At 43.2% G+C, this 288358-nt stretch overlaps 2 protein-coding genes and 1 long non-coding RNA gene across 4 annotated transcripts; 1 reads left to right on the top strand and 2 right to left on the bottom strand.

Annotated features, from left to right (window-relative positions):
- Positions 1-26888: 26888 nt before the first annotated feature.
- nipsnap3a (nipsnap homolog 3A (C. elegans)) lies at positions 26889-46018 on the top strand. 2 transcript variants are annotated; one of them, XM_068030683.1, is made up of 7 exons: positions 26889-27165; positions 27415-27525; positions 36551-36758; positions 40689-40847; positions 41993-42142; positions 43298-43384; positions 45748-46018. In XM_068030683.1, exons 1-7 carry the CDS (start codon positions 27082-27084, stop codon positions 45822-45824), a joined length of 876 nt encoding a protein of 291 aa, XP_067886784.1. In that variant the 5' UTR covers positions 26889-27081; the 3' UTR covers positions 45825-46018. The 2 variants fall into 2 exon arrangements, with proteins under 2 accessions (XP_067886784.1, XP_067886785.1); XM_068030684.1 differs by lacking the exon at positions 27415-27525 and having other exon boundaries at positions 26891-27165.
- A 15103-nt stretch (positions 46019-61121) lies between these two features.
- LOC137369452 (phospholipid-transporting ATPase ABCA1-like) lies at positions 61122-218740 on the bottom strand. The gene is made up of 50 exons (XM_068030685.1): positions 218587-218740; positions 195538-195659; positions 185018-185111; positions 178703-178844; positions 175998-176116; positions 154792-154913; positions 150941-151132; positions 149023-149112; positions 140252-140489; positions 138329-138468; positions 136540-136656; positions 130852-131049; positions 129839-130044; positions 129526-129702; positions 128033-128255; positions 122945-123166; positions 121520-121724; positions 118594-118707; positions 116959-117130; positions 116323-116454; positions 114555-114694; positions 109380-109517; positions 107151-107371; positions 104913-104985; positions 104208-104410; positions 102569-102617; positions 101590-101706; positions 99569-99717; positions 97697-97821; positions 96085-96183; positions 92313-92502; positions 91150-91244; positions 90939-90971; positions 88205-88310; positions 86459-86533; positions 84508-84677; positions 82643-82820; positions 80624-80739; positions 77749-77893; positions 76297-76420; positions 73997-74126; positions 73303-73423; positions 73137-73199; positions 71865-71971; positions 70015-70156; positions 68484-68618; positions 66592-66695; positions 64083-64175; positions 62706-62949; positions 61122-62203 (listed from the first exon to the last, which is right to left on the bottom strand). Exons 2-50 carry the CDS (start codon positions 195604-195606, stop codon positions 62063-62065), a joined length of 6798 nt encoding a protein of 2265 aa, XP_067886786.1. The 5' UTR covers positions 195607-195659; positions 218587-218740; the 3' UTR covers positions 61122-62062.
- A 55155-nt stretch (positions 218741-273895) lies between these two features.
- Positions 273896-280294, bottom strand: LOC137368757 (uncharacterized). Its single transcript, XR_010974824.1, has 3 exons — positions 280083-280294; positions 278076-278246; positions 273896-274143 (listed from the first exon to the last, which is right to left on the bottom strand). It is a non-coding gene; the product is annotated as an uncharacterized lncRNA (long non-coding RNA).
- Positions 280295-288358: the final 8064 nt, after the last annotated feature.

A 288358-nucleotide genomic window follows, 5' to 3' on the forward strand; every position in this document is an offset into this window, starting at 1 on the left:
AGCTAGTTCTGGAGCACAAGTCTTCAGTACTATTGCCGGAATATTGTCAGGGCCCATAGCCTTTGCAATGTCTATAACATTCAGCCGTTTCTTGATATCACATGGAGTGAATCGAATTGGCTGAAGATTAGCATCTGTGGTGCTCAAGACCTCAGGATGAGGCCAAGACAGATCATCTACTGGGCACTTCTGGCTGAAGATGTTTGCAAATGCTTCAGCCTTGTCTTTTGCACTGATGTGCAAGGCTCCCCATCATTGATGAGGGGAACATTTGTGGAGCCTTCTTCTCCTGTTAGTTGTTTAATTGTCCACCACCATTCATGACTGGATGTGGCAGGACTATGGAGCTTAGCTCTGATCCGTTGGTTGTGGGATCGCATAGCTCTGACTATCACGTGCTCCTTTGGCTGTTTGGCATGCAAGTAGTCCTGTGTTGTAGCAGGTTGACACCTTATTTTTAGGTATGCCTAATGCTGCTCCTTGTATGCCCTCCTGCACTCTTCATTGAACCGGGGTTGGTCGCCTAGCTTCATGGTAATGGTAGAGTGAGGGATATGCCAGGTTACAGATTGTGGTTGAATACAATTCTGCTGTTGCTGATGGCCCACAGCGCCTCATGGATGCCCAGTTTTGAGCTGCTCGATCTGTTCAAAATCTATCTGATTTAGCACGGTGGTAGTGCCACACAACATAATGGAAGGTATCCTCAATGTGAAGATGGGACGTTGTCTCCACAAGGACTGTCTGGTGGTCACTCCTATCAATACTATCACAGACAGACCTATCTGCAACAGGTAGATTGGTGAGGACGAGGTCAAGTATGTTTTTCCCTCTTGTTGGTTCCCTCACCAGCTGCCACAGATCCAGTCTAGCAGCTATGTCCTTTAGGACTGAGTCAGCTCAGTCAGTAGTGGTGCTACCGAGCCACTTTTGCTGATATACATTGAAGTCCCCCACCCAGAGTACATTCTGTGCCCATGCCATCCTCAGTGCTTCTTCCAGTTGGTGTTCAACATGGAGGAGCAGTGATTCATCAGTCGAGGGATTGTGGTAGGTGGTAATCAGCAGGAGGTTTCCTTGCCCATGTTTGACCTGATACCATGAGACTTCATGGGGTCTGGAGTCAACTCCCCCCTGACTGTATACCACTGTGCTGCCACCTCTGGTGGGTCTGTCCTGTTGTTGGGATAGGACATACCCGGGAATGGTGATAGTGGTGTCTGGGACATTGTAAGGTATGATTCCATGAGTATGACAATGTCAGGCTGTTGCTTGACTAGTCTGTGGGACAGCTGTCCCAATTTTGTTCGCTGATTTCAGCTGGGGCAGCAGTACTGGTGCTACAATCAACCTCGAGTAATGGAAGAAACGATTGGCCAGGGCTTTCTCTCCTGATTAATGTCCAGTAATCTCTATAAGGGTCAAATAGAGTTCCACGGAGGGCCTTTCTGACTTTCCTGCTGTTTAGGATATGTGTAACTTGAAAGAGATAATGTGGGAAAATATCAATACAGACCACAGTGAGTACATGAAAGGATCCAGACTAATTGAATAGATGGGCTAAGAAGGAACTTCATTGTTGATAAATATGAGATAATGTACGTTGCAACAGGAAAAAGCCAACATTCGGGCACAGTGAAACGGTGTCCATTAGGAAAGGTGGAGAAGAAAGAGGAATTAATATTATTATTATTACAATTTATTTCAATGACTTGGATGAAGGGACAGAATGTATGGTTGCTAAATTTGCTGATGACACAACAATAGGTAGGGAAGTAAGTTGTAAAGAGGACAGAAGGAGACTGCAAAGGGATATGGATAGGTTAAGTGAGTGGGCAAAGATTTGGCAGATAGAGTATAATGTGGGAAAGTGTGAACTTGTTCACTTTAGCTGGAAAACATAAAAAAGCAACATATTATTTCAATGGAGAGAGATTGCAGAACTCTGAGATGTAGAGGGATCTGGATGCCCTAGTACAAGAAACACAAAAAGTTAATATGCAGGTACAGCGAGTGATTAAGAAGGCAAATGCAAAGTTTTTGTTTATTGCAAGGGGAATGGAAAAATAAGTAGAGATGTTTTGATACAGTTATACAGGGCATTGGTGAGACCGCATCTAGAGTATTGTATACAGTTTTGATCTCCTTACTTAAGAAAGGATATCATTGCATTGGAAGAAGTTCAGAGAAGGTTCACTTGACTGATTCCTGGAATGAGAGGGTTATCTTATGAGGAAAGGTTGAACAGGGTGGGTCTGTATTCATTGGAGTTCAGAACGTTGAGAGGTGATCTTATGGAAACACTTAAGATCCTGAGGGAACTTGACAGGGTGGATGTTGAACGTGTTTTGAAGGTGCTGCTATATTTTTGTTAAGTACTTTTTTGAGAACTCATATTTAAATTGTGGAGATGGATTCATTGGAAAACTGAAGATTTTATAAATGCTGCATTTTCTTTTGTTGATAGTTCACTGAAAAGACACTGAGATGTTATTTGGAAACAGCCTTTGCTGGAAATCATGTGCTTTAAGCTCAATAAACAACAAAAACCTTGGTGACCTGAGAAGATGTTTACAGAGAAGCCACATGTCAAGGTTTATGGAGGTCAGGAGGTTGATCTTCTGTTTGTGGTTTCGATACTGAGATATTGGTTTGGTTCATTTGGGGAGTGAACTGTTTTGAAGACAGATGGTGTTTTGCCTGCCAAGGAAAAAGAAACCCTGGCTCACTTTGCCTGCACCTCTCTAAGAGACCCTGAGAAGGCCAATGTGTCAGCTCCTCTTTCCTCCTGTCTTTAAAAAAAACCCTGTGATTCAAGTGTGTGTTGGCTGGAACTCCTGATGCCACATGTCCTGGAAAGCCGACCAGACAATTTCTCAACATCTCCAGAACAAATTGCTTCTGAAAAGATCCCAGTGACCTATCTCCGTATACCCGAACAACAGACCAAAAGGGACAACTGACTTCCTTCCATATCTTCTCCATTTTTTTCTTCAAGAATTAGTATTTGACCAAAGTTTTTTTTTTTGGCTTTTTTGTAACAGACTTTTGCAGAGAGAATTTCTGTATTTTTTTCAGTTGGTGTGTAAGCCTGTGTGTGGGGAATTTAAAAAGGGAACTTTCATATTTCAATCTGTGTGTTAATGCTTTGCTTTGTTTGATAATAAATTGATAATTTTGTTGTTTATGAAAGAAACTTGGTTGGTGTACTTTATTCTGAGATAAAGAGTAGTGTATATGATTGACCGAATTTGTAACTGGGTAAACATTTTAAAAATATATGTTGTTACCTGCGGAGAAGTGCATAGAAAAGACAGTGCTCTCCTCCCACTGCAGTCATAACAAAAGGATGTTTCCCCTTGTGGGGGAGACTAAAACTAGGGGCAACAGTTTAAAAATAAGGTGTTTCCCATTTAAGATCGAGATGAGGAGAAATGTTTTCTCCCAGAGAGTTGTGAGTCTGTGGAACTCTCTTCCTCGGAGAGCCGTAGAGGCAGGGTATTTGAGTGTTTTTAAGGCAGAGGTAGACAGATTCTTGACAAACAAGGGAGTCAAATGGTATCAGGGGTAGGCAGGAAAGTGGAATTGTGTCCACAAATATATCAGCCATGATATTATAGAATAGCGGAGCAGGCTCGAGGGACTGAATAGCCTACTCCTACTCCTAGTTCGTATGCTTGTATGAATTGGTTGTGTTTATTTAATCTGCTTTGATTTAGGGATGAATGTTGACCAGACCAAATGGAGAACTCTCTTGCTGTACTTTGAATAGTGCCATCTCACCCTATCAGCATAACTTTCTATTCCTTTCTCATTTATGTACTTATCTTTTCCCCTTAATTGCATCCATGCTATTCATCTCAATTACTCCTTGTGGTAGCAAATTCCACATTTTAACCACTCTAAATTGGAAAGAAAATATTCCCTTCCTTACCTGATGGAATGATTTGTAACTATCAGCCGAACAAGACTATTTTTCCCCATGTCTAACTTTTTACATCGAGTAAACAAGTAAATTAAAAAAATACTTTTTTATTACCTCTATGATTTCCCCCTTGCTTGCTCACAGCAATGTCCTTGAGATTAGTCTTTAATTCCTGAGGACTCCAGGGTAATCCCGGAGGGTTGGCAACCTTGTACGAACATAGGTTAAGATGGCCAGCTATTCCATAGGAGGAGAGTACAGGCAAAATCATCTGTGGGGAAGTTATGACAATAATGGAGATGTAGAAATGGATGAATATTCTGAAGCTTTATTTTGAATTCATCCATTCATGCTTTAGGAGATGGGATGGATGTGGTAGGTTAGGCATGGTTGTCGAAGGAGCAGGCTTTGTGGGCTGAATGGGCTTTTCTTGGAATCATAGCATGATACAGCACAGCAGGAGGCCATTCCACTGAATGTGCCTAAGCCAGCTCTTTGGTAGAGTTATCTAATTAGTCCCACTCCTTTGCTCTTTCCCCATAGCCCTGTAAATTTCCCATTCTATGATTTCTTATGTTCTTAATTCTTCTAAGCCTAATACTCGAGTATCAGCAATCCTTTCTAAGTGTGAAGTATTCTCCAGATATCTACTTTTAATGCTCAGTATGCTGAATATGATCAATCTGCTGCCAGATTTCACCTACTAACAGTGTCATATGTTGTAAATCTAATCACTTTTGTTGGATTGGATTAGAATGAATGATTAAGTGGGCAGCAGTGGAAAGATTTTTCAAGTGGCTTCTTTTATCTGCAGTTTGACAGAGTGCCTGATCCCAGCAGAAATATTTATTGGCAAAGTCGTTATCAAATTTCAAGTCTTGCCACAACATGATGTGTTGACAAGTATGAATAAGGTCCTTGCAATCAGAAGGCCACTGGTCTCATTCTTGGCTGCCTATGTACAGCAGAGCCCTGTCATAAACAATAGATCAGCCCAGGATATTGTGGTGATAGCCAGAATTAAAAGTGCATATGAGTATTGGAGAAGCACAGGGTCAGATGGAAGACTTGTATGAAAAATCCTATTCTATGCAACTGTGGTTGATTTGAGTGAATTTTGTTGTTAATTAAACTGGGAGGTATTTCAACGGTTACTGCTCTGTCACTTCGGAAGAGAAAGTGGGAAAACATAGAAGATATATTGACCTCATCCCTCTCACTGTCATCTTATTTTCATTCCACCTGGTGCCTAATCACCGTAAAATATTTCCCACAGCTGCTGAACAGTATTCAGTCTACATCATCACGTCTTCCTGGCTATTGGAAAAGTATCCATATTTCCTACAAATGACAGTATTTCACAGACACCAGCACTTAAAAGGACCCTCCAGAAATAGTCCAAAAAGCATTACTAATATGTGTTTACCATTCTCTGCCTTCATGGGTATAAAATGAAAGATCACAAATGTTCTAAACACAGAATTAATCTTTTTCATTGTCCCACAAACAAGATGGTGTTGCATATTAAAAGTATATCACTAAGTGCATTGAAGAAGTCATCCTCCTTCCCCCAAACAGATACAGTCCTCTTTCACAAAGCTATCCTCTTCTCAAATTTACAAACCAAAACTTCTTCAACCAGTCAGCTTAGGTAATAAATCTTCCAAGCATGGTGAGAAAATCACTTTTATAAATCTAATGTCCCGTCCACACCACTCCCACCTCTCCATAAATTTCCTACTTTGCTATTTTTCTCTGAAATGGAAAGGTGAATGATCTGTTAATGATTAGCACTCAGTCAAGTAAGACATATTGCTAAAATTAATGGATTGCTCTTTAAATATCACCCACTTTATGAGAAAGAAAGATGGCTGCTTTGTTTCACTGAAAGCTTTGGATTCAGGATTAATAATATCCCCGTGAAGTTTCAAGTAAATTAAATAAATTTTGCTCATTCTTGTGTCCTGATCTGCAAAGGATATCGGAAAAGCACAAGGGAGGGACCAACTTTGTATTCTCATTGCAGTAAGCCTTGTGAAATATTGTGCCCAGTCCGTATTGTCATTTAAATACCTTAGAATCTCTCAACTTCTGTATTGGCAACAATTTTTTTACAGATCAGTTATACAATTAAACATTCATATTTATTTTTTGTCTTACTTTCTTAATGCGAAACCTGTGAGAGACTGAGTGTACAAGGCCTGCTATTGGCAAGGACCCCATCTACACTGTCACATCAAACACCCACAGCAACTCTCCACTTTGCATGAACTGGCTCTGCGAGCCTGTCTATCCCCTTCATGGTCTGGGTATGTAACCAGGAGCCAGACAGCCCATTCTTCTCTGGCTGAAAACTGATGGTATTTTGCCTGGAGTTTTGCTGTCACGTCCCCGAGGATTGCAATAAGCCATATTTCCATATGTACAGTAAAGGGGAAAGAGGCTGTAGGGGCTCAGAGCTGGCACATTTGACCACTTCTGTTATTGCTGCACTAGCCTCCAGGCACTGAGCCTTGCTCCTCTTTGTTTTCATTAATTTTTTTTCTCTCTTTCTCTCTCTTTCTTGCTCGCTTTGTATGTTTCAGTGTGCTGATCTGTTCAGGTTAAATTGGAGCTAGGCCACCAAACACAGATTCAGAAAAAAGCCACATTTTTTTTTTTGCGGACCCCTTGAAACCTTCTCATTGATCCCTAGGGAGTCCTAGACCTCCGGTTTAGAACCCCCGGTTTATACAGTCATGATATGTCACAAAGCAGGTAAAAAGCTTTCACTATGCACATCTGTTCATATAGGATATCCATTGTTTGTAGATTGCTGGTGCTATACCTTTATTTACTTTCCAAGACTTGCTGACTTGGAACTGACTGATTAAGTGGTAAGGAGTGAATGACATGAATCATCACTGCTGTATGAGCAACATGCAAGTATTGCATCTCCAAGTTGTTTGCTTTGTGCGTGGAACGAGCTCTTGGGAGCACAATATCTGCACTTCATGCTTCTAGAATATACTTTCAATTATATTCCAAGAGGCAGAATGGGTGACTTGATGTGAGACTTGTAGTTCTCCTTGCTACTTTTCACTGACTTCTCAAAAGTGCATATTATACATAAATATTTTATTAGGAATTGTACATTTTGGTCGCACAGCATTTATGGAGGAATTCATTGCTAGCTGCAATGTTTTTTTAGCGTCTCCGTGCTTGCACTGGGAGTAATGTAGGTCAAGGTATTGAGAAAGTGTGTTTTCCCTTGGTTTCCGGGGATTGCTTACACCAGGGAATGGGGGAAAATGATCCTGGATACTAGTGGTTATGAGAGTTAGTTGTAGTCAATGGGTGGGATGCTGTGCCAGAGGCCATGGAATTAGTTGTTGAGTAGCCCTCCAAGAATGAAAAGCAACTATTTCCCCAGTTGCAGTTGGAGACTAAACATTACTTGTTTTGATTGGCATATGTCTGACATGTGCTTCAGCCAGATCTTGTATTGGTGAGGGTTGCACTGAGCTATGGGGGAGGAAGAGGACTGTGTCATGCAATTCCAAATGGTGTGCTCATTGTTAAGGTCCTTGCCCTTCTATGGGTATACCCAACAAGCCCCTAGCTGGGTCTTCCAGGATTGTAAGTCTAGGTATAATCCTACTGGCCTCCTGGATTGCTGGCCTGAATTGCCAAATGCGTAAGCTTGACCAGAATATGTGTGGGGGGCTGCTATTCTAGTCACAGACCACCAGTGTTAATCTGGTATGGAGTTTGAGTGGGGTATGGTATTTGCAATATATGGGCTTCAGCTGACCTTCATGAATTTTGCTGATGACGATAACTTTGAGGATTTGCCTGCGTATCTCTCGCTATTCTTCCAGCATTAATAGAGGTAGAGATAGAGGTTTACAAAGTTATGAGTGGCATGGACAGAGTGGATAGTCAGAAGCTTTTTCCCAGGGTGGACGAGTCAGTTACTAGGGAACATCAGTTTAAGGTGCGAGGGGCAAAGTTTAGAGCGGATGTGCGGGGCAAGTTCTTTACACAGAGGGTGGTGAGTGCCTGGAACTTGCTGCCGGGGGAGGTGGTGGAAGCAGGTACAATAGCGACGTTTAAGAGACATCTTGACAAATACATGAATAGGATGGGAATAGAGGGATACGGTCCCTGGAAGTGCAGAAGGTTTTAGTTTAGACAGGCATCAAGATCGGCGCAGGCTTGGAGGGCTGAAAGGCCTGTTCCTGTGCTGTACTGTTCTTTGTTCTTTATTAATGCGCATCCTGGATCTCATTCCCGGACTTTCCTCAACTTTTCTGCTCAGTTTTTGGTTTTGGACATAAGCATGGTGCTCAGGGCAGAGATATGGCTGCAGGAGGCTGTGAGAGGGTTATAGAAGTAGCCATGGCTCTGGTGCAATATTTGAAATAAATAAAATTATCATAATAACAATAATTTATAATTAAAAAGTGCTTTTAATGTAGAAAAACATCCCAAGTTGCTTCAAAGGAGCATGGTAAAGAATTGATGCTGAGCCAAAGAAAGAGAGTTTACAAGGGGTGTAAAAGATTTGGGCAAAGAATTGGTTTTAAAAAGAAGTAGAGGGATTTGGGGACAGAACTTCAGATTGTGAGACTGATGTGACTATAAACAAGGTGGCACAATGGAAGGGGGATGCACAAAAATCTGGAATCAAAGGAGTGAAAAGTTTGAAATGGGTTAAATGTCTAGAGGAGGTAATGGAACCGAGGAAGGGCAAGGTCATACAGGAATTTAAAAAGATAAAGGACAGGAGTTTGACAGTTGTAATATTGGGGAATTGATAGTCAATACAGCTGAGCAAGGACATGGAACTTATGTGCAGAGGTTAAGTTGCTAGATAGGATATGAGCAGTTGAATTTTGGACAAGTTGCAGTTTATGTGTGGATCAGCATGAGTGGATGGAGAGTATTGGAATAATAGAGTTGAAGGCATAAGGATGTCAACAGCAGGTGGGCTGAGATAAGAGCAGAACAAGATGATGTTAAGAGGTGGAAGTAGGTAGTATTTTTGATGCAGAGGATATGGGCACTGTAAATTTCAGTATAATGTACATAAGCTGTTGCTGGGTAGATTATGCATATAGACCTTAAGCATCATCACAGGATGTGATGTCACGAGTCTGATCGAGGAAACATGGAAAAGTCGATACCCTTAATGGAGAGCTTCAAACGAATGGTGAGGCCCAACCAGACCGAAGGGTGGCCGAGATGGATTTGAAGATTAGACAGGTACTGTTCTGCGTTGGGGTTAATGGCACAGCCGAACAGAGAACAGGTCAGTGTTTTGCTTTACACCATGGGAGACAGTGCAGACGACACTCTGACTACCCTAGCGATCAATGAAAAAGAAACCCCATATGGCAAAGTGATTAAAGCATCGGAGGGATACTTAGTAATCACCAAGTGTAGAGCAAGACCTTGAAACTTGGCATGGTGGCTGGGGGTTTTCAATATATAAGATGGTTTCCAGATGTATTACATACGCTACTACCAGGCAGGGCTCCAGGGAGCCACTGATGTCGTCTTCGCTTCCATCCAGGCCATGGGAGTGCCTGGGAATGGACCTGTTTGAATATAAAAGGAAGATTTTCCTTATTGTCACTGATTATTACTCTAGATGGGTTGACGTCAAACCAATACATGGCCTGAGTTCTGAAACTATAAACAAATCACTGAAAGAGATTTTCTCCACACATGGCATTCCAGACCTAGTGATCTCTGATAATGGTACACAATTCGTGAATGAAGCCTTCCAACATTTTGCAGAAATGTTTGAGTTTGTCCCTGTTACAAGTTCACCGAGGTACTCCCCAGGGCAATGGAGAAGCGCAGAAAGGCATTCGAACCATGAAAATGCTACTGAAAAAGAACGAGGATTTTCAGCTAGCACTGATAAATTACCGATCACCACCACTCCAGAATGGGCCGGCTCCATGTGAGTTACTAATAGGTAGGAGGTTGAGGACACAACTACCCACACTCCCAAGCATCCTTCTGCCATGAGTCGGCGTTGAGGACCAGGAAAGGGTGAGGGAGAAATAAGAGAAAAAAAGGTCATCTAAGATGGAGAATCACAATAGACATTACCGAGCAAAAAAATCAAATAGACCTACGACCTGGAGATTTGGTTTGCATTAAAGACCAGGATCGATATGGGGAAGTGATGGAGCAATCTCCATATCCTTAATCCTACATAACCCAGACAGACCAGGGATGGAGAAATAGAAGATCTTTGGTACTGGCATCTCCATAAAAAACAAATGGGGAAAGATCAAGAGATCAGCTACCAGAGAGAGCAGATGAACCGATGACACGACCAACAACAGATCACCCAGACGAAATAAAGCAGAGACCCTGAGATCATCCAGTAGTTCCACTCACCCGCAGGAAAGTAAAGAAGAACTGAAAGACCCAATACCTCAAACAAGTGAAAGAAGAACATGCTATGGCAGAGTCGTGAGAACCCCATAGCGTTACAGACCTGATGAATGAAGTCAGAGACTTGGGGGGAGATGTAGTATAATGTATGGCTGCGTTTGCTGACAGCACAACCACTAGGTGGTGCAGTACTAGCACATGCACAAATGCAGCCTGTTCCACTGAAATATCACTGTCAGTGACGTTCAGGCAGCAGCCAGGATTAAAGTTAGCGCTACTCAATTTATCACAGAAAAACAACTTCAACCCAAAAAATCCCCTCAAAGATTGCCATCGCCACCTCCATTCCCATCCCCAACAGTCCCCCCGCACCCTCCTGCACATGCACCAGTTATATAGGACCCAGTCATCTTAATTTACCTAAAGTCAATTACTTTAGGAGCAGTGACTGTTGTTTTATTAACAAATATGGCAGCACACATGGACATGTTTTGGTTGATACTTGGAGAACATTGCACTGTTTAAAGTCTCATCAGAAGGACAGCACCTCTGACATTGCTGCACACCCTCCGTAATTCAGTGAGGTTTCAGTGCCATCCCACTCTCCAGCCGCTCACTCTTCACTCGCGCCCCTCGGCCACTCGCTCCTCGCTTCCCTCCCCTCGCCCTCCCAGGCCACTCGCTCCTTGCTCCCCCTCCCTGCCCCCACCCTCTGGCTGCTTGCTCTCCACTTCCCGCCCCCCCATTCCGCTCTCCGGTCACTTGCTCCCCGCTTCCCCCCTCGCCTCCAGTCCCACTCTCCGGCCACTCATGCCCTGCTTCCCCCACACACCCCCCATCCCGCTCTCCGGCCACTCGCTCCATGCTTCCCCCAACCCAACCCACTCCGGTCACTCGCTCCCCGCTTCCCCCTCACGCCCAACTCGCTCTCCGGCCGTTCACTCCCCACTTCCCCCGCCCCCCCCACATCCCTCCAGATGCTAGCTCTAGGTCATGGGCCGTGCCGCTTCCCTCCTCTCGGTCACTCTCTTCTACGTCACCCCATCACGCCACGCAGCCTGCCTTGCTTCTTTGGGCGGCGCGGTGGGAACCCATCGAATGTTGGAGTGAGTGGTCGAGAGGAGGGAAGCAGTGCGGCCTGTGACCCAGAGCTAGCGTCTGGAGGGATGTGGAGGCAGAGCAAGTGGCCAGAGAACGGGGGGGTGGGGGTGGGGGAAGCGGGGACCGAGCAGCCAGAGAGCAGGAAGGTGGGGGGGGAGTGGGGAGCGAGCGGCTGGAGAGTGGGATGGTGGGGTGGGGAAGCGGGGATCAAGCTGCCAGAGAAGGGAAGGAGGAGGTAGCGGGGAGCGAGTAGTCAGACAGCGGAATGGGGGGGAGGGGGTGAAAGCGGGGAGCAAGCGGTCGGAGAGCGAGATTGGGGGCAGAAGCAGGGAGTGAGCAGCTGGAGAGAAGGATGGGGGGGAGTAGGGAGCGAGCACCCAGAGAGCGGGATGGGGTGGTGGGGGCGAAGCATGGAGCGAGCGCCTGGAGTGCAGGATGGCGTGGGGGAGCCGGGAGTGAGCAGCCAGAGAGCAGAATTGGGGGGGGGAGGGGAGACACGGGAAGTGAGTGGCCGGAGAGGGGAAGGGGGGGGGAAGCGGGGAGCAACCGGTCACAGAGCGTGGTGGCGGGATGGGGGGAGGGAAAGTGGGGAGTGAGCAGCAAGGGGATGGTGGGGGGGAAGCGGGCAGATTGTGGCCTGGAGTGAGAGGCCAAGGGGGGAGAGCCTTTTCCTGCACATGCGCCAGTTAGTCCTGGCAAGGCAAGACCTAGGCTGAGCATGCGCAGCATCTCAGAGAACAGGAGACCATTGGCATATGTGCGCAGCTTGGAGCGCACTGATGATGTCAGGAGTCACTTTGTTTGTTTTATATATAAATGGGACTCGGGTGTCATTGACAAGGTCAGCATTTATTGCCCATTCCTAGTTGCCCTTTAGAGTGTGGTGGTGAGCTGCTTTCTTGAATCACTGCAATCCATGCGCTGAAGGCACTCTCCCAGAGTTGTTAGGTAACGGGTTCCATGAGTTTGACCAGACAACAATGCAAGAACAGTGATATCCTTCCATGTCAGGATGGTATTGGACTTGGAGGGGAAATTGTTGGTGCTAGTGTTCCCATGTGCCTGCTGCCCTTGTCCTTCTAGGTGGTAGAGCTGACAGCTTTGGGAGGTGCTGTCGAAAGAGTGGCTAGGTTGGAAGCAGTTAAAGCGTATCTAAAACTAGATGCCAGACAAACAGTCTGACAGAATAGAGGCAATATGGTGGTGAACAGATAGACCTATTTCATCAGCAAACACAAGGGAGCTGACCCAGTATTTATTGTAACATGTACACAAGGCAGCAGTGGGGGCCAAAGAGGGAACCTTTAGAGTAATAGTATGCAATATGAAGAGAAACAATTGCTCAAGAACACTATATTTCTGCATTTATGCTACATGTGTACTGAAGGATTTCCAAGTAAAAGATGTATTGTAAGTGTATGTTGTATGTTCGGCACAATATTTCTGTGAGATCTATAAAACATCAAAATGTTTTTTAATTTGTCAACTAGAGTGGCTCAGTGGACAAAGTAGTTTCTGCTTTTCAAGTCCATTTTCATTAGTTAGATGTCATCAACAATAAATTTGTCAAAAGAAGTTATAGAGTCACCGAGTCATTTACAGCACAGAAGGAGGCCATTTGGCTCATTGAATCCATGTCGGTTCTCCATGGAGTTGACTGATTTTTAATTAATATGCAATTCGACAACTTTTTAAGCTCATTGATTTGCATGAAACATATAAAACTAAACCAATTCAATGTTATGTTCATGCTCTTGATTAGCAACTCTGATAAGCTCTGTGAGAATTGACCAGGGAGCAATTAAAAAGTCTGCTCTGGTCAAACTCCCTTTCTGAGTTGCTAATGGGCTCAAACAGCTGGTTTTTGCAGCAACTCAGAACATTTCTCCTTTGATCTAATGCAGATTGACTTCCCTAAGCATCTGGAAATATTCATCAAAGCACCACTTGGCACAACGGTCTACTGGGTTTGCATCTGAACAGCCTTTGCTTTTCTGCTGAAAAACAAGAGCAGTTGCAATGTTTGCTTGGATGATAGGTCCAGTTGATACTTCCAAGCATGAAGCAGCTATTTTGCATTGCTAAACCCATCTGTCAGTCGATAGATCCAGACTTCATACAAATTTAGATAATATCCCATGTGCCATTCAAGTAACTCTACATTGCCTCCCAGCTCTGGTTTAATGGAAAGTGTACTACAGTGCCAACAGTAGAAATGTTTTAGAAGGCTTTGCAGATTCGGAAACTGAAGCATCGCTCCACTGTAAGACTTGAAATAATCAGTTCACCAGAGATAAAAGTCTGAGATTAGCTCCAAACTGCAGGATTATTAAATAACACCAATGGACCAGTGGAAAATTATCGAATCCAACTGTGGGGTAAATTTCATATCCTTCCTGTTTAGAAGAAAATAAATAATGAATAAAATTGCATTTCTATAGCACCTTTCACATCATCCGAATGTCCTTAAGTGCTTCACAACCAATGAAGTATTTTTTTGAATCGTAGACACTGTTGTAATGCAGTAAATGCAGCAGTTCATCTGCACACAGTAAGGTTCCAAAACAACCAGGTAATCTGTTATAGTGATGTTGGTTGAGGAATAAGTATTGGCAAGGACACAAGGCAGAACTTCCCTGCTGTCCCTCAAAATAGTATGATGGCATCTTTTGCATTCACTTCAGACAGCAGCTGAGGCCCTTGATGTAACATCTCATCTGAAAGACAGCATCTCTGCCGCTGCACCACTTCCTCATTCGGGTGTCAGCCCAGCTTACACACTCAGTTCTCTGGAGTGGGACTTAAACCCACAACCTTCTAACTCAGCTATACGAGGGCTGCCACTGAGCTATGACCGACACCAGTGCAACCAAATGCCATACCCACCTTGATGAGGTAGTGTTAGAAACATAAGAGGATGAAAGTCTTCAATAGAAGAAGAAAACAGGAAAATGGGATTAATTTGGATTAAAAAAGCAAGAAAATGTAGCTCTGCAACATCATCCACAGACACCATGAAGTGGACTTTTCCTCCTGAGAGGCTGGCCAGTAGAAAACGCTGGCTGGGAGCTCACAAGCTCTGCCAGGGACTGGTCCATCTTGAAAAGTGGGCCTCGTTTGTACCAGGCCACTGTCAATGATTTGTGGCTGGAAACCGAGCTGTTCAATGCAGCACCACTGGTTGCAGTTGGCCAAAATATCAGGAAGCTAGCGGAAGGTAGGTACCTGGAGGTGGGTGGGGAGTCAAAGGACCAGCATTCCAGGCTGGGATTGTGGGGCCAGGAAGGGCACTCCTGCTCCTCTCAACCCCCAAAACAATCAAATTCCATGGTTCCCAAAGATTGCAATCGGCATCCTATTGACGTCATAGGGCAGAAAAGTTCAGCTCCACATGTATGCTGGTGATGCCCAACCCACCCTCCCCATCACCTCCCTGCCATAAATCCAGCAGCAGCGCAGAAGGGCTGAAAATTTGACTGGATCCTGGATGCACCAGGCCCTGGCCTTCCCTGACAGTTTCCATGGGAACATTGCTTGTGGCAAAGTATCTGAGGGTGTGTGGCTGAGGGAGGGGCCTTCCAAAGCTGGCATTTTCCTCAACCCTGGTTTGGAAATGCATGAGCTGTGCTGTGCTGAAATATTAAAAATAATTAGTTTGTCTGAAGTATGTTGTTGAAATTTAAAAAGTACAACCAAATCATTGATGTTACTAACAGGATAATTTTATAGAAGGTTCCCATATTTGCCATCATTATATATCAATAAATATTATCACTGCTTCAATCAAAGTTTACGAGACAGCCACTGAAACAAAGATGTTTCTTAAATCAATGGATCATGCTAAATATTCCGCTCCACTCTCAACTGCCCATAATGTTGAAAGTAGTGGCATGCTTGTATTAATGCAATGAAATGAAAAGTTAGTAATCCTTTATTCCTTATCCTAGTTGCGATCAATCCATCATATATCTTTTATATGACCATAGCAAGTAAACTATCGAAGCAATTTCACACTTGCAGCAGTCAAGATGTGATGATGTTATAGAAGGTATGTTAAAAGTATTTCCTTAATGAATCCTCAAGTAAATCATTAGAAGTACCTTCAGTTCTCGAGTAGACCACAGGAATCAAAGGAATTACCAGCATGAAGCCACATGGTACTCGCTATGTTAAAGTAGTATGCCTAATAGAAGATAAATAAGCAGTATGGCGCTACAATGAATCACAGCACCAACTGTCCGGCACCAGAGAGATGCTTCATCCTGTTTATGCTGCTGAATTCTTAATTTCAGCTTTCCCCACAGAGGAAAATACTTGGCAAGAAGAAAACTAATCATTTGTTGTGTTCTTTATGTATCTTCCTCACGACTTTGCTGTGGAAGCAGAAACAATCGATGATTTCAAAAGAAAATTGGCTGGGCACTTGAAGGAAATAAATTTACAAGGCTTTGGGGATAGAGTGGGGGAATGGGTCTGACTGGATTACTCTGCGGAGAGCCGGCATAGACTCGATGGGCTGAATGGCCTCCTTCTGTGCTGTAAATGACTCTATAACTATAACATTTTCATCGTATCTACCCAATTACAGTCAGAGAGAGATACAGCACTGAAACAGGCCATTCGGCCTACCGAGTCTGTGCCGATCAGCAACCACCCATTGATATACTAATCCTACATTAATCCCATATTCGCTACCACATCCCCACCATTCTCCTACCACCTACCGACACTCGGGGAAATTTACAATGGCCAATTTACCTACCAACCTGCAAGGCTTTGGCTGTGGGAGGAAACCCAGCAGAAACCCACCCGGTCACAGGGTAAACTTGCAAACTCCGCACAGGCAGTACCCAGAACCAAACCAAGGTTGCTGGAGTTGTGAGGCTGTGGTGCTAACCACTCGGCCACTTATTTCATAATTTTCTAACATGTTAAAAATTTTACCAACTGCCTCCAGGCCAAATATATCTTGAATGGTGTTGTTTATCCATGTTTACAGCAAAGCGGTCTGTGATTGATAGAAGTGAATTATTTCCTTTATCAAATGCATTCATGTCTAATGGTTTATGTATCAAAGAGTCCTCACTTTTGAGCTAATGTTCATAGAGTGACATCTGGTGGTGTAATCAGAAACTTCATATTGTAGCACTATTAAATGGTAGCTTTAAACATGCTTCAGATTTAATGCACCCTACCCTGCCCTCAATGAGTAGGGGTCCCGCATGGGGTTAAAATCACAGCTGTGTGTCATGTGTTCTTTGTGTTGCCTTAAGTAAATCAATGGGTTACGTGTTCCTTAAATTCCAATTCCTTAAAGATCTCAAACAGGTTTATTAACAGCTAACTATTATATACAATACAGAGCAAACTATGTACAGAACATTTGTCCAGGGAGTTACTGTTGCAGAGTGATGATGCCTCCTAATCACATGACTGCATCCTGGCACTTAGCTTATTAGCATACTGACTTCTTAAAGGGACATCACTCTTAAGGCAATCATACAACACTGCACTATTAAACATCTTCTCACTGAACAAGCACCACACATTATTTTAGCCGGGCATTTTCAACAGCTTGTGAGGCCCTCCTTAAGATGTGAAATTTGGGGCCTGATGACATTATTCAGAGCTGAATGCTAATTGGCACCTGGTACCAGCCTCATCAGAAACCCAAGCTGTTGAGGAGCAGCAGAGCCACAAGAGGGCTGAGAAGATAAGTAATTTTATTTTTTTTTTCAAAGTTTTCTTCAGGCTGGTTGGAGGAAGAGTGCTACTCCAAGCGCTGAAAGGAAACCTTGGTCATATGCTGCCTTGGGCTATCTCCACACCCACTTTTCCCATCTGCAATCATATCTGCACCCTTCCATCCCACTTCTCTAAAGTGTAGAATCCCAATTCTTTTTGTCTGTCTTAATAACTAAGATGCTTTAAACTGGGAACTAGTAACTAGCACAAGTGCCAGGCCATCACTATCTCCAACAAGAGAGAATCTAACCATCTCCCCCTGATGTTCAACCACATCACACTCGCTGAATCCTCCATCATCAACATCCTTGGGGTTGCCATTGACCAGAACCTTAACCAGAACACCCATATAACTACTGTGGCTACAAGAGCAGGTCAGATGTTGGGAATTGTGCGGCGAGTAACTCACCTCTTGACTTCACAAAGCCTGTCCGCCATCTATAAGGCACATATCAGGAGTGTGATGGAACACTCTCCACTTGCCTGGATGAGTGCAGCTTCAACAACACTCAAGAAGCTCGACTCCATCCAGACTCCAAAGCAGACCAGTTTATTGCCACCTCATCCACCACCTTAAACATTCACTCCCTCCACCAAGGCATTTTCGACAGCACCTTCCAAACCTGCAACCGCTACCGCCAGAAAAATTGATGTGTGAAGTTACAGCAAAGAAGGTAAGTGATTGGTTAGTGAACAATTTATCTTTTTTTCTTATCTAAAATAAGGAATTTTAATTGGGGTTCTTCTTCTTTGGCCTCCTTGTCTCAAGAGACAATGAGTAAACGCCTAGAGGTGGTCAGTGGTTTGTGGAGCAGTGCCTGGAGTGGCTATAAAGGCCAATTCTAGAGTGACAGACTCTTCCGCAGGCGCTGCAGATAAAATTGGTTGTCGGGGCTGTTATATAGTTGGCTCTCTCCTTGCACTTCTGTCTTTTTTCCTGACAATTGCTAAGTCTCTTCGACTCGCCACTCTTTAGCCCCGCCTTGGGGTTAGTATAATATTAATTGAAATGTGTCTTCTGAAACTCAGGTAATTTATTAGTGAGGTTTCCTAACTGTAGTAAAGCTTATTAATAGTAATGGGGCTTGGTAGTAGTGGGGTTTATTAATTATACATTTGTTGCATGATCGCTTCAGGAGCGATGTCCCTTTAAGAGCTCAGTATGCTATTGAGCTAAGTATCAGGGCATAGTCGTGTGACTAGAAGCCATAGTCACTCTGCAATTGTAACACCCTAGACAAACGTTCTGTAAATAGTTTTCTCCATATTGTATATACTAGTTTAGCTGTTAATAAACCATTAGAGATCTTCAAGGAACTAGAATCCACATATCTCATTGTAGGGTGTATGACCCTGACCTTTTGTCCTACACGTAACTGAGGTAGTTCCGCCCCTGCATGTCAGTCATTAGTAGAAGTGGAGCTTGGTAGTAGTGGGGTTTATTAATTATAAATTAACTAAGGAAAAAAACTAATTAACATATAATAAAGATAGCAGAGCAGGTGATGTTTTGTGGCTGCAGTATGTGGGAGCTGGTGGACACCAGTGTGCTCCAAGGCAAACACATCTACAGTAAGTATCTGCGGCTCGAGGAGCTTCAGCTCAGAGTCAGTGAGCTGGAGGCCGAAATACAGACACTGCAATGCATCAGGGAGGAGGAAAGCTACCTGTACACTTTGTTCCAGAAGGCAGTCACTGCCCTTAGGATAGGATCTTCTGATTTGGTCAGTGGTCAGGGACAGGAGGGTGTCACTACGAGTGAGGCAGGTAAGGGGATCAAAAAGGCAGAAGTGGGAGGAGCCTCAGCCCTTGCAATTATCCAACAGGTTTGAGGTTCTTTCAGCTTGTATGGATGAAAGTGAGGGCTGCAGGGTGAATGAGCAAACAGACCATGGCACAGGAAACCATTCAAGCAGGGGGACTAAATAGGAATGTAGTGGTAGTAGGAGATAGTATAGTCAGGTGGATAGACATAGTTCTCTTCAGCCAAGAATGAGAGTCCAGAAAGCTGTGTTGCCTGCCCAGTGCCAGGGTTTGGGACATCTGCTCGGGGCTGGAGTGGGAGGGGAAGTGGGAGGGGAAGTTTTCAGTTGTCGTGGTCCACGTGGTGTCAACGACATAGAAAGGACTAAGAAAGAGAATCTGCAAGGGGAGTATGAGCAACTAGAGGCTAAATTAAAAAGCAGAACAGCAAAGGTAATAATCTCTGCATTACTAACTGAGCCACAAGCAAATTGGAGTAGCGTAAATAAGATTAGAGTGTTAAATGCATAGCTCAAAGACTGGTGTGGGAGAAATGGGTTTCAATTCATGGGACACAACATGAACCATGCTGGGACCAGTGTTCTGGTGAGTCTGACAACTAGGGCAGTAGTGAGGGCTTTTAACTAAATTGTGGGGGCGAGGGATCAAGTGAGGGAAGATTTGATCATTTAAAGAGAGAGGAGGCAAGAGAGCAAGGTAGCAATAAGGGAATTGATAAACTTAGTGTGACAGGAAACAACCGAGTGTACAAACTTAAAAGTGCGCCAGCAGATAAGGCTAGAGGTTGTGAAAATATTAAGAAACCAGAATTAAAGGCACTCTATCTGAATGCACACAGCATTCGCAAGGTAGATGAATTGACAGCAACAACAGAAGTAAACAGGTATGATCTAATTGCCATTATGGAGACGCTGCTGCAGGGTGACCAATGCTGGGAACTGAATATTCAAGGTTATTCGACATTTAGGAAGGATAGGCGAAAAAGAAAAGAAAGTAGGGTAGCGCTATTAATAAATGATGCAATCAGTACATTAATGAGAAAGGATCTAGATTGAAGGATCAAGATGTAGAATCAGTTTGGTCAGAGCTAAGAAACAAAAAGGGGCACCAAACATTAGTAGGAGTTATATAGACCACTGAACAGTAGTGGTATTGTAGGACATGGGATTAAAATCAGGAAATTAAAGATACATGTAAAAGGGGCGATACAGTAATCATGGGGGACTTCAATTTACATATAGACAGGTTAAACCTAATTAACATAAATGCTGGAATATATATGAGATGATTTTCTAGAACAGTATGTTGAAGAACCAACCAGAGAACAGGCTATTTTAGATCTAGTATTGGGCAATGAGAAAGGGATAATAAACAATCTCATTGTAAAGGAGCCTCTAGGGAAGAGTGATCATAATATGATAGAATTTTACTTTAAGTTTGTAGGTGATGTAGTTCAATCTGAAACTAGGGTCTTAAATCTAAACAAAGGAAACTAAGAAGGTGTGATGGGTAAGTTGACTGTGGTAGATTAGGAAACTACATTAAAAGGTATGATGGTAGACAGGCAATGTCTAGCATTTAAAGAATTAATATATGGTTTACAACAAATTTACATTGTTTTGAAGCTCAAAAACCCAACAGGAAAGGTGATCCAACCATGGCTAACAAATGAAGATAAAGTTTGTATTAAATCGAAGAAAGAGGCTTATAAAGTTGCCAAAAGAGTAGTAAGCCTGGGGATTGGAAGCATTTGAGAATTCAGCAAAGAAGGACCAAGGAACTGATAAAAAGAAAATAGAATATGAAAGTAAACTAGCGAGAAACATAAAAATGGACTTTAAAGGCTTCTATAGGTATGTAAAAAGGAAACGATTAGCAAAGACAAATGTAGGCCCAATACAGGCAGAGACAGGGAAAATTATAATGGGGAATAAGGAAATGGCAGAAAACCTAAACAAATATTTTGGGGGAAAGTTTATGCTGTCCGCTGCAATGGATTTGGTGGTGTGTAAGGTGATATAATTAGACGGGAGGTGTTTTTTTGGATTTCCAATGGCAGGATATTTTAGAGGAATTGAGTCAGCAGTGGGTTTGCAGAATTCCGGGGTTCCCCCAGCGCAATGGCGGATTGCAGCTTTACATTCCCTAAAATAACATGAAAGCTCATTACCATACACATTGTTACAATTTAGCCCTACCTGCCAGATTAACTGAATGGCGAGTGATATTCCCATGCCACCCAGTTCTCAAATATTTCAATGTGGCATGCAGCAGTCAGATTTATGCAGTTGAGTCTCAGGTCTGTGTTCTTCTCTCTTTAACTCATCCGTGAAACTAACACCAGCATTGGAATGGATGTTTACCTCCAGGCTCGGCACCAACAAGGGTGAATTGCCTCGGGGATGGCGGCGAAGGCATGGGTGGGGGCAACATGGAGGAGAAGGGGAGTGTAGTTGGGGAGGGAAGGACGAGGCGATCAGGGGCATGGAGGAGCATTGGAGGATGGAGTGTAGTGTCCAGGTTGTTGAATGGTTAATGTTGATGGTGAAGATGCATGTTGTCGATTGCGGAGATGGTGGGTGGATTAGATCAGTCCTGTATGAACTGATTTGGCAAGGACCCAAAGGGAGGAATGAGTGCTGTCAATGTCGGGGAGCTGTGGGGCAAACTGAGGGCACTGGCTAGCAGAGGGAATGGTCATAGTAAATGAGGGCAAATGGATACTGTAGGGGGGAAGGTCAAGACTAATGGGTGGGTATGCGACAGCTTCATACGGAGGGGATTGGGACTCGGCAACCATCATCAGTCTGATATGAGGGTAAGAGTCAGCTTGTCGATAGTAATGGGAGTAGGAATGGAGGGAGGGATGGCATGAATACATTGATGATTACACTGTGCATTGTAATGGGGGGGGAGACTCAATGGTAATGGAGGGAAGGGTAATGGTAACATTGGAGGGTCAAGGGTGATGGATTCAAGCTGGAAGGTTTCAAGAGGAGATTGGAAGGTGGGGAGACCTGCCCTGAATTCCACACACACTATTTTCTCCAACGATAATGGAAACCATGTGGACACTGAAGGATTGCAAGGAGAGTGGGAGGAGACAAATGACAGTGGTTGTGTCTTATACCTGGCTGCAATTTGAAGGCAGATATAAAGGAGCTGTTCATTGCCTCGATGTTTCAGCTCAGTGTCAATTCTGAGAGCTTCTCAGAACGCCCACCTCTTGGACGTTTTGCTGTCCGTGACATGAGACAAACTGTGGCTGTAGGTGTGATCAAGGCAGTTAATAAGAAGGAATCTGCTGTGAAAACTACCAAAGCTGCAAATAAAATATTAAAGAAATGAATATCACCGCTGAGCCCTAGCATTCAGCAAAACCCGTTTGGGCAGAATCGCCATGCTCTGCTTATTTATTGTTCAGAAAAGCCACAGCGACATGCGTATCATACACCCAATTTGTCTAATTCCATGGGAAGAAGAACAAAGGGAGAGACTAAGGAGGGTGCTTTTCCCTCAACTCATGATGCGTGAGCACCAGCAACAGACAGAACAGGAAGGTGAGGATATTCCGAATTATAACAACCAGAATCAGCCTTATCGAAGATGGGCACTGGCACGTCATCGCATCCTCAGGATAAGGACAAATTACCTACAAATGTTAGAGAGATAATGCCAGAGATACCTAAGGATGTTACGTGAAATGGTCACAGAAATTTTAGGATCCTGCAGCATGACCTGCAGCTGCTTGGCTTCAGTGGGAATCCCATTCCAGTTGCCCTCATGGTGACTGCTGCATTCCATTTTTTTTTTCAGCAGCTCCATCCACGGATTCACGAGCAACGTGTGTGGCATCTCACTGTTTGCGACCCACAGGTACATCAAAGAGGTGACTAATTCCCTTTTTCGACATGCCAATGATTTCATCTACTTACCTGTAGATGAGGACAGCCAGGCAGCAAGGTCTGTGGCCTTCGGCACCATCACTGGGTTCCCTAGAATGCAAGGGGTGATTGACTGTACTCATATGGCTATTAGAGCTCTCTGGGACCAGCCTACTGTATTTGTCAAACGCAAAGGCTTCCACTCTTCAAAAATGTAACTGGTTTGCGACCACAGGAGAAGAATCATGCATGTTTAGGCATGTTTCCCAGGGAGCTGACATGACTCCTACATTTTGAGGAACTCCCAGCTGCCAGCAGTTTTCGAGGAACCAGCCAAAGTGGACGGATGGATCCTGGGTGACAAGGGTTACCCACTTTGTACATGGTTGATGACACCAGTGCATCATCCCCAAAGTGCTGCTGAAGAGAGATACAATGCTACACATGCATCCACTAGAGTCATCATTGAACACACCACTGACATGCTGAAAATGATATTCTGTTGCCTTGACCAGTCTGGAGGGACTCTTCAGTACGTGCCACAGAGGGTGTCACGAATAATTGTTATCTGATGTACCTTGCACAACCTTGTAATTAGATGCGGCAACATTCTGTAGGTGGAGGAACAGGAGGAACACCAGTCCTCCTCAGATGAGGATGACTAAGAAGAGGGTGAGGAGGAGGACAACAATGACAAAGATGCTGTCATCGATATGAGGGTCATGGAGAGACATGCAAGGGGCATCAGGAAGAACCTAATTTATGCACGTTTCAGCCAACAATAAGTCACATCATCAAGGACCATTGGGAGGAGAAACATAACATTTCCCTACAGAAATTCCCTTTTGCATGAAGTCTTAAGGCTGCAATCTTAATGAGGCGTTACTACACTTTCATGTGATTGGTATTTTTTTTATAGATACAGCACTGAAACAGGCCCTTCAGCCCACCAAGTCTGTGCTGACCAACAACCACCCGATAATTTGATAATTTGAAATTATCTATGGGCTACGATGAATGTGACGACACACCACTGCAAGCAGCATTCAGTTATGACCATAGAAAACAAAAGTAATGCATGACAGTATTGGAAAAAGTTAATAATCATCAATAGGAAAACAGCCATCATTGACGATTGAAGGCTAAAATTCCAATGAGATATGGACACTGGACATTTCCTGATATGCTTTGCAAACATCATTGCCTTCCTGCCATTGGCCTCCAAAAGACATCTTTGTATCCATCTGTAACAAAGCAAAACATTACTGAGAGTGGATCAAATTTTGCATGAAATAAAAAAGGTATTTATAAATCTTTTCAATTGTCACAATTTGTACATCACCCATGCCACCTTTATGCTCAAAACTTTCAATTTCCCTTTTCTTCCACTACGTCTAGGTGCTACCCTGACATTAGCAGCTGAGGTGGAGACAGTCTGCTCAGTGCGCTGCCCCGTTGCTGTGGATGACTGTGGGGGGCGTCCTCTGGAGGAACGGGACCTTGATTGCTCCATCCTACTGGGGTCTGCAGCAATGGTGCTTGAGTATCCCCTGTGTGCTCACCTGCTGAAGGTAAGGGGGTCAATGTCAGTGGGGGGAGGACGAGTTGCTGCTTACTCTGGGGGTGTCCTGGCAGGAAGGCCCCGGGGCAGCTGCCACACGGTCTTCCTCCATCTGGGTGCATGATGGCACCTGCCTGTCTCCCTGAGGGGAATGAGCACCCGGAGGGAGATCCAGGTTCCTCACCCCCTCTCGCTTACACTCTGTTGCATGATGCCCACAGCAACAGGCTGATGAGTGCAGGTCAGAGCGCATATGGCTCGAGTGCTCAATCAGACTTGCCACAGAGCTCGGCAAACTCTTGGCTGAGGAAGCCATACACTCAAATGTGTGGGACATAGCAAACATCATGGCTTGCAGGGACTTCGCCATGGTATGCACAAAGTCACGCATGGCCTCAGGCATCTCTGACATATTTTCCACATGGCTTTGCTGCACACCCAGCAAATTTCTCGTAGCAATAAACCGAGGATCATCATGAGAGTGGGCTGAGCAGGGGTCTGGTCCCCAGCAGTCTTCCGATTGTCAGGGGACCCGGCTGGCATATACTGCCTCAGCTGCTGGGACATGTCTGTGTCGTGCACACCAGCTTGTGACCCAGATTCTAATCTTAAATCCCCCGCGGACCGTGTTAATGTATCTGCAGAGGGTGAAGAAGAGGCAGGTGATGGTGCACCCCCAGGGCATTGGCTTCATCTTCCTCCCCAGAGGAGGTTTCTTGGGCCACGTGGAGTTCTGTGACTCGAATATGGGCACCTGCAGTGGAGACACAAACAGAGGCACTAGAAACATCGGTGACACTTCATCCTTATGCCTTGTGGCTCCTACCTCACCATCTCCGTTCACCCTGCCTCCCTCCACTTGCAATCTCCGACACCTGCTCCTCAGCCATGGTCAGCAGCCTTATGTCAGTGACCGCTCCTCCCGTTCTAGCATGCTCATGCTGGTTGTGGCTTCGCTTATCCGGCAGCAGACAGTGCAGATTTATTGACATGGCAAATGATGCATCAACATCATTCATTCTGCATTGGCTTTCACACGACAGATCCAATCACATAAATAATGACAATCTTCATCTTGGTGCAACATCATTTACTGAATGGCATTAAGGCTCCTCACACAGTCCACTGCATGCCTTGCATACCATCTGCCTTAAAGACGCAGAGCCATGGAAGGAAACAATGGAGCTGGTTCGCCAGGACCACTTACCCTCATCGATCTGTGCAAGTCATTGCACTTGCAGCACTACACCCATGTTCTATGTTCTTTTTCCCAGGGTGGAAGAGTCAGTTACTAGGGGACATAGGTTTAGGGTGCGAGGGGCAAAGTTTAGAGGGGATGTGCGAGGCAAGTTTTTTACACAGAGGGTGGTGAGTGCCTGGAACTTGCTGCCAGGGGAGGTGGTGGAAGCAGATACGATAGCGACGTTTAAGAGACATCTTGACAAATATATGAATAGGAAGGGAATAGAGGGATATGGGCCCCGGAAGTGCAGAAGGTGTTAGTTTCGGCAGGCACCAAGATCGGCGCAGGCTTGGAGGGCCAAATAGCCTGTTCCTGTGCTGTACTATTCTTTGTTCTTTGAGTGACCCCACGGTTCGAGACCTCCTCTGCTACCTCCATTCAGGCTGCCTTGATGAGGTAGGAGGGTCTTCTGACTTCATCTACAGTGAAGAGGACCTCCTGACTTTCCCTGATGGCCTGGAGGAGAACCTGCAGGAAGGCATCACTGAACCGTGGGGTGCGACGCTGCCTGCTGGCTGCCATTTGATTCAGTTTTGTTGCAGGTAAAATAAATGATGTGACGTGGGTGGTGACTTTCATAAAATAAGGGAAGCAAAAACATTTTGATTTAAGAAAAATCTTCAATTTAAGTTAATCTGAAGATACTGTAATGGAACTTTGTTTTATTTCTCCTCTGATTAAAGCAGTGTGCCTTTAAAGGCTAAGAGGCACAGTGTGCCACAGCTGCGCTTGTCTCTTAGGCCACAGCATGAGTGAGGAGGTCACATGGTGTAATGTTTCAATTGGACTGTGTGCAGGGACTGGTTGAAACCAGTTTTCAGAGAGATACCAGTGAAGCGTGCTTGCCTTGAAGGAAAAGAAATCTTTCAGCAGAAATTCTACAATGAGCCACAGGCTGTGTTAATTGCCTAAGAAGAAAAGAAAACCTTTTTAAGAGGTAGCAAAAATTATTTTTCTTTACTTCAAGGTTGACTCTCTCTTGACTGATTGTGTTTTCTGGAATTCGCAGTAATGTTTCAACTGAAATGTACAAATTTTAAAATAGATAGTTAATTTGTTGTCTAAAGATACCTGGTTTGGTTTATTTTTATTCTTGGGTGTACTAAAGTGTTTAATTTCTGGTTTGGTGGGAAAGAGAGGTAATTTTAATTCTCAGAACTGATAAGTCATCTCCAAAAATAATACTCATACACCAAAAAATACACAACTAATTCTCGTATTTAAAAGGATTGAAATCCACAAATGCTGTGTGTGTGTCAGTACGGCTTCCGTACGTCGTTCGGGTTGATTTTGGTGGACGATCTCTGCTTTGTTTCGCTTACTGCCCTGCCACTTTGGCGGTTGGAACGCTCAGTCGTGGGCGCTGTGTTCCAAACATTTGTTGCAACATTCCATATCAGTGTCGTTACGTTCGAGTTCGTTGTTGCAACGTTCCAATTCTTGATCTCCGTGTTCCATTGCCATGTACAGCCTGAGGAGTATATTAAGCAGAATCTATGCAGCCGCTCCACGGTCCCTCCTCTTGCCCAGTAATCCGGGACAAAAGGTAAAAAAAAACAATGGCTGTGGGGCTGCAAGAGTCCTTTTTTTGGAGGTCAATCCCTTGCCATTTTGCGATCTTTGACCTCTTGCTTCTTCCTAACCTCGAAACTTGCAATTAATTTCAGCTTCTGTTTTCTCAAGTGAGAATTTTGCATGATCGTGAAATACTTTTCCTAGATAGAATCGGCATATTTTATTTTTTTTTTCAATAGGGTTGACGATTTGTGAAGTTAACATTCAGAATTATTTGTAGGGCCGGGAAAACTTACTCCAATTTGCATGCAGTGAAGCACGTCAGCAATGCTGTTGGAGTAGTGGAGCGGGACCAGCTGCACGTAGCAATTTCTGGGAATCCAAGCCCTTGGTAAGGGATTGTGTCCGAAGAAAACCTTGCACATAAAAGACTCCCTTCAGCCAGGACCAGTGAGTGAGATCAGTTGATGAAAGCTTATAATGCAAACTGGCTGTTTAGTTGCAGAATGTTTTTTTTTAAAAAACATTCTATCCTTCATTATAAATTTTTGTTTTTTTAAAATCAAGTTAAGAGATGTTGAAGTAATGATTTAAAATTTCAAGCAAGTGACAAGTTCAGTGCATTGGGGCCACTTTTAAGGAAAGGGGCAGTTTGGAATGGGCAAGTACAACAACTAAAGAAAAAGGAGCTTGCTTTTAGACAGCTCCTTTCATGACTGCAAAGCATTTTACAACCAATGAAATGTAACTCGTGTAATGGAAAAGCGGCAGCCAATCTGTTCACAGCAAGGTCCCAAAAACAGCAACGGACCAGTTTTAGCAGTAGGAATGACAGTGCCATGCCAGCATTCACCTTCATCACTGCTCTGAAACTGATGGCAACTTCTGTAGTGTGCAGATGCACAATTAAACGGGGAGATCCAGAAATGGCTGTTTTATGATTCTACTGTACCTCCACAGTTTGTGTACTGCTCAAGTTCCTGCAGACTGCAGTCAATTATAACTGACTAGAACTTACATTTTACGTTCCAATATCGCTGTTAAAACACCCTGCAAACGGTGCACTTTGTTAATGAGATGTAACTGTGTTTTTAACGGCATACTGAATCATAACTCCTACTGAACAACCTCTCTGGCTCTGGGAAATAGATTTTATAATTCTGTAGTGCAAGACTTTTCCATTAGTGAAGGAGAATTGGTGCATTTTACTTACTTGGTGCTGCAGCAGAACATCAGCCTGGATTATGTGCTCAGGTCTCTGGAGTGGGACTTGAACCCACAACCTAGTGACTTACAGGCCAGCGTGCTACCAACTGAGCTACAGCTGACACTGAACAGAAATGGATTTGTATAAAGTAAACTGCCTATCTGAAAAGTGACTGCCGCAGTCATTCATAAAATCATAAAATGGTTACAGCACAGAAGGAGGCCATTTCGCCCATCGTGTCTTTGTGGGCTTTTTCCAATGGCATCTCAGCCAGACCCACTCCCCCTGCTCTTTCTCCATAGCCCTGCAATGTTTTTCTCCTCAGCTGCTTGTCCAGCTGCCTTTTTGAAAGCCCCGATTTTGTATCGGCTTGTCAGGTAGTTCGTTCCAGATTCGAACCACTCGCAGTGATTTAAAAAAAAAGTTTTTCCTCATGTTGCTGTTTGTTCGATTGCCAATAACCTTAAATCAGTGTCCCCTAGCTGTCGACTGTCCACCAATGGGAACAATTTCTCTCTCTACTCTATCAAGAGTCCTCGTAATTTTGAACACCTCTATCAAATCTCCTCTCAAACTTCTAAGGGGAACAACCCCAGCTTCTCCAGTCTATCCATGTAACTGAAGTCCCTCATCCCTGAAACCATTCTCCTAATCTTTTTTGCACCCTCTCTAAAGTCTTCACATTCTTCCTGCAGTGTGGTGCCCAGATTTGATGTCCAGGTGAGGCCAAAACTGAGTTTTATACAAGTTCATCATTTTCCTTGCTTTTGTACTCTTTGCCTCTATTGATAAAACCCAGGATCCCGTATGTATTTTCAACCACTTTCTCAACCTGCCTGGCCATCTTCAACTCCAGTCTCCAGATTCATAATGTATATAAAGAAAAGCAGTGGTTCTCGCCCTGACCCCTCGGGAACCCCACTGTATACCTCTTCTCCCGCCCCGCCCCCCCCCAGTCTGAAAAACAACCATTCACCACTATTCTATTTCCTGTTACTTGGCCAACTTCATATCATAACTTCATGCTGTCATTGTCCCTTTTATTCCATGGGCTTCAACTTTGCTGGCAAGCCTATTATATGGCACTTTATCAAATGCCCTTTGAAAGTCTATTTGCACCACATCAACCACATTACCCTTATTAATCATTCCTATTACCCCATCAAAATTTCAATCAAGCTAGATAAAAACAATTTGCATTTAACAATCCGTGCTGCCTTTTTATCGTCCAGTTGTCCAAGTACTGTTAATTTTGTCCTGGATTATTATCTCTAAAAACTTTTGCACCACTGAGGTTAAATTGACTGGCCTGTAGTTGCTGGGTTTATCCTTGCACTTTTTTTTTAAAAAGGGTGTAACATTTTCAATTACACAGTCCTCTGGCACCATCCCTTTCTTTCCTCAGTATACTGGATGCATCCCATCCAGTCCTGGTGACTTATCAACATTAAGTACAAGCAACCTTTCTAATATCTCCTCTATCAATTTTTAGCCCATCTAGTATCTCAGCTACCCCCTCATTCACTATGACTTTGGCAGTGTCATCTTTAGTCAAGACAGATACAAAGTATTCATTTAGTACCTCAGCCATGTGCTCTGCCTCCATGTGTAGATCTCTGTTTTAGTCCCTAATCAATTTGACTCCTCGTCTTACTACTTTTTTACTCCCGAATACTTTTGGATTCCCTTTTATGTTAACTGCCAGTCTCTTCTCATATGCTCTCTTTTTGTCTCTGATTTCCTTTTTCACTTTCCTTCTGAACTTTCTATGTTCAGCCTGGTTCTCACTTGTATTACCATCCTGACATCTGTCAAAGGCCACCTTTTTTTTTGCTTCAGCTTGCTCTCTATCTCTTTTTGTCATCCAGGGAGCTCTGGCTTTGTTTGTTGTACCTTTCCACCATTGTAGGAATGTATCTTGATTGTACCTGAACCATCTCTTTAAAGGCAGCCCATTGTTCCGTTACAGTTTTGCCTGTCAATCTTTGATTCCTACTTACCTGGGACAGGTTCATTCTCACCACACTGAAATTGCCCCACTTCCAATTTAGTATTTTTACTTTGGATTGCTCCTTGTCCTTTTCCATGGCTAACCTATATCTTAAAATACCCTTGAAGTATTTTGTATTTTAATGAGGTCACCTCTCATTCTTCAAAACTCGAGAGAATATAGGCCCAGTTTCCCCAGTTTCTCTTCGTAGGAGAGTCCCGCCATCCTGGGAACAAGTCTGATGAATCTTCATTGCACTTCTTCTATAGCAATAATATTGTTCATAAGGTAAGGGGACCAAAACTGCACACAGTACTCCAGGTCCAGATGTACCTAAAAATGTGGTGCCAACCTGGTGAAACTACAGTACAAGACTACATGCAAGCTAAACAATGAAAACAGCATGTTATAGACTGAGCTAAGCTATCCCACAACTATTGGATCAGATCAAAGCTCTACAGTCCTGCCACATTCAGTCATGACTAACCAGAGGAGGCGGTCCCACGAACATCCCTATCCTCCATAATAGTGGAGCCCAGTATGACAGTGCAATATACAAGGCTGAAGCATTTGCAACCGTCTTCATTCAGAAGTGCCAAGTGGATGTTCCATTTGGGTCTCGTTCTGTGGTCCCCAGTATCATAGATGCCAGTCTTCAGCCAATTTGATTCACTCCACGTGATATCAAGAAGCAGCTGAGTGCAATGAATACAGCAAAGGCTGTGGGCCCTGACAACATTCCAGCTGTAGTACTGAAGACTTGTGCTCCAGAACTAGCAGCGTCCCTAGCCAAGCTGTTCCAGTACAGCTACAACACTGACATTTACCCGACCCTGGAAAATTGCCCTGGTATGTCCCGTCAACCAGAAGCAGGACAAATCCAGCCCAGCCAATTATCACATCGTCAGTCTACTCTTCTTCAGCAAAGTAGCATCCACAGCGCTATTGAGCGGCGCTTACTCACCAGTCCTCTGCTCACCGATGCTTAATTTGCGTTCTGCCAGGACCACTTGGCTCCAGATCTCATTATAGCCTTGGTCCAAACATTGACCAAAGATAAAAGCAAAATACTGCAGATGCTGGAAATCTGAAATAAAAAAAAAGTGCTGGAAATACTCAGCAGGTCTGGTAGCATCTGTGGAGAGAGAAGTAGTTAACATTCAGGTCTGAACAAAAGAGCTGAACTCGAGAGGCGAGGTGAGAGTGACCACCCTTGCCATCGAGGCAGCATTTGACTGAATGTGGCATCAAGGAGCCCTCGCAAAATTAGAAGTCAATGGGAATTGGGGAGGAAAACTCTCCACTAGTTGCAGTCATACTGAGCACAAAGGTTGTTGGAGGCCAATCATCAGTCCCAGGGCACCACTGCCGGAGTTCCTCCAGATAGTGTCCTAGACCCAACCATCTTCAACTGCTTCATCAATGACCTTCCTGCACCATAAGGTCAGAAGTGGGGATTTTCGCTGATTGGACAGTATTCGGTTCCATTCATAACTCCTCCAATAACGAAGCAGTCCAAGTCTGCATGCAGCAAGACCTGGACAGTATTCAAACTTGGCCTGATAAGTGCCCCACAAGTGCTAAGCAATGACGATTTACAACAAGAGAATTTAATCATCTCCCCTTGACATTCAGTGGCATTACCATTGCTGAATCCCCCACTGCCAGCATCCTGGGAGTTACCATTGACCAGAAACTGAACTGGACCAGCCACATAAGTGCTGCGGCTACAAGAGCAGGTCAGAGCTGGGAATTCTGCGGTGAGTAACTCCCCTCCTGTCTCCCCAGTGCCTATCCACCATCTACAAGGCATAAGTCAGGAGTGTGATTGGATACTCTCCACTTGCCTGAATAAGTCCAGCTCCAACAACATCAGGAAACTCAACACCATCCAGGATAAAGCAGCTTGTTTGATCAGCATCCCATCTACAACCTTCAACAATCACTCCCTCCTCCACCGGCGCAGTGACAGCAATATGTACCATCTTCAAGATCGACTTGCCAAGGCTCCTCCAACAGCACCCTCCAAACCTATGACCTCTACCACTAGAAGAACAAGGATAATGGGCACATGAAGACACCACCATCTGCTAGTTCCCTGCAAATCACACACCATCCTGACTTTTAACTATATTGTCGTTCCTTTTCTGTCACTGGGTCAAAATCCTGGAACTCCTCCCTAACTGTGGTTGCACCGACAGCAGATAGACTGCAGTGGTTCAAGAAGGTGGCTCACCACTGCCTTTTCAAGGAAAATTAGGGATGGGTGATAAATGTTGGCATTGCCAGCGATGCGCACATCCCATGAATGAATTTTGAAAACAAAAGTATTTTTCTAAAGAAGCTGTATGTTTGATCCAGTATTTAAACCCATGTCATGTATTTTATTTTAACAACAGGGTAGGCAGTGGTGTAGTGGTATTATCACTGGACTAGTAACCCAGAGACCCAGGGTATTTCTCTGGGGACATGGGTTCGAATCCCACCACAGCAGAAGGTGGAATTTGAATTTAATTAATCTGGAATTAACAAGCTAGTCTAATGATGGCCATGAAACCATTGACGATTGTTGTAAAAACCCATCAGGTTCACTAATGTCCTTTTAGGGAAGTAAATCTGCTCTCCTTACCTGGTCTGGCCTACATGTGACTCCAGACCCACAGCAATGTGGTTAACTCTTACCTGCCCTCTGAAATGGCCCAGCAAGCCACTCAATTGTACCTAACCGCTACAAAGTCAATAAAAAGGAATGAAACCGGACAGACCACGCGGCATCGACCTATGCACCGGAAACGACGACGGCAAACCCAGCCCTGTCGACCCTGCAAAGTCCTCCTTACTAACATCTGGGGGCTTGTGCCAAAGTTGGGAGAGCTGTCCCACAGACTAGACAAGCAACAGCCTGACATAGTCATACTCACGGATTCATACCTTACAGACAATGTCCCAGACACTGCCATCACCATCCCCGGGTATGTCCTGTCCCACTGGCAGGACAGACCCACCAGAGGTGGCGGGACAGTGGTATACAGTAGGGAGGGAGTTGCCCTGGGAGTCCTCAACATCGACTCCGGACCCCATTAGGTCTCATGGCATCAGGTCAAACATGGGCAAGGTAACCTCCTACTAATTACCACCTACCGCCCTCCCTCAGCTGATGACTCCGTACTCCACCGTGTTGAACACCACTTGGAGGAAGCACTGAGGGTGGCAAGGGCACAAAATGTACTCTGGGTGGGGGACTTCAATTTCTATCACCAAGAGTGGCTCGGTAGCACCACTACTGACCAAGCTGGCCGAGTCCTAAAAGACATAGCTGCTAGACTGGGTCTGCGGCAGGTGGTGAGGGAACCAACACGAGGGAAAAACATACTTGACCTTGTCCTCACCAATCTGGCTGCTGCAGATGCTTCTGTCCATGACTATTGGTAGGAGTGACCACCGCACAGTCCTTGTGGAGGCGAAGTCCCGCCTTTACATTGAGGATACTGTCCATCGTGTTGTGTGGCACCATCACCGTGCTAAATGGGATAGATTTCAAACAGATCTAGCAATGCAAAGCTGGGCATCCATGAGGAGCTGTGGGCCATCAGCAGCAACAGAATTGTACTCAACCACAATCTGTAACCTCGTGGCCCGGCATATCCCCCACGTTACCATTACCATCAAACCAGGAGACCAGCCCTGGTTCAATGAAGAGTGCAGGAGGGCATGCCAGGAGCAGCACCAGGCATACCTCAGAATGAGGTGTCAACCTGGTGAAGCTACAACACAGGACTTGCCAAACTGCGTAAGCAGCATGCGATAGACAGAGCTAAGCGATCCCATAACCAACGGATCAGATCGAAGCTCTGCAGTCCTGCCACATCCAGCCGTGGATGGTGGTGGACAATTAAACAACTAACTGGAGGAGGTGGTTCCACAAATATCCCCATCCTCAATGATGGGGGGAGCCCAGCACATCAGTGCGAAAGATAAGGCTGAAGCATTTGCAACAATCTTCAGCCAGAAGTGCCAAGTTGATGATCCATCTCGACCTCCTCCTGAAGTCCCCAGCATCACAGATGCCAGACTTCAGCCAATTCGATTCACTTCCCGTGATATCAAGAAACGACTGAAGGCACTGGATACTGCAAAAGCTATGGGCCCTGACAATATTCCGGCAATAGTACTGAAGATCTGTGCTCCAGAACTTGCCACGCCCCTAGCCAAGCTGTTCCAGTACAGCTACAACACTGGCATCTACCCTGCAATGTGGAAAATTGCCCAGGTATGTCCTGTACACAAAAAGCAGGACAAGTCCAACCCGGCCAATTACCACGCCATCATACTACTCTCAATCATCAGTAAAGTGATGGAAGGTGTCATCAACAGTCCCATCAAGTGGCACTTGCTTCGCAATAACCTGCCCAGTGACGCTCAGTTTGGGTTCCGACAGGGCCACTCAGCTCCTGACCTCATTACGGCCTTGGTTCAAACAGGGACAAAAGAGCTGAACTCGAGGTGAGGTGAGAGTGACTGCCCTTGACATCAAGGCAGCATTTGACCGAGTATGGCATCAAGGAGCCCGAGCAAAACTGAGGTCAATGGGAATCGGGGGAAACCCTCCACTGGCTGGAGTCATACCGAGCGCAAAGGAAGAAGGTTGTGGTTGTTGGAGGTCAATCATCTGAGCTCCAGGACATCACTGCAGGAGTTCCTCAAGGTACTGTCCTAGGCCCAACCATCTTCAGCTGCTTCATCAATGACCTTCCTTCAATCATAAGGTCAGAAGTGGCAATGTTCGCTGATGATTGCACAATGTTCAGCACCATTCGTGACTCCTCAGATACTGAAGCAGCCCGTGTAGAAATGTAGCAAGACCTGGACAATATCCAGGCTTGGGCTGATAAGTGGCAAGTAACATTCGCACCACACAAGTGCCAGGCAATGACCATCTCCAACAAGAAAGAATCTAACCATCTCCCCTTGACATTCAACAGCATTACCATCGCTGAATCCCCCACTATCAACATCCTAGGGGCTACCATTGACCAGAAACTGAACTGGAGTAGCCATATAAATACCATGGCTACAAGAGCAGGTCAGAGGCTAGGAATCCTGAGGCGAGTAACTCACCACCTGATTCCCCAAAGCCTGTCCACCATCTACAAGGCACAAGTCAGGAGTGTGATGGAATACTCTCCACTTGTCTGGATGGGTGCAGCTCCAACAACACTCAAGAAGCTCAACACCATCCAAGACAAAGCAGCCCGCTTGATTGGCACCCCATCTACAAACATTCACTCCCTGCACCACCGACACACAGTGGTAGCAGTGTGTACCATCTACAAGATGCACTGCAGCAATGTACCAAGGCTCCTCAGACAGCACCTTCCAAACCCGCGACCTCTACCAAATAGAAGGACAAGGGCAGCAAATACATGGCAACACCACCGCCTGCAAGTTTCCCTCCAAGTCACACACCAGCCTGACTTGGAACTATATCGCCGTTCCTTCACTGTCGCTGGGTCAAATTCCTGGAACTCCCTTACTAACAGCACTGTGGGTGTACCTACCCCAAATGGATTGCAGTGGTTCAAGAAGGCAACTCACCACCACCTTCTCAAGGGCAATTAGTGATGGGCAATAAGTGCTGGCCCGGCCAGCGTCGCCCACATCCCATGAATGAATTTTAAAAAAATAAAGTGGATGTGGAAAGGATGGTTCTTGTGGGAGAATCTAGAACTGGGGATCGCTGTTTAAAAATAAGGAGTCGCCCATTTAAGACAGATGAGGAGAAATTTAGCACTTCATTGTTCTGTCATTGCTTTTTATTTTGAAGAGGTGTTAGTTAAATCAATAGCATGAGCCAACAAACCTGGTTGGAGACAGCAAAGCTATAAAATCATTTATACGTAACCTTAATGGGCTGGACATACCACCTATATAAACTGTTAATAACCGAATTTATCTTGTAAGCTTGCACAAAAATGATGAGTCTTTCTTCATGAAATTGCGGCTTCTGGGGAAGCGTGAAGCTTAATTAATTTGAGGCCCCTTCACATTGCCAAAATGGTGTGTGTGCATATTGAAGGAACTGTGGAGTTCAGCACAAATGTTGCTTCACGTACAGGTGTTGTAATGGGCAAGAGCCTGTTTGGTGATGACATGAAGGCCTACAATAGAAAAGCCGCATCTGGTCGTTTTCCACATAAATGTGATCCCTTTTTTCTGCAGAGATCTATAGGAACTTCCACAGGAGGCCAGCAGCAAAATGGCACTTTTTATGAATTCCGCACTTACACCTTGCAGCCCGGGAAGGTGGCTGACTTTTTGAAGCTTACAGATGGTAATATCCACCTACGTACAGCCTACTCTGAGCTAATTGGTTACTGGACTGTGGAAATTGGGTGCCTGAATGAAGTCTTTCATATTTGGAAATATGGTAAGAAAAGAAATAATATATTCTCTTTAGTATATTTTTTAATAGCCTGTTTTAATCCATTCAGAAGCAGAAATTGCACTGTCTAAAGGCACAATGGCAAATGTATTGGAACACTGTTGTGCAGAGCGTTGAAGGGGTTGGACCCGAGTGTGTTTCCCGGTCCTTCCCTCTGCTGAGCTCCTAATCTGAAAGATGGTAAGTGGGTGCTCTGGCTTTTTCTTCTTCCCTGTGGGTGGCCTCAAAGTGCTCTGCTCATTCCTGCATGTGTCCTAGTGTCTGGCTGAAGTGGTGTACTTGTGGAGAGTTGGCATCTGTTCCTTTACTGCAGGGCTTGGCTTCGTAAGGTCCGAAAGGAGAAAAAATTAGAGCATAGCTAACCTAATTTCTTAAAGGGATGCCAGTTATGTGGAGAGACTAGAGAAGCTGGGATGATTCTCAGAGCAGGGAAGGTTAAGGGGAGATTATATGAGCGCTTTTGATAAGGTCGATGGGAAGAAACTCTTTCCATTGAGAAGGGTTGGTAACCAGAGTATACACATTTAAAATTCAGAAAAGCTGGGGGTGATGGATGTGGGCAGGCAAAATAATTTTTTTCACTTAGTAAATTGTACCTGGAAAGCACTGCCTGAGAAGGTGATGGAAGCAGATTCAACAGTAACAACTTATATAGCGCCTTTAACTTAATAAAATGTCGCAAGGTGCTTCACAGGAACATTTATAAAACAACATATAACACTGAGCCACATAAGGAGATCTTGGGTCTGATGACCAAAAGCTTGGTCAAAGCGATCTTAAGGAGTGTCTTAAAGGAGGAAAGTGAGGTGGAGAGGTTTAGAGAGGGAATTCCAAAGCTTAGGGCCCGGGCAACTGAAGGCAAGGCCAGCAATGGGGTGAAAAGGACTTGGTGCGAGTTAAGACGCAGGCAGCCGAGTTTTTTATGAGCTCAAATTTACAGAGGCTAGGAAGTGGGCGAGCAGCCAGTGGGAGAGTGTTGGAATAGTCACGTTTTGAGGTAAGAAAGGCATGACTCTGTGTCAGCAGCAGATGAGCTGAGGCAGAGACGAAGTTGGGCGATGTTACTGAAGTGGAAATGGGCAGACTGATCACGTCTATGTGGCCAGAAGTTCATCTGTCAGTCAAATATTGACACAAAGGTTGCAAACAGTCTGATTTTAGTTTCTGACAATTCTCAGGGAGAGGAATGGAGTTGGTCGCTAGGGAATGGACCGAAAACAATAGTCTCAGTTTTCCCAATATTTAATTGGAGGAAATTTCTGCTCCTCCAGTACTGGCCGTCAGATAAAGAGTCTGATAAATTGACACCAGTGGAGGAGTCGAGAGAGGTGGTAGTGAGGTAGAGCTGGGTGTTGTCGGTCTACGTGTGAAAATTAATGCTGTGCTTTCAGATGATGTCACTGAGGGGCAGCATGGAGATGAGAAATCGGAAGGGGCCAAGGATAGATCCTTGGGGACACCAAAGGTAACAGTGCAGGGACAGGAAAGGAAGCCATTGCGAGTGATAATCTGGCTACGATTAAATAAGAATGGAACTGAGCGAGTGCAGTCCCACCCAGATGGCTGACAGTGGAGAGGCCTTAGAGGAGGAGGATGGCAAGGTTAGCTGTACTACTGGCAGCAGACAGGTAGAGAAGAATGAGGAGGGATAATTTACCTTTGTCACAGTCGCATAGGATGTCATTTGTGACTTTGATAAGAACTGTTTTGGTCCTGTGGCAGGGGCAGAAACCTGATTGGAGGGATTCAAACATGGAGTTCCATTGTAACTTTGAAAAGGGAATTGGAGTTCTTGAAAAGTAGTATGCAGGGGAGTGGGATTAATCTTTCAGACAGCAGGCACAGCCAGATTGACTGGCCTCCCTATGTGCTGTTATGCTTGTTTAAATCCAGTCTTTGCTTAATCTTCACAAAGTGTATACTTTTTTAATAAAGCCATTGTTTGTTGTCATTGCACAGTGCTTGCAGGTGAGTGAATTGACTGATCCAGATTTTTTGGCTTGACTGTTTATGGCAGGGGCAATGCAGGTCAAGGAGTTGAGGAAGCTTGATACCTGGTAGTAAGGGTGGTCTGTGGAAAAGCAGAGTTACAGTCAGTAGACATTTCCGGTGTGGATTTCCAGAAGGCATTTGATAAAGTTTTGTAGAAGAGCTAGTAAGAATAAAAGCACACGGAATTGGAGGAAAGCTGGTGATATGGGTTGGTAATTGGTTGGGAGATGGAGACGGAGATTAGGGATAAAGGGAATCTACTCTAATTTGCAGGGTATTGACAGGTGGTGTTCTCCAGGGATCTGTATTGGGGCCTCAGTTTTCCACTGCATATGTTAAGGACTTTTTCTGTTTCATGGGATGTGGCCATCGCTGGCAAGGCAAGTATTTTGTTAACCCATCTCAAATTGCCCTTTACAACTGAGTGGCTTACCAGACCATTTAGGAGGGCAGTTAAGAATCAGCCACATTGCTGTGGGTCTGGAGTTATATTGTAGGCCAGACTAGGTACGGGTTTCCTTCCATAAAGGGCATTTATGAACCAGATGGGTTTTTATGCCAATCGATAGTTTCATAACACCATTACTGAGACAAGCTTTTCAACTCCAAATTTTTATTAATTAATTGTATTTAAATTCCACCAGCTGCCGTGGTGGGATTTGAACCCATGTCCCCAAGGCATTAGCCTGGGCCTTTGGCTTACTAGCCCAGTGACGTTACCACTACGTCACTATCTCCCATTGGATGATGGAATAGAGTTGCATATCTGGATTTGCAGGTAACATCCAGTTAGACATGGCAAGTGTGGAGATAGGAGCCGAAAGTTGTAAAGGGGTATGAACAGATTGAGTGGGCAAAAATGTGGCAGATGGAGTTCAGTGTGGAAAAGTGTGAGGCCATTCACTTTGGATCCATGAATGACAAATCAGAATACTTACTCATTGGCGAGAGTTGAGGAACTGTGTAGGATCAAAGAGGTTTGAGTGTCCATGTGCACAAATCATTAGCTTTTAGTGATGAGAACAAACTTAATCAAAAATCCTCTTCAAATCTTGACTTTATCTCGAGGGAAATTAAACACAAAGGGGAATAAGTGATCCTTCAAATGTGCAGAGTGTTGGTTAGACCCCATCTGGCGTACTGCATTCTGTTTTGGACACCACACATTGAAAAGGATATATTGGCCTTGGAGGGGGTGCAGTGGAGATTCACCAAAATGATACATGAGCTTAAATTGTGAAGACGTGTATTAAGTTTAGACAGTTAGGGCGTTATCTAATTGAAATATTTCACATGATAAAGGAATTCTATGGAGTAGATAAAGATAAATTATTTCCTCTGGTTGGAGAGATATCAAACAAGGAAGTACAATCTTAGAGCTCGGCTCTTTTAAGACAGAAATAAGAAAGCTCTTTTTCACAATGAGTAGCAATTTGGAATTCTCCTGAAAAGTTGTGGTTGCTAGAAAAGTTGGAGCTTTCAAGACTCAGATTTTTGTTAAATAAAAGGATCAAGTGATACAGAGAATAGGTGGAACAATGGAGTCGAGGTACAGATCTGCAGAGATCAAATTGAATGGTGGAACAGGCTCAAGGGGCTGAATGGCCTACTCCTGTTCTTGTGTTCCTAACATTTGAAAGCAAATAGTTTGGGAGTACACTCCAGTGCCTGTTTCAAAAATGGTGTCTCTATGGGCCACACCACTACCTACCATGGAGCTGTAAATAGGGAGCTGGGAAGATTGGAAGATTAGTGCATATTTGTGTGTGTGCTGAGATTTCAATGTGACCGCCAGGTGTAGTATAAACAATGTGATTATATGTAATATTTTATTGCAAGTAGAGGAGGTGTGTGCTATGTGTAAGACTTGTTATATATTGCATGTATGAATAATAGACTACTTAAAAGCATTTTTTTCCTTAGACAGTTACATGGAACGATCAGCAGTACGAGCAGCCCTGACAAAAGATAAAGAGTGGCAACAAAATTATATCTCAAAAATGCTGCCAATGCTTCTCGGTCAAACCAGTGAGATAGTCTACCAGGTGCCATGGGCAAAGTTGAAGGCGCCGCCAAAAAAAGGTAAGCATCTTGATATGACCTCTGTCCTCATTCAGCCTAAGCTAGTTCAAACCTAAGGTCAAAGGTTGATGGCTCAATGATTTATCCAGTTGCACCAGAAAGTTCTTTTTGTTTATCCCCATCTCAATTTTTTTTTTAAAAAAGAGTCAAAAGGGGGAGGAGACAGCCATCAACTATATCAGAGTTTTAACAGTTAGTGTCACTGCAGGCTAATTGGTTAAAGGTTAGATGAGTAGTGACATGATTGCGTCTAACTTGCCGTCTTGAGTCTCGAGTTGCGATGTGAATCAGTTAATTTCATCTGATTTGTGCAAACCAGGTTATGTGATTTAGACATGTCTTAATGTAGTGCATTTTCCAGGAACGTGGAGTGCCCGTTATGCATACTACTGTATCGTCCAATTGTTATAACTGTGTGCATGTATAATACCTGATTCCACAAATTAGATATCAAAAGTAGCTCCAATTCATGTTAGGATGGCTTGGTGTCATGACATGCATTGGCTTGTTGGCTGTATCACCTTACCTTATGCTGTAGGCAACAGAACATTTCCTTGTTGACAACCACTACATTAGGTTGGCACAGGTAGCATTGGATCCACTTTTGAATCAGCAGTGCCACTGAAAATGCATTGATATTCCTCCTATAACCAGTGTATCAGATCTTGGTGTTTATCTGAATTTTATCAGTCGCAGTGGTTAAGTCCAATATTACTCCCTAGTTCAGTGAAGTACCAGTTATTAATCTCTCTTTGAATATCTGTTTACTAAATTCTTCAATAGGCAACTTTTTTTTTTGATGAACTGAACCCTTGAGTATATATTAGACTTGTAGAACCAAGATTCTAGAAAGATGTCTTTTGAAGGGTCATTGTTGAAATCATGGGATGCTCAGACTGTGCCCAGTACTCCAACTGTGAGCTAATTTGGGTCTGTAAAAGTTCAACGTCACCACCTTGATTTGGTACTCCAATTCTCAAGACACAAAACCAAGGACCCCATTTGTATTTTTTTTAAATTATCTGTGGAAACGAACACTCACATGGATTGATTTGGTAGTCTGTTTGTATGGAGCAGCATTTTGGGTAATGCACTGTTTGTGCTTGTTGAATTGTTACCTTTCCAAAGCCTTTAATTCCAAACAGGTATATATGAGTTAACAAGTTACCAGATGGTACCAGGTGGGCCTGTTGTATGGGGAAATGCCTTCCAGAAAGCTGTGAGCGCACATAAAAATGTGGGATATTGCGCACTAATTGGGGTATTCCACAGTGAATTTGGCCAACTCAACAAAGGTAAGACCTGAGTTTTAAACTTCAGACTCTTCAATGGAATAATATTCATTTGAAAGCAGTTTACTCAATATATGTTGTACGTGTATATTTATTCTCATGTATTCCCTTCTGTTAGTTCCCTTAATTCTGTCATTGTGGTTTCTGTAATTCTCAGTTTAGGCCACAAACCTTTCCACTTTGAGATTGGACAGAAACTAGCAATCTTCAGGGTATAATTCAGTCAGACCTGACTGGTGAGGGATGGGAATTGAGGCGACTCTGAGTAAGTTTGTACTCAAATGTTCAACGTTTTGCTGTACTTTAATGCTTCAAGGAGCAAGTCCAAGCTCTGGGGTGTTCAACAGCAGCTTGGCATGTTTTTAACATGGCAAAGCATTGATAAATGTACTTTATAAGGGAAGGGCATTTGGAAGAAAGAGGCGGTGAAAGGTGTGGTTGAAGAGGTAGATTTTGAGGAAGCTTTTGAGTGGAGAGTGAGTTGGCGAGGCAAGGACCATGGCGGGGTGATTGAAGGATCTCACGCCAGTGGAATTTTAATCTTTTAGCTATTTATTCACATTGCAGTAGAAATACAATGTTGAATTTGTGCCAGAACACTTTAAGCAATGAAGTTAGCTCAGGTTAGGTTTACCACTGTGCTGGAGTTATTCTCCCATGTAGCGTCACATCAAAGCAGCAATAAACCAACTGCTTCAAGGAGTCTTGCAGCTCTTCTCTGGCATTCATTTCAGCCGCAACTCCAGATTTTTACAGCAACTTCAGTATCCAAAGAGACTCTGCTTCACAATGAGCACTAAAGTGGCCATGTAAATGCACTTGAAATGGTGAGATTGTCTGTCTACAGGGCATATTGTGTATCTCAAGAATAAACTGCCAAAAGAGGCCAACTTTGGAACATTGATTTTTGATTATGACAGGCCCCAATTTGGGAACTGGTAGCTCAAGAAAGTTTTTGCATCTGCCAACAAAGAAGGTTGAGTACCACACTGTCTAAAAGAAATTATTTATCAAATCTGTTTTTTGAATAGACATTTTGTATGTCTCCCCCAATCCCTCTCCAATTAACGTCATCCAAGTTTCAAAATTCCTATCAATTCTCATTCCTCTTCACCTCCCAGCCAGCATTTGTTCTAACTTGACGTTGTTATCTCACAGTCCATTCCCTCTGGTGGCATGAGGATGGTGATCATCGAGCAGCTGGAAGGCGCCGGGCACACGAGGATGTCCGAGTGGTGGCAGCAGGCAAGGACTTTTTTCTTCCCAGTTGGCATACTGCAAACAAACGTCAAAAACATAAGAACAAAAAGTGCTGGAAAATACTCAGCATATCTGGCAGCATCTGTGGAGAGAAGCAGAGTTAACGTTCCAGGTCAGTAACCTTTCATCCGAACTGGCAAAGATTAGAAATGTATTAGGTTTTAAGCAAATAAAGGGTGGGAAGGGGGGGTGGCAAAAGAGAACAAAAGGGAAGGTGTTGATAGGACATAGGGTCACAGAGAATAACTGACAATGAGGTCATGGGGCAAAGAGTGTGCTAATAGTGTGGTGAAAGACAAAGCGTTAGTGCAGAGAGGGTGTTAAATGATGACAATCAAAGCCCTAGCCAAAGCACAAACATGAATTTAAAAAAAAAAGTGGGCAGGCACATGGTTTAAAAAAAAATTGAATGATGAAACAAACTGTTATGTTTTCCTTAACTGAGGATTCTCCCCCGCTGTGGTTGACAGGGCCCTCAACCATGTCCGGCCCATTTCCCGCAACTATGCCCTCACCCCTTTCCCTCCCTCCCAGAAGTGCGACAGAGTTCCCCTTGTCCTCACTTTCTACCCCACCAGCCTCTATGTCCAAAGGATCATCCTCCGTCACTTCCGCCACGTCCAGCATGATACCATTACCAAACGCATCTTCTCCTCCTCTCCCCTCTCAGCATTCCAAAGGGATTGTTCCCTCTGCGACATCCTGGTCCACTCCATTACCCCGGCACCTCATCCCTTCCCACGGCACCTTCCCATGCAATCGCAGGAGGTGTAATACCTGCCCATTTACCTCCTCTCTCCTCACTATCCAAGGCCCCAAACACTCCTTTTACTTATACTTTTTTTCAATTTAGTACACTGTATTTGTGCTCACAATGCAGTCTCTGCTATTTTGGGGAGACCAAACGCAGATTGGGTGACCGCTTTGAAAAACACCTCCGCTCAGTCTGAAAACATGACCGAGCTTCCTGTCGCTTGCCATTTCAACACACCCCCCTGCTCTCATGCCCACATCTCCGTCCTGGGCTTGTTCCAATGAACATCAACGTAAGCTCAAAGAGCGGCACCTCATTTACCAATGCAGCATGCTACAGCCTACCGGACTGAACGTTGAGTTCAATAATTTCAGAGCATGACTGCCCCCCGCTTTTTTATTTCTGGTTATGCTTTTTATTTATTTTAGTTTTTCAACATTCAATTTTTTTTTTTTTACCATGTGCCTGCCCACTTTTTTCATTTTGTGCTTTTGGCTAGGGCTTTCATTATTTTATTTAACATCCTCTCTGCACTAACACTTTCTTTCAGCACACTATTAACACACTCTTTGCCTTTTCCCCATGACCTCCTTGTCAGTTATTCTCTGTGACCCTATGTTCTATCAACACTTTCCCATTTGTTTTCTTTTGCCCCACCCCTACTTTATTTGCTTAAAACCTATTACATTTCTAACCTTTGCCAGTTCTGATGAAAGGTCACTGACCTGAAACATTAACTTTGCTTCTTTCTCTCAGATGCTGCCAGACTTGCTGAGTATTTTCCAGAACTTTGTTTTCATTTCAGATTTCCAGCATGTGCAGTATTTTGCTTTTATATCAGAGACTTAAGTTTGCATGCAATGACACCTCTGTTTTCAGCCAGAATGGAGATAATTGGAGGTGGGGATAGGACTGACAGCTGGACACGCTGCAAGCAGTCTGTTTAAAAAGAGTGTCAATGAACTACAGCAAACAGAACTCATGACTGAAACTACAGAAAAGTCTACTGTTTTTTTAATCATTCATGGGATGTGTGTGTTGCTGGCTGGGCCAGCATTTATTGCCCATCTCTTGAGAAGGTGGTGGTGAGCTGCCTTCTTGAACCTCTGCAGTCCATGGGAGGTAGGTACACCCACAGTGCTGTTAGGAAGGGAGTTTTAGGATTTAGACCCAGTGACAGTGAAGGAACGGCGATAAAGTTCCAAGTCAGGGTGGTGTGTGACTTGGAGGGGAGCTTGCAGATGGTGGTGTTCCCATGTATTTGCTGCCCTTGTCCTTCCAGTTGGTAGAGGTTGCGGGTTTGGAAGATGCTGTCGAAGGAGCTTGACTCGTTGCTGCAGTGCATCTTGGAGATGATGCACACTGCTGCCACTGTCTGGTGCACACCATAATTTTAATAGTTAAAACTAGAAAATTATGGCTGTGCTTAATATGCAAAATGTTTTTGTTCCTGATTGAATAATTGCATGTTTCAGTGCATACATTTTAATAATGTCTGCCTAATTTAAAATGTATATCATACTCGACACGTGACTGCTGTGATTAAATTTTCAACGTTACAGGATATTAACACCCTCTCTTTTTCTTTTTGCAGTGAGGGATAGTGCCACATATCTGGTATCCCAGAGTAACAAGCTCCTACTTCCAACACCTTATTCACCTCTGCAATAATTCCATGCACTGAAAGCTGATGCTAGTTGTGCTTGCTTGCTTTTTTTTGGCACCTGTGATACGAGCGATGCCTCTGAATTCAAGGGCCCAGCCATGTGGCATGTTGTGAATTGGTGATGGTTGCTTTGGCCAGAGCTAGATTTTATTTGATGCACTTAATAGCTGAACTGGTTGGAATTAAAGATTAACTTTAATCCATTGTGTGCTGAGATCTTTGATTTTTCCATGTGCTTTTTATTAAATTTCTGAACATTTTGCATATTTTCATCCCATGTTATCATTTTTGTTTAGGTTGAATATTTACCACAGAGGCCTCACTGTCAGCCAATGAGTTGGAGGTCGGGCAGGACTTGAGACTCTGAGCTCATGCCTGAAACTGCAGCAAAGTCTCTTTATAATTCTCCAGCAGAATGCAGTGAGTGGAGGATGGTTGCATAATAAAATATCCTGTGCAAAATCAATCAGTTATTTATAGCAGCACAGTCTCCAGGCCTGATGGAGAAATTATCCAATCTCTGTTCTGGCTGGGATTTGTGGTAGTGTGCAAAATCACATGGGGAATAAGTAAACACAGAATAAAACAAAACATTTTGAGAATAACTTATCTTTCAGGCTAATATTCCCATCTAAATAATTGTTGACGTTCTCAATAGTTATTTAAATAAACTTTTAAAATAACTGCTGGGTCAGATAAGTTGTTGCAGTACTGAAATGTTTAAATCTGCAAACCACTTAAAGCACTTTGCATATTGTTCTGAATAGCATATAAAAGTATCAAACTGCATATATATCCAAGACTTGGTCCACTTTGCACTCCAAACTTTGACATAATATTTGAATAAACACAGTGAGGCAAAGGTGGGTACATGGATTTGGGTCACAGATTAGCCATGATCTCATTGGATGGTGAAACAACATGTTTGAAGGGCTAAACGGCCTGCTCTTGTTCCTATTTCCTCTAAGTTGAATGTGATCTGATGAACGGTCTAATGCTAGAAAGATTAGGAAGCTAAATTCTATAGACGCACATCCAGGGGTAAATGCTGGGATGTGCATATTTGATGTGGACACCCCTGGAGTTCAAGGGTCATTCTTAATTGTAATATGCCAAGTGGGTGCCCACACCTGCAGGTGGGGTGGGCTGAGCAGCTTGGGTGATTGGCTGCCCCCACAGCTCAGAAGATTGGTCATCAGTCTGCTGGATGCAAGGGAATCAAAGCAATCAAATCTTTTTAATGAATCTCTGGGGACCTAGGCCTGATCCCAGGGATGGATGCCCAAGGTGGGCTCTATAACTGCCATTCCTGTGGCTGATAAACTTCATACTTGGTGTTATGGCTGCTGCTGTGCTAATTGGTGTTTTCCCAGGCCATACAGAATACTACATGAAATGAATTTGAATCTGGTTTCCAGTTGATGTCAGTCCACTGAACATAACTGTTCCAAATACAGCAATGAATCTTTTGTTACCTCTGGGAGATGTGGGAAATGGACTTTTAGCATTAGTTTAGCAGAGATCCTTTTCTGGGATTAGATTAAACTGAGTTCATTCAAAGCGCTGCTGCATGTATCCTAACTCTCACCAAGTCTAAATAAACTGTCACCGCTGTACATACTGAACAACATTGGGTCCTAGGTCAGCAATGCTTCGATTTTTAAAATTCTCATCCTTGTTTGGAAACTTGTTGGTGGCCTTACCCCCTCCTTATCTCTGTAGCCCCCGACAACCCATGGAGATACCTGCACATTCCCAATTTTCATTACTCCACTATTGGCAGCTGTTCCTTCAGCTGTTTAGGCCTTAAACTCTCCTTAAACCTCTCCACCTTTTGACTTTTCTTTGAAGATGTTCTTTAAAACTACCTATATGACAAGCTTTTGGTCACCCGTCCTGAAATCTTGTGTGGCTTGCTGTCAAATTTCATTTGATATTGCTTCAGCGAAGTGCCTTGGGACATTTCCAAAAGGCATTTGATAAGGTGCCATATCAGAGGTCACTACATAAAATATGAGTGTGTGGTGTAGGGGGTAACATATTAGCATAGATAAAGGACTGGTTGGCTAACAGGAAGCAGAGAGTAGGGATAAATGGGTCATTCTCCGGTTGGTAAGCTGTAACTAGTGAAGTGCCACAGGGATCAGTGCTGGAGCCTCAACTATTCCAAATTTATATAAATTTGGATGAAGGGACCGAATGTATGGTAGTTAAATTTGCCAATGACCCCAAGGTAGATAGGAAGGTAAAGAGTACTATAGGATATAGATAGGTTAAGTGAGTGGGCAAAAATTTGGCAGATGGAATGTATGTGGGGAAAATGTGAACTTGTCTAGTTTGGCAGGAAGAATAGAAAAGCAGTACACTATTTAAATAGAGAGAGATTGCAGAACTCAGTACAGAGGGATCTGGGTGTCCTGGTACATGAATCACAAAAAGTTAGTATGCAGGTACAGCAAGTGATCAAAGACAACTGGAAGTTGATGTTTGTTGCAAGGGGAATCGAGTATAAAAGTAGGGAAGTTTTACTGCAGCTATGCAGGGCATGGTGAGACCACATCAGGAGTACTGTGTAAAATTTTGGTCTCCTTATTCGGAAAACGATATAATCGCGTTAGAGGCAGTGCAGAGAAGGTTCACTAATCTCATTCTTGGGATGAGAGACTTATTGGTTGGACCTTTACCCATTGCTGTTTAGAAGAATAAGAGGTGATCTTATTGAAACATATAAGATCCTGAGGGGACTTGATAGGGTGAATACTGGGAAGGACTTCATGCAAGGCATAGCAGAAGTTGGGAACTTTTCTGTGAACGACAATTGATGCTGGATCAATTGTTAATTTTAAATCTGAGATTGATAGATTTTCGTTAACCCAAGGTATTAAGGGATATGGGACAAAGGTCAGAATATGGAGTTAGATTACAGATCAGCCATGATCTCATTGAATGATGGAACAGGCTCAAGGGGCTGAATGGCCTTCTCCTGTTCCTATGTTTCTTGTCTAATGGCATTACTGTGCTTAGCTGAAATTCACAGAAATATACCTTCTTAAAAGCTTAGGTTCTGAATAAGAGAAGCAGAAATTCTTGGAGCGTTTAGAAAGGTTACAAATAAATGTTGACTATTTGGAAGCTTTGCCAAGACTGAAGGTCTGGTGGGAAGGTGGGTAGAAGCAAGTGAGAAGGAAAATATTAAGTGAAAGAAATCTTACATGGAAGAAAAAAAGTGAGTCTTTTGGCACATGACTAAGCAGTGTAGGACTGCAAGGCTGCCAAAGTGGAGGTGCTGCTGTGTGAGTTGGATGCAAGGAGTGGTGCCCTGTTTGATATTCTAGGTCATGTTCTTCAGGGAATAGGAATGCACCTTTCAGTGGTGACCAGGCGCCCTACTGTGTACACTACCTACATGACCTAGGACTAGATGCAGAAGAGGGTAGGATACATGGAATTTGAAAAGGTAAGATGAGGTCTTCCTCATGTCTTCCAAGAGCACCACATCTGCAAATATTGTGTAACCAACCTTGTTCACTGATGTATGACATCCAGGTTTCCCTGCAGGTCATTCTTAGATCAGCCAGTACACTCCTTCAACATAGAGCATCGCGAAGATTACTCTTCTGTTCATGCAACAAAATGGTACAAAACTCTAGAGCACAAACCCAACCTGCAGAATGAGCCCTCTAATGAAGCAGATGTCTGGAGTCGTGTCTCATCCCTGCCCAAGTAGTTTTAGCAGAGTATGCTGGCTCTCAGACCAGGTTAAGGCCACCTAAAGTACAGGGAGATTGGGATTAATTTTGGATTGCTTTTAGCAAAGAGCCAGCAGAATCACTGAACTGAATTACCTCTTTCTGTACTACGACTGTCAATGGTTCTAAAGTATAGCCTACTTAAGCACCTGCCAGCATGCATTGTTAAAATAGTCTCCAGCATAGTTTGGGACATGGGCTGTAACTGAACATAATTTTTTCTGTAACTTAATTGTTTTCCTCTACAATCCTGCCTTCTGTGTCATTCAACTTTAGCAGTAAAAAGAGAGAGATTTATATTATAAAGATTTGCGTCAGGCCATCCTGAAGTGCTTTACAGTCCATATGGAGTACTTTTGAACTGTAGTCACAAGTGTAGTGTTCAAAAGGCAAAGACAATTTGCACACAACAAGGTCCCTCAAACAATGTGATAATGACCAGATACAATTTACACACGTCAATTTGATAATGACCAGATAATTTTGTTTTACTGATGTAGGTTGAGGGATTGATAAATATTGGCCAGGACACCAGGGAGAACTCCCATGCTCTTCTTCAAATTAGAGCCATGGGATCTTTTACGTTCACCCAAGGGGGCGGACGGGGCCTTGGTTTAACACCTCATCTGAAAGACGGCACCTTGGGCAGGACATCACTTCTTCAGTACTGCCCTGAAATGAAGTGTGTATTCCTATTACACATTAGCATGATATCATTGTTACTTTAAGAACTGTCTGTGATACTTGCATTCTATCCTGCTATTGTCTTAAATATGTAATTGGAGAGAACAGATTAAAACCAACTAGAATCATAGCGTCTTATTGGGATAGAAGGAGGCCATTCGGCCCATCAAGTCCATCCCGGCTCTGTGCAGAGCAATCCAATCAGTCCCACTCCCTGACTCTATCCCTGTGGCCCTGTAAGTTTATTTCCCTCAAGTGTCCATCCAATTTCCTTTTGAAATCATTCATCGTCTCCACTTGCACCGTCCTTGTAGGCAGTGAGTTCCATGCTCTTCCTCACATTCCCCCTGTATCTCTTACCCAAACCCTTCAATCAGTGTCCCCTAGTCCTTGTACCATCAGCTAATGGGAATAGCTTTTCTTTGTCTACCCTATCCAAACCTGTCAGAATCTTGTACACCTCTATCACATCTCCCCTCAATCTCCTTTGCTCCAAGGAGAACTCCAGCTTCTCCAACCAAACCTTGCAGCTAAAATCCCTCATCCCTGGAACCATTCTGGTAAATCTCCTGTGCACCCTTTCAAGGACCCTCACATTCTTCCTGAAGTGTGGTGACCAGAACTGGATGCAGTACTACGGTTGGGGCCTAACCAGAGCTTTATAAAGATTCAGCATAACTTCCCTGCTTTTGTAATCAATATCTCTATTTATGAGGCCCAAGATCCCATTATGCTTTGCTAACTATTCTTTCAATATGGCCCAGGACCCTCTGAACCTGCACATGGTTTAGAACCGTACCATTTAGTCTACAATGAATACCGAAAAACAGATTAATCATCAACTACCAAGGCTTAAAGAAGTCTTGTTAAAAAAAAAGATACTGGATCTTCCAGTGGGCCCCAAAACAGGGCTGATATGGGGGGCCTGAGCCTGCCCATTTTCTCAGCGCAACCTTCCGAAAGGCAGCCTCCATGCCCACTGTCCTATTAATGATGCTGGTGGGGGTGGGCCGGGGGGGATTGCTACCGATGCTAGATGCTCAATCGGAGGGCCTGCAATGCTATCAGGCCGGCAGCCTCACCGGGAGAGGTGGATGCTGCTGAGACAGAAAGGCGAGTGTGAGGGCGCCTCAACATGGAGGTGCACTCAGCTACCTATGTAGAAGTTATAAATCAAAGAGGCCTGAAACCGGTATGGCCATGGGGTTGGAGGAGAAACCCTGCCGCAGGACTATTCACAGATGTGGCTATAGACTTATATCCCTATGGTCCCGTCATTGGGGCATGGAGCTTCGATGGCCCCCTGACCTGCTGCTGGGACACTGCCTTGATTGAGCCGGTGGCCTCCGCACATGATAGGGGGCTGCTCTGACCTCAATAAAATAGTAGCACAAAATGGCCTCTAAGTGGAGTCTTAATTTCTCTAATTGGCTGCCTGCTTCAGTGGAGCAGGAAGCTGACCCCGTTCCCAGCCCTCTCCTGGAGGGAGGGGGGTGCATCAAGAAGCCTTCCTAACACAGCTCCCCCCTATTTTCCTGGACCTCCAGTCTCCATTATGCCCACATGACTGGGGAAATCCAGCCCACAATATCAAGAATCATTGGAAAGCCCACATTCCCATTAATCTGCCCCTGGAGGATTAAGGACCTTGTTAGGGATTAGCAGTAAATCTCAGCTTGATGTCCACCTGAGCTGTTGGCTTTTGATTTTTTTTGTTTCAGTTGGTCAAATGATGAGTTGTCATCCTATCCCCCCAACCCCCCACTGGCCAAGAATGAGCCACATTAATTTTTTTTATGAACATTGATTTTAAACTGTTGCTGGTGTGAAGAAAGGACTTGTTAAACAGATCCGCCGTCGCTGGAAAAGACATTTGCATATTAACTGACGGTGATTGGAAGAACTAAGGACCATTCCCTGGCACATTCGACCCACAATGGACTTTGATTACCAGGTATTGTGTGTAAGAGGAACATTCCAGAGACTGCTAAGGTGATACAATCAAAGATGTGGTCAGACCAGTTAGTCACATGACTAACCTCCTTGGCAACCTGGGGTTTTCTGAATTGTACAAACAGTTTTGAATGGAGAGTGTCTGCTCCTGGACTGAGAAGATCTCTCCTGTCTGCTCCCATCTCTTTCTCACAAGCCTCTGAATCCACTGAAGACACATGAACCTCAAGAGAGAGAAATCTCCTACAGCGAGCAAGGTTTAAGAAGAATCCTGGGCCCCGATGAAAAAGCAAGATCTACCGACAATCAAGGATTCTAGAGTGAGCTCGAAGAACCTGAACAACAACTCTTCAGATATTGCCTCAAACTTTTCCACTTTATTTTTCTTCTCTTTTCTGTCTCTATTTGCATGTGTGTATCGCATATGCATGCTCGCGTGGGCGCGTAGGTGTTAACTGAATTAAAGTTTTAAGTTTAATAAATTTCAACTTTTCTTCTTTAAACCTAAGAAAGTCTGTTTGTGCTGGTTTCTTTGCCTTATAATTGGAAAGCCGTGAGCAAGGATTCACCAAGGGGGAGCTAAAAACACGGTGTGTTTAAAATTAAACTCTGTTACGTTAAGACCAGGTGAAGGCTGAAGGGGACCCCGAGACACCTTTCTCACCTGGTTGTAGCAATCTACATTGTTTTCTTCACTGGCAATAAGCTCTACAGTGCAACCACCAGAAACAGATTGTTTTCAAATAGTAGCTCAATTGAAATTATGACTGTTAATGGTTAGAGGTTCAGTCTTCCCATGTTCAAACTTCTGTTGCCAACAGCAGCTGATGAAATTTGATCTTCTAGTCACTCCAGTAGATTTTTAAAGTGAAATTGAGCTACTGGCAATTTTATTGTAGTCCCTATTTTTGGTACAGTAGTTCATAAAGTTTGTTGGCAGGAATAGCCTGGGAAAAGTTTCTCAAAGGAAGATCTGTTCATTAGAGGAAAGGCTGAGAAATATTGGAATTTGCCACATTCTGCCCAGTCTGGGTCCCACTCCTCCTGAGAGATATTAGGTCATGGAAAGTTCTCAGCTACCTGCTGTTAGAGGGAATGAGCATCCCTATTTCTAATTGCAACTCTTGTTCGAAACAAAAGTCCATTTTTCAACCAAAAAGAAAACTGCTAAATTTTGTGCTGATCTTGAACTTGGACCTTCTGTTGAGAAGTACAACAATTGAACTTTAGATTGACCAGTCCACCATTTAGGTCAAAGGTCAGCTGGACAGTTGATCATTGATACCCTCAGAACTGATAGCGATCACTGTGTTACTGTTATTCCTTGAGCATTCTCATGTTTTATTTTCTTGTCTATCCATAAATCCAGGTCTGTTCTTTTTCCAAGACTGTGGATGCCTCACTGAATTATTTAATGTGGGTTTTTGAAACAAGGCCACCATTGATTTGGGAAAAGTTTGTACTGGCTATCTTTAATGCTTAGCAAAATGTACTGATAGCCTTTCATTGTCTGATTATAGAGTCCATTAAGAGACAGTCAACATACAGTGAAAGTTTCTTCCATCCAACCTCTGGGCATAAAATCTGCTTCTAAATACATTTTAATCCCAAATTTGTTGTCATATTTAATCCAACATTATTTCTGTACATATTTCTCCATCATTCTCTCATTCTCTGTATAGCTATCTCCTCATTTCCTACTTTATCCTCTCCCTTGAGGAGAGAAATTGGGCCTCATCACGCCTGTCTGTTAGATGAAAATTCATGTTGGGGGATGGGGGGGTGGGGTGGCAGTGCATGATCAGGGAATGATGCCCTATGTCTGATTCCCCCTTCCCTGGAAGTGTGGTGACTGTCAAACTGGCAGCTGGTGACCACCACATGATCACAGGCTTAAATATGGTAATCATGAGCCTGACGCCTGTTGTAGACACTACTGCCAAATCCAGCAAAAGCGCCATGAATTATGCACCACACTCACTTTGCTCAATTTTTTCCCTGGTCTACCTTGGCCTAACCAGTAGCCCTTAAAGGGACCACTGGTGGGGCACTAAAGAACAGTGATACGACCAGGTGAGAAAGGGGTCTAGGGCTCCCCTCTCAGCCTTTGCCTGGTTTGTCCGTAGCAGGGTTTAATTTTTAAAACACCGTGTTTTTAGCTTCCCCTCAGTAAATCCTTGTTCACTGCCCTCTAATTGTGATGGCAAAAAATTCAAATAGACAGGTTTTCTTAAATTTAAACAAGAAAGGTGTAAGTTTATTAACCTTAAAACGCTAATTCGGTTAAAACTACTAGAAATACACGCTGTAACCACGCTAGCATGCATATGCAATAAAGACACGCGCAAATAGAGACAGAGGAGGAGAAAGAAGGGGGAAGGTTTAAAGTAATAGCTGGAGTTCAGTTACTGGATTTTGGGTTTAATGTAAAGTCTTTGCAGTTGTCTTGCCGTTCTTGTTGGGGCCCAGTGCACACTTTCAAACTTGCTTAGCTGCAGAAGTCTTCTCTCTTGAGGTTTGATTGGTTTCTGTGGATCCCCCTGGACCTTTGTGTGAGAGATAGGGAGACCTTCCTTCACTATTGTCTTCAAATTGCAGTTTCTGCTCCAACTGTTCTGTGAAAACATTTCAATTAGCTCCAAGTTGGCCAGCAGGTTAGTCATGTGACTAACCCCTTATTTGGAACGACCTCTCCTGTGGTGTGTATTTCAAAGCTCTTGGTGGGGGTGGGGGTGGAGGGGAGGGTGGTATAATGCTGCCTCTTACACAGATAAGATGTGGATCATCACTGCTGCCCAGACCAATCTTTGTTAATTGAATCAGTGAGCAGTTCCATCGTCTCTCTTATTCAAATGAATGCAAAATGTTGTAGCCAGTGATCGTTTTAAACCAAGTTATTTTCTTCAGTCCAGTACCAGTTTAAAATTAATGTTCCATATGACGAAATCAATATGTCTCATTTTGGCAGGTGTGGTTTTCATGACAACAGATATGCTTTGTTTTTTTCTACTTTCTGTGGACCCAGGGACAGCAAGAGAGCTCCATAACAATATTGTGGGCCGCTGTCCGTTTGTGCTCATCTACACCCTCCCCCGCTTCCCAAGCCCCTGTCCCAGGACCCACCTGCATTGGCTCCGGCTGACAAATGGCATCAGAATGCCTGATTAGTATCTGGGCCTCTCGGTTTTTTTGGAACGACTGGAGAAGCTTGGTCTTGTCGGTTATCAGTGGAGACATCAGTGATCGGTGGAGATATATAAGATAGCAAACCATATACAAAAGGTAAATCTGAAAGAGGCAACAGTTTCACATGATTCAGGGCAAATTTAGCACTTATCCTAGGAGGTTCTTCACACAAGTGGCTCGCATATGAAATTGGGCATTGGCAGTGAAAACCTCATCCTCATTCAAGCACCAATTGGATGCTACCCTAGTCTTTCTGGATGGATGAACTAAACTGAACTGGATAGCCTTCCTCATCTGTGGCCTTCTGGAGTAAAGGATGTGACCTCTGGAATTCTGACGTCATTGGTGTCGTTTGTTTTCGTAAAGCTGTGTCAGATTAGCTGCCTCCTGTCTCATGTTGGTAAACGTGCAGGGCCATTTTTATGCATCTGTGAGCTTTGTAAAGTCTATGTGCAATTTCTGCACAAGCCCCTAGCAAGGCCGAGCAAAGCAACAAAACAGCAGCCGATAAACATAAATCTCCTGAGAGTAGACACCAAAAGGTCCAAGGGGTACTGGCTGTGTGTGTGTTCTGGGTAGAGGCACTTCAAGGGTTTACAGTGGCCTGATTGGGAGTTTTCTTGGGCAGGTCCCATATCTAGAATTGCCTTCTTTGAACATGCTGCTGTTATACTGGCCACAATAGTCACTGCTGATGGTACACACTATCAAGGCTGAGTTTATGAACTCATCCTTCTCCCCAGCAAGAGTGCATTTCAATAAAGCGCAGGCATACTTCCCAGAGATTTTCTCTCCATAATCCTTAATCTTTAGAAAAGAGCAAGACTTAAGCTCATGATTCCTTAATATGCAGTCCCATTGAGAAGAACTCCCCACTGTGAGCACGACGTTGTGAAATCAGCCCTCTATTCTGAAGCACCCTCTTGCAGCATGTCTTTTTTTTTTAATTTAGCAATTAAATTGATAAATTCATAGCATCAGATGTAATCAACCAATGCCATTGCTTCCCCTAATAATATAATCAAACAACAGCAGCAATATATTACTTATTTAGTTATTATTATTGTTATAATATAATCAACAAAATCTTGCATTTATTTAGTGCCTCTATTGTTGTAAACCATCCCAAAGCACTTCACAGGATTGTTATCATACAAAATTTGACACTGTGCCACAGAAGAACATATTGGGACAGGTAGGTTTTAAGGAGCATCTTAAAGGATGAGAGTTTAGGGAGGGAATTCAAGAGCTTAAGGCCTCGGAAACTGAAGGCATAGCAGCCAATGGCGGAGCTATGAAAGTCGCGAGGGGGTCGCTGGGGTGCATAAAAGGCCAGAGTTGGATATCTTGAAGTGTTGTAGGGAGGGAGGAGGTTACAGAGATAGGGAGTGGTGAGGCCATGAAGGGATTTGAAAGCAAGGATGAGAATTTAATATGTCGGATCATGTTGTAGACTCTTGAGAAATCCATAAAAGCCGATTGTACAATATGTGCCTCTAGGAACGAGCCTATCCTTCCGGTCATGCATATTAGGACATCGCAGGCACATAGCTGACAATGTTCTGCTCATTTGTCAAATCATGGTGTTAAGACAATACTACCCCTTTAACAGTACCACATGATAGGCAAATGAGGTATTGATGAGCTCAAGTGTTGGATTCAGATTCTGCAGACAGATAAAAACCTGCATTTACATAGCACCTTTCACAACTTCAGGATGTCTCAAAGCACTTTACAGACAGTGAAATACTTTTGAAGTGTAGTCACTGTTGTAATGTAGGAAAAATATCAGCCTATTTGTGCACAGCAAGGTTCCACAAGCAGCAATGTGATGTTGACCAGATAATCTAGTTTCAGATGTTACATGAGGACTAAACATTAGCCAGGACACCAAGAACTCCCCTGCTCTTCTTTGAATGGGACCTCCTCCATCTACCTGAGAGAGTAGACAGAGCCTCAGTTCAATGTCTCATTCGTAAGACAGCACCTCAGACAGTGCAATCCCATTCCTCAGTATTATCCTGGAATGTCATCCTATATTTTGTGCTTAAGTCCCTGCAGGATTCTGGACAGATAAACCCAAGGCTAATTAGCAAGGCCTTGAGGTGAGACAAATTGGAGAACCTGGAAGTACTGTAATATTGGATCCAGACTTGATCAAAGAAGGAGAATGAATTCCAGAGCTAGGCTATGGAACAGCACAGCATCACCCAACATCACTGCTGTAACAGGCCTGGGTAAATAGGGGTTGTTGAGAAGGAAAGAGCAGCCAGTATTGGACCAGAGAAGGAAGTTACAGATATAAGGTTTGTTTTCAGAATGCAGCATGCCTCACAAAAGCTTTGACCCTGGTTGATGGCCTTCAACTAAAGGCCTAAACTTGGTGAAATATTAGCAAATGATCAGAATGAACTTAGAATTGGCTGTGAACCTGGACTGACCTTTAGAACATCAAACTGTGCTGCAGACGATTGCAACATTAACATTGTGTTATCAAGAGAAATCAAGTGCGAATAAACTGTACATGTAAACATAGAAACATAGAAAATAGGAGCAGTAGGCCATTCAGCCCTTCGAGCCTGCTCCGCCATTCATTATGATCACGGCTGATCATCCAACTCAGTAGCCTGTTCATGCTTTCACCCCATACCCTTTGATCCCTTTAGACCCAAGAGCTCTATCTAACTCCTTCTTGGTAACATACAATGTTTTGGCTTCAACTGCTTTCTGTGGTAGCAAATTCCACTCTCTGGGTGAAGAAATTTCTCCTCATCTCAGTCCTGAAAGGTTTACCCCGTATCCTTAGACTATGACCCCTGGTTCTGGACTCCCCCACCATCGGGAACATCCTTCCTGCATCTACCCTGTCAAGTCCTGTTAGAATTTTATAGGTTTCTATGAGATCCCCCCCCTCACTCTTCTGAATTCCAGTGAATATAACCCTAACCGACTCAATCTCTCATCATACGTCAGTCCCACCATCCCAGGAATCAGACTCGTAAACCTTCGCTGCACTCCCTCTATAGCAAGAACATCCTTCCTCAGATAAGGAGACCAAAACTGCACACACTATTCCAGGTGTGGCCTCACCAAGGCCCTGTATAATTGCAGCAAGACATCCCTGCTCCTGTACTCGAATCCTCTCGCTATGAAGGCCAACATGTCATTTGCCTTTTTTACCGCCTGTTGCACCTGCATGCTTACCTTCAGTGACTGGTGTACGAGAACACCCAGGTCTCACTGCATATTCCCCTCTCTCAATTTATAGCCGTTCAAATAATAATCTGTCTTCCTGTTTTTGCTACCAAAGTGGATAACCTCACATTTATCCACATTATTCTGCACCTGCCATGCATTAGCCCACTCACTCAACTTGTCCAAATCACTCTGAAGCCTCTCTGCATCCTCCTCACAACTCACCCTCCCACCCAGTTTTGTGTCATCTGCAAATTTGGAGATATTACATTTAGTTCCCTCATCTAAATCATTAATATATATTGTGAATAGCTGGGGTCCTAGCATCGATCCCTGCAGTACCCCACTAGTCACTGCCTGCCACTCAGAAAAAGACCCATTTATCCCTACTCTTTGTTTCCTGTCTGCCAACCAATTTTCTATCCATCGCAATACACTACCCCCAATCCCATGCGCTTTAATTTATATGCTAATCTCTTATGTGGGACTTTGTCGAATGCCTTCTGAATGTCAAAATAAATCATATCCACTGGCTCCCCTCATCAACTCTACTCGTTACATCCTCGAAGAATTCTAGTAGATTTGTCAAGCATGATTTCCCTTTCGTAAATCCATGTTGACTCTGCCCGATTCTACCACTGTTCTCTAAGTGCTCTGCTAAAAAATCTTTGATAATAGACTCTAGAATTTTCCCCACTACCAACATCAGGCTGACTGGTCTATTATTCCCTGCTTTCTCTCTACCTCCCTTTTTAAATAGTGGGGTTACATAAGCTACCCTCTAATCTGTAGGAACTGTTCCAGAGTCTATAGAATCTTGGAAGATGACCACCAATGCATCCACTATTTCTAGGGCCACTTCCTTAAGTATTCTGGGATGCAGACCATCAGGTCCTGGGGATTTATCGGCCTTTAATCCCATCAATTTCCCCAACACCATTTCTCTACTAATACTGATTTCTTTCAGTTCCTCTCTCTCACTAACCCCTGTGTTCCCCAACATTTCTGGTATGATATTTGTGTCCTCCTTTGTGAAGACAGAACCAAAGTATGCATTTAGCTGGTCAGCCATTTCTTTATTCCCCATAATAAATTCCCCTGTTTCTGACTGTAAGGGACCTACATTTGTCTTCACCAATCTTTTTCTCTTCACATACCTATTGAAACTTTTGCAGTCAGTTTTTATGTTCCCCACAAGCTTGCTCTCATACTCTATTTTCCCCTTCTTAATCAATCAATGTAAGCTTTGGTTTCTCTGCTGGCTGGTAAAAGTATTCAGGGAAGTGATTCCAGACAGATTTTTTTCAAAATGTAAGATTTCAGTACTGGAAAATGCAACAGCTTACCTGCCTTTTACAACTAGTATCAGCATAAAGCACACCCAGGTCAGGTATAACAGGACTAGAAGAACAAAGTCCCTTTTGCTCTATCACAACAGTGTGCAGTAACAATAAGCTTAGAAGGACATCTTTTTTGTACCCAGTGTAACATTTCCCATTCTTCCAGAACAGCAATGCTAAAGATCCCTCTCACTGAGGCTGCTAATTTGGTGTCCACTAAGAACTTCGGCCAAGATTAGGCACAGCCCATTCAGGAATCACACCTACGAACCTGCATTGTCTCACTCTAGTGCGAAATGCATTAGACAACCAATGCATATGGGATACCCTCTGATGTCACTGCTGACCATGGAACAAGTGAGTGCACAAAGTTTTTCCAACTCCCCAAGCTCCTCTATACGGGAACAGGAGCAGGCCATTCAGCCCCTCCAACTGGTTCCACCATTCAATTGGATCATGGCTGATGTATACCTCAACTCTGATTACCTGCCTTAGCTCCATATCCCTTGATCGCCTTACTTGACAAAAATCTATCTCCATCTTGAAAACTCCAATTGTCTCCCAGAATCCACAGCCTCTTTGTGGACGGGGCCGGGGCAGGGGGGGGGGGGGGGCGGGCGCGGGGGGAGTGGTGGAGGGGAAGAGAATTCCAAATTTTATCTACCTTTTGTGTGAAAAAAGTATTTCCTGATTTCCCTCCTAAATCGCCTAGCTTTATAAGATTATGTTCCCTTGCTCTTGATTCGCCAAACAGAGGAAATTGTTCCTCTGTATCCACTCTATTGAATCCATTTAACATTTTCAACACCTCAATTAGATCACCTTGCAATCCTCTATACTCAAGGGAACACAAGGAAAGTTGATGCAATCTGTCTTCGTAAGTTAATCCTTTAAAACCTGGTATGATTCTGGTAACTCTACGTTACATCCCCTCCAAGGCCAATACATCCTTGAGATGTGGTGCCCATAACTGAATGCAGTGCTCTAGTTGAGGTCTGACCAAGGCTCTCTATACAACTGAAGCATAACTTTTACTCTTTAGTCCCTTAGATGAATAATTTACCAAGCAGCCCATGAAACTGACAATACCAATGGATTCGAGAATTCAACTGGATGTTCTTCTGGAAAGGATTGAGCACCAAAGTGAAAAGGTGGGTTGATAAGCTCTGTCTAAAATAGGGCTTAATATAATGCATTGATGTTATCACATTTTATTTCCTTACTTAATGCATGGGAAACTGAAAACAACATACAAATACATTTACACATTAATACTTACTCACAAACGTGGTATTTTTTGGCATTGCAACATCTTTGTGCGAAAAGTGACTTATAACATATAAACATCAAGCCATTGTCATTGCCAAGCATTGCCAATTATTTTTGTTTGCTTTTATAAGGATTAATTGATATTACAGTGCAAACAAAAAACAGTATGTTCTAGAACCATCTGCATGAGGTGCTTGGAATGAAACAGCCAAAATAGAATTTTAAACATGACCATTAGAGAACTCTAGTGCCTATGAAAGTGTACAGATTCACTATTGAAGTCAGGGATGCAATACTTATGTAAACATTTCTGTTTTAGCTAGTTATGCCTGCAGTCAGTAAATAAATATGTTACTTTATTAAGATTTCTTCTTAAAGTCTTTCTAAGAAAGTCACACTCAGGGATTATTAAAAGAAATGCGGCCAGACTTTGGTTACGTATTCTGAAAGCATCAGAATTTGATACATATTTCATCACTTATAACAAAATGCGGGTGGGGGAAATGTGTGCACACATTTATGTGTGTCAGTTATTGATTTGTTAACTCAATTACTGGCCATGACTAATCAATAACTGTAAGATTGTCACATCGCTAATGTTAAACGATAACTTACGATAACGGAATACAATCCTAGAGTTTCACAAAGTCATGTAGTAAGACCAACTATATTCAAGTTTTGCATTTAACCTCAGTACTAATCAACAATTAACAGAGGCACCGCTTTGTCACAAGATAGTGGAATTGTTGCACTGGATTGCATTGAATGGCATCAGTAGAGTGTCCAGTTTTATTCTTCCTTCTCCTAGAGAAGTTCCCATTCTGAGTAAAGAAGAGCTCTTTTTCAGTCTGAAATTCAGTTATCAGCTCACACACAGCTTTCCTTCACACTGTTGTCATGTAAAAATGTATTCAGGAGTGCAACATCTAAGACAGTTTCATTTCTGTGAATGGACATGTCCTTGGCGAGGTCATCATCCCTTTGGTCCTTGGCAAAATTTACAAATACCTGCAAACAAACACGTAATGAATGCCAGACAACACAGGCAACAACAGCAACAACAATCTACATTTATATAGTGCCTTTAACATAATAAAACATCCCAAGGTGCTTCACACGATCATGAGAAAACAAAATATAAGGAGCTATTAGGGCAGATAACCAAAAGCTTAGTCAAAGAGTTAGGTTTTAGGGAATGCCTTAAAGGAAGAAAGAGAGGTGGAGAAGCGGAGAGGTGTAGGGAGGGAATTGGAGAGCTTAGGGCTCAGGCAGCTGAAGGCACAGCTAATGGAACAATTACAATTGGAGATGCTCAAGAGGCCAGAATAAGAGGAGTGCAGATATCTCGGAGCGTTGTGGTGCTGGAAGAGATTACAGAGATAGGGAGGGGCGAGGCCAGGGAGGGATTTGAAAAGATGAGAGGCGTTGCTGGACTCACAGCCGATATGAGCCAGGGATAACATGCAAGTATTGCCTTAAGACTCAATGAACAAAAGAATTAACCACCTACTTGGTCTAGTGTGGTTTGTGAAACAGAGTAGTCCTCAATTTGAAGCTTCTCCTTGTTGCTGGAAAGAATACTAAAGATCCTCGATAAGGAGGACTGGTAGGAAGGCAGCTGGTACTGTAGCATACTGCGGTGTTTCTCTTTGAGAATGCTGCCCGGGAACGCCCGCTTAAAGAACGCCACCACTGCAGTCAGGTCTGGGTTAGGACCAGCTATCCGCACGATTATCGTATATCCATCTCCAAACCTGCCAAGGAAAGTTAACAGTTTTAGTTAATGAATAAGTTGCTGTGGAGCACTTCAACACTATTTACACAACTGCCTACTATGACTGGGTTTTGTGTATTCTTCCTAGTAGATAATAAATAAATAATGACTTTCATTAAAGCAATTTATGACATGGTGGTGGCTTAGACACTAGCCTTGAGGACCTGGGTTCAAATCCAGCACAGAATGGGATGTGCAAATCTCCTCTGTTTGTTGGGCTTAAAGATTCTGTGTGAAAATAGTCAACAACAGGTCTGTAGCCTAAATTGGGAATCTTCCCCAGAAAGTATACCGAATGCTCGCCTGAGGTCTGAGGTAAGATCCATTATTAGGGCAGAGAAGGGAGAGAGCTTTACTCTGCATCTTCACTGTGCTAAATCTGACCTAATAAGCTGACACTGGAAGACAAAAATGCAAAAAAAACGTTCCATCACTACCATCCCTCAGTTTGATGGTACTTTCTTTTCTGAACTTTGCACTATCTTCACTACTTCCAATACCACTTCCATTCACATGGATGGAAAATCCTCATGTAATAGCGCTAATGACACATCTTCTCTAGTTACTTGTTGACCACCAAGTTCACCATATTAAAGTATGTCACAAGTAAATGCTTGTGGTAAGTAGAGGGAAGTGCATTTGACACGGCAAAGTCATTCTTCCTGTTATAGTTTTAATAAAATTCTACGTGTTTGGGGAGAAATTCTCCATGTGAGTATTCCTTGCCAGGAGACTTGGTAGTGTAGCCAGTGGATTTTACAGATACGTATTGAGTCCAACTGAAAACTCTACTGTTAGCAAGCACCTTAACAACAACAGCCAAGTTTCTTTGATAGTCTAATACTCCTAACTCCAGCAATCAGAAATTTTAAATTACAATTATTTTCTAATATCAGTCACTGACTTGAACCATTAACTCTGTTTCTCTCTCCAAAGATGCTGCCTGACCTGCCGAGTATTTTCAGCATTTTCTGTTTATATTTAATATTTTCTAATACTTTGATGGCCCTCCCCATTGATAAACAAGAAGTTTCACTTTGAAAAGTATCATCAGTAGAAAGGGGTCCTTTTCTGAGACACGACAGCTTCAGGGTTGCTACTGTGGAGTCTTACCTGTTTTTGAGGTGCTGCACACTGCCCAGACATCGGAATTTGCCATTCACCATTATAGCCATTCGAGTGCACAGAGCCTCACACTCCTCCATGCTGTCGGGGAACAAATACAGAAGGTCACAAATTTTGCTCATGCAGTGTGAACACTGCTCTAGATTTTGTAACAGGCAATCAATTTGAACTGTAAGCGTCATGACCTAATATAAGTCCAGGAGTGACTGTTACGCATTTGTGAATGACAGATTTGTGCCAAGTCTGTAGCCTGCTGAAAGTTCTATCCAAAGTGCTAGGAAAGGGACTCAACTAGATAACATCAATAGATATGCAACCACAATGCGTATTTATATAAAGCCTTTAATGTAATAAAACAACCCAAGGCTCTTTTTTAAAAATTCATTCTTAGGATGTGAGCATCGCTGGCAAGACCAGACCACAGGAGTGTCATGAAGCAAAATTTGACCCTGAGCCACATAAGGAGATATTAGGATAGATGACGAAAAGCTTGGCCCAACAGTTAGGTTTTAAGGACTGTCTTAGAGGAGGAAAGAGAGGTACAGAGGCAAAGAGGTTAGGGAGGAAATTCCAGAGCTTAGCTGAAAGCATGGCTGCCAGTGGAATGATGAAAATCGGGGATGCTCATTATACACTATATCTATGTTTTTGCATGCATACATATATGTATATATAAAATTATATTTTAAAAATTTCTCCATATCAGTTTACTTTCCCTGTCGTCCCGTTAATTCCTCCCATTTCTCCAGATATTGATCATGCTATTGAAGAGTTACACAGTAGAAAATAAAATGCTGATTTATAACCACCAGAGGTGGTTAATAGTGTTAACTCTGTGAATTAACAACACTTTATTATCCTAATTCAAATACAGTGCTTCATTCAGGAGCAGAATCCAGATGCAGTAAATGCTGGCACTGTGAGGAATATTTATGTCTGAAAGTGGTTCTGCTCATGGTATTGTATTAGCAGTATTGCTTCATAAAATTGACACCACGCTAGTGGTAAATAACTAGAGACCCCATCACTTACATTGTCCGCATTTATCCTGGACAGCTGCCTATGGAATTCACTACCATAAGGAGTGGTTAAGGTGAATAACATAGACACATTCAAGGGGAAGCTAGATAATCATGAGGGAGAAAGGAATAGAAGGATATGTTGATAGGGTTAGATGAAATAAGATAGAAGGAGACTCACGGGGAGCATAAACACTGACATAGGCCTGTTGGGCTGAATTGCCTGCTTCTGGGATGTACAAACGGCATTAACCATTTGCCATTACCATGGCTGCCAATTATGATAAACCGTATTGTGCACACTGATTTTTTGGGGCAGTTCAACCAGCTATTCACAGCTCGTTCAAGTGAGATTTCTTTACAATCCTGGGGATTCCTTATTTCCCCATCATAAATTCCAGGTTCTGTTTTACAATCAGGCATAAATTCCGTTCTTCCTACATTACAAACTTCTCTGCTGCCTGCGTTGGTCTTGATAACAAACCTCAGGGAAGTATCTGAACAGGGTCGCTAAGTTGTGAAAGTCTTGGTCTTCCAGGCTCCGAGTGGAGAGTTGGCATGTACAATTGCTTTCATTAATGCAGCGATGCCTTGAAAGATTTGCCTTTTATTGTTAGAAACGTGTGTTGTTCTTTGTAACTGGACTTTGTATGAAATTTATTAATTGTTTCATGTTTGGCAATAAAAGGGGAACTGTATGCATTAGGCTTAAAACAGAATCCAGCCAGACAGTGCCTCGTTTAGTTATCAAAAAGGCAGTAATAGTGAAACCCTTTATGGTACATGGTCACCACCACCTCCACTACGGACAGTATAACCTAATTGATGGCAGGTGAGAGACACCATCAGAGGATATGTCAATAGCCTGGGCAGCCTCATAGTGCTTGTGAGAAGAATTCGATCAGCATTCATGGTTGTCAGACTCTTGTTTTGAGAAAGTCTGATGGAGACAGAAATTGGACTTAAAGGGGCATAGCATCCAAAGTTCTTGACTGCAGCCGGAGTGGACTAGTCAACCACCGAAGACTATAGAGGAAAGGACATCAACGGAGTGACTGACTGGAGAGTCCAACTCCCCATGCAAGGTTCTCCAGAGACTTGGTGATGTATGTACCAAGGGGGAACGGTACCATTTGAAGGAGCTGTCATGAACAGTCTAATTTGGGGTTATAGCAGTGTGCTATAAGTTTTTTTGTCTTTCTATACTCTTTCCTTCTTTTTTTAATAAAGTTATCTTTTGTTTTTTGTTATTAATAATTGTTTAATAATTACTCAAAATTACTGTTTTAACACATTATTTAGTGTTGAGTCACTCATTCCAGTTACGTCTAGAGTACGGCTCAGAACCTAAGTGAGACTCTGCAGAGCACTCTCATGCTCTACAGTACCTCATCAATGGCCAGACACAAGTCAAACATTTCTACTGTAACTTGTTCACACACTGGACAGAATCTCTGTGGTGTTTTCCATTCACCTACCTGTGTGACGTCAAGACCACCGACCTCCCTTCTTTAACGATACTGAGAATTGTGTTCCACAGGAATCTCCGAGCCTTTGGGTCCATCCCTGTTGTGGGCTCATCCTGTTTTTTTACAATAAACCACTCAGTTTAAAATTTTTACTCGCAGCATTTGTTGTCTTAGTTCTAAAGAGACCCAGGATATTCAGCAGAATAAGGATTTATAAGTGACTTATGCTTACTTAAAGGGGCATTGTACATCCGTGATGGTGACTTCAGGGTATCAAATATATGTGACATTCAAAAAGGAATACAGGAGACATATTTTTATTCATTCACATGATGTTAGTGTCATCATCCAGGCTGGCATCTATTGCCCATCACAATATAACCGAGTGGCTTCCAAGGTCATTTTTACAGCAGTTTAGAGTCAACCACATTGCTGTGGGTTTGGAGTCACATATAGGCCAAACCAGGTAAGGATGGTAGATTCCCTTCCTTAAAAGACATTAGTGAACCATTTGGGTTTTTTATGAAAGGCTGCGTTTGCTGACAATGCAACCACTAGATGGCGAACTACTCGCATATGTGCAAATGCAGTATCATTGACAAACTTTACTGTCAGTGATGTCTCAGACGGCTGCCTGTAATAAAGATGGCGCTGCTCAATCTTACACAGAAAAGCGAATAAACTCTGCACTGGCAAATAAAGTAAGTCGGCAAAGCACAAACCCCCATCCCCCCTGAATGGCCACTTCTAACCCTGCTCACTCCCTCCCACCCAACTGCTCGCCACTTCAATTGCTGAATGTCATCCCCGCTCCCTCACGCCCAACCGCTTCAATCGCCGCTTGTTGCTTCCCCCCTTACCACTCGTCCAGCCCCCCTCACCACCCCCGTCAGTCGCTTACAGTGCACTACGATGTCAACGCTGACATCAACGGGTGCATGCGCAAGTTGATCCTGGCAAATTTGCAGAGGCACTCAGATGACGCGGAGCTTGCGCATGTGCTGGCAGCGTTCGCAAGAGACGCATTGTTTATGAAAATCTGGTAGTTTCATGGCCACCATTACTAAATCTAAATTTCCCAACTACCTTGGTGGGATTTGAACTGACATCTCTGAATCATTTGTCCAGTCCTCTGACTTACTAGTCCAGTAACGTAACCACTTATGCTACTGTACCATCTTCTGAGTCATTTCATAGATGTCACCTTCATGTAAAAGCTTCTACCTTGTCTTCGAAAGAGTCCAAAGTGATTCTTTAATATACAGTGACAGATCCACACAACAGCCAACCATGTGATGTTTCAAACTATCTAATTTTGGGGGACGCTCAAATCCCATAATGAGATATTTGCAAACTCTCTATTTCACTATTGAAGCCTTGAATCTACTTATTTTAAACAGGTTAATGGCTTCATTAAAATAGTGAACTGGGAAATTCCAACCGAGCACTTTAATTAATTTGTTATAAAAGATTGCCCAAAGAGGATATGCAATTGTTTTGCGCATTCGCGAAGTGGACATAACTGAAAGGAGGCCATTTGGTCCATCTTGTCTGTGCTGGCTCTTTGAAAGAACGATTCAATTAGTCCCACACCTCTGCCCTTTCCCCATTGCCCTGCAAATCTTTCCTCTTCAAGTATAAAATAAATCTTATCTCCCCTCTAGTTTTTTAGCCAATTATTTTAAATCCGTGTTCTCTGGTTATCAGCCCTGCTGCCAGTGGTAACAGCTTCTCCCAATTAACTCTATCAAAACCCTTCATTATGAGCTTACTATTTTATTTTTGCAATGCTAGAAATTATGTTTATTTTTGCAGTGCTCTGTTTCCACTCATTGGGTCCAAATTCAAAGCGAGAAGTTGACACTCATGCAGAACATAAGTGAACAGTGTAAAATACTCACCAGAAATAACACAGGAGGTCCCCCAAGCAGAGCCATGGCAGTGGAGAGTTTGCGCCTGTTCCCACCACTGTAGTTGCCAGCCCTTTTGTCTGCATATCGAATAATTCCCAGCTTTCGGATCCCCCACTCAGCAACCTAATGGAAAGGAATACTGTCTATGTAAATGCGTTCTGTTATTTTATGTATTCTGTATGCTTGTGATAAGTTCCTGCTTGGATTCTTTTTTCTTTTTTGGTGTCTCCCACGTCACACACACCTTCATTCAAGATTGCAGACAGATCTGCAATGGCAATCAGAGATTCAACAAAAACATTTTGCATGTGTCAGGCACCTTTTACGTCATAAAGGTGCCTCACAGGAGCATTATCAAATGACATCTACCAGGCCACATAACAACTCACATTTATATTGCCTTTATTGTAATAAAACATCCCAAGGCTCTTCACAGGAGCAAAACTAAATACCGGGCCACATAAGGCGATTTTAGGGCAGTTGGCCAATGCTTGGTCCGAAAGGTAGGTTTTTAAGGGCCATTTTAAAGGAAGAAAGAAAGGCAGAGAATCAGGGAGATTTAGGGAAGGAATTCCAGAGCTTAGGGCCTAAGCAGCTGAAGGCACAGCCACCAATAGTGGAGTGATGAAAATTGTGGATGATCAAGAGGCCACAATTGGGGCAGCGCAGAGATCTCGGAGGGTTGTCTAGCTGGAGCAGGTGACAGAGATAGAGTGCAGCGAGGCCATGTAGGGGTTTGAAAACTAGGCCATGTCGGACCAATGGAAAAGTGCAGGGCCTGTGAATAGTTCATCCGGGACTGCCTCATTTGGGAGCATTGGTCTGGGCACAGTTAGCTGGATCGCAACCAGTCTGAGTGAGGGTAGGGACTCAACAGTTGGTCTGCAGCTCCAGGTTAGGTATAGGAGAAAAAAACTCATCAAGCTGTCCCCTCCTATTTCTTATCCAGCTGAAAAATGTGGGTGTGCAGACTTCAGGTGACAACAGAAACGGACTGTGGTTAGAGTATGGAACTCACTGGTGCAAGGAGTAGTTGAGATGACTAGCATAGATTCACTTAAGGGAAATCTAGATAAGCATGAGGGAGAAAGAAATAGAGGATGTTCTGATGAGGTTAAATGAAGAAGGGTGGGAGGAGGCTAGTGTGCAGCATAAACACCAGCATGGACCTGTTGGGCTGAATGGCCTGTTTCTGTGCTGTAACTATTTTGTTAAAGGATTGGCTCGGCTGCCCTCTTCACCCGACAGACTGACTACCTCACTGACACTCATTGCCTCGGGCTCAGCAATGAAGAATAAGAATGTAGATGATTGTTATCATTCTTCAGGACAGGATAGGACAGAATGGGAGAGGATGGTGAGGAAGCGAGAAGGAAACCATTTTCTTCCCTACCATAACACAGGAGGGGAATAGTTCCTCAAAGTGTTTCTGTAAAACCAGACAGCACAAGCTACTGGAAGAACTGTCACTCATACTGATCATGCGCTTTATGATATCAGTTCTTGCGCACCACTTTACCTTGCAGATCTCTTTTTCAGGAATTCCACGCAGGAGTCCATATAGCTCCAAATGTTCCCGGCCAGTGAGTAGTTCGTTGATGGCATCAAACTGAGGACAGTAACCCATGTTCCGATGGACTTCTTGAATGTTGGATAAAATACTGCAACAGGCAGACCAAACCAATGCATTATTTTTTAGTAACACCTCTGCAAGCTACTCTTTTGTTACACCCCAAATGCTGAGTGACAATCTGGCATGGGGGTGAGCAGTCTCTGCCCTCCAGCTGCAAATCCAGATTCACTCTGGATTTTACAATGGTATTCCAGCTAAATTGGGCAAATTTAAGATAATAAAAGAACGTTCAGTGGATGCAGGTCCCCAAGAGAAGATAAATAGATCCTGATTTCTTTTATATTTGAATAAATGCTTCAAATATCCAGTGTGGCTGGTAGACACACGCTGTCAGGATAACCCTATTCTGCAACCTCAGAACACATCCAGTGTATGAGCCAAGAGATCTACGAAGGAGCCTTGGGGTATAATGTTACTAACTGACACTAATGTTCCCCCTCAGGTGAGTCCAAGTCTTGATTCTACTGCCTGATGTTGGTTAAAAGTCACCTCTGATATATGCAGGATCTGAGGTATGCTGGTATAAGCAACTCATTTACAATCCCCTCATACCTCTTATCCTGTTGTACATCACTGCATGCACTTCCATTATAATTGGCTATGCACTGATATGAGCTGCCCCCTGAGGCAAAGTTGTCAAGCTAGGTTCTACACAGAGTATCAGCTCAGAGTATCCTTACTGAGGCCTGCAGCAGGATTGATGTAAGGATAAATTTAATCAGGAACTATGGGTGAAAGAAGACCCATTTTACATCCGTCTAAATATGTTGTAGAAATGGAAAATAAAACATGTAAGACACTTGAGAAAATTGCTCTTCATTTTCACTTTTGCCATTTTAGCTGGTGTCAAATGACCACCTAAACAACTGAAGTGACAACATTCCTCCTTAACAACTGCTATGTCTGTGACCTCTTGCTCTACGTTCCTCATCACAATAAGTTCTTGATTTGCTGCCAAATACCAATGATAATAAGGCATCTGACTGGTAATATCTGATATAGTAATCTGTGTGACATGCTCCCCAGCAAAGTACCATAGTCCAATCTCTTAAATAAAGCACACTGCAGTCTCTGAAAAGTTTCATGGGTCATGCTCGGAATGTCAGACAATCATGTTTTCCCTGCACAGATCCACAGGAGCTAATTTTCACCTCTTCTCACTCAGAAAGCTTCAGTATCTTACTTAAACGACATAGTTGCTTCGAACAGCAAGAACTTGTTAGAAGGCAGCGCCATTGTGTAGACAATCCCGGACCAGCGCATTTGGAGGCAATGCAAATCCCCTTGAGAGGAAATGTCACAGGGTCCCTCGAACAGCAATAAATGGCTCCTGCCCCGTGGCACCAGTGTCAGCCATGCCATTTTAGTCCTGGATCCTCCTTCCCAGACACTGAGGAAGGTCTCAGTTAGAATAACAAAGCTGTGAGAGTGTATATATGCTCATGGCACACATACAAGCTGTGCACAGCTGCAGCTGCTGAATCCACCCTCAATATAAATAGGACACCCGGCAAAAAATGGAAACAGCTACATTTACAGAAGGGGCATGAAAATCAGTGATGTTTTAAACTAACTGAAATACAACAGCCTTGTACTACAACCAAGCACTAAAATGTGTTTGCTAACCAGCTGTGAGGCAGATAAAACACTCAGGCATTTTAACTGCAGATGCATAATGGAAGACTTACTGTGTGGTACATGAATTATTTCTGAGCACTCATATGAACCACACACACCTGTATCCATTAAGGAAAGCTTCTCCGCCTGTCACATAACTATCACCGGTCAACATCTTGAAAGTTGTTGTTTTCCCAGCACCGTTCACCCCTAGCAGCCCAAAGCACTGGAACAGGAGAAAAACCAGCATCAAAAAACTTGCTCAAGTTCTGGATATTAATAGCTATTAAACTATGCACACTCATCACCTCAACAAAATGAATAATGATCAGATGAAAAGAGCACCCACTGAACAACTCAATCACAATTCCTGACCCCTAATGTACCCATTGACCTGTTAAAGGGCATGTCCCAGAATCAGGCTGTCTGGAGTTGACTATTTATTAAATTCCTGCCTTTCCCCGAGGAAAATAAAAGACAACACCCAGGCAATCTATTTATTATATGTTTATAACACTATCCCTCAAACAAAAGGTGCGAAAATATGATCTGGTCATTATCACATTGTTGCTTGTGGGGCTTTATCATGCACAATTTAGCTGCCGTGTTTCCTACATTATAACAATGATTACACTTCAAAGATACTTCATCTGTTGTAAAGCACTTAGGGACATCTTGAGGAGACGAAAGGCACTGCAAATCTTGTTTTTTGTTTATGTGTACCTGATTTCCCAAATACAGCTACCATTTTTTCTGTGACGGCATTCCTAGAGTTGACACTTAAATGTCCAGCTAGATACTCCCAGCCTACGATGGGGACCCCGTTTTCCACAAACTGTCTCTCTGCCAGTGAGAGAGAATCCAGCCCCAGCAGCATTCATAACTGTCTTGTGTTAAAACTAGTGTCAGGATAAAAATATTGCTCCTTAAGAAGGCCCCTTTCCTTTCACTGCATTTGTTTACCTTATTTTTTTCCTTTTTTCTTTTTAGTCTATTTTATGAAGTAGGCCTGTTGTTGCTCCTGATTCTCAGTGGCACGGGTGAATCAGATTGAAAAGCATCCAACATGGAGCTTTTACAGTTCATGTTTGTGGAGATCACTCTGCTCCTAGGCCTCCTTGAACGCTGGGCTCCACGGAGTGATGTTTTAATTGGTTCCAGCAACAGGCTCCAGGGTTATTAAGATCTGGAAGGCACTACTTGAAAGGGTGGTGGGATCAGATTCTATAGGAAAAGAGGACTAATTTGCCACCCTATGGGAAAAAGCTGGGATGTGGGACTAAATTGGAAAGCTCTTTCAAAAGGCCAGCAGAGACATGTTGGGCTAAATGGGTTCCTTCTGTGCTGTCAGATTCTATGATTCCATAACTGCATTTCTCAATTCTCCTTACCTCTCCCGGAGGGATCCCAACACAAAGTCTGTCCACTGCAGGCTTGCGTTTCATCCTGTAAATCTGTAACAGAAGCTCACTCATTAATGAGGCATAACACATCTACAAAAACAGCAACATCAGTCCAGCATCACTCTACTGACCAAAAGCACTTGACACAACTCACCTTTGTTAGACTTTTCAGCTCCAGGATGTCATTTTGACATCCACCACTCAGGACCCTCTGCCTTTCCTTGGCCACATCCTCATCTTCATCAGTCAGGATTGGGAGTTTTACAGATGTGGGTCTAGACAAAGGCCATAAAAGGCATTAATCCTCCACATTCTGCTATAATACCATGCCCCAACAATAACATATGGCAGTCATACTTTTTAAATGAATAGGGATAGAGAGCAAAATGTTCTCTACGTCGTTATTTTCTTTCTAATAACCTTTTGCACATTGATATAAGCTTATTTGAAATATAGAACCAATATATTTACATATTCTGGTACTGAATGGTTGCCCGTTTCTCGACTAGGCAATCTACGCTTGAACAGTAATTCACTGGGTGGCAGACATTGTGTAATAAGGCGCGATATGAATTCAATTACTAATTTGCTAGAATGTGAGGGTAACACAGATCCAAAAGTTGATTGATAACAAAAGTAACTGTTCTGACTTTAATGTAACGGTTAATTCAGCAGCTCCAGAAGAGATACAGTGGTAAAAGTCTGTGCTACTTACGAAGAATTACATTGAATTGTACAGCCTAGAAACAGGCCCTTCGGCCCAATGGGTCTATGCCAGGGTTTATGCTCCACACGAGCCTCCTCGCACCCTTATTTATTGAATCCTATCAGCTTCTGGCACCACCTACCTCGGTTTTATAAAGAATCTATACTGGATCAGGACGGTGATGAAGAAGAAAACGACTCCCTCCACAGCCATAGCGAACAGGTTCCTTCCCACTAGATCCCAGGAAAGCGGGGAGACAAAACGATTCTCACCTACAGAAGAAGAGAGTCCTCGTGAAGTGTGCTCCAAAACAACAACAATGCGTATTTATATAGCATCTTTAATGCAGTAAGACATCCCAAGGCGCTTCACAAGAGCGCTATCAGATGAAGTTTAATACCGAGTCACATAGGGAGATATTAGGGCAGGTGACCAAAAGCTTGGCCAAAGAGGTAGGTTTAAAGAACGTCTTAAAGGAGTTGAGAGGCAGGGAGGCTAAGGGAGGGAATTCCAGAACTTAGGGTCCAGGAAGCTGAAGGCCAATGATGAAGTAATGAAAATTGAGGATGCGCAAGAGGCCAGAATTGGAGGAATGCAGAGATCTTGGAGGGTTGTAAGGCTGGAGGAGGTTACAGAGCGAGGGAAGATTCTCATTGCTGATTTGGATCCTGATACTTTCTGCAGCGGCATCTTTTCTGTGACACTTTTTACACAACCTGGGGCACGTTTTGTAGCATAGACATGCAGCAGTGATTTTTTTGAGGGAGCTGTTATTACATTTGCTAAATTATGCAGCTTAAGTATCAGTCAGTATACCTTGCTGGTGCTGTGGTAATTGAGGCAGTCACAGTGATATCAGTAGATAGTTAGCATTTTGGCAGCCATTAAGAACAAAGTCAAGAAACATAGAAAAAGAATTCAACATGCTCTGGGGAAAAAGAATTCATGGATGCAAAACAACAGGCCACAAATCAGACACTCACCTAAATTTCGAGTATGTGCCCCAAAGCTCTGGGTCGGAAACACTTAATATGCAAACCTAACCCGTGATTTGTTTCATTAGGTTCCTGTGGACTATTTGCTAAAAGTCAGCAGCAAATAACACTAACGAAAATCATGAGGAATATAGAAAGTGTAGCACGGAGGTGAAAAGGAAGATCAGAATGGTTACACAGGGATAATAAAAAAGTCTACTGGGTAAAATTGAAGAAAATAAAGCAGAGTAAATGGTAGAATAAAGATTGGTCTGCTCAGGGATGGAATCTGGTTGAGGAGGATGAAGGTACATTCTAGAGGAGGATATTATGAGAGATAATTGGAGAAAAGAAGTTGATTCTGAAGCAATTAGCAGAAATCAAAGTGGATAAGTCACTAAGTCTCGATGGCATGTTGAGGACTGGACACATTGTCCAGTTAGTCCCTCTGAAAGTTGAGCGGTAATCAGGAATGGAGATGCAAGCCTAAGAGGCCTGAAGCTGTGCTCCGTCTCTGCACCAACAGTGCTTCATTGTCACTGTTGGAGAGCAGTAGCTAGAAGGACCTGAGGCCTTCAGATTGTCTTTGGGAATGAGGAGTTATGGGGGGGGCAGTGAAGGCAAATCGTGCATAACATACAGCCACCCACTCTATTAAATGGCGCATCCATCAGCCTAAATCAAAATAAGGAAAGAAGGCAGGAAAATAAACCCTCTCACTTCATTAAAATGAGAATCCTGGGCCTGTGCTTGCTAGAGGTGCACATACCCACTCTCTAAATGTGGGACCTTGGATCTGATGTCAATTGGGAAATCCCAGCAGGATGCAACAGAGGAGGGAGACCAGATGTAATAGGACTTTGTCCCATTTTCTCTTCACTACACCAAGAGGGTGCCAAATTACCAGGTGCAGTAAAGAGGAGAATTTACCCTTTGGACTCCAGTACATCTTATCAGACCTCTCAATGAGTTACTTTGAAGTGCAGTCACTATTGATATCTGGATAAATGTAGAGCTGACACTTCCTGTCTGGGTTTGGATGGGAGTCTAACAGAGCCTATGCAGGGATGCCCAGGAATTTAAATCTCCCATGCCTCATGCTGCCAAAGTCCACACAGTTTGCCATCTCCCTTGGTCTCGGCCCCTCTCGCATGACTCCCGCCCAAAGTTAAAAATGGGTCTTGAATGGATCTTGAACCCACAACTTGTGACCCAGGAATTGGTACAACATTCCCCATTAACATAAGGTTAGTTTAATTTATCAAAATGGACACCAATTACCCGACATTACATCACTTCAAATTAACGTCACATTCTGCTCCTTTAAATATTCTGGCCTTGAGAAAACGAGTCCAAAATTGAACACGGCTGCAACTAGTGCAGAGGCTATGCTTTAAGGTAGCTTTTTTCAAAGCTCAAAGCACTCAGGACTTAGAAGGAAAAGGACAATTCAATAACTATTACACACCAAATCTTTCTAAGGCATCTGCCATGGCCTGGTTTTTCACCATGTCGATCAACCCACGACCCAAACAGAAGTGAGGAAAGATCAAGAACACAGACTTCAGGACTTCATTAATACTGTTCAGTTTCTGCAAGAAAACAAAAGAGCATCCGTTTACAGACTTAAAGAAATGCTCAACAAAAGTTTAATTTTAGCAAGTTGTAAGTAATTAATATTATTGTTTCAAGTCGCTATGCAAGATCATAGCAACATAAGAACAGGAAGAGGCCTTTTTGCCCCTCAAGCCTGTTTCTCCATTCAATGAGATCATGACTGATCTGCCACCTAATTCCACATACCCACCTTTGCCCCATATTCCTTAATACCTTTGGATAATAAAAAACTATCAATCTCAAATTTAAAATTAACAATTGATCCAGCATTTTGTTTGTGGAATTAGAGTTCCAAACTTCTACCACCCTTTGTGTGAAGAAGTGTTTCCTAATTTCATTTCTGAAAGGTCTGACTCTAATTTTTATATTATGACCCCAGTCCTAGATTCCCCAACCATTGCAAACAGTTTCTCTCTATCTACCCTACTTGTTCCCCTTAATATCTTAAAAACTACAATCAAATTACTTCTTAACCATCTAAATTCCAGGGAATACAACCCTAGTTTGTTTAATCTTTCCTCGTAGTTTAACCCCTGGAGTCCAGGTATCATTCTAATAAATCTATGCTACACTCCCTCCAAGGCCAATATCCAGAAAATCCATATCTGATAGACACAAAACTGTCACAGCCACTTATTACACCCCCTTAAACCACAGCGATATTGCACAGACTACAGCGTGAGGAAACGTGTCAGTGATGCAGATTCAAAGCAATGACCTTGAATTTGTAAGAAATTGCTGGAATTGAAAGACTGACATCTGTAATTATTACGCTCAATGACAAAAGAATCAAACAGCACCTGCTTGTTAGTAATGTGTGTGCGGGCGTGAATAAAGCAATTTATTCAGTTGAAGAATACAAGACTCCAGTACAGTCTTTTGAATGCTGCCTATGTTGTTCTGTGTATAACTGCTGCTGCCATAGGTGGTATCATGCATATAACACATGCCAATAATGTTATTTTATCATATGTATAAAGTATGACAATAATGTTATATTACCTATGTATAACTTGTGCAAGTGATAAACGAAGCTGTCGTGCAAGTAATACTTGCTAGTATCAATGAATTTCATTCGAAATACAATTTACATTACACACAATGCCACAACTGACAGATACATATCTCATTGGATTTATCCAAATCTGCAGTCAATTTTTACCATCATTAATCATTATTGCCAATGGGTACATTTTCTCTGATCATTAGATCATCAAACCTCCTCTTAAGAGAAAGCATTCAGTCAGTAGCTTGGCAGGGTCCCATTTTACGATTGATTGATAACCCAATTTCAATAACTTACATTGTTGCTAAACAGCTCCAATACGAAGGTTGCCACGCTGCCATTAATACCAATGAACAAGTTCACACTGGTTAATATCACGTAGGCAGTGCTAGGGATCCTGAACACAAACGATGCTGGGTACATCAAAGGGGTGATGGACCACCTGCAAGGTTAAGGAGACTCTAGTTATAAACACACGCTTACATTAGCTAATAAAGAGGACCACATGAGCTTGGCTCAATGGTGGTGCTCTTGCTTCTGAGGTGGTGGATTCAATCCTCCTTCCAGATACTCAAACACAATATCCAGGCTGATACTTCAGTGCAGTATTGAGAGCATTGAGGGCAGTGCTGTGTTGTAGGTGATGCCATCTTTCAGATCTCACTGTCTCCCTTTTCGGGTTGAGGTAGAAGATCTCATGGCACTATTGGAAGTACAACAGTGAGTTCTTTTGGTTTCCAGGCCAACATATATCCTTCAGCCAATACCACCATTAGCTGGTTATTTATCTCAGTCCTTTTGTGGGTTCTTGCTGTGCACACATTGGCTGCTGCATTTGTCTGCATCACAGCAATCTCTGCACTTAAACATAATTCATGCCAAGCATCTGAAAGGTGCTATATAGGTGTTTGTTTCTAACAAAAAAAACTCGGAACCATTTACTGCTCTTCAGAAAGTTGGGAACCACCTTTATTTCTGCTCAGCACTGACGAAGCAGTAACTTCTTGAATTTGTAGATTTCCGCAGTTTCCTGGTTACATTCCCCGCTCCCTGCTATTCCTATTACTGGAAATCCTATTTTGAATCATGAGTGGTGTTACTCAATGAATGGGCACGTTCTGTCTCCTCTGTACCAGCAGTGGGCTGGAGAGTCACTACTATGTCTCGATACAACAATGTGCTGGGTAAAGGAGCTTGAAGACTTCCTATCCCATTTCCCACTTGGTTAGCTCCTCAGCTCAGCCACGTTATACTCAGGGAGAAGAAGCTGCCACTGACCCATTCTGTGCCATATATCCGCACTATTCATCAGCAGACTTAAAAGCAGCATTGGCACTGACTTGGGAGCAACGGGCCCCGGCAAGTGTCTTGACTGGGAAATGGTGAAATGCACTGCCTGAAAGGGTGGTGGAAGAAGATTCAATAGTAACTTTCAAAAGGAGAACTGGGTATGTATATACTGGAAAAGGAATGATTTGCAGGGCTATGGGGAAAGAGCACAGGAGTGGGGCTAATTCAACATCTCTTTCAAAGAGCCCGCACAGGCACGATGGGCCGAATGACCTCCTTTTGTGCTGTGTGATGTTATGGTGCATGAAGGGAAGGAACCTGAAAGAAGAAGGGATGAAACTAGGAGGACTGAGTAACATATACTGAGTTAAGCTTAGACTGAGACGATGAGCCATCTCTCTCCGTTGATTGTAGAGATCCTTCATGAAATGGGTTTGGCAGTCTCAACCTAACTCCTCAAAGGAGTGGATCATAGGAAGAGGAGTAGGCTATTTAGTAGGTTATTTTAAGTGGCAAATATTAATTATAAAATATTGTACTGTGTAAAGCATATTTTTCTATATAATTTTACTACTGAGTAGATGGAACATGTAAATTGGGCCACGTTATATAACTAGGCATTAGCATGAATATAATTTGTGTCTGTAGAGACTAGGCATTATATGGATTACAGGTATATGTGCTGCTTCACCGTATTCTTCTCTCTCAGAGTCTGCCAGACAGTGGGGGTACTGTATCACCCATGGCTCAGTTGGTAGCACTCTCTCCTCTGAGTCAGAAGCTCGTGGATTCGTATCAGAGACTTGGGTACATAATCCAGGCTAACACATCAGTGCAGTACTAAGGACGTTCTGCACTGTTCGGGAGGTGCCTTCTTTTGGATGAAAAGTTAAACCACCTGCCTTTTCTGGTGGATGTAAATGATCCCATAGCACAATTTTGAAGAAGAGCAAGGGAGTTCTACCCAGTGTCCTGGCCAATATTTATCCTTCAACCAACATCACTCAAAATGAAGATCTGATCTTCTTTCTAATTGCTGTTTGTGGTACCTTGCTGTGTGCAAATTGGCTGCTACATTTCCTACAATGCAGCAGTGAATACACTTCAAAAATACTTCATTGGCTATAAAGCACTTTGGGACGCTCTGAGGTTATAAAAGGCGCTACACAAATGCATGTCTTTCTTTCTTTCTTAGAATTAGACTTTGCGTGCCCTTACAAAATATGTGATTGGTGAGTCAACAGCATATTTTGAATCTCTCCCCTTTTTATTTCTATTGAATTCAACAGAAATGAAAACTGGGAGAAAAGTAAATCAGGCTGCCAATTCACAATCACTGATTTTACACTATCGCACAAAACCAAGGCTATCTGCTAAGTTTGTGTGTGCGGGTGTGTGCGCGCGTGCGTTGGGGGTGGGGGGTGTGGAGCTGGGGAAGAGCAGAAATGGGACAAGGAGCTAGAGTGGAGTTGTGATGTTCCTACAAAGGGCAGGCAACAAAAGAAATGTTAAGAGGCCACAACGAGTTGTGATCCTTTTGAACATTTTATCAGATACTTTACCAATCTGGCAATTGCACAGAGGGGCCCCTCCCATTCAATTCAGTTATAATACCCATTGAAGCTTCAGGCTCAGTGGAATCTATTGTGTGTGCTGGATCCTGAGCTGTGCTGAGTGCTAATAGGAGCATAAGCTCAAAACCTTTCCCTAAACAGAGGCAAGGCTCGTGGTTTTCTCATGGAAAGTGAACAACAAAGAGAACAGTCTGTGCACATTGAAGCTCGGCAGCCATTTTCTTCCGTCTCTCCTCAGACTCCTTCCAAACAAAAAGCACTGAGAATAAGCGCAATATCTCCTGACAACAAACAACGTATTGACTTACCCATAAAGGAACAGAAGCAGAGCCAGCACAGGCAGATTTGAGGAGGACACGTAGGACTTTTGTTGGAAACAGACAAAAATAATAATGACCAGGGTGGCAGGAACCACATAGTTACACTGCAAGGCAATAAGACCAAAATTTGTGCTTAACAGTAATATTTCATGTCAAATAAAATGTTTTGTTGGCTACAGTTTATTTTTACAGATTCTGTAAGAATAATTGGACTTTTCTCTCTCTTGCATTCTGAGTCTTTAGCTCATTCAGAACATCATATTCTATCAATATTACAATTATTCGATTTAGATAAATTCTTACGCAAACGTCATAAACTAGGAACACGATGAAGGCCTTAATCACAAATCAAGAATGTCTACCGCCAAATTAAAACAACTCGACCAGAAATCATCCGTCACAAACGTTGGGTTGAGTGTGTCTTTAAGAAAGTTGGAATAAACATCTATGTACTTAACCAACCTACTCTTGGAAGATGACAAAAAATAGGCCCAAGATCAACCATCTCAAATGCACCAGACGGATGATACACAGTGAAATTTATTTTGCTATCTTAGATGTTGCTGAAGGATATTGTCTGTGACATCCAAAGCTTAAAGCCACCTCTGCTTCTTTGTAAATGTCCAGATGAAGAGGGTGTGAAAGCAGGAAATGAATCCTCTCTCTTTCCTCATGTACATTAGTCCATTACCTCAATTGATCCAGACTTAGGAATAAGAATTCCTCTGGTTGGTACGTGTAGCAAAACTGTGAATTTACTCCGCTGATTAATATTTCCAACAAAATTATAAACTCTTGCAGATCGAACATAGTTAGGATTTTGCTGGAAACATCAAACAGAGGAAATAGTCACAAGCATGTTCCCAGTGTGACCACAAGGAACGACCAGGTGAATCCGTACTCCGAAGTTCACGATTGAACATGCCAGTTACTTAAATGCCATTGATTGTCTGTGAGAAATCTGTGCTTTTCCATTACTTGATTCCCACCACTAGAGGACATCAGAATGCTGTGTAGACACACCAGTTACAGCAGTAAGTACTGTAGCAATGTAAAGAGTAATAGATTAACCTGGAGGCAGTGGGCACTTGGGCTAGTTGCAAGGCAGGAGATTGGATGGCAGTTTTCACTTATGTCTGAAAGGTTTAAAATGCTTTTGCCAAACATGGACAAATACATTGTAATTCATTCATAAATATGAAAGAACTGCGAATGCTGACAAATGAAGGAACAGAGAGTACACTGTTTTTTGCACACTTTTGTCCATTCTCCAGAAAGTCTTTAAATGGACCAATGGGCAGATTCTGGGATACAATGACACTGCTCGATTATTTGTCATGTGGGTATTACCAATCCTTTGATTAGTGAACTAACTATTCATGCTCTTACTATAAATTATGTTTTTTTAAACCCTTGACTGCCCTGTGAGAACAAGAATTCTATTTCCCCCAATACTAATGCCACTGAAGTAATGAGTTTTTTTTTATCTGCTTGTGGGATGTGGGCATTGCTGGCTAGGCAAGCATTTATTGCCCATCCCTAATTGCCCCTGAACTGAATGGCATGCTAGGCCATTTCACATCAAGTAGGCTTCACAACAATTTTTTTGGCCAGCATTACCAAATGGAGGAAAATATACCTACAACAGGGACTGTGAAATCCTCCTCAAACTAATAGGGCTGAGTTTCTGGAGGGCATTTCTCTTGTTTGTACACTGCAATTTACATGGAAAAGCTTTTCTGTCAAGCAGGAAGAAGCCTGGCAGGAAATTCACCCCCATTGAACCTTCATAGATTCATAAAGCACAGAAGAAGGCCATTCAGTCCATTGTGCCTATGCTGGCTCTTTGAAAGAGCTATCCAATCAGTCCCACTCCCCAGCTCTTTACCCTGTAGCCCTGCAAATTTTCCTTTTTCAGCTATATTCCCTCTTGAAGCTGCTGCACCTATCTTGGTAAGAAAACATTTCACGGTAAAAAAGCACATCACGTTGAAGTTCCTGACTCACCATATCCCACACATAGTTAGCCAGCCAGTAGATGCCGGGCTTCACTCCACTGATGAACTGCATGTGTTTAGCTTTGGTGACCCGCTCCTGAATCAGGAAAACAACGAAACTCGCCGGGACAAAAGACATGGCAAAGATCACGCAGATGGAAACTAAAACATCCACTGAAGTGGTCATTCTGTAAGGCACAATCAGCAACGTAAAATCAGACAGACAATAAAAAAAAGGGGGTGGTCTATGTGTGGAGATGTGGTTATGATGCAGCTACAAATAACCCTCACAACTGACCAGTAGAGAATGTCAAGCGAGGACCCCGATACTCCAATCTTACCCTTAAATCTGTACCCGTTCTCATATCACCACGTTTTTGCATTGGTCAGCAGCATGAGATAACATCACCTCACCGGCCATATCAATGCTGACAAATGCTTACTTATCCCACTTTCAAAAATAATGTCACAATTTGCGGGCCATTTGTAAATAATGACACTGCTTTATTTATTTACTTAAACTGAACTCTGTAATTTTTTTTTGCTTTTGACTGCTGACTTTTAAGCAAATTCTATCCTCATAAGGTTCCACGCGGACTAGGTGTCCAAGGGTATCTGCACATGCTCCTTTCACCACTGGGATCTATACTTGAATGCAGCTGGCATTGGTTGGCATGGATTTTCAGGAGATAATATCATGAATTCTAAATTCCGCAATTGAGATTCAATTCACAGATACTACAGCCAGAAGGAAAATAGTCCAGTGTGAACAAAGTCTGGAGAGAGGGAAGTGGGTAGCACAGCAGGTTAGCTCCCTGTTCTTTTACCACTGTATTGCGGATTTCTTTGGCCTCCTTGTCTCGGGAGACAATGGGTACGCGCCTGGAGGTGGTCAGTGGTGTGTAGAGCAGCACCTGGAGTGGCTATAAAGGCCAATTCTAGAGTGACAGGCTCTTCCACAGGTGCTGCAGAAAAATTTGTTTGTCGGGGCTGTTACACAGTTGGCTCTCCCCTTGCGCTTTTGTCTTTTTTCCTGCCAACTGCTAAGTCTCTTCGACTCGCCACACTTTAGCCCCGCCTTAATGACTGCCCGCCAGCTCTGGCGAACGCTGGCAACTGACTCCCACGACTTGTGATCAATGTCACAGGACTTCATGTCGCATTTGCAGACGTCTTTGAAGCGGAGACATGGACGGCCGGCGGGTCTGATACCAGTGGCGAGCTCGCTGTACAATGTATCTTTGGGGATCCTGCCACCTTCCATGCGGCTCACATGGCTAAGCCATCTCAAGCGCCACTGACTCAGTAGTGTGTATAAGCTGGGGATGTTGGCCGCCTCGAGGACTTCTGTGTTGGATCTACAGTCCTTAATCTGGCACCAAAAGACGTCACTAATATCTCCTTTCACTGCCAGCTTTAAGGGCCTTGCATGGACCGCATTTGAGGTGTCTTAATCTAGCTCCTTCAGAGGCATGGTCCATGGTTTAACCCTGCCCTCAATTTAGAGAGGGTCAAAACCCTGGAACTCCCTTCCTAACAGCACTCTGGACCTACCTTCACCACATGAACTGCAGTGGTTTATGAAGGCACCATCACCTTCTCAGGGGCAACCAGGGATGGGAAATAAATGCTGGCATGCCTAGCAATGCCCACATCCCAAGAATGGATTAAAAAATGCATATCATTAGAAGTTTTATGGAGTTTCCAGTGATTGCAAATCCATAACACAAAATAAAACTAACAACCGCCACAAAAAAAATTAAGGAAACCCTTGCAACATTTTACAAACAAAATATTTATTTTAGTCTCAGGCAAGAGCAATTTAATTTGTCTTAAAATAGTTTGCAGTGAGGGAGATGAGAAACAGATACTTACAGAGCCACCTCGGAGATCTGCTCTTTGGTCAGATTGAGCGGATGATTAATGGCGGTGATTCCATATACACTTGGATCTTCGCCCGCTGGTAAATGAGTACGCAGAATGGCATTGTTCATGACATTTAGGAAGGCTCCTATGGCATGCCAGCCTTTGTTGTTAAACCAGATCTAAATGGCAAAACCAAATGGACAGTGTGAAACATCACCATTAATGATGAGTTCACTGTAACTGTAGTACAAGTGCACCACCTGCTTTACCTATAGGCTGCCCCATGTGAGAGTGTTATTTTCCAATAAAGCTGAATACTCTCTTTATTTGTGTGTGATCTGATTTCTCTTGCACTCTTTTGCCCATTTTCTCCCCTCTTCTGAAGTCACTGACTCTTGCTGGGTTGCAGTTCCATGGGCACCAGTCTGCCCATCAGCGCTTCACCCAAGTGGCCAGTCTTCATGCATGAGGTTAACAGTGAGTATTAATAGGTTATGTGACCTTTGGGGGGGCAACACATTTAAACCCTACCCTACTGACGCCTGACGTCCGCTCACATGTATGAGTGTGCATGTACACGGATACCAGCTGACAATCAGCAATTAGGTTTGTGAATCCTGGATAACCGTAGCCAGGGATGCTGAGGGGTTGGCTGTACCATCTAAACTGCAGTCCTTGCTAAGATGGCAAAATCAATACAGAGCAGAGGGCTGTATCCGAGACCATTTGGTCTCTAGGACTCTTCACCACCAATCAGAGATAATGGAAAAGAGAATGAATAGTCCCTCAGAAGGAAATAATAAATGGAACAAGGCCAAATTCCCAAATTAATAAGGAATGGGAAAACTTGTACAATAGAATTGAGTTAAAAGTGACTCCTATGTGAGATGAAGTAGAGTGGGAGGAGACTTGTGCGTAGACCTACCGAATTGCCTGTGCTGTAAAATTCTATGTAATTCTGTGTTTTGAATGGTTCATCAATAGAACTGAAAATCTTTCGGCTGTATGACTAAATAGAGGGTGCGTATGTTGATGTCCAAAAACTGTGGGGATCCATTTTAATTGCTGAAGTGAATGGTACGGAAAATTGGGAGAGGTGTACAATAGGCGGGTCATTCTATTGCTGCCTGTTTCTCACCAGATGGAGACAAGTAAAATCAGCCCTGTGGCGATCTGAGTGTGATGTGATGAAAATCTTGTCTAGGTGACAACTAAAAGGACACATCCTGAAAGGAGTTTGTGTTAGTCTCAACCTATTTCGCAGTAAGCACAAATCGAGTGCCAATAATTTAGTAACATAGAAAGAGACAGCACATAAGCAGGCCATTCGGCCCATCGTGCCTGTGCCAGTTCTCTGAAAGAGCTATCCAACCGTCCCACTTCCCTGCAGTTTCCCCTTAGATCTTCAAATGTTTCTTTTTTAAGTATACACCCAATTCCCTTTTGAAAGTTACTATTGAATCTGCTTCCACCACCCTTTCAGCTAGTACATTCCAGATCATTACAACTCGTTGCATTAAAAAATTTCTCCTCATCTCCCCCGACTGGCTCTTTTGCCATTTACCTTAAATCTCTGCCCTCTGGTTATCGATCCCTCCACCACTGCAAACAGCTTCTCCCTATCTCCCACTCTGTTGGGATTATTGGAGCAGAGTAGAAGGGTGCTTTACTCCATACCTAGCCATGTTACAGTGAGAAGGGGTGCTGATACTGGTTATAAAAAAAACAAAGTGTGCACTCTATTTCTCACACTAACATCAGTTACCTCCATGAGTGCAAAAACAGATCCAATTAAAGTGAAATAGCACACAAGTGTGATTGCTCTAAATTCCAGTGTTGTTCTCTATTTCTAAATTCAAAAGCAAAACATTACTAGATTGGGGAAGGAGCACTGGATTTTAAAATGCTCAACTGGAAGAAATGCTAGGCCCTCACCAAGTCCTAACAGGTCACATCTTACCTTCACATTATCTTTTGCGTCTAGTCCAGACATGAACTTTGGGAGCTGGCTCATAAATCGGTGGGAGGCACTGCCCTAGAGGATCAAGAGTATAATGGTTAACAGATCTTAACTGTGCAAATAACTTCCGCCAGGTTTTCTCTTAAGCAGCATGCAGAACATACAAACATACGAATTAGGAGCAGGAGTAGGCCACTCGGCCCCTCCAGCCTGCACCGCTGTTCAAGAAGATCATGACTGATCTGATTGTAACCTCAACTCCACACTCCGCTAACCTTTTAGCCCCTTGCTTATCAAGAATCTATCTACCTCTGCCTTAACAATATTCAAAGACTCTGCTTCCACCGCCTTTTGAGGAAGAGAGTTCCAAAGACTCACATCCCTCTGAGAGAAAAAAATTTCTCCTCATCTCTGTCTTAAATGGACAACCCCTTATTTTTAAACAGTGACCCCTAGTTCTAGATTCTCCCACAAGAGGAAACAGCCTTTCCACATCCACCCTGTCAAGACCCTTCAGAATCTTACATGTTTCTATCAAGTCGCTTCTTACTCTTCTAAACTCCAGTGGATAAAAGCCTAGCCTGTCCAACTTTTCCTCATAAGACAACCCACCCAATTTACAAGAACATCATTCAAGGCAGCAATGAAGCAGATCACAAATTTGAAATTCCCACAACTACAATCAGTTTAAAGTTAGCAATATTGTGCTATACATATCCCATTCATCCTTGTTTTTTCATTTGTTCATGGGATGTGGGAGTCACAGGGCTACCAGTTATTGCCCATCCCTAATTGCCCTTGAGAAGGTGGTGGAGAGCTGCCTTCTTAAACCACCATATTGCATGTGGTGTAGGTATGCCTGTGCTGTTAGGGACAGAGTTCCAGGTTTTTGACCCATCAACAGAACGGTGATATAGTTCCAAGTCAGGATGGTGTGTGGCTTGGAGGGGAACTTGCAGGTGGTGGTGTTTCCTTGCACCTACTGCCCTTGTTCTTCTAGGTGGTAGTGGTCATGGGTTTGGAAGGTGCTGTCGAAGGAGTTATGAAACAAACTAAAACAAATCAGTGTGCCAGTTATTTTTTTTATTCAGGTATGGGCGTCGCTGGCAACGCCAGCATTTACTAACCATCCCATCCCTAGATATCCTGAGATGGTAGTGGTGGGCCTTCTTCTTCAACCACTTTAAGGTAGTTGCCCCTGGAGTGGCCTAGCAAACAGCTCTTGCATAAAATCCTCTCAGGGAAACTCAGGATGGGCAATAACTGCTGCCTTGCCAATAATTCCCGCATCCTGAGAATAAAGAAAGGTCTCACATTTGGTCCATGTACTTTGTTCAATGGGGTTGAGCTTTACAGCAATAACACTCAGTGCCATATGGGAGGAGTCTGGTTCAATTCTCCTCTCAGTTCCCAATCTGAGCGGCATGGTGTAGAATGGAGGGAGGCACAGAGTGGAGGCTGAGGTGTCTCCAAGCAGGGCGAGGGAAAATTAATTCTGATAGTATCTCATGTCTGCTCGAGCTGTCTAAAGGACTTCTGCTGGAGGCCTGGGAACAAGATGCCAGCTCACAGACGTGCATGTCCTGAAGGACTAAATAACAGGTGTTAACTTACCTTGGAACCAAATTTACCATTTACAAGACTGGTTTGTGTTGATCAAAATGTTTTTTTTTGCTATTATTTTGACCTAAACTGTTTGAGATTATATGACAAAGTATCTGACTGTAAAAATAATCCAGTACTGACCTGTGTCAATGCAAGTGTCTCCTTTAACTGGAGTATGGCTTCAGTGATCTCTTCCCGTGGTAACACAAACTGGGAGCTTTCTCCTCCCAGTGAAAATCCTCCATACCTGGAGGACAAGAACAAATCAGTGACTAGTTCTCTACTTGTGGCAGCAGAAATGCCTTCATCACAATAGGCTGTGAGAGCACCATGCTACAGGGGGCCCAATGACCCTCATTTTCCATCAGCTGGTGTTCTGCACAGAACCTTCCCAATGACTTTGGGCACAAGTACTTTTGAAAGTGGCACAGCGGAGTTTCACTAGTCCTTCAGCTAGCGGCATTACTTTTATTACCTGTGTGAGATAATCATCATTCCTGAGTTTCAACTACTTGAATCTAAATTCACCACTTTCCTCTTACCTAATGTATTTTGTAGAACATTTTAGAGAGGTAATACATTGGATATGTATAAATGTGTACATGGGTTTGAGTTCTCATTCAGTAATGCTCTGTGGGTTAACATAAAAGAAAAGGGAGGAGACTGCTTCTAAGCATCCAACAAATACAAATCATTACACTTGTGTCACATATAGGCAGTAAGAACAAGTTGGAAATATAAGGGGGAAAACGTCTCTCAGCACACAAACAGCATTAAATGAGGATTACACATTTTGCCTCCTTTTTCTTTAATAAAAGGGCTGGAATGCATAACAGTAGTCAGTGCACTTTCTGGATGCTCAGGTGACTTAAAAGGAACACACAACCGAGCAACTAATCCCAAAGTACCCACAAATGCTGCTGAATTAACTAAACGGCCATTTGAACAGTGGAAGTAATTCCACGTAAAGTCAGCATAACTGTGGAATGCTCCATCTCTGGGAGAAATTAAAAGACAGCATGAATCATCGGCCGGAATTATATGTTGGTCGGGAGGCCCCGCCCATCGGCCGAAAAGTCGGTCGCGAGCTCGTCTCCGTTGGGTCTGGGGAGCCAGGCCGGGATTTTTCGCTCCCCAGGCCCTTAATTGGTCTTGGGCGGGACTTCCACCTCCTTGAGGCAGGAAGTCCTGCCTAATGGAGCTGCCGGCCAATCAATGGGCCAGCAGCTCTTAGTCCCAGCAGCGTCACTGGAAGCGGTGGCCACAGCTGGGACTACACCCAGCCATTAGAGGCAACAGGAAGGATGGCCCCGGATCTCAGGCAAGTTTTTAGGGCCTCACCAGGGACAACTGGCCAACCCTGGCAAGGCAAGGGGTGTCAGTTGGGGGGGAAGGGGAGAAGCGTGTTGTGCATTGGGGGTGATTGGGGCTTCGGGGGAGCCTTCTGTGGGGCACAGGCCCGATCAGGAGGGCCCCCACAAGCCAAGAGGTCTGCCTGATTTTACTAGATGGGGTACTTTGGGCCTTTGCCGTCCAGCTGCCGAGGGTAAAATACGCACAGCGATGGGAGGAGGCCCTTAAGTGCCAGTTAATTGACCACTTAAGGGCCTTGATTGGCCTGCAGCGGTCGAGCCATTTCTCGCTGCCGCCGCCGCCCTGCATAAAATTGCAGCGGGTGTGGGAGGGGGTCGGAAACAGCACCTCCTACCTCCCCACCCCACCACCCCCCCGCACCCCACTGCAATTTTACCCCCCCCCCTCACCACCCTCCCCCCCCCCCTCCCCACCACCAGCTTGCTCATTGGGGGCTGTAAAAATCTGGCCATTATTTAAAAATACATGCCTACATGGAATATCATAGCATTGTGCCAATAGCCAAAGGCCTAAGGTGAGGAGTAAAGGATATAAGAATAAGATAGTCATTAATAAATCCAATAGGGAATTCAGAGAAAGGTTTTCACCCAGAAAGTGGTTAGAATGTGGAACTTGCTTCCACAAGGAGAGTTGAGGCAAATAGTATAGATATATTTAAGGATAAGCTAGATAAACACATGAGGAGAAAGGAATAGAATGTTATGCTGATAGGGCTAGATTCACAGAGGTGAGAGGAGGCTTGCGTGGAACATAATGGACAAATGGCCTGTTTCAGTGCTGTACATTCTATGTAAAAGGCCATTGTCCCGGCCATTAACATGGGGCCACAGTGGAGATAAGTAAATAAAAACAGAAAATGCAGCAGGTCTGGCAGCGTCGGTGGACAGAGAAACAGAATTAACATTTCAGGCTGATGTCCTTTCAGTTCTGATGCCACCAGACCTGCTGAGTATTTGCAGCGTTTTCTGTTTTTATTTCAGATTTCCAGCATCTGCAGTATTTTGTTCCTGGAGAGAAGTAATTGTCTGATTTGAGGGAAAGTGGCAAATTGACGATTGAGGATGACCATAAAAAACCATAATTTGACAAATGTGGAGGCAGCCTGCAATGCCAATCAAAGTTACAGCCATCATACATGTCTGCTTAAGTACCTCACTAAACAAAGTGATCCAGTTGTGTGCTAGAATTGCAACACAATGGGACATCATGAAAATTGTTGAGAGCAAGAACAACAGGCCGACAAAGAACAACCTGAAAAGACTGAAGACTAACTATAATGTTTCAGAGATATAACTAACAATTACAGTACATTCAAATATTTTCAAAAACATCCTGTGTAATGAGTTATTGCAGTCTAATTTTAGGAGTGGTAACCAAGTGACAAGTGGATATCATGTGAGTCCAACTATTATTATGCTTTATCTGCCACAAAATTATTCTTAAAGTTCTGAAAACAATACCTGTTGAGAGGCAGAACAAGGTAAATAACTTATTAACCTACCTGAATTCATTCACCCATAGTTTGTTCTTCAAACTGTAAAGAAAACAAAAACCAATTGAAACACTGGCACAAGAAGGCAAACACTAATTAAATGAGAAACACTCCCAATCAAGCAGCCCAATTGCCAACTTTTTGCCTTATCTTGTGGAACCCTTTTCCCACTATATTACGTTAGTGATGACAATCCAATTTTAAATGATTTTCAGCTTACTTTCTCCCAATGATTTGTGCGTAGGTTTTCACAAGGTAATCTGATATGTTCCTGCCTGACAGGTTCTGAAGGATGTCAGTAGAGTTCAGTTTAATCTAGAAAGGAAGAGAGGAAAAAAAGTTCGCTTTTACCAGTGATTACAAAATTGCTCTTTGTACGTTAACTCCTTTTTAGGTGTTATATTTATCTCCCTTTTGCCTTCATTTTAAATATAATTAAAACACTGAAGCTAATGATAAAAGCTACTAGTTAAGTAAATAAAGACTTGCATTTATACAATACCTTTCACAACTACTGGATGTCTCAAAGCGCTTTACAGCCAATGAAGTACTTTTTGAAGTGTAGTCACTGTTGCAGGAAATACAGCAGCCAATTTGCTCACAGCAAGCTCACCTAAGCAGCACTCTGATAATGACCAGATAATCTGTTTTTGTGATGTTGATTGAGAGATAAGTATTGGCCAGGACACTGGGGATAACTCCCCTGTGCTTCTTCAAAACAGTGCCATGGGTTCTTTTACGTTCACCTGAGAGGGCTGACAAGACCTCGGCTTAACATCTTATCTGAAAGACGGCACCTCCAAAGTGCAATAATTTTCAATCCTGTATGGCTTGAATTACATAAAATTCAATAAGTAGGTGAACCTTCACACAAGTTTAGCACCGTATAAAACTTGGGCTGTGCACCAGAATGGACAATGCTGGTTGGTCAACTGGCTAGTGTAAAATCGGGAGCATATTTACATCAATGCAGCCAGTACAGCAAATGCTGTGGTATAAATGATACAAAAAAATGCCATGGTACCTGTACAACTACAGGTGAAGCACCAAGACCTTGCTCTTTCCAGTGAAAGATCTTTCTCACCCAAATGCTCTTCTCCTTTGCATTAATTGCTGCTCTAAAAAGTGTAACTCTGTGTAAATTCAGGAAGTCAGGCCTGACCTAGTGATATCATAATGAGTGCACATTAGGTAAAAAATTAGCTGATTATTGAGGACTCTTCATTTGCAGACATATCATTAATGCAAGCTATATTTTGATTCACTTGAAGCTGTGTGACTCAGTGGTTATAAAGTCAATGTGTTTAGTTACAATAACTCTAAAAGTACCCAACATATATTTGGCTGTTATAATATTGTAAATAAAATGGCTCATTCTCAGACCTGAGGAGGAGGAAGTCCACCAGCAGCTGCAGGGCAATCAGGGAGCATCTTCTTTACAGCATTATCGCTACACCGACACGATGGTGAAGGGTTTTCTATAGTCCAATTTCCATTGAGAAGGACATCCATTATAGACTCCAAAACAGAAGGAGTCATCCATTCCTCAACTGTAGGCTCACAGAGAGTATCCCTAAGACAAGCACAAACCACAAGACACAAGCCATTTGTCTTCACATCTCATTCTTCAACCTTCTCACTAAGTTTAACTTCATGTGTCTTGACATCATTGACCTTATTGTAGGAAACTGCATCTCAGCAATAATAACAACCGGCGCAGTAACATAGGGCAGAATTTTCACCCCAATGTGGGGGCAGAAACGGAGTTGGCCAAGTGGCCAACTCGCCAGACCAATTTCCTGGAGGCTGAATCAGTTGCAGAACTGCTACCACCCGCAATTGGCTAGTAGCTTAAGATAATTAAAAGGCAATTAAAGCTAATGATTAGAGGAGCACTGCAGACCGGGGAGCCAGCGCTCTGACTTTGAGGCCCCCCCCAACTTACTACCTGATTGCACCTGCAGCCACGGGCCAACCTGTGGATGGGCTCCCCCCTCCACATTGGTGGCTCAGCAGCTTTGGCCATGTTTTTAATCCAAAAGTTTTAGAAGTGCTGAGAGGGCACCTCAAAATGCAGGCACCCTCTCTCACCCTTACCTGCAACGGCAGGCTGCAGCTCCTATTGGCCCTCCAGCTTTAAGAGCTCACCTGCCATTCTTAATTGGTGGCCACTAATTAGCCAATCCAGGCAAAATCAATGCTGGGTTCTGATCCAACACAGTGCAGGGTTGTGACCTGCATTTGGCCCTGACATCGGGGTCCCGACCCAAAACGCAAAATCCTGCCCATAGTAACCTTAACATCGTAAAATGCCCCAAGGCACATCATAGGAGTGTTATCAAACAAGATGTGACACCAAGCCACATAAGGGGATATTAGGACAGGTGACCAAAAGCCTAGTTGAAGAGATAGGTTAAATAAATGTCTTAAAGGAGGAGAGAGAAGTAAAGAGGTGGAGAAGTTTATGGAAGAAGAGTTTAGAGCTTAGGCAGCTGAAGGTACGGGCGCTATTGGTGGAGCAAGGAAAAGTGTGATGTGCAAGTGACCAGAATAGGAGTAGCACAGAGATCTTAGAAGTTTGTAGGGCTGGGGCTGGTGGGGGCAAAGAGATAGGAGGGGTAAGGCCATGGAGGGATTTGAACACAGGGATGAGAATTTTAAATGTAAGTCAACGAATCGGTGCAGACATGATGGGCTGAATGGCCTCCTTCTGCACTGTAACGATTCTGTGATTCTGAGTCCAGGGGTGACGGGTGAATGGGATTTGGTGCGAGTTAAGATATGGGCAGCAGAGTTTGGATGAGCTCAAGTTGGATTTTAATCCGTAGCAAAGGTTCAAAATTACATGAAAGATTTCAATGAGTTGAACTGGGTTTAAGTCATAAGGCTGCTTTTTAATTTACCAGAACATTGTTTGATTTTCAGATCTTGTGATTGTTATGAGCATGAGAAAGTGAGAATGCCGTAATGGAAATAATAGATTAAATAACATTGGTTGTAAACATTAGGATTAATGCGCCAATACATATGAAAACATGATATGAAAATTGAAATTTGGTGGGTGAAGGCAGTCACTTGTTCAAGTTGTCTTCTTGAGGCTCCCGTTCATGATATAGTGCTCTGGAAGAGGATAAGTTTAAGCACTGCCATCAAAGACCTCAGAGTGACTTTATTACCTGAGTATCAGTCACCACAGGACCTTGGGGAAGATGCCATGGAAACAGGAAGCTCTCTTTGTCTAAAACAACATGGCCCTGAGCAGCCTTCCACTCACTGAAACTGCATCTTCCGGGTGCAGTCAAAGGATTGCACATTGATGGGTGTTCCTTTTGGAACCATCCTTCGGTAGTTTCTAGCATTTCTTGTAAGTTCAGAGAATGGTAATTCTGATTATCCAGTCAAACCATGTTGCATTCTTTGTCAGATTGTGTGAAAGAGAATATTGCATTGGAGTGTTAAATCTGATTAACTCTCGTTCACTTTTTCAGCTCTTTTAGCTGACATTTATTTAGTCTTTGTCAGTCTGTTATGGATTAAAGTATTTTTTAGCTTGGGCTTTATAACAAAACCTATTACTTCTATAACCCTTCACAGCAATTCACACCTCACCCCAAACTATAAGTATGTTTCAGCTTTGCTCTTTTATTTGTACATTTCTCTTCCCATTTGTCTTTTGTCTCTTGTTTCATGTCACCGTGTGAATGTGGACCTTCCCTGGCCAGCCCAGTTATTGTGGTCCATTGTGGCAGCATGAGCCTTGGCCCACTAGTCCAGGTATGTGTGCTCAGTATCGAGACTCTATCAACCTAGGGAATAGGCTCCTGAAGGAGACAGTGAAAACTGATAATATGGATTCATTCAAATGAAAATTAGATTGATTTCTTTCAGAAAATAATATTTTGGCATTTGGTAGATGGGTCATTTGAACCATGTCAAGTAGCAAGTATAGTGTGCTTGGGAGGAACAGGTGACTTTGCACCTATGGTTCCCAAAGCTCTCCACCAATGAAGTTTTATTTCCCTTATGTCTGGGTCTGTTGTAGACTAATTGATAGACACTGATTGCTGTAATTAGTCAACAACCCTCTATTATTGTTGTAAAAGGCAAGCTAAATGGACCGTGACCTTTTTATGACTAGCAATTCCTCTGTTTCTACCAATGACTTTCTTCTTTAAAAGCTGGACAGCATTTTTTCGTACAATATATTTTAAATCTCACGGGGTTTAGCGGAGATCATGTCACAATGCAGATCGAAATGGCAAATAAGCACTGAGCAACCTTTCAACCAAAACGAGCCACTGTACTCCTGTGCTACAGTGGTTTGGAGACACCAATCCTTAAACCGCTGCACTGTAATTACATAGAATGTACAGCACAGAAGCAGGCCCAACTCTGTATTGGGGTTCAGTGTTGTTACACCAACTCTGACTGTTTGGCTCAGACTGTCACAGTGGTACTTCAGCTAAATCCTTGGGCAGGCTTTCATGTAGATGGGGAAACCACCAGAGAATGAGATGTATTTGCATTATATCCAAGTTTTGTGTTTGCCAGTATGCATGAGAATTGTGATGAAAGAAAAGAATCATTTGTATTTGTTCTTCCCAGTTTGGGATAGGGCTGCGGATTTTGCAGTTTTGAGGGGACTGATTTATACACAGACAGTAGATGGAATCACTCTGAAAAGTGCAACACAATGACAGAATGAGACAACAGGAATTCTGACAACTGCTATGTGATGATCTACAAAGTCAGCAGCAGGGAAAGAATTGTGCAATAATTTCCTGTTACAAAACTCAGTATCACTGGCATAAAACTCCCTATTCACAATATTTATGTTCAACCATGTCCGGAATCTGTTGTTAACCATAAGGCAAGGCACTCCTATCCTTGGCAGATTTCCTGACAGTGTTTCAGAGTGCACTAATGGAACCTTTTCTTTTTGAATACTGTTTTATTTTCCTTCTGGGTAGGGCAGTAGCTTTCAAGGCAGTGGGTTGTATTTGAAAATGGCCTCAAGACATGATCTTCAGTAACCAAGTCAAAACAAAATCTGCATCAGCCTATCAATTAATATTATTCAGTTTCGACCCTCCCTCCACCTGAAGTGCAATATATGCATTAAAGATATATATTTTTAAATCTGCAAGGTACTTACAAAATAGGGTTTCCTTTCATGCACCGAGTCCCAAATCCTGGTTTATTAACTAGCGAGTCATACAGATTTTCTGTGATCTCATCTCCGGGGGCATCATTACTGTGAAGAGGTTAAACAGGAAGATCAATTATCTCAAATCAAGTCGTACCAACAACAGACACCACAATAAAATCTGCCTATTCAATTATTGGGGAACATCATTTATAGCGATGACTCTTTCTATATCTTTATCATGTCATTTCTTGTGCCTCTCTTTGTCAATTCTCTTCCTCCTGATCGAGTAAGTCTTTGGTTTCAAACACGCATGGGTCAGCATTCCCAGTGCTTACAAGGGAACTGTGCCCTTGGATGCTCTCCAACGTTGGCTTGGCAAGTGCACGCATGATCGGGGGGAGAGTGTCTGATTAGCAGGGGGCCAGCTGACATCCACACCGATGGATCTGCCGACCACCAGTAACTGCAATGTTCTGCTCCTTGCCACTTTAACTGGCCCTTTACTCTCTTATGCAGCTGAGACACCTGCCTGACTTATAATACACACAAATTAAGGGTGCTTTGATGTCATAAGGATGGCATTTTAACCACCTACTAATCAGGATACCTTCCATTGACACCCCACTCAGTGAAACCCGCCAAGGAAGAAGCAGAGGCGCTAAAAGGGTTAAGATTTAAATTATCTTTGCAAGACCAGGAGCAACACAAGTGCTCCTCTAGGCCTCACAAGGAAAGTCTGGACCTCTGCTGTCCCGATATTCCCCTCACCACCTCCCCCCGTTCTACCTGCGATTCCCTGCTCCTGCAACTTACCTGATCTTTATGTCCATTCAGGCACCCGGCTGGATGGCTGAATGTAAATGGGTTCAGAAAATTAAAATACCCCAGGCCTCAAATTAATGTTGTATAGAAGCTAGAGGAGGTTGACACCTGTGCTGCCCACCTGCCTGCCCAGTTAAACTCTCTCCCCCGCCCCTGCAGATTGACTTCTTAGCAGTCTGATTTCCCTTGTACAAGTTCACGAGTCACTGCTGGGAGCAGAAGTTTGGTTGAATCTGACAATGGTCCAAAATCAGATACCTGGAAACAATTTTTGTGCATAACACAGATATGCTCTTGACTGTTGACTGACTTTAAGCAGCTCAGAATGATCCATCCCATGTCGTCAACCTTGGACTGAGATTAGACAGCAAGAACTTTGTGCTCCATCTCGTCTCCCAGAACTTAAATATTTCAATTTAAGGAGATTCACTAAGAACCAGGATTAGGCAACACAGGTAATCCCAAAATGATTACATAGGCAGAAGTTTGACTTAAAGCAAATGACCCCTGTAGAGTTATAAGTGTTTTTGAACAGCAGCATGCAATCTGCTGTAGCAAGTGTCCATGAGAAAACAATGTTGGTGCCATGAAGCAGAATTTAATTGTGCTTAGCTCTTCACAACTGTTATTTTGTTTGATGAGTCATTGTCCATTCTAAACACAACCCTGAATTATTTTCTAAATTGAGCACCAGTGACCGCAGCAGTAACTCTCGTGCTCTCCCTTTAACCACTGGCCTTTGTTTACCAGTCAGCCCACTTTAACGAATTGCGTCTGCACGTAATTGAAGACCTACCTAATGAAAGTGTACTGCTCATCATACATCCAGGGGTGCAGTTCCAAGCTGGGATATTTACCGAATGGAGGCACAATCAGGCTGAACACCAGCGCTATGCACACAAACACAGCAGGCAGGACAATCTGGAAAACAGGAAAGGGCACAGAATTCCTTCAAGACTTGTGCAAAAACTGGGTTGCATGATTATATATTACAAAGCAATATTGCATGGAGGCTGAATTAGTGCTGGACTGCTTCCCCCCTTCTTCCTGCAGTTTGTTAGAAAGATTCTATTTCCACTTGCGCTCCTGCCCCCATTGTTTTTGGAGGTCTATTTTTTTTTAAACGAGGCAATGAGACAATCAGCTCCTCTTGCTTTAAAATAGGACTTAAGGATGGCAGGGCCGCCAGTGGTGGAGCGATGAACATTAGGATTGGACTAGAGCCCACAATTGGAGAAGCGCAGAAATCTCAGAGGTTGTAAGGCTGGAGAAGGGTACAGAGCTAGGACAGGTCTTAGTGTAAGTCTGTTCAACAATGCAGCAGCCTCTTGACACTCCGAGCGATGCTGGATGTCGAGGATGCATGGGCTTCCCTTGCACAAAATAGGCTGAATTATATCAGCCCTCTAACGATGGGCAGGGTGGCAAGGGGGCCCATAAAATAGTGAGGGAAGGTGGGAGGGGTGGAGTGCCCATCACCTTCCCAATGCCATTCAATTTATTTGGGGCAGAAAGGCCGAGGACAAATAATGGCCACTTAAGAGCCTCATCCCGCCGCCGCTGGCATTTTACCAGGGGCAGGAGGTCCTCTGCCTTGTCCTCTGCCAGTAAATCCAGGCGACCTCCTTGTGGGCTGCTGGAGTGAGCCCCGCTGCTTGGGCACTCTGTGAACGCCCATGTGCCAACAATCCTTCCCCCCATCCCTCGCCAGGCCCTGCCTGACAGGCCCCGGTGAGAGCACCCCCACTGACCTGCACGGCTGCTTCTGATCCCAGGCCTCCTACAGTCCTAACAGTGGTCACCGACCCAATGGCACTGCTGAGACTGCTGAGCTGCCGGCCCTCTGATTGGCCAGCAGCTCTTGGAGGTGAGATCCCTGTCCTTAAAGGGACAGGGACCCTGGCACTGGACAGTTAACTGCCCGTACGCCATTAAATGCAGCCTGGAGTCCCCAGAACAGCTGAGGCGGGGTTGCCCTCGTTTTCTGTCCTGGCATCAGGGCCTCTGCTCGCCTGCCTAAAATTCAACCCAACGTTCCTAAGAATGTTAATGCAGGATTGTCGTCATGTCAGGTAAATGCTTCCACCTGAAAATGGCCTTCGATGGGTGGTAAAAGTGTGGACCAGATTAATCAGGTCCCCCCTCCAACGTAAGCTTTCACTAGGCCTCACCCACCCTGCAAACTGCATTCTAATACTGGAAAGGCTGATGGAACTTAACAGGCCCATGAACACAGCAAATCGATCAGACCGTGGTTTGCATGGTGAAGCTGGCAAATTCAATGCAATTCAATTGGCCAATGGCTTAAAAGTTGCCCTAATTTGGCAATTCCATTCAAAGAAGTCAGAAGTGCGAGAATTAATGTCCATCTGAGGTTGCAGTTCAGGCATAAGTCTACAAAAGATATATGACGGCCTATGTCAACACATGGTAACTGATGTGGGCATGACTTGTAGGCCATTAGAAATGTTCCTGAGACTTAGAAAACTATGCGATCGCCCAGCATGACACCCATTGTCCTTAACAACTAATTTGCAGACTTGTCACTCGTAAGTAACCAAGGTTGCACAGTTCCTTTAATGTTACCTTGGCCCAAAAACTACACTGATCCCACCATTCACAGTAATGCAGTGAGGCCACCAGTTCTCTTGACAGTGACAAGGCTCACCTGAGCGAAGATTCCTTTTCTGCTGCGTTTGGCGTAAATCAGTCTCTTCCAGAACAACGCCACAAACTGTTGCCGAATAAGATTCCAGCCCCTCACTGGGTAGGAGCCTTTCCCATCCATCCCACTCAGGAGGTCAGTTTCCCGGGTCTCTGCAAATACGTACAAGAACAATCGGTTTTACTTAATGTGCACCTTTAACTGCACGCTGAGGTAAAACAAAAAACAATTCAAGTATGTGCTGGTCACTGACCAGGTCCCTCAATGATTTTGAAGCACAGTAACAAAATCAGCACCAATAAAGGGCACAAAGAATGTTTGTTAAATAAAAACTTGCACTTGTATGGCGTCTTTCACAACCTCAGGGCATCCCAAAGTGTTTTGCAGCCAATGAAGTGCCTCTAAAGTGTCATCACTGTTGTAACGTAAGTATCCTGGCACCCAATTTGTGCACAGCAAGCTCCCACAAACAGCAATGTGATAATGACTAGATAATCAGATTTAGTGGTGTTGGTTGACTGATAAATACTGGCCGTGGGATCTTTTAAGCCCACTTGAGAGGGCTGACAAGGCCTCAGTTTAATATCTCATCTGAAAGACAGCACCTCCCTCAGTACTGCATTCAAAATTATGAGGGGTTGTGATGGAGTAGATTGGGAGAAACCGGAAACATTTCTGTTCCAAGTTCATTCTGCTACAAAGTTACAGGATAAATCAACAACAGCAATGGGATATTCATGGTTTCATTTCCATTCTGCTCTCACTCAATTCCTGTTAATCACCAGAAGCCTAGGGGCTGAGAGTGAACATGAGTGAACAAGTAAGTATACTGCATAAATATACCACTGAAAGAACCTCATGATGACTGAACTATAGCGTTACTATTGTTCAATTTTCTTAGCTCCAGATGCAAATACACAATATTAAAATAGATTTGTAGGGTAACTGGAGGGAGGAAGGTGCGGAGATCGTAAACAAGCTTTGTGTACAAACTGCCCCACTTCTCCTAGTAATCTGGTGCCAAATTACAAAAATATGAGCACTAACTATTCTGATCACACAAAACCAGACAGGAATGATTTTCTCTGGCCCACACATCCCAAATGGCCCCCAACAAGTAGGTGCAGTGAAGAAGGAAAATGGATGCGTTTTCTTTGCCCCCATTTTGCTCCTGGATTCCACTGCACATGAGCTTCCTCGCTATAACTTATCAGATACCAGCACCTCAGAGGGATTTGCACTCAGATTTCCCCTGATAGTCTTGGCTGCAGTTTGGGCTAAAACTCCCTCCATCCCATAATGACCTAGCGTAACCAATCCCAGAGCTGGCATTTAAAGCACTGAGGGGGAGAAATTGATCCGTGTTGTGCTCCTTTTCTGGGCACAAAGCATGGGTAATGTCGACCAATTTTGTGGAGCTATGTCCGACGTCATACTGGCCGTGCCAGCTCCCTCCCAAAGTAGATGGCAGAGGTACCCGGACAGCTCCTCGGCCGGCTGCCACAATCCAGCCGTGGTACGGCATCTCAATTGCAGGCTACGGCACTTTTAAATTAACATGAAGATCTGCAAGCTTCTTGGAGCGCACACATTAAAGTAAAAACTTACCGAGTAGCTCTTCAAAGAACTGGCACAGCACAATGGGCCAAAGGGCCACCAAAGGTGTCTAGACAAAATCCGGTCCTATCTTCTGCAACAAACAAAATCCTGGATCTCTCCCACTGGATTTTAACTGTATCTGCCCCTTTAATGATATGGCTGCTGTTAAAGTCCAAATTTACTTTTGATATTCCTATCCATGTGTCCAATAAAGCCCATCTGTTCCTTGGTATTGAGATCAGTAGGAAGTCCCAGTGCTGCAGTGCTTATCTGAGATGATGTGCTCTCAGCTCATGGTCAGCACTGGGTGGGGGAAGGTTGGCCCTTATACGCCGTAAAATGGTGCAAGTGATGATGCACCATTGGTTTAAGCAGACTCGCAAACAACAATGTCACGACGCATCATTTTCCACCTCCACACTTACCTGGATCGCCATCCGAGTCATTAACGTCAGCAGCATCATCATCAGTAAATGGTCTGAGGCAACTCTGTCTGTCCACAAACCTTGACCTTCTGTTTCGGCAAGCTGGTAATGTGCCATCTGAAGTGAAACCATATTTGCTGGTTAGATCAGCTTTAAACAAGCAGGATCCAACACACAAGCCAGGATTTCTTTTTAAGAAATCAGAAGTGCTACAGGTATGATTGAGTGGTTCACAAGTATTTGGTTTCCTGTTTCAAGCCCATTTAAGGACGTTACAGAAGTGCCTATTGGATGAATTCTTTCTACGTTTATTCTCAATGTCACTGGGAATAATGACTGGGGACACTGATATGCTTTGGGTTGTGATAATTTTTCTGTGGAGTGACAATACAAGGGCAGCCCTGCCAAGCAATGATTAGTATCAAAAGATTCCCACGGCCTTTAAAATTGAAAGCATGATACAGCAAACATACTAGACTGACAAAAGATATCCCAGTGATTACATTTAGCCAATTGTGCCTCACATGCTAATCTGATAAAATAAAAGTAACACCAATTTGAGGTGTAAAAACGTACTCCAAAAGTTTTAAGTATTTGCCACACCGACCTGATAGGCCAAATGGCCTCCTTCAGTGCTGTAAGATTCTATGACTATGATTTGGAGAATATAGGCAGGTTTTGCGTGGATTACTTGTGAAATTAGAGGCAGTGAATTTCTTAAAGCCAGCTCTTCCATAATGCACTGTGTATTTACCTATCAGTAGAATGACCTTTCTACACGTTAACAAAATGTTTATACCTTGACCCAGCACCTTACATGGCAGTATGTTTATAGCCATTATACCTAATCTTAGAAAATGGAGCTTATCTGTGCTTTTTAGAATACAAATGCATGAAGTACAATTCTGGAATAGAGCTTGTGACAGAAAAGAGGACAAGGCATATCAGATTTAAAAAGGCAGCGTGCAGAGCAGGTTACCTGACATTTCAGCATCCACTCCATTATCTTCAGCAACCTTAAGAAATATCTGCAAATAAAAATGACAAAGAAGTAAAGGGTCTGTGATTGTCCTCAATTTACCACAAGTGCCTGTAAGGGTGACGTCACCATGCTGAGTAATTTATAGACAAACTCAGACTCTGGGTAAGCTTGTTCCAAAAACTCTGGCACCATTGAGTTGCGCTGGCATGTCAGAGCTTGGCAGGCATTGCCTCAGCTGCAGCATTTTTTGTACTTTTAGCTCAGCTTTCATTGAAGGTGAGAACAAAGTGAGTAAGATGTGGTAATCAGAGAGGCAATAATGTAATTGTGTGGTTGGCAGTGACATTCCCCCCCACTATTCAAGATAAACTGACGTGCAGGATGAGATTGATCCGATAAAACCCTCCAGCTTAATCGCGTTTTAAATGTTTCAGTACTTGTCTTGTTGCAAGAATTCAGGCACACATTCAAATGGGCTTTCTTACACCATAAAACAACATGACTTATATCCCAAGACAGGCCAAACTCATAGACAGGATGAGTAATGATTACTACCACAGGTGGGATAACAACCATATCTCATGAGCCTGCATAAAGTATTCTCTTTATATATCATGTGTTAAAAGTTAACCATGTAATATTGATCAGGGGAAGAGATTTTCTGGTCTACTGTATTCCTATGTGGATTAGCCGATGTTCTGTGATGTGAATGCAAAATATTTGTACTTTGAAGTCCCTTTAAAGGAATTTTCAAATAAAGTAGATTTATTCAAGTATTTTAGCATTTTTACACATCATTTCTTTAAAAAAAAACCTTTGATTTTTCTCTCCTTAGGACTCATATCGGGCCCCATATCTTAGGCACTAGTTACCTTCAATTTTCTTGCCAAGTGACTGTTCCTCATGTGTCAACAGTGAGTGTTGCCAGGATACTGGACCATGAGGGCATCATAGTTAAGTCAAAATTTTGCCCTGAATAAAAGGCACCTGATGGCCAGCTAGAATGGAAGCTTTGGATGATTTTGCCTTAGGCAAGTCTAAGAACCAACTATTACCACCTAGTCTTAAATCAGCTAATACAGCACTGATTTGAGATCAAACACAATCAAATGTTCTGTATAGCTCCAAATTCCAAAACAAATTTAACAAGCGATCTATCAGAAGACTTCCTATCCACAATATTTTCACCACCCTGATGAAAGACAATATAAAATACAGTAGACCAGAAAACCTCTTCCCCTAATCAGCATTACATAATTAATTTCTTACACATGATATATAAAGAGAATACTTTATGCAGGCTCATGAGATATGGTTTTTATCCCACTTGTGGTAGCAAGCGTTGCTCATGCTGTCTGTGAGGTTGGCTCTCTCTGGGAATATAAATCATGCTGTTATAAAGTGGAAGAAAGCCCATTTAAATGTGTGCCAAATTCTTCCAACATGGTAAGTACTGAACGATTTAAAATGGGACTAAGCTGGAGGGCCAATCTCACCCTGCACTTCAGTTTATCTTGAGAGGGAGCGGGGGTGAGGGTAGTGTCACTGCCAAATGTTAACCTCAAGTGTGTTCATGCTTGAAGAGCTGATGGTTGGGTTAAAACAAAATATGAAACAGAGGAATAAAAACGCTTACTTCTTCCAAAGTGGTGTCGGAGATTCCATAACTGGAAATTCCAAGGTCAGCGAGTCTGTCATCTATCTCATGGAAAAGTTCCACAAAAGCCCCATCTTTAGCAGCCTCATAAGGTAACACATACGTCAGTTCATGGCCAATATCTTCAACTAAGCGAGCCTTTGGGATGTGTTTCATGATCAGATTAGAAATAACTGAAACATCTGGAAAATGGAGAGTATAAACAAGAATTTATAAGTTATTTTATGCCAGTGAAGCAGGTCCTGGATACTATCGATCACACTGACGTTACCAATTTTTTTAATCCCTTAAAGAAATCGGTTCAGAAGGCCACATCTTCCTTTGGTTAAAAGTGAGGAGTGGGAGGGCGGTTGGTTGCAGCCAGCAGGAGTGTTGTGAAGCCAGGAAGAGCAGAGATCCCACCCCAATGAATATATCAGGCAGGAAAGCTACTAGCCCCAGTTCTGCCAATACCTACAACCTTAGCTACAAGGCTGAATAAGAAGGTGTCAGCAACATGTCCTCTACTGTTACGATGAAGAAATGTCTGACCTGCATCAAGTGTATTATCCATGATAAAAATGATGAAATAATATAACTACTAAATAATAGCACAGCATGCTCTGTGCCATTTAGCTGCTCTTGTATGTGAGCTGCTCATTCCAAGCAGATCTACTTAATTGGTATTTGTTAGGTTTTGCTTACCTACTGTCGTGGTATCACTTTCTTGATCACTACCAAGCCCAGCATCCGAGCTACTTTGAGAAACGTTGTCCTCCTGTGAAACAGGCCAAAAGAGTAGAAACCCATCAGTCCAACGAGTTAACTTGACAACAGTAACAATCATCTTGTTGCACATTCACTATACAAGTTTCCATATTATATTAAAAAAAACAAAGGCACTGGAGAGGGTGCAAAAAAAGATTTACAAGGGTGATACCAGGAATTGGTTAACGGACAGAAAAAAGAGAGCAGGAATAAATGTTCCATTCTCAGGTTGGCAGGCTGTGATTGGTGGGGTACCACAAGGATCAGCGCTTGGACCCCAGCTATTCACAACCTATATCAATGATTTGGATGTGGGGACCAAATGTAATATTTCCAAGTTTGGTGATGACACAAAACTAGGTGGGAATGTGAGTTGTGAGGAGGATGCGAAGAAGTTTCAAGGGGATTTAGACAGGCTAAGTCAGTGGGAAATGGAAAATAATGTGGAAAAATGTGAAGTTATCCACTTTGATAAGAACAGAAATACAAAGTATTTTTTAAATGGTGAGAGATTGGGAAGTGCTGATGTCCAAAGGGACCTGGGTGCCCTTGCTCATAAGTCACTGAAAGCTAACATGCAGGCGCAGCAAGCAATTAGGAAGGCAAATCATATGTTGGCCTTTATTGAGTACAGGAGTAAAAAAGTCTTGCTGTAATTGCATAGAGCCTTGGTAAGACTGCAGCTGGAATATTGTGAGATTAGAGATACAGCACTGAAACAGGCCCTTCGGCCCACCGAGTCTGTGCCGAACATCAACCACCCATTTATACTAATCCTACACTAATCCCATATTCCCAACAAACATCCCCACCTGTCCCTATATTTCCCTACCACCTACCTATACTGGTGACAATTTATAATGGCCAATTTACCTATCAACCTGCAAGTCTTTTGGCTTGTGGGAGGAAACCGGAGCACCCGGAGAAAACCCACGCGGTCACAGGGAGAACTTGCAAACTCCACACAGGCAGTACCCAGAAATGAACTCGGGTCGCTGGAGCTGTGAGGCTGCGGTGCTAACCACTGCGCCACTGTGCCGCCATTGCGCCCTCACAAACACGAACAAACACAGAGCATACACGGTTAACGGAGGGATGGTACACAATACCTCCCTTCATGCCAGAGAGCTTTTCCAACAATAATCCTAGACCCCTTCCCTTTAAGAATGCAGAATGAGACCCGTGTATAGTTTTGGTCTCATTACCTAAGGAAGAATATACTTCCATAGAGGGAGTATAATGAAGGTTCACCAGACTGATCCCTGGGATGGGGGGATTGTCCTATGAGGAGCGATTGAGAAGACTGGACCTATATTCTCTAGAATTTAGAAGAATGAGAGGTGATCTCATTGAAGCATACACAATTCTTACAGGGCTCGACTGGATTGATGCAGGAAGGATGTTTCCCCTGGCTGTTAAGTCTAGAACCAGGCGGGACAAAGTCCCAGAATAAGAGGTAGACCATTTAAGACTGAGACAAGGAGGAATTTCTTCACTGAGAGGGTGGTGATTCTTTGTAATTCTCTGCCCCATAGGGCTGTGGAGACTCAGTCATTGAGCATATTCAAGACAGCGATCGATAGATTTCTAGATACTAAAGATATCAAGGATCGTGCTGTAAAATGGCACTGAGGTCAAATGTCAGCCACGATCTAGTTGAATAGTGGAGCAGATTCGAGGGGCCGAATGGAATACTCCTGCTGCTATTTCCTATGTTCCTAATGCAGGTACATACTTATCAGGAGAGGATGAACATGCTGGGTCTCTTTTCTTTCGAAAAGAGAATGCTGAGGGGTGGCCTAATATCGATGTTTAAAATTATAAAGGACCTTGTTAGAGTAGACAAGAGAGAGGTTTTCCACTTGTGAAGAACAGCAAAACTAGAGGCCATCAAAATAAGATAGTGACCAAAAAATCAACGAGGGAATTCAGAAGGAACCTTTATACCCCCAGAGTGCTGACAATGTGGAAATTGCTACCACTGGGAGTGGTTGAAGACAATAGTATAGATGCATTTAAGAGGCGAGATAAGCAGATGAGGGAGAAGGGGATAGAGGATTAAGCTGATAGGGTTAAATGAGGAAAGACGGAAGGAGGCTCGAGTGGAGCATAAACACCAACATGGCCTGTTTCTGTCCTGTATATCCTATGTAACCCTATACAAGTGCCATTTACCTTTTTCAAGTATGACACAGTGCTGCTGCTGTTTCTACAGGAGCTGAGTGACAGCTCTAAATCTTTCTTGACCAGGGTGAGGTAGTAGCCTGTTCCCAACTGGTTCTTTAGGTACAGTGATGATCCGCAACAGCACAGCTTGCCATTAGAAATAATGGCAATCCGGTCTCCCAGAATATCCGCCTCATCCATATGATGTGTGGAGAGGATAATGGTCCGACCTGGGGAAAACAATGGATTTAGGTATTTCCCCAATACAACATAACTGACGTTTATGACTTCCCTGAAGTCATGCTGTATAAATCAGCAGGCTTGAAAAACATTACGTGATATAATGACCTCAATCAACTGTGGACAATCACTCAGTTAAGGCAGGCTGATTAAATCTTTCAACAAGGGTGTAATATTTCCACAAGATCATCACACACCATCCATCATGACAGTCACTGTAAGCAAATAAATGCATTTAAACCTGAATCAAGCCATACACGGGTGAATTTTATAAGCACGTTCTTAGTACTTTGCTCTGAGGCCAAGTGAATTAACTGGCTTGTGTACTCTGACAAAACCTTTGTTTCAAGTTACAATATGGTTTCTGATTTCTACACTACTTTAGGCATTTAGAGGCTCTTTACTAAACCCATTAGCATTGACAACACTTACTTCAATACTGGCAATGTTAAACCATCTACCAGCCAAGTCCTATTCCTTTAATTGAATTTTCATAAAAGACCAGGGAAAGCTCCCCAGAATCCAAGTGGGAGGGATTGGATTTACTGTAATTCAGTACTTGGCAATATGTCGCAAGAGCTTTAGAAAGGAAGACTTGCATTTATATAGCACCTTTCATGACCTCAGGACATCCCAAAGCCCATTACAGCCAATGAAGTATTTTTGAAGTTACTGTTGTAATGCAGGGAATGTGGCAACCAATTTAATGGTGACAGTCTGTTTTTTTTTTAAGTGATTCTGATTGAGAGATAAATATTGGCCAGGATGCGGGGGAGAAATTCTCTGCTCGCCTTTGAAATAGTGACATGGGATCTTTTATGACCAGCTGAGAGAGGGGATGGGACCTCAGTTTATCATCCTGTCCATAGGATGGCACATCTGACAGTGTGGCACACCCTCAGTACTGCATGAGCGTCAGCCTAGATTTATATGCTCAAATCCCTGGAGCAGGAATTGAACCCACAACGGTCTGACTCAAAGGCGACAGCACTACCAACATTATGCACACACCAAAAATAATTATATAAATAGTATGGCTGGAATTTTAAGGTGGGCGGACGGGAGCCGGCCTTGCCCGGGGATCCGTCCCGTATTTTACAGGTCCCCGGGCTTTAATTGTTCCGAGGCAGGACTTCCGCCCGCTTGAGTGCTAGGGGTGGTTGGGGTAGCGGGGGCGGCCTGTGCCCGATGAGCAGCCCCCCACCCCCCCACCACCACAATTGCAGCCACCTGGTTTTCACAGGTGGCTTTTCCGGCTGCAGGATGGCCACTTGCCATACGTAAAATTCACGTGAAGGTGGGTGAAGGTCATTAAGTGGCCACTTAAGGGCCTTGATTGGCCTGGGGCGGGCAGGCCGTTTTTCACCCCCCCTCCCCCACCCGACGTAATGGGGGGGGGGGGCGGAGGCGGGAGCAGTTCCCGCTCCATTTTACGCCACCGGCAACGCGGTCTGGCGCCACCGCACAGGGACTGGCACCATTTTTAAAGGGCTTTAGGCCCTTCAGTTTAATTTTAATGTGACAGGCGAGAAAAAATTTAAAGTTGAAACTCTATTATCCGTTTAAATCCCTTCACCCACCCTCCAATGAGTAATAAATATCTAAATAGTCCTTTCCAACTAAAAAAATTAAAAATTCAATTCCAAACTTCCCCGTCTAAACTTTCTCCACTTTACCCTTCAATCCCTTCCCAGCCTCCCCTCCACCAATCGCATAAGTTTTGCCGTTTCCCCCCCCTGCACTCCCGACCTGAGAATTTCACTCCTCCCCCCTCCCCACTTGTGTCACGCTTCGGATCTCCGAACAGAGATCCGAAGGCGCGGGACTTGCGGCTGGAATATCGGCGTGGGACAGCCGTCACTACAAGGTAAGTCATTAGTCATTCATTTAAACGTAGTCATTCATTTCAGTAGATCTTCTGTATTCCACAACAACATTTTACAGGAATGTAGTTTAAAGCACCCTGTTCTCCGACTTCAGGTTATGTTATAACCTTACCTTGCCGATATTTAAGCAGCAGATCCCATATTCCTCGGCGGGAGTAAGGGTCAACTCCAGCAGTTGGTTCATCCAAGATGACAACTTTTGAGCCACCAACAAATGCAAGAGCCACTGAAAGTTTACGTTGCATCCCACCTTATAAGTAAAACAGAGTTATAATATTAATTTCCATTCAAAGGTAAGTAAGGCCAGTAATGAATTTGAAGGCAATAGCACTGTCATAAATTCCAAGATTTACAAGGCAAAAAAGAGGGGTTAGAAATTCCTCTACTGGCCTCATGAGAGAGGATCTAAGGCACATGGCAGAACTTCTGCCCATCTCAGGTTTGTGCTCCTGAACTCATCCCAAATTCCGGCTCAAGATAATTTGCACAACTGGGAGCCGGTGCCTATTTTTGGTGCTACTGGCATTCCTGTCTCAGCTTTTGGATGGTGGGAGCAGGGTTTCATCGCAGAAAGTTAGAAGATCCAGTATCCCAGCCGACGATCTGGAAACATTTGTTCAATGGGTCATATCAAATTTTGCCATTTTTCGAATGGTAATCTCTGCAATCAACAGGCACGGGGAAAGCAACCTTTTATACAATGCTGGCCTGTAGTCCCACCAGAATCAAGTCCTGCCTTCACAGAAGGGTGGACTGAATTAGGGGTAATTGAGGGAGGGCTGGTGGGATTTTGAGTCGGTGATGTTACCCTGCCAGTTTTGCCTCTCACTCATGCTTACATGGAAGAAGGGATTCACGAGTGCCTGCTCCCACTTCTAGTGGAAGATTGTAAAATCAAAGGGCAGAAACTGAAGCAACTAAGTTCTGCTCCAAACTCTTCCTCCATTGCCCAGATAGTGGGGCTTTTCCAGCCTTCAAAGAGAGGAATTTTAGAACGGTCGACACTCAAGCTAGCAATTTGACTCAGAAATTCCATGAGGCTATAATTGGGATCAGCTAAATCATTTCACCACAGAGATCAAACCTTGAACTTCCACCTGGTACAGTTGAAAGTGCTCTGTTGTGAATAGAGCAAAGGCCACTAACACTCGGCTGTATTATACCAGGCCTCAACAGGAAAGTTATGCACATTGGCTGGCAGCAATGCAAAAGTGTTCCGTTATGTTAAACCTCCCACCCCCTCCACCCCTAATCTCTGTTGATCCATTTAGTAATCTATTTGATATTCCATTTCTGTAAATAGTTAATATCTTGTGAGGGAGTCCATAATTAAAGGTCATAAATATAAGATTGTAACAAATAAATTCAATAAGGAATTCAGGAAGAACTACTCAGAGTGGTGGAAATTTGGAACTCACTACCACATGGAATGGTTGAGGCGAATAGCATAGTTGCATACAAGGGAAAGCTAAATGACTACATGTAGCAGAAATGACTAGAAGGTTATGTTGATGAGGTGAGATGAAGTAAGGTGGCTTGTGTGGGGTAGAAACACCAACAAAGGCCGAATGGCCTGTTTCTGTCCTGTAAAATTCTATGTAATGCTATGAATGTTAAGTACCAAGAAAGTCCCAGATTTTGCTCTGGAGGAGTGATAAAACTGATCTGAATCAGGACAGCAGTAGTGGTACTGCACATGATTTTTGTGTCCCTGGTTAGGGAGGGGAAATAAAAAAAAAACAAAAATCCCAAGACTCCTGTTCACTATCTGGTGGCTTTCACTGTATGTGGATGTCAGGTGGGCTAAGTCACCTCGTGCAGTTAAATAGACATCTGACAGTCACTGTCAAAGTTCACACAGAAAGAGTGGCCACTTGGGCGTACTACCAGTGGGTACCTGGAAATGCTTATTTATTATTCATTCATGGGATGTGGGCATCATGGCAAGGCTACTGTTTAGTGCCCATCCCTATCTGCCCTTGAGAAGATGCTGGTGATTCATCTTCTTGAATACGACTGAGTAAATTGCCAGGCCATGTAAGCGGGCAGTTAAAAGTCAAAGACATTGTTGTGGGTCTGGAGTCACATATAGGCCAGACCAGGTATTGATGGCAGACTTCCTTTCCTAAAGGACAGGTGGGCTTTTACAACAATCTGGTAGTTTCATGGTCAACATTACTGATGCTTGTTTTTATTCCAGATTTATTTAATTAATTGAATTTAAATTCTCCGACTGAGATTTGAACTCACGTCACCAAATTAATAACCCAGGCCACTGATTGCTAGTATAATAACAGTGCCACCATGTTACCGTACCCTCAAAATAAAGCCACTGAACTGTAACTTGGTAAGGGGCCAATGTTTTCAGAAAAGGGAGAAAATTGGTTAGATTTCAGTACTGTGAGTAATTAAGGAACTAATTGTGTAACCTCATGCTTGCAGGCTTCAGACACTTAATAAAACTTGACAGTTGGCACACAGTTCTGACTTGTATTTTAGATTGCTCAAGGAGGCACCATGAGGTGGCACACTGGAGCTCCCAGCCAAGCTCTGGCTCCCAGCCGAGCCAGTGGGTGGAGATGTCAAATGGAGACAGGCTGGTATAATGCCTTCCCACCACTAATGTAAGCAAAAGAAGTCAATGCAATTATAGAACTGCTCCTTGGCAACTAAAGTAAAACATAACTATTGGTATTTTCACCACCACACGCCGGGAAGGATAACCAAAGAAAGAATCGCTCATGCGGAACTTGTCGAGGATTGCTTGTATGCCATCAATAATGTGTAACAATGTACAGCAACAAAGTAGTAAATAGCAGTCTATCTGGTTTTTAATGGGGAGACATCCTACCTGGCTAATGTCCTTCATTTGTTTGAAAGACAACTCAAGTCTTACATTTTATACTTAGGACTTCCAGTAAGTATTTACTAAAGCTCCAGACAAAAGGTGACTAATTCAGCTCAACGCTGTGAGGATGCATAGAATTTCACAGAATCCACAACACAGAAACAGGCTATTCAGCCCAAGTGGTCCTTGCTAGCATTTTTTTATTCATTCATGGGATGTGGGCATCCCTGGCAAGCACAATATTAATTGTCCATCCCTAATTGCCCTTGAGAAGGTGGTGGAGCTGTTTTCTTGACAACTGAGTGGCTGGCTAGCCCATTTCAGAGGACAGTAAAGAATCAATCACATTACTGCTGGCCTGGAGTCACATACAGGTTAGACTGGGTAAGGAGAGCAAATTTCTTTCCATTAGTGAACCAGATTGGTTTTAAGACAGTCCAAGAGTTCACGGTCATCATTATCAATACTAACTTTTTATTCCAGATTTATTAAATTTACTGAATTTATATTCCCCCAGCTACCATGGTGGAATTTGAACTGATGTCTGCAGATCATTGGTCCAGACCACTGGATCACTAGCCCATTAACATAACCATCACACTACCATCCCCTCCATTTATGGTCCACCTGAAACTCCTCCCACCCAACTTTATCTAACACTATCTGCATCTCCCGTTATTCCTTTCTCCCTCATGTACTTACCTAGCTTTCCCTTAAATACATCTGATATTCACCTCAACTACTCCATGTGATGGCAAGTCACACGTTCCAACCACTCTCTGGGTAAAGAAGTTTCTCCTGAGTTCCTGAAGGGATTTATTGGTGACCATCTTACATTTGTGGCCCCTAGTTTTGGACTCCCACACAAGTTGAAACAACCTATTTATGTCAACCCTATCAATCCCCTTCATAATTTTAAAGACGTCTATTAGGTCACACCTCAGCCTCCTATTTTCTGGAGAAAAGAGCTCCAGCCTGTTCAGTCTTTCCAGGGCAAAATTTGTGTACAAATAAAAACCTGTTTTTTAAAAAATTTTATTTAGAGATACAGCACTGAAACAGGCCCTTCGGCCCACCGAGTCTGTGCCGACCAACAACCACCCATTTATACTAACCCTACAGTAATCCCATATTCCCTATCACCTCCCTACACTAGGGGCAATTTACAATGGCCAATTTACCTATCACCTGCAAGTCTTTGGATGTGGGAGGAAACCGGAGCACCGGGCGAAAACCCACGCAGACACAGGGAGAACTTGCAAACTCCGCACAGGCAGTATCCAGAATCAAACCCGGGTCCCTGGAGCTGTGAGGCTGCGGTGCTAACCACTGCGCCACTGTGCCGCCCTGAAGAGTAGAAAGCCATGGGTACTGATTAGAGGGGGCAATATCAAGATGAGGGTAGGGTAGGGTAGGTTTGGCTGTCCCTCGGCTTAGTATTGAGACTGCTGCTGTTTCTAATGACATCAATGGCTAAGAATCTGAAACTCAGTGCAAATTGCATACATTTAAAAAAAATATCAAACAGGAAGGATGATGGAATTGAACAAAGCAGCACAGAAACTATAGAATAAGTTCAACAAAGTATGGAACAATGAAATTGAAAGCAGGCAAGTGTAAAGTATGACACAGAGGAAGAAAAATGAGAAACACTCATACTTCACGAGTGGTGTTGAAATAGGGATGGATGGAGTTGAAAGAGACAGAATAAACTCAACATGCCACACCATTGCAGAAGGACAATCAACAAAGCCAACAGAATGCTGAACTACACAGCTAGAACAGTAGTGACCAATGTGTAGAATGCTCTGGTCTGGTCATACCTTGAGTGCTGTGTCCAGTTCTGGTCACTGAAAAACAAGGGAGACCCTCAAGCACTGGACACAGTGAAGGAAGAGTGTTGAGACTAAGGCAATGTGTCAGGATTCAGAGTTATGAGGAAAGACTGGAGAGACTCAGGCTCTTTAGCCTGGAAGAGAAGCAGCTGAGAGGCAGTCTTATAGAGGTTTATAAGATGTTAAATGGCATCAAAAATCTTTATCTGGATGCTACTTTAAATTAAGCAGTGGGGAGTCAGGCATGGGGACAAAGGTTCAAACTAGTAAAAGGTAACTTTAATACAGATGTCAACAACGTTCATCTATATGGTGCCTTTAATGTAGTAAAACATCCCAAGGTACTTCACAGGAGTGTTATCAGCAAAATTTGACACTGAGCCACATCAGGAGATATGAGGACAGGTGGCCAAAAGCCTGGTCAAAGAGGTAGGTTTTAAGGAGCATCTTAAAGAAGCAGAGAGAGATATTCTTCCTCATACATAGAGTGAAGAAGACTTTTTTTTTTAAAAGCCAATTAAAGGGTTACAGAGTAGAAAGGTCAATGAACCAATTGGACTAGTATTGTTTGAGTATCCTTGTCCAGTACAGAAGGATGACTCACCAGAAAGTTTGTTGGTTGTTTCTTTGCGTTTGTTAGGCAGCCCTACGTCCAAGACCATCTGCTCCACCTCCGCCTTCACCTCTTCTTTTGACAGTCCCTTTAGCCGTGCATAAAACCAAACGTGTTCCTCTACAGTAAGCCTTCGAAATTCAGAACAGTCTTCAGTTACATGGAGTGTGCCAGAATGTTTAATGCATGTCAATAAATACAGGGAAAAAGCTGGACCAGTCACTGTTAGAAAACTAGAGATTACATTTTGAAATCATTGTAGAGTTTAGCCCTCTGAACCCTTGTGATGCATAAATGAGCCTGCAAATCTAGCAATACCAAACAATCAAAGCCACACAAACACTTCATTTCAGCTGCGGGGGGAGAACAGCTGAACAAATATACCAGTGTGGTTCACCATTGTCATTCTTGCATGTGTCACAGTAGCCAATTATACAGCAGTGTTTAGCTGAGGCTACACAAGATAGCAAGATGGCTGCCCACCCTCTCACTTGAGATATAATCTGCAACTAAAAGCGAGCGAGCAGGAGGTAACAAGGGATAATAAAGGTAGCTTATGAGGAAAGCTACAAAATACAGCACTTCTGTATATTTGCTTCTTGTTATCTGGCTTTTAGCTCACAAGACTGGACTGGCCTCTCATTTCCTTCAACCACAAGGTACATTGCTAAATTTATCATTGTTGTGTTAATGTTACACTCGTACAACATTTGTTCTAATCTGGAATCTAAACCCTGGTGGCTGCTGTGCTTGCAGCAAGGAAAGAGGGTGTGTGATAGAGGGCAAATGTTTGTGGGGGTGTAATAGGCAATGGTGAATAGTGGAGAGGAAGATGGATGAATATTCTACAAATGCCTTGACCAACTCTGAGGATCTGGGAGTACTTATGGGTGAGGTAGAAACATGATAAAGTAGGTTACCTGTGGATCAATTGGCTTTTGTCTGCCCCAACCTTTCTCTCCAACTCTCCTGAAAACTCAGACCATTGCTGCATTACAGTATCTGGCATTCCCTCACCTAAATAGCCATACTTCATTCTGTCAGACATGACAGTTTTAGCCAGTTAATCCAATATTGAGGAAGTCACAGACAGACCTGATTCTGTCCTTAGAAACAAGATTTACTGGATAGTCATCAGAAGCAGAAACCCAAGCCCAAGAGCACAGATGATAATTGTTATACCCACTGAGATCAGCACAGGCTGAGAGTCAGATCTCATGATCTGTGTGATTCAGTGCTGGTTCCTTTCCTTTTTTAAGGTATTAAAACTTCAGCAATTTAAGCAAATTATTATCCGCTCCAGTATTGCAATGTTGTGACTTACATCAATCACCTATTATTTTCTAACAATATATACACATGATGCATCATTTTGGGGATTTCTAGCAAAGCTACCATTAAGTACTAAGGGCTGTGGTGAATATGACTTTCCCTCTTCTCATATAAGCTTTATTCTCACCACATATAAGTCACCACTGCTGGTTTACAGTTACCATTTTCTGCCAGCATTACTTTGTAAAGAAATTTCTGAAGTAAGAGCTAACTGGAAGACATCTGAAAATGATCATTACTTTAGGTAACATCACAAGATAGAGGGGGTAAAACTGAAATGACAATGCAAGCTTTCAGTGAGAGGACTACTTTAGAAAGTCTGCACTAACTACAGTATTCATATGTATTATATAGAGAGCAACAGGACCATTGTTTGAACAAACAAGCAGCTCAGGATTGATTGACGGCAGATCTGAATTGTACTTACATATCAAAAAGAACATTGTGTTGTGGGCACACACCCAGGCTTTGCCGAATGGACTCCAGGTCAGAACAAATATCTTTGCCCAGAATATAGGCTGTTCCAGAGGTTGGCGGGAACAATCCTGTCAAGATTGACCTGTAAGAAGGGTTGGCAATATTACAAGTTGTATAAAAACACAGGTTAACACAAAAGTCACTTTTCACAAGATCTAAAACCATCTGAGCTCACCACCACCTTTGCAAGGGCAATTAGGGATGGGCAATAAATGCTGGCCTGGCCAGTGATGCCCACATCCCATGAAATGAATTTTAAAAAATACACATAGAACCCGAGCCTTTGAGCAGGAACAGTTTAATCCCCATATATTCTTGTTCTTTATATTCAGGTAAGTGGAACAATTTGCTCCACATCACAGAGATTTCCAATGTGAGGACCCTAAGCTATAAGGATACAAAAATGGGGAGAGATGCATAATGGGTTGCTGACTCGCTAATGCTCGTTTTACTGTAACAAAGTCAAGATCTACACCTTGGAGAGGTTTTTGTGGCATGTTAAGGTGTTGTATATAAAGACTGTTTTAAATCTCGTTTTGAGTATAAAGGAACTGGCTGGGTTCCATTCCTCACACAGTCTCCTTACATAGTGGTAGTTTTTCCAGCTCCATTATGCCCCAGGAAAGACGTGATCTGCCCTTCATAAAAGCCAAGACTGAGCCCATCAACTGCCAGCTTCTTGCCATTGCGATAAATTTTGACCAGGTTTTGAATGGAGACACCGAGTTGGAGGTGACTTGGCTCCTCTTCCACACAGACTGAAAAAGAGAAGAAAAGACGTCACATACCATGCAAGAATCTTTGTGATTGTCCTGAAATTCATCCAGCCGAATATCTACTGAACAGTAGCAAAATACTGGGGTTGAAATAAAGTCAGAAACTGCTGGAAACACTCAGCAAGTCGGGCAGCATCTGTGTTGAGAGAAGCAGAGTTCTGGTGAAAGGGCATTGACCTGAAAGGTTGGGCAGGATTTTTCTGGCCCCAGGTGGCCGGCTGGGAAGTGGAAGGTCCGGGAAAATGGCGGGAGTTGTGACACAGTCCCGCCGCCAGGGAGGTTTCCCAGCGGTGAGACTGGATGCGGCTCAGCTGCCTGCCAAACGGAGGTGGGCAGCCAATTTAGATAATTAAAGGCCCTATTAAGGGAGATTTTCCCATCCCGCCCAGAGTGCCACCACCCACCCCCCCAACCCCCGCTCACGCCACATGGGGATGCTGCCTGCTTCGAGGAGACAGCCTCCCTGCAGCTGTCCAGGAGGGCCATCGGAGCTGGAGACACCATCCAACAAACTGCGGACCGTGGGCGGGTAAGGCCAGCCCCGTGGCCACAATGGGCCATCCAGAGAGGCCTGCCTCCTAGGCCTATGTGATTTTAAATGTTTTATCACCTCTCCAAGGACGCCTCTATGTTGAGGCGCCCCCTAGATTCCCGGCCTGCCTCAGCACCACCCACCTCTCCCAGTGGGGCTGCAGATCGGGCCCTCTGATTGGGCCAGCAGCATCTACATTCTGCCTGCCGTCCTTAATTGGACAGCGAGCCCAGAGGTGGCAAACTAGATTTTTTGAACTTTGAGGGATTGTTATTTTAAGAGACACTTGATGGTACTTTGATGGGGACTTGTGCTCATCAGCACTTTGGAAAGGGTTTCCCTGCACTTAAGCAAGTGAAATGCTTGTTGTTGGTATTAGTTGGTCAATGTCTAACTGTGAGTTATTTATTGCCCATGATCCTAACAGAGACATTAACCTATTTCAAAAAAGGTAAAATAGCAGATCAAGGAAGGTCAGAGGAATCCATTAAGTATTCCTTGCTAAAATCACTAACAACCATGCTGGCAAATTTGGGACTTGTGGAAAAATCAATGGAAAATTCTTCAAAGAATGGAGAGCGTTGAATAAAACAAAAACAAATGATCACACTCCTCACCACCCATTTTACATTTCCAGATAATGCTTCCAGGAGCACAGGATTGCCTGAAACCCGCATGACAGAATGTGCTCTGGTCCCATGGCAACCCTCAGGCTCAAGTAAGCAGCATCAGATTTCAGTACTCCAAAAACATTTCCTAAAATGTTCTTGGTCACATCATTTATTTTAAGCAATGACTGAAATAAATTTTCAAAGTGAAAAATGGAAACACTATTTTAAAAAAAGTTCAGTAGCAATTAAAAATAATCTCACAGATGCATCTTTCATTTCAAAGGATATTCTTTAGCACTTACTCTGTGAATTTGCATTCTTAGCAGATGGGATCTGCTTCATGTTCTGAACCGTGTCTCCACACCAATAGGATTTGGTGAAAGGAAAATACCATGGTTTGGGAATGCCATATTGACCTGGATAGCAAACAGGACACAGAGAATTACAGTAAAGGGAATGTGCACACTCTGCTCTATCATTGAAAATCCAACTCCCTTTGTTCATATTAAATGTTAATTAAAATTGGAATGGTGTTCTCAAGTGAACCGCTTGCCCAGATCTGACAGTTTCTGAGTATAACCACATACATTATATATTGCCTCTTTGAGGCAGAGCTTTCCGAGATGTCCATTGAAACCTAATACTTAGTAGAGGTTTTATTCGCACTTCCCTGACTGTTAGGAACATAGGAGCAGGAGTAGGCCATTCAGCCCATCAAGCCTGCTCTGCCATTCAATATGATTACGGCTGATCATCCACTTCAATGCCTTTTTCCCACACTATCCCCATATCTCTTTAAGTCATTGGTATTTAGAAATTTGTTAATCTCTACTTTAAACTTACTCAATGACTGAGCTTCCACAGCCCTCTGGGGTAGAGAATTCCAAAGATTCACAACCCTTTGAGTAAAGAAATTTCTCTTCATCTCTGTCCTACATGGCTTCCCCCTTATTTTGAAATTGTATCCCCTGGTTTTTAACTCCCCAACCAGGGGAAACATCTTACCTGCATCGACCCTGTCTATCCCTTTAAGTATTTTGTAAGTTTCAATGAGATCACCTCTCATTCTTCTAAACTCTAGAGGATACAGGCCCAGTTTCCCCAATCTCTCTTCATAGGAGAGTCCCACCATCCCAGGAACAAGTCTGGTAAACCTTCGTTGCACTCCCTGTAAGGCAACAATATCCTTCCGAAGGTATGAGAACCAAAGCTGCACACAGTACTCCAGGTGCAGTCTAAGGTGCTATACAATTGAAGCAAGACACTAAGAAAGTGTCAAATGGAGTAATTTTGATATTGGGTAATGTGAATGGAAATGAAATCTGGGAGAATGTTTTAACAGGTGGTTGAATCAATAGTGCCCATTTTATTGAAAGTCAAAATGACCCCCAATGTATCCAGTAAGACCTACCTAATAATATGGGTCCAATGGAACAGCAGTACTGCACCAGCTCCAGTAAAATAGCTGGATGTGCATTATAAAAATGCTCTGTCTACTTGAGTCTGATTTTCCAAACCATCCACCCCATCCTTAGAGTTAATAGAATGCAATGCTTGTAGCTGGTCTAATCGGCCACACATCCTGTACTTTGTTTCCTGTGAAACCAGAGAATGCCTTTGTGCACACATGAAACATTATTCAGCTGCCCCACTGCAGGTTCGTATATTCTGCCATCAGAAAGAAGGCAGTGTGGCTGAGCACAGATCCTGGCACTTCGACCTTACTAATAAAGGGTAGAGAGAAAGAAACTACTTTCCTCTGGTGGGGCAGTCAGAACAAGGGGACACAGCATTATTTTAGGGCTAGGCCATTCAGGGGTGACATCAGGAAAAACTTCTTCACACAAAGGGTAGTTGAAATCTGGAACTCTCTCCCCTAAAAAGCTGTTGAGCTGGGGATCAATTGAAAATTTCAAAACTAAGAATAATAGATTTTTGTTAGGCAAGGGCACCAAGGGTTAAAGAACCAAGATGGCAGATGGAGTTAGATACAAATCTAATTGAATGGTGGAAGAGGCTCGAGGAGTTACTCCTGTTCCTATTTTCTATTATTTGGTGGAGAAAAGTACTTCATGCAATAATATTAACACATCACTTCACCCCACTTTTGTGCAATCATTTACCTCATTGTTTACCTTGACAGCTACCCAGTTAACTATCTTGCAGCAAAATACAACTCAAACTGTTCTGTTCAACAAAAGTGCTACAATACCCTAATCTAATCATTGCTGAAGATCACAAACATCAGACTTATGAATGAAAATGAGTCATTTTGATGCAATGCCAATCATTGTTAACAGTATAAATACATTGAAACAAATGATACAATCACACTCTCAGAGCAATAATTTTTTTTAAAATCCAATTAAAGTTTACTAGAGCTCAGAAAGCACAAGGCTGCAAGCCCTCGCCCTGCTGATCCATCCGCCAGCTGCCTCCACAGCTAAAAGAGATCACCAGGCTGCCAAGTAAGTGGAAAGACTTATGCCATCCCCTGACTCACTCACAGATACCGAGCACTGGCACAAACCAGCAAACGATGAGACTTGTCTCTCCCACCTCCCTCCCACAACCTGTTTAACTCTGATGAGGAATGATTCTGGCCTTACCACCTAGCTATTCCACTCAAGTGTGAGGAACTCTTTAGCTGTGCAAGGCTCTCAATGTAGGCACCGTGTAACCTGTAAACAGCTTCTATTATTTTTAAAGCTGCATACAGTGATACTACAAGTCTCGGCTAGAATGGAGATGATTGGGTAATTTCCCTGTCAGTTACACCTGGAGACCGTCACTGTTCAAGTGGCTGGGACTGATCTTATGCAAGAATTTGTATTAAGTAACAATCCTCCACTCGCTACAATTTTGCTGGAGAAATAATCCAGCTTTCATCAGGAGATATGAGTTCTGTTTGCTGTAGTTCATATTGACTCTATTCAAACAGACTCTGTTTGCTTTAAAATAGACTGTTGCAAAATAAACTCTGTGTAATGTAAGTCCTGCCCTGCCTCCCACTCATTGGGTGACACATTGGTGTCATTAATCACTGCATTTTTGTGGTGTACAATCATCTGGGAACATTTGCACATTCTTGCACAACTCAGTGATGGTAAAGAAACAAAATTATTTGGGGGGAGAAAAGTACTTCACGCAATAATATTAACACATCACTTCACCCCCACTTTTTAGCGGGATGATAAGATTGTTCATTTTGCAACAATTTTTCTATACCTGGGAAAACTGCCTCAATGTACCAAGTTAGAATGCCATAGAGGAACGTGTCGACTATCATGAGGATGATGGAGGTGGTGATGTTATACTCGTCGCCTTTTGTTGGACTCGAGAAGAGGTTATGCCACTGGACTCCGATTCCCTGTTCCTCGAACTGAGCAAAGTAATCAAAGCCAAAGCCAAATGCGACTGGGGATAGCAGGCTCTGTGAATGCAATAAGATGGTGGAACTGAGAGGGACTGCCAGTGAAAGTCAACAATTGCTATCCCTGCATGTGATTGTGGTAATTATTTTTATTTGCGTGGTGATAATGGTGATGAGCTCCTGTGTAGATCTGAACCTCAAGTACTCTGAGCACAACTACAATCACCAGGGAGAAGCTCAAAAACATTCCGAAGGTCGTGGCTTCAAGCCCCATTCTGCAGACTTGAGCATATAGTTTGGGCCTGACACTGCAGTGCGGTACTGAGGGAGTGCTGCAGTGTCAGAGGTGCCATGCTTTGGATGAGAGGTTAAATGGAGCTCTGTTTGCCCTCTCTGGTTAACACCAAAGACCCCATGGCCAATATTTACCCTTCAACCAACATCACTAAAAAACAGGTTATCTGTTCATCGTCTCATTGCTGTTTGTGGAAGTTTGCTGTGTGCAATTGGATCGATGCGTTTCCCACAATGACAACAGTGACTACACTTCAAAATCTATTTCATTGGCTGTGAAGTGCTTTGGGAAGTCCTGAGGTTGTGAAGACATGATATAAATGCATGTTCTTTTATTTTCTTTTTGAATTTACTGACAAGCACAGCCCTTTATACTTTTCTTTAAACACAATGAATAATGTGTTTGGGTTGAGTGGTGAGAAGGCACAGTGTGTTGCAGCTGCCATCCTATGCCATGGAACATGAATTATTCATTTGTGAGCACTACAGTCAGGAGTCAAGTAACAACATCAAGAAAATTAGCTTTGTGGTATTACCCTCAATGAACATCCATTCACATGTGTGAAAGTAAAAGTAAGTTTCATGGGTGTGCTGTCATGACAGAACATGCAGGGTGTCATTAAAAAAAAGTATTCTTTATAATTTCAGCATATCTTGCACAGTCTATTGTTTATTTTGGTTAATAGTGCCCAATTTTAAACAAAGGTAGCACGGGCCTAGAGAACAGAACTGTGGGCACTGCCACTAAGCTCAAATGCTCACATGCAGCCTCCATAAGCAAGTGGCGCAATTGGATGCAGATTGTTGGTGCAAAGTTGGGGGATCTTTACTCTGCACCAGGCCCTTGCTTCTCCTGATTTGACAGTGCTTAATGCAGGAGCTGAGCCCCTCAAGTTGAGCAAATTGAAAAACTGTTCCCCAGGGCCTTTAGCAACACAGAATTTTGTAACAAAATTGCAGTCCGAGTTGGTGAATGACCTACTTACAGCAACAATTTTGATTGGGTAGGTAATGTACTCCTGCCAAGCCATACAGAGCACATAAGGGAGGTACAGGGTGAAGTAGATGATCCCTCCACAGGCTGCTGCCAGGTTAGCCTTTGAGAACATAGTGCTGATCAAAAAGCATTGTAAGATGGTCACCACCCCAAAAACAGCCAGGAATGTGAAGACGGCAACGGGGTTACTATAAGGCAAGATGTTCCCTTCCTGAAAGAACAAGTGAGAGAAATCATCATCAAATTTAAATATTGGTTTAGACCAAACTTCAAGAAGCATTACACCAACCAAAACTAAATTAGAACATTTCTGAAAGTGGATGTGGTGAAAATAAATTTCATATTCTGATACAGACGTGAAGTTTACATCATAAACTGCATCATTTTATACTGCCACAAAGCAAAAATACTGGGTTTAAAGGATTTATATGTTTACTTAAACTGCAAATTATACACTTTCAATTGAAGACCCAACATGAACTTAGGTGGCAGAAATATGAGACTAATGTACTGGTCACTGAATCAAAGGTTAGCTGGGACTTCTTTACATTCAAATCCAGTTTAATGGTATCAGCTAGGATTGAGTGGTAGCACTCTTGCCTCTGAGTCAGAAGGTTGTGGGTTTTCTTCCAATCAGAGGACTTGAGCACAAAATCTAGGCTGACACTCCCAGTGCACTAAAGAGGGAGTGCTGCATTGTCAGAGGTGCCATCTTTCATGAGGGATTTTAAACTGAGGCCCCATCATTAAGAAACCAAGCTGAAGGGTCAAGGCCTACAGCACAGGCATCACCAAGGCTGAAAAATATTAAAATAATGTCCCGGTGTGCATGAAATTGATGATTGGTTTTTCAGAAGCCTGAAGATTGTAGGACAGAAGAAGGTGAGGTGTCCACAGATTTGAGATCATCGGGAAGAACGTATTAGCGTGGGAGACGATGTAATGAATCTTTGTTTCAATGTAATGAGGGCAAAGTGTGTGCAGTTGGATCAAAGAAGGAACAAGTAAGCAAAGTACAGAGCAGTACTGACTATAGTGTAAATAAAATAGAGAAGGTATGAAATGTAACAGAGAGAGGGAGAGAAAGGTTGCAAGCTAACACTGAGAGAGAGATTATCTATCAGATGCCAATTTACTTAGCCGATACATAAACAGAAAATACTGGGTGGAGAGAAACTACTTTCCTCTGGTGGGGAGTCCAGAACAAGGCAGTACAGCATTAAAATTAGAGCTAGGCCATCAAGGGGTGATGTCAGGATAAACTTGTTTACACAAATGACAGTGGAAATCTGGAACTCTCCCTCAAAAAGAAACAAAGTTAACCTTTCAAGTTGTGATTGACCTGAAACGTTCAATCCATTTCTCTCTCCACAGATGCTGCCTGACCTGCTGAGTATTTCCAGCATTTGCTGTTTATATTTCAGATTTTCAGCATCTGCAGTATTTTGCCTTTGTATTTATCTAGCATATAATGGCGGATGGACTCTCAATCTTGTCACGGATTTGCATTATTTTTCTCCTCGGATTACAACAATGTGCCTTTAAGACTCTGTTAAAAACAATGTGCCTTTAATACAGGGAGAGATGTTAAATTTCTGAGAACAGCGAGCCACAGCTGCATTTTGTTACCTAGGCAACAGCAGGAGAGAGGTCACATGGTATAATGTTTCAATTTGGCTGTGTGTAAAACTGGCAAAAATCTGTCAGAACCAGACTCACCAGCGAAGCATACTGAAGAGAAAAGAGCTGTCCATTCTCTCTCAGCAGAAATTTTACAAGGAGCTACAGGCCAAATTACTTGCCTAAAGAGGAAATAACCCTTTTTAGAGACCATTTAGTATTGGTGAAGGAACTGTTGATGCCTGATGCAGCCGAAGAGTTTGAATGCCTATCAGAACAGACAGCTTCATCAAATCCAAGTGAAGACTTCGAGTAGCATTTGATTATTTTCACATTGGAATACTTCATCCATTAGGAACGTAACCCACAAAGGCTTACTTGTTTATTTACACTTACAAAACATCTAATCTTTAAAAACACTTTTGAAACTGGTTAATTACTGTTATTTTTGAGTTTATGTGTGTGAATGGGGAGCTAGATTAAAATAACAAGTTATAAGGTCTTTAGACATTGGTTTATCTTAAAAGTGTTTAAGATTTAGTTTTAATAAATAGTTATGTTGTTGTTGTCTAAAGATACCTGGTTTGGTCTGTTTTGTTTAGTTTAGATATACAGCACTGAAACAGGCCCTTCGGCCCACCGAGTCTGTGCCGACCATCAACCACCCATTTATACTAATCCTACACTAATTCCATATTCCTACCACATACCCACATGTCCCTATATTTCCCTACCACCTACCTATACTAGGGGCAATTGCTAATGGCCAATTTACCTATCAACCTGCAAGTCTTTGGCATGTGGGAGGAAACCGGAGCACCCGGAGGAAACCCACGCAGACACAGGGAGAACTTGCAAACTCCGCACAGGCAGTACCCAGAATTGAACCCGGGTCGCTGGAGCTGTGAGGCTGCGGTGCTAACCACTGCGCCACTGTGCTGCCCCTTTATTCCAGGGGTTACTAGAGTGTTTAATTGTTTTGCGGTTGGGTGGGGAAACTTTAATAATATGCTGCGACCTGTGGAGTGATGGGACTGAATTGACAGTGCATTGCTCCTGCCGCGGTCATAACAATCTCAGCAGTTCTAATACCAGGAACATTAAATGAATTCATAGTGTTTCTTTAAATAAACTGTGTCCAATTACCAGAGTAATTTTAATATGCAAAGCTCTGTACATGTTGAAGGGCATCCAACAATCAGTTGGTAAGGTTGCCAAGCAGCAAATTTGAAGCTGACAGTCTCTATATTGAACCTTCTATTTGTTTCTGGTACCCGTTGTCTGGTTAGTAATCAGTGTAACTTTGTAGGTTTAATGACCTACATTCAGTCAGGTTAGCACAGAGCACAGAATTACTTCCAATCACACTCTCAACACTGAATGTAATTCACAATAGGAGCATAGGAACAGGAGGAGGCCATTTAGCCCCTCGAGCCTATTCCACCATTCAATGAAATCTGGGCTGATCTGTGACCAAACTCTATATAACCACCTTTGTCCCATATCCCTTAATACCTTTGTGTTACGACCAGGTGAGAAAGGTATCTAGGGGTCCCTCTCAGCCTTCACCTGGTCTTACCATAACAGGGTTTAATTTTAAACACACTGTATTTTTAGCTCCCCCATGGTGAATCCTTGTTCACTACTTTCCAATTATAAGGCAAAGAAACCAGCACAAACAGGCTTTCTTAGTTTTAAAGAAGAAAGGTTTAAATATATTAAACTTAAACTCTAATTCGACTGATGCCTACGGATACACAATGTGCCCAGGCTAGCATGCACACGCGATACACACATGCAAATAGAGACAGAAAAGACCAGAAGAAAAATAAAGTGGAAAAGTGAAGAGTTTTTGTTACGGTTCTTCAAGCTCACTGTAGAGTCCTTGATTGTAGATCTTGCTTTTTGTTGGGGCCCAATATTCATCTTAAATCGTGTTGCTGTAGGAGACTTTTCTCCTTGAGGTTCATGTGTCTTCAGGGGATTCAGAGGCTTGTGAGAAAGAGATGGGAGCAGACAGGAGAGATCTTCTCAGTCCAGTCTTTCTGAGTTCAAACTGTTTGTATTATTCAGAAAAACCCAGATTGCCAAGCAGGGTAGTCATGTGACTAACTGGTCTGACCACGTCTTGGATTGTATCACCTTAGCAGTCTCTGGAATGCTCCTCTTACACACAATACCTGGTGATCAAGGTCCATTGTGGGTTGAATGTGTCAGGGAATGGTCCTTTGTCCTTCCAAACATCATCTGTTAATATGCAAATGTTTTTTCCAGCCAAGGCTGATCTGTTTAACAAGTAATTTCCTCGCTGCAGCAACAGTTAAAAATCAATGTTCAAATGACAAAACCAATGTGCCTCATTCTTGGCAGCTGGGGGCCTGCATGACACTTTGTTTAACAAAAATCTATTAATCCCAGTTTTAAAATTAACAATTAACAATTGGGAGGTGGGGGATGGCAATGGCATAGTGTTAATATCACTAGATTGGTACTCCAGAGTCCAGGCTAATGCTCTGGGGACGTGGGTTCAAATCCCACCATGGCAGATGGTGAAATTTGAATTCAATTAATAAAAAAAATCTGTAATTAAAGAAAAGCTAGCCTAATGGTGACCATGAAGCCATTGTTGTAAAGACCCAGCTGGTTCACTTGTGTCCTTTCGGGAAAGAAATCCACTGTCCTTAGCTGATCTGACCTGCATGTGACTCCAGACCCACAGCAATGTGACTGACTCTTAAAAATGCCCTCTGTAAAGGCCTAGCAGTTCAAGGACAGTTAAGGATGGGCAATAAACATTGGCCTAGCCAGCGATGCCCACATCTCACAAGAAAAGAATATTAAAAATAACGGCCAAGCATCCATTGCCTTTTGCATGAGGAAGGTTCAAACTTCTAAGCATGTAGAAAGATAGGTAAACATCTCAAGTGGGGCTTCAATCAGAACAATCAGCATAACCATGAAGGATCATCTCAAAACATGAACCAATCTTTCTGATTCAGACATTGTCTAAGCTGCATTTTTCCAATAATTTGCGTCTTTAATTTCCAATTTCAAGCATTCGCGAGTTCCTTTTCATCTTTCCTGTAAAATCATTTCCAACATTGATTCCCGCACGCAGCAAAGAAAAAGTACTGAAGAAACGTTGTCATATATTTTGATTGGACAAAGGCAACCCGAGGTTTTCTCAAACGTTCTTGGGGAATGCGCTGGGCAGTTCTTCAGGGATTCTCCCACTCCATCAACTGTCTCTTCAGCAGAAAGCTCTTTTACATGGGTAAGTGGGGAGCCTGCCAAGCTTGTGTCAGCATTCTGACAACAGACCAGGAGAAACTGTCATTTTCAACTGTCTACGAATGTCTACTGACACTAGTGGAATTCCAGAAACATGAATGGGAAAACAAAGGCAACAAAGAGACATTTTATTTTGTTAACGACAATTTAGAAGAGGGCCACTTACCTTTAGAATTACCACCAGCAGGGCAGCACTGATGAGAAGAGGGATTAAACTGCTGATGAACCAGCTGAACCACAGCGTACCAGTATTCAGTCCCATAATCCTCATGGTTTCCTTGAGCCGCGCTTCCTTCTCGTACACTATCCCTTTAATTATCACAGCTACAGAATATATCCAGGCCAGAGTGGTGAAAAGAGGCAGTGATTGGCTCAGAACACGAAGAAACCTATAGTCAGGTGGCAGAAAGAGGATATTTTAGGATTTTTTTTGGAACTCTTCAAACATAGCCACAAGTATGTGCATTTATACAAAAACTTTATTGTGATCTGCTAGGTCAGATGAAAGTGAAGAAAACTCCAAACTGTTCGTGTGAAAGTCAGGTACACAGGTTTGTAAACTTTGTGAGCTTGATACCAATACATCTGGGGTGTGAGGTGCTGCTTGTTGTTGCCTCCAACACAGAATGGGAATAAATGCCTGTGTAGCTATGTTACTAACTGGGTATGGTAGTGTAGTGATTATGTTACTGGATTAGTAATCCTGAGAGCTAAACTAACGATCCAGTAGAATATGAGTTCAAATTCCACCATAACAATGAGAACTTAAATTTAGTTTAAGAAAGCCGATAGCAGTAAAATTGACCAGAAAGTTTTTGGATTGCCATGAAAACCCAACTAGTTCCCACATGTCATTTGGGAAACGAAAACTGCCATTTGTTCCCGATCAGGCCGACACATAACTCCTGTCCCACATCAACTGTCTTCTGAAGTGGTCCAGTAAGTCGATCAGCTGTATCACCACTTTCGCAGGGCAATTAGGGAAGGGTGGTAAATGCTGGCCTTGCAACAACTCCCACAGCCCCAGAATAATTGATATTTGTTAAAACATTTTAAGTGCTGGAGTGAGCGGAAGTCACACCTTTTGTGGGATATCAGGAAGAACACTGCTCTCTTAAGCTTCTCAACAACAACAGCAGCGTCTTTAATGTCTGGGAATGTCCCAAGGCACTTCAGAGGAGTGTTATCAAACAGAATACGACATCAAGCCACATAAGGAGATATTGGGCCAGATGACTAAAAGCTTGGTCAAAGAGGTAGGTTTTAACAAGTGTCTTAATGGAGGACAGAGAGGTAGGGAGGCAGAGAGGTTTAGAGAGGGAATTCCAAAGTTTAGAGCCTTGGCAGCTGAAGGCTTGGTCTCCAAAGGTAGAGCAGCTAAAATTAGTGATGCGCAAGAGGCCTAAATTGGAGGAGTGTAGATATCTCAGAGGGTTGTGGGGCTAGAGGAGGGTACAGAGATAAAGAAGCATGAGGCCATGGAGGGATATGAAAACAAGGATTAGAATTTTAAAATCAAAGCGTTGCTTAACCAGCAACCTGTATAGGCCAGCGAGCACAGGGGTGATAGGGATTGGTGCGGGCAGTGCGTATTATGGGAGGGCTGGAAGAAAAAAAATCCTTCCATTGAAAATTGAGAAGTTAATTCTTTAAACTTACAAGTCATCCACGTAGCAGGGGTAGGGCATCTGCTGAATGTATACTCCCGTTTTCTTTTCGCTACCCGTCACGGTACGGATAATTGCATGCTCTATTATATCCTGCAGGTAAGAGAAACCGCCCCAAATATAACGGAGGTCTTCAAATGGATCAGCACGAGGACCAGGATCCCAGTACCTTTAAGAAAAGCATGCATTAGGAATAATTCTGAGCCACAAGGCTTTGATAAAGCAGCTTGCAAACTTGTCGACACATTTTCTTCTATACGTAAAGCACTGCAGCTTTTCACATCGCACTGCTGTGATTGTATTACCCGTCCATTATCTTGTTTGTTCTCTCCACATTGTCTATATCCATCCGAATCTTGTACTTGATGTGCTCTGATGGCTTAGTACTGTTTGAGCCAAAGCCGAGGAAAACAATTCCAGCCCAGAATTTCCTTTCATCCAGCAGCTCCATGGATTTGTTTATTAGTTTCTCCTCAGTGGGCACAGCCTCCAATTTGTCCCACTTTATGCACTGAGATCAGAAACAAGTCACAATTAAAATTAGGTCGGCAAGCACTCACAGCCAAGCTTACGCAGCTAATCATGAAGCTCTATTTTGTGACCATCACCTGTAAGAACTCCAGGGGAGCTCTTTTATAATCAGCTCAAACATTGGCTGGATCAAGTAAAAAATTGGTCACAGCCCATAAGTTTTTAATTATAAAGTCTGTTTGTACATTCTCAGAACTGCGCATAGAACCACAGAGATTACACAGGACAGAAACAGGCCATTTGGCCCAACCTACCCTTCCCAGTGTTGATGCTCCACACGAGGATCCTTCCACTACTCATCTAACCCTAACCTTCTATTCTCTTCTCTTTCATGTACTTATCTAGCTTTCACTGTAGTGCTATTCATCTCAACCATTCCCTGTGGTCGTGAGTTCCACATTCTAAATGGGTGGAGAAGTTTCTCCTGAATTCCCTGTTGGATTTATTAGTGATTATCTTATTATTTATCGCCCCTAGTTTTGTTTTTACCAACCCCCGCCACCAAGGGTCTATACCCTATAAACCCTGTCATAATCTTAAAGACCTCCTCATTCAGCCTTCTCTTTTCTGGAGAAAACAGCCCCAGCCTGTTAAGTCTTCCCTGATATGTATAACCTCTCAGATCTAGTATCATCCTTAAATATCCTGCACTGACTGGGAATTGAACCTGGGCCTTCTGCATAGCAGGCAAAAATACTGCCCCCAAACCATGCGACTGATATAGGGTATAATAACATGTTTCTATCAAATGGGGTGAATGGTTACACTAAAGACAATTACGACTGACCTCCATAGCAAGTGATACTGTGTGAATTGCTTGTTCGGTCTCATTGTAAGCCTCTCTCCAGGTGTATGGTGACCTGTTTGGATGATGAACCTCTTCTGGATACTTAGCAAGAAAGTTGGAAAGGTCAGCGGCCGTCCAAGAGGTTCCAGTTAACTTCGAATCAAAGTACTTGGCAGTAATGTGCTTCTTTAATAGGCTCTGCAAAGGTTAGGAATTGTAGAGAAACATTTGATGTCAGTACAGTATTCAACAGCCATAAGACATGTCCGTACTGGCTCCCAATGTCCGGAGCGGGTCTGAAGTCTATTAATATGAGAGAAAAGCACAACACAATCTAGTAACATCAGATGTAAATTTTCTTTCCATCTCCGATATTCTCCCCTCACCTCTTCCCTCCCAAAAACACAGAAGGAAGCCATTTGATCAATCGTGCTGGTGCTCTTTGAAAGAGCAATCTAATTCATCCCACTCCCTTGCTCTTACTCCATAGCCCTGCAATTTTTTTCCTTTTCCCTTATTTATCCAATTCCCTTTTGAAAGTTACTATTGAATCTGCTTCCGGCACCCATTAACGCAGTACATTCCAGATCATAACAACTTGCTGCATTAAAAAGAAATTGCCATCTCTCACAAATAAAAGCAAAAAACTGCAGATGCTGGAAATCTGAAATAAAAATAGAAAGTGCTGGAAATACTGAGCAGGTCTGGCAGCATCTATGCAGAGAGAAACAGAGTTAATGTTACACGTTCTGAAGAAACATCAACTCTGTTTCTCTCTTCACAGATGCTGCCAGACCTGTTGAGCATTTCCAGCACTTTCTGCTTTTATCTCCTCATCTCTTCTCTGGTTCATTCTCCAATTACCTTAAAATCTTTTGCTGTTACTTCAAGTGCCTATTCTTCATATGTCATCTGAGGGAGTGCTGCTGGACTATAGGAGGAATCACATCCTAGCCTGATGGATGTATTTTCCTCTTAACTTCAAGACAAGGAGGTGAACTGCACAGTCCATCCCACAACTCTGGAGGAGATCAGCTAACTCAATCCAACTTGAGATCTGCCTGGTCTGTGCAGCTCAGAACCATGCTACGCAATGCAACTGCCCACTGGGTCCTCAGAAATCTCAAATCTATTCCAACTGATGAGGCTAGGTCAATTGAAAATGTCAAAACTTAGGGTATTAAAGGTTATGGAATCAAAGCGTGAAGATGGAGTTAGGCTACATATCAGGCATGATCTCAGTGAATGTCAGAACAAACTCGAAAGACTGAATGGTCTCCTCCTGTTCCTAGTCTAGTGCATGTATAAAAATAGCCAGACTTGGACCAAATACAGACACTTGAACAGGGACACTCACCGACCAAACATTCTGAAATGTTGCCTAACAGTAGAATACATTAACGTTATAATCTTTCCTCTTTTATGGGTAGGATTTATTTTACAGATGCAGGAGCTGTGATTTTTGATTCACTGGACTGTCGCTGCATTTTCCACCAGAGGGCAATGCAGTTCAAACAAAGTCATTTATGGACAACTGAAGCACAAAGTACAGTACAAACATTCACTGCCAAGGCAGTTCATAAACAACACTCAGTGCTATCTGGATACAGACCATTCTTAATGTACATACTTATTTATTTACAAGAAAGGGCATATCGAGTAAAGAACAGGCAAAACATATTCAGATTAATGATCACTGCCAGTAGGATACTCATTTTTTTTTCCATTAGGAAAACAGATTTCACATTTGTCTCAATGTGACCAGACTTGTTTTGTCTGTAAAGGAATGGAGCTTAGGATTGCAAAATGGGTGATCTGTGAATCTCCAGGGACTTGATCTTCAAATGAAACGAAATAAACAAAATCCCAATCCTTTCTCGTGAGGGGAGGCAGGAAATGCTGAAAATGGGACTTTATTTGGGAAAAAGAACCTGTTGCAGATAAGTAACTAAACTATGATTGTTAGTTTTTGAAAGTATTATACAAAATGAATATGTATTAATGTGCACTAAGATGGCTTACATTCGCTACCTTTTTTGGGGGGGGGGGCGGGGGGGGGGGGTAGAGTGGTAGGTGGGCCTAGCGTGTTTGTGTTCATATGTGTGTCTTGTACTCCCATACACTTGAAGCAGAAGATGACACAGGACTATGGGAGAGAATGAGGCAGCAGGATCAGTTTTGGATTGATCTAGCAAAGAGTGGCACCAACACGATGGGCCAAATTGTCTCTTTCTGTGCTGTACACTTTTAAATTCTATGTAAATCTATTGCTGCCCTCCTCTCCCCTCGGGTACCCTGATCAGGAAACATCCTGACAGACAGTCCACACCTGAAACATTAACCGTTTTCTCCACAGATACCGAATGAACCTGCTGCATGGTTCCAGCATTTTCTGTTTTTGCTTTAGAATTTTTGTTATCACTTTAGGTACACTTGCTGGAGAAGACTTTAAATATAAAGAATTTCCTTCCCCCACAAAGATCTACTGGGTACGTAGGCCAATGATTACACAATGATAAACGCACTGCCAAGTGGGATACTACGATCACAGTCTGGTTCTGACTTCCTGCATGCTCACCCACACCCCTCAGTCAGTCAGCCACGCAATTATTGTGCACTGACTATACTCGTACAGACTGTTAAAAAAATGTACTGAATGTCCCATTCTGAAAAGTGCACTTTGCATCATATTTCCTGGACACCTTACATTGAATGAGTGCCACCTTATCCCGCTGCCAGCTACTAGATAATAAAACAAAAGTTCCAACGTGTCATTCCGTGTTTACTTATTGCAGCAATACTGCCACCAATAGGTACTGGGTGAAGTGCACGTGTACAAATGTACTACTGACTCGAGTGACAAGAAATTAACTTATTGATTCATTTCAGATTACTATTATTTCACATTTATGGCAGAACACTGATTCATTTAGAAATTATACAAGACAAGCCTCACACGTATATTATCGTCTTGTACTGTACAACAGCTGTCTTGCTGCATTACTTTCTTTTCTTATCTATTTTAAGACTGCTTGCAGGTATTTTTCCCTTCCGTCTTCATTGCCAGGAACTAAGTTTTCTGTGAATAGCGCATCATGGCAAATCATAGAATCAGACAACACAGAAGGAGGCCGTTCGGCCAATGTGCCTGTGCCAGCTCTTTGTAAGAGCTATCCAATTAGTCCCACTCCTCTGCTCTCTCCTCATAGCCCCACATTTTGTTTTCCTTTTGAAGTATATAATCTAATTCCCTTTTGCAGGTTGCTACTGAATCTGCTTCCACCTCCCTTTCAGGCAATGTAAAAACAATTCTCCTCTCCACCCCACACCACCAATCCTAGTTCCTTTGTCAATTGTCTTAAATCTATGTCCTTTGGTCATTGACCTTCCTAACAGTGGAAACAGTTCTCCCTACCTACTCTATCAAAATCCAAAATAACTGAGCAGCCCGCAGATTCTGGAAGGTTCTTTATGCAATGCTCGCAATTCACCCAAGAAATTTAGATATTTAAAATTTCCGCTTGAATCATGAGTACGGTCATGGAATCATCCTCATTACTCCTCCCTCAACATTTTTACATAGGGCAGGAGTAGGGTGTTCAGCCCCTTGAGCTTCTTCCACCATTGAATTAGATCTTGGCTGATCAGCAGCTTAACTCTCTCTACCTGACTTGGTTACGTGAATCATAATACCCCTTGCCTAACAAAAATTGAACAATCTCAGTTTTGAAATTTTCAGCCTCAACCAGTTTTGGTGGAGAGAATTCCAGATTTCCACTCTTTGTGTGAAGAGGTGTTTCCTGACATCACCCCAAATGGTTGAGCTCTAATTTTAAGATTATGCCCTCTCTCATTCCCTATTCCCTCATCTGAGGAACTAGTTTCTCTCTATCTACCCTATCAAATCCTTTAATTATCTTAAACCCCTCAATCTTTTATACTCTAGGAAAGACAAGCCTAGTCTATGCAAACTGGCCTCATAATTTAACCCTTTTAACTCCGGTAGCATTCTGGTGAATCTGCACTCCAGCTCTTGAAGGAATGACAAGGACTTTTTTTTTTGAAGTTAGAATACATAAATATTGCACAGAATAGGCCAACAATGTTACTAAAAACCTTGACTTGTTCTAGAGGTGCTTTGCAGTACCTGATTAGCCCTTATTTATAACAGCTTTGCAACAACTTACACTTCCAGTGAAAGATCAATAGTACTAAGAATTGGAATTAGATAGCTACATTTAGCAATGTAACCAAAAGGGTTACAGTTTGATATTTTTAATGTATAGTTGATGCTACCAAGTGATTTCACTTCCAATTAGTCCGCTGTGCAAATTAGCTATTGCTTGCCAATTGGAGATTTTGCCAAACAGAAGTCCAGCAGCAGAGATTGTATCATAAAAAAGGTAACTGGATAATCAGATAACAAATATCTGTTCCATGTGACATCCTGGAATGGTTTTGATTGCCTAAGGGGATCAGAGAGGAAGTTTCCACAGTATTTCCCCCCCCCCCCCCCTTATTTTTACATCGACTTTAAAGCACAGAAACAGGCCATTCAGCCCAGCTGGTATATGCTGGTGTTTATTCTCCACATAAGCCTCCTCCCACTCTATTTCATCTAACCCTATCAGAATATCCTCCTATTCCTTTCATGTACTTATCAAGCTTCCCCTTAAATACATCTATGCCATTTGCCTCAACTACTCAGTGTGGTAGTGAGTTCCATGTTCTCTGTTTTGTTGGCCTCTCCCAGCAGGTTACATGGCTGTGGCAGGGTAGCAGGTGTCTAGTTATGATACTCCAGCCACCATGGTGTGGGGTAGGCTTCATGGACCACCTGGTCTTTTCCTAACCGTCAATTTTTATGTCCGTATGTGATTACTGGATGAATTCCTGTCTCATTTTACTCTTGTGTTTCATTTGCACCTGTGGTAAATGGTGTACCTTCAAATGAAGGAAAATTAAAATCGTCAATATAGAATACTAATTCTACTCAGACAAAGGCATTGCACACTGACAAATTTTCAGTCAACAACTTTACTGACTAGTTTTTTTCACAGTTAGTAACTGATTCCTTGTATGACATGGCAACAGAAATGTGGCTTCATTGTTATTTAGTCAACAAGGTCAGGGAATGTGTCAACATTCTTATCAATTGCTAGTTATTTATAATTTGTCCACCACACTGGTTCATATATCTCTGCATTAGACAGTCTAGGAAGGGCCCTTGGCTTGATCCGTGGTCTGTGTTGAGTTAGAAAATCCCAACTAGGGTATCAGCAGACGTGCTACAATTGGCCACAGAATTCCCCAGTTAAGGGATGGGAAGAAAATGTCAATCTTCTGGTGTTCCTACTCTTAATCTGCATACAGTAATCCTTGCTGAAAGGACATGGGTGGCAGCTGAATGAGGGCAGGGTTGGACTCTGTTCTGATGTCCTCAAAGGTCAGATAACTGTCCGCAGAGGAGGGGAGGGGGAAATCGCAAAATGGAGAAAAAGAAATTGTCAACCACAACATGGCTGATTCTGTTTACATGCATCAATAAATTGCAGAGACAAGTGGTTAGACTAATGGGGATGTGTTGTTTGTGGCACAATCATGTTAGTCCATTCCAGAATTAACCAACAATGTGAGATTTAATGACAAATGTTTACAACACAGATACCCAGCCACCAAAGTACTTACTCGAATCAGATCCATTGCCTGGCTCCTTTCCATAAATTCCCAGATCTTTGGTCCAATCTCTTCCCACATCTCTCCAGCCTCTCTAAAGACACTCAGTTCTTGAAAGGTCTTGTTAACCTGAAATAAATGAAGCAAACCCCTGAGTTTAAAAGCAGAGAGGTTATGTTGCAGCTGTATAAGGTACTGGTGAGGCCGCACCTGGAGTACTGTGTGCAGTTTTGGTCTCCTTACTTGAGAAAGGATATACTGGCACTGGAGAGGGTGCAGAGGAGGTTCACTAGGTTGATTCCGGAGTTGAGGGGGTTGGCTTATGAGGAGAGACTGAGTAGATTGGGATTATATTCATTGGAGTTCAGAAGAATGAGGGGGGATCTTATAGAAACATATAAAATCATGAAGGGAATAGATAAGCTACAAGTAGAGAGGATGTTTCCACTGGCAGGTGAAGCAAGGACAAGAGGGCATAGCCTCAAGATTAGAGGGAGCAGATTTAGGACTGAATTAAGAAGGAACTTCTTCACCCAGAGGGTTGTTAATCTATGGAATTCCTTGCCCAGTGAAGTAGTTGACGCTTCTTCAGTAAACGTCTTTAAAGCTAAGATAGATATCTTTTTGAACAATAAAGGAATTAAGGGATACGGTGGGAGCGCGGGTAAGTGGATCTGAGTCCACGAAAAGATCAGCCATGATCTTATTGAATGGCGGAGCAGGCTCGAGGGGCTGGACGGCCTACTCCTGCTCCTAGTTCTTATGATCTTATGATCTTATACAAGTATAGCAGGCATACTGGCAGTAGCTTAGTCTTGACCGATTTTGTTGAAATCACATCTACAATAATTGTTCTGAAAACAAGGCCTAAACATTGAGTAAAATAAAAAGCTGAATGACAGATTGGTGTCCTGATCTAACAGCACTAAAATAACATTGCTAAACACTTATTGTGTGAGAACACTACTTTTCACATTCACAAGTAAACTAGAATCATATATATAATCTAAAGCTCCTCTTTCAGACACACTATACTTAGCCTGATGGCTACAGTAACAGTGGTAAATAGTGCTAGAGATATGAACACCAATACAAGACTTGAATGGAAAAGCTTACAAGCAGAGAGGGGAACAAAATACACATAAACATATGACATATAAAGTACATGGTTGTTGTGGTACTAAACTGAAAACCTCGTCCATGAGTTCATAATCCTACTGTTGGCAGGCTGCAAAATTGAAGCCAGTGAATTAAGTAATTTCTGGCCTTGCAACCTAGTTTATTAACACAGGAAAAGATTAGACCATTCAGCCCCGCAAGCCTGTTCTGCCTTTCAATTAGATACTAGCTGATCTGTATTCGAGCTCCACCTAGACATTAAGAAGGGCACCTGCCATCCCCACATGTGACCCATGCTCAATGACTGATTCTTATTGCCCTCACTGTAATTAAGGATGTTGCCTGCATCCCAGCCAAGAAGAATAATTACTTTGAAAACCCTAAGATAGTGGGGTTTTTGTCACACTGCTGAGAATAAAATAGGTCATCACGTCAGAGTGATGGCTGAAGTTCCTTTTCATCCAAACTGCAGGCAGTAATTCTGAGACCCTGGACTCACAGTTACCTGATACAGCTAAGTTTGGATTCTATCAGGTCATGATGACAGGCCTTGCCCTCTATTTAAGAGAGGACATATGTTACAAAGGAAGAAAATGGAAAGAGCGGCAGAAGGAGAAAGTGTAGATTCAAAAAAGAGAAATGTGTTCCTGGCTATCTTGGCCTGCCTGAAAGGAAAGCTTACCTCTTTGACGATTCTCCGAGTCACAGGGGTATCAGGAGTGTACAGGACTTTACCAACCAGCAACGGTTTCATTGCCCTCCAGATCATTTTAGAGATGGGATTGGATTCCAAATTCCTCATCAGATCATTGCAGTATGGCGCTTAAAAAGAAAGAACGCTTGTTACATTAAATGATCCTCAAATTAGTTGTGATTTTTTTTTTCTCGCTGAAGGCATGCGAGTGGAATACAAAGAAAGATAAATAAAAAGACTTGTATTTCTGCAGTGCCTTTCATGACCTCAGGATGTCCCAAGGTGGTTTACAGCCAATGCAGTACTTTTGAAGTGTATTCACTGCTGTAATGTAGGAAACACGGCAGCCAATTTGCACACAGCAAGCTCCCACAAACAGCAATGTGATAATGACCAGATCATCTGTTTGTAAGTGATGCTAGTTGGGGGCTAAATATTGGCTTGGACACTGGGGAGAACTCCCCCACTCCTCTTCAAAATATTGGTGTGAGATCTCTTACAGCCACCTGAGAGCAAATGGGACCTCAGTTTATTGTCTCATCCGAAAGATGGCACCTCAGCAAGAAAAATGTTTTCAGCAGTTGTGACTCTGTGACCTGATCTATGCAAATTCTTTACTGCATAAATGGCTCCTGAGTATTTTGCATGAATGTAATCAAAGTGTCACTTCAAAGCTCCTGCTTTGCTTGTTTGGGAAAATGAGCTAGTCTTTCAAACAGTCATAGAGAGATACACCACTAAAACAGGCCCTTCGGCCCACTGAGTCTGTGCTGACCAACAACCACACATTTATACTAATCCTACATTAATCCCATATTCCCTACCACATCCCCACCTACCTACACTAGGGGCAATTTACAAAAGCCAATTTACCTATCATCTACAAGTTTTTGACTGTGGGAGGAAACCTGAGCACCCGGCGGAAACCCACACAGACACAGGGAGAACTTGCAAACTCCGCACAGGCAGTACCCAGAACTGAACCCCGGTTGCTGGAGCTGTAAGGCTGCGGTGCTAACCACTGCGCCACCCCAAAGAGGTCAGGTAACATATTGGCATATGCACTGGGCCTCCAGGACAGTAATTTTAACAACTAATTAAAAATAATGAATGAATTTACAGATGTTGTGTCAACGCATTCGAGGAGTATGATGCAACAAGGCAGTCGCAGCGCATATGCCACCTTAAATACAACAGATAACAAATAGCGATATCTGCACACTGCCTTAATATGAATTCCATTGTTAGCATACTTCATTGAGAAAGAAAGCTGGCAGCAATAGGAGGACAGAATCTATCTTCAGATTTGCATCATGGCAAAGTGCACATGAGTCACAAACTACGTTGTTGCCTCACCACAAACTGAATAAAGTCCTCTCCGACTTCACCAGCGTGATGTGTTAGAGGAGAAATGGAAGCAAATAAGTACCGCCCACCATCCCCCCACACCACCATTGACCTGCGAATCTGCGATTGCCCACTGCACAAATATTTTACAAAGGCAACTGCATACAGCTAAAGAGATATAAGAAATCTGTTCCAAACGTTTATAATGAGTGTTGCCAACTCTGGTTGGACATATTCCTGGAGGTCTCATCTTATGATCTGCCTTCAAATTCCCCATCTGGTCAAACAATCATTTTTTCCCCCATCTCCAATGTTTTTAGAAATAATAAACAGAAGTGTTCAAAGCAAATTTTTTTAAAAAGCAGGTTTTTTAATGTCCCTATGACTTTTCTCCAGGCTTGTTCACAGCAGATTCCTGGAAATTACTCCTTAATTCCTGGAGACTCCAGGCAATCCACCCTGATGCTCCCCCCGCCTCCTAAATCCAGTCTGTTACATCAGTTACTCATTTAAGAAAGTACAAGGTTTTAACTTGCATGATTATAGCCAGGTGTGGACACTCACTTGTTGAATTGTCATAGTGTGCGGTCTCCTCATCCGTGCCATTTTTACCCAAAAGGTATTTGTAGTTGCTGTCCTCGTACCAATTCAGGGATTTGATTTTTAAGCCCCCGCCTTCAGGGTGCCCACACACAATCCTCGACACAGCCTGGTACAGCTCCTGTGGCGATCCTGTCATGTTGTCATTAGTCAGTAGTAACACCTCTCTTCTCATGTCACTCCAACTCTTCACTGCTGTCAGCTACACACAGAAGGAGAAGCGGACATTGAAACAATGTTTCTTACTACCCATGTGCCTCTCTGGTATTTTCCCCACCCTCCCAGCTGGAGAACAGAATGGTTCCACTCACTCCCACTTTTCCTCCAGTAAACTGCTATTGTAAACAAGAGTACTTCAAATCACTGAGAACCTGATCAAGTGGAAATGATCAATACAGAAGTAGGGAATGAAAATCCCCAGAGTACTCCGAAGAGCAGCAGCTTTTTAATATGTTTTTGAGAGATATTACAACAAGGTCACCCTGTGGCAGCACAGTCACAAATCCCCAAATTTGACTCTGACAAAAAGCTTGGTCAAAGAGGTGGCTTTTAAGTAGGGTCTTAAATGAAGGAGGTGGCGAGGCAGAGGCCTTAGGGAGGGAATCAACGTTCCCTCTAAGCTGCAGAACTTACCATGCATGGGACAAACAGGCTGCACACAAAAAGCAGTCTCTTTAAGATGTGCACATGTGTGGCCACAGGGCACTCTTAAAGGGACTGGGAAGAGCAACAAACGGGAAATTACAGAGAACACTGGAGGGAGTTCCAGAGTATGAGACCAACGTGACCAAAGGCGTGGACACCAAATGTCGCTTGAAGGAAGGGAGGAGTACGCATGAGACCTGAGAGTTTGGGGGGAGTGTTGTAAGGTTGGCAGAGGTTAGGGGCAAGACCATGGAGGGATTGAAAGCAAGGATGAGAATTTTAAATATGAGGCTCTGAAAATTACATCTTATGATCAATCTTCCCTATACAATTTAGTTGTTCTGCGTGACCCATTTTTTTTTACTGCGCAGTCCCTTTAATTTAATTTTGTGTGACCACGCACATGTGTTACTTCTCACAGAACAGGGTATGCAGTACCTTTCAAGTTACTGTGCAGCTGAGAGGGAGTATTACCTGTGATACCAGCATTCCAATTTTTGGTGCATATGGCTGAAATATGTCTCACTTTGTACTAAATTAATCAAACTAATTACTTTGTAATTTTAATATATCCTGAAAGTTATTGGTTGTCTGGCTGTGTATAAATGCATCTGCAATGGAGTCAGAGAACCTATGTAATGATCTTTTTATGTAGGCGAGATTTAATGATGGCTGGATTAATATCGACACAAACAGTTCAAGTTTCAGAGGATTCTGATTATTTGAGGTGTGGATGATGACTCTGCCTTTTAACTTTGGTTTACCTTTGCCTCTGTCACATTAGCATTCCTCCCTTAACACGATAAGACTTGGTGGCAATAACTGAGAAATCCCATGACTTGGGATGGACTTGAGATATTCCATTATGAAAATAGAGGCAAAGTACCTCTCACTATAACACTCTGGCTCCGATATTTATGGGGAGGCGGGAGGGTGTGGGTGAGGCCTAAAGTGGCTGAAGAACCTGGGTAGGTTGGGGCATGGGGAGATCCTGTCTCAGGACCTTGTTAACATTTTGTAGGTCTGTCTCCTGCCTGGCAGCCAGCCAAATGGACAGCCTGGCTGGTAGGCAGGAGCGAACACCAGCGACAGGAGGCCTCAACTGGGGACACATGCGTACTTCCCAGAGTGGAATATCTCAGAGAGCACTCGAATCTACAGCATGAGTTGAAGATATTACTCACAATGGATGATTTAGTTGCATTACCTCATTCACCCAGAGTTTCATTTGTTCATGATTAAGGTAATGAGCTGTGAACATGGACTGCTCCAACAGTGAGTGAGAAACCAATGCGAATGGTGAATAGTCTCTCCTCATTTTTCTAAATTGTCTTTTCTTATCCTCCACCGTCTCATGTTACAGGTAACAAAATAAAAGAAACATTGACTGCTCCTGAAATCAGAATCCTCTGCAACTTGAACTGTTTGTGTTAGTATTGATCGAGCTATCAACTCAATCTTTCTTACATTAAAGGGCCATTACATTGGTTCTCTGACTCCATTGCAGATTCATTTATATACAGCCAGGCAATCAGTGACTGTCAGCATATATTCAAAACAGGCAACTGCGACTTGTGGACAGCATTAAAATGTCTTCAAGACCAGCTAACTACAAGTCCAAGTTCAACAAAAGGAAAATACTGTGAATGCCAGAGATCTGAAATCAAAGCAGAAAATGCTGGAAAATGCTCAGCAGGTCCGGCAGCATCTTTGGAGAGAGAAACAGAGTTAATGTTTGAGGTCAATGACCTTTTGTCAGAGCTGATGACAGGTCATTGGCCTGAAATGTTAACTCTGTTTCTCTCTCCACTGATACTGTCAGACTGGCTGAGTGTTTTTCCAGCATTTTCTGTTTTGACTTTGCTTGTGAAGACAAGAAGTGTAGTTATCTGGTCTATCTGACAGCAGTCCAAACAAAATGCGAGTTCCTCGGAGCAACGAGTACTGGAATGACTTGGCCACGTTAGCAAGTTCACTATCACATGGTTCCAATCATATCTGACAGCAAACAAAGGCAAGCCTAAGTGTGTAACAGGAAAAGTGCTGTAACTTGACACTGCAGCCTGCTCACATGAGAGCCTATTTCTGTACTTCTAGACTTAGGCAATGCATATATATAAATATATATATATGTATATATATATGTGTGTGTATATAAAACATATATTGCAATTCTGCTGTAAATGACGAGAACTATATTTCAATGGGTTTTTTTTCTGTGACATGAACCGGAAAAGGATGTTGGACCACACTGAGAAACATGAAACCACAAGTAACCTCGGGTGGCTCATGAGCCTTTCACAAATAGCGGGGTTACTACAGTTCATTTGACAAAAGACTCCAACGCAATTCATTTGTACATATAGAAATCTTGCATCCAAGCTAAGGGAGCCTCTAGAATAATGGTCACTATTCATATTACAGAGGATCACACAGAGGAGCTGCAAACGTGACCGAATGTAGCGGCACTACATCATGTCAGATTTAGCGGACAATAGCGGCAATACAGTCAGGGGTCGGCAACGTGTCTCTGCACAGACACCAGTGTCCGTGGTAATAATTTTGAGGTGCATGGTAATTTTAAATGTCTTGCTCCAAGCCTTTAAACTTATGTTTTAAAATAAAATCAAATTTTAAAACACAACTTTAAAGGCTTGGAGCAAGACATTTAAAATAACAAGGAGCGAAAGTAATTACAAATGATCGGGGCATCAGGCTCGGACCTAAAGCCCACCGAAGTTTTGCATCCAGTCTGCCAATCAAAAGCACGAAGGGTTTGCCTGTGCGTGAACCTCCGCCAAATAAGAGCATGGGGAGGCGGGACTTGCTGGGAAGACTGGTGCCGCCAATCAGAAGGCACTGACCAATGGGAACGGTGCAGGGCGCATTGCTGATGGAGTGCAGAAGAGGCGGGACTTGCTGGGAAGACTGGTGCCATCTATCAGGTGCTCCCTGTCCGTGTCCAGCCTGCAGACTCAGCCATGGAGAGCATTGGTGTGAGCAGAACAGAAAGAATAGCACACAGGAAAGCAATGATAGAACTGGAAAGGGAAAACTTCTTTGAGCCAGAGCAAGCTTTTTTTTTCAGGCAGACAGTCCACGTTCTTAGCTCTCCAAAGGTCCTGGTTTGTCTCAGAGTGCGGGGCTGGCACTGAACGGCAATGTGTTTCTGCTCCTGGTGCATGGTGGGTGGGGGGGGGAGAGAGAGGGCAGAGAGAGGGGTTAGAGAGAGAGAGAGGAGGGAGAGAGAGGGGAACACAGAGGGGAGAGGAATGAACAGACAGAGTTGGACCCAGACAGGAGAGAGGGAGAGGGAGAGAGATGGCAGAGAGGAGAGAGGGATGGAGAGAGAGAAAGCGATCAAGATCACTCCTGACATCTGAATTCTCTGCATTGCTACATCAAGTGTGTGGACATCGATACTTGTGCAAGCAAAAACAATGCTATGTATCTCAATAAATATGAAGAAATGTGTTTTAAATCAGACTGTGTTTTGATGGCATTAGGTTGGCTATACACTTTATATACAGATTAATTTCCCCGCATGACCGTGACTGAGTCAATAATTTTGTCAAATGTCTATAGTACAACATGTTGGTGCCTGTCCCTGAACACAGTACATAAAAAGGGGCTAAAAAAAACACAATAAAGAAAATAGAAAAGAGAAGGCTGAGGGGTGACCATATAAAGGTCCTTAAGATTATGAAAGGTTTTGATAGGGTATACAGCGAAAATGTTTCCACTTGCGGGGAAGACCAGCACTAGGTGCCGGAAATATAACTTAGTCACTAAAGAATCCAATAGGGAATTTAGGAGAAACTTATTGACCCAGAGAATGGTGAGAATGTGGAACTCGCTACCACAAGGAGCAGTTGAGGAGAATAGCAGAGATGCATTTAAGGGGTAGCCAAATAAACACATGAGGGAGTAAGGAATGTCAGGATATGCTGATAGAGTTAGATGAAGTGGGATAGAAGGAGGCTCGTACGGAGCATAAACACTGACAGACACTGGGCTGTCTTTACATTCAATGGAATTTTTAAAAAAGCTTGTGTGGCAAACACAAGCTTGAAAGGCAAGATGCAAGTTAGTACCTGTGATATTACAGCTGTTTAGCCTCATTCATACGCTTTAATCAAAGCTTACATTTTGTGCGTTTATTCTGCATTAAAGCAGTATTTCACACAACATTCATTTTTAACTTGTCTATTTGCATATATCCTGTGCACAGCAAATTGTTATTTTGGGCTTGGACTTACAAACAAGCTCTAATCAAGTTGACCTTGCAGGTGCCAGTGCCAGTTTTGTTTTTGAGCCTGTGCAAGTTAATTTTAGCGTTAAAATTTAGGAGGGTCTCTGGATTTACACAGTAATTAAGTGATCTCTACAGAACAGAGTGTTCCCCAGGTTTGGGGGAGGGATGGTCTGTGCTGAGTTACCTAATCTTGGTACCCCTAGATTAGACTGAGGGGTAGGGAAGGGTGCGGGAAATCAGCCAAGGCACCATATCCCAATCCATAATCCATCCTGTTGGATGTTGCATACATGTGGGAATAGGTGTAGGAAGAGGCCAACAGCAGATCTGACTGCAGTGACCCTTACAGTTAAAAAGTCTTCCAACACTCATTGTTAAGGTTGACAAATTAATATTGGCCATTTGGTAAGATACCAGGGGAAACCAGTATTAGTAGAGCTGTATCCCAACCAGAGTTTATACAGTATTTATATAGCGCCTTTCACAACCTCAGGATGTCCCAGAGTGCTTTACAGCCGATGAAGTATTTGTAATGTAGGAACCGCAGCAGCCAATTTGCGCACAGCAAGATCCCACAAACAGCAATGTGTTAATGATCAGACAATCTGTTTTTTGTAATGTTGATTGACTAAGTTGATATTGATTGATTTAGGAGAGGAGGGAAGAGGAGGCAACTGGCAAACAAAACTGGGAGAGAAATACAAGTGACTTTCCAAAACAATTCAGGAGTGGTTAGAGTGTGGACCTTGCTACCACATGAAGCATTTCAGTCAAATCGCATAGGTGCATTTAAGGAAAAGTCAGCTAAGTACATCAGGGAGAAAGGAATAGAAGGATATGTTGATAGGAAGAAATTAAGTAGGGTAGGAGGAGGTTCATGTGGAACAGAAACACCAGCGTAGATTAATTGAGCTGAATGGCCCTTTCTGTGCTGTAAAGTCTGATGTAAAAATATCCTTGCAATATAATTTGTTCTAGGGAAGTTTCAATTTTGCAGCACTGCGTTCCAAGACTTGTAGAAAACAGCAACACTACCAGACAAACATTCAGAAAAAGCCAAAAACAAACTGTATTACATTCGCGACAGTTATAAAGAGAAAGCAAGACTTGCATTTATATATCATCCTTCATAACTTCGGGCCATTCCAAAGTGCTTTACAACCAATGAAGCACCTTTGAGGTGCAGTCACTGTTGCAATTTAAGAAACGCGACAACCAATTTGTGCACAGCAAGATCCCACAAACAGCAATGTGATGATGATCAAATAATTTGTTTGCGTGATATTGATTGAGGGATTAATATTGGCGAGGACAACAGAGATAACTCCAATGCTTCCCTGAAAAATAGTACCGTTAGGGGGATGTCAGGGTCTTGGTTTAACATTTCATCCTAATGAAGACACCTCTGACAGTGCAGGACTCCCTCATAGTGCACTGGAGTATGAGCCTACAGATTTGTGCTCAAGTCTCGAGAAGGGGACTTGACACCACAACTATCAGTCTCTGAGGTAACAGTGCTACCAACTGAGCCACAGATGAACACTTTCAAACACTTTTTTCACTTTTGAGCTTGCACGGTTAAGAGCTAAGCTAGTAGGAATCACTTGCTTGCAAGCAAGCAACTGGACTTTATTGACATATAGGTTTGATAAATCAATAGTAATACACAACAATTGAGAGTGATTTTAACTAACCCACTGAGCAGGAAACCCACAGGATCAGGTGGAACATTATTTTCAATGCAAAGTAAAATTGGGATGAGCATAAAACCAGCATCTTGTCTGATCCCGTCAGTTTCCCAAGAGGCAGGTTAGTTAAAATTGCCACCATGATACTTCTGCAGAGTTGCAAAGGTTTGTCCTTTATGGATAGCACTTTTTAAACTTCTTGGTTGATGTACTGGGGTAGTTTTACATCTTCACCACACAGCTGGTACAGTGGATTTCCCACTCAGTGTAGAACCTGAATGATTTTCATTCTGTTACTTTCAATGGAATGAAAACTGGGTGGGTGCCACAATGGGTAGGCTACCTGCTCAGGAATGTTATTGCCCTGGCAGCAAAGGTAGAAATCTACCCCATTATCTGTGTTTGAGATAGAAATGCAATATTGTACCGATGTGCCTCCTGGCATGCCATAGACATGTGACCTCTACCATGAGGTACTCTGTCTGTAGGCAGCTATTACAGTCAGTTTCAATAAAGACTCAGTACACACCAGACTGGTGTCCTGTGAGCACGTAACATGGTATCAGAGTGGAGCTGAGATTGAGTGTTGAAGACCTGTTTACAAGCACAGCTATGGAACTAAGGCCACAGGAATGGTCAGAACTGCTAAAAGCTGCTAAAAGCCACAGGAAGCCACAGAAAAGGAAAAAAGAAACAGCTGAAAGCACAAGGTAAGACAATGGCTGCAAATTTTCCTCTACCTGCGCCGGTCAAAATGAAAGGTGATATGAAACAGAACTGGCAGGTTTTCCACTCATTATGGCAAAATTACGAAATTGCGACAGATTTAATTAACAAACCAGAGCAGCTGCAAGTAGCTTACACTTTTATCACTGTTGAGGAGAGACTGTTACAAAGTGTATTCCACCCTAAATCTCTCTGAAGAACAAAAACAAAACAGACAGCAGAAATTCTGAAAGCCTTGAAAGCATGCTTTGAACCCCAAGTGAACGTAACCTGTGAACGGTCTGTGTTCAATATTAGGGCCCAAGGTGAAAAAGAGTCCATTGATCAATATGTGACTGCATTAACACAGCTCGCAGAATCCTGTGAATTTGCGCAACTGAAAGATAATCTAATTAAAGATAGGATTGTATTAGGCATAAGAGATCCCGCAGTGAGAGCACACGTTTACTGAGAGAGCAGAAACTGACTCAGGAAAGCGACTGACGTGTGCAGAAGCGCTGAGGTTGTAAATCAGCAGCTAGAGCATATTCATGGCAGAACAGACCAGGCCTTGCATTATGCTAATAGACATTCCAGGCCAAATGGGCAGAAAGATCACAGACAAAGGGCAGGATGCAAATACTGCGGAGGACATCACACACAGGAAAAGGAGGGATGTTCAGCTTGGGGAGAGCAGTGTTCTCACTACAAGAAGCTGAATCATTTTGCATGCAAGTGCTTGGCTAGAAGAAAGCATAACAAGCAGGTACAGATGGCCACTAGAGCGACGTCAGCCGAAGATTCTGATGAATCACTATACAGCAGACAACGGGTTGCTTCAGACAAGTCGATCAGCGATAAATGGTTTGTGACTGTGAGAATGATGACTGCAGAAGGAGAATATCAAGTCAACATAAAATGCCAGATAGACACCGGTGCGTCATGCAACATGATGACTGTCACAGGCCTGTGCGAAGTGGTTCAACATGGCAATCCAAAAATGGAGCCCTCAAAAGTAAGGCTGAGGCTATATAATGGCACCATACTAGTGCCTAGAGAACAAGTTACTCTGAGAGCCCATTGCAATGACAAGAACAAAGGTCTGGAGTTCCAAATCATAGACGGCAAGCAAAAGCCACTCATCTCAGCCGAAGCAAGTCTAAAGCTTGGACTGGTAACCCTCTACGTGCAAAAAGAGAAAACCCAGGAGATGGCCTACAGGAACAGGCGCCGGCACTGGAAGAACGCCTTTGCCAGCGCCTTGGAGTTATTAAGCTAATTGATTGGCCCTGTCACATACTGGCACCTTTGAGAAGGACACATGATTCTAAGCAGGTCCATTTTCAAAAGGAAGCAGTTGCGTTGAAACAAGCTTCAATCCTCCCAGGCACCATCTAACATCAATTCCCAGCTATTAATTCAACATTAAAAGGCCATCTTACCTCTTTAGCAAGAATGATGAGATTTTGCAGTACAGTGTCCATGGCTTCGATGACTTCTATTGTTGCAGTTTTATTAGCGGCCACTCCTTTCTGTCAAACAGAGAATTAAGTAACAAAAATTAAGTAACAAAGCAAATACACAGACACACACACACCTTGTTCAAGAGCTCTGACTTTTACAAATACAGTTAACGTTTCCGGTGTAATTTAAACCCAGCCTATCCATCAGGAAAATGACAGGATTACACATAGCAGTGGTTTTACACCCCACCCAGTCACCTAGTTTTACTCTCCACTGATGTCAGAAGACAGTGGCATCAGGCAGGGTGTAAAACCGCGTAACACCCCATCCGGGGGTGGGGAGGGGGGGGTTCTCACCTAGTGACTTAGTTTAGAATTGCTCTGCTCCATGTCTGAATGAGAACCAAAGTTGACCATTTTTGCCGCAGGGATGGGCTGACACATATATGAGCTTCAGTTGTGAAATGAACACAATACTAATGATTTATTAATTTCTACAGCTTTTAAGAAAAAGTAGAACAATTTTATTCTATAGCTCATAGCAAAGAAGACTGAATAGGTGGTGTTCACAGTGTGCTGAATAATCACTTACAATGTTGTCTCTTTGCCAGACAGAACATATTATTTCAGCATTTGACTAGTAAGTGTGACATTTGGTTGTGGCTGGGGAAAACAGTCGTGACTTCAAGTGTACTTTGTGTAAAGAATAATAGTATTGTGTAAAAAGAATATTCTTTCTTGAGATCTGGGCGATGATGTCAGTAAGGCAGTATTTATTAAGAACAAGAACACAAATGCTATAAAAAACTCAGCAGGCCAGGCAAAACAGGATGAAAGGCTGTTGACCTGGAATGCTAACTCTGGTTTTCTCTCTCCACAGATGCTGCCTAACCTGCTGAATATTTTCAGCATTTTTATGTTTTATTTCAGATTGCCAGCATTTTGCTTTTGAGGAGTATTTATTGCCCATTCCAAAGTGCCCTGGGGACATAAAGCAACAAACGAGGAGGTTAATCTCATTTTTATCACTGGGCAGAAAACAGGTGATATCATCTCAGGAAACATTTTCTTTTCCATTGATGTGCATTATATATTCCTGTTTGGTGGACACCTGAATTGAAGTATAATTAATATATCCAAGGCACCGTTATAGGAGGAAGGAACAGACTGCACAGAAAATATGTAGACTGGGGGCTCTCCCTCTTTCATCACCACATTGGATGGGTGCAGGGATAAATATTGGCTAGAAAGAACTACCTTGGTCTTCTTCAAAGAAGTGCATTGGACAGAAGGGAGCATTGATTTAGCATCTGATCCAAAAGACAGCACCACACTCCCTTAGTACTGCACTGAAATATCACTCTAGACATTACACTCAACTTCCCAGACAGGGTTTTAACACACAACCTTTGGACTCAGAGGTAAGAGTGCTACCAACTGAGCCATAGCTGGCATATATTGACATTTTTGTTTTAAAAAAAATCTACCTGAGGTAAGCAGAAGTTGCCCCATTACAGATCCTCCAATCTGAAAGGATGGCCTTGCAACTTCTAATGCCCACTTTGTTTGGGCAGTCTGTCTGACCCATGAGGCCTTTATGTCTCATTTAAACCTTCTCAGCTCTTTCAGGCAGGGTCTCCTCATCCATAATGGATTGCCCCCACCCCGGAAGTAAGTTTCAAATGCAAATGGGGTAGAAGCCCACCACTGCAGAACTCCATGTCCTTCTTTCCCTCCCCAACAACACAGAGAAACTAGTGCATATGAAACATTAGACAGAGGAAAATCAGCTCAAGATGCCTGTGGGAAGAGAATTCCAAGCCCAATTGCTCTTTTGATAATGTCCAATATGTGTTTGCCACAAACTGTGATGAATGGATTCAATTACTTAACTTACTTGTGTTAACGTTAGAATATCCAGGTTGGAAAAGAATGCTCGCTCGACTTTTTTCAGTTCTGCCTCAGACAGAGTGCAAATGAGAGTTTGTGTGTAATTGGCTGTGGAGCGATCTCCAATGATAACAAAGTCCTCCAACTTCGGGCCATTGCAAAGGTCCTTCAGCTGCAATCCTTGCCCGACTGTAATGACCTGAAATGAATGACACACGACTTACTGTTTGCTGTGTTGGAGGTACATAGAAAGTTTTAGTAACCTTGTGCCTCATACCTTTATAGTGTCATTGCATTCATTGTGATAAGTGCTCTGTGTAATAAAGTGAGTTGTCAAAAATAAGCAAAATTAAAAGAATGGAAGTAGTTTTAACAACGAGTGAACTAAAAATATATTTTTAGGAACTGAGGAACAGATTAGGCCGTTCAGACTTTGAGCCTGTTCCACCACTGAATCAGATCACAGCTGATCTGTCCCTCACCTCCATTAACTTGCCTTTCCTCCAAATCACTTAATACCCATACCCAACAAAAATTAAGTAATTTTCTGATGCCATAAAAACTAACTGAACAGCCAAATAATAATTGCTTCCAAATCTAAATTTGTAGTACTATAAATATCACTACACACAAATAATTCTTACACAATTTGTAAAGTCCAATAGCAGCCTTTTGAAGCAAGTTCCACTGGGTCAAGTTTTGAAACATAATGATTACACAGATTAGACAGTGCAATATGTTAGTTACAAGGTTATTATAACCTCTTCAATTGAGCAGAACTGACACCATATATCATGAACACTTGTTCAGACTGTGTATAATTGTTACATTAACCTTGACAATTAGATTACAGCCCCGAAGTTACTGTCTGAAAGGTAAATTGGGACGATCTGCCAACTCCAGGTAAACTCATACCTAACCCAAACAAAATCATTCACAATCCATTTCACTGGAGAGTACCTTACACAAGCATACCATTTTTATAGTAGTGTGAATGCAGAATAGAATTAATCTACCTTCATGTTTCACATGGGATGGCAGTACATTTTAGAAGTTTAACCAGTATTTATACTGTTTCTGTCCAATATTTGGCATGCCTGTATAAAATTCACACTGAATTGCTGTTTGAATGTTTAAATGACCTCTTATATAATGAGTTGTCATTAGCTGCTTTTAACTGCAGTCTATATAAATTCTGATCCAAGCAGAGTCTCTCTCACCAAAGTAGTGATTTATCACAGTTCACTGGTATGGTGACAGATCTGGCTCAGATGTTAGTGTTCTGAAAAAAAAGACTTGCATTTATATCGTGCCTTTTATGACCACGGGACATCCCAAAGCACGTTACAGCCAATGAAGTACTTTTGAAGGAAACATAGCCACCAACTTGTGTACAGTAAGCTCCCACAAACAGCAATGTGATAATGAATAGATAATCCGTTTTTGTGATGTTCCTTGAGTGATTAATATTGGCCAGGACACCGGGGAGAACTCCCATGCTCTTCTTCAAAATTGCGCCATGGATCTTTTACACCCACCCCAGAGGGTAGACAGATTTAATGTCTCATCAGAAGATTGTGGGTTCAAGTCCACCTCCAAAGACTTGAAAACATAATCTAATCTGATGCTTCAGTGCAGTTTTGGGAGAGTACCTCACTGCCAGAGATGCTGCTTCTCAGGTGAGATGTTAAACAATTGTCTTAACTACCCTCTCACAATTGATGTCAAAGATCCTGAGGCAGTTTCTGTAAAGAACAATGGACGTATCTTGGCTTCAACCAACCCAACAGCAAAAAAAGATTGGATCATTTATTGCTGTTTGAGGGGCTTCACTCTGTGCAAATTACAAATTACCCTTCGAAAAAGTATTTAATTCACTGCTTTGGAATGTTCTGAGGTTGTGAAAGGCACTATATAAATGTAAACTCTTTCTCTTGTGTATCGCTGGAGTGTGGGGAAAAGAGAGTTCAATTTATAGCCTGTTTATACACGCGCATCTTCGACAGAACTTCCCAAACCCATGACCATTACTACCTAGAAGAAATCAGACACATGAAAACACAACCACCTACAAGTTCCGCCCCCACCCCGCTCCCCCCAAGTTTTTTTTTATTCTTCCATGGGATGTAGGCATCGCTGTCAAGTCCAGCATTTGTTGCCCATCCCTAATTGTCCTTGAACTGAGTGTCTTGCTAGGCCATTTCAGAGGGCAGTTAAGAGTCAACCACATTACTGTGGGTCTGGAGTCACATGTAGGCCAGGTAAGGACAGCAGATTTCCTTCCTTAAAGGACTGAGCCTCTGGATTACTAATTCAGTGACATTACCACACCATCACAGACCATCCTGATTTGGAACTATATTGCGTTCCTTCATCATTGCTGTGTCAAACTCCCTAACTAACGGTATTGTGGAAGTACATTCACCACATGGACTGCAGTGGTTCAAGAAGGCGGCTCACCACCACCTGCTCAAGGGCAATTAAGGATGGGTAACAAATGCTGGCCCTGCCAGTGACACCCACATCCCATGAAGAAATAAGAAAAAAGCTTTCATGTGGTACAGTGAATTGAACAAGGAAGCAGCTGATTACAGGCATTGATAATTTTTTGTACATTACATGTTTGAAAAAGCCAACTTTAAATTACGGCATTAATCTCTATAACAGTGGCAGATGAATTTGGGTGAGGTACAGTAAAAATGGGAGAAAACAAGGGGCAACAGGGCTCTACAGTAATTACCAATCATAGCTACTAACATTTATATGTTCATTCTTTTCGATTTTGAGTCAAGATGGGTGAAGCAGGGTTAGAGGATGGAGGGATAAAATACACATTGTCAAGCTTAAAAACAGAAGTAGGTAATTCAGGCCCTCAAGCCTGTACCACAATTCAATTAGATCATTGCTAATCTTATCTTACCAGCCTTGGCTCCGTAACTCATGATACCCTTGCCTAACAAAAAGCTATCAACCTCAGTTTTTCAATGTTCAATTGACCCACCCTCAACCTTTGAGTAGGAACTATTCTGGCTCTCAGGCCCAGACTCAGCACTGTGGGAGCACCACGCGCCTGCGCAGAAAGGCCCGAGATTGGGCCTTGGACCTCATCTAGATATTCTGAGTGAGCTGCTAGCACCTGAAATTCAACCACATTTCTCCAGGAGTTGACTTTTGGCTGTTTACCTCATGGCCATCAGTCCTTGGGTAAATTCCAGAAGTGGGGTCACACCTGACAATCAGGGAGAGGGTGGGGTGGAGGGGTGATAGCTAGGACTGTGGAGCTGAGGATGCAGGGCGGGGCGGGGGGGGGGGGGTGAAAGGGGGAAGAATCTTCTTGCTCCTCTAAAGAGTGGAATTGGAGGACACTGAAGAATCCTGAGTGAGGCAGTGCCCAACGCCTGCCCCACTCATCAGAGCCTAATTTTCTAAAGGAGCCCTTGAGGAGTTAAGTCTCTGAAACGATACATTCAGGGGGCCTAACGCCTCTTTTAGACATATGACTGGGGCACCTATAGAATGGACCACATGAGTTTAGTGCTGTGCAGACTGGGTGCAGGATGTCCGACTGCTAAATCGTTATGTTTTGTGCCCTTATTATGCCTGAAGATAATGGTGCTACCCCCATTTCTGTCATTATTATAAATTCTTATGTCCGCACTGAGTAAGAAACTACCTACGTAAAATTGTCATGCTGAAATTCTAGCACAGTACCTCCACTGCCAGGATGTTGTAGTTACCACATGATAAGTTTATATCGGCATTTCCACAGGAAGTGGAGGCAGACACAAGGTTTTATAATCGATTGTAGGTAGTGCTGGTGCTGGAATTATTAATCCACTCTGATGGGCACTTTCTTACCTTTCCAAAATTTACATCAGCATCCAGGATCTCATCCACCATATAACGCTCAAACGACATATTTTGATGCAGAAATTCCGACAGTGTCTCATTCTCGATTAAGAAATCTTGAAGCCTGAGATCTGTACAAAAGAAGACATTTGTCAGTAGCAAATAACTTGAGATGGGCCAGAGATGACAATCAATACATGTTAGTGTCAGGCAAAACCACATATTCATCATAAAAATGCATTTATCAACAATAAACAAACCACTTGCTGAGTGGTGCAGCTTGTCTCAATGATAGCAGTCTCGCCTTTCGTGTCTGAAGGCTGGGAGGGTTTAAGTGATCATATTGGGGCAATTTTATGGAGGCGATGGGGGTCTTGGCTGCCAGCTGGAGAACCAGTGAGAGATCATCGTTGCCTTCATTGGGGAAGGCCCACTGAAAGATGAGCCAATTATGCAATTGAGAGGCCACTGGCGGGCCTTTCCTGAGATCAGAGTCCTTGAGACAGGATGTCCCGCCCACCGAGAGCTGCTGGCCAATCAGAAGCTTGCAGCCCTTTTGCTCAGCACGCCACTGGGGAGGTGGTGTCTGTTCCCGGAAGAACACCCACCAGAGGCCCAGGATCGCGGAGCGACCCAGGCCAGAGGTAAGTGATGGCGGGAGGTGATTCACGGGGTGGGGGCCGCGGGGGAGGGTGAGTGTGGGGGATCAGCAGCAAGAGCAGGGGGCTGGCCATCAGTGGGCTCCCCCTTCCTGATGCTAGGTCCCTCGATCAGGCACCGAATGCCTTTGAACTAGGGACCACCCACCCTCCCCACCTCAGGAGCCGGCAAGCAACCCGCACGGGTTTGCACTTTGTGCTCCCCATATGGCGACAGGCCTACCCTCCGCTGGGTTAACATCAGTGGCGGCAGGTAGAGGCCCTTAATTGGGTATTAACTGCCCCTTAAGTGCCTCAGTTGGTGGCAGAGCGGGAAGGCTGTCCACAGGCCATCCCGCGACGGATTTAATTGGACTGGAGGCCAGAAGGTGGCAATATCCCCACCTGCCACCATCCTGCCCGATTAAATGGCCTCCCTGCCTCCAAACTCACTACGGGGGAGAGCATAACATACTGCCCATAAATGTGGGTTGAAAATGAAGCCCTTGTTGCCCGTGTGATTTGAGATGTTCTGAGGACGTGAAAGGCTTTACAAAAAGGCAAGCTCTTTCTTTCAGGTTTGAATTTGATCTCTGATACTGCAGAATTCACAGAGACTCTTTAGCACCCTGTCTTTTGTTACGGTTAAATACTTGTCAAATACGGCTACAAATTGGAGCAGCTGCTGACTGACTCCCTCCTTCAGTGCTCTCCAATAAATATGTGCACCTTAATCCATTCTTACTCTTTGGTCCAGGGAGTTGTTAAAAAATAAAAACATAGCACATTGTACTCCAACCCAGCTGAATTTCCAGCAAATAAAGAAGAAATAAAAAAAGTTCCCTGACAGAATGCCAAGCAATGAGGAAAGTGGTGAATAATTTTGCAGGGTTAATATAGTTCACACGGTGTCTATGTCCAAAACTTAGACTCAAACAGAATCAAGTTAATATTCAGAGGAACCGCACGCATGAGGGATTCCAGTGGCTTGCCCTGACTTGTATAATGACCGATAGTAACCTCACAGCCTGCACATGCATGTAGGGTTGCTGCTGGTTTTATCAAGAACATCACAAATTCCTGCCTTTGAAAAGGTCTTAAACTTCCGAAACCGGATCGGCAACAAGGGAGAGGATCAAAAATCGCCCCTAGCAAGTTTTTGCAACTTTTGCACTGCTGTTACCTGGTTGCATCACTTAAAAGCACTCTAATTATCAGTCGGGTGGGGGGAGGGGAAGGGATTTCATTAACAATGGCTGTGTCAAATGTTCTGGAAAAACACACACACACACTCACACACACAGACACACACAGAATCTGGCCAGCTGGCTGCCAAATGTACACTTTTTGTATTCCTGGTAATCCCAGGCTTCAGATTACCTCAGTACAAAATAACCACACCAAGTGTTTTGAAAAGTTTTGCATGTCAGTATGATGGGTGGAGGATATCAGACAGGACGTAGAGCACAGAATAACAGGATCCTAACTCTCAGGCATTTGGCAACTGCTGTAATTAACACCCAAACTCAGAAAAAGAAAGTCTGTATCTGCCTCTGGCAAGAAGCAAGACCCAAGAAGTTTAAAGAACAACACCTGTTCTTTTCAGTAAGCAGAGAAATACTGCTAACTGCTATGTTTGAATCACTGAGTGACTGTCATGTGACAAGCAACTCCCCATCTGTGGTATTAATCTGGTGTTTTCTCGGCAGCATGGCAGAGGCATCTGGACTCTGACATGAGCACACCCTAACTGGGGGTTTCTCTCTTTCTCTCTCTCCATTCCAGCTTGAAAGCTTTCAAATCCTGCCTGTTGACTGACTACCTTTGCATACTCCGGATACAATCCAAAACCCCGTTGGAAGAAATCATCTGCATCGCTATCTCCAAGAGACCCGTCGAACCAGTCATCTACCTCTTCAAACTAAAAGCCTCAGGACCACCGAATTCAGCCAGAAGCCAGCCGAATCACCAAACACCAAAGACTGTATACCCCCTTTTCTATGGACTTTAACTCAACCAATCTACCTTTCCCCACTCTGTAACCTATTTTTATGTGTGTACACCTCCAGAATGTGTGTGTAAATGAAGGTTGGCACGTTGTTTATTATTTTATTAGTTCAGTTTAGGTATAATAAAGTTAACCACTTTCTTTGTTAAACTCAATAAAACTTGTGCAATTGGTTCTCGTTATGATCAGAGCAAGTAAGTAATCAAACACCTACTAAATTAGCCATTACATCCACTTTAAGAAAGAATTAAACCTGTTGTGGTCTAACAAGGAGAGGGAAAAGAGGGAAGCCCTTCATCCCCTCCTCACTTGTCCGTAACAATATATGTATATCTCTATGTATATACACACACATGTTCTGTAAATCAACCTCGGCAGTCAAGCTCTGAAGACGCTTTGAAGAAGGAAAGAGCACCATATAGCAGCATAAACATCTTAGCCAGTCAGCACTTCTTTTGTGCTGCTGCTAAGTGCAGAGTTTGGCAACACTCCCAGCCTGGCAGCCCAGCTGATTGAAAAAGCAACGCTGCTCATTCCGCAGAGCCTGGCTGCGTGAAGGAGGGAGGAGGTTACTATCGGTCATTGCTCTCCAGCCTACATTCATTGCTATCAGATTACACGCAAGCTTTGTTCTGTGCTTGGTGGATGCAGCCTGTCTTGAGATCTGAGTCATGTTAATTTGCTGCCAGGCAATTGGACTGAAAATGCTCTTTTGTTATCTGAACTGCAGCACGCCTGCGAGGAGGCAGAAGCTTTCTTGAACTTTAACAGTTTTCAAGGTGCTGCATGTTAAAACCAGTGTTAAAGCTTCCTTCAAGAATTCCCATACAAATCAGAAGCCATTAGTGAGAACAAGAAACAAAAAGAAGAAATGCTGGAATCACTCAGCAGGTCTGACAGCATCTGTGGAAAGAGAAGCAGAGTTAACGTTTCGGGTCAGTGACCCTTCTTCGGAACTGACAAATATTAGAAAAGTCACAGATTATAAACAAGTGAGGTGGGGGTGGGGCAAGAGATAACAAAGGAGAAGGTGCAGATTGGACCAGGCCACATAGCTGACCAAAAGGTCACGGAGCAAAGGCAAACAATATGTTAATGGTGTGTTGAAAGACAAAGTGAGAACAAGAAATCGACTATCAATTTAAGTGTCGTTACCTCAACTGTTTACAGTAACAGTTTGCATTTGTTTAGTACCAAGAACACAGTAAAATATCCCAATGGGCTTCATGTTAGGAGAGACATTGCCCACCACTCCTGTCCTTGCCAACTTCCACTATTTCCCTACCTGGGGTCTACCCACCTTTCCTCCTCCACCTTCCTGGGCTACAGGACTCCTCCTCTTTATCACATTGTCCATGCTTCCTCCCCCTCTGCTATTCTGCTGTAACCATTTACAGCAAATCTGGGTCCATCCATTGTTTCTATACTTGTCCCATTTTCACTTCCTTTTACCTTGCACCATCATCCCTTTTGCCAATTAATCTCTCTTCTTTTTCACCCTATCCCACACTTTGGTTCTTTCCGTGTGTCCCCTTTACATCTCGGGAGCACCGTGAATCAGGAGTCCCTGACTTCGCATTCTATTTTCTGATCTGCACTCTCATCGGGTGAGAATTTTATACCAGGCCCCCGGCTTGAACAATGTGCCCACATTATATGGTCGTCTGATAATGGGCATTTGGGATACAATTCTTCCCAGTCTGTTCAAGCCCTCAAAGAAAGAACAATAATAACTTACATTTATATAGCAACATTCTTTTGGGCCTCCTTATCTCGAGAGACAATGGATACGCGCCTGGAGGTGGTCAGTGGTTTGTGAAGCAGCGCCTGGAGTGGCTATAAAGGCCAATTCTAGAGTGACAGTCTCTTCCACAGGTGCTGCAGAGAAATTTGTTTGTCTGGGCTGTTGCACAGTTGGCTCTCCCCTTGCGCCTCTGTCTTTTTTCCTGCCAACTACTAAGTCTCTTCGACTCACCACATTTTAGCCCTGTCTTTATGGCTGCCCGCCAGCTCTGGCGAACGCTGGCAACTGACTCCCACGACTTGTGATCAATGTCACAGGATTTCATGTCGCGTTTGCAGACGTCTTTAAAGCGGAGACGTGGACGGCCGGTGGGTCTGATACCAGTGGCGAGCTCGCTGTACAATGTGTCTTTGGGGATCCTGCCATCTTCCATGCGGCTCACATGGCCAAGCCAACTCAAGCGCCGCTGACTCAGTAGTGTGTACAAGCTGGGGATGTTGGCTGCGTCGAGGACTTCTGTGTTGGAGATACGGTCCTGCCACCTGATGCCAAGGATTCTCCGGAGGCAGCGAAGATGGAATGAATTGAGACGTCGCTCTTGGCTGGCATACGTTGTCCAGGCCTCGCTGCCATAGAGCAAGGTACTGAGGACACAGGCCTGATACACTCGGACTTTTGTGTTCTTCCAGAAAATTAATCTAGAAAAAGTGTTCTTGCAAGAATATTCTGCACAGCAAATAGTACATTGCTTATTCATGATAATCCTTATAATTATATTATACCTAATGCAACTGTAACCTATACTCTGTGCTAGCAATCTCCCATAAACAATCAGATGAATGACCAGCTAGTCTATATTTATTTTGCTGGTTGAGGGAAGAATGTGTCTTGAGATCTTTGGCATCAACCTAAACACGAGGAGATGATCTTTCTTTTCTTCAAATAATTCCACGGGAGCTTTAACATTTACTGACTCACTGGGACAGGCAGATGGGATATTGGCTATTGCTGCCATTGCTGGAAGATTCAATAAATAATTTTGACAAGGGAGTTGGACAGGTACTTGAGGATGAGGGACTTACCGGGCCACGCACATAAAATGAGAATGTGGGACTAAGCATGACTGCTCTTTCAAACAGTCAGCACAGCAACAATGGGCCAGAAGGCCTCCTTCTGTGTGCTAAGGTTCTATGATTCTTATGAAACGCCAATCAAGGCAGCACTCCCTTAGTGCTGAACGCAAGTGTCAGCTGAGATCATGAGCTCATCGATTCCACGCGCAGGCACGGGTTAGAGTACAGTCAGCAACCTTCACTATCGCCCTCAGCCTCTGTGACCTCAGCTCCAAAACAACTGTGGCACTGGCAGATTACACAATTATGTGCAGCTGTAATCCAAAAGATAAAATTCTGTCAATGTTCAAATTAAAAGGAACTATTAAAAGGTCTTGTGTTTTCTTATCCTAATATGGCAGTGTGGATCCTGTCTCACTAGTATGTCCTCATGGGACACTCCAGGTCAGTCATTCGTTCATTAGTGTCATTTTCTTCCCAGAAGGTTGAGCCAGAAGGTCCACCTCTGTCTGTCCTGTGCTGTCCATACACATTCTGCATATGTCAACTATATTCAGTCCATTATATCCTCAGGGTGGTGCCCTAGGCCCAATCATCTTCAGCTGCTTCATAAATGACCTTTCCCCCATCCTAAGGTCAGAAGTGGGGATCTTGACTGACGACTGCATAATCTTCAGCACCATTCGCGACTCCTCAGATACTGAAGCAGTCTGTGTCCAGATGCAGAAAGACCTGGACAACAGCCAGTCTTGGGCTGATAAGTGGCAAGTAACATTCGCACCACACAAGTGCCAGGCCACGATCATCTCAAACAAGAAAGAATCTAACCATCTCCCATGATTTTCAATGGCACTACCATCACTCAATTCCCCACTATCAACATTCTGGGGGTCACCATTGACCAGAACCTGAACTGGAACAGCCACATAAATTCTATGGCTACAAGGGCAGGCTGGGAATTCTGATGCGTAACTAATCTCCTATCTCCCCAATGCCTGCCCACCAGCTACAAGGCACAAGTCAGGAGTGTGATGGAATACTCTACACTTGCCTGGAAGGGTGCAGCTCGAACTCAAGAAGCTCGACACCATCCAGGATAAAGCAGACCGCTTGATTGGCATCCCATCCACCACCTTCAACATTCACTCCCTTCACCACTGACGCACAGTGGTAGCAGTGTGTACCATCTACAAGATGCATTGCAGCAACTCACCAAGGCTCCTTCAACAGCACCTTTCAAACCCGTGACCTCTATCATCTAGAAGGACAAGGGCAGCAGATGCATGGGAACACCACCACCTGCAAGTTCCTCTCCAAACCACACACCATCCTGACTTGGAACTAGATCACCGTTCCTTCACTGTCACTGGGTCAAAATTCTAGAACTCCCTTGCTAACAGCCCAAGGACTGCAGCGGTTCAAGAAGGCAGCTCATCACCACCTTCTCAAGGGCAATTAGGGATGGGCAATAAATGCTGGCCTAGCCAGCGACGCCCATATCCCATGAACGAATAACAAAATTTTGTTCCAGGATTTGCCCGTTTACTTTAATTTTCACTTCTGGGGTTAGGTCTCTGCTTATCACCATTGTCTTGGTTTTCTTCACATTCATTCTTAATTCATATTCCACACGCCTAACATTCACTTTGTTTACAATTTCCTGTAGTGCCTCTTCTGACTCAGCAATCAGTGCAGTGTCATCTGCGTATCTCAAGTTGTTGACATTCAACCACCAATGTTACAACCTGGTAGATCTCCTATGTCTCAGAAGATAGCTTCAGTGTACAGGTTGAACAGTTTTGGGGACATAACACAACCCTGACGCACTCCTCTTTTGATTGGGAAACTGTCTGACGTGCCGCTATCAAATCTCATCACCGCTGATTGATTCCAATATAGATTCGCAATTATCCTTTTATCATTTCTGCCATTTCTAGTTTGATTAAGCACTCCATTATTTTCTAATGGTAGACTATCAAATGCCTTCTCCTAGTCTATAAAACATATATACATAAGTTTTTGCACATCTAGGTATCTTTCAATGACTACTCGCAAGTTAAAGATGTCCTTTCTTGTTCCTTTCTTTGGTCTGAATCCTGACTGATTATTATCTATCTCTGCTTCTATATATAAGTCTTAATAGATATAACATTCTGGACGCAGCAACTTCATCTGCAGATTGAGGCAGCAGCCCGAGTTTGAGAAAGCCTTCAGGAAATTCCTGCTAAGGTTTAATGCAAGTACTGTACAATCTGCAAGTGTAACCATTCTAAATCTGAAACATTTCCAGATAGTGTAGGGTTTATATGCTTCTCAAGTGATGTTGGTTGTAGTGTTGCAACCAACTTGAAAATTGATGTAAACAAACTGCAGGGAAAGGTATGGAATTTGAAAATGTAATTTGACCCACAAAGCATGCAGAATCCAGCGTTCTCCCCCTCAGCTGGTTAATCTCCCGAGGGGATCCCCACCCTTAACTGCACAAGTGCTATTAAATTAAGCCGGGGGGGTCTCCAAAGGGCCGAGGTGAGGTTCCCCTCGCCTTTTCGGCCTGGCGTCAGGGCCCTGCCAGCTCCACAAATTTCAGCCCTCTGTCTATGCTACAAATTACTTTTTATTTCACTGTGAAAGGGCAGATGTCCCAACTGATGACATGATTTTCCAGGGTGACATATCTCCAGACTGACTCTCAGTCCTTCCTGTTATGTAGCTATGTTACAAAGAAGTTGAGTTGAATGGTGTAGGAAGCCAAATATAGTGAAGGTGACATGGGCCGCTTTACTATGTTAAAGGTGCTATGTAAATGCAAATTGTTGTTGCTGTTTAGTCACTGAGAAAAAGAGCGAAGAGTTTCATTCCAAGCCCAGCAGTTTGACAACTGTAAAAATTCCCATCGTTTTATGGACTGACTTTCTAAACCAATAACATATGCTCTGTCACTTTAAAAAGAATGATCTAATTTCTTCCTTTCTATCTATTTTCTGTGCATTTCTGTGGGCTCATAATTGGTCGAGTTCGCTGGTTAACTCATATCCCTCCAGGTTAACTATTTGTGACAGGTTGTTTCAAAATGAGCTTGGGAATATTTTTGGGAACTACAGGGCACCTTTTGAAGCATGCACGACTGGCCACGAAACTGGCCGCAATAATTCACTTCAAAATGTCTTGAAAGAAGTTCCCACAATTGCACTGCGAATAAACTGAAAATGGTGACTCCTGTAAAATATGAAAAACCTTTTCTTTCACTAAAATATACACGTTGTCACATTCTGGAAATTTCCTATCTTTAGCTTGGAGGAAGCAGGAGCAGAGAGCCCTCTTAGGTTATCAGAGGAATGCTGTCCACCAACAAGCACGAAACGTGCTGCAGATCTAAGTTGCCGCCATGTGAACGTTTTTCTCACATTTATCGCCACTTGTGTCCATCCTGCTCTATTCACAATCGTGACAAAGAAGACTTGTATTTATATGGACGTTTACAGCCAATGAAGTACTTTTGAAGTGTAGTCAGTGTTGTAATACAGGAAACATGGCAGCCAATTTGCACGCAGCAAGCTCCCACAAGTAGCGGTGCAATAATGGCCAGATAATCTGTGATTGTTGACTAGTGTTAACTATTGGCCAGGATACCAGGGAGAACTCCCCTCCTCTTCCTCAAAATAGTTTGTGGGGTATTTTACATCCACTTGAGAAAGTTGATCGGGTCTTGGTTTCACATCTCATCCAAAGACGGTACTTCTGGCAGTGCTGCACTCCCTTGGTACTTCACTGGAGTGTCGACCTGGATTCTGTGTTCAAGTCTCTGGAGTCGGACTCAGAGTTGAGAGTACTACCACTGAGCCGTGGTTGACACCAATAAACTGTCTGACAGTAAAACAGCTTTTGTTTCTCGCTCTTATTGAAAAATTCTAGTGGTGCATCTTACATTGTGTTGGCCCTGTTCAATGGGGCAGGGTCATCCTTCAGGGGCATACATGTCATATTATCACATCTGCAACCAGAGAGGTTGCAGACACCACCAAAAATTCACACAGCAAAGTGTCACTGGTTGCTCCAAAACCAGGGCCTGCCTGCAAGCTATCCAGAACCACTGCAATGCCCTCATGGTCTCCACACCTCCAGCAAAAAAGTTAATTTTGATCCAAATAAGGGCATGTTTTGCTTGCAAGCAAATTTTAAGCCTTCCTACCCATAGGCTCACCATTGACTGACTCAGTAAATATGCCTGTTGCCAATGAAGAACAGTACCGATTTTGAGCAGTACCCACTTAGTGTAAGAAATGGATGCCTTTTCATGCATTTGTGGCATAGGAACAGGATTAGGCCATTCAGTCCCTCAAGCTTGCTCCTTCATTCAATCAGATCATGGTTGATGTGTAGCTCAACTTCATTTACCTGCCTTAGCTCCATATCCCTTGCCACCCTTAGCCAACAAAATCTATCAATTTCCGCCTTAAAAGCTCCAATGACACCAGCATCCACAGCCTTTGTGTGAAACGTGCTTCCCAATTTCCCTCCTAAATGGCCTAGCTCTAATTTTAATATTATATCCCTTCATTCTTGATGCCCCCACCAGAGGAAATAGTTTCTCTGTATTTGCCCTATCGAATTCTTTTAACATTTTAAATATCTTGGTCAGATCATCCCCCAATCTTTTATATCCAACGAAATTCAAACCTCGTTTATGAAATCCTCGTAAGTTAATCCTTCTAAGCGCCAGTATCATTCTGGTGAATCTGCATTGCGCCTCCTCCAAAGTCAATGTATTCTTCCCGAGGTGTGGTGCCCACAGCTGAATGCAATACTCTAGATGGCTGTGTACAACTGTAGCATCAGTTCCTTACTTTTGCATTCCAGCCCCCCTTGAGATAAATGGGATGTGGGGAAATGCAGTTTTGGGACAGGACCCTCTTGAAAAACCCCAGTAAGTCCTTTACTGGAAAGTGCAGACCATTTTGTGTGTGTTTGTTTATGTGTGGACGCATGTGCATGCATGTGTTGTGCCTGGGGCTGCATTTGTTTATGTAGTTCTAACTCATGATATTAAGCTGAAATTGGCATGTGGAGAGTCAGGAATGCAGGGAAACATGCGGCAAATGCAGTCCAACCTCTGCAAAGGCGGTGAGATTTTACATTTCGAGTGATTTATTTTTCTGGTTCTCAATTTTTTTTCTTATTTCGCTTTCTCTCAGCCTCATCTGAAATTCAAGAGGAAATAAGCAGTCACAGTTCTGCGAATCAACTTTGTGACAATGAACACTTGACCACAGAGCGGATTGACAGACAAAGAAGCAGCAAAAGACATTCTTTGAAATGGAGGGAATATAGTCAGGAAAATGAACTGCATCTGTAGGAGAAACAAACTTCTCATTCTCGGCAATGATTGGGAAATGTTTGCTTGAAGCACTGCAGAGCACCACTCCAGAATCCAACACACTAATAAATGTGGAATGTTCCAACCAGTGTTGTTATGATCTCCAAACATTCATAAAATCCACTTGCCAACAGGTAATTTGTAAACATTCCAATTCTCCTGAAATTCAATGATCTCTACTCAATGCTTTGGGCTTCCCGTAGAACAGATATTTTTTTCCGGTCAATAGTTCTTCCCCTTTCCCTCCCCAGTGAGGAGGGATGGGGGTAATAGATTTTCCCGCTTGAACTGAATCTCTCAGTATTACTATATACCATGCTTCCTGGTCTTTCGCCTTTAAGAAGGGAAATGTGACATGATACTTTATTGGGTCTGTGTCCAGAAGCACTGGGTTATCTAACCACTCCACTGCAGTAGTAAGGGGATGCAATATTGTACAAGGTTCTGCCTTTTGGCCCTGTTTCCCTAATCACATAGATGCAAAAGATTGCACGGCACTTTGAGGATGAGCAGGGAATTCTCCTAGTGTATGGCCAACATTCTTCCCTCAATCAGTACCACTGAAACAGATCATCATGCAATTCGTTCATTTGTTGTTAGCGAGAGGTTCCTGCGTGCAAAATGGCTATAGTATTTTCCAACATTAACAACACTGATTGCATTTCATTGGTTATAATGTGCTTTGGAGAAACTTGAAGACATGATAAGAAGCTATATATACACACAAGTCCTTTCTTTTTTATATAGCCCAGAAGGTTCACAACACGAAGAGCAGGACTAATATTAATAGAAAATGAAAAGATTTATGGTCTAAGACTTGAGTTCAGAGGACAAGCTAACCAATTTTTTTTTTTCGCAGACTACATAGAAGCAGTCAGCTGATTAAATGAAGTGTAGTTTTGAATCAATGTTTGACTTCAACAGGTTGATTCAAAACTCAAATTATCAGCTTCCAAATTAGAAGCTGTTGCAAAATTCTTTATGATCAAGGTTAGCATTTATAGGGTCAATGCGCACATTCCAATAGAGAACAGATCTTCGTTCCAAGCAATGTTTCTCCCTATTTAACAAAAAGTTGGCATCATACAAATAAGATTCAATAGTATGTTGTTAACTATATTGATTCCACAACAAATAACTCACGCACAACCAACATAATGTTCAGTTGTGTGGTTATCATTCAAGTGTAGGATGATATCCATACTCAAGGCTCCCCACTGTCATTTCAGTTTAGTCCATGGGCAGAGGTTTTATCCCAAGGCGGAGGCGGGTTTGGAGGCAGCCGTGCCGGCAATTTCTCGTTACTGGCCAGCGTGTAAGTCTACCGGCATGTTCCTACCTCCAGCCTATTTTCAGGGAGGCGGCTTCTTGGGGGTGGGGGGGGGGGGCAGGGGGTGGTTGGGGGGTTGATGGCTATCCACCCGCCAATGGCAGATAGACAATTAGGCCAATTAAAGTGGGAATTGCGGTCACTTTTCACGTGCTGCAGTCACTCCCCACATCCCCCTACAATGTGGCTGGAGCCAGTAGATGGAATGGTGGTGGCCACCTGGTGGCAGGCCAAGGGGACCAGAGGTGCATCCTGCAAAGTAGCCCACCATGGATCCACTGGGCTGCAAGGGACACAGCTGCAGCTGCAGGCCATCCCGTGGAAAGGCTCCCCCTCCGCTATGATGGCCTGGCAACTGTGACCACAGTATATTTTGTATAACTTACAAGTCTTCAGAGGGCACTTTCAGCTTGAGGTGCCCTCTCCCAGTGGTGCTGCTGGCCGCCCAGAGCCTCAGGTGCTCCTACTGACTTTCTCTACTGTGGAGCCCACCCACCGTTCTTAATTGAACAGGACTACTGGAGTAGGCCTCTTAATTGGCCAACCACTCAAAAATCTCCTCCAGGGTCCTGCCATAGAGACCTCCAGGCTCCCAACCCAGAATTCAGCCTGGAGTTAGGATCAGGACCCTGGAAGTAAAATTCAGCTTATGTTGCTATATAACTCCACATGACATTATCTCTTCCTAGACGTTAGTTGAAGGCCTATAAATTTTGGTAACTCATTCATGGTGATCATGGGTCCTCCATTATATATATATATATATATATATATATATGGAGCATATTCCATATTCTCTCACAAACTAATATACTGGAGACAATGCTGTGACAAAGGAATATCACCCCATCAGTAAATTTCTTAAATACTGCATTAGTGTACTGCTACAAATATCAACTAATGACATTCTATACACTCTGGAACTAACAATACAGATCAGAGTAAGCTAAAAATTACAACCCAATATTATAAAGCTCATGTCTATTTTGATGCTATCTGAATCATTCAGTTGGGTAAATCCCCTCTTACTCATTCCCAGTTGTTTACTATATTCTAACTCATTGACCATCCCCCGCTTCTGTCCGCAACCACCCCCACCTCCCCCCTCCCCCGTCCCTACCCTGCACCCCGCTCCATTGCTTAGTGAATAAAGGTTTGCATGATGTGGTACTGAACCATTTAAAAAAAGATTAAAGGTTAATCCTGATAGGTACTGCTTAAACTCATCCCAATACAGGTGGTAGCAGAAGTCTAAAACTGGTCTAACACCCGAAGACTGGCTGAGGGGAAGTGACAGTGGTTCTTGCTCCTGATCATTACTTGTTGATCCCCATTAAAAATGTGAGTGTGTAGACGTCCAATGGGAAGACAACTGGGCTTGGCTGTCCTGTCTCCCATGCGTGTGTAGCCTACCAACAGACATTATCCATGGACACATCTTTTGCTTCTTTACTTGTCCCACTACCACCCCTGTTTGCCTTGCACTTTGTCATTTAATCGCTCCTAACCTCCACCCTATCACAGACCTTCCCCTTTGTTCTTTCCTTAATCCTCAGTTCCCACTTTTTCCCCTGACTCTGCAATTGCTTAAAAACTGTTAGTGTCTAACTTCTTCTCGTTCTGATGAAAGGTCATTGACCTGAAATGTTAATTCTACTTCTTACTCCATGGATGCTGCTGAGTGCTTCCGTATGTTCTGTTTTTAATCTCATTATCTGGACTTAGACTTCAAGGATGGTCACTTGGGAAAGTTACTGGAGGGTGACCCTCTGTCTCCAATTTGTAAAAAGGCCAAGAATCTCAGCACCAGGAGCACTAATTCATAAAATATTCCCCAATTACCTTTCATCTATTGTCTAAAAGCCATTTCATAATAACTAACTGGTGTCTGCAGTGTTTATAAAATAATCAGCAAGGTTTCTGCATTCAGATACTCAACATTTAATCTGCACAATCATTACCAACAGCAAACTGAAAAGAGCTGCTAACAGTCATAAAGCACCTGTGGTAAATGACAGAAGGAACCCAACAAATCCCAATTCCAAAAGTAAAATACCATAGATGCTGGAAATCTGAAATAAAAACAGAAAATGCTGGAAATACTCAATAGGTCAGGCATCATCTGTGGAGAGAGGAAGGGAATTAGCATATGAAAGGCCATCGGCCTGCAACATTAACTTTGTTTCTCTCTCCACAGACGCTGCCTGACCTGTTGCGTATTTCCAGCATCTTCTGTTAATATTTCAAATTCCAATTCCAATGTAATTTGGGCTCTCTCCCATTCATATTCACATCAAAAAGCTATTTTCAGAAGTAGAGCCGACTTCATTCTGATCTGGAAGTTGTAGCTTTACATGTCACATGAAGGGATTGACAAGGCCAGTGATGGCACTTTTGTTGCATTTTTTTACACAACAGAGGTTGCCCATGCTACCCACCATGCTCCTAAAGGTGGGAAGCATCACTGTGAATACTGTAGTCAGTAATATAATACTAGTCTTGCACAATACATTGAGTTGTTGCATAAGTAATAAAAGTTTTAAGGCTTCTGCTTCTGGTCTGGGCCAAAACGGAGTCCCAGCAGATCTCCATACCAGGTAGAGAGGCGATGAGGGCAATGGGATAGAATCTCATTCTTTCAGGACACTACACAATTTCTTCGATTTTGCCATTTTCCAGCATAGAGGGATTAATGGGCAGATCATTCTAAGATGCTCCCAAGGGAGCATGTCTGGCATAGTTCCCAGGCCACCCTGTGAATTCTAGCTTCAACAAAACTCTCACCTGATAAGCCCCCTTGAGGTCTTTTGAAAGACCCCAAACCTTACTTACATTCCCCTGCCCTGCCCCTACCTCCCCACTCCTCACAAACCAGAAGGGATCAATTATCTTCTGTCCTGAGCTAGAATGGCTCATTTCAGAGCTGAAAGCTGCTGCAACCCACCACCACCATCTCAAGGGTAACTCGGGATGAGCAACAAATGCTGGTCTTGTTAGCAACTCCAATATCCAGAGATAGGATAAAAAAAATTGCTTTAAATATTACGATCAGCAATAACTCAGTTAAAGTCTTTCATCTGATTCAATGTACATCTAACGTTTCATACAAAAAAGATTTATTACAAAGGTTTTACCCTTTGAAGCAAGACCAAGCTCTGCTGGGCTTTAATTTATCGATCATTTTATTCAGCTTGTCAGAACCAATGGGAGAGTTAAAATAATCTATAGTGACAGCGGAAACATGAAACATTTGTGCATGTTAAAGCAGTCCTATTTTAGATAGGTCACAGGGTCTGTGGGGCTACATTAAGCCCAGGCATATTGGGATAGGTCAACAGCTCTCCCTGAAAAAAGCAACACCATTGATATTTCTGGAAGGGGTGTGTTCAAGGAGTGTGCATTAACAAAAATGGACAAGATTGGAGGGAAGATTCTGGTTCACTCACAGCCAGTAACAACAAAGCTAATTGAGAATTAGAATTCAATCCCAAAGACTGGCAAAATTCCTGGAATCCTATCAAATGAAAATAGAATTAGACTTATTCGGTCACTGTAAACAAGTGGCCCTGGTTATAGGAAGCATAGACAAAGATGTCAAGTACTTCAGAGACTAAAATAACTCCTGTGCTGCTAAGGATTAAGGTATGATTCATTGATATGGCACCTAACATCAAAAATAATGAATTAAGTGAGATACTTTGAAATGACAAGGTGCTCTAAAAACTGAAGTACAATGTGCAGTTTATTGACTTAATAGGGAAGCTTGCAACACCTAATTTGGCATTATAAATTAACTGAAATTTAAAATTCAAGAGGTAAGAGATATTGGGCTGGATTTTACCTTAGGCGGACGGGAATTCGCCACCAACGTAAGAGTCGGTAAAGAACCCGCTTCCACCTAGCCTGGGGATCCGTCCCACATTTTATGGGTCCCTAGGCTTTAACTGTCCCAAGGCGTGACTTCTACCCGCTTCAGGGAGGAAGTCCCGCCTGAGTAAGCTGTTGTCCAATCAGCGGGCCGGGTAGACCTCCTAGAGCCTCCTGCTCAATTTTACACTCCCCCCATGCCACCATCCGACCTGCTGGGGCGGCATAAAATTCAGCCCATTACTTTAAAATAATTAGCTAAGAACATTCACAGGAATTTTCTTGCCAATTTGGCTCTTTCTCCCCTCTTCTGCAGTTGTCAATGAACTTTGCTGGAATGCAATTCCAGAAGAGATTTCAGGTTAGGGAGCTGGAGCAATAACTCGGAGCCGTTTTCCAGACTGTCAAACTCTAGCACCTCAGCCAATGTCCCAGTGGAGAACAGTAGATGCAAAAGAAATCTGAGGAAGCCCAGTACATTGTTTTTATGAACATTTTAATTCTCCTGTGTAACAAGCTGGCCTCAAAATGTTATCTGTAACTTTGGAGTCACGTTAATTTGAAAAGGTGTCAAAATTAATTTGCAAATTAATTACAAACTCCTCTAGGTTGTTAACACTGGGGTCGATTTTAACCTGGAGCAATTAGCTCATAGTGTGAATTGTTGGCCTAAATTTCAGACTCAGGGACTTTATTCAAAGGCCTCACTGAAATGGTGGCGCAGACAAGAAGAGGGCACAGAGTTGTTGAAAGGAGGTGAAGATTGGATGGTAATTGTCCACTCACCAACTTACAGGAGAGGAGAGAGTGTTTTGGAAAAGACTCCTAGGAGGGAAAGGCAGGTGGTGAGTCCGGGGCACATGAAGCCATGACTTTCCCTGTGGAGCTCAGAGGAACATTCATGCTCCACCTAGTCCCACAAAGTAAATTTTTTCACTTATCGGGAGGGCCCCTTCATCCTTCCCTGGTGGGGCAGCCACTTCCAAGCTTCAGTCAATGTGCCAACTGAGGTCCTACTGATGCCATAAGACATTGGCATTTATGCTCCAGGCTCCTACCTAAGTCTGGTGAGCACCTCCTCCACTGCTCAAACCAGCAGCCTTAAAACCTGAGATCGGCAAGAACAGAGCAGGAAGTGGTACCCCTCCATTGCAACTGCTTGCCCACTTTGTTCGTGCTGAGCAGGGAAGAGTTAAATCCACCCCTCTCCCCAACTATCTGTGGTCATGAACTGCACGCTGCAGTATAGTCAACGGTGTTATTTTTGGCACAAAAGCAGATTGTGTACTGGAAAGTTTACTGTCCAGTAAGCGCAAACTCAAGATAACAGATCTCTCCACACAGCATTTTGCTGCAGGCTTGCTCCTCAAATCTGGGTTGGATCAACTATATTTTGGAATGAATTCCACTGAACACATGGATCCTGTACTTTATTTGACATTAAATATTACGAAACAGAAGCAGTATATGAAGATCATGCCACCACGTACCTCCCTCCCTTTCTCTCTCAAATCAGCCAAACTGCAAAGGGTTTAAGGACAAGGTCAATGGACAAAGGTAAATAAGGCTTATATCAGCTAGTTTTGGAACCATGTAGGTTCTGTGTGGTATTCTTAAAGTTAGCGGTAGGTTTCAACTTCCACTGCTAGCCAGGACCTGTTCCTGCCCATTGAAGTCAGTATTACTCTCCATTAACCTCAATGGAGAGTGAAATTGGGAAGGGCGGAAGACCAGCGTTGTACCCGATCCTGCCAGTTTTCTGACTGGCAGCTTAAGGTAAAATTACCGCCACCGAGTTTAATCGCCCAGTGATTAAAATCCACCCTGAGCCGTCGCCAAAAAAGAAAGTATTCGCAGACAAAGGAGGGATTTGAAAAACAGGACGTGAATCATATTCCATCAAAACACGGTGTCACATTAGTTCCACCTGACATTGACGACAGAATGGTTCTGATTTTTCTTCTACCCACTCCCACGACTTTCCAATGGAGCCTATGAGGTAGAAATTGGTATGTATATTCTTTTCGGGTGTAAAACTGGCACAAAGCATCCCAACTTAGCAGCGGGGCAGCCTGTACCCAATCTGCTATATCCAGAAGGTCTAAGCTTAGGCATCCCAGACGTGCCCCTAAAGATTCCACGGCATTATTTCGAATAAGAGTTCTCCCCGGTGTTCTGGCCTATATTTAGCCCTCAACCTACACCCTAAATCGATGACTGATTTTGCCTTTCAAGCACGCAATGTTGAGAACAGTTATGCTTCCACCAAAACTGGCTGAGATCAATTATCTCATCACAGATCAGAAACTGGTCTAATGGCTCAGTCCCACCATGCATAGTCCATTTCTGCATTGGTCAAACAGAGGACCCTTGTATAGTATTCTATGCTTCATTTTGTCCAACAAATTGACTTGACATTTGCACAAATAAACAGCAAAACCAAATAAATGCATATTCTTTCAGTCCCATATTGACCACTGGTTCACATCCCAGCCTGGCTGAAGAGCTCCTACCGGAATCACAATGTGGAGTCCATCCATCAAGAGGCACAGTGGACATGATCTTCACAGCAAGATAACTCCAAGAAAAATGTAGGGAGCAGCAGCAATCTTTATACATGGCCTTCTTTGACCTCACAAAGGCCTCCGACTCTATCAACCGTGAGGGATTATGGCACATCCTCCTCAAATTTGGCTGCCCAGAGAAATACATCACCATCCTCTGCCTGCTGCACGATAACATGCAAGCTGTAATCCTTGCCAACTGATCTGCCACTGACCCAATCCGAGTGTAAACTGGGGTGAAGCAAGGCTGTGTCATCACACCAACACTCTTTTCCATCTTTCTCGCCGCAACACTCCACCTCTTCTCCTTGAAGCACCTGCCGGAGTAGATCTACTCTACAGGACAAGCGGGAAACTATTTAACCGATGTCGCCTCCAGTCCAGAACCAAGGTCACCCCCAACCTCTGTCATCGAGCTGCAGTATGCTGACGATACTTGCGTATGTGAACACTCAGAGGCCGAGCTTCAAACCCTCGTTGATGCATTCACGGAAGTGTATGAAAGAATAGGCCTTAAGCTAAACATCCGGAAGACAAGGGTCCTCTACCAGCCTCCTCCCACAGCACAACACTGCCCTGACTATCAAGATCCACGGTGAACCACTGGACAATGTTGATCACTCTCATACCTTGGGAGCCTCCTCTTAGCAAGGACGGATATCGACGATGACACTCAGTATCCCCTCGAGTGTGCCAGTGCAGCCTTTGGTCGTCTGAGGAAAAGCGTGTTTGACGACAAAGAGCTCAAACCCGGTACCTGGTCTACAGGACCGCAGTGTTACCTGCCCTCCTGTATGCGTCGGAAACATGGACACTACAACAGACATCTCAACGCCCTGGAGAGATATCACCAGCAGTGCCTCCACAAGATCCTGCAAATTCAGTGGCAGGACAGGTGGTCCAACATCAGTGTCCTCTCTCAGGTCAACATCCCCAGCATCGTGACACTGTTCATGGCTAGTCAGTTATGCTGGGTGGACCACATCGTCTGCATGCCTGACACAAGACTCCCAAAACAAGCTTTCTACTCCGAGCTCCGTTACGGCAAGAGGCTTCCAGGAGGGCAAGAGGAAACACTACAAGGATGTCCTTAAATCCTCCCTGAAAAAATGTGACATCTCCACCAATTTCCGTAGGAACCTCTTGCCCAAGACCACCCAAAATGGAGAAGAAGCATCCGTGAAGGTGCCAGCCAGTTTGAACAACGTTGACATGCTCAGGCAGTGACCAAGTACAAACAGCTGAAGGAGCGTTCAGAAATTCAAGCATCCCATCCACTTGCCTCATCAAACACCACCTGCCCCACCTGTGGCAGAGTGTGCGGATCCAGTCACCTAAGGGCCCATAATCCTGGAGTGGAAGAAAGTCATTCTCGTTCATGAGGGACTGCCTAAGAAGAAGAAGACATTGTAGCCATTCTTTATTGACCTCCTCCCTTAATCCCAAGCCATGTGACTGCAGATGGGCAAATGAGGGCTATTTGACTGACAGTCAACCAATCAGGTAATGAGGAGTCTCTTCACTTTTCAATTGGTGTGGGAAGGCTGTGTGCCGCGAGGACATGTAAGGCAACCAATGGCGGGAGCATGGGGCGGGACGTTTGGAGGTAGCAGATCATGTGATGAGACCCCTAGGATTATATTCAGTTGAGTTGCTAGTTGAGACTTGCTGATTGCTCTTGTCGAGATCTGGCACAGACAAGATGGGCCGAATGGCCTCCTTCTGTGTTGTAACCATTCTATGGTTCTAAGAATTGGTACCCGAAGTTCATAATTGTTGGTGAGCCCCATTGTCTTGGTAAGTTACCCCCTCTTGACATTATTTGGCATCTGGGACTATTTTTACAGTACCTGAATTAATTTTTTAATTAAAAATGGGGCCATGAGCAAGATTCACCCAGTGCAAAAGTGTAGATGGTCATGCATACCACAGAGCAGAATGCAAGTTTGCAGCGATGATTCCCCAAACAGAGAGTTATTGATCTCTATCGGGCCCATTAGGAGAGCTACCAAATAAACTCCATGTCATTCACCAGACAGAAGTGATGAAAAGCCAGAGGGCAAATCAACTCAGACTTTGAGCCCACCTACCAGAGATCACAGATTACAGAACATGATAGGCAGAGGTAGGGAGCAGCTGGGGAATGGCTTGTGGCCTAGAAAGAGCTGGCAAAAAAAAACAGGGAAAGGAGAGAAAATATTAACTGAAAAACAAAAACATACAAATGCTTGATAATGGTGCTACAACTCTGCAAGACTGCACTCCTCCAATTTTCATCGGTCCGCCATTGCGAGCTGTGCCTACAGCTGCCTTGACTCTAAACTCTGGAATTCCTTCCCTATACCTCTCCGCTTCTCTACCTCTCTCCTACTTGACATTGCCCCTTAAAATCTACCTCTTTGACAAAGTTTTTGGTTACCTGTCCTAATATCTCTTTATGCGGCTTGGTATCAAACTTTGTCTGATAATGTTCCTGGGAGGCACCTCGGGCCCTTTTACCATCACATCAAAGTTATGCAAATACATGCGATTGTTGTTGATGAATTCAGGCAAAGACTTAACAGAGTAAAACACTGGTTAACTCAAATAGGATGCAGTAATTATCGAGAGTAAATACCTGAAGTGGAGTTGCTGAACCTCTTTAGAGCTTCAAACAGTTTGTGGAAGGCTCCCATGTTGCCATCTGTTTGGCTGTACAGAAGAATCTTCCTGGCATCATAAAACAGACGGGAGATGCTGCAAAGAGTGGGAAAGACAGAGTAAGAAAGCTTCATGCAAAAAAAAAAGCTATTTGATAGTTGCACTTGCTTTTCAAAGACAAAGTAAAACAATGTTTCCAATGACAGCACTGACAAGTCAAGGCAGGCCTTCCAACATGAAACTCGAAACATGTTCCGTTTTGTTTTATTTCATTCTTTCAAATATTCCTACATTAGATCAGAGCACGCACTGATGCAATCTGGTTTACCCAGAATCAAAATTCAAATCTGGTCTTTCGGCGAACACAGATCAGAAGCCCAAAATAGTTATTCTTGCCCACTTTTCCACATACAAAGCCAAATCTCTGAAAAAACTGAGACAGAACTTAGCTCTTAGTAGCTAGTCACTCAGCCTATAGTCCACTGAGCATATAGCCAACTAAGCAAAGTACAATTACATCCCTTGCTCAATATGTTTTACACACACACACATTTAGAGAGTCATAGAGAGATACAGCACTGAAACAGGCCCTTCGGCCCACCGAGTCTGTGCCGACCATCAACCACCCATTTATACTAATCCTACATCAATCCCACCTTCCCACAATTCTCCTACCACCTACCTACACTAGGGGTGATTTACAATGGCCAATTTACCTACCAACCTGCAAGTCTTTGGCTGTGGGAGGAAACCGGAGCACCCGGCGGAAACCCACACGGTCACAGGGAGAACTCCACACAGACAGTACCCAGAACTGAGCCCAGGTCGCTGGAGCTGTGAGGCTGCGGTGCTAATCACTGCACCACCCTGGACCAGCACATGGTATTACAATAACTCCTTATATTTCATGAACTTTTTGAGTGCTGGATTATGTTTTTCAGGGCAAAAATGGTGAAATATTTGAAAAATGTGTGTCTTTTTCTCATGCCTAATATTTTATACAGGGCAGCTGACGATGCCTTGTTCAATTTTTGATAAATTCAGCCAAAAAAAAGTTTTAATTTTTGAAATTCAATTTCAAAGCCAGCCAAACTCTGTTAAGGTCAAGGACAGGTCAGAAAATATGTACAACCTCCTCCCGACCCTCTATCAGAAGTTTGTGTGAGCATTCAAAAGCAAAAGTAATTTTCATACATCCGTTTAATTTGAATTATGGGCACTGCACTCCACAAATTCTTGTTTATATCCAAATAAGTTAGTGCTTCCACAAATCATATGCACTTGACTGGGCTTTTCAAATGAAAGGAAAGTGCCAGTTGGTTGTTCTCAGATAGGCTTCCATGAAGATTCTTTGTCTCACTTACTATTTTGGAAATAGTCAAATCTTTTGAATTTCATAACAATTATGTTTATTAACAAGAGTTGATATATTTTCCCTCACCTCCCGAAAATAGCGTTGGAGAAATGTCAATCAAGGAACCAGGCTGTTCAGGTATAAAGAGATATCCTGGCCCACCCCGTGGAACTAACAGGCCTCCAATTTTTACCGGGCAGCCTTTCCCGGCTCAAGGATGCCCACTTGCCATGGTTAAAATCCCCGTGGAAGCGGGCGAAGGTCGTTAAGTGGCCGTTAATTGGGAACTTAAGGGCCTTGATTGGCTTGGGGCAGGTGGCCCGTAAAGTGGGGAGAAGGCGGGAGCGGGTTGGGAAGGCCTCACGCTCCATTTTACGCCACCCCCTCTGCCCCCGCCACCATCCAGCTCACTGGGGTGGCGTAAAATTCCGGCCCAAGTATCCAAAGGATTACATCATAATAGTAGTTAAGTATAAAGTGCTACAAAATAGAGGAAATTTTGAAACCAAGAAAATCTGCACTTGTTTCCCAAACTCATCTCACACCTTTACTTTCTCACCCTATCCCTCAATCCTCACTTTCAACTCAATCTCCTTCATAACCATATAAAATTTCCTTTTTTTTTATTTGTTCATGCGATGTGGGCATAGCTGGCTAGGACAGCATTTATTGCTCATCCTTAATCGCCCTTGAGAAGGTGGTGGTGAGCCGCCTTCTTGAACGGCTGCAGTCCATGAGCTGTAGGTACACCCACAGTGCTGTTAGGAAGGGAGTTCCAGGATTTTGACCTAGCAAAACTATATACCTGTGATTCTGTTTATCCGGATCAGGATAACACTTTAAGCAAGCAACTGGGAAGTACATGCACCCGATTTTATGGGTGTTTTGAGCGATATAGCCCATTTACTGAGCCTAGATATGTTGCCTTGCCCACAATAATCCACATCAGGGTACCCAAGGTCTTGATAAGATTAGCTTATGCGCTAAAAGTGAAACTAAGTGGCCTCTAAGGAACTCACAGTAAAGATATATTGGCATTAAACATAGCAGCAAGTGTAATGTTCATCTAAGTGCAGTCTGTATTGCCAAATCAGCTTCCAAATTAGCCACAGGACCACAGGTATACACTTACTAGAACAGCTCTTTCAGTGTAGCCATCCAGCTCAGGCAGCAGTGTAACTTTGAATGCATTATTATTAAGCAGAAAAGCTGCTAAATATTCTTGACACATTAAGTACAAAGATCCTTTTGGCTGCTCACAATCATGCATTAACATTATGAACTATAACCATTAGCAGTTCAATGGACCGATGCAATCTTTAACTCACATCGATTTGTCAAAATTTCCGATGACTCCAGGGGATTCACCCGGCGTCGGGTAACGGAAACATGGGTTGTTTGCATTACAGATAATGCCTTGTATCCATGGCAGAGTCCCGGCAGAAGGCATGGCCTTGTTTGGAAAGTGGCCTGAAAGAGGAGGGAAGATAGAAGAAATTGCGATCACATGTTTACTTTGTGCAGATTTTGTGAATTAATTTGATTCCGTCATTTCTACTTATTAACAGGGTGATTTTCCTCACGCCTGCATTCTATTCTAAGTCAAGTCAGTGCCTTGCCATCAAGTACCCAGGATCACGTGGTAAGTGTAACATGTTTGGGAAGAATGGGTGACTTTGGACTTCTGGTTCCCAAAGCTTTCCACCACTGGGGTTTTCATCTCCTCATGTCTGGGTCTGCTGTAGACTAATTGATAGAGACTAATAGCTATGACGACTCCATTATTATTGTATCATGTGACAACAAGGTTGGTAAAAGGCAAAATAGATGAACCTTGATCTTTTTTTGTCCAGCAATTTCTATGTTCCTATTCCAGGACAGTTTAAAAGCCCCTCATCCTACTTGTCTGACCACCACATCTTCGGGTCTGCTAGACAGGACCAGCCTCCACACGACTACTGTCTGATGCTCTCAAAATTACTCCCATGCTCACATTATCTGTATCTTTTCTGCTACTTCTACATATTGGCAGAAAGGTGACTTAGAATCACTGAATTCAACAGCACAGAAGGAAGCCATTCCCCCCACCATGTCTGTGCCAGCTCTTTGAAAAGGCTGCCCAATTAGTTCCATTCCCCATTGCCCCACAAATTGTTCCCCTTCAAATATTTATCCAATTCCGTTTTGAAAGTTCTTATTGAATCTACTTCCACTGCCCTTTCAGGCAGCGCATTCCAGATCATAACAACTCAATGCTTAAAAGAAACTCCCCTCTGCTTCATTTGCCAATTACCTAAAATTACTCAAACTCACTGAGGGTGATGTTTATTCATGTTGTTTAACAAGAGTGCAACCCATAGCAATTAGATAGATAGATAGTTGAAGGTCAAGTAGAGAAAGGGATGTTGCAACAGAGTGGTACGAGATCAGGACCTCTGCTCATGTGGAGGATAAACACCAACATAGATTGGCTGGGCTGAATAGCCATTTCTGTGGAAGCAATTCTATGTAATTATGAGCAGTTTCAATTGAATCACTCTCTCCGAATTCCTAAAAATCTGACCACCTCAAACCACACAAGAAATGGGGGCGAATACACAAAGAGAAAGTGGTTGGAGCAGACAATTAAAACTAAAACAGCAAACTATTATTGGGACTGAGGGAAGGAGCGGAAAAGAGAAGTGCAAAACAAACAAACAAGATCAAATATAAGATATTCAAAAAAATTAGGCAATGAAAAAGAGAAAATGATGAAATGGCTGACAGGACAGCATCTTATTTCCCAGCCACAACCTTCCTTATGCTAAGACCAATAGCGGAGAAAGGTTACCGTTGACGGGGGGGTGGGTGGTTGGGGTGGGTCCAATGAAGGATATTACAAAATGTTGTGGCATATCTGTTCCCACTAATATCCCTTCACTGTGCACAGCCCATTTGTTGCAATTCTCAGTCCCTTTAAGACTGCCATATGTGCATCTTAAAGGGACCTCTCCTTATGCATGGCCTGTTAGTCCCCTGCGCAACATATTCCCGATTGCTGCGCAGCCAAGCATCCACACAGCTTTTACAGAACATTGTCTGAGTTCCTGCTAATTTTTGGACCAGCCATTTGGGTATCCCATTTTGGTCATTGCTTCTTCATTTTGGCTTGAAGACCAGTTGTCTAATTCAGAAACCTTTGGTTGTATGTGAGGCCTGTGACAGTGGTAGTCTGTTTTATCCATTATTAGCTCAGTGCACAGAAATAGCTGATTGGTCAAGTTAAGTTGATGAAGAAGCAGTAGAAACCAATAAGTTTAACGCTGGAAATAAACAGCTCCCTTGAAGGACTGGTGGTTGCTGAAGGAAAGCAAGGAGACCAATACCCATGTCTTAGCAGTTATCCACATCAACATTTGAACTCAAGCCATATTCAACTTGGCTCAGTATATGCAGGGCTGAGATGGCTCTCAATATAATAATAACAATGGCAATACTAGTGGATTGGGCTATCTTCACCCAGAAGTATCTGAAGTTCACATAGTTTAAATTCTAAAGATTTGTACTCTGTCACCATTTGGGCTCTTGCCAGCAGGTCTATCATTCTCAGATATACTTCGGCATGAAGAAAGAAATCATTGGTGACTCAGTCCCTTTAGATTAATGAGACCCAACTCTGCATGCTAACTTTTAGCATTGCTACACGTGTCTCAAGTAGGCATATCATTTCAATCACTTTGGCCAAGTTATTAAACGTCATGCAGCTTTTAATTAAGTTTTACTCTCAACAAGATTAACGAGATATTCAATTGAAGTGCGCTGTAGTTTAAAATAAAATGCTCCTATGGTGTTGTCGGAGCTCCCCCTCCCCCCAGCCTTTTTCTGATAACTGATAGTTAAAGCTGAGCTCAGCTATCAGTTATTGCTTCTATAATCTGTACTGTTTCAGTTTGTTCAGATCAAGCTCCCTTTCGTCTCACATGCTCTATGAAGGCTAAATGCTGAGAACGATGTACAAGATCAGCAATTTTTTATTCACTGGCTAGGACAGCATTTATTGCCCATCCCTAATTGGCCTTGAGAAGGTAGTGGTGAGCTGTCTTCTTGAACCGCTACAGTCCATGTGGGGTAGGTACACCTATAGTGATATTTGGAAGAGAGTTCCAGGATTTTGACCCAGCGATTGTGAAGGAACGGCGATATAGTTCCAAATCAAGATGGTGTGTGGCTTGGAGGGAAACTTGCAGGTGGTGATGTTCCCATGCACCTGCTGCCCTTGTCCTTCTAGGACGGATTTGGAAGGTGCTGTCTAAGGAACCTTGGTGCGTTGCTGCAGTGCATCTTGTGGATGGTACACACTGCTGCCACTGTGCGTCAGTGGTGGAGGGAGTGAATGTTTGTCGATGGGGTGCCAATCAAGCAGGCTGCTTTGTCCTGGAAGGTGTCGAGCTTCTTGAATGTTGTTGGAGCTGCACCCATCCAGGCAACTGGAAAGTATTCCATCACACTCCTGACTGGTGCCTTGTAGATGGTGGGCAGGTTTTGGGAAGTCAGGAGGTGAGTTACTCACCTCAGGATTCCTAGTCTCTGTCCTGCTCTTGTAGCCACGGTATTTATATGGCTACTCCAGTTCAGTTTCTGGTCAATGGTAACCCCCAGGATGTTGATAGCATCATTGTGTTGCAGTCTTTATCTTCCCCAATGTAAAGTAATAGCAGGCAGAAATCCTGACCAAATTACACAATCATTAAGCTGCTATTATTCTATGCGAAACATGTGCAAGTACCATGTGGATCCTGCCACATGGACCTCGCGTAACCAACTGCCACCTAAAAACTAAAACATGTTGACTTTGAAAGTCTTGCATTTATAGCACACCTTTCACAACCTCAGAACATCCCAAAGCATCTAACGGCCAACCAAGTACTTTTTGAAGTCTTGTAATATATGAAACATGGAACCAATTTGCAGACAGCAAGTTCCCATGAACAGCAATGTGGTAATGATCAGATCATCTGTTTTAGCAATGTTGGTTCTGGGATAAATATTGGCCAGGACACCGGGGATAACACGCCTGCTCTTCTTCAAAATACTGCCATGCAATCCTTTATACCACCTGAGCAGGCAGACAGCGCCTCAGTTTAACATCTCATCTAAAAGGTGGCACCTCTGACATTGCAGCACTGTCTCAGTACTACACTGGACTGTCACCCTAAATTTTATGCTCAAGTCTCTGGAATGGTACATGAACCTACAACCTTCTGTCAAAATCATGCCATGCGATGTTTTACATCTACCTGAGAGAGCAAACCAAACCTCAGTTTAACATCTCATCCAAAAGAAAGCTCCTCTGACTGTGCAGCACTCATTCAATGCTGTGCTGGAGTATCAACCTAGATTTTTGTGCCCAAGTCTCTGCAGCGGCTCTTGAACCCACAACTTTCTAACTCAGAGGTCAGTGTGCCACAGCCAACTAAAGCTGGCTCTTCAGAAGACCTAGTAAAAATAACAGAAGTAAAATTGGACTTGGGTGGGAACCAATGGTCCTGCTAAGCTGCGCAGCCACGCAGCAATCTGAAAGGTACAGCTCAGGCTTTGTTCAGGGATAAATACCACCTGGGCATGACCACACAGAAATATTTAAAGGGATCACGCACTTAAAAAACAGGCTACATACAGCAACTAAATTTTAAAGGGGACACTGGCAGGGATGCAATCCAGGCAGAATTCCATTTGCTACCCAATACATGACACACCCGATATTCAGATCTACTGGAGTCAATGCAATCCAATGCCAGGCAGGATGTATCCAGCTCATTCATGCCCAATTTTATTCCTGCTACAGTGTCTGTCTGGATTCCCCAACACAATGAACACTTAATACTGGGTAGGTCATTGGGTGACAAACACTCTGCTGCACAACTGGACACTGTTTCAGTCACATGTGGCCCAGTGGCAAATTTGGACAAGTGCCCATACATCAAGAGCCAATGATTCCAATATGGGTCTTAGATTAAAAGTAGCTCAAAATTAAAAAAAGAATCAAATCAGATTAAGATGTCTCAATGATATCATGGTGGCACAGTATCACAGAGTAGCCAAAAATGAAACCCTTGATTCCCCAAAGCAATGAATGCCAATATTGACTGGGTGAGGGGGAAAGGTGTTGAGTGGGAAGTTCAAACCTCTGGTCCACAATACAACGCTGTATCAGCAAGATCACTGATGTGTGGCCTTGGGGCAGGGAGATGGGTGGGTAAGGGCAACTAAAGTTAATGACATAGTAGCTCTGTGTCGACCGTTGGGAAGATCTCACATGGATGACATCACCACCAAAGTAAACCTGCCAGATTCTCTACAATCAGAAGAAATGATCCTGCCCCCTCCCAAACTGGGTCTTCTTGCCCACCATCCTTGCTCAATCTGGGTTGCTTTCTTGATGTTGCTGTTAGTGGCTGACACCCATGTGTCAGGAGCTGGTGACATGATTACCGCATTAAGTTGATATAAAGCTGCTTTTATAGGGAGGAAAGGGACCCCCCCCCAAAAAAAAAACACTTTCAAACTCCCAAAAAAATAGCTTGAGTAAACAAATCCACCTCATCTCCTCAGTGGCATACAAATTCTCCTCAGGAGATTTATTAATATGTGTGCTACATATTACTGGTAGTAAGATGATAGTGAAATCACAACCATTTATCTCAAGTAATATTACCACCATGAGGGGTGGGGGCAGGGAGGTGGGAAATTACAGAAACATGCAACTTATTTCTTCAGCAGGATAGCCATATTTACATGTCAGTGTGTTTAAATCTCACTGGTTCGACAATTTGGTTTCTTGTATCTAGCTTTGTTAAACCAGAAAACTGTCAACTCAGCATCAGCCAGACTCTCTAATGCAGTGGGACATTTAGGCAATCACGCAATGCTCTGCAGAAGGAAACTTCCTCTCTGGATTCAGACGCATGAAACCACAGTTATGCTTTTCTAGATGAATGTGCCTGCACAACCCTTTATGGAACAATTAGGCAAGAGCATTTCGTAAGCGCAGCTCAGAGGTACCAAAATCCGGTAGGCAAATTGTCCATGCTGCAAAGTTCATCTGACCCCATTCAAGGTTAATCAGAACTGTTCAGGAATAGGCCTTACACAGCAGATCAAACACCACAGAATGGCTGGGATATAATGGATGACTCTGCACACTTTCAGTGTGACATCACATGCTGTGTCCCACAACCCCTTCATACATGCACTCCCATCTGAGAGACAACAGCAGGAATCTACCCAGGTTTTAAAGACTAAAACAGTCATTTTGTAATTCTTAACAAAAATCTGAAGTTTGAAAATGATTTTTCTATTGATATCAGTGTTAGGAGATAAAATACATTTCCCTTTGCGCACATACTGACATATTCATGTTTGCTCACTGTTAACATGCCTTGGGATTTTACTCAAGAGGTAGAAATAGCACAATACAAGACAGGAACTGCCCAAATATCAACCCATCAGCTTGGCAAATGGCACAGGAGGAATCAAGGCTTTTGTGCCATTTATTGAGGGTAAACAATTCAATGACAGTATAAAATGCATGACTAGAGCACAAGCTGTTCTAGTGCGGCATAATATTCAAGTCGCTGAGGCAGTAGAACGCGATTAACACTTACATTCATGTTGCTCATATGGAGGATAGGAGAGTCGCACGGAGATCAATATGAAGAAGAGAAATAGAGGCCATGCTACTTCAATCAGCAGCTGAAACTGAAAAATACAAAGACAAATATTGCGATTATATGAAAGAGAAGCTTGCTTCAAAGATTCACATGACGAGATGGTCCACTTTTCACTAAAATTTCTTACGTGTCTAACTGGAGAACTGATTGTACTATTTCTCCACCCCTCCCCTATCCAATGGCCATTCTCCCGGCATGGGCTTTTCTCCCCACTTGTCCTCTTCTGAAAAAAAATCAACCTATACTCAGAGATGGTTTCACTGGACATGACATGTCGCTAGGTACATCTTCCAGTGTCCAGTCTTCACATGAGCATTAACTTTTAAGTACTTTTAGGCAATTTGATGAAGAATGCCATCACAACTGAGCCCAACCTTGCTGCCATCTAATGTCCAAACATGAACATTTCTAACACTGCAGAGAAGCAAGATCCTCAGGTAATTGTCAGCCCCACATTTTAACCTGGGAATATGCAGGCCAGTCTTAGTGGCTGACTCCTGCCCAAGCAGGACAGAACTCAAGACTATCTTAGTTTGACTTGGAGCAACACTGAGCAACACAGCCTTCATGTAGAAATCAGCTTCTATATTGTCTTAACTATACAATGTTATTGTTGATGGCTATAAGTTAAGATTAGGCTTTAATAAATAATCACTAACTAGACACTCACAAATATGCTTCACTGGTGTAGTCAGTTCGAGAACACTGCAAGATTGCACAATGCTCTTCCTGCTAAAATAGCCTTCACTTTTAATACGATCAAAGAAAATGTATTTAATTTATTGTGTATTAATTCCAATATAGTGCAATATTAAGTATTAATGCAGCACAGGAACAATATACAGTATTATACAAATAGGCCATGCGGTGAGGGTCAGTTGGTTCAGACAACTGGATAGCTGGTTAAGTAACATTTAGGTAAATGATATCCCATTGTATTGCTGGATGTGATGAAACATTATTGCAGTCTTTTGAAAGGGCTGAAGGAAAATAGAAGTAAAGCCTTTGAAATTGGCTACTTCCCCATTTTAGAAAATAAAGATTCAAAAAAGGCTTTGTACGAATAGAACACAAAACACAAGTTATTACTGCATCCATTTGATGTAAAACAAGAAAATACCGTAACCTAGTATCACTCCAATCCTCCTGCTCACAATTATGTCAAGGATAAAAATCAGAGAATCGAATATAACGATCATATCATTTTTCAACAGATGCTGGGATGGATTTCCCTGCCATGTGATGGCAATCTTGGAGATGGTGGGGTGGGGTGGGGTGGGGTGGTTTGCTGGGAAAATAGTGGGGGCTGCATTGGGACATTTCCCGAATGCATCCTGTCACCAGGAAAGTTTCCTATGAGTGGGCAGGGACCCTGATCAGGGGTCATGCACCATGGAGGCTGGCAGCCAATTAAGCCCATTAGGGACCAAATTCGGTCCAATTTTGCAGGCACGTCATCGCAAAGGAGGTGGCCTCCCTGCGGCAGGCTTGGGGGTAGCCATCGGAGTTAGAGGCTCCATGCCCCAAAGAAAAGGAAAGGCCAAATGGAGGGGTTTCCCCTCTGCTTCGGCCCTAAAAATTTTACTTTTAAATGCACGCCCTTCATGGGCGCTTCAATGTTGAGGTGTCCTTGCAGTCCCCGACCTGCCTCCGCAGCGCCCACCTCTCCCACGGGCACTGTTAAGGCTCCAGAGCTGCAGGCCCTCTGATTGTACCGACAGCATTGGCAGCCCGCCCACCATCCTTAATAGGATGGCAAGCTGCCGGGAAGATTGTGCCATGAGGCACACTACTGGTAAGTGTTGGTTTGAGACAGCCATTTGGTCTTGACATCAGGGTCCCGATGCCCATGAGAAAATCCAGTCCGCTGCCTTTGTCAGCAAGTATTTTTTACAAACTGGCACAATCAGGAAACAGTGAAAATAAATTGTGCCCTTTTAAAGTTACCATTCACAAATGTAAAACGAGATGCATTACACCCAGTATTCTACTTTGATGGTAAGTTACTTCTTGTACAGAGTTCTATTTGGTTCCATGTGAAGTAGTTTTCTGCATTTAGCAAATTTGATTGAGTGTTCAAATTACCATTACTCCCTCTTCATAAAAAAATTGAAAATTATCTCCAAGCATAGTAACAATCAGTCACATTAACTGACATCCAGTCAGTAGTAACTTGTTCTTGTTACATGTGTAAATATCCAAATTTAAAATATGATGTTCTAACCACTATAAACAGTCAGCCCTCAAATCAAAAGGCCACTTGACAGCTGACAGCTCAACTTTTGAGGCATTAATCCCATAACCAAAATATAACCACTTTGCCGTGTTCTTAATGGAATGTGAAGCTAGAACTCATATAAAAAGCTGCAGTACTATTTCATTTCCTGCTCCCCCACCCCATTTGCATGATAACATTAAAGATATATTCCAGAAGAAAGATAGTACTAAGGCCTGCATTTAAGCTTTAAACTGGTGCTCCTATTCGATTGTGATTTGTGGCAGTTAGAGAGTCAAAACAGCAAGGTGCCTTCTACAGGGAACCTGGGATCTGTGTGAGCGGGGCAGGAAATGGTATGTCTCCTTAACCAATCAGATTGAAAAACCAACACTAAGCCATGCAGAGGCTAAACCAGGAAGTGTAAAATAGAATATTTAATTCAGTGTCAAATCATGTACAGAAAATGAAATACAGAGAGGAAAGGCAAGGTGGGGTTAAGAGAGAGGTAAAGGAGACAGAAAGAAAAATGCAAAATTATTCTATTTTTAAAATCTCCAAAAATAATTAAAATCTGAAGGAATGATTTTTTGGAAGTAAATTTTCAGTGCCAGAGAGGTTGTTTGGCAGTAGCGAAGATTCATCACACAATTAAAAATTAATTTACATTTGAATGGTCCAGCTCCAACTTTTTCTGGCAAGTTTAGTCAGTACCTATCACATCAGTTCTGCAAATTCACACCCTTAATGTACTTGAATGCCAAATCTCTAGATGAGATATGATTAAAGTGAAGCTTCTGGAGGAGCAGGGAAATTCAGACAACAGCTTCCTAATTTCCGCTTTTAGCTGCACATGTGCAGACGGCAGAAGTTGCTGTCCAATATACACCTTAATAACGGTGAGTGTTGCTAGCATTTTATCGCAAAATCTGGGCCATTACGTTAGGATATGTCATTACATTTGATTTTACTTTTGAAAGCTTTATTTTAAAGGGAAAAGGAGGCCAGAAAGCAGTGCAACCTGACAAAATTCAGATAGACACCATTGTACAATCTGGGGCAAAGGTCATTGTCAAATTCTTTCCTGCATACAAAGAGGTCCTTTGTTCTTTTACAACTGTCATGATCATTATGGTTATACAGTGCGATCTAAGATAAACTGAACCTTATTTGTTGCGTCACAGTCAATGCCAAAGTTCTGACTTTTACAAGGATTCACCCAGAGCAGTAGTTGATTGTGCAGAAATGTTCCTAGACTGATTGGACATTTCATATCGGATAATGAAGTGAGAACAACTTCAAAATGAAGAGTTTAAATGCCTTTAAGATGTCTTGGTGCCAAACTTTGACTTCATTTACTGGGAAGAAAATAAACACTTTAAAAAATACATTAAAATATTTTTCAGCATTACTTGCAATGATATTTAGTAAAAGAAGAAAGGGAAATATACCCCAATGGGGCCCCGGCTCTGAGATTCTCAGACCAGGAGTACACAACAGGATTTTGAGTGAGCATCGAATTCCTCATATGTGCTCTCAACGGGCAGAATCTTCTGCTCTCAGGCAATGAGTGTGGATCGGCACTATTTCCAGGTCCCAACGCACTCTGACCATCAGGGTGTCCACCTGGGAGATCTTCCCAGGAGGTGGCCAATTAAGAGGCTGCGTCCACCATTCAATTAAGGACGAAGGGGTGGGGGCGGGTCTCTGAGGCTGCAGGCCAAATCAGAGAGCCTGCAACCTTAGAAGGACGGCAGCCCCCACTGCCAGAGGTGGACGCTATTCCTGTCAGAGGGGAATGCAAGGGCGCCTCCATCTTGAAGCATCCTCTGAAGAGGTTTGAACTTTAATAAAATAAACGGTGGCCACAGCTGCGATGCCACCCCTGTGTGTGGGCCCCCCAAGTCAGTCACTGGCAAGCCGCCTCCAGGCACCTGCCCACAAATGGGCACGTAACTATGCAGATTGGCTATCCGCCTCCACCAGTGCTGACCCGCCTCCAGGAAGATCACCCGGAGGCAGAAACGCATCGGGCCGCTGATCCGTTGCCCATTTCTCTGAAATTCCTCCCGGTCCTGTCTTGAAGCCTGCCCTTGCGGGACTGGAAAGATTCCGCCCAATGTGCAAAGCTTACAGTAGCATGAAACTCGTGCAAAAAAATATACCCTGTAATATGCAATAGAGCTTTTATAAAGTTATCAATTCCTTGTATTACATTAGATTGTTCATCAGAAGTTGCCTCAAACCACTATGAAGTTATTCACTAATTCAAGACTGCATGAGAAGGATGCATTTAGGTGATTCACTGCGGTTTATGGCAGCTCATGGGAGCAGGACTAACACAATCATAATAATATACTTCTTACAGCAGAGAAGATTAAGGGAAGACGTAATAGAGCTGTTCAAAATCATGAAAGATTTTCACAGAATAAATAAGGAGAAACGGTTTTCATTGGCAGCAGCATTGGTAACCAGAGGTCACAAATTTAAGATGATTGGCAAAGGAACCAGAGGCAGAATGAGAAGAATTTTTTTAAGATCGAGTTGTTATGATCCGGAGTGCATAGCATTAGAGTTATTAGTCGAATGTCCTCCATCTGTGCTGTATCATTCTATGATTCTATAATATGGGGAAATGGATGTTGATGTTTACACAATGGAGAAGGGCTGGCTATCACATCGCAGCTCAGACTCCTGTATTACAGCACTGACTGGAATGACAAATGCTTTTACCTCCCTTTAACCGAGTAGCCAGCATTTTTACAGGACCCAATGCCATTGAATCTGATGGAAGAACGGAAAGCATGGAGAACACAGGAAAGGGTGGGAAGGAGGGCAGCTTGAGACTGTCAAACTATCCCAAAGGAGCAAGAACAAAAATGTAATCAGATAACTAAAAGGAAGTCACGATTTTCTTTCAGTTTAGCTTTTCGGGGAATTCAGAGCTTTGTCTGGTATTTAACCCTTTGAATACCGAAAGGGACTTTCATTTCATGTAAGGGCAAGTTGAGAGAGTACTCCAGGTGTTGAATCTGGCTAAGAAGGAGCATGAATTGCAGACAGGACTAGAGTATTAGAGCCTGGTTCTCTAGTTCATGCACACTTCTCACTGAATCTACCATGTAATAGCTGCAGGAGATATTAGGGTATTAATTTATTTGGTTGCAATGCATGGTATTATTGTAAATGCACTTCATAATCTCCTCTGTTCACTTTCTTTTGGAGCCCATTTGCAGTTTCATTCGAAGTACAGAACAAGAAGTCTTCAAACATAAGGCAACCAGATGAATTTTCATTCCAGTGATAGCAGGTCTCCAATAGTGAATGTTTTGAATAGAACCGGGATGTGTTTATATTGAGTACATTGAATATTTGTAAGATAAATATTCATGGACAAGTTAATATTCTGTAATCAGGGAGGCTGGGTGGTGCAATGGGTGAGAACACCGCTCCTCTAGTATCCTGAATCTAAGTTTGAAAACAACACAGATAGGTGGACATGTCCTCTTTATCCCAGCTAACAGGATCTTAAGCAGACTAAGTTTGGGCAATCATAGCACAGTTCAGAGTGAGCACAAGTTGGTAACATAAAATCTATGGTATATAGTATACCCATTGAGTATAGTCGGGTTCCTCTAACATTACATCACAGCTCTACTCTATTGACCGTTCCTCAATACTCCAGCAAAAGTAGCTTAGGGCAGCATTGGTGCTCTGTAGCTGAACTATCACTGCTCCCAATTCCTATGTACTCTCAGCCTGTAAACTAACATTCAAAAAGGCTACAAACAGCCCCGACACAGCAGATTAAACTGGGAACTCAGTTACTAGTTGCTCCCTCACCATATTAGCAGTTACAAAGTGTAAGCAATCTTCAACATTAATCCTCACCTGCTGAATTAATTTCCAATATGCAACTTTCCTGATCTCTATGATTTCTCCATGAAATTTCACAATGGAGCTCTATTAGCACTTGCATGGTTTGATATTCAGCTGGCCAGAATGCTGAATTAGTTACCAGTTAGCAGACCCTTGCCTGCTCATACTCCATAAAGAGCAGCCTTTGGAACCAATGAATGTTACTGTTTCCCTCTCCACCCTGCACTCCCCTATTGGGAGAAAAGAAACAACTTGTGAATAGTGAATCAACACATAAGAAAATAAAAACATAAGCAAAAGGAGCTGGAGTAGGCCATTTGGCCTTTCGAGCTTGCTTTGCCATTCAATAGGTCCATGGCTGATGGACATCTACCTCAACTCCACCTTCCCACACTATCTCCATATTCCTTAATTCCCTTAGTATCCAAAAATCTATCAACCTCTATCTTGAATATACTCAATTACTGAGTATCCACAGCATTTTAGAGTAGAGAATTCTAAAGATTCACAACCCTTTGAGTGAAGAAATTTTCCTCATCTCAGTCCTAAATGGCCAATCCCTTATTTTGAGACTGTGACCCCGTGTTCTAGATTCTCCAGCCAGGAGAAACATTTTCTCAGCATCTACACTGTCAAGGCCCTTAAGAATTTCTCTTTCAATTCTTCGAAATTCCAGGGAATATAGGCCGAGTCTACTCAATCTCTCCTCATAAGACAATCCACTCATCCCAGGAATCAGTCTAATGAATTTTCATTGCACGTCGTCTAGGGCGAGTGTGTCTTTCCTTAGGTAAGAATACCAAAATTGTGCACAGTATTCAAGGTATGGCCTCAGAAATGCCCTGTATAATTGTAGTATAATTGCTCCCTCTTGATTGTACTGAAGGAAAGGTCAGACTGCCAAACAAAGTAATATAGCCAACCCGGCTCTGTTGGAAGACTTACTAGGGACAATGTCACCCACTCAGCCAGCTGAGCAGAATCTCCTTGACTTGGGTGTGTGATTCATGAGCCCAGTGCACTGTAACCCATTCAAAAGCCCCCACCTTCCCCCAGTAGAAAGCTGGGTAACCAGCAAAGGAAAACATAGATCATACCAAACCTTATGGCCTCCCTCCACACAAGAGTAGAAATCTGCAGATAAATTATTCATCCATCCTAAGTCCCGCCTGCTGAAAATAAAAGTGGAACTTAAAGGAAGCAAAACCTAACTTTCTCCACCAAGTGCAGATCCAGGGACTGGGTGAAGGAGACATCTGCACATTAGCCCCTCCTCTCAACTGAGAAGATATTTGGGGTCTGGGTGGAAAAGTGTGTAATGACTCCATCCCTGTTGAGATTGGAATGTGGGCTCGGTGGAGGGAAAAGAAGTTAATTTCCCTCTAATCCCCCCACTGTGCTGGTTTCCCTGCTTTCCCTCCTTCCCATTCCAATTCCTCTCCTCTCATCCCTCTTAGCAACACCTGGCCCATTTATCCCCTTCCCACCCTTTTACCTTTCTTGATTACTACATGGTCTTGACTCTGCATGTGTATTGCAAAGTGAGGAGATGACAGCTTATTAATACTTTTGGGACAACTTGGCAATATCAATAATTCTTCCACACAGTTGGCTGCAATAGGAAAAACGTGGTAAAATTCACAGTAGTGTGGCAAACAGGACTTGGAGTTTGGGGTTACTGGATATGGTTGGCACAGAGTAGAAGGATTTCGCTCCATCTCGTCACACTTTTCCTCAGCTGAAGCAAATGCTGAAGGTGATTTGCATTCCTGATCATAATGGGCACAGAACTCGCCAAAGCACAAACAGCAATTAACAAAGTCTGTAATCTCGCCCTAATTTCAACTTTTCGAGAACAAACATTACTGCCCACTTCAGGGAGGTGTTTTTGGGAGCCACGCATGAAAATGTGAAATTGTTTTCAAAAACAAAAATATTTCTTTCACTAAAGCTACATGTTGAGGAACTGAGCTGAATTGGAATCCATACTTCTAGTGGGTGACCAGCAACTGGGTCAGATGTGTAAAATGGGCAATCAATGAACAAGAAAGTCGGGCAGGGTGTAAAACAGGTGTTGGACCACTATTGCCCATTTATGTGCCATGGATAAAGTTGTATTTCATCCCTTCCAGACTCCTAGCTTCTGCAGAATGAGGCCTATCACTCCATGCGGGTGAGAAGCTTCTGCCAGGCACCAAGTCTTTCAAACTGGCTTGTCCAGTAGGCCATACCCTACCATAAAGCTCAGTACAATGAGCAGGTATCTTACTTGTTTGCATGACGAAACTACAAAAACCTTTTTAATGACTACTAAACTGAACCAGAATCTTTTGCAACCTGAAAGGCAATAGTTTGCTGGAGCTGTTCATTTTCAACAACTCTGTATTTTTGTCTCCTACATATGCCCACATTATTTTCAGATCAGGAGAGCAGTCAGGTAACCTACTTTTTCTGTTTTTATTCCTCAAGTCCAACTTTCTACCGATGTCCTCTTTGAAAAGGACAACGACATGTGCAGCTGCAGGCTAACTTTCATAGGCTGCTTGGCCAAAACTGTAGATTAGATTAGATTAGATTAGATTAGAGATACAGCACTGAAACAGGCCCTTCGGCCCACCGAGTCTGTGCCGACCATCAACCACCCATTTATACTAATCCTACACTAATCCCATATTCCTACCAAACATCCCCACCTGTCCCTATATTTCCTTACCACCCACCTATACTAGTGACAATTTATAATGGCCAATTTACCTATCAACCTGCAAGTCTTTTGGCTTGTGGGAGGAAACCGGAGCACCCGGAGAAAACCCACGCAGACACAGGGAGAACTTGTACTTTGAGAAGAGCCATATTCCACCATGGGGCACCATATTACTATGTCAATAGACTACATTACTCACTAGCACAGCTGTAGTTTGACGTAAATAATGGGGTGAATTTTACAGACCCCTCCCCCGCCACATTCAGGGTCATGGCGGGGGGACCTGAAAATGCCTCCAGGGGAGGCCTGCCACAGACCTCGACGCTGGGAAGGCCGGGCCCGATATTGCAGGCGGTGGCAAGGCCTCGTGGCAGCCCCCGCCACTCGGCAACGGGAGCCCAATTTAAATGTTTAAATTAATTTAAGTAAGTGAATTAAATTCTTTCACGTTCTCGCTGTCTGTCCCGGTGCGGCATTGGTGCCGGTAGCCAGCACGCCCACGCCTTCGGATCCCAGTCCGGGGATCCAAGGCGGAACACTGGTGGGGAGGGGGGAGCGGTATCAAAGTCATTTCATTGGTGTGGGGGATGGTGGGAAAGGGTAAAGTGTAAAGCTTATGAACTTTGCGGGGGGAAGGTTAGGTACCCAAGATAAGTGTTTTGTGGTGGGGGGGGGAAGGGCAAGTAATTAATTCCATGGTTATTGAGGGAGGGGTGGGAGAGGGTCAGGATCAATTTATTTAATTTTTAAAAATCAATCTATCTTTAAATATTTAATTTGAAATGTAGGGCTTGAAGCCCTTTAAAAATGGTGTCAGCGCCTGTGCAAAGGCTGCTGATGTCATTGCTAGGGACAGACCGCCTGCCCCGTCCATATCATTGGGGTGGGCATTCCGCCCCGGCTATTTAAATGAGTCGCCGCGTCTAATATCGCGGCAGCTGCATGACATGCGGCCCGCCCGCATTGTTTTTGTCCGCCGCCGAATTACAAATTGCAGCCCAATGTGTGAAATTGATAGCGGGAAAGGGTGCTATTTCCTTCAACACTGGCTGGCTGGGACTGGCTGAACTGCTCTTGCAGAGAGCTGGCACAGACATGACAGGCTGAATGGCCTCCTTCTATGCTGTAACCATTCTATGATTCTATGATTTCAATGCAAAGAACAAAATGGGGACAGGATGATAACTGTCAGATTGATTTCAACAGACTATGCCATTTGCAGTCATAACTTTATTCCTCTAAATGAGCTTGGCCTGTTTCTGACTGTGACAGAGGTCACCTCTTACAAAGATAGGTACTGGATAGAATTACCAGGGCCAGAGCGATTTCCTGGACTAGTTTTGATTGCCTAAGGGGCTCAGAGAGGAATCTCCCACATTGCCCCCTCCCCCATCCACAACAAGTTGGCTTGTGCTTTCATCTGGCTTTTCACCTCTCCCAGGAGATCACGTTTTTGTGTGGGAAGAGAGTGTATATATTGTGTTGCTCAAGATATCAGAATTATCTGGGACTGGATGGATAGACCAGAAGGTTTTTTCCTGTCCATCATTGCTCACATGTGTATTTGTATGTTCAACAAACTTTAGTTATTTGCCCATTCTTTTCAGTGAGTTGTCCCATTCATATTAATGGAAGCCTTAAAATAAAAGCACTTACTGTTTGTCTCCTTCTATATGTGAAATTCTTCCAGAGTAGCAGTCCCAGCTGTGTCCAGAAACTAGCCATATTTTCACAGCACCTCCACCTAGTACAGCACAGAGGCTGCTGCTTGTCATCAACTGAAAGAATAAAAGAAGACCATTAAGTCATACCGGACTGTGACTGTCACCCCACTTTTGCAAGTCCAGCAATATTCCTTGTCTACATACTGGGTTTTTCATGTTTGTGCTTTTGGCTAGGGCTGTTCATTATTCTGTCATTAACACTCTCTCTGCACTAATATTTTTCTTTCACCATACCATTAACACACTCTTTTTGCCTTTGCCACATGACCTCCATTTCAGTTAATCCCTCCAGCCCTCTGTCCAATCACACACCTTCCCTTTTGTTCTCGTCCCCCCACCCACACTTTATTTGCTTAAAATCTACTATATTTCTAACCTTTGCCAGTTCTGATGAAAGGTCACTGACTTGAAACGTTAACTCTGCCTCTCTCTCCACAGGCATGCTGAATATTGCCAGCACTTTGTTTTTATTTGTCATTGGTTGCTAATTTGAAAAACAACATTATATTCTTAGTCTTGGAAGATCAAATGCCTAGATTGAGAAACTGTACCATCTGTGTTCCACAGGAATAGGTATCCAGTATAGTTTTTTTTTGACAGCATCCTCTCCATAATTCTTCATCTTTCTTTAAAAGGGAAGAAGTTGCATTTATATAGCAACTTTCACATCCTCAAGATGTTCCAAAGTACTCTGCAGCCAACAAATTGCTATTTTTTTGGAAGTGTTGTCACTTACGTAGGAAAATACAGCAGTCAATTCATGCACAGCAAGGTCCCACAAACAGCAGCAAGATAAGTGAGCAGTTAAATTTGCAATACTTATATCATCTATGTACCAGGCAACAGGGCATTTCTGGAGGATATCCCACCAGTTTTGAGAAGGGCAAACAAAGCATCTGTCCAGGACTCCATGCTGAACCATCCAGCATAACTGAAAATTGGAGTGGCAATAAACTGAAACTTCTAGTAATGTAATACCATCAATAAATCACAATAACCTTATTAATATCAACTGAAAAGGAAACCCCACAAGACACTATAAAACCACCTATAAAATCTCCACACATAATCTGGTCGGAAGATTGGATGTGAATAGCAACAACAATAATTTGCATTTATATAGCATCTTCAAAGTAGTAAAACATCCCAAAGGTGCTTCACAGGAGCGTTATCAAACAAAATTTAACACTAAGCCACATCAAGTGATATTAGGACAGGTGACCAAAAACTGGATCGACGAGGTAAGTTTTAAGGAGTGTCTTAAAGGAGGAAAGAGAAGTAGTGAGATGGTGATGTTTGGGGAGGGAATTCCACAGCTTAGGGCTTTGGCAGCTGAAGACACAGTGGTGGAGAAGTTATAATCAGGGATGCAAAAGAGGCCAGAGTTGGAGGATGTTTACTGTGGCCTAAACCAGTCCTGATCTCATTTATTTAGTTTACCTACTGTCTACTAGAAGTTGACAAAATCATGTCCAGTCACTCACAAGTAATGCACCTTTAACCACTAATAGATCTGTGCATGTATAGTCAAGCTCCATTCAATACATGGCAAAGAAATCATTGGATAATCAAAAGTACCCAAATTTTGGACCCCGTCTCCCTTTCTCTACTGCAAACTGTCTTCTTAAAGCCCTCTCCCCTGCCCCGTCCACCCTTACCTCCAACAATAAGTGCGAGTAGCTCATGGACTTCTTTGTCACTAAGATTGAGACCATCCAATCAGCTGCTTCTGCTGGGTTCCTCCCTTCACTAGCCCATCTGGCCAAGCTTCCTATAATTCTCCCCACTGCCCTAGCCCTGAACTCGCATCTTTCTCTAGTTTCTCTTCTATCTCCGAGCCCTCTCTGAGCTCATCTTCCGCATGAGACCCACCCTCCGCTCCCTTGATCCTATTCCCACAAAACTTCTGACCACCTAACTTTCCCTCCTGGTCCCCATGCTAGCCAATATAGTTAATGGTTCTCTCTCTTCAGGTGTTGTCCCTCTCTCCTTTAAATCTGCTGTCATCACCCACTCCTCAAAGAACCAACCCTTGACCCCACCAACCTTACAAATGTCTGTCCCATCTCCAACCTCTCCTGGAACATGTTGTCACTTCCCAAATTAATTCCCATCTTACCTAGAACTCCATGTTTGAACCCCTCCAATCCTGTTTCCACCCCTGCCACAGTACCAAAACGGCTCTTATCGAAGTCACAAATGACATTCTATGTGGCTTTGACAAAGGTAAACATTCCTTCCTCATCCTTCTCAACCTGTCTGCAGTCTTTGACATAGTTGACCACAACATCCACCTCCAACGCCTCTCCACCATCGTCCAGTTTGGTGGGACTGCTCTCACCTAGTTCCATTGTTATGTATCTAATCATAGCCAGAGTAGCACTTGCAATGGCTTCCCTTCCTGCTCCGACACTGTTACCCCTTGGTGTCCCCCAAGAATCTATCCCTCGCCCCTTCTATTTCTCATCTACATGCTGCCCCTTGGCGACATCATCTGAAAGCACAGTGTTAATTTTCACATGTAGGCTGACAACACCCACTTCTTTCCTCAACACCACCTCTCTCGACTCCTCCACTGGTGCTAACTTATCAGACTGCTTCTCTGACATCCAGTATTGGATGAGCAGAAATTTCCTCCAATTAAATATTGTGAAGACTGAAGCCATTGCTTTCGGTCCTCACTCCAAACTCCGTTCCCTAGCTACCAACACCATCCCTCTCCATGGCAACAGTCTGAGATTAATCTTGTCTGTTTGCAACCTTGGCTTCACATGTGACCCAGAGATGAGCTTCCAACCTCATATCCATACCATCACAAAGACCACCTATTTCCACCTCCATAATGTCACCCGATTTCGCCCCTGCCTCTGCTCATCTGTTGCTGAAACCCTCATTCATGCCTTGTTACCGTTAGACTTGACTATTCCAACACACTCCTTGCTGGTCTCCCACATTCTACCGTGTGTAAGCCTTAGGTCATCCAAAACTCTGTTGCCTGTGTTTTAACTCGCACCAAGTCCCTTCCCCTATCACCCCTGTGCTTGCTGACCTACATTGGCTCCCGGTCAAGCATGATTTTCATTTTAAAAGTCTCATCCTTGTCTTCAAATCCCTCCATTGTCCCACCCCTATCTCTGTAATCTCCTCCAGCCCCACAACCCTCCAAGATATCTGTGCTCCTCTAATTCTGGGCTCTTGAGCATCCCTGATTTTAATCACTCCACCACTAGTGGCCACGCCTTCAGTTGCCTACACGGCAAGCTCTGGAATACCCTTCCTACACCCTTCTCCAGCTTGCTTTCCTTCTGCTTGAAACCTACCTCTTTGACCAAGTTTTTGGTGATCCAACCTAACCTCCTTCTGTGGCTCAGTGAAGCACCTTGGGTTGTTTTATTACGTTAAAGACGCTTTATTAAAAAAAGTTGTTGTTCCTTTTTGACACAGTAATACCCTAGGCACAAGAAAGATGACAAGCACAATATAAACTGTAATTAATATTCTTGAGTTATGAGCTTGGCTTATGTCAGATAGGACAAGATTGGCATCACTGAGCTGTGCACAGAGAAAATGTATTTACACAGTGAAAAATGTCAAGCAGATAATTGGAGTACAGACAATGGAGGTTCCCCTGTGCTCACTGAAAAAGTACAATGACTATCCAGACAAAGAGGTGCATTAAGCTTCTCTTTAAATAAAAAGCATCTGCTCTTGGTCATTATGGTAACCTGATCTTCGATTCAGTTTGGAGAGGAAGGTTCTTTTGGGTTTTATTTTTATCTTTCTCATAGGCCTGCCTTGCATTTCTCTGTTTTTTTCCTGCTTGTGTTTTTGGCTCGGGCTGTTCAGTATTCTGTCATTTAATACCCTGTCTGCACTAATGTTCGTCTTTCACCACATCATTAGCACATTCTCTTTGTCTTTGCCTTTGCCCCATGACCTCCTTGTCAGTTAATCTCTCTGGCCCTCTGTCCTATCAACACCTTCCCTTTTGTTCTCTTTTCCCCCACCCCCTCTTTATTTGCTTAAAACCTATTACATTTCTAACCTTTGCCAGTTCTGATGAAAGGTCACTGACCTGAAACATTAACTCTGCTTCTCTCTCCACAGATGCTGCCAGACCTGCTGAGTATTTCCAGCACTTTCTGTTTTTATTTTGCATTTCTCTAGTTTGATCTTCAGCAGTGAAGCTAATCATTTCCTCTGTCTGTAGCTGGATACAAGAACTGTAGCCATGACAGTTGCTCAACTTTCTTGGCTGTGCAGACTATGCATACCTCAGCTGGAATCATGGCAGGGCACTACTATTGCTCTCAATAAGCCTGGCTAGAGGGGGTGGGGACATTCTCAGTCAAGGTCCCCTGCTCCTGACCACCACTGACACCTCTAAGGATGGTGTGTGAGTGCCAGGATCAAGTTCAGTTACAATTGCTGGCTTGACGAAAGCCTTAAGCCTTAAGAGAAAAAAGACTTGCATTTATGTGGCATCTTTCATGAACTGAGAACATCCCAAAGCATTCTGCAGCCAATGAAGTACTTTTGAAATAAATATAATGTAAGAGTGCTCAATGGAATCCTCAATCAACTCTTGAGATTTTATTCTGACCAATGTTCGGGAAATCTCAGCTCGAAGCTTGGAAGGAGCATGAGGCAAAATGATTTCAGCTAGCTATCCGAGCTACCGCAGCAGAATTCAAGGGAAAACCGTCTTCAACTCCATCTTCAATTCCAAAGCAATCCACTCACAAGCTTAATGATAGCCTCCTCACTCTGATCTGCCTACTCTTCAAAGACACCTCGTAAATCCTACCCCCTGGATGTCCTACTTAATTTGACTTGTGTCCTCCTCTCTCCATGATCTTCTCAAAGAAAGCAAACATTCTAGCTATTCTCAGTCATGCTACTAATGTGCACAAGCACACTAGCAGAATCTCTTGTACAGTTTTTAAAAATTATACTCCATATCGGTCTAAATTCAGCATGTGACAGAAGGATTTGGTTGTGGTGCACGACTGTGCATGTTCCTGTTTAAATTGGATCCACTAACTGACATTTGTTCAGAGTTTAACAAGATGGAAAAATATATCCATCCAAACATAGAATGGACAGTTTTTTTGAGCAGTTCAATGAAAACACTTTTCTGCCCAATTTCAATCAAGCATGGTGGAAAGCAAAGATTTTACTGACACCTGGGAAATTCTTTCAAATGTCATGTGCAATATATGGAAATTAATATCAATAAACACTACTTTAGACTAATCACAGGCATTTTGATCACCAGGTTAATGTTCCTGATGTTGAGTTTTTCTATCGGGCCTGTAACTTCCATATGAAGGTCCATAGGTGGATTCCTATCAGATCAGGCTGTCTTGACTACTACTTCTCTCCATTCAAGGGGATGCACTTATTAATATAAGCCACTTAATCAATTTTGCTGATGTTCCCTAGCTGGCCTTGCAAGACCTTCCACTTATCACTGAATTGATAGTATTAAGCTCTTGGGGGAAACAAGAATGAGAGGGCATGATCTCAAAATTAGGCCATTTAGGAGGGATATCGTGAAGCACTTTTTCATACAAAGGGTAGCAGAAATCAGGAATTCTCTCCCCCCCACCATCCCAAAAAGGCTGTAGATACTGGGACAAATGGACCTTTCAAGACTGAGATCGATAGATTTTTGTTAGGTAAGAGCATCAAGTGGAGAGCAAACACGGGTAAATGGAGCTGGGGTACTGATCAGCCATGACCTGATTGAATGATGGAGCAGACTTGAGGGGCTGAATGGCCTACTCCTGTCCCTATGTTTATTCTGAAACACCACTAACGTAATATTAACGTATGAAAAAAACGTGACATACCTAATACATTTTCCTGGGTCATCTTACTCTCTGTCTTTTCCCTTTCTTGCAATTTTTATTGTAATTTTTATAAAGTTAACTCCAGGCCCTCTTTATTGTGTTAGATTAAAAAATGGTCACTCTTCTGATGAATTGCGTGGTCATGCAAACAAAATGCCCTTGTGCAAGAAGCACAGATGTTCAAAGAGATGATCAGGTTCGAGTTCATTACTGCAAAGCTTATGAAAGAAGGGCTGGGGAAGACAGTGTAGGTTACCAAACTGGGTCACCAAGTCACAAGCAGTGGTGGTGGCCCAATGCTGTACAGAATGTCACATGAACAGGAGTTAATCGGGATCTTTTAACCCTCGGACTCCAATATTGTGTGCCTTGTAAACAAATAATTTTGTGGTATTTTTGCTTTTTGTATGTGATAAGGCCCCTTATCAAAATCCTTGAACACGAAATGGACTTTGCCGAACTAGCTGCAAAGTTGATTGACGCGTTGCAGTGTAATTGTTGCAACATGCAAGTTAATAGGTTTGTATTTAGACCTGTCACATCCAAAAGCATATAGTTCATTTAAAAATGATCAGAAACATTTACAGTAAGTCTTTATTTTGATTGCTCGGATAGCTTCGCAAACAACTTTCATAAAGTTACAGCAATGCTTTATGCAATGGGACTACCTCGGTTGGTGAAAGCTCCATCAGCAGCAACACTGCAGTGTAGGCAACCCAACGCTCTTAATGTTGGGCACAGCAAGCCCCTCCTGATCTAGGTTTCCAGGAGCTAACTTTCTCTGCCGCTTGAATGAAATTGTTGGCGGCATTTGGGTGTCAGGGTCCCCATTTTGGGACGGTAATGCATTTTCAGCATTGGCGACCTCTATAGACCTTCCCTGACATTGCCACTTTATACTAGGGTACTGCCAGGATACCCATCCCTAACTGATGGCATTTGAAAATGTGGCCCTGGCACATGATGAATGACATTTCAAGAGTGACAAGACATTTTGTAAATGAGCTCATTGTCTCGTGAGGAGTGCACTGTGCATCATCAAACCTATATTTTAGCCCACTTTTCCTCTCTGAAAGGCACCAGCTCATACTGAGGCAGTTTCATTGGGTCAACCAAAGTCATCCAGTTGGTCTTGTGAGCCTAGACATTGAATGTTGATTGGTTCTTCCACCACAAAGATGGTACATCACAGTCGAGCCTTATCCTGTCCTCGGCCAACATCCAGCAGGGATCAGGAGTACGAATCCTGACTGAGTTAGGAGTGGGGGGAAAAGATCCTACTACCACCCAGTTCAAATCAGCCAACTCAGCACACCTACTGTTCAAATCCAGGATTTTCCTGACATATGACACTCCGTGCCACGTCATCCAGCATTTACTTAGCTGTGGGGAACCCAAGATCATCATTTTGTAAATGAAGCATTTAGGTTATGGTAGCATGAGACAAACTCTGATGATGGTGGAGCTCAGCTCCAGTCCAAATTCCAGAGACAGGTTTAGAAAAACAAACTGTTCAGGATCTGGAAAGTAATCATGCATTTTTAGTAATTTTAAATAATGGGGTAATTTAACTTTGCTAATTCAATATCGCCTATTTTTCACTGTCCTTGGTTAACATGGGATAAAGCACATGGAAAAGTCAGAGAATAAATACATAGGATGAATGCAAAAAATAAAATTGCACACTGACACTGTGCTTTTTATGGCTCACCTCTACGTTTACATTGAAAGAAATCTTTAACTTTGACACTAACTTCAGATAGACTTTATCATGTGTCCTAGACTCTGGACTCTGGCACAGCCACATGGCTCTGATAAGTTGCCTGTGTCTTCTTCAGCACATTAGATATTATCTCTGCTGACTGGAATTGAACAATGCAACCGGATGTCAATGCTGCTATGCACTTTGCTTCATTCTCATCTCCCTGGCACTGATAGGAAAGTAATCAGGATAATGTAGATCATGTTAAAGTAAAACAGAAAAATGACTTTAGTCAACCACTCATCTCCTTCCAAAGTGATTGGGGAAAAAAAAAACATTTGAATGCCATAATATGTACTGATATCTGATGAGAAAAACAAATGATTTTTGTTGACAGCAGTAAGCGCCAGTGCTGGATTGTGAAAACACTGTCCTAACTACAAATGTTCTTTTCCTATTTTGAATGTCGCACAGTAATTTCCTGGAATTTCGGTGTTTTATAATGGAGCAAGCTTTCAGCAAATTTCCAATCCATCAACCCTGAATACAGAGTCAATGGCCACGCAATGAACTGACCCCTAGTCCACCAGCAGGAAACTTTCCACATGCATTGCAGCTCCAGCAACAGTCAATACCGATGTGCATGAAACTACCATATATAAAAGAACGCACACTAAAGGTTGCTGAAATTTGTGTTGAATGCTGCTCTATCGCTTCACTTTAGGGTTATACTCTGATCGAAATTCAACTAGAATAAACATGACTTGTTTCCCACTAACAGCGTCCCTCCACCCCGTGCATATTGTCCAGGACACTGGGAAAACTCCCCTGCTCTTCTTTGAATAGTGCCATGAGATCTTTTATGTCCACCTGAGAGGGCTGGTGGGTCCTCAGTTCAATGTCGCATCCGAAAGACACACCTCCGACTGTGCAGCACTCCCTCAGTGTTGCACTGGAGTACAAAACAGACTGTTTGTTGTGAATCCTACCATATGTCCTGCTGGCCTCCAACTCATTAGCTGGCAGAATGGTGTTAAAAGACACTCTGTAACTCTGTAATGTCAATGAAGTCAGCTCCAAGAATTCCCAATACCCGACAGTGATGTAACCTGATGTTTTGCTCATGGTTACTGGTGTCATCTGGGTCCTCCTGCAAGTTTACTGCTTTGAAACCACTCCTACCATAATTTATTTTCTTTGGGAATGTGTGCTTGGCCATCAATGGATCGCGGTCCGAGAGAAAATGCTGGATGGAACTTTTCAATCAATCCCTCTTTAAATCCAAAGTGATATGACAGAGGGGCAATAAAGGCCAAATCAATAGGATTTTCATGAAGAAAAAATATGTCTTGGATCCTATTCTCTCACCTGGCTGAAACTTGATATATGAGAGATTTCTGTGTACATGAATCAAACCAGTTTCTGTCAGCACCAACTACTCCCACCCCCCAACAAACAAAGAAAGTGTGCCCAATACTGCCGTTGGTACATCAGATACGGAGACTGAAACTGAAAAAGAGAACTTGTGGAAGGAAAAAAAGCAGAAGATCTGAATCTGAATGGTTTCACAGTCAACAGGCTCCAACTAGACTAACTAACCTGTGGATTTTCTTTACAAAAAGATCCAAAACAGAATTAAACTAAACACATAGTGGGTAGGAACTTGGAGTTGAAACAAAAGATCCATTATGTTCAAAGGAAAAGAAATCCAAAAAGGGTCCTATGAGCTCCCTGATTCTCTATCTCATATGTCTCAAGATCGTTGCATTTGCTACTGTTGGCTCACCAGTCTATATGTCCCATTTGTTGACCTCTTCCCCCTCTCAATTGCCCCACCACAGTGACCCCGTGACTCAAAATATATCATAAGGTAACTGTGACATTATACAGACCAGAACAGACACACAGCTCACATATAATTACCAGCCAGCACTGTTGCTCCAGTTTATCATATTCTTCATGCAGACTCAACATATAGAATGCAAAGCAGACAGCTCAGGATCAATCAAAATATTGCAAGTGTAAAGAAACTGAAGGCAGTGTAGATGGCCAGTGGTCCTTGGTATCACCACAACATGCAGGACACTTCTGGTGCGGACTTCAGGACATTCTCAGCAAGAAAGCAACAAATAAGTTTAATGGCACAACTGGATAAATGCACTCATAGTGTGACAGCCCAAAAAGCCCAGATTTGAGCCCAATCTTGCCAGATCAGCTGCTAAGTCAGGGTGGCAACTCGGAAGCAGTAATTTCCCAGTGTCTTTCAGACTTGAAGACAAATATAAAATTAACCAAGGTTCCTAACCAACCCCTGTTCAGTGATCTCCCCCACCATCCCCGTACCACCCCCCCACCCCCACCACCCCCGCTCCCTTTCTTAAATGTGCTTGCATGTGGATGTGAATGAGAGCTGGTCCAGGGAGCTATAAACCCCACTGTCAAACACTCTGTGGACTATCACTGTCTAGAAGCAGGCATGAAGAATGGGCACTTGGGGCAAGTTCTGGAAGGCTGCCACCCACAGTGGGACCTTCTCCCAGTACATGTTAGTGCATTGAGAAAAGATGATAGGAAAGAGGAAGGACATCCTTTTCCAACTCAAGTTATTAACTTAGTGCTCATGGGCAGATAGTCTGCACTTTAAATTATGCTTGCTCTTGGCTCCTGGCAGCAAGGTTAGAAGCTGATATTTGCGATTTTCATGGGGTAGGACTGTTGGTGATTTTGCAACCAGTAAATTCAAATCTTGTCATAGGTATGCTACATTGTCATAAAACAGAATCATATAGGTGGAGTCTGAACATTTCCACCTTTTGTTTGATTAAGTTTTATGTCTGCATACTGTAGAGATTTAACGTAGCAGACACACTAGGGAATAAATGTAAGCGAACCAAACCAGCTGTGGCTTGACTTTACAACAGAAACTGACTTTGCTGACCTTCATTAAAACATCCCCCAACATACAGAGGGAAGATGTGCAGGAGGAAAACACATGTTGACAATTCATTAGAAACCATATGACTGAATCAAGTTTTTTTTTTGCTTTGCTTCAGATCACGCTTTGACACAGGATCAATACCAGCAAAGATATGATCATTTTAATACCAGCAGCTTTTTGTTCAGGTCTTTTTCGTAACATGATTTCAATAACATCTGTATTTATGGAGCACAATTGTGGTTTTCTTCAATTTTTGTTTACCCCTACGAATTAGCTCCTCTCCCTTCCTGAACATAACTATTAGGAGAGTCGGTCACATAGCCCTTCAAGACTCTCCATCATTCAATAAGAAAATGACTCATTAAATAGCTCCAGATATATGAAAACCTAATTGGCAGAAGTGGGATATGAACCCACAGCTCCAGGGAAAAACTACAACCGGTTTATAAGCATTTCAAACCACTCAGGCATCCTGACTCCTGCAGACTGGTGAGCCATCTCATGGACCCTCCTTCCTGTTTTTACTGCAGTCACTATTGTGCTAATACAATGAGTTTTCTGTCTCTTAATATTAAATGAGCCAATTGACATTGGGTGAAATAAAAGCACGCATGTGGCCAGTTTTGGTATTATAGTAGAAAAACACGACTCTAGTTTGTGCTCGAATGCAGTTGGGACAGGAAGGAGAGGGCTGGAGGTCAGCAGGAGACAGCCATAGTGCCCAGTGATTGCTGGCTACTTTCAACCATGCTCAATCTTACAGCAACCTCGAAAGCAAAGCCAATGCCACATGTTTAGACATTGACTTCTGGAAAATCATCTGGAAGATGGACTTAAATCAAGTTTTTGTGGAATTGCACCATTTGAAAGGGGTCAAACAGTCATGTGTCAATTTGGCTTCAGTCTGGTACTGCAAACAAGTTATCAAGTGGAATGGCTCAATACTGATTTCAAAATGAGAGGGCTGTACCAAGTAACAGCACTATTAAATATTATTTCTGTAAGAGTGATATAATCCACATTTTCAGTTTATACAAGCTTAAGTTACTCTTCTTGGAAACTCTTGTCTAAAGCTAATCTACTATCTCCAGTAATTGGACACTAAGGGAATTTTTTGGACATGCAGGGAATCAGGAGTTATGGGGATAGGGTGGGAAAGTGGAGTTGAGGTTGAAGATCAGTCATGGTCTGACTGAATGGCAGAACAGGCTTGAGGGGTCATACGGCCTACTCCTGCTCCTATTCCTTATATTCTTAAAGCCACTATTAAATATTGGGGAAAATGACACTAAGTGAAATTCATAATTATTCTTCAAAACTGCATTGAAATATTCACGCACATAAACTGAAGCCCCCCGGCTATTTAAACCAACTGTGCGATCACAAGAAGATGTGAGACCTGTATACCCCTTGGAAACTCTTGACTAAAGTTATTTTATTAAAAGTGGAGATTGCTTCCTGTTTTCTCAGCATGCCAGTACTTTTGTTGGTGGAATAGAAAGTGAGCAACACAGAAACAAAAAAACAAGTTGAACTATTTTCACGAGAAAGCTTCGTTTTTGTCTGCCTGGACACGTTGACCAGCCCAGTATAATTTTCATCACAATAACATTGCCATATGAAATGACAAAATGCACTTTTTCTAACGATAATACCTCTTAAAGTTCAACTCAACTGACTTCCTAATGCAACAGCCTCAAAACTAAATTAATTTCAAATGACACTATTTTGTAATCAATTGGATCTGGACAACTGTAATTAATGAAGAAGTGCAACTTTAAGAAATCAACACAAGACTTCCAAGGGAATCTTTTAATTCTTTTTCGATTTAAGGTGGTCCTTCCTGAGTAGCTGTTTAGTGTCATCATTAAATCTGTTGTATAGCCACATGAACTGTTACAAATCACAGTCATACAATTATAGATTTTCTCCTACCAAATTTGCGAGGAGCCTGGATTATGGATTTTCAATTATCTAACACTCAGAATTGTAAGTTTATCACTAACAGTGCCAGCAATGTGAGGTTACAAATTAAGCCACTGAAGCGTAACGGCGCAAGTGTGATTTTTGCAACAGCATACTGCCACCGATGTACTTATGAGCTGATTCCCCAGTCAGGTATTTTGAGCAGTGCCCAACGGAATTCTGCTCAGGAAGTTGTTCAGGTCTGCAACCATGATTTTCTGTCCATTGATATGAATGAATGGTAAAATCAGGGCTTGTGAGCCTGTGATTTCTCAACCGGGTGCTCCTACCCGATCGGGAAAATCAGAGTGGAAACAATGTCATAGACTGATGCTTTTAAAACCATTCTAAGGTTTCTAAAAATGAAAGCTGACACTCCGTTATGGTACTGTGTGAATGCTGCACTGTTGGAGGTGCCTTCTTTTAGACATTAAACAGAGGCCTGTCTGCCTATAAAAGATCAGCCAGCACTATTTCGAAGAAGAGCCAGGGGAGTTATTCCCTGTGAAGTAGCCAATATTTATCCCTCAACCAACATAATTAAAACAGATTATCACATTACTGTTAGTGAGAGATTACAGTGTGCAAATTGGCTGCCATGTTCTGACATTACGCAGTGACTGCACTTCATTTTCATTGGCTGTAAAACACTTTGGGACATCCTGAGATTGTGAAAGGTGCTAAATAAATGCAAGTCTTTCTTTCTTTCTGCTTATATCAAGATTCGTAATTACAGATGAAAAATACAGACACAGTCAAAATACAGATTTATCAGGCGTAGAATTCTATGAATCAAACACCTTCCCATTCTCTTGCATTGGATCAAGGCATCGTGTGCAAGCACAGTGCTTTACTTTAAAATTCAGATTCAATCGTTAAATGTTCCTCAATTGCCACTCCTAATCTTCATAATACTAAATACAGTCAATCCACTACCAGCACATTTTAAACAAAAAATTCTGTTTTGCCTAACAGTTTTTTTTTAAAAGCAGCAGTGGCCTTGTTTAACGGAAGTGGGAGAACATATGATGAAAGAGGCTGCATATAATGGTCTGCAAACATGCTAGGACTGCTTTCTGCACGAAACTTAAAGAAATCCTGATCCAAGCATAAACTTCTTGGCAAGCCAGTTGTGCTATCAACTTTCAATTGTGTAACTATCAGTCACAGACAAAGCTGCTCACTTATCATGTACAAGTTAAAGTCTGCTTACAGGGCTCTCAGACCTACAAAGTAAAGTGATCTAAAATAACAATGAAGTAGAAATAAAACATACAATGAACAGATTTTAAACACAGCTGCCATTCACCAACCTCCACTCGCAAACACTTCAAGTAAGTGCAAGAAAGTCAGAGGTTCCCAAAGTAAATGCAGGTTCCACTGACACAAGCATTCACATGGATACAAAGGACTAAAAAAAAATTCCAACTATGTATTGTAGAGTTCAACCATATCCAATACCCTTAAGAAGCCCACTAGTATAGTAACTTATCCACTCCAGTGCTTCACTTTATGGTTCAAATTGTTACTATTCAGCAAGATAACCCACAGTCTACAGGAATGCAGCTGGTGCAGTTGTATCAGTCTCATACCTCTGAAACATGCAGTTATAGGTTCAAGCCTGCCATCTGGAATTGCATGCATAAATTAAGTCTGATACTTCAATGTGGGAGGTGTCATCTTTTAGGTGAGATATTACACCAAGGTCCTCTTTGTTTGTTCAGGTGGTTGTAGAATCATAGAATTTTACAGCACGGCTGGTTAGTCAGCCCTTTGTGCTTGTGCCAGCTCTTTGAAAGAGATATCCAATTAGTCCCACTCTCCTGCTCTTTAACCATAGCCTTGCAATTTCTTCCTTTTCAAGTATTTATCCCATTCCATTTTGAAAGTTACTATCAAATTTGCTTCCACCACTCTTTCAGGCAGTGTATTCCAACTCATAACAACTCACTGAGTAAGCAAATTTCTCCACAGTTCCCCCTTGGTTCTTTTACCAATTATTTGTGTTGTCTGGTTATCAACCCTCCTTCCAGTGGAAACAGTTTCTCCATATCTGTTCAAGCAAAACCCTTCATCATTTTGAACACCTCTATTAAATATGCCATTAGCCTTCTCTGCTCTAAGGAAAACAATTCCAGCTTCTCCAGTCTCTCCACATAACTGAATTCTCTCAGCCCTGATACAATTCCGTTAAATCCCCTTTGCACCCATTCCGAGGCCTTGACATCCTACCTAAAGTCCGCTGCCCAGAAATGGACGCAACACTCAGCTAGGCATAACCAGTGATTTATAAAGGGTTATCCAAATTTCTGTGCTTTTGAACTCTAAGGGCAGAATTTTATTCTCGTGATGGGGATCGCGGCAGCAGGCTGGAAGGTGGAGGGAGACTCTGCCTCGGCCCTCCATTGGACCCCCGATGCCATTTCACGGCGGGCAGGCAATCAACTGTCGCCGTCAGGGACACCATCCCTTTATGGAACAAGCACCCACCTCCAAGAGCTCTGGCCAATCGGAAAGGAACAGTGGAAACAGTGGCCCCTGGGGGTACTGCAGGAGGCCCTGCAGCACCAAAGAAGAAGGAGATCCTGGGAAATGTGAGCAGGGACGGTGTTGCCAGGGCTATTCAGGCAGGCCCCAGCGAGGTGCTGGGCATGGATTGGTGAGGGTGGGTGGGGGGGGTGTCTTCCTGGAGGGTGGTAATCGCCGCTAGGGGGGCCCTCCAAAGGCCCTGGAATGCCTCCAAAGGAGGGACCCCAGCCCAACCCCACTAGGAGGCCGCCAGGTTTTACCTGATGGTATCTCCCTGTGACAGCGGGCCCCTCTACCTCCCCCCAAATTGAGATAGAGGCAGTAAGAGGCCCTTAAGTAGCCATTAATTGGCCACTTAAGGGCGTCAAATGGCCTGGAGCGGGAAGGTCATCATCAGCCTTCTGCGTCCCGGACTAAATTGGAAGGCATCGGGAAAGCGATGGGCACTCCACCTCCTGCCTTCTGACGCAATTTGATAGGCCCCCTGCCTCCATTCCCATCCCTAGGGGGCCCATAAAATTCAGCTCTATGTGACTATTTAAAGCTAAGGATCTCATGTAAAGGCCTGCTACTCGACCCAAACCCAACGGGTCCCGATGACAGGTGTCAGGTTTGGGTCGGGTCGGACTTCTGGGTCTGTCATTCGGGCTCGAATCGGGTCGGGCCAGGTCGGACACGCTCTATCACCACCTCAGGTAAGTGACTTTAATGTTAATTTACTTTTTGGACTTTAAAGGTGGTTTTGCCACAGTTATTTTAAGCTTGTGCAGGTTAGGAACAAAGCGAAAAACGGAAGGTAGGTTAACTGACGGTCAGGTCGGGTCGGGTGCGGAAAAAAATGGAAGGACTCAGGCCGGGTCAGGCTCGGGCTTGGCTGGGGTTCTGTCGGGCTCGAGTTGGGTCTCATTTGCAGACCTGAGCAGGCCTTTAATCTCATGTGCTCTTTTAACAGCCTTCTCAACTTGTCCTGCTACCTTCAAGTGTTTGTGCCTGTGATCCCCCAGGTTTTCAATTCCTGCACTCCCTTTCATTTTACGAGACTCCAAGGCAGTATGCAAGAGAATTGCAGGAGGTTCTACTGCTGTCCTCAACAACAGCATCACAAACAGATGAGCTATCTTTCCATTAGCTGATGGTGGGACTTTACTCTGTACAGATTGGCTACCATAACAAGACTGACTACATTTCAAAAAAGTAATCCATTAACTGTAAAGCATTCCCTAAATGTACACTCCCTGCTCACATCCAGATATAAAGAAGACTGAACTGATGAGTATATATGCTGAAAATGCTATTTCCTACTATTCAACTGTTGATTATGTCATACAGAGCCCCCCTGTCAAGAATGAGGCACATTAATTTTGTCATATGAACATTGATTTTAAACTCTTGCTGGAGCAAGGAAATGACTTGTTAAACAGATCAGCCGTGGCTGGAAAAAGCATTTACATACTAACAGACAGTGTTCGTGGAGACAAAGGACCATTCCCTGACACATTCAACCCACAATGGACTTTGATCACCAGACATACAAGGTGAGGAAGCTCACATTCCAGGATGACTGCTAAGATGGCCAAATCTACAAACAGACGTGGTCAAACTAGCTAATCACATGACTAACCTGCTGGGCAACCTGAGTTTTTTTAAATTGTATAGACAGTTTGAGAGAGGGAGACTGTTTCCTCCTGGACTGAAAAGACCTCTCCTGGCTGGCTCGCCACAGCCTCGCCTGTCTGCGCCTATCATTTTCTCATGGAACTCCCAATCCACTGAAGACGTGAACCACAAGAGAGAAAAGTCTCCCTCATCGAACAAGGTTTAAGAAGAATACTGGGGCCCAATGAAAAGCAAGACCTACCTACAATCAAGGACTCTACAGTGAGCTCGAAGAACAGTAACCAAAACCGTCTTCAGATATTGCCTCAAACTTTTCCACTATATTTCTTCTGCTCTTTTCTGTCTCTATCTGCATGTGTGTATCGCATATACATGCTTGTGTGGGTGGGTCACGTATCCGTAGGCATTAACCAAATTAGAGTTTAAATTTAATAAAGTTCAACCTTTCTTCTTTAAACCTAAGAATTGACTGGTTTCATTACCTAACAATTGGAAAGCAGTGAACAAGGATTCACTAAGGGGGAGATTTAAAAAAAGGTGTGTCAAAAATAAAACCTGTTATGGTAAGACCAAGTGAAGGCTGAGAGGGAATCCTAGACCCTTTTCTCAGCTGGTTGTAACAATTATCATGCAATAAATTCGATGCACAGATCATACCATAATTATTAGTCCTGCAGTACTGACATAAGATGACCAAACTATTGGTATCCAGTACGCCACTCACCATGAGCAGAAATAAACATCATAGAATGATACAGTACAAAATGAGCCCTGTTGTTCCATTGTGCCTGTGCCAGATTAAAATAGATTAAAACTACATACAATGTTGGTCTCAAAAAGATTTCTATTTTTTTTAAAGCAGATGCATGGAACCAATTATGAGACAAGCTTAACACAGGGTTCAGATGACATTATTGAAATGCTAGAACTGTTAATTAATGAACTGGTATACTTATTCTGCAATTACATGTTGATTGTCTTGTTAGAAAGAGTTTTCTTGCATTGACTGTAAAATTTGAAGTACGTGAACATGTATACCAACATATGAAAAGGCTGGCAGGAGAAGGTTAACTGGTTCATTGTGCCTTATGCAATCACAATGCAACAAAACATTGTACTCCCTCGAACCAACAATCTTGTAATCTCCTGGGAGAGGCGATAAACAGATGGAAGAACTCTAGGCCAATTCAGGAGGAGACTTATCCTGGAAAATTCCTATCCGACCCCCTTAGGCAATCAAAATAAGTTCAGAAAACTGCACAGTGACCATGAGGCACACACCCAAATATCCCATCTACTTTTTATAAACAATGAAATTAGCTACAACAAGGAAATTGTGCAGCTCCTTTTTGAACTGGTGCAGCAAATCCACGTTTACCACATAATCCAGTAACTTCTTCCAAGTGTCGATAACCCTCTGTGTAAATAAAGACCTTCTGGCATTTAACCGAGTTGAACGCCTACGTAGCTGATATGCATGACTCCTTGTTTTCTGTAAGCTATCTAATTCAAATAGTCTGCCCACACGGACACAATCTCTTCGCCATTTTAAATACTTCAATTAAATCACCTCAAGCTCTATTTCTTACTTGTGTCAAAAATATTCCCTAAGCCTATTGTGATACATAAGGTTTTCTTAAACCTGGTATCAATATAGTGGAGCTTCTTTGAATTTTTTTCCAGGCCTCTATATCACACACTATTGAAAAAAACTGTCACTGTATTCCAAATGAGACCCAACCGTGTGCTTGCAGTTTTCTTTGTTTTATACTGGATTGTCTTTACAATGTACCCTAGAAATGTATTTGCTTTGTAATAATTTGCCGGCACTGATAATGTGCCTTCAAAGACTCATATATCATAACAATTAGATCTCTTTCCCACATGACAAATTTTAATTCTGCAGCAAGCATGGTACATACATGCTTGGCATTAGCCCTAAACGCTACATTTGCCTACATTGATGATATAGATATCATCTCTGCCCCGCCTCAGCTATTGAAACTCTCGACCATGACTCTGTTACTTCTGGACACAACTATTCAAATGCCTATCTGGTAACCCACCTTGCAACCTCCATAAAATTGAGCTCACCCAAAATTCTGCTGCATGAATCCTAACTTGCACCAAGTCCCCGTTCAGCAATCATCCCTGTGCTCGCTGATTTGCATTGCTCCTGGTCCAGCAACACCTTAGTTTTAAACTTCTCATCCTTGTTTACAAATCCCTCCATGACCTCACCCCTCCCTATCACTGTAACCTCTGTCCAGTCATACAACCTTCCAAAGTCTCTGCGCTCCTCAAATTCTGCACATTATTCCACATCCTCGGCTTTCACTGTTCCACAATTGGCTGCTGTGCCTTCAATTGCCGAGGCCCTAAATTCTTAAACCTCTCCACCTCTTGCTCCTCCTTTAATACACTCTTTAAAAGCTACCCGTTTGACCAGACTTTTGGTTACCTGTCCGAATAGCTCCTAATGTGGCTTGGTATTAAATCTTGTTTGACAACCTGTGAAGTCCCTTGAGATGTTTTACTGCCCTAGAGGTGCCATATAAATACAAGTTGTTGTTATTAAAATATATTTGCCAGATGAGGACCCATTATATCTCGATCTGCTCTTTTTTCCTCATCGAGGTTCCCAAAACTGGCACCAATCTTCATGTCCCACAATACCTTCAACCAGATAATTTTTAAAGATTGTGAAGAGCAGCAATCCTAACACAGATGCCTGCAGGACTCCACTATTAATTGGTGTCTATGGTAGAACCGCTTCTGTTCGCAATAACCCTCTGTCATCAAAACTCAACCAATTGCCTATACAATCAAGGATCTGTTGTCCTATCCCACAAGACTCTTCCTTTTGAAGTAATCTTTCTGAAAGTCCAAATATACAATGTCGACAGGGATATCCTCATCCACCAAGCTAGCAACTCCTGAAAAAATTCAACCTGGTTGGTGAAACATTGGCCTCTTAGCCAGAAGTCATGTTGTGAGTCACTAACAGCACCTGCTCTGTCCAGATGGGCACAGAGGGCATCTCTAATCACCCCTTCTAACATCTATCCAACAACAGAAGTTAAGCTAATGTGCCTATAATTTCCTAGTTCTGACTTGTTGCCCTTTTCAAGTATAAGCCTCCCTCAAAGCTATGGGAGCAATCCCTGTTTCTCATGAGCTGCTAAACATTTAAATCAAAGGGGCTCACTTAATGCAGCCCCCGTTTCTTTGACGCCCCTGGGGTGAATGCCCTCAGTCCCAGCAGCCCTTTCGGATTTGAAGCTCCTTATTCTCACTTGGATTTCCACTGCGTTCACTTTAACATTCTCAACTGTAGTGTTAAACTGTAAATGGTATTAACAGGAACTGATTTTATTAGAGCGAGGACTGATGCTAAGTAGCTATTTAAAACATCGATCATATCCTGGAAGTTTACCATAATTTGCCCTGTAGTGTCCTTTACAGGTCCTATGGGGTCTTTTACTGCCTACTGCGTGCTGACATAACTAAAACAAACTTCGCTTTTGCCATCACTTTTATCAACAATCGTCTATTCAACTAACTTTCCAGCTGCTCCAAAGACAGCTTTTGTTGTCTTCACGTCAACTTATATCTATCCCTATCACAATTTTATGATCTGGAACGCACTGCCTGAAAAGGTAGTGGAAGCGGATCCAAACGTAACTTGCAAAAGAAAATTGGATAAATACTTGAAAAGAAAAAAATTACAGGGCTATGGAGAAAGAGCAAGGGAGTGGTCCTAATTGGATAGCTCTTTCAAAGAGCCAGCACAGACACAAAGAACAAAGAACTAAGAAAAATACAGCACAGGAACAGGCCCTTCGGCCCTCCAAGCCTGCGCCGATCCAGATCCTCTATCTAAACATGTCGCCTATTTTCTAAGGGTCTGTATCTCTTTGCTTTCTGCCCATTCATGTATCTGTCTAGATACATCTTAAAAGACGCTATCGTGCCCGCGTCTACCACCTCCGCTGGCAACGCGTTCCAGGCACCTACCACCCTCTGCGTAAAGAACTTTCCACGCATATCCCCCCTAAACTTTTCCCCTTTCACTTTGAACTCGTGACCCCTTGTAATTGAATCCCCCACTCTGGGAAAAAGCTTCTTGCTATCCAACCTGTCTATACCTCTCATGATTTTGTACACTTCAATCAGGTCCCCCCTCAACCTCCGTCTTTCTAATGAAAATAATCCTAATCTACTCAACCTCTCTTCATAGCTAGCGCCCTCCATACCAGGCAACATCCTGGTGAACCTCCTCTGCACCCTCTCCAAAGCATCCACATCCTTTTGGTAATGTGGCGACCAGAACTGCACGCAGTATTCCTAATGTGGCCGAACCAAAGTCCTATACAACTGTAACATGACCTGCCAACTCTTGTACTCAAAACCCCGTCCGATGAAGGAAAGCATGCCGTATGCCTTCTTGACCACTCTATTGACCTGCGTTGCCACCTTCAGGGAACAATGGACCTGAACACCCAAATCTCTCTGTACATCAATTTTCCCCAGGACTTTTCCAATGGGCCCAATGGCCTCCTTCAGTCCTGTATGATTCAATAAGAGAATCGATAGACTCAAGAGGTAATATGCCTGTATTATATAAATAGAAACACAAATACATAATACATACAATCCATCTTTTGAATGAGACATTAAACTGAGGCCCCATCTGCTCTCTTAGGTGGATGTAAAAGATCCCATAGCACTATTTCAAAACAATGCAGTGGAGTTATCTCCAGTGTCCTGGCCAATAATTATTGCCTGATCAACATCACAAAAAAAAAGATGATCTGGTCATTACTACATTACTGTTTGTGGGAAGTTGCTGTGCACTAATTGTCTGCCATGTTTCCTGCATTACAACACTTCATTAGCTGTAAAGCGCTTTGGAACATTCTGTGGTTGTGAAAGACGCTATACAAATGCAAGTCTTTCATTTTTTAAAATGTATATTAAAATGTAAATACTATCAAATTTGTTACAAAATACAGTCAAAACAACAATACTTTTTGGGGTTGTACTTAGAAAACCTAAATATTTTTATTTTCAATAATACAGTTCATTTTAATTGGTGGAACCTCTGCTTTTAATACAATTTTTTCCAGTAGGTGTGGTTTTCATGATTTCAATTACACAGTATTTTAAATAAATCCAGTGAGGACCACTCTAACCTCAAGCAAACTTTCCCATGTCATGACATCCATCCCAGGATGGAAAGCTACAGTGATGTGTAAACACTTGATGGAATAGGGAACAGAAAGTACAGCGTCTCAGCAAAGTGATTGCCTCGCTGTCACCTGCAGCTCTCTCTCTCTCTCTCTATCGCCCTCTACCTTGATAAGACATCAAAGAGGCGACGAGAGAGAAGAAACACCCAAAGTAAAAATTCACCAGTGACTTGATGGTTTCTCGTTATTGAAGGGGTTAGCAGCTGTAGAAGTATTTACAATTAATCCATGGTGAAAAACCTGTATTCAGTTACTAAGTTGTTCAATAAACACTGAGCTGTGAAAAAGATTCCCTTCAAGCCGCCAACTACACCTACATTTTAAGTTGCTCGCCAGCACACCCCTCATCCCACATCTAACTACATTTAGTGCTTGTGCAGCACACTTCCACCAAAAAGAAATGGGGCAAAGGAAATTGAATAGCGGAGAAAAGATTATGGGTTAAAATTACGTCCTATACTCCCTCTCTGCGACTGGGCGCAGCTCATTTCCTAAAGGATCCGCTTTATTCTGTTGACATGAATTTAACGATTTTTGATTTTTTTTTTAATATCCCCACCACCGCCTTATGAAAAGCTTAGCAAAGGTGCTAGGCAACTTCCCCACACTTGACCTGTCACTTCTCAGAAAAGTATTCACAAATAATAATAAAAATACAATCTACTCGGTCTGGCCAGGGTCAGCCTGATATTTACAGGGGTAAGTAAGTTGAGTGTTCTCAGGACCGAAAAATCACCAAATGTTCCACACCTACTTAAAAGCTAAAATTTGATGTTAAAAAAAAAGAAAAAAGTACGCCTGCGACCAAGATTTAGTTTAAGGGGAAAAACTGTTAAAAATGATTGTGCGAGAAAATTACGCTATATACAGAGGGGAGACGATACGCTCTCGTGTACAACAAAGGAAACATCACAAATTTCTATTTCGAAAATTCTGCGGAAGAACCAAAGGATTAAAATCTTCTGTATGTATTTCAGTCCAAAAGAAAACAAGTAATTTTATTACCCCTGCATAATGTAAAGAAACAAAAGATTAAACTCCTTTGCATGCGTTTGAACCCAAAAGGAAAATCATGAAACTTCAAAGAAAACCCTGTAAATATTAAAAAAGAGCCTCTCCTTACCTTTCCCTTCTGTGCTTTGATATTGTTTCCGCTCAGTAAGTTGTCAGTGAGGAGTAAATTCTTGTGAAACAGCAGAATGCATGTAAAAAGCTGCAGGTTGTGCAGCTACTGTTAACGTCTCTCTGTTACTCTGTGTTCGGAGTATGAGATTTTTTTTTAACCTCCAGTAGCTCTTATACAGCTGATTGAAATCTCGAGGTTACTATCGGTCAAACGCACTCCTCTCGCTCTCCCTTCGTTGCTGACATTTGTTTATGTCTCGCTATCTGCTCCAGGAAGCACGTGGAGAAGCAAAGACAAGGGGCAAATGCTACTAGTTTAACAGGACAAAAGTCTCTGGTTATAATCGTGGTGGGGTGGGGTGGCTGAGAGTGAAAAGGAGAGATTAAATTTCTCTGGCAGCATCTGTGGAAAGAGAAGCAGAGTTAACGTTTCGGGTCAGTGACCCTTCTTCGGAACTGACAAATATTAGAAAAGTCACAGATTATAAGGGATCGTTCCCTCCGCGACACCCTGGTCCACTCATCCATTACCCCCACCACCTCGTCCCCGTCCCAGGGCACCTTCCCCTGCAATCGCAGGAGGTGTAATACCTGCCCATTTACCTCCCCTCTCCTCACTATCCCAGGCCCCAAACACTCCTCTCAGGTGAAGCAGCGATTTACTTGTACTTCTTTCAATGTAGTATACTGTATTCGCTGCTCACAGTGTGGTCTCCTCTACATTGGGGAGACCAAGCGCAGACTGGGTGACCGCTTTGCGAAACATCTCCGCTCAGTCCGCAAACAGGACCCTGAGCTTCCGGTTGCTTGCCATTTCAACACTCCCCCCTGCTCTCATGCTCACATCTCTGTCCTGGGATTGCTGCAGTGTTCCAGTGAACATCAACGCAAGCTCGAGGAACAGCATCTCATCTACCGATTAGGCACACTACAGCCTGCCGGACTGAACATTGAGTTCAATAATTTCAGAGCATGACAGCCCCCCATTTTACTTTCATTTTTAGTTATTTTTCCTTCCTTTTTTTAATTCTTTTTTTACATTTTTTACTATGTTTTTTTGCATTTATTTCATTTCATCTTAGTTTGTTCAGTTTGCTTACCCACTGTTTTTTTCAGGTTTTTTTTCAGGTTTGCACTTGCTGCTGTTCAATATTCAGTGTATTCACACCTAATCTGTACTAATGCTTTGTCTTTCAACACACCATTAACATATTGTTTGCCTTTGCTCCGTGACCTTTTGGTCAGCTATGTGGCCTGGTCCAATCTGCACCTTCTCCTTTGTTATCTCTTTCCCCACCCCCACCTCACTTGCTTATAATCTGTGACTTTTCTAATATTTGTCAGTTCCGATGAAGGGTCACTGACCCGAAACGTTAACTCTGCTTCTCTTTCCACAGATGCTGCCAGACCTGCTGAGTGATTCCAGCATTTCTTGTTTTTGTTTCAGATTTCCAGCCTCCGCAGTATTTTGTTTTTATTTTGATTAAATTTCTCTGCTAGGCAGTCCCAGGGTTAACCTGACATTCAACATCCAGGAGAAATCAGGAAGTGAGATTAACTGTTGCGGAAAAAATTAGCACAAAATTTGTAAATTTATTTCAAACAGATGAAGCTGTGCTGTTTTTAATGCTTCCCCTCCTAACTTTACTGTCCTCCCCTGCTGTTCCAAGGGCTGGAGTATAGTTCAGGAGGTGGCCATAGCTCATTCTTCATGGGGTTATCAGCCACGTTCGGGGGTGCAGCCATCAAAGTAAGGAATGCTTTAAACCAAAATGAGCAAGTGTCTCTCCAAATGAGTAAGTCTGCAGTCTGAATTTAAGTTGCACGACATACATTTCAATGATGGGGTTGGAGTGTGCAAGTAAAGAACGGACTGTACACTGGGCTATCAGAAATCAGACTGTAGAGGTAAAATAAAAGTCATTGAAAAAAACAGAAAATACTGGAAATGCACAGCAGATCCATCAACATGTTAAAGAACAACAACAAGCAGTGGGAAAGATATGGAGGTGCAAATTTGGAGGGAAATTTCAGAGAGGTGCAAGAATTATACAGAAGTGATAATAGGTGGCTTTAATTATCCTAACATAGACTAGGATAACAAAAGTTTTGAAGGGCAGAGAGGGAGAATAGTTTCTGAAGTGTGTTCAGGAAAATTTTCTTTACTATTACGTTTCCAGCCCAATGAGGAAGGAGGCATTGCTGGATCTAGTTCTGGGAAATGGGGAGGGTCAAGTGGATCAAGTGTCAGTAGGGGAACATTGGGGAAACAGTAATCATAGTATCATAGGATGTAGATTAGCTATGGAAAAGGATAAGGAGCAACCTAGAGCAAAAATACTCAATGGGAGGAGGGCTAATATCTTCTTTGGCCTCCTTGTCTCAAGAGACAATGGGTAAGCACCTGGAGGTGGTCAGTAGTTTGTGAAGCAGCACCTGGAGTGGCTATAAAGGCCAATTCTAGAGTAACAGACTCTTCCACAGGTGCTGCAGATAAAATTGGTTGCCGGGGCTGTTACACAGTTGGCTCTCCCCTTGCGCTTCTGTCTTTTTTCCTGCCAACTGCTAAGTCTATTCAACTCGCCACAATTTAGCCCCACCTTTATGGCTGTTCGCCAGCTCTGGTGATCACTGGCAACTGACTCCCACGATTTGTGATCAATGTCACAGGATTTCATGTTGCATTTGCAGACATTTTAAAGCGGAGACATGGACGACCGGTGGGTCTGATATCAGTGACGAGCTCGCTGTACAATATGTCCTTGGGGATCCTGCCATTTTCCATGCGGCTCACATGGCCAAGCCATCTCAAGCGCCGCTGGCTCAGTAAGGTGTATATGCTGGGGATGTTGGCCACCTCGAGGGCTTCTGCTTTGGAGATACGGTCCTGTCACCTGATACCAAGGATTCTCCGGAGGCCGCGACGATGGAATGAATTGAGACGTCGCTCTTGGCTGACATACGTTGTCCAGGCCTCGCTGCCGTAGAGCAAGGTACTGAGGACACAGGCTTGAAACACTCGGACTTTTGTGTTCCGTGTCAGTGCGCCATTTTCCCATACTCTCTTGGCCAGTCTGGACATAGCAGTGGAAGCCTTTCCCATGCGCTTGTTGATTTCTGCATCGAGAGACAGGTTACTGGTGATAGCTGAGACTAAGTAGGTGAACTCTTGAACCACTTCCAGAGCGTGGTCGCCGATATTGATGGATGGAGCATTTCTGACATCCTGTCCCATGATGTTCGTTTTCCTGAGGCCGATGGTTAGGCCAAATTCATTGCAGGCAGCCATAATCCTGTCGCTGAGTCTCTGCAGACACTCTTCAGTGTGGGATGTTAATGCAGCATCGTCAGCAAAGAGGAGTTCCCTGATGAGGACTTTCCGTACTTTCGTCTTCGCTCTTAGACGAGCAACCTGCCACCTGATCTTGTGTGGAGGAAAATTCCTTCTTCTGAAGGTGTGAACACATGTGAGAGCAGCAGTGAGAAGAAGATCCCAAACAGTGTCGGTGTGAGAATACAGCCCTGTTTCACACCACTCAGGATGGGAAAAGGGTCTGATGAGGCGCCGCTATGCTGAATTGTGCCTTTCATATTGTCATGGAATGAGGTGATGACACTTAGTAGCTTTGGTGGACATCCGATCTTTGCTAGTAGTCTGAAGAGACCACGTCTGCTGACGAGATCAAAGGCTTTGGTGAGATCTATGAAAGCAATGTAGAGGGGCATCTGTTGTTCGCAGCATTTCTCCTGTAGCTGATGAAGGGAGAACAGCATGTCAATGGTGGATCTCTCTGCTCGAAAACCACACTGTGCCTCAGGGTAGACACGCTCAGCCAGCTTCTGGAGCCTGTTTAAAGTGATTCGAGCAAAGACTTTCCCCACTATGCTGAGCAAGGAGATTCCACGGTAGTTGTTGCAGTCACCGTGGTCACCCTTGTTCTTATAGAGGGTGATGATATTGGCATCGCGCATGTCCTCATCCCAGCACAGGCAAAGCAGTTCATGGAGTGCTGAGAGTATAGCAGACTTGGCACTCTTGATTATTTTGGGGGTAATGTGTCCTTCCCAGGGGCTTTTCCACTGGCTAGAGCATCAATGGCATCACTGAGTTCTGATTTTGTTGGCTGTACGTCCAGCTCATCCATGACTGGCAGAGACTAGGCTGCATTGAGGGCGGTCTCAGTGACACCATTTTCCCTAGACTACAGTTCTAGATAGTGCTCCACCCAGCGGTCCATTTGCTTGCATTGGTCAGTGATTGTGACCCCTGATTTAGACTTGAGGGGGGTGATCTTCCTGATGGCTGGCCCAAAAGCTCTCTTAATACCATCATACATTCCTCTGATGTTTCTGGTATCAGAGGTCAGCTGAATACGACTGCATAGGTGTTGCCAGTAGTCAATATCAGTGGGGTGAAAATAGACCTGTCCTGAGTAAATTGGAGTGCAAGATTGGCAGGAAAAACTGTAACAGAACAATAGGCTGCCTTTAAAGAGGAGATGGTTTGGGTACAGTCGAGGGGAACCGGTGGATGTATTGTACTTAGATATCCTGAAGGCATTTGATAAGGTACCACATCAAAGGTTATTGCAGAAAATAAAAGCTCATGGTGTAGGGGGTAACATTTTGGCATAGATGGAAGATTGGCTTGTTAACAGGAAACAGAGAGTAGGCATAAATGGGTCATGTTCTGGTTGGCAAGATGTAGCGAATGGTGTGCCACAGGGATCTGTGCTGCGGCCTCAACTTTTTACAATTTATATAAATGACTTAGATGAAGGGACTGAAGGTATGGTTGCTAAATTTGCTGATGGCACAAAGATAGCTAGGAAAGTAACTTGTGAAGAGGAGATAAGGGGGCTACAAAGGGACATAAGTGAGTGGGTAAAGACCTGGCAAATGGAGGAAAATGTGGGAAAGTGGGAAATTGTCCACTTTGGCAGGAAGAATTAAAAAAAAGCATATTATCTAAATGGTGCAAGATTGCACAGCTCTGAGATGCAGAGGGATCTGAGTGTGCTAGTGCATGAATCGCAATAGGTTACTATGCAGGTACAGCTCGTAATTATCATTTATTGCAAGGGGAATCGAATATAAAAGTAGGGAGGTTATGCTTCAGCTATACAGGGCATTGGTGAGACCACATCTAGAGTACTGTGTACAGTACTGGTCTCCTTATTTAAGGAAGGATGTAAATGCATTGGAGGCAGTACAGAGAAGGTTTACTAGGCTAATACCTGGAATGGGCGGGCTGTCTTACGAGGAAAGATTGGATAGGCTTGGCTTGTATCCATTGGAATTTAGAAGAGTAAGAGGTGACTTGATTGAAAAATATAAGATCCTGAGGGACCTTGACAGGATGGATGTGGAAAGGATGTTTCCCCGTGTGGGAGAATCTAGAACTAGGGGTCACTGTTTAAAAATAAGTGGTTGCCCATTTAAGACAGATATGAGGAGAAATTTTTTCTCTCAGAGGGCTGTGAGTCTTTGAAATTCTCTTCCTCAAACGGCGGTGGAAGCAGAGTCTTTGAATATTTTTAAGGCAGAGGTAGATAGATTCTTGATAAGCAAGGGGGTGGAAGGTTATCGGGTGTAGGTGGAAATGTGGAGTAATCAGTTCAGCCATGAACTTATTGAATGGCGGAGCAGGTTCGAAGGGCCGAGTGGCCTACTCCTGCTCCTAATTCGTATATTCGTATCTTCATATGTTTGTATGTACATTCCCAGGAGGGGGAAAGGTACAACTAACAAAGCCAAAGATCCCTGGATGATGAGAGAGATAGTGAGTAAGATGCAACAGAAAAAGGGTGATTATGACAGATGTCAGGTTGATATTGTAAATGAATATAGAAAGTCCAAAGAAGAAGTGAAAAAAGAAAAGAGAGGCAAAGAAAGAGTATGAGAAGAGAATGACAGCTGACATAAAAGGGAATCCAAAAGACTTCTAAAGGCATATAAATAGTAAAAGGATAGCATTAGGAAGTGTGGGGTTGATTAGCAACCAGGAATTATTTTTAAAATAATTAAATAATTTATTTAATTAATTAATTAAAAAGATGGCAGGGCAGATGCTGTTTTGCAGCTGAAGCATGTGGGAGCGGGTGGACACCAGTGTGATCCACGGCAACCACAACTGCAGTAAGTGTCTGCGGCTTGAGGAGCTTCGGACAGAGTTGATGAGCTGTAGGCTAAGCTACAGACACTGCAGTGCATCAGGGAGGGGGTAAAGATATTGCACACTTTGTTCCAGAAGGCAGTCATGCCCCTTAGGATAAGGTCTTCTGATTTGCTCAGTGGTCAGGGACAGGAGGGTGTGACAGCGAGTGAACCAGGTAAGAGGTGGAAAACCCTCAACCCTTGCAATTGTCCAACAGGTTTGAGGTTCTCTCAGCTTGTATGGATGAGAGTGAGGGCTGCAGGGTGGATGAGCAAACTGACCGTGGTACAAGAAGCCATTCAAGTGGGAGAAGTAAACAGGAACATAGTGGTAGTAGGGGACAGTATAGTCAGGGGTATAGACACAGTTCTCTGCAGCGAAGAATGAGAGTCCAGAAGGCTGTGTTGCCTGCCCAGTTTCAGGGTTCGGGATATCTGCTCGGGGCTGGAGAGGAACTTGCAGTGGGAGGGGGAAGATTCAGTTGTCGTGGTCCATGTGGGTACCAACGACATAGAAAGGACTAGGAAAGAGGTTCTGCATAGAGAGTATGAGCAGCTAGGAGCTAAATTTAAAAGCAGAACCTCAAAGGTAATTATCTCTGGATTATTACCGGAGCCACGAGCAAATTGGAGTAGGGTAAATAAGATTAGAAAGTTAAATGTGTCACTCAAGATTGATGTGGGAGAAATGGGTTTTGATTCACAGGGCACTGGTACCAGTTCTGGGGAAAGTGAGAGATGTACTGTTGGGATGGTCTTTACCTGAACCATGCTGGGATCAGTATTCTGGTGAGTCATATAACTAGAGCGGTAGAGAGGGCCATAAACTAAATGGTGGGGTGAGGGATAAAGTGAGGGAAGATGTGATAATAAAGAGAGAGGAAAGAGAAGGCAAGAGAGCAAGTTAGCAATAAGGGAATTGATAATTTGAGTGTGGCAGGAAGGGAAGATTGGAGGGAAGCAGAACTGAGAACAGGAAGTAGAAAAGTAGTAATGAAATTAGAAGACAGACAAAGCAAAAGACAAAGTTAAGGCCACTCTATCTGAATGCATACAGCATTCACAACAAGGTAAATGATTTGAAGGCACAAATAGAGGTAAATGGGTATGATTCAATTGCCATTACATAGATATAGTTACAGGGTGACAAAGACTGGGAACTGAATATTCAAGGATATTTGTCATTTAGAAATGAAAGGCAATAAGGAATAGTTGGGGGCGGGGTGGTTAGTGCTCTTAATAAGGGACTAGATCAGTACATTCATGAGAGAGGATCTTAGATCAAAGGATCAAGATGTAGAATCAATTAGGGTGGAGATAAGAAACAGCAAGGGGCAGCAAACATTGGTGAGAGTTGTTTATAATCCACCAAACAGTAGTGGTAATGTTGGGCACAGTATAAAACGGAAATTAGAGGTGCATGTAACATGGGTAATACAGTAATGTTATGACCGAGGATGGAGGAGTGCACTGTCTTTCTCTAGTTCCACTTTTCCACAGGTCACAACATATATTTAAATGTTTTACCCAGTTACCAAAATGGCCAATTATCTACTTTATCTATTTCAGTTTCAGAATAAAAATCTGCCAACCAGGTTTCTTTAATAAACAACAAAAATATTAATTTATTATAAAACAAGACTCATTCAATAAAGATGCAAAGCTTATTAACACACAGGTTGAAATATGAAAGTATAAATATATTCCCTTCTAAATCACCCAACACACATACACCCATATACACACTAGTTAAAGAAAAAATAAAGAAGCTTTCTCTGCAGAGATCAACTTTACAAAAACAAAAATACTTTGGCTAAATACTTGTTAATTCTTGAAGAAAAAGGATAAGATATGGAATGTTGCAGTTGGTCTGGCATCTGGATACACGTAGATAGGTGTCACTAGACACATGCGGTCGTCACTGGGATCTTTTCAGAAGCAGTTCATTCAGGAGATGTCAAGAGAAAGTCATGCAGAAGGTTTTCAGGAGAAATGCTGCATCAGTTTCTCCAGTTTTCATGCTGGATTATCAGGATTTCTCAAAAAGGTGTAACAGCTGGTTGCCTCTCTCTTTTAGCAAGCTTATACCCCAACTGAATGCCAAGCAATATCCAAAAACAAAACCAACTCTTGACCACCATAAATCTAGACATGTCACCTCTCTGTAAACAAGTCTGATAGTCAGCAAATCTCCTGCTGTTTATTTAGCTTAAGACATGTGACTGCCAGTAAGTGTTTGTTTTTAAACAAAGTCCCAAGTGTCCTTCCAGTGGCCCTTTAAAAAAAAAACAAGTCCAGCATCTCCTCAGGTATTTCCACAGTCTTTTGAACAGGAGTCCTCAAAAATATTAAATGTGGAAGCACTTTCATAACAATAATAATGGGTTACTTCAATTTACATATAGACTGGGTAAACCTAATCAGCACACTGCTGTGGAGGATGAATTCCTGGAATGTGTACGAGATGGGTTTCTAGAGCAGTATGTTGAAGAACCAACTAGGAATCAATCTATTTTAGATTTAGTATTATGTAATGAGAAAGGGCTAATTAATAACCTTGCTGGAAAGGAGCCTTTGGAAAGTAGTGACGATAATATGATAGAATTTTACATTAAGTTTGAAAGTGATATAGTTCATTCTGAAACTAGGGTCTTAAATCTGAACAAAAGAAACTATGAAGGTATGAGGGGCAATAATATAAAAGCAAAATACTGCATATGCTGGAAGTCTGAAATAAAAATAGAAGGTGCTGGAAATACTCAGCATCTATGGAGAGAGAAGCAGAGTTGACGTTTCAGGTCAGTAACATTTCATCAGAAAGTTAGGTATGAGGGGCAAGTTAGCTAAGGTGGATTGAGAAAATATGCAAACAGTTTTGACAGTAGACAGGCAATGTCTAGTATTTAAAGAAGTATTACTTGGTCCACAACAAATATACATTCCTCTAAGACACAAAAATCCAACAGCAACCATGGCTAACAAAAGAAGTTAAAGATTGCATTAGATCAAAGGAAGTGGCTTATACGTTTGCCAGAAAAAGAGGTAATCCTGAGGATTGGGCGCAATTTAGAATCCAGCAAATGATGACCAAGACACTGATAAAGAACGGGAAAAGAGAATATTAATGCAAGCCAGTGAGAAACATAAAGGCTGTGAAAATGAAAAAATTAGCGAGGACAAATATGGGTCCATTACAGGTGGAGACAGGAGAATTTACAATGGAGAATAGAGAAATGGCAGAGAAACTAAACAATTACTTTGTGTCTGTCTTCACGGGGGTAGATGCAGAAAATCGCCCAGAAATACTAGGGAACCAAGGGACTTATGAAAATGAGGAACTGAAAGAAATTAGTATTAATAAAAAGGTAGGACTAAAAAAATTAGCTGGATTGAAGGTTGATAAATCCCCTGGACCAGATGAGTTACATCCCAGAGTGTTGAAAGAGGCGGCTGTCGAGATAGTGGATGCATTGGTGGTTATCTTTCAAAATTCTATAGATTCTGGAAAGGTTCCTGCAGACTGGAAAGTAGCAAATGTAACCCCACTATTTAAGAAAGAAGGGAGAGAGAAAATGGGGACCTACAGACCTGTTCGTTTGATGTCAGTAGTAGGGAAAATGTTAGAATGTATTATAAAGAATGTGATAACTAGACACGGAGAAAATAATGATATGATTGGGCAGCGTCAACATAGATTAATGAAAGGAAAATCATGTTTAACCAAACTGTTGGAGTTTTTTGAGTATGTTACTTGTAGCATAGATAAAGGAGAACCAGTGGATGTGGTGTATTTGGATTTTCAGAAGGCTTTTGATAAGGTCCCAAACCCAGGAGGTTAGTAATCAGAATTAGAGCACATGGGATTGGGGGGTAATATACTGGTATGCATTGAGAATTGGTTAACAGACAGAAAGCAGAGTAGGAATAAACAGGTCATTTTCAGGATGGCTGTTACTGGTGCAGGCGGGGAAGGGTACCAGAAGGATCAGTGTTGGGGCCACAGTTGTTCACAATCTATTTAAATGATTTGGATGTGGGGACCAAATGTAATATTTCCAAATTTGCTGATGACACAAAGCTAGATGGGAATGTAAGTTGTGAGGAGGATGCAAGGAGGCTTCAAGGGGACTTGGACAGGCTAAGTGAATGGGCAAAAACATAGAAGATGGAATATAATGTAAATATGTATGAAGTTAACCACTTTGGTAGAAAAAACAGAAAGACAAAATATTTCTTAAATGGTGAGAGGTTGGGAAGTGTTGATATCCAAAGGGACCAGGGTGTCCTTCTTCATGAGTCATTAAAAGCAAGCATGCAGGTGCAGCTAGCAATTGAGAAGGTAAATGATATATTACTCTTCATTGCAAGGGGTTTTGAGTACAGGAGTAGTCTTTCTGCAATTGTATAAAACCTTGGCGAGACCACACCTGGAGTATCGTGTACAGTTTTGGTCTCCTCATCTCAGGAAGGATATACTTGCCTTAGAGGGAGTGCAACAGAGGTTCACCAGACTAATCCCTGGAATGTTGTGAATGTCTTGTGAAAAGAGATTGAGGAAACTGGACCTGTATTCTGTAGTGTTCCGAAGAATGAGAGGTGATCTCATTGAAACTTATAAAATTCTTACAGGGCGTGACAGGGTGGATGTAGATAGGATGTTTCCACTCGCTGGTGAGTCTAGACAGTATTGGTAGGAGTGACCACTGCACAGTCCTTGTGGAGACAAAGTCCCATCTTCGCATTGAGGATACCCTCCATCGTGTTGTGTGGCACTACCACCGTGTTAAATGGATAGATTTCAAACAGATCTGGCAACTCAAAACTGGGCATCCATGACGCGCTATGGGCTATCAGCAGCAGCAGAATTGTATTCAACCACAATCTGTAACCTCATGGTCCAGCATATCCCCCACTCTACCATTACCATCAAGCCAGGGGATCAACCCTGGTTCAATGAAGAGTGCAGGAGACCATGCCAGGAGCAGCACTAGGCATACCTAAAAATGAAGTGTCAGCCTGATGAAGCTACAACACAGGACTTCTTGCATGCCAAACAGCAGAAACAGCATGCGATAGACAGAGCGAAGCGATCCCACAACCAAGATTGAAGCTCTGCAGTCTTGCCACATCCACTCATGAATGATGGTGGACAATTAAACAACTAACAGGAGGAGGAGCTCCACAAACATCCCCATCCTCAACAATGGGGGAACCCAGCACATCAGGGCAAAAGAAAAGGCTGAAACATTTGCAACCATCTTTAGCCAGAAGTGCCGAATGGATGATCCATCTTGGCCTCCTCCTGAGGTCCCGAGCATCACAGATGCCAGTCTTCAGCCACTTCGATTCACTCCACTTGATATCAAGTATCAGCTGAAGGCACTGGGCACTGCAAAGGCTATGAGCCCTGACAACATTCCAGTAATAGTACTGAAGACTTGTACTCCAGAACTGGCTGCGCCCCTAGCCAATCTGTTCCAACACAGCTACAACACTGGCATCTACCCAACAATGTGAAAAATTGCCAGTTATGTCCTGTACACAAAAAACAGGACAAATCCAACCAATTACTGCTCCATCTGTCTACTCTCGATCATCAACAAAGTGATGGAAGGGCACAATTTTAAAGGGAGTAGAGCAGCAGAGAGACCTGGGGGTTTATGCTACAAATCATTGAATGTGGCAGGGCAGGTTAAGAAATTGGTTAAAAAGGCAAATGGGATCCTAGGATTTATAAATGAGTACAAAAGTAGGGAAGTTATGATGAACCTTTATAAAACACTGGTTCGGCCTCAGAGATGAGTATTGTATCCATTTTAGCACTGCACTTTAGAAAGGATGTGAAGGCTTTAGAGAAGATATAGAAAAGATTTACAAGAATGATTCCAGGGATGAGGGACTTTAGTTACGTGGATAGGTTGGAGAAGGTAGGGTTGTTCTCTTTGGAGAAGTTTGAGAGAGATTTGATAGAGGTGTTCAAAACCATGAGGGGTCCAGACAGAGTAGAAGGAGAGAAACTGTTCACGTTGATGGAGTGGTCAAGAACCAGAGGACACCAATTTAAGGTGATTGACAAAAGAACCAAAGGCGACATGAGGAAAACATTTTTTTACACAGCGAGTGGTTAGGATCTGGAATGCACTGCCTGAGAATGTGGTGGAGGCAGATTCAATTGTGGCCTTCAAAAGGGAAAGCACCTGAAGAGAAAATATTTGCAGGGTTATGGGGAAAGGACAGGGTAGTGGGACAAGCTAAATTGTTCTTGCAGAGAGCCAGCATGGACTCAACAGGCTGAATGGCCTCCTTCTGTGCTGGAACTATCCATGATTCTATTTATCTTGTATGTATATAATGTCTTTAAAGTAGTAAAATGTCCAAAGGTGTTTTGTAGGAGCGTTATCAAAGAATAGTTGACACCAAACCACATAAGGAGATATTAGGACCAGTGACACAATATTGGTCAAAAAAGTAGGTTTTAAAGAGCACAGAGAGAGAGAGAGCTAGAGAGATGGAGAACATCTGGGAGGGAATTCCAGTGCTTAGGGTGAAAACAGCTGAAAGCACAGCCGCTATTGTGTAGCGAAGGAAACTGAGGATGCACAAGAGGCTAGAATTGGTGGGGAGCAGAGATCTCTGAGGGTTGTGGGGCTGGAGGGGGTTACAGAGATAGGGAGGGATGAGGCCATGAAGGGATTTGAAAACAAGGATGAGGATTTTTGCATCAAAGGTTTGCTGGACTGGGAACAAATATAGATGAGCGAGCACAGGAGAGATGGGTGAACAGGATGTATTAACGTTTTATGGATAGACCCTTCAACAGAACCCTTCTTCAACTGGTCACAAGAGATACACAAAACTCTTATACAAACTAAAAACAGAGAATGGTGGAAATACTCAGCAGGTCTGGTAGCATCTGTGGAGAGAGAAATAAAGTTCACAGATCTGTGACCTTTCATCAGAACTAGCACTGGGCGGCACAGTGGCGCAGTGGTTAGCACCGCAGCCTCACAGCTCCAGTGACCTGGGTTCAATTCTGGGGACTGCCTGTGTGGAGTTTGCAAGTTCTCCCTGTGTCTGCGTGGGTTTCCTCCGGGTGCTCCGGTTTCCTCCCACATGCCAAAGACTTGCAGGTTGATAGGTAAATTGGCCATTAGCAATTGCCCCTAGTATAGGTAGTTGGTAGGGAAATCTCGGGACAGGTGGGGATGTGGTAGGAATATGGGATTAGTGTAGGATTAGTATAAATGGGTGGTTGATGGTCGGCACAGACTCGGTGGGCCGAAGGGCCTGTTTCAGTGCTGTATCTCTAAACTAAACTAAAACTAAACTGGGAAAAGTTAGAAATGTAATAGGTTTGGAGCAAGTGAAAGGGCGGGGGGGGGGAGGGAGGATGAAAAATAGAATGGGAAGATCTGTGATAGGGCAGGAGGCAGGAGAGATTAAATGAAAAAAATGCTTCATGGTGCAAGACCAAAGGGAGTGGCAATGGGACAAGTAAAGACACTGGCCTACTCCTGCGCTCCTATATTCCTAAAAGATGTTCCTAGAGGAGGTGTGAATGGCAAAACACTTACGCTATCACTTTTTTCACACATTGACAAACATGCTGCACATCTCTAGTGTTTGCTGTTTTTATACTAGAAATCAAAGACTATCCAGCAGACCAGGACGGATTGCCAAAAATATACAGCATATTTGACTGCTAAACTTCATGTAAGTGGTTCCCTTCTTGGGTTTGACAGATATAAGCTAGGCTGCCAATTCTCCCAACCCCAACCCCCACAACCCCCTCCCGATGCATTTCTGAGTGGGAAAGTGGCTCCTCCTCCCCCTTCACTGCCACTGCCACCACCCCCTACCTAGACTGGCTTTCCAGCCTGGAGGAAATATCTCCTTGGAAATGGACTTCTTGATCTTTGTGCCATCTGCAAAACAGCTTTTATTTAAAAAGATGAACTTTGTCTCCCCTCCTTGAGCACAGGTGCACAGCAGTAATCCTAAGTCTTTGCACAGGGCCTGGCTGCACATTGAATCTCCCCCACCACTACCCCCCACCCCCCGCCCCCCCCCCCCACCATTTCACTGACTTTTGAGCACTTGATGACTGAGCCAAACAGCCATCCCCGGTGTCCAGCATTTGAACAGTGCAAATGGGCAGAAACACTGCTAAAGCCATGTTGCTCTCTGTGTGATTTTATGTGTGGGTGGCACATTTCATCTGGTCAGGCCCTCCCAAGACCTGTTCACTTCAGATCTAATGTAACACCAGTAGAACCTGACTGAAACCATAGGCCATTTGGCACCCAAGTCATCCCCAGCACCAGTCCATTGATCAACCTTGTAATGAACAGAAAGCTCTCAATCAGCATTATGCCATTAACTAGTAGATGGCTCCTTTGTGCTGGTTTTATGTTCTCAGTTGTGTTATCATGTGGAGACACCAAGCAAAGCTTCTCCATAAAGAGAGAACAGGAAATGGCTTGAAGGTCAGCCCAAGGAACTTTTGTGCTTCTTCTGGTGACCAACTAAAGGAGCAACATAAACAGAGGCTTTGGGATAAGTGCTTTCTTGTCCAGAATATGTGAGGTCCAGGGGGAACTTAAACAGGAAAGATGGAAAAACAAATTTAAAGTGGCTGAATGAAACAACTGAAAGGAAAAAAAAACACCTACCCTTGTTCCTGTGACTCCAGCTGTAAACACTAAGCACTTTGGAGAAAAAGTTGTTAGTCACGACATCATTTACTTTGCAAAAACAGTTTTTTTTAATCTTGCTGCATTTACAAATCTGTCTATATAAATTGTCCACTGAACATGAATTGCAGCAAGGCTGGGTTTTTGGCTAATAAAGCATTTTCTTGATTCCACTTTTCAACTGAACTCAACACTCTAGCCCTGGTTACTTCTTACTCCAGCAAGAACTGGTCTTTCTAACCCCCAAATAAACAGTTGAGGTATAAGATATATTAATAGTATATTAAGATATGGTTTACTAGGGTCTGTACTGGGCAACAATCAGACAAACACCCATCATCTTAATTCCCCTTCCTCTTCCCAAAATCAGAAGAGAACGTAATGCATGTTCACCACTGGATCACCAGTCATCTGATTCTCTGCATCAGTGGCAGACTTGTTCCATGACATTTGCCTCTGTTGTTCTACAGCAGGTCACCAAAAGCTACCTGGGATGTCTTCTCCACCAATTATTTCTCCCCCTCTGAGGGGCAGCACTGACCTCTCACTTGGCATCGCCACCTGAGAGCACAGCGAAGAACTGAAACGGACAAGAGCCAGATTCAAATCTCAGTTACTGCGAATATTCACACTTGGGCTTCCCCAAGACAGCGAACATTCCCAAGATGTCTCCATGTGCAGTTGAATACCAAAACTAGGAACCATAAATATAAGATAGTCACTAGTAAATCCAATAGGGAATTCAGGAGAAACCTCTTTACCCAGAGAGTGGTTAGAAAATGGAACATGGAGTAATTGCAGCGAATAGCATATATGTATTTAAGGAAACCGGAATAAACACATGAGGGAGAAAGGAATAGAAGGATATGCTGATGCGGTTAGATGAAAAGAAGTAGGAGGAGGCTGGTGTGGAGCATAAACACCGGCATGGACCAGTTGGGTTGAACGGCCAGTTTCTGTGCTGCACGCTCGACTTAATTCTATGAAACTACCAAACTAGGTCAGGTCAGGTATCTTGTGCGGCAACAAAAAGCAGAAGGTAAAATAACCCATTTAAATCCACCTCCCAGTGCTTCAGTCATCTTATATACATAGGAACAGGAGCAAGCCTGATCCGCCATTCAATTAGACCATGGCTGATATGTTAGCCAGCATTCCATGGGCTACCACTTTAATTTAAATTTTACGCATTAAGGTGATCTCTCAGTAAGTATAGGATTCTCAACCGAAGTACACAGCAAACTCTCTCTGAACTGACATTCCCATTGATGCTCTAGGTGAGAGGCCTAATAATTATCTCCAGCACAAGTCAAGCATTTAGTAACTCTGAGTACATTGTCAAAGAAGCAGGATTGATAGCAATTGTGTATAAGTTCATGGTATCCCAGCTGCCCCTCTTGAATGGATAGTGAGAAAGAGGATTGAAGAGTTAGGAAACAGAAAGAAACAGAAGGAAAACTTTTGTAGTCAAAGTTTTCTAACATTATGATATTATCAGAACATTTTTGGGGGCAAGCACCTTATGATGATAAACTTACAAGAATGGAGCTAGAAGTATTTCCACTGACGAACTAAAACAAACCACAGTCAGCTAGATATTCACTGATATTATGTTCCTCGGTCCAGACTTTGAGTTAAAATCCCACTTTGGGACGTCCAGAACAAGGGGCATAAGCTTAAAATTAGAGCTAGGTTATTCAGGATAATGTCAGAAAGCACTTCTTCACACAAAGGGTCGTGGAAATCTGGAAATCTGTCCCCCAAAATATATATAGTCTAGGGAAATTGAAATTATCAAAATAGAGACTGACAGATTTTTGGTAAGCAATATTTTTAAGAGTTACAGAACCAAGGCGGGTAAATGGAGTTAAGATACAGATCAGCCATAATTTAATTGAATGGTGAAACAGACTGGAGGGGCTGAATGGACTACTCCTAGGTTACTTTGCTATTTAAAGCTTCAATACCACCTTCAAATTTCTTTTCTCACTATTCATATTCAATTCTAAATCTGGAACAATTTCTGTTTATATTTAAGTGAAAGGGTAACACAAACACATTCCTCATTTATACTGCTGGAATGTTGAGAGTACAGTATTGTAATTCTGCTGCGATGACAGTTAAATTCAGGGAATCTTAGCCTTTTCATCTTTTGTTTCTTCTTTTCCTCTTGCTGTGGGGGCGTGACTGTTATGCTAAGAAACAGCTTGGCCTTTTCCCCTATTTTTCTACCACCATCGCCTTCTTCATGCACCTCCCCTCTTCGACTTTTCAGCCAAAATGTTCTGTCTTCTACATCCTGTGTCAAGTTATTCACTGAGTTATTGCTCCTTTATCCACATTCACTCTTACCTTAACCCTTCTGTATCCAATGTGTCCCCTTTCTTGGTGATTGCAATCTACACCTGAATTCTCTTTGCCTGCTCTCTCTTGACTTGCTGTCCCTCTTAGCCTGACTTAATTTCAGCCTTCACTTAAACTCACCATCCCTACCCAATGCCATGCCCTTGAACTGGCATCGCTCTTGGCCTCTCTATTGTGGAGATCCCCAGTTGACAAAGCCATCTCTGACCATTTCATCATTTCCCTTTCCATCCGTATCTCCCTTCCTCTCCCCAACCTTACTACATTCACTCTTGGGAAAATACTGTCCCACTCTCTTAGTGGGTGAAACCTTATCAGCTGTGTGGGGACGACTTTGGAGGCAGAAGGGGAGGGAATTTCAAAAAGGTGTGCATTCCCGACACGAAGCAATCTTGCCACTGTTGGGGCGGTGGGGGGGAGGTGGTGGGTACGGGCGGGTGGGTTTAGTGGTGGTGGTGGCAGTGGTTCAGAACGGCATAGCTAACCTCCTGGCAGATGCCTAGAGGCAGCCTCCTAGTGGCAGGTCAGGGGACCACTGAGGCCTGCTATAATTCCCCACTCTGGCACTGCGAATGCCAAAGGGCCACAGCTGCGGCTGCAGGCTGCTCACCGATGCTCGGTTTGGGTTCCGCCAGGGCCACTCAGCTCTTGACCTCATGACAGCTTTGGTACAAACATGGACAAAAGAGCTGAACTCCAGAGGTGAGGTGAGGGTGACTGCCTTTGACATCAAGGCAGCATTTTAATGAGTATGGCACCAAGGAGCCCTAGCAAAACTGGAGTCAATGGAAACCGGGGGAAAGCTCTCCCCTGGTTGGAGTCATACCCAGCACAAGGGACGGTGGTTGTTTTTGTTGGAGATCAATCATATCAGTCCCAGGACATCACTGCAGGAGTTCCTCAGGGTAGTGTCCTAGGCCCAACCATCTTCAGCTGCTTCAGCAATGACCTTCCCTCCATCATAAGGTCAGAAGTGAGGATGTTAGGTGATGATTGCACAATGTTCAGCACCATTTGCGACTCCTCAGATACTGAAGCAGTCTGTGCTCAGATCCAGCAAGACCTGGACAACATCCAGGATTGGGCTGATAAGTGGCAAGTAACATTCGTGCCACATAAGTGCCAGGCAATGACCATCTCAAACAGGAGAGAATCTAACCATCTCCCCTTGACGTTCAATGGCATTACCATCACTGAATCCCCCACTATCAACATCGAGGGGGTTACCATTGACCAAAAACAGAACTGGACCAGCCACATAAATGCTGTGGCTAAAAAAGCAGGTCAGAGGCTGGGAATTCTGAGGTGAGTAACTTACCTCCTGTCTCCCCACTGCCTATCCACCATCTACAAGGCACAAGTCAGGAGTGTGGTGGAATACTCTCCACTTGCCTAACTCATCTCCAACAACACTCAAGAAGCTTGACACCATCCAGGACAAAGCAGCCTGCTTTATTCGCACCCCATCCACCACCTTTAACATTCACTCCCTCCACCATTGATGCACAGTGGCAGCAGTGTATACCATTGACAAAATGCATTGCAGCAACTCACCAAGGCTCCTTCGACAGCAGCTTTCAAACCTGCGACCTCTACCACCTAGAAGGACAAGGGCAGCAGATGCATGGGAACACCACCACCTGCAAGTTCCCCTCCAAGCCTCACACCATCCTTCCTTGGAACTATATCACCGTTCTTTCAATGTCGCTGGGGCAAAATCCTGGAACTCCCTTCCTAACAGCACGGTGGGTGTACCTACCCCACATGGACTGCAGCGGTTCAAGAAGGCAGCTCACCACCACCTTCTCAAGGCCAGTAGAGATGTGCAATATATGCTGGCCTAGCCAGCAACGCCCACATCCCATGAATGAATAAAAGAAAAGGCCATCCTGTGGCAGTGTTCCTCCTCCTCTATGATGTCCTGGCTGCTGTGGCCACACTTATTTTACCACCTTTCTGAAGTCTTCAGAGGGCGTCTCCATCTTGTGGCGCCTTTTCTGTCTCCTTCCTATATCGGCAGTCTTTCCCAGTGGGGCTGCCGGCTGCCCACAGCCTCAGGCACTCTGATTGACCCTCCAGCCTCAGGAGCCCGCCCATTGTCCCTAATTGGACAGGGCCCCGGGGGCATCCTCTTAATTGGCCGCCTCCAGGAAGATCTCGCTGGCAGCAGGACTCACTGACTATTGGGGTCGGGACCTGCACTTCTAAACTAAGATGGTAAGATTCCGTTCACTATTTTGAAATCCTTGCTGTCTGGTCCTCTGCCTATTAAGCCACATCTGCGGCAATTGGCCTGCTGAACTCCTTCCTCACTTTGCCTCAATTCCCTGTTCCCTCCAAATCATTCAATGTCTCCCAGTCTTGCATTCCCCTAGTACAGCAAACATCATCAATCCCTCAGTTCAAAGGGTCACATATCTGAGCACATCTGATGCAAAACTCGTCGAGTCATTCACCAACAAAATTTGGCTCAGCCTTCGCAAATGTTAATGTATCTTGCTGAAACCACCTACTATTACAGGATCATTGTAGAGGGCGAAGACATCTAAGACTCTCATTATGTTTTAGGATTGTTCATAATTTTTCCACAGAAAGGATTTGGAAAAGGATTGCATTGCGTGTTAGTTTTTATTCATTGAAGTTTAGTAACAAACACTGAGATGAAAGACGGTTAGGAGACAAATGGTCTTGGTATTTTAAGTTGTTTTCCCAAAAAGTGGAAATATGCAATTTATTAACCTGTCCAAGTATTTGATAAGCACGTCACATTCATTATGTTGGACATTCTGTGCAGATTGTATGACATAGGCTGTCCCCTCCTGTTGTGAGGACAGCAAGATAAAAACAGAGGCAGATACACTCAAGGCAGTTATGATATTTCACATAGAAAGCTGTAATGGCAAACTTTCACCCAACTCAAATCAAGAATGAAGAAGAGCAATTAGAAATTATGTTGGCCTGGATTTTGCTGTCAAGGTTGAAGTGACGCTGCTCATGACTGACCTCAAAGAAAGCTGCCCACAAAGATCTAGCAATCTCTGTGGTATGGATTTCACCTTGTCCAACATTAATTTCATTCTGGCTGGTATAGCTGATCTCTGGGGTCAGGCAGCATTGATATCATCAAAAAACCTAAGCAGCCAATTACATTGAAGGATTCTCATAGACAGCAAACCAGAAAGTAATAAGCAGATTTTCTCATTCAACTTTTATAATTTTATAGAAAGCGAAATAAAGAATGGAACATACACATGGGATTAAGGCAGAAGCTGAAATATCATTTTAAAAACAATTTTTTTAGAAAAATACTTTTTATTATTTCAAAAAATTATGGGTTTTTCTAGCATGAAATTGAGAAATTTGTCATTCCACAAATATAAAATTAGTGGGCTGAATTTTACTGGCCCTTCGATGCTGCAGGTCGTGGCACGGGGGCCGGTAAAATTTTGTGGGGAGAGGCCGCCTCAATCCGCAACGTCGGGACGGGCCCGTTGCATATTACGGAGTTCCGAGATGAGAACCTGGTGGGGAGGAGGTAAGGAATAAAATTTTCAGGGCTGGAGTGGTGGAGGAGCGGGGAAAACATTTTTCATTGGCTGTGGGCATGGTAGGAAGGGGTTGAAGGGCAAAGAGTGCAAAGTTTGGTGTTCAAAGGTCGGGACTATCAAGAATGGTTTTTGTGGGGGAGAGGGAAAGAAATTTATTGTGTGATCACTGGGGGGAGTGGGGGGGTGGAAGTGGCGCTTTTATGTAAAATGTACTGTTTTTATTAAAAGTTAAAGTCCTGGTTCCTTTAAAAATTAAAATCTCTGCTCAGGGCTGAAAGGCCTTTAGAAATAGCGCTGGTGTCTGTGCAGTGGTGCCAGACGGCGTTTCTGGGGACACTGGGGCCGCCCCTTACACGTTATCAGGGGCAGCCGCTCCATCCCCACTATTTAAATGAGTCCCCGCTTGTAATATTGGAGGGGCTCCTTGCCGACCCTTCTGCATTGGAAGGCCGCCGAGTTGAAAGCGTGCCGCCGAGGATTGTGGCGTGCAATCAAAATTCAGCCCAGTTTTTCAGCGTCAGACGAGTTGATTGGCAGTAATTATGACTTAGTATGAAAAACCCATTTATACCTCATTCAATAAGGCTTTACTTTTTCAAGGGTTTTTACAGCTAGACTAATAGTATAAAAAGTGGACGTTAGCATCAAATCAGTGATTGTGAATTGATTTCCATTTTTGAGGACCCTGTGGAGGAGCAGGGAATCACAAACAGCATCTTCTGGATTTCCACATTTAGGTGTGCATGTGTGGACATCAGACGTTGCTGTCAGTTTCACAGAGCAATGACGGCAAATGCTGACAGTTTCACCATTACTACAAGTGCAAAGTCCAGCAAGACAACTAACTAATGTAGGGAAGCAAGCGTGTGCATTATTTTGTATTATTTTGTGTAAACTTGTGCTAATTGAATTAAGTGATTTTGATCATAACCCGTTCTGTATGTTTACTTGCTGTGAAAAAAAAACAACTTAACAATTTGTTTCAAACCTCGATTTGAGTGTTTTCTCAGTCTGCCTTCAAAGAAATTGGGCAGGCATACATGGGGGTATACAGATAATGCTGCTGTATAGTTAGATATTGGACAACAGAAGCACACCTGTAACTGTAAGGCACTCAGACTACTTATGGAAGTGACTAACAAGACTGAAACCGAGAGAATAAGGCAAGACACTATAATTGTAACAGTTCCTGTACTCCATGAATATTTGCCTTCCCAAACCTCAGTGCCCACCCTCTTCACTCTTACTTCCAATGGAAAGAACGTAAGGATTTCGTTACCTGCACAATGGAGATCATTCGAGAAGTTGCTCCTACTACAAGTTCCCCTTCTTCTCCCATCAGTCTCACTATCTTTCCAGGCCGAATCCCCTTCCCATCACTCCTCTGGCCCTTTCCAAGCTCACCAGCGTGAGACTCACTACCTCCTTCTTTGAAGCTCTCTTCACTCTGTTCACAGCCACACGCATTTAGATTCCTTCATTCTATCGCCATGATAATGTGCTTTATTACTACTGCTTTTCCTAAGTGCCGGCAAACTATTTGAAGCATCGTATCGGAGGCTGACCTGAACTCAACAATGTGTATACAGGTTGCTGCATAGTGATCAGAGGTGGGAACACCAAATATTCTCCTATCTTTAATCGAAGACTGCAAATTGTAGCGGCCTTTCCACCGAAGATTAACTAACTCAGCATAAACCAAGGATATTAATAATTTTATAATTAATCATTTTAAATCAGAGGTTGACAGATTTTGCTAGAGAATGGTATAAAAGGATATGGAGTCAAGGCAGATGGATTCAGTTTAGATACAGATCAACCATGACCTACTTCTGTTCCTATGTTCCGTTTACTATGAACTATTTTAACCTGTATGGCTCAACTACGCACTGTCTTAACCAGCTGAGTTCTTGAGGGATCCCTTGAGGATATTTCCATTGTATAGCCCTTGTACAGAGGCTTGGGTCACATTTATCTCACTAAGACTGTGATGACTTCCCAATACATTCAGTTCCAGAATTATCTGCGCCAACAATACTTGTAAACAAAATAATTTGTCAGGGGAGTCTAAATTTCCTTGCCTATATCTCAGTTTTAAATTGATGGTTCAGAAAAAGAACTGGAGCAAAGACTGTGTCCTTGTCATCTATGAACACATGTGCCTCCACAGATAAAATATATTAACATTTTTGTAACACTTAGAATCCCCTCAGTTTCAGGGATACAAATTTACACTAGCTTCATCCATGTTAATTTCTGAAATTCTTATGGGGTTGCACTGCCCATCATCTCAAATTTTAATTTCAAGAGTGCATTACTGCAGAATATGTACAAAATGTGACATCTTTGTGAAAGAGTATACAATCCCCACCATATACCATTTGTGCTTAACGTGGGCAGCTGCCTGTATCAGGTAAATAGAACTATGGAACCAAGAAAAGCTACAGCACAGAAGGAGCCCATTCAACCCGTTGTGTCTGTGTGGCCAAAAAATCTAGCCGCCCAATTTAATCCTGCCTTCCAGCAGCTGGTCTGTAGCCTTGCTGGTTACAGCACTTCAGGTGTATGTTGAGGTATCTTTGAAATGAGTTGAGGGTTTCTGCCACCGTTCCTGGCAGTGAATTCCAGATACGCACCACCCTCTGGGTGAAAAGAAGTTTTTCCTCATGTCACCTTTAATCCTTCTACCAATAACCTTAAATCTGTGCCCCCTGGTAACTGACCTCTCTGCCGGGGGAAACAGGTCCGTCCTGTCTACTCAATCTAGGCCCCTCATAATTTTGTACACCTCAATTAAGTCACCCTCAGCTTCCTCTGTTCCAAGGAAAACAACCCAAGCCAGAACTGTACGCAGTACTCCAGCTGTGGCCTAATCAGCGTTTTATACAGTTCCAGCATCACATCCCTGCTTTTGTATTCTATACCTTGGCAAATAAAGGAAAGCATTCCAGATGCCTTCTTCACCACTCTATCTACCTGTCCTGCCACCTTCAAGGACCTGTGGACATGCATTCCAAGGTCTCTCACTTCTTCTACTCCTCTCAAAATCCTCCCATTTATTGTGTATTCCCTCGCTTTGTTTGCCCTCCCCAAATGCATTACCTCACACTTCTCTGGATTGAATTCCATTTGTCACTTTTCCGCCCACTCAATCAAACCATTGCGATCATTCTGGAGTCTACAGCTATCCTCTTCACTGTCAACTGCACGGCCAATTTTTGGGTCATCAGTAAATTTCCCAATCCTGCCTCCCACATTTAAGTCTAAATCATTAATATATACCACAAACAGCAAGGGTCCCAGCACTGAGCCTTGTGGAACGCCACTGGAAACCACTTTCCATTCGCAATAATATCTGTCGATTACTACCCTTTGTTTCCTGTCACTGAGCCAATTTTGGATCCAATTCACCACATTCCCCTGTGTCCCATGGGCTTTCATTTTTCTGACCAGTCTGCCATGCGGGACCTTGTCAAATTCCTTACTAAAATCCATGTCGACCACATTCACTGCACTTCCCTCATCAACTCTCCTTGTTTCTTCCTCAAAAAACTCAATCAAGTTAGTAAGACATGACCTTCCTTTAACAAATCAATGCTGACTATCCCTGGTTAATCCGTGCCTTTCTAAGTGCAGTTTATCCTGTCAATATATAAATAAATTATAATAATCAATAAATCCTGTAAATACTCCTAACTATTTGCCAGTACTATAGAAGTCAATTGCAATGGCGCCACTTATAACACATTTTACCAGAATGGTTCCAGTGATGAGGGATTTTAGCTACAAGGTTCGGTTGGAGAAGCTGGGGTTGTTTTCCTTGGAGCAAAGGAGATTGAGGGGAGATTTGATAGAGGTGCAAGATTATGAAAGTTTAGATAAGGTAGACAAAGAAAATCTGTTCCCATTAGCTGTTGTTACAAGGACGAGCAATTTAAGGTTTTGGGCAAGAGATACAGAGGGGATGTAAGGAAGAACTTTTTAAGCAGCAAGTAGTAATGACAGGAACGTGCTGCCTACAAGGGTGGTGGAAGTGGAGATGATAAATGATTTCAAAAGGAAATTGGATGGGCACTCGAGGGAAGTAAACTTGCAGGGTTATGGTGATAGAGTGGTGAATGGGACTGACTGGATTGCCGATGGGCTGAATGGCCTCTTTCTGTGTCTTTATGACTCTATGGGCTGGATTTTCAAAGCACTTTGGGAGCATAGGTGCAGGCAAGAATTGAAGATTGCGTTCCTGGAAGGAATCTCTGGATTCTGACGCCTTCCGAACACGCTGCAATTTTCAAAGAGAGGGTGGAAGATGGGGAGTCGGGAAGCCATTCACCTTCAATTAACTGCCCATTAAGCTCCTTGAGGAACTTGTTAACAGGCTGGGTAGGACCAGAAGTGAATTATTAAAGAGAAGAATGGGAGGAGTGAACAGTCCAGTGCACATAAGTGATTAGCTGTCGGGAGAAATGCGGTTGGACATTGTTTGATGTCAATATTTATTCAAAGAAATCGGAAAAAGTGTGATTGAGACATAGTGCTTTACTGCCTTCCTGTTCACTGTTTGGCCCTGCTGCCTGCACCATTCTGCAAGGCAATGGCAAACCCTGTAATGCTGCCGTCTAACTTTCAACATTGCAGTCTGGAGCCGCTTCCTGCTTCCATGCTGGTCCCAGACGCTTCCTGCCTCCTTGTTGGTCCCAGTGCTGCTGATTGTGCGCCATGCTGGCTCCCAGCCCAATTAGATCATTTACATTTGAAGATGACGTTGCGTCAGGTGCGAGTTTGGGACGTGGAAATTATCCACAACTACAGTGGGTGCACTTCCAGCATGTGCGCAGTTACAGTGCCTATGATGTCAAATCCAGCAACATCCTAGGCTGCTGCCCACATCAAAGATGGCGCGGATCTTTGCTGAGTCCTCCCAGGGCTGCGCAGAGGAGCTCTGAGGACTGAGAAGGGAGGGCACCTCTTGATGGACACACCTTCATTGGCATAATTGGTGTGCCACATTGGCAGCAGAATGCTCAACCTGTTCGGTTTATATATATTATATATATTTTGCAGATGGTGCATGCACTATGGGAAGTTTTAATGTCAGCTTTGGAGGGGGATTATTTTCCACTAACTGGTGTCTAAGCATTTTGTTTTCCTGGCCTTCATAGGGACCTGAGAGGCCACATCAAAATTGTTTCAATCCAAGTTCCATTCAATTGCACTGATCTTGAGTTGTTGACACTATCTAGGGATTCTGATTTAGGATTTATTCACCAGTGAAACTACAGTGAAACAACTCTTGCCTCACAAAATTCAAATGGAGCCAACAAGCAACCAGCAATACAACAGAGTTTTCAGGGTTTGGGGAATTAGTTTTGATGTCACTGCTCCACTACCCTCCAGTGTCATGACCACTTTTCAATATTTTTTGCAACATTGGCTCAGGATTGCCAATACTGGGGGCAAACTTTCAGCAAGTGAGAAAGAATGGGCTGAATTTTACCTCCAGGAAGGATGTCTCAGCACTGGGACTGAAAGAGAGTCCCGGACGCGCGGGCGGACAGCGGTACTGGAGGGGCAATTATACTGGCGGCGGCTAATTAAGAGGCTGTTACCAGGACCACCAACAGAGGTGGCTGATGATGCTGCAGGGAGAAGGAGAGGATGCCTATATGTTGAAGCATCCTCGAAGGGCAAATAAGGAATTGTTCAATGTGCAGGCAGGCCCCAGGGATCGGAGGAGTGAACCCTCCAGTGGCAGTATTGGAGCTATGTGGGCAGTCATTGCCACTGGGAGGCCCCTCCACGGGCCATGGTGCATCCAGAAAGAAAGCCCCCCCTCCCACCCTGGGGAGCCCCCAAGGTTTACCATGCATGTCTCCCCATCTGGCAGGAGCTGTGCCAATGCTGGTAAAGTGCTGGTATCATGGTAAAATGGGCGTTGATCGGGTGGCTGAGCCACTGCCATTCCCACTTCTGGGAGTATCTCGTGATGGCAGGAAGACATCCTCCCACCTCCCAGCCTGTCTCCAGAGGGCTAGTAAAATTCAGCACAATGACACTCCATCTGTAGGCTGCTGTAAACTTCACTGATGAAACCCCAGACCCGCCACACTATATGATTATCATATGTCTCAATCTGTTCAATACAAAATATTCAGTCAGCCTCCTATGTCTTCTCAAACATTAAATCTGCCCTCCGAAGTGGCCTAGCAAGCCACTCAGTTGTATCAAACTGCTTCAAGAAGACGACTCATGACAACCTTTCCTGGGTTAGGAGGGATGAGCAATAAAATACCGGCCTTTTCAATGATGCCCACTTCCCAAGAATAGACACTCAATACAACTGAATGGCTTGCTAGGCCACTTCAGAGGGCAGTTAAGAGTCAACCATGCTAGAGTGGGGTTGGAGTCACATAAAGGCCAGACCACAGGCTTCCTGCCCTGATGGACATTAAAGAGACCAATTGTGTTTTTACAACAATTCAATACCTTCACGATCACTGTTATTGATACCAGCTTTACATTTGTTAATTTTTATAAAAACGGACTCCAATTTTCAAACTGCAGTGGTAGGATTTGTACTTCCATTCTTTGGGCTATTAGTCAAGGCCTCTGGGTTACTAGTCCAGTAATATAACTCCTATACTACAATATCCTTAATATCTCCCTTCATTGTAGATATAAATGTATAACACAGAACATTGTTGAGCACTGCTTATTTTGCACCTTTGGTGCAATAATTTCTATGAATGGGATTGCGATTGTATCAGTATTATTCCATTTAGGTGTGTCATAACTATTAGAATGATCTAAAGTTGCCTGCGACTTCAGCAATGCTTGAGCTGGTCCTTGCCCTATGTGCCTAGGCAGCAAAACATGAAGGTCCCAGTTTGATACCTGGTGCAGGATCTCGGTTTGGTGGCAATGGGGTCACTCAGAGTCACCAGTTTAAAACAAGTTGATGTTTGTTTCTAAAAACAAAATTATCATTCCAGGTTACTACTCACGTGAGTGTTGCTCACACTGTGCACATAAGGCCAGCATCCAGCTTGACCGTAATTCTCCATGCATTGGAATTATTCACCAATAGGACAAAAGTGTGCAGATGCTAATAGAACACGAACCCAGCAAATACATGACAAGGGCAGCAAAAATAGAGGGATGAGGGAAATCACAAATTGAGCTCTTTTGTTAGAGAAAGTCAAGACTTCAGTGTCACCCGAGTGCAAGTTGAGACAAAAAGGACATGATTTTCACAATGATCAATAAGGAAATTCAGTAAAGTTCAAACTTTGAAAAATGACAGATAAAAGATGTGCAATGTAGCGACCATTGGGTAGGTAGTTAATACATATTGCTGACACCAAATCTCCTGTTAAATATGTGCCTTTTAATAAACAGTTCACTTTTAACTCCTCTAAAATGCTGATCATAAATTTCAGATTGAGATGTCTGAGACTATCATAATTGGAATACTTGGAGTTGAGTTGTATTATTAACAGTTGGAATACATTCAAACTTTTGAAGTCTATACGAGGAACATCATGGGTCGACACAATGGGAAGGGAAGTGGGTGTTGAGGGTGATGTCATGCAGCCCCCCACCTGCCGAGAATGCAGCATATTAATATTGTCATATCAACATTGATTTTAAACTGTTGCTGGAGTGAAGAACTTGTTAAATTAAATCACCAGATACTTGGAAAAGCATTTGCATACTAACAGACAGTGCTTGGAGAGATAAAGGACTATTCCCTGGTCCACTGAACCCAAAATGAGCTATGACCACCAGGCATTGAAGGTAAGGATGCTCACAATTCAGGATGACTGCTAAATGGCAGAATCCACAAACAAAAGTGGTCAAACCAGCTAGTCACATGACTAATCTGCTGAGCAACCTGGGGTTTTTTGAATTGTGCCACAGAGAAAGGCAGGAGGCTGTTGAAACTGAAGCTGGAGCAAGGAAGCCTCTCTCTCTCTCGCTTTCTCTCCAAGCCACCGAACCCACAGAAGACACAGAAACCTCAAGAGAGAAAAGACTCCGACCTCAAAACAAGTTGAAGCGTGCACTGGACCCCAACGAATTGCAAGTCTGACCGGCAACCAAAGACTTCACAGCAAACACAAAGGACAGTAAAATAGAAACCCATCTATTGCCTCAAACTTTTTCCCCTTTATTCTTTTCTACTTTTCTGTCTCTATCTGCGTGTGTTTATCGGGTATACATGCCAGCGTGGTCGCTTCACATATTCGTAGTCGGTAACCGGATTAGAGTTTAAGATTAATAAACTTTTCTTGTTTAAAATCTAAGAAAACCTGTCTGAATTGATTTCTTTGTTTTACAATTGGAAAGCAGTGAACAAGGATTCGCTAAAGGGGAGCGAAAACATGGTGCTTTTAAAAAAATTAAACCCTGTTATGGTTAAACCAGGCAAAGGCTGAGAAAGAGCCCCTAGACCTTCTCACCTGGTCATAACAGAAATTTGTTGAGGGTGATGATACAGTGGACCAGGGTGTCACAGAGGGAAAAGTCCCTTTGGAAAGCTGAAAAGGGAAGAGAAGATGTGCTTGGTGCTGGCATTGTGTTGGCAGAAATGGCAGAGGATGAAACATTGAATGTGAAGACTGGTGGGGAGGAAAGTGAGGACAAGGGGAACTCTGTCATGGTTCTGGGAGGGAAAGGGGTGGGGGCAGAAGTGCGGGAAACAGGACAGAGAAGGTCAAGGGCGCTGTCAACTCTGGAGGGGAATCCTCATTTGAGGAAAAAGGAAGCATGTCAGTAGCCCTGGTGTGAGAGATGGCATAGAACAAATGTGATGGAGGAATTGGGAGAATGGGACGCAAGAAGAGAAGAATCATGGATCTTGTCGGAAGATACAGGACAAGGCGGCAAACAGTTGAGATAGGAAGAAAAGATAAGGTCAGTGACAGTCTGGGAAACAATGGCTTGATGTTTGATAGCGGGCTTATGACCCAGGGTGATGGAGGAGGAGGTGTCAGACAGTTGGTGCTCTGTCTCCGCAAGGTAAATCCTGACTGTGAAAACACAATAGTATTGCCCGCCCAGCTGTACATGAACATGGGTTAGGGAGTTTACATGGATGGAGAGACCAAGGGAAGATGAGAGGGCAGTGAAATCAGTGGAAGGGAAGCATGATGATTTGAGATGGAGGTTGAAATCACAGCGAATGAGAAGCCACTTGGCACAGAGGCTGAGCGAGGAAGGCAGTGAAGATATATTGGTGACAAAAAGCATGCAAGGGCTCTATCTTCTGCCCAACGCCCCTTGATGCATGTGAGCGAGTGGGGCCAGAAGCAAGGCCCTGAGTGACGCACCTCACACTCCATTCCGCTCCCTGAGTAACAGTGTGGTAGAATGGAATAGAATGGGCTGTGTGTTGTGGGATAAAAATAGATATCGCTAGCAGAATGACAACCACTGACACGCTTTAGTTATTATTAAATTATCCTGCGATCTTTCACAATGCAGCTGAATCCAATAGCAGCATTTCTTTCTGGCAACAACAAAACAATTTGTATTTATATAGCTCTGGATCCAGGACATAGCCGGTATGTACAAGATGGTACAAAGTGCCATACAGTCTGCTCTTGGTCACTTTGAAGTTCACTTTGATGATGGCTTTGCAGCCCATGGGGAGATACCTAGTAAATAAAGTGGAAATCAATGAACAATCCAGAGATTAAAATCCATGGGGATTTGCATTTGAATTTAGACCCAAGTTCCTCGAAACCTCAGAAGAGCCTCATCCCTAGTTGTGCATATGTCAATGGTTCCTATGTGGACCATGACAAGATTTAGCCACACAACAACCCCCACTATCTCCCTCCATATTCTTCCCTAGCCATGAGGAGATGTCCTTAACTCTCTGACTGGCAGGAAACATAACCTTGGAACCTCCTTGATGTCCCGCAGCATCTGCAGCGCAGATTTTATCTCACCAACATGGAGCTGAGTTCCTTGGGATAAAGAGATTCGCTGCAGAAGTCGTTGTCTGGGATCACCATGGTCTCCACAAACCTCCACGTACCCCGCAGTTGCAGCACAACACCTGCACTGCCATCCATACATGTTCCTGCTTGATTTATCTCATTTTATCTCTTGATTTATCTCTTTTTAAACTGCTCTGCCTCCCACTTATTTAAACTGCTACTTTGTGATTATTATCTCCATCATTTTACTGTTTACTCCCATAATTATTATTGTTATCTGTCAGCTATGACTTTAAAGCAATTTCTATTTTCTTATTCATTCATGGGATGTGGGCATCCATTTATTGCCCATCCCTAATTGCCCTTGAGAAGGTGGTGGTGAGCTGCCTTCTTGAACCGCTGCATCCATGTGAGTTAGGTATACCCACAGTGCTGTTAGGAAGAGAGTTCCAGGATTTTGACCCAGTGACAGTGAAGGCATGGCGATATAGTTCCAAGTCAGGATGGTGTGTGACTTGGAGGGGAACTTGCGGGTGATGGTGTTCCCATGTATTTGCTGCCCTTGTCCTCCTAGTTGGTAGAGGTCGCAGGTTTGGAAGGTGCTGTCTAAGGAGCCTTGGTGCGTTGCTGCAATGCATCTTGTAGATGGTACACACTGCTGCCACTGTGCATTGGTGGTGGATGGCGTGAATGTTGAAGGTGCCAATCAAGTGGGCTGCTTTGTCCTGGATGGTGTCGAGCTTCTTGAGTGTTGTTGGAGCTGCACCCATCCAGGCAAGTGGAGAGTATTCCATCACTCTCCTGACTTGTGCCTTGTAGATGGTGGACAGGCTTTGGGGAGTCAGGAGGTGAGTTACTCGCCGCAGGATTCCTAGCCTCTGACCTGCTCTTGTAGCCACGGTATTTATATGGCTACTCCAGTTCAGTTTCTGGTCAATGGTAGCCCCGAGGATGCTGATAGTGGGGGATTCAGCAATGGTAATGCCATTGAATGTCAGGGGAGATGGTTAGATTCTCTCTTGTTGGAGATGGTCATTGCCTGGCACTTGTGTGGCACGAATGTTACTTGCCACTTATCAGCCCAAGTCTGGATATTGTCTACGTCTTTCTGCATTTCTACATGGACTGCTTCAGTATCTGAGGAGTCGCGAATGGTGCTGAACATTGTGCAATCATCAGCAAACATCCCCACTTCTGACCTTATGATTGAAGGAAGGTCATTGATGAAACAGCTGAAGATGGTTGGGCCTAGGACACTACCCTGAGGAACTCCTGCAATGATGTCCTGGAGCTCAGAATATTGACCTCCAACAACCACAACCATCTTGCTTTGTGCTAGGTATGACTCCAACCAGCGGAGAGTTTTCCCCGATTCCCATTGACTTCAGTTTTGCTAGGGCTCCCTGATGCCATACCCGGTCAAAAGCTGCCTTGATGTCAAGGGCAGTCACTCTCACCTCACCTCTTTAGTTCAGCTCTTTTGTCCATGCCTGAACCAAGGCTGTAATGAGGGCAGGAGTTGAGTGGCCCTGGCAGAACCCAAACTGAGCATCACTGAGCAGGTTATTGCTAAGCAAGTGCTGCTTGATGGCTGGAACCCCTTCATGCCAATGTCCTCTGTTTAGTTATTTTTCATAATCTCGCCCTGGATCTGCTCAATCATAGCCATTGGCAGCTCAGGAAGGCTGCAAATGGATCACAAGGACAGCATCAAATGAAGGGAAATAGAAGGCATTTCATAGTCAATGCAAGTGGGACAAAACAATGAATTGCAGGCACAACAGGCACCTGGTTATTAATCATTTTTGGTTTTACATCAATCTCTTATAAGGCATTTCAGAAAGTGCCACATAATTGACCCAGGACGTGTGCAGAATCGATTAAGGGGAATAAGAATGGTGCAAAATTTGGAGATCAATGTGAGTTTAGAAGAGGAAGAAAAATGGACTAAAGTGCATGAAAATCAATTCCTTGACCATACCGTAGGAAGATAAAGGTGGTAAGTCTGCAGCAGAAACCTCATTTAGACAAGATCAGCGGAGGTAATAGTAAAATACTAAACATGACTGAGATACACCCATTGGGCTGAATTTTGTTGAGCTCCCGATGTTGGGCTCAGTGGTGGGGGCCGGAAGATCGCAGCGGCAGCGCACCGCCACGGAGCCCGATGTCGGGATTGCCAAGCTCGATCTTCCTGGCGGTGGCGCGGCTCATTGGCGGACCCCCCACCACTCAACAACGGGACCCAACTTTAAATATTGAAATAAAGGACATGAATAAATTAACATACCGTGGGCTGCGATCTGACCGGCTGTCCATGATCCTCCATGCGACGGGTGGCATTCACGCGCCTTCACTTTCCCATCTAGGGAAAGCTGGCGCCACCAAAGTGGGGAAGGGGTGACCTCTGCACGTTGTGCAGTTGGAGGGGGAGAAGTCAAGTATACAATTTAAGTGTTTTGGCGGTGGGGAGGGGGGTGGCGGCTACCATTTATTTTCTGTATATTGGGTGGGGGGGGAGAAGGGTCACACATTTATGTGCAGTGTAGTGGGTGGGGTGGGAGGGAGGTTCCAGGGTTGAACTTTTTACTCCCTGTGCAGGTCTGGCAGCCCTTTAGAAATGGCACCAGTGCCTGCGCAGAGGTAGCTGATGCTGCTGCCAGCGTTGCAGAGCCTGCAGCCGCCACATGATGGGGAGGGGGGGTGGGGGCTTGCCACCCTGCGTATGGAAATGAGCCGCCGGGAGAATAAAATTCGTCTCTTTATTTGAGGCAGAGGAACTTAAAAAATGACAGCCAGGCAGTTGAGGAGGGACGGGCTGAAGCATAGAAATAGAGGGACATCGTTTCATATCCAGAGCAAAGGAGCACACCATCCCCAGAGCCATGGAACCTCTCACAGATAGCATAGTATTTTACTAAAGGTTCCAATGAATAAATTGTAGATGAAACTCAAAAATGCTCACCTCAGAAACAATTTCACTGTTTTCAAATTTCAAAATCTTCCAGTGGAGCCTGCGCTGCAGTTGGAAAGTCTCAAAAATCGCGCCCCTGAGTGAATACCCAGTGAGCAAGTGGCAACTGGCACTCTGTGATGGCATCACCAAGCAAGTGGTGATGCGTGATGATGTCACCACATGCAAGCCTTCCGAGCCTGTGCAAAGTAGTATTGGCACTGATAAAAGGGCTGTTTGGTGTGTTTGGATGACTGTTTGGAGAAACTGCACATGTGCAGATGGACACAGTGCGAGGCAGTGTGCGAATATGTGCATGCGTAAATGAACGTACAAATTCGGAGCAGGAATAGGCCACTCAGCCACTCGAACCTGCTCCGCCATTCAATTAGATCATGGCTGATCTGATTATAACCTCAACTTCGCATTCCCACCTATCCTCAATAACCTTTAACCCCTTGCTTATCAAGAATCTATCTACCTCTGCCTTAAAAATATTCAAAGACTCTGCTTCCATTGCCTTTTGAGGAAGAGAGTTCCAAAGACTCACGACCCTCTGAAAGAAAATATTTCTCCTCATCTCTGTCTTAAATGGGCCACCCTTATTTTTAAACAGTGACCCCTAGTTCTAGATTCTTACACAAGAGGAAACATCCTTTCCACAACCATCCTATCAAAACTCCTCAGAATCTTATATGTTTCAATTAACTCACCTCATACTCTACTAAAGTCCAGCGAATACAAGCCTAGCCTGTCCAACCTTTCCTCATAAGACAACCAGATCATTCCAGGTATTAGTCTAGTAAACCTTCTCTGAACACCTTCCAATGCCTTTACATCCTTCCTTAAAAAAGGAGACAAATACTGTACACAGTACTCCAGATGTGGTCTCATTAATGCCCTGTATAGCTGAAACATAACCTCCCTACTTTTGTATTCAATTCCCCTCGCAATAAATGATAACATTCTATTAGCTTTCCTAATTACTTGCTGTACCTGCATACTAACCTTTTGAGATTCATGCACGAGGACACCCAGATCCCTCTGCATTTCAGAGATCTGCAATCTCTCACCATTTAGATAATATGTTTCTTTTTTATTCTTCCTGCCAAAATGGACAAGTTCACACTTTCCCACATTATACTCAATTTGCCAGATCTTTACCCAAACACCTAACCTATCTATATCCCTTTGTATCCTCCTTACGTCCTCTTCACAACTTACTTTCCTACCTATCTTTGTGTCATCTGCAAATTTAGCAACCATACCTTCGGTCCCTTCATCCAAGTCATTTATATAAATTGTAAAAAGTTGAGACCCCATCACAGATCCCTATAACACACCACTCGTTACATCTTGCCAACCAGAAAATGACCCATTTATGCCTACTTTCTGTTTCCTGTTAGCCAGCCAATCTTCTATCCATGCCAAAATGTTACCCCCAACACCATGAGGTTTTATAATCCATGTAATCATCCAGCACAGACCAAACTAATTCAGCCCATCATGCCTTTGCCAGCTCCTTGAAAGAGTTATCTAATTCGTTCCGCTCTCCTGCTCTTTCCCATAGTCCTGCATTTTTTCCCTTTTCAAGTATATATGCAATTTCCTTTTGCAAGTTATTATTGAATCTGCTTCTACCACCCTTTCAGGCAATGCATTCTAGAACAGAACACCTCACTGTGTTAAAAAAAATCTCTTCCTCCCCCCTCTGGTTCTTTTGCCAATTATGTCAAATCTCTGTCCTCTGGTTACCAATCCTTCTGCCAGTGGAAATAGTTTCTCCTTATTTAATCCCAAAACTCCTCATCATTATGAATACCTCTAACAAATCTCCCCTGAACCTTCTCTGGTCTAAGGAGAATATTCCCAACTTTTTCAGTCTCCTCCATATAAAGAAAGTCCCTCATCCTGGGTATCATTCTGGTGGTAGGTTCACAAGAAATCAATTGGTAATTATAAGCTAATTATCAGCTACTTCCTAATGCAAAGACTTATGCCTAAACAAAGTCATGTTTGTTATTTGATTTTTTATTTCAAAATAAGAAATTATTGCTCACTGGAAGGTGCCTCTAATAAAATGTTAACTCATTTCAGTGACCTACTCATTAATGAAGTCAGTCAGTACTGAAATTGGCATCCATCATGCTCATGTAAACCCACTACATTATCAAGTGCTAAGGCACACCAAAAGTAATAACAGTGTGAGTACCACGATTGGAATCTTTTCCAATGTAGATGACAGCCATTCCTAGTTAAAAAGTTAAATATCAAAAGCACGCATGCTTAAACTTAAACAGGAATGTTTTCACATTAAGTTCTTCACACCTCATGGCAGATTCAAGGGCAAAGCTTTCAGTTGTTTGCAGGAAAAATATCCAAGACTTGATGAATATAAATAGATCTTGATAAATTACATTGTCAAATAACTTCTGTAAAAGTAAGCAAAGTCATGTCTTTACTCGCTCCCTAAAATTAATAATAAAGAAGGGGAGGCATTTCTACAGTGTGTCCAGGCTTGCTTTGTAGATTGGTGCACTTTTAGACCAACAAGGAAACAGGCAGTGGTGGGCCCAGTTCTAGGAAATGAAGTCGGGCAATCGGTCATGGGAAGTAGGGAAACATCTGGGAAACTGTAATCAGAATTTAAAAATTGAAACAGAGAGGGAATAGTCAAAGAGAATGGTACTTGACTGGGAAAACTAAAAGGAAAGCCTAATTCAGTGAGATTAAAAGGAAATAACCCAGACAAAATGGGGGGAAAAATTGGCAACTTAGACAGCGCTTAAATAATGAGAAACATTCAAACTGAAGACAATTAGGGTGTAGGCTAAAAATCTTCCCACAAGCTGTTGAGGTGGTGCAACAAAGGCTGGAGTTCATTGGATGAGTAGAGAAATTAAAATGAAAATATGACTAAAAAAGCAGCATATAAATTGTAGGCAAATAATACAAAGGAAAAGTCACACCAGATATGGAAAATCTAAAGGAGAAGCAAGAAAATAAATAGAAGGGCTAAGAGAGGACATGAAGAAAGCCTGGCAGGTAACATAAACAGTAAAGGATTTTATAAACACACAAGAAGTAAAAGCATTAATGTTATGCTCAAGTGAGGAGGGGTCGAAGGGCTTCCCTCTTTTCCCTCTCCTTGTTTGACCATAACAGGTTTAATTCTTTCTTAAAGTGGATGTACTGGCCAATTCAGTAGGTGTTTGATTACTTACTTGCTATGATCATAACAAGAACCAATCGGACAGGTTTTCTTGAGTTTAACAAAGAAAGAGGTAACTTTATTGTACCTAAACCGAACTAACGAAAATAATAAACAACGTGCCAACTTTCACTCACACACACACTAGCGGTTTACACACACACGAATAAGTTACAGAGTGGGGAAAGGTATATTGGCTTTGTTGGTCTCCATGGTAAAAAAAGGTATACAGTCTGTGATTCAGTTAGCTACTAACTGAATTTGGTGGTCCTGAGGCTTTTAGTTTGAAGAGATAGATGACTGGTTCGGTGGGTCTCTTGGAGACAGCAATGTGGGTGATTTCCTCCAATGGGTTTTCTGATTGTAGCCAGAGTATGCAAAGGTGGTCAGTCAACAGGCAGGATTTGAAGCTTGCAAGCTGGAATGGAGAGAGTGAGAGAGGGACCCTCACTTGGGTCTGCATGTGTCAGATTCCAGATGATTTTCCTTGCTGCTACAGAGAAACACAAGCTTAAAACCACAGATGGGGAGGGGCTTGTCACATGACAATCACTCAGTGATTCAAGCACAGTAGTTAGCAGTATTTCTTCTTGCCAGAAGAAAAAGAACAAGCAGTCCTTTAAACTTCCTGGGTCTTGGTTCTTGCTGGGATGAGGCGACATTTTGTCTCCCTCCTCACAGGCCTTGCAATGTAAGATACAGAGCTGAATTTTAGTCTCCTGCCGCCGGGAGCAGCGGCGGGTGAAAAAAATGTTGACCTGCATGTGCGGGCCACGCGCTGCCATGTCGCCACGATCTAGCACGCAGCAGCTCATCTGCATATGCTGGGCAGTCCGTCCTCCCAAACATGTGGTGGGGGCAGGCTGTGCGACATTGGCAAAAGCGTCAGCTGCCTCTGGGCAGACGCTGGTGCCATTTCTAAAGGGCTGCCAGACCTGCCCAGTTGAAGGCCATACACCTCGCAAAAAATCTCTGTGAATTGATTTCTGGCCCGAAACACCACCCCAATACAAAGAAAATAGATGGCTGCCCCGTTTCCCCTCCACAAAACATTTGTAGTTAATATGTGATCTTCCTCCCCACAACTGTACAAAGTGCAGAGTTCAGCTCTTCCCTCCCTCCCCTACACTACACATGCAGATTTGACCCCGTTCCCCTCTCCACTACTACACTAAAAATCCTAAACTCCCTCCTGCCCCACCTCGATGGCGCCAGCTTTCCCTGGATGGGAAAGTGAAGGCGTGTGAGTGCCGGCCACTGCATGCAAGATCCTGGACAGCTGGCAGGATCACAGTGAAAGGTATGTTAATTTATTCATGTCCTTTATTTAAATACATATAGTTGGGTCCCATCGCCGAGCCGCGTGGGTGCTGCCACGGAGCCTCGCTACCGCTGGGAAGAGGGCCTATATTCTCTGGAGTTTAGAAGAATGAGAGGCGATCTAATTATGACATACAAGATTCTGAAAGGGTTTGATAGGGTAGAAGCTGAGAGATTGTTGCCGCTAGTCGGAGAATCTAGGACATGGGGACACAGTTTCAGGATAAGGGGCCAATCATTCAGGAATAAGATAAGGTGAAATTACTTCACTCAAAGGATTGTGAATCTTTGAAATTCTGTACCCCAGAGGGTTGAGGATGCTTCATCGTTGAATATATTTAAGGCTGAGATAGACAGATTTTTGGTCTCACAGGGAATCAAGGGATATGGGGAGTGGGCAGGAAAGTAGGCCAGCATTTGTTGCCCATCCCTAATTGCCCTTGAGATAGTGGTGGCCTTCTTAAGCTATTGCAGTCCATGTGGGGTAGGGACACCCACAGTGCTGTTAGGAAGGGAGTTCCAGAATTTTGACCCAGTAACAGTGAAGGAACAGCAATATAGTTCCAGGTTAGGATGGTGTGTGGCTTGGAGGGGAACTTGCAGGTGGTGATGTTCCCAAACAGTTGCTGGCCTTATCCGTCTAGGTGGTAGAGGTCACGGGTTTGGAAGATAGAAGAGTCATAAAAGGGAAGGGAAGAGTCAGGTGTGAAGCCGAGGGATGGTGGAAATTGTAAGCAAAGTTGATTAAATGTTCTAGTTCGGGCTGAGAGCAGGAAACAGCATCAATAGAGTGGACCAGGAAAAGAGATGAGGGAGGAGATCTGAGTCTGACTGGAACAAAAAATGTTTCACATATCCCACAAAAAGCCAGGCATAGCTAGGACCCATACCAATTGAAATAGTAACACCTTACAGTGACAGCAGACAAATGAGAGGGCCCCTGAGGAAATTCATCCCCTGTGTCTAGTTCTGGCTGCCTCACTTCATCAAAAGTGCCAAGGCCATGGAGTGGGTGCAGAAGAGAAAGGGAAAAGAAAGGACTTGCTTTTAAATTGCACTTTTCACAATCTCAGGACATCTGAAAGCGTTGTACAACCAATTAAGTTTTTATCGAAACATATAGCCACTGTTGTGATATCAAAAGCATGGCAGCCAATTTTGCAGTTATGAGAAACAGGGACTCTTTATTTGAACAAGGAATATTAAGAGCAGATCTGACACAAGGGGTTCTAACTTATGATAAGTATTAATAAGTCAATAGAGAAAAAGTATTCCCTCTGGTCAGTGAGTTAGTAACTTGGGAGCATAAATTTAAGATCATCATGCTACGAGCAGATGAGAAAGGGGTCTGGGGTTCCCTCTCAGCCTTTTCCTGGATTGACCGTAACAGGATTTAAATTTAAAACACTGTGTTTTTAGCTTCCCCTCAGTGAATCCTTGTTCACTGCTCTCCAATTGTAATGGCAAAGAAATCAACCAGTCAGGTTTTCTTAGATTTAAACAAGAAAGGTGTAAGTTTATAAACCTTAAAACTCTAATTTGGTTAAAAGTATTAAAAATACTTTATTAAAAATATGCGAACACGCTAGCATGCACACGCGATAAACACACATGCAGATAGAGACAGAAAAGGAGAAAGAATCAAGGGGAAAGTTTTGAAACAATAGCTAGAGTTCATTTACTGTCTTTTGAGTTCGATGTAAAGTCTTTGGGTTGCAGTTAAATCTTGCCATCTCGTTGGGGCCCAGTGTACTCTTTCAAACTTGTTTCAACGGTTTTTTGTCTTCTGGAAATCCAGTTGCAGTCTTTTCTTTTCGTGAGAGAGGGAGAGACCTTCTCTTTTGTCTTCAATTTGCAGTCTGACCCAAACTGTTCTGTGAACACAATTCAAACCAAATCTGGGCCAGCAGGTCAGTCATGTGACTAGTCCTTTGTTTTCGGGACAACCTGCCAGCAAGTTTTGTAGATTCTTTCAATCTTAGTAGACATCTTCAGTAGGGGGCTGCAATGCTGGCTTTCACACAGTCAATGTCTTGTGATCAAAATCAATTTGGTTAATTGAATTAGTGAGCAGCTCCATTGTCTTCTCCTGGCAACTGTCTCTTAGAATGCAAATGTTTCCAGCCACTGTCCTGTTATAATGCAGGTGCAGCCATGTTTTCAGTCCAGTAAGAGTTTAAAATTAATGTTCCATATGATGAAATTAATATGCCTCATTCTTGCCAGGTGGGGTTTCCAGCACAATCACCAAAAGAACAAAGGGAGAGTTTAGGAGAATTTTTTTATACGCACGGTTGTTGGAATGTGGAAGCAGAATCCACATTTGTTTTTAGAAATAGATTTGGGCAAATATTTTTTTCGCTCACCCTGTTCTTCTTCTCTCTCTAACTCTATTCCTTCTGTCACTCAACTCTCTCTCTTAACTCCCTTCTCCTCTCAACTACATTCTCTCTCTCAACCCTTGCTCTCTTTCTCAACCCTCTCTCTCTCTCAACCCTCTCTCTCCCAGACCCTAATGTCTTTCACTCTCATCCCTTTCACTCACCAATTCTCACTTTTAACCCCACTCATCCCCTTTCTCTTTCAACCCCTCTTCTCTCCCACCTTCTTTATCTACTTTGCCAGTCTTTTATTCCTTTCAGAGTCCTTCTTTGCTTTCAAAATACAATAGAAAAATAAAATTTGGTTGTGGAAAGAGCTGCCTGCCATTTTCTCTCTGTCTCATTGGTATAAGCCCTTCATGCAGGCAATTTCTCTCAGCAAGCAAAGCATAGGTAACATAATTAGAAGAATGCAAAACTCAACTGTTATTTTAAAATTGAACTAACACGAAGAAAGTCACACATTTTCTCTCCATCACTTATGCTCTGCTTTTCTCCCTGTAATCGACCTTACTCTCTCTTTGCTCTCCTCTCTCTCCCCTAACCCTCGGGTCGGATTTTATTCTGGCACTGGGGATCCTGCCAGCGGAAGGTGAATGGAGAACCCACCTTGGCCCTCCTTTGGATCTCCGTTGCTATTTAACGGTGGGCAGCCAATTAACTGCCGGCCATCGGGGACACTATCCCTTTAAAGGATCAGCCCCCACCTCCAGAATTGCTGGCCAATCAAAGGGCTGGCAGCTATTCAGTACCGGTAGTGCCACTGGGAGTGGTGGCCACTGCCAATATTGCAGGAAGCCCTTCAATACTGAAGAGCAGAGGAGACCACAGGACAGGTAAATGAGGTCAGGATCATCGGGGCTATTCAGGCCCCAGTGACAGAGTGGGTGGGGTGGGGGTTAGTGCGGGTGGGGGTGGTGTTGCTGGGAGAGGGGTCAGCCATTGTTGTCAGGGGGGACCCTCTGGAGGCCCTGGATTGCCCCCAAAGGAGGAACCACCCGCGACCCCACTAGGAGACTGCCAGGTCTCAGCTGGCGGCATCTCCACACAGTGGCAGGCACATCCATCCACCACAAAACTGGGGTGGAGGCAGAAAGTGGCCATTAAGTGGCCATTAATTGGCCACTTATGGGTCTCAATTGGCCTGGGGCGGGAAGGTCATCCTTGGCCTTCCCCACCCTGGACAAAATGGCAGGGGGCCCAGGCAACATTGGGAATGGCACCCCTTGCCATTTTGTTTGCCACCCCTGCCTTCGTGCCCGCCTCCAAGGACAGAATAAAATCCTGTCCCGAGTCCCCCGAGTCTCTCGTTCTTTCTGTCTTTCACTTGCTAAGGTTTATAGTACGTAAAGCAAAGGCTACAACTGATGTGAAATAAGAATCCTACCATTTTCCATCCCACAGTTAGACACAGACAGGTGAAATGCAAAAGAAGCAGAGGTAAGATGAGGAAAAACCATTTTACGCAACAAGTTGTTACAATTTCAAATAAGAGCTCGTCATCGATCTCAGCAGTGAGCTCAAAAAATGGTGGCCCACCCGTGCGGGCTGCATGCCAAACAGCCATCGCAATCTTAAGCGCAGCAGTTCATTTAAGTAGCTGGGCCAGCCGGCCACACTACCCCTCCCTCCCCCACCAATCACGTAGAGGGGGTGGGCTGTCCGTTCCCGGCAATGGCATCAGTTGCCTGTGCGCCGGTGCTGACGCCATTTTTGAAGGGCAGTCAACCCTGCCGGTTTAATGAAATATTTCTAGACATATTCACAAAAATTAAATAAATACATTTCTTTTGCCCCTCTCCGACACCGCCCCCGCCCCCATGACAATTACATTAACTATTTGCCTGTCCCCCCGCAAAACATTTACTTTTTACATCTGACTTTCCTCCCACTCCCCCAAACTGCACAAAGTTTAAAGTACAACCCTTCCCACCGTCTCCTGTACCCTTGATATTTATTTGACCCTGTTCCCCACCCCCCTCACCCCTGCACTGATAAATATACCTCCTCACCCCTCCCCACCAGTGTGGTGCCTCATTTCCCTGGATGGGGATCTGAAGGTGCTGAAGTGTCAGTCGTCATGCCGAAGATCATGGTGGGCCCTCAAGATCTGAGGTAAGTATATGTAAATGCATTAATTTTATTAATTTGAATATGATGATTGTGGTCCTGTCGCTGAGCAGCGGGGGCGGCGCTGGGGGCCGCCACAGTGCTTCGCCGCCAGGAGGATCGGGCAGGGCCCTGCCAGTGTTGAAGTCCACAGCGGGCCTCATCTGGAGCCATCTTCAGGCCCCTTCCTCCCCCCCCCCCCCACCACCATGGATGTCAACGCCATGGGCTGCTTAAAATCCAGCCCATAGCTTGATAGGTTGGAGAATACAAATTAATTTACAGCCTTCAAAAGTGAATTGGATGAATACTCAAAGGAGAAAAAAATTGCAGGGTCATGGTGAAAGAGCTTGGGAATGGGACTAACTGGATTGCTCTTTGAAAGAGCTGGCACAGACTCGATGGGGTGAATGGCCTCCTATTCTGTACTATTCTATGATTCCAGTTACATGAGGAGGTTTAATTACAAATTCATTTAACTGTGGTACATGTGGAAAACAAATTTATTTAACCACCTGCAATGGGAAAAGGGTAATACCACTCATTAATTTACCAAGGGCCAATCAAAGAACTCTTACATTACTGTTGCTGAGTAGATCTCTTTTGAAATAATTCCAGTGTGGACTTGAGCCACTCCAAACTCCTTGCAATAGCATGACCTCTTACTTTGCATCAGGAATGACATGAGAGTGCTGCCAGCATTAAAAACAAATTCAAAACTTGCAACAGGTACATGGGTATATTTTCCTCTCTTGCACTTGGACACTAAATAATACGTGGATGGAATGCGTAAAGGAAAATTACATGGGGTGGGGGAGGGCTCACAGGCTTCTAATGAAATCCATAAAGGAGCCTGCCAATTTTCTGTCCAATCAAACTACTTGGGAGAAAATCAGATTGTCATCTGTGCATGGTACCCAGGTGATCCTTTAATGCTGCAGCTCTAAAGAGGAAAATGACAACAGCATAATTTTCATAGCTGCTTGTTACCATCTGTTCTAACAGTACATAGGTTGACTCAGAATTAAAAGACAATTCCCCTTTAAGGAGAATATGCAATAATCTCAAGGGTCCCTTAAAGCGAAGTAACTTGTGCTCGTAAAATTGGCCACATATATAGTGACATCACTATTCCCGATGCGAATGAAGATGATTGGCTAATTCCCCCATCAATCATGTCTGGAGACCGCACTGCTGTAAGTGAGTGGAATTGATTTTACACACAGAATTTGCATTATGTAACTCTCCTCCACTCACTGCAATTTGCTGGAGAAATTACCTTGCTTTTATCAGAGACTTTGCTGCAGTTTCAGTCATGAGTCCTGTTTTTGTTGTAGTTTGTAGAATCTCTGTTTAATGTCCTGCCTCCAAATCATTAGCTGACACAGTGGTGTCAGTAGACACTCTGCATAAAATTAAGATAGGATTAGAAGCAAACATAGAATTCTCTGGTACATTTGTAATGTTGCATTGGTAATTAATTAAAGAGGGCTTTTCCAGAGATTCCATGCTGGAGGAACATAGAAATCACCTTGTTTAATTCAAGAAAGTTGACCTACTAATGTGGGAAAATATGGAGTGTTCTTTATTTTGTATCATTATTTGAAGGTAAGTTTTGCTGGTTGAATTAAGTGAGTTTAACCATAACTGTCATTCTGTACGTTCACAGATTATTGATTTGTATCTCACCAAGTATTTGCTGTTTCCCTTCAGAAAGATTAAAAGAATTTGTGAGCTAGGTATGAATATCAAATTCAAATCACAAGGGCAAGCTATCATTCTGTCTCTGAGGTACACTGTCACGCAAGTAGATCTATGGCAGAATGAGTCATCTCCTTAAAAGTAAGATCCTCGGATTGCTTACAGGAACAGTTGATGCCACTATGGCTAACCAGCATTTGTAACAGTACTTTAGCAGCCCATAAAGATATAATGCTTGGACATCCTGATCTATGAAAGAAGGGGACGTGTTGAGTTGCTTCTGTGGTTGTGTGCTCGAAGAGAGGTGTAGTTTGAGAATTTGCAGACCTATAGGCTGCAATGGTCTGTCCCAATGGATGAAAAATCATGGATTGTTGGCGCTGTAGCTTCCCCCGCTTGCACTTTCTGCAAGCATTGTCCTTCACTGGCAGTGCTGATTGCAGAATATGCCCTTTAGTCATTCTTCCCAAAGAGGAGAAAGGAAAATCAGAAGATGGTCCTTCTCAATCACCTATCATGCATCTTGGAGCAGGGTTAACAGGGGCAATGAAAGAAATTTAGGAGCAGGCTGCCTGTCATCTTTTTAACAGAGGAATAGTGTGTAAACTAAAGAGGCATCAATATATGTCGAAGAAAATGGAAAATAATACAAAATAACTTATCCTTCCCAGAAAAATGAAGCCAAGTTTAATTTTCATGAATTGCTAACATTATGAATACTCAAAATAAAACTGAATTACATACAATGCTTTCATACCTTTTATTGTCCAAAAGTGTAGAATTGGAGCTAGTTGATCGTATCATTTCGCAATAGACCAAATTGTACTGCAGGTATTAAAGTGCAAAATATATTCACAACTACCAATGAATTAGTCAGCTACTTGTGATATAGAATTAAGTTGCTGGCTAGGTTATCTCATATAGGTACAGAAAATTGAGCAATTTTCTGAAATGTAAGAGTTTTAATAGGGCTAGGTCATGCAATTGCTGCTATGCTAAAATATTTACATAAAAGTGATGCGCCAAATGCAACAACTATTGTAAGGACTGAAGCATGGTTAAATAAGTTTCTACTAACATATCAGGGCACTATGATCAATTTGTGGCCTTGTTTCTCACATTTGACAGCTCATTGTGTTGTTGATGTAAGCTGGTTTATTTGACCATCTGAAGATAAAGCCAAAGGAAAAATGGTGATTAGTGGGTTGGGAGAACTCCCATGGAAATTCAACATCAGATTGTTTGAACCTATTTAGAACCGGTGCAGGGAAGTGGGTGACAGTGGGAGGCTGGTGATAAACATGGCAGAGAGAGAGACTCGCTTGAAAATCAGAATGCTGCGTTGATGAAGGTACAAAACAGAAATCTTTTGAAACAAGTAAAAATAAATGACAAAAAGTGTACTCAAATGTTACAAGAACTTGTTAACAGCCCAGTCAGCCCATGTCAATCTCTAATCCTCCTTCATGCTTCCAGCTGTAAGAAAATCACATTTCCCCTATTCTAATCTAAAATGTCAGCACAAAATTTGTTTATGAGGATTAAACATCACCACATAAGTTCGCTGCTGATGACTAATTTTAGCGCTCAGATGATAACCGAACAGACCACATATGCACATGACAAAGTAATGTAACTTTTGCATAGTGCGTGGCTCCGTATTTCAGACAGGCTATCCCACAAATGAGATAACAGTCGGTATCCACTCTGAATAACAATGCATTGCTAGACACTACAAATTTCAATCACCAAACTTTCACTTTAATCAAAATTGTTACTGTCCTTTCTGGCTCGTAAATAATTTGACAATGAGAGACAAATTCCTGAGATACATTTTCTAAATTAACAGCTGGCTCCTGTCTTTTAGATGAGTAGGTTATCAAGGTCAAAAACATTAATGGGAAAGGACTCACTTTCCCTTGATTTGTACTTTTGAAATTTGAAGTGTGAGTTCTAAAGTGCAGTATTTGGAAAGTGACTTTTATGTGAAAAGCTCCCGTATTGTTGCTCACCATGATTGCAAGACTTGCAATGTGTTTGGCATATGTTACCTGGATAAACAAAGGTCCGAGATACCAAAGGGAGGCAGAAATGCAAATAATGTTGAGAGCAACATGTTCAGAGACAGTGAAGTAAATCTTAAAGGGTTTTTTGATTAGGCAATGGGAAATCTAAAACGATTTTTATGCTATGCACATGGGTAAAATGTGGCGTGCTTTATTATCAAGGACACATTGTACAGTGAACTCGTCACTGGTATCAGACCCACCGGCCGTCCATGTTTCCGCTTTAAAGACGTCAGAAAATGTGACATGAAGTCCTGTGACATTGATCACAAGGCGTGGGAGTCAGTTGCCAGTGATCGCCAGAGCTGGCGGGCAGCCATAAAGACGGGGCTAAAGTGTGGCGAATCGAAGAGACTTAGCAGTTGGCAGGAAAAAAGACAGAAGCGCAAGGGGAGATCCAAATGTGTAACAGCCCCAACAACCAATTTTATCTGCAGCACCTGTGGAAGAGTCTGTCACTCTAGAATTGGCCTTTATAGCCACTCCAGGCGCTGCTTCACAAACCACTGACCACCTCCAGGAGCTTACCTATTGTCTCTCGAAACAAGGAGGCCAAAGAAGAAGAAGAATGTGCTATATATGTACATTTCCTACATTACAACAGCGACTACACCTCAACAAAGTACTTCATTGGCTGTGGAATACTTTTTAATGTCTTTGTAGTTGTGAAAGAAGTTTTATAAATCAATGCAATTCTTTGTTTTCTTTCTTACAAGTAAAACATTTTATATTATGCTAGCAGATGGTGTTGTTTACAGTAGGTTGGTGGATACACTATTTAAAGGATAGGTGTGGTATACCATGTATTGCACAATGTATAACTCTGCAGCTAATAGAAGCTGTGTACCTGTAAGACCACAAAGTCAAATTGTTGTTAAGTAAAAATAGCCTATTTTTTGACAAGGGAACTGTGCGGGTGAGGCCAGTTGGGGTTTAATTGCGTGACAGGGGAAATTGTGCAAGTTGAGGTCCACACAGTTTAACTGCATGATGGAGGAATTCTGCAGATTCGACAGGGTAAAGTCACTCAGAGTTTAATTGTGTGCTGCGAGGGTATTGTGCATGGTGAGGTCAAGCAGTGATGGGGAAATTGAGGTCAACCTGAGTTTAATTGCTCTTTGGGTGGCAGGTTCGTTCTATAAAATGTGAATATTAAAGTTAGTTTTTAAATCATGAACTACTGTCATGATGATTCCAACATTAAGATATTTTTCATGGTGGGGGGTGGGGTGTCTCTCTATACATTTCAAATGGCTTTCTTTCTTTCTTCTTTAAAAACATGCTGGAAAAATTGAATTATAAGCCAAATTAGTTGCAAGAAATTTGCACAGAATAGATTTGCCAATAATGAAATGTGATTGAGAATTGTGACATGAGATGTATGGTGGACATAAAATCCATGCAAGTGCATCATACTGATGCAGCTCCAATGGTATTGCTCACAATTAGTCACGCTTTTCCAAGCAGGAGGAACTGAAATGTGAAAGACAGAAAAAGAGAAAGCCTTGCATTTATATATTTCACAACCTCAAGACGATCACAAAGTACTTATTGAAGTGTTGGCACTGTTATAAAGTGGGAAAGATGAGGGGCTAAAAATTCATCTGCCCCATGTTTTGGGCACAGGGAATGTGATTCCTGACCTTCCTGCTCTGATTTCTTTGGAGGTGGCCAGTACGCAAACTTGGTGCTCGCACCAAACATACTAAATTGTAAGGAAGGAAGAAGCTGGTGGTGTTACCTTTGTGCCATTGGCTGCATCTGGGCTCAGCAGGGGGGCCGGACACTGTTGTGCTAAGAGCACGTGGTGCCACTAGACTGCTCTTCTTAAAGGCAGGCTTTCCCTCTTAAAGGGAAGCATTGCTGAGTAATGTTGCTGGAGTTTAAATCATGAAGAATAGAACACCAGAGCAGAGAGATGGTTCCAGGGTGATGGATGCAGCACTGGAGGCATTACTGGTGGAGGTGAGTATGAGGAGAGGCACCATGGTTCTGCAGAGGTCCAGGAGGTCTGCAAAGGTGACCTTCAGAAGGGAGTGGGAGCAGGTGGCCAGAGTGGTTAACTCTGGCGTCTGGCCCTGAGGACTGGCAGCAATGCCATAAGAAGTCTAATGATCTCACATGGATGGTCAAGGTCAGTGAATGCATCTTCACATGACATCCCCTACACATCACACCACCAGCTGCTCACTGCACCACACCCCCATCACTCAGCCATCAGCAGTCCCTGGCACTCAGGACTCTTGCTCAGATGCTCCACTCCACTCTCATGCACCTCCCAATGATGCAAGCCTCACACCCACCTCTCACTGCCTCCCCATACCTCCAGCTATTCAGATATGGCATGCATATCACCCAAACACAGTACTAACAATCACTTGCAGCACAAGATGGCACACAATAGAAGGGAGCAAAGCTGAGCTGCTCAGCAACAAAGCCGTAATGCATCTGCTGAGACCTACAGAGGAGATGCTTCTCAGCATCATGGTGCTGGCTGTGATGGAGCCATTGGCATCCGGCATCACTGAGAACCTTGATGATAATGACATGTTCCTGCCTTATGCCCCTTCTCAGCTCCCAGCTTACCCTCATCCAGCTATCTGGCATGATGAGCAAGCTGCTGATGGTGTGATCATAGTCTCTTGCTTCCCACACCACCCCACTTCCCTAACATTCCCTGTCTGAGCTCCTACTTTCAGACACCCAAGAACTACCCCCTGCCCAGCCACAGGAGGAAGAGGGAGAGCAACAGCACAGCACTGATGAAGAGGCCGGGTCACTTGATCTAACCCTTGCAGGCACCAGTTCAGATAAAGAAACTGCATGTACCTTGGAGGCAAGTATAGAGTTTGAATCCGCACATGTTGAGGCACTGGGCATGAGTGGGCTGCAGCCAGGCTAGGGAGAAAGGATAGTTTGTGTGCCAGCTCACTAGAGGGTGGGATTGCAGACACATTCTGCTGTAGAGTAGTCAGATGATGACCTCATCCTGCAGAATGCTGATTGACGTGTGCATTGAGATGCTAGCCTGCTAGGCAGCCTCCTTTTTAAAAAATTTTTGTGGGCTGCAGGCGTCGCTGGCTAGGCCAGCATTTATTGTCTGTCTCGAATTTCCTTGAACTGAGCGGCTTTCTAGGCTATTTTAGGGGGCATTTAAGAGTCAACCACATTGTTGTGGTCTGGAGTCACATATAGACAAGGTAAGGTCTACAGATTATCAATAAAAAGCAAAATACTGCGAATGCTGGAAATCTGAAATAAAAACAGAAAGTGCTGGAAAAACTCAGCAGGTCTGGCAGCATCTGTGGAGAGAGAAGCAGAGTTAACGTTTCAGATCAGTGACCCTTTTTCAGAACTGGCAGATATAAGAAATGCAAAAGATTTTAAGCAAGTAAAGCGGGGGTGGGGCAAGAGATAACCAAAGAGAAAGTGTTGATAGGACAAGGTCACAGAGAATAACTGACCAGAAGGTCATGGAGCGAAGGCAACCGGTATGTTAATGGTGTGCTGAAAAACAAAGCATTAGTCCAGAGAGGGTGTTAATGGACAGAAAACTGAGCAGCCTGGCCCCAAGCACAAACATGAAAAAAACAGTGGGTAGGCACAGTAGAAACAAACTAAAATAAAATAAGCACAGGATCAAATGGCATCCTTCTATGCTGAAACGCTTACGATTCCATTATGTCAGATATGCAACCAGATAGTATAATCGACTGGCTGGCCTTTATTAGTACATTTGTTTATAGCCATTGCCATGCAATTTAAAATTTCACAAATGATTAAGTTCTCTTCAGAAATAAGTGTGATCCATCTTCCAAACTAACCCTGAGCTTTGTGAAAGCGAATAACAAAATAGTTCATCCCAATAGAGGGAAAAAAATTATGAATGATCTCACTATTGTTCACAACACAAGGTAAACTGTACAGACTTTGTCTTTCTTAGGAAAACAATTTGCAAGAACGTGCGGCCTCTTTTATTGTGTTGCAGGTACTGGGAATGTGATGCACTTATTAAACTGCCGGCTCTGTCCAAGGGGATCCACAGCTCCCAGTGTACTATATGGTAGCAGCAACAGAATTAAAGTAGCCTTGGGAGCACTTGTTCTCACTGCCGGCAACGCCGCTCTGACACCTTTGTTTTCATGCCAGGAACCATGACTCTATTCCTTTGCAAACAACACAGCACCAATTAATAATGCTTAAACCTCAAATAGAGTGTAGTTACACACCTTACTGGAGCAGTAATGATTCACTAGCAAGTCCCACAATTAGTTGAGTCTCAACAGTAGCATAAGCAAGTTTTTTTTTAGATTAGAGATACAGCACTGAAACAGGCCCTTCGGCCCACCGAGTCTGTGCCGACCATCAACCACCCATTTATACTAATCCTACACTAATCCCATATTCCTACCAAACATCCCCACCTGTCCCTATATTTCCCTACCACCTACCTATACTAGTGACAATTTATAATGGCCAATTTACCTATCAACCTGCAAGTCTTTTGGCTTGTGGGAGGAAACCGGAGCACCCGGAGAAAACCCACGCAGACACAGGGAGAACTTGCAAACTCCACACAGGCAGTACCCAGAATCGAACCCGGGTCCCTGGAGCTGTGAGGCTGCAGTGCTAACCACTGCGCCACTGTGCTGCTAATAAAGTGTGGGCAAACGTGTCCTCATTAAAAAGTGACACTCACTTTGGTACATATTTGGATGTGTGTCACAAGTAAGCATAACCACAGCTTTAAAATCAACTGGTAATCTGGCATTTTAGCTCACAGTCAATAGCGACTGTAAGAAACAAAAACAGAAAATGTTGGAAGCACACAGCAGGTCGGGTTGCCATTCCTTCAGGATTGTCCTGGAGTCTCCAGGAATTAAAGATTAATAACCTAGTCACTTTCCCAAGCAACCCAAGAGAAACGTCAAGGGGTGAGAAAAAAGTTGTGTGTTTCTTTTTATTTCCTTTAAACACTTTAGTTACTAATTATAAAAAGTACTGGAGAGGGAGGAAAAAATAGCTGTTTAGCTATTTTAGCTATTCTCCAGGTGGTTGGAGACAGGAGGTCATGTGATGCCCAACCACAACTAGTATCAGCACGTCTGGAGAGAACAGATAAGTTTGTGTTTATGGGTAGAGTTGGGAACCTTTCCAAAGCACACTTCATTACAACTGCGAAATATCATAAAGCATCATATGCTTCTCATCAGAAGGGTAAAACTGATAAGCAGATCCCAATTTTCAAAGCTCCCTTTGATCAAATGACACTTAAGCTCTGAACAACATGAGGATCTCTTTGTTTATCAATAAGATTGTGTAACTTTAAGGCGCTTTAGTTACGTGGAGAGACTGGAGAAGCTGGGATTGTTCTTCTCAGAGAAAAGAAATTTGAGGGGAGATTATTATAGAGGTGTTCAATTATGAAGGATTTTCATCAAGTAAATAGGAGAAACTGTTTCCACTGGCGGGGGGGTGGGGTGAGGGTGGGGGTGGGGGAGGGGTCAGTAACAAGTGGACACAAATTTAAGGGAATTGGCAAAAGAACCAGAGGAGATTTGAAGAGAATTTTTTTAAGCAGCAAGTTGTTATGATCTGGAATGCACTGCCTGAAAGGGTGGTGGAAGCAGATTTAATAGTGACTTTCAAAGGGGAATTGGAGAAATATTTGAAGGAAAAAAAATTGCCGGGCAATGGGGTATTTGGGGCTAATTGAATAACTGTTAAAAGAGCCAGCACAGGCACAATGGACTGAATGGCTTCGTTCTATACTGTATGATTCTATGATTGTCTGCGAGTATCCTGGGATTAAAGGTTAGTCTTCCAGGCACTGGGAAAGAAATGCTTTGTATTCACAGTTCATGAAGTCTTGTGTCTGCATATGGTTGCCAACTCTGGTTCAACGTGTTTCATCACATGACCTCCAACCATCCCAACCCCACATTCCCACCATTGGTTGCCCAGCACATCCATCCTCGAGCTGGTTGGTTGAAGGATAGGCATTGGCCAGGACACTGGAGATAACTCCCCTGCTCTTCTTCAAAATAGGGCCATGGGAACATTTCCAGCTACTGAGAGAGCAGACCAGGCCTCAGTTTAACATCTCAACCAAAGGGCAGCACATCTGACAGTGGAGTACTCCCTCAGTACTGTACTGGAATGTCAGCTTAGATTTTTGAGCTCATCTCTCTGGAGTGGGACTTGACCCCACAACCTTTTGTCTTAGAGTTGAGAACAGTACCAACTGAGCAACAACTCATATAAGCTATTGTGGGAGCTCTAATGTATGAATTAAGCCTAATCTGTGGAGATTTTTTTGGTGTTAATTACCATTATTTCTTTCCAATCTTTTTCATCTGAAGCCTTCCTGTGTAAACACAGGATAGTCTGAGACTCTGCCAATGCCTACCCATAGCTGGCTGCTGGGGAGTTGATGAGAGTAAATTAGGGTGATTTTCCATGAAATTGTCCTTTACTCTCTAAGAAAATTCAATGCCTCCATTCACCAGCTGTCAGCAGCCAACAACCAGGGTGAGATTGAGAACTCAGTGGGCTGAATTTTACAGGCCCGTCGACACCACGGGTCGCGGCGCGGGGGCCGGTAAAATGCTGCGGGGAGAGGCCCGCCTCAACCCGTGACGTTGAGATGGGCCTGCCGCATTTTACTGGCAGCAGCGGGACCTCGGTGCGGCCGCCTCCCCCCGCCCGCCGCACGGCAGCAGCACGGCAATTAGCATATGGTAATGCTTACTTACCTATGCTGATTATGCAGCCCGCCGCCTCTCCGCCGATACTGCCGGATTTTCCATTGAACGGGCGGCTGTCACGTGCCAGCCCGTTCACGATCTGAAAAGCCGGTGGGTCCTCACTCTGCATTACAGAAGGGAGGAGGGAGGGGAAGATACACAGAGGTCGAACTCTACATTCTTAAAGGGAGGAGGGAGGGGGATACACAGGGATCTAACTCTGCATTCTTAAAGGGAGGGGATCTGGGATTACCTGAGGGAAAACTGTGCTGGCATGAAGGGAGGTACCGTGTACCATCCCTCCGTTAACAGTGTACACTCGGTGTTTGTGAGAGGGCAATGGCACACTAGGCACCCTGTGTGTGGGGAGGGTGCCAGAAAGGGCAGGAGCATTAAGGTTTTATGGATGGTGGAGGCAAGTGATTCAGCTGGTAGGATCTTGATGTGGTCATGCTGTGCCATTCTAAGTGTTGGCCAAGATGGGCGATGCCATGGCACGCCACATAGTTGATCCAGGAAAACAGCTGATGTACCCATCAACACCAATCCGTGCCCTGTTAGGAACCTTGGAATACATGCAGGGTTCAACTTTATTTATCACATGGAAATAGGTATGGCTCAACCTACATTGTGTGATCCTCTGCTCCTGAGGATCCGTATGCGCCAGAAGCAATACCAACAGGCAGGTTTGATCCACGCAGAGGCCCCCGGTCATGAGCAACAGCCCCCAAGGGGAGCTTGCCATTACGATTGCCGTGCATCTACAGGCCCCACATGACATGCCATCAGATGTCAGAGGAGATTGTGCATATAGAGAGGGTGGTGACACATCCCTGTGCCCTGCTCAAAGATGACCTGCAGCCCATGGGCTCCGGTGGACATCCCATGCCTTTGTTCCTCATAGTGGCAGCGGTTCTCAAGCCTGACGCCTCTGCAGCTTTTTAGGGGCCCACCAGAGATCTTTGTGAGGTCACACAGTCAGCAGTGCATCACTGCATCAGGGAAGTCACCAATACCCTGCACCGGAGGGCCAGTGAGGATGTCCACTTCAGGACGGACTATCACAGCCAGGCCCAGAGGGCCATTGGTTCTGGCACCATTGCTGGAGAACCATAGGTTGTAAAGTTCACAGACTGCACTCATGTGGCCATCAGGCCTACTGCCAGGCTACCACGTGCAGACATCACCATTAAAGGAACCCTCTCAGTCTAGGTGAAGCTGGTATGTGATCACCACAGATGCTTACTGCAAATGTGTGACCGCTTCTCAGGCAGCTGCCATGACACCTAGGTCTTGTGCCAGTCCCAGCTGCCACCGCTGTTCACTGAACTGGCTCAGATGGAGGGGTGGCTTCTTGGAGATAAGGGCTATCCTTTGCAGACATGGCTCCCGACATCAGTGAGAGACTTCACCACTGATGCAGAGGAGAGATACAATGCCAGCCGCTGAGCTACATGAGCCACCATTGAGCAGGAGATCGGCATGCTGAAAGAGCGCCTCCAATGTCTGGATGGATAGGGTGATGCCCTGTACTACGGGACGAAAAGGCCAGCTCCTTTCTTTGCTGCTTGCTGTGCTCTGCACAACTACGCACCCAATAGGAGCCAGGCCTGGCATGATGAGGAGAGACTTCAACAGGATTCCTCCTCCGACAATGAGGACGCTGAAGACCTACAACATGAAAGATGCATGGGAGGGCGGATGGCACCCAGGCTTTGCACACAGGGCTAACAGTGAGCTAGGGATCTACGGAAGTGGCTTATCAGACAAAGGCTGTCTGCTCCATAGGAACTGGCATGAGCTCTGAAAGCCACACATCACCCTCGCTCACCTGCTGTGCACCAGCTCACATCTGCAGCATCCGTGTGTAAACCATTAGAGGCTGCAGCTGACTGAGCCAATGTCCATGTCACTGAACCCGTAGAAACGCTCATGTGTAATGGTGGCATGGCAATGATGTTATTGAATACGTTGGCACTCCTGAAAGGCCAGTGGTGCAAAGGGATGTGACATTAGTGCTACATGCTGGCACACATCATTCAAACAGCGAAAAGGACACACATGTTGGTGAGGAACATTTAGTGAAAGATGTATTTACATTGCTGTGACACCCGTGCATTCCCATTTGTGTCAGTGTGTTCTCTGTAAACCTCTGTAATATCTTTTATGGTCTATTTAAGTCTCACGTCCTGGAATGTGCAAAATTAAGATTGTTCACCCAGGTGCGGCACGTCTACAGGAAGGAATGTTACATTTGAGTGGGAGAAGAGGATCGCAACTTCACAGGACACTGGGACACAGCAGGGTAAGTATGCGGCAGCAAAGCAGAAAGTGCTGGGGTAACTCAGCAGGTCAGGCAGCATCTGTGGAGAGAGAAGCAGAGTTTAGTTTAGTTTAGTTTAGAGATACAGCACTGAAACAGGCCCTTCAGCCCACCGAGTCTGTGCCAACCATCAACCACCCTTTTTATACTAATCCTACACTAATCCCATATTCCTACCACATCCCCACCTGTCCCTATATTTTCCTACCACCTACCTAGACTAGGGGCAATTTATAAAGGCTAATTTACCTACCAACCTGCAAGTCTTTTGGCTTGTGGGAGGAAACCGGAGCACCCGGAGAAAGACAAAGCATTAGTACAGATAGGGTGTTAACGAACTGAAGATTAAGCAGCAGCAAGTACAAACATGAAAAAAAACCGTGGGTAAGCAAACTGAACAAACTACAATGAAATGAAATAAACAGAAGAAAAAAAATTGTAAAAAATGTAAAAAGGAAAAAGAAAAAATAACTAAAAACACCTCCGCTCAGTCTGCAAGCAGGACCCTGAGCTTCCGGTTGCTTGCCATTTCAACACTCCCCCCTGCTCTCATGCTCACATCTGTATCCTGGGCTTGCTGCAGTGTTCCACTGAACATCAACGCAAGCTCGAGGAACAGCATCTCATTTTCCAATTAGGCACGCTACAGCCTGCCGGACTGAACATTGAGTTCAATAATTTCAGCGCATGACGGGCCCCCCATTTTACTTTTATTTTTAGTTACTCTTTCTTTTTCCTTTTTACATTTTTTACAATTTTTTTCTTCTGTTTATTTCATTTCATTGTAGTTTGTTCAGTTTGCTTACCCATGGTTTTTTTTCATGTTTGTACTTGCTGCTGCTTAATCTTCAGTTCGTTAACACCCTATCTGTACTAATGCTTTGTCTTTCAACACACCACTAACATATTGTTTGCCTTTGCTTCATGACCTTTTAGTCAGCTATGTGGCCTTGTCCAATCTACACCTTCTCCTTTGTTATCTCCTGCCCCACCCCCGGCTCACTTGCTTATAACCTTTGACATTTCTAATATTTGCTAGTTCCAAAGAAGGGTCTCTGACCCGAAACGTTAACTCTGCTTCTCTTTCCACAGATGCTGCCAGACCTACTGAGTGGTTCCAGCATTTCTTGTTTTTATTTCAGATTTCCAGCATCCGCAGTATTTTGCTTTTATTTGCCACTATTTTGTCATAGGGTGCTTCATATCTTCCTCCTCCTCATTTTCTCCCTTAATCATCCTATCCCATTGTATGCAGTGGTTCCAATATGATTCCAAATCATTTCGTCCAAATTATGCACTAGGTTTAAATAAAGATCTTGTGCACTGTGGCATATTTCTCTTTGTTATCTTCGGAATGTGAAAATACCAAAACATCCAGCTAAGTTAAATACAATAACATTTGTGATTCAACATCATGTGCTCAAACATCATATGATTAAATAGCATTGTGATCAAACCTCCAGAAATACATCCAACCGGAGTTCGCAACCCTAGGTTCCCATCAGAAGCTCAACTTCTCTGTCATCGTCATGCAGCTGATCAGCCTATCCTTTGTTTCTTTTATGTCTCAGTACTTCTGCTCATTACTTGACTGAGATGATCTGCCACATCATTTCCACTCATGTCTATTCCATCCCTCCCTCTTTTCTGATTGTATTACTGGTAGAGTTGCCAACTCACTGGAAGTATTCCTGGAGCTTTGATTACACCATCTGATCATGTGACATCCTATTACATGATACTTGCCTGCAGTATGTAAGTGTCCTTGAATTTACCTCTTGAAGGGTGGGTCCCCTGTTGTTAACTGTCCATGCTCATAGTTTAATGCCAACAGTTATCATGCACGAAGGGCTGAGAACCTGATACAAACCCTTCGAAGTTCACCTCACTTAAGTTTAAAACCCTGGTTTGTGACTCCCCACTCTGCCCCTCAAACTTCATATCAAATTCATTCATATTATAAAACCACCTCTACTCTGAATGTTTTCTCTGGATCCGGATCTCTTTTCACCTGCACCATATATCTCTGGGCAGATGGACAAAATATTGCAGATTAGAAGTATTTCCCCAAGGATCTTACAAATTACAGCACAGATGGATGTCACTCGGCCCATCCTTCCTATGCAAGCTTTTGATCATTTTATTTCCAATACTATCTGGCTTCTAACAAAAGTTGTTGCAGTATTCTGTTTGCAGTGGTACTTCTGGTAGCTAATTACAACTCTATGGTTTCTTTACATTGTGAAGGAATAGAGGTACAATAGGCTTGACTGAGTAGAATTTGGAACCAGTTAGTGTATTATGCCTTTAGAGTTAAAGATTGATAAATGGTTAGTTTTCAGAGCTCACAGAAGTTCCCCTTTAAGATGGTAGAGTTAAGCATTTCATGGTCTCTGTTAGAATAGAATCTCTGTTACCAGGGGTCTCTTGTTACAATAGAATTGCTGTTACCAGGGACTTGGGAGATATAAACACACACATTGAAATATCCTGTGTGACCTCAGTAAGAGGTAGCAATAAAACTTAATTGGTTAGTGGGGTTGTTGTTCAGACAGGTTGGCTCCGGCGGTTGCTGTGGGTTCCGTGAAAAGGGCAATTAACAATAAAGGGAATGTACTCACAGGAATAAGAGAGGTCAGATAAACACAATTATGAACATTTTAACCAGATAAAAGCTCACAAACTTCAAATTCCAGTTAAACATTAAATTACAGATATAGATTTTTAAAGGGAACACAGAAAGATCACATCTAATGCAAAAGTCATATAACACCTTAGAAATAGTATAAAAAATACAAGGTTATGCAGCAGACACTTTGAAGTGTTGTATCCTCAACAATGCTCCTCAACTACGGGGCATTTAAGGTACAAGTTTACTTTAAGTTTTGATGGATATTCTGGATATTCTAAGATAATTTTGCTGCAACAGTAGCAAGGTTAAACTTTTGGATTCTATGCTAGAAATAAGAATATGTGTTACATCTCTCAGTAATATTTGATATTGTGATATACTTATCCACGTAAGAAGTTTATTGCATGTTAAATTCTTTAATAAATATAAAAGTTAATAAATTGACTCGTAGTATTCTGTATACAACTACAAGAACCTGCTCTCTGTGTCTCTTTAAGTGCAGAAATACGTATTGAAGAGAGTTTCCCAGACCCTTATAATATCTGGGATATTCATAACTTAGGCATAAAAATATTAAAAGTTGGCTATCCGAAAGATGGTAAAATTCTCTGTTGGTTTTCTTTCTTTGAGGAAAAGCTAGTGCAATTCATTGGACCCAAATAAGTGTCTGAGAATTTGTCTGGTTTGAACTTGATTAAAAGGAGATTGTGCTCCTGATTTGGTTTAGTCCCTACAAGGGGTTAAAGTCATAAATCACTTCAACATGAGGAAAGGCTTCTTTGTTCACAAGAGGAAGAATTTGGGCTTGCCAGCAGATATGTCTGGTCCTTCTGAGGTGCGTTTACCTTCGCACTCTCTCCAGAGTCCAGCCCAAGTTCTGCCATTGTCTTGAACAGCTATAACAGCAACACTGCTTCCAGAATCAGTTCAAAGCCCACAACAGCTCTGGCGATAGCCATAAGGCCCCAATGCTCTCCTCTCGTTGCCTATTCCTAGCAGTTACTCAGCTCCCAGGTGATCTCTGAGGAGAGGGGAAGGGACCTACTTAGTCAATTTCCCACAAATACTCCTCAGTTACACGGAGCAAAGATGAACCATTACATTTATGAATGTCACGGAGCAGATCTTACTCCTGGGTCACAGTGCCCAGGAGATCAATTCTCAATTCTGGGAGGTTGGCAACCTTAATTAATATGCCTTTCTCTTTTGTTTCACTTGAGATCTCTCTACCTAACAACTCTGTGTGAGTGCTTTCACCACATGGACTCCAGCGGTTCATGAAGCAGGCGGCTCACCACCACTTTCTCAAGGATAACTGGGAATGGGCTGTAAATGCTGACCTTGCTAGCGGTGCCCATATACTGAGAATCCGTTTTTTGAAAAGTTCTGATGAAGATTTTGCACCCCAAGCATTAGCTTAGCTCTTCTCTCCACAGATGCCGATCGATCTTCTGGAGTGTTTCCAGCATTTTCTGCTTTTGTTTCAGATTTTCAGCATCTGCATTCTGCTTCTTATTGACGATACAAACAAAGAAAAACAAAACATTTAAATAGCACCCTTTACAATCTCAGGACATCCCAAAGCACTTTACAGACACTACTTTCAGTGCACTTGTGGTGTAGGAAACACCACAGCTAAATTACAAGTCATCCCCCAAACAGCAATGTGATGATACACAGACAATCTGTTTTTTTAAGTGATGCTGCTTGAGGAATAAACATGGACTAGGACACCAGGAATAACTCCCATACTCTTCTTTGAATATTGTCATGTCTAGCAGAGGGTGGATGGGGCCTCAATTTAGCACCTCATCTGAAAGACAGCACCTCTGACCTTGTAACATGCCCTCATTACTGCACTGGGGTGTTTAAGTCTCTGGAGCTGGTCTTGAACCCACAACCTACTGCCTCAGAGGCACATATGCGACCAACTAAACCACAGCTGACTGCTTAAACTCAATATTAAATGATGACAACTCTATTAAGGAAATATAACATAATCCAACAGCATTTGAAGCAAGGAATTTGGGTCATTTTATATATGTTTATGAAATAGGGGGGGGGGGGGGGGGAAATTCAGTGCAAGAGATATTAAAACTCTGTGGTAGAAGATTTCATTAGCAAGTCCTGCAGGTCATCACATTTCCCCAGACAGCTGCTTGGTGCCTTGTGATTTACTCAGTCTGTTGTCAAAAGGATTTAAAATGGGATGTCAGGTTCTGAAGAAGGGTCACTGACCTGAAACGTTAACTCTGCTTCTCTCTCCACAGATGCTGCCAGACCTGCTGAGTATTTCCAGCATTTCTTGTTTATATTTCACATTTCCAGCATCCGCAAAATTTTGCTTTTATTATTATGTCAGGTTTTGTTGTTGCAGCCAGCAGCTATTTCACGGGAACAGATCTACACTCTTCTACACTCAGCGCCAAGTGTGGATAAATCAAAAACTAACAAAGCGTTTACACGCCGGTGTGTTTGTAAAGACGAAAATAAATCATCTTTATTAAAAAAATTCAGAAATGGCACCCTGAGTAATGTCGAAAAAAAATTGGTAATCTATTTACATTTTTTAATTTAAAAAGTAATGGGGCCTTTAGTTAAACATGTCACAGTCAGAAATAGGGCAATAAAACTTAGCTACCAAATCTTGTTGCAGTATTTCTATTTTCATCTTTTCACTGTCAAGAGAAATGTTATTAGCTCTTTCTTTGACTCCATTCCTCTGCAGGAGTTTCTGTTACTTATTGTATTAAGGTGGAGGGTAGTGGTTTTCACAGTGTTAATTACCCCTCATTAAACTGTGAGAGTGGAATTGTTTGAAACGAAAGATATAAAACATTGCGTGGGCTGGAGAGTTTGTGCAGAAAAAAAGGCATTCTTAAACAAAGTCAGAAATGAATTGCACGTTTTAGGGAGCTGAAACCTGGAGCATAAACCGAACAAAAGTTGCATCAGTTTACACAATTTTTGTTAATTTTTTTAGCTTCTCAAAACCCAATTGCAAGATTAAAATACATAGTTAGTTTTCTGTCAAGCGAATGTATTTTTGTTGGAGGGAGGAAGGGCAAGGAATTGTGTTTTTGCATTGCACTGCTGTAACCCTGCGCGAACAGCTGCAGTCAGTCTGAAAAGTGTGCTGAGCCGTTTGACCGAGAGTAACCCCGAACCAGCACGTCCAGGAAGGAGGTGAAAGGTAAATGGTACACATTATTCCGGCTGCTGTCAGAACTCAGAGCAAGTACGTACTGTATATATCAGCATGTTCTATCAGTACACCAATCTAAGGCAGTCTCCACTTTTTCATAACTTAATGAAGTTAGATTTTAGAACAGTATACTGTAAAATACCTGGAGGGATGAGACCAACACTTCCATTAAGAATAAATTGGGTCGGAATTCGCTGACAGAATAACGAGGAGTTAAATTCACACAGAGTCTACAATTTCCCAGAAATTTGTGGCAAAAAAGCGATACCCTGTGAGTTGCAAATCACCCCAAATTGCTGGATAATTTGTGCTGCTCCGCCATCAGCCTTGCAAAAAACATCAGCTCGCCCTCAACCTCCCCGTGGGTTTCAAGACATTGCTGGATTTGCATCGCAAATACAAATTAAACTTGGCGCAAAAGGTTAGGGCTGGTATTTCCCGACGTGAGGACCGTTTCTTAACGAGATTAATGTTCCTGCAACATGCTGGTGCAGATGCCAGTGTCCGGTGAATATAATGTACGGGCTGCGTGGGTGAAGGCAGCAGAGAAAGTGAATAGAGTGTTTAGTTTAGTTTAGAGATACAGTACTGAAACAGGCCCTTCAGCCCGCCGAGTCTGTGCCGACCATCAACCACCCATTTATACTGTTCCTACACTAATCCCATATTCCTACCACATCCCCACCAGTCCCTACATTTCCCTATTTTTATAATGGCCAATTTACCTATCAACCTGCAAGTCTTTTGGCTGTGGGAGGAAAGCGGAGCACCCGGAGAAAACCCACGCAAACTCCACACAGGCAGTACCCAGAATTGAACCCAGGTTGCTGGAGCTGTGAGGCTGCAGTGCTAACCACTGTGCCGCCCCTAGATCATTAACATCCAGATAAAAATATGGACCATGTTAAATGGAATCAGGAGGAGTGCCAAAATCTATAGATCTGTGTACATTTTGATAATATTTGGGCACAGCGAACATGACACAAAGCACAATTGTGAGTTCCAACTCCCTCAAGGAAGTACATTTGTATGGTAATCAAACAGGGTTTTCCTCTTTTGTATCCAACTGCAGAAAAGTTGCAGGCTAAAAAGGCAGCTCACAACCACCATTAATCGTAGGATGGTAATCTAGTTAGAATAGATAGAAATATGCAGTCTGCTTGTTGTGTTCATTCATCCACAATTCTTATGCAGGGGCTGGGAATGAAAATTATCAGAAGCAGAAGCAACTCTGCCTGCTCCATTACCTCCTATGGTTTCCTCCACTTCCTTGTCCCCGCTACTGCTGCCCCATATATGACCTTCGTCAACTGATGGTTTTGTTATTCGTTCACGGGATGTGGGCGTAACTGGCAAGGTTAGCATTTGTTGTCCTTCCTTAATTGCCCGAGAACAGGTGATGATGAGCTGCCTTCTTGAACTGTTGCAGTTTGTGTGGTGAAAGTACTCCCACAGTGCTGTTAAGTAGGGAGTTTGACCCTATAATGAAGAAGGAATTGCAATCTATTTCCAAGTCAGATGTTGTGCAACTTGGAGGAGAACTTGCAGGTGGTGGTACTCCCATGTGTCAGTTGCCTTTGTTCTCCTAGGCAGTGGAGGTCATGGGTTTAGAAGGTACTATTGAAAGGTGCTGTTTGATAAGTACATGGGTGCTACAACTCACACTTTTGGTTTGCGCATGTTTCCTTTGCCCCAATATAAATAAAGCATGCTCAGGTCCATAACCTTTGGCACTTCTAATGTCATTAAGTATTGCAACCTACAGCAGTCTGTGATTAATTGGAACACCTTTTTAGCATTAGAGAGAAGCAGCCTGTGTGAGTGCTCCGAACACAACCTCATCTTATTTATATAAAAGCAAAATACTGCGGATGCTGGAAATCTGAAACAAAAACAAAAAATGCTGGAGTCACTCAGCAGGTCTGGCAGCATCTGTGGAAAGGGAAGCAGAGTTAACGTTTCGGGTCAGTGACCCTTCTTCGGAACCGGTTCCGAAGAAGGGTCACTGACCCGAAACGTTAACTCTGCTTCTCTTTCCACAGATGCTGCCAGACCTGCTGAGTGACTCCAGCATTTCTTGTTTTTGTCTCATCTTATTTATGTTCCACCACTGCTGAGGGGTTTATCGGTGGAGTTGTCGACCACGAGGAAAATCTTGTTCTCCTGGCTAATCTTCATGATCCTTCCGATAAGGAATTCAGCAGAAAACCTTTTTACCCAGAAAGTGGTTAAAATGTGGAACCTGCTACCACGAGGAATAGTTGATGCATTTAAGGGGAAGTTAGGTAAGAACTTGAGGAAGAAAGGAATAAAAGGATGTGCAGATAGGATTACATGATGTAGGGTGGGAGAAGGTTCATGTGAAACATAAACATTGGTGCAGACCAGTTTGGCTGAATGGCCTATTTCTGTGCTGTGACTTCAATGTTATTCTATGCAATATTGCACTATTGATTACACTTTTTGAAGACATTGTGGGAGCTTCCCAGATAATGGGCATTGTCTTACATTAGCATAATCCCATCAAGCCTGTTGTTCATTTAAATCACAATGGGAACCACCTCAGGGTTTTGCATCCAACACTTTGTTTTCTGCTAGGTCCTAGTGCTATTGCTTTGCTTGTGGCTTTCATTCTTAAGATTGAGAAGCAATTTCACCAGTTAACTACTGTTGTGGAACAAAAGCCACTTCAGAGTCTGGAGTGAGCTGAACTCAGAAAGATCTTTATTTCCAGCATGTAGGGGAGAGCCTTCAGCATGCCAGAGTCTCTCAAACAATCCTGGTTACAGCAGAGATATTTATACAATAATTTTATACAAAACTATTATAGCTGGTCACTCATATATCCATACTTGTTTCTTTTCTTTTGGGCCTCCTTATCTCGAGAGACAATGGATACGTGCCTGGAGGTGGTCAGTGGTTTGTGAAGCAGCGCCTGGAGTGGCTATAAAGGCCAATTCTAGAGTGACAGGCTCTTCCACAGGTGCTGCAGAGAAATTTGTTTGTTGGGGCTGTTGCACAGTTGGCTCTCCCCTTGCGCCTCTGTCTTTTTTCCTGCCAACTACTAAGTCTCTTCGACTCGCCACATTTTAGCCCTGTCTTTATGGCTGCCCGCCAGCTTGGTAATCTTACTATTGCTTATACACTTCTTTTCAACACTTTATAATACTAGTTTTGCAATTTCACCCTAATTCTACCTCCTACAACAGATAAATAGACCAAGGCCTCATGATAGAAAAGGTGCAGTAGAAAAAAACTTCAGCTGTGTGAATCTTAATAATCCTATTAACCCTTCATTTTCCACATCGAGCACCATTTATTTTGTGCCACGTACATTCTCGCTCTGTAAAATATCTTGTCCAGACAGGTATTGGTTCTGGAATTCCCAGATAAAAGAACCAAAAATATTTAAGATTACCAAAACTCCTACACAAGGATTAGAAAAGAGGCGCGTTCAGAATAAGAAATAATTCAGGAATCAGTACTGCTCAGCAGATACTTTTGCTCCTCCTTTTAAAAGAGTTAAGTTTATTTCTGTTGGTGCTGAAGAGAAAGTAAATGTTTTTATGCATTCTGTCCATCCTACCATGCCAACACATAGATACATCTTAACAGTTGCAAGTTCAAATACAAATTTAAACTCAGTTTCCTCTTTCTGTCATGAATCTTTGGCATCAGCTAATTGTATTGAATTGCCCTATTTCAGTTGATAGCCCAAGGTGAGAGAGAATGACTCACACTTGTTCAGCAGGTTGTGAATGCTGAATGCAAAGCTAAATCCTTAGCTCTCTGTGTGTAGGAGGGCAGTACGCAGTACCAGCCCAATGATTTAGTAGGAAAAAACTGCAAGTATGTCTAAAAATTTACACACTTTTGAGTCTATTCATACCTTGGCAGTCCATCTAATGTTGTTGAGTTTCTTCCGGCACTGTAAACTGGGTTCATTCTGTAGACGTGAACACTTCCCTCTTTGGCTGTCTTATCTGGATATCTGTTTGCCATCAGCAGAAAAGAGGACCTCCTTCCTTGCCATCACTCACTCCACCAGCATCTCCACCACAGCATGGCAGAATCAGAATGCTCTGGCCATGAACGTTCCTTCAGTTTATGCAGAGTGCTTTTTTTTCTATATTCGTTCGTGGGATGTGGGCATTGCTGCCTCGGCCAGCATTTATTGCCCTTCCCTAATTGCCCTTGAACTGAGTGGTTTGCTAGGCCATTTCAGAGGGCATTTAAGAGTCAGCCACATTGCTGTGGGTCTGGAGTCACATGTAGGCCAGACCAGGTAAGGACGGCAGATTTCTTTCCCTAAAGGGCGTACTAATGCCAGGTAGGTTTTTATAACAATTGACAATGGTTTCATGGTCATCATTAGACTAGCTTTTCATTCCAGATTTATTAAGTAAATTCAAATTTCACCAGCTACTGTAATGGGATTCAAACTCATGTCCCCCAGAGCGCTAGTCTGGGCTTCAGGATTACTAGTCCAGTGACATTACCACTACGCTGCCACCTCCCCATAATTAAGCCAGCACTAAAATGTCATCCCCTGCGACCACCCCCCAACCCACCCCCTCCCTTCACTTTAAAAGAAACAGACGAACTTCAAGAAGTGTGATTCATGCTGACAGCTCACTTATCAAATTCAACCATCAAAATGGTTCTGACCTTTTTGACAATATCGTTGGGCGGCACAGTGGCGCAGTGGTTAGCACTGCAGCCTCACAGCTCCAGCGACTCGGGTTCAGTTCTGGGTACTGTCTGTGCGGAGTTTGTAAGTTCTCCCTGTGACTGCGTGGGTTTTCGCTGGGTGCTCCAGTTTCCTCCCACAGCAGGTTGATAGGTAAATTGGCCATTATAAATTGCCCCTAGTATAGGTAGGTGGTAGGGGAATTGAGGGAAGGTGGGGATGGGGTAGGAATATGGGATTAATGTAGGATTAGTATAAATGGGTGGTTGGATGGTCAGCACAGACTTGGTGGGCTGAAGGGCCTGTTTCAGTGCTGTATCTCTAAATAAAAATAAAAAATCGTTGGGCAGGCATTATCAATCATACTGCCCACTGCCTGTCTGATACGTGCTCCAAACAAGAATTGAAACCATGAATCTCTTCCACCTCACATCACATTCCTTGGTCATGTGGAAGGTGTATTTCCCAGTTAGAATTAGAATTAGAATTAGAATATTACAGCGCAGTACAGGCCCTTCGGCCCTCGATGTTGCGCCGATCATCTGACCTACACTATTCCATTTACATCCATATGTCTATCCAATGACCACTTAAATGCCCTTAAAGTTGGCGAGTCTACTACTGTTGCAGGCAGGGCGTTCCACGCCCCTACTACTCTCTGCGTAAAGAAACTACCTCTGACATCTGTCCTATATCTTTCACCCCTCAACTTAAAGCTATGTCCCCTCGTGTTTGCCATCCTCATCCGAGGAAAAAGACTCTCACTATCCACCCTATCTAACCCTCTGATTATCTTGTATGTCTCTATTAAGTCACCTCTCCTCCTCCTTCTCTCTAACGAAAACAACCCCAAGTCCCTCAGCCTTTCCTCGTAAGACCTTCCTTCCATACCAGGCAACATCCTAGTAAATCTCCTCTGCACCCTTTCCAAAGCTTCGACATCCTTCCTATAATGCGGTGACCAGAACTGCACGCAATACTCCAGGTGCGGCCTCACCAGAGTTTTGTACAGCTGCATCATGACCCCGTGGCTCTGAAACTCGATCCCCCTACTAATAAAGGCTAACACACCATATGCCTTCTTAACAGCCCTATTAACCTGGGTAGCAACTTTCAGGGATTTATGTACCTGGATACCAAGATCTCTCTGCTCATCTACACTACCAAGAATCTTCCCATTAGCCCAGTACTCTGCATTGCTGTTACTCCTTCCAAAGTGAATCACCTCACACTTCTCCGCATTAAACTCCATTTGCCATCTCTCAGCCCAGCTCTGCAGCTTGCTTTGGCCAATGTTGATGATTTGGACATCGTGCCATCCAAGTGATGCATGGGTCTTCCTCAAGTCATGGCTTACGTTTGGAATGTAATCATTTAAAGATGAGCAGAATTTCATCTGCTGTGCATTTTGGAGAAATTCCCTCAGCTCAAACAATTAAAATCTTCGTAGTTGGTGCAGCATAATAAATACATTTGCTTTGGGCCATAGCTTCCTCTCTTCTATAACTTTAACAAAAATGTAGTTGTGAATTGAAAAGGGTGTAATGATAGTAGGTAGCACTAACACAACTTTAACCTTGTTTTGTACATGCCAACGAATTCCTGACCCTTCAAAAATGGATTATCATTCATAAAATGTCTGGTGCTTATTCATTGTAAGAATTTTTGCTTCTATTGTACTATAATTATTACATGTCACCAGTGAGGAATTCATACAACTTCCCTTAGCTGCAGAATCAAATGAAGAAGTGAAGATTTTAATCCAGTTCAGACCTGCCATTAGTGAGCTTAAGGAAATGGAAAAAATACCACAGCAATGATATACAAAGATGTAAAAAGAGTGAGGGAAGATTTCAGACCCATCAAATCTGCTCATCCTGTTGACAATGCAATCTCACAATGTTCATTCTTCCCCAAGCAATGCTTTCTCCAAGAAAGGGCAAAAAACCTTTGGGACATTCCTCCCTAACTACCAAAACCAATCAAGCAAGATACAGGAGATTGTGAAATAAAAACAAGAAATGCTGGAAATACTCAGCAGGTTTGGCAGCATTTATGGAGAGAGAAGCAGAGTTAATGTTTCAGGTCAGTAACCCTTCTTCAGAGCTGGCAAATATTAAAAATGTAAAAGGTTATAAGCAAGTAAAACAGGGGTGGGGCAAGAGATAACAAAGGAGAAGGTCACAGAATAACTGACTAGAAGGTCATGGAGCAAAGGCAAACAATATGTTAATGGTGTGTTGAAAGACAAAGCATTAGTACAGATCGGGTGTTAACGGACTAAAAATTGAACAGCGAGTACAAACATGAAAAAAAAACAGTGGGTAAGCAAACTGAACAAACTCGAACGGGCCTATATTCTCTATAGAAGAATGAGAGGCGATCGCATTGAAACATATATAATTCTTGGTGGGGCTTGACAGGGTAGATGTTGAGATTCGCATTTCCCTTGGCTGAAGAGTCCAGAACTGGGGGTCAGAGTCTCAGATTAGGGTTGAGATGAGGGGAAATTTCTTCGCTCAGAGGGTTGTGAACCTTGAAAATTCTCTACCCCAGATGACTGGCTGCTCAGTTGATAAATATATTCAAAACTGAGATTGATAAGTTTTTGGGCACTAAGGGAATCAAGATATAAAAACAGAAAGCGCTGGAAATGCACAGCAGGTTTGGCAGCACCTGTGGAGAGAGAAACAGAGTTAACGTTTCAGGTCTGCGACCTTTCATCAGACTTGCAGTTCTGATGAAAGGTCTTAAACATGAAACATTAATTTGGTTTCTCTCTCCACAGATGCTACCAGACCAGCTGTGCATTTTAAGCACCTTTTTTTACTTCAGACTTCCAGCATTCGCTGTATTTTGCTTTCATTTAAGGGAATCAAGGGATATGGGGATAGGATAGAATGGAGTTGAAGTAAAGGTTCAGCCATGATCTTGTTGAATGGTAAAGCAGGCTTGAGCGAGGCCATTTGGCCTACTCTTGCTCCTATTTCTTACATTCTTATGCAGATTGGTGAGGAGCTCTATGTAAATAAAAGCAAAATACTGCAGATACTGGAAATCTGAAATAAAAACAAGAAATGCTGGAACCACTCAGCAGGTCTGGCAGCATCTGTGGAAAGAGAAGCAGAGTTAACGTTTCAGGTCAGTTCGGGTCACTGACCGAAACATTAACTCTGCTTCTCTTTCCACAGATGCTGCCAGACCTGCTGAGTGGTTCCAGCATTTCTTGTTTTTAGCTCTATGTAAATGTTAGGTGGAAAACTGAACGTCATTAGGAATAATATTAAATTCAGGAATTTATCAGTGAAGACAGATAACATTTTTAAAAAAAAGAACCTGATGAAACTCACAGCCAGGCCTCAACGTAAGCGTTAGTTAGTGTCAATTTTACTGATTTTGTGGGCCATTCAATTATTTTGAAGTTAACTAACAAGGAGCTAAGGTGAGGCTGGCCAAACCCATTTCACTCAAGAACCCTTATAAGTGACGAGTGGGAAGAAGTCTTTATTCCATCTCTGTGGGTTGGATTTGTGATTATGAATCATAAGGGAAGGTCTGGCAAAAAAACCACAAATCACTCTATAGTGCCTAGGGACCTTTCCCACTGACAAAATTACATTGATATAATCATAACTGGATTGTACATCCTGTTGGTACGATGTTCATTTTGATAATCATATCAGTATTTTATCCCTTGGTTTTATAAGGTCTGGCAAAATAAAGTGTCA

The sequence above is a fragment of the Heterodontus francisci genome, chromosome 4 (assembly GCF_036365525.1).
Source record: "Heterodontus francisci isolate sHetFra1 chromosome 4, sHetFra1.hap1, whole genome shotgun sequence".
Classification (NCBI taxonomy): Eukaryota; Metazoa; Chordata; class Chondrichthyes; order Heterodontiformes; family Heterodontidae; genus Heterodontus; species Heterodontus francisci.

Excerpts from the sequence above, each read along its gene's own strand:
- nipsnap3a (XM_068030683.1), top strand. The coding sequence starts at position 27,082 with ATGTACAGCCTGAGGAGTATATTAAGCAGAATCTATGCAGCCGCTCCA. Across the intron at positions 27,526-36,550 it reads TCTGGGAATCCAAGCCCTTG|AGATCTATAGGAACTTCCAC; the intron begins GTAAGGGATTGT and ends TTTTTTCTGCAG. Across the intron at positions 40,848-41,992 it reads GAAGGCGCCGCCAAAAAAAG|GTATATATGAGTTAACAAGT; the intron begins GTAAGCATCTTG and ends AATTCCAAACAG.
- LOC137369452 (XM_068030685.1), bottom strand. The coding sequence starts at position 195,606 with ATGGCTAGTTTCTGGACACAGCTGGGACTGCTACTCTGGAAGAATTTC. Across the intron at positions 96,184-97,696 it reads GAGCAGTACACTTTCATTAG|TAATGATGCCCCCGGAGATG; the intron begins GTAGGTCTTCAA and ends ACCTCTTCACAG. Across the intron at positions 86,534-88,204 it reads AGACACTTGCATTGACACAG|GGCAGTGCCTCCCACCGATT; the intron begins GTCAGTACTGGA and ends TTGATCCTCTAG.